This window comes from Giraffa tippelskirchi, chromosome 10 (assembly GCF_054371585.1).
Source record: "Giraffa tippelskirchi isolate mGirTip1 chromosome 10, T2T-mGirTip1v1.2.pri, whole genome shotgun sequence".
NCBI lineage: Eukaryota > Metazoa > Chordata > Mammalia > Artiodactyla > Giraffidae > Giraffa > Giraffa tippelskirchi.
The window spans coordinates 160220782-160509139 of NC_137284.1; the positions used below are offsets into that span (position 1 = coordinate 160220782).

At 47.5% G+C, this 288358-nt stretch overlaps 3 protein-coding genes, 2 long non-coding RNA genes and 1 other non-coding gene across 22 annotated transcripts; 3 read left to right on the forward strand and 3 right to left on the reverse strand.

Moving 5' to 3' along the window:
• Nucleotides 1-654: 654 nt before the first annotated feature.
• On the reverse strand, nt 655-139019 carry LMBR1 (limb development membrane protein 1). Of its 16 annotated transcripts, XM_081535404.1 has the most exons (18): nt 138727-139019; nt 113956-114028; nt 111424-111463; nt 109030-109169; nt 105795-106110; nt 89767-89870; nt 61859-61985; nt 61297-61365; nt 60419-60483; nt 53992-54064; nt 36681-36761; nt 34364-34440; nt 33642-33719; nt 30528-30601; nt 30228-30318; nt 28959-29025; nt 5841-6002; nt 655-2508 (listed from the first exon to the last, which is right to left on the reverse strand). In XM_081535404.1, the coding sequence occupies exons 6-18, from the start codon at nt 89818-89820 to the stop codon at nt 2423-2425; spliced, it is 1104 nt and encodes a 367-aa protein (XP_081391530.1). In that variant the 5' UTR covers nt 89821-89870; nt 105795-106110; nt 109030-109169; nt 111424-111463; nt 113956-114028; nt 138727-139019; the 3' UTR covers nt 655-2422. The 16 variants fall into 16 exon arrangements, 14 of the variants coding, with proteins under 14 accessions (XP_081391530.1, XP_081391523.1, XP_081391521.1 ...); XM_081535397.1 differs by lacking the exon at nt 105795-106110 and having other exon boundaries at nt 89767-89789; XM_081535395.1 differs by lacking the exon at nt 105795-106110.
• LOC145524042 (uncharacterized) lies at nt 65185-68639 on the reverse strand. Its single transcript, XR_014067092.1, has 3 exons — nt 67896-68639; nt 67659-67788; nt 65185-65376 (listed from the first exon to the last, which is right to left on the reverse strand). It is a non-coding gene; the product is annotated as an uncharacterized LOC145524042 (long non-coding RNA).
• A 15670-nt stretch (nt 139020-154689) lies between the features above and the next one.
• Nucleotides 154690-154762, forward strand: TRNAG-CCC (transfer RNA glycine (anticodon CCC)). The gene has a single exon. It is a non-coding gene; the product is annotated as a tRNA-Gly (tRNA).
• Nucleotides 154763-184096: 29334 nt separating this feature from the next.
• On the forward strand, nt 184097-196758 carry NOM1 (nucleolar protein with MIF4G domain 1). 2 transcript variants are annotated; one of them, XM_081535465.1, is made up of 11 exons: nt 184097-185063; nt 186454-186581; nt 187147-187342; nt 189323-189646; nt 191299-191409; nt 192073-192240; nt 192696-192817; nt 193486-193618; nt 194002-194133; nt 195379-195488; nt 195814-196758. In XM_081535465.1, the coding sequence occupies exons 1-11, from the start codon at nt 184107-184109 to the stop codon at nt 195968-195970; spliced, it is 2538 nt and encodes an 845-aa protein (XP_081391591.1). In that variant the 5' UTR covers nt 184097-184106; the 3' UTR covers nt 195971-196758. The 2 variants fall into 2 exon arrangements, with proteins under 2 accessions (XP_081391591.1, XP_081391592.1); XM_081535466.1 differs by having other exon boundaries at nt 186457-186581.
• A 17462-nt stretch (nt 196759-214220) lies between these two features.
• Nucleotides 214221-244622, forward strand: LOC145524047 (uncharacterized). The gene is made up of 5 exons (XR_014067096.1): nt 214221-214822; nt 214985-215090; nt 224656-224781; nt 241499-241715; nt 244537-244622. It is a non-coding gene; the product is annotated as an uncharacterized LOC145524047 (long non-coding RNA).
• On the reverse strand, nt 214889-219905 carry MNX1 (motor neuron and pancreas homeobox 1). Its single transcript, XM_081535467.1, has 3 exons — nt 219206-219905; nt 216305-216465; nt 214889-215670 (listed from the first exon to the last, which is right to left on the reverse strand). Exons 1-3 carry the CDS (start codon nt 219903-219905, stop codon nt 215308-215310), a joined length of 1224 nt encoding a protein of 407 aa, XP_081391593.1. The 3' UTR covers nt 214889-215307.
• Nucleotides 244623-288358: the final 43736 nt, after the last annotated feature.

The window sequence follows — 288358 nt, forward strand, 5'->3', positions numbered from 1 at the left end:
ATGTACATAAAGCTAAATAAATTTTACATCTAAGAAATACCTTGGAAAATCAGTAAAGATCATTACAAACGCTGTATGTGTAAAATGGGAGACCAACATATTTAAATACCACAGAGCCAACGAACGATGAGAACGGCAGCGCCCACTGCCCTCTCGCTTTGGCTCCCAGAAGTGAGAAAACACGGAAGGAGCACAGATGGAACCTGTCACTGACGTGCCGCCCACTCAGGGGAGGGCAGTCCCGGCGTCTGACTGCGGCGCGGGGCCCTCCCCACACGGCGCTCCCGGCTGCGGGGCCCGGGATCCCCATCCCGCCACAGGGCCACACACCGGCCTCCAGCGTGTGTCCGAGAGAAGCGCCTGTGTTTAGAGTGAGCGACTCGCTCAGAACGAGGCTGTGCACATGACCAGGAACATACAGGGTATCTGCAGCCTCAAGCGGCCGTCATTACGTGCAGACCGAGGACGTAACAACCTGTATTTGCTCACACAGAACACGTCTGAGACCCAAGGTGTAAAACCATCCCTCTATTCCACGCAGCAATGAAGAGGCATCCAATGAGAGCTTGAAAAATCCACTATACATTTCACTCCTTACTAATCCAACCTGGCTTAAGTCCTCTGATGGAAAGAAACTTTCAGATGAGTCAAGAGTTGATACAGACGTTGAAAAGTTTAATACTTTACTCAAAAATTTTCAGACATCTTACAAATACCCAGAAGCTCTTCTGGATGTGTGCCCTGAAATTGCTGTAAGTTAAAAGGGATATTCTTTTATTTAAAGGAACTTTTTTCTCTTCTCCCCTTGACCTGGTCTGCTCAAAGCAAGCAAGTTTCAGTAAAAATCAACACCTCCAACTAATGCGAAGAGCAGCCATTTTTTATAAATTTTCTCAGTATATGGATATTATGCTGAGAAATTCACCCATACGAGACCGCTTGCATTTACTAAGGGTCATTTAGAATCACAAAATGTTCTTCTGTTTTAAAACAAAGCTGCATTTTAATGAGAGAAACTCAGAAGGGAGTGCAGAGGTGTAAATAAAGAAGTATACACATGGGGCTGAGATTACTTTTTCTTATAATTTTGGTTCTTAGAGGAAATTTGTTATGTCAAATATATACAGGCTATTTCTCATAAATTTCTCCCCCCAAAACCTTTAAATTCAACAGTTTGAGAAAACTATTCTTTTACTTTTGTCTGAACGCAGATGCTCTACCGCCATAGACACAGTGCATGCGGATACACGTATTTACAGAGGCCTCAGGATGTGAACAGAGTGTGATGGCCCCGCCTCCCACTTCTGCATGCACGATTTCTGGTACTCTAACCTAGCGGAAGGTGACACTGAGCATCATGGTATAGTTTTTACTCAGAGGGCTTGAAGTCAAGAACCTGTCCCCGTAATTACTTACAATTTAATAACTGAATGAGCGTGAGGTCATAATACACTGCAGAACCGTCCTGACACCACGAATGCTGGCCGATGCTATGTGTTCTGGTGTTAAATGATCACTTTTGTAAATGTGAGGTTTAACTTGGCATGTGGAGAAGTGACCGAAGGCGAGAGAAGGGGTTTCTACCACAGAGCACTTACAGTTCCATAATGGACACAGGAGCACAGGGAATGACGCGATTTCTGAAAAAATGTTTTAAAAAAACTGAGTGTACATACAGCCTATAAGGCAAAATCTAAGTTACGAGTGCATTCAACACTGGCAACTATGTTGTGAGAGGTAATATTGAATTATTTACACATAAACTGTCAGAAAATATGACGACGTAACACATCCTACCATAGCTTATTACACTGGACAGTAGACGGATTCCTGTGGCATTCTACCAAGGCTCAGGTTTAGAAGAGTTTTGTATTTTTCCCTTAACTCAAATTCCAGTCAATATTCGGTAACATAAGTCAGAACTATGCTTTTGTTTTTTTCTTGAAGGAAATAGAAAATGTCATTTGCAACCATTCCAGTTTCAATGCACCCACTGCAATAACACCTGTAAACTTCCATTTTTTTTGCAGGAACTGCCCATCTGAGGACTAAGGAAGGATGCCTTTTATGTAGATGTCTACACTTTGCATGGACTATATAATGAGATTTAAATGAATCCTTAGAAAGCCCCAAAGGTGCCTTTTCTCACATCCTCATGGCTGCACAGCTGATGCAAGCAAGCATGTCCCCCAGAAGATGTGCTGCCCAGAGGAGCCTGCGCTTGGCTGGAAACTACAAGGTCCACCCAAAGGCAAACAAACAGGAGACGACCTGCAACAGCCAAGCCCTCAAATTACGAAGACGGGGACACGGACAGGGCCGGGCCCGACACATGGACCACGGTCAGCAGGACGGCCCCGACTGGCGGGAATGTCACGAGTGTGGGGGGCTCGGCTCTCCACTGCAGAGAGGTGCTGGGGTCTCACAGTGCTTTCTGATGCCCATTTGCAGAAGGCTTTGCTGTGTCTGAATCCCTTGACGTATCTGATAAGTGCAGTTTATGAAGCCCTGCAGAAAAATGAAGACAATGTAAGAACTAACGCACTGCTGAGAGGCTAGGCAGAACATGAAGCGCTCCTGAGGAGACGGCTGCGTGGCACACTCCCTGCAGCATGAAAGGGCTCCGTGCCCCACCGGCAGCCCCCAGGGCCTCTGCTGAAGACAGCTGCCCAGCGGGAAGTCAAGCCTCCCCTCCTGCAGGAGCCGTTCCCTCACCCAGCATCCCACAGGGCCGGCTCAGCTTCCTCCGCTGAGGGCAGCAGCCACTGCCCTCCACACGGCCCCCGCCCCTGCGCCACCCTCCACCCAGGCCCCAAGAACAACTTGTAATGAACCTGCTCCTGCAAGCTTATCCCCATCCTCAAATGCCCTTCTTGGGGAATAACCTGAACCAAGGATGATCCCACTTTTGTTTTAAAATACACTTATACATATACACTCACAGGAAAATGCAGGGAAAAACACACTAAGACATTCAGCGTGCAAGTAAAGCAACGGAAACTACGACCAAGGAGGAGGAGGGGGCAGAAGAGCAAACTGAACGCAGACAGTGCTTCACTGCAGAGGAGAAGACCATTCCTGGCTTTTAAGCCACATCCCTTCCCCTCTGTATCATACAGTGATTATTCACCAGGGTACCTGCCACACTGAGCAGTACCGTGCCTTCACACGCAGAAAAGTTAGTCGAAATTTTTAAGACTTTAACTGGTATTAAAGCTCTGAGCACTTTAACAAAACGAAGCAAGAACACATAAGCAGCACATCCATGGAAAAGATTTTCAGAGAACAATTTTCATGAGGCTCAGATATTTGTAAACATATACTTGGATAAGATGATTTTCCCCCCTGAAATTTCAGGAAGTTTTCTAGCTAACTTGATAGCCAATTTTATAGCCTTCACAAGCCAACACAACATTCTAAATTTTAAAGTTTCTATCACCTGCATATCTTAATGGAAAAAAAGTATAACTGAGCCTGTCTATGATGGAGGACTGGGAAGAAAAAAATAAGTCAATCAAAAATGTACACACATACACACACACACAGTGCTGGTTTCAGGAGTGGCCGAGCCACTGAGTGACAAAAGGCATCTATAGCTCCTGCTGGACACAGACACGAGGAAGCGCGCTAACACAGGCCGGCTGCAGGAGGACGCGGGCAAAGGTGCAGCCACCAGGTGATCAACACCCTCGTGGAAACTAAGCCCCTTCAGGGTCCATTATTTTGACGAGTTACTTCTAAAACCTGGGTGGAACACAGGTTATCTACTCGGAAAAACTAAGTCTCTCTTCTGTAGAAATAATCACCACCTCCACCATCACGGCAGCTAAATTCCCAGTGGTTGCCATGTGCCAGATGCTCTATGAGAAAGACTCTGTGATTCTCAACCCACAGCAGCGGAGGGAAAAAGCCCTCCCGCCCCACCGCCAACACACAAAAGAAGAAAAGAAAGGAGGTGGTTACATTTTATATTTTCTGATCAAATTATGATTCTCAGGGAAGTCATATTAAGATTTCAGATCATTCACACATTATATACACTTAATGAGGATCTTTTTCTAGGGATCAAGCATTGCCTCCTTTGAACATTCTGAAGAGTAACAGAAAACATTATGAAAACTGTGTTTATTAGACGTTCTACATAACTCCTGACAACTCCACTGCCTCTTGTGGTCAAAGAGCCAATACAACATACGCAAGCTCCACCTTAGGTTAAATTCTATCTTACTAGTTTAGTAAAGACTTCTTTAGCAAGATGATACCCAAAACACCCAACTCAAATGCTAAATTTACTGCAATTTATTTACCACCATCTCATGACTTCCCTGGTGGCTCAGAGGTTAAAGCATCTGCCTCCAATGCGGGAGACCCGGGTTCGATCCCTGGGTCGGGAAGATCCCCTGGAGAAGGAAATGACAACCCACTCCAGTATTCTTGCCTGGGGAATCCCATGGACGGAGGAGCCTGGTAGGCTACAGTCCACGGGGTCGCAAAGAGTCGGGACACGACTGAGTGATTTCACATTTTAGTGAATGATAAGTAGGAATCTATCTGAGATTATGGGTAACTAATATTGCTGATGCTACAACAGGCTAAAATATGAAATTATAACTCTAAACATCTGGCTAAGAGGACTGTTTGATTCCCACTTCATCTTTAGATTTTAATCTGACCAGCATTAAGGAACCTGGGCGTTAAAATCCCCAAAGTATCTGGGGCTTCAGCTGAAATGAGATGTAACTCTTCCCTTTCTGCCCAGTATTTCATCAGTCACCGTCTCCTAGGATAAATTCACAGTAAAACAGACATGAGTAGATTATCTGAAGTCCTTTTTCCTTCCCAATGGTCATCCTTTTAAGCATCAGAAATGGAAAGCTTGGTGGTGTGTAAAGCTTTACTGTGGTCTGCCTAGCAGACATCCCTCTACGTGCGAACAGGACCTTAAGGAACCATCGTTACGCTGCACTCTGCAATAGCTAAGAGCCACAAAGGAACACGGAATATGAGCATTCACACGGTGTCAATTCAGGTAAATGAGCTAATGTCAGGACTTTCTAACGATAAATCACTACCTTTCCCCTCTTTTATAAAATTACATGCCCTAAACCCAAGAAGGTTTAAAAGCAAGACAGTTTATATTGTCCTGGTATTCCCAAAATACAAAGCCTGAAATATGCTTATCACTAATGTTGAAGCAAGCATGAAAAATACGGTCATAGGTGACATCTGTACCTTTTATAGCTTAGCCAAATCTATGAGCTTTTAATACTGTCTCAATGCATATGTCTCAATGCATATGACTCATGGAACACATAATAAATGCCCTCTCTCTTATTAATGCCAAACACTAATATTTTTATTCTGAATTATTATCTGACTTACGAAGAGAAATGTAATTGTGGGTCAGCCTGAAACTTACAAAATGCAATTCTCAAAAAATCTTAAACTAAACAGTAATAAGAGGCATCGTGACCAGAATATAAGCCTTGCACCTCACCCTCAGTTCATCACGACTGCCCTCATCATCATCATGAAAGAGCACCGCTTGCTGAGCTCTCACGGGGCGTTAGGACTACCCTAAGGCCCGTACGAGAACTATTTTAGTTAATATTCACAACAGTTCTGACGACGATATTATCACTGTTTTATAGATGAGAAAGATGAGGCTTAATGAAGTAATGTTATACAAGAACATAACCAATAAGCAGTGGGTCAGGAATGTGACCTTGAAGGATTCACACATTTGGAAAATGAATGGGTAAAGACTTAAAATTAGCTGAAAAGTTAAAATTATTAAAAAGTAGAAAGAGAGAAAAAGTACCCATAAACCTCAGGATTACCTAGGGCCTTGAAAAGTTCTTCTCGTACAGCAGAGGTGAATTTTCTGATCAGACACAATGTTGTCACAATAGCAAAAAGCAAATTGTAGGATAACACAATATAGAAATTTCCCAGCCAATTAAACCTTCCAAAGTCTCCAAGTAGATCAAATCTAGTGATTCCTGTTAAAATAAATAAAATAGCCCTTAATAAATCAGGTACAATATATTTATATAAATATATATTTAACAAGATAAAGTACAAATCAGATCAAATTCCATGGCCTTCCCCATTTCTGTCAGTGGGAATCCTAGGTTAACACACACAGTTATGATCCTGCGGCCAAGCCCAGTCAGCCTAAGCAACTGTCCACGCGTCAGTCTCTGGCAGTGGAGAGCAACGGAGCTGAACCAGGTCATTCGCTCAGTATTTCCCTGTGTCCACAAGACACCCACTGCGCTGCTGCTGTATGGCAGCTGGGTGCAGCCCGTTCCCCGAAATAGGAAATGAGGGTTGTGGTGGAAGAGACACCTGACAAACTCTCTCCCCCGCCAACCCTTGTCCCATCCCCTGCAGGGCCCTGGTCACGTGGCACCCACTCCAAGAGGCCCCCTGTCTCCTCTACCCTGAACAGCTGCCCCGACAAGCTCCCCCACCCTGACGGTGTTTCGTCAAGGCACACACTGCCTGGAACGTTTCTTTTCTTTTGTGGTTCACTTATCGCCTACTTTCCCCAGAAGAACAGGAACTCGGTTGTTTTCAGCCCTATGATCCCAGAACCCAGAGCAATGCCTTGCACATACTTAAAACTTACTAGATAACAAATAAACAAATAGAGTGGTTCCTTTCCAAGGGGAAGAAAACACACATTACATATGTGAATTGGATGCTAAAGTCTTGTAGAGTAAATGGCCAAGGCTGGACTGCAGTGTAACCGTGTTGTGTGTGCTGGAAATGCAGTGCAGTTGAATGCATCACCACTTAAATTCACCTGTAACATGTAAAAAACAAGTCTTATCTTTAAAAGAAAAAAAGTCTGAATAGTCATTCTAGTCAACGAGCATGTGCCCTAGGCTCAATACTTCTTGGATCAGAGTATGGATGTGGAAGGATTTTTCTCACTACTGGCAAGTAAATAAATCAGTAAAACAGTATTCAGACGGTCAGTCAAGTGAGAGATGGCGGGACTGCTGATCCTCGTTAGGGAAGAAACTGGACAGCTAGTCACGGCTGTGTACAGTTTTAGCCACTGAGGACTTGAAACCTAAAATCATACACCTTTCATTTTAAGGGTGGCCTAAGAATGTCAAGAACAACTTTAACTAAACTCAACCTCACCTCATCAGCTAACTTTCAAACTTAACTGTCATCCCCACTCAATGCAATCCCATCACCTCCTATCTGGACAGACTCTACGAAAGCAGCTCGTGGAGATGACAGAAAAATAGCAGGTGTCAAAACACAGGTCTTGTGTAACCACATGTATCCAGGGCCAATGTATCTGAATTTGAGAGACAATGATCTACTAAAGTAGTTTAAGGAAATACAAGATTAACAGAAATGTACAATAACATACTTTTTCAAAGATGGTAGAAGGGACCCAGACCCTAGTAGTGTGTACAGTGTAGGTTACACCACGAGGTCATGGCAACAATCTGGCAGCAGTTTCTCTGACTGAAGACTTACTAAGACTTTGTTAAAAGGAACATGTGTCTAATTATATATATTATTTTGCAAATGAAGTACTACTTAATTTAACCCAGGAAGTTATCTGTAAACAAGATGCAGTCCTCCCAAAACACACTTCAGGGGTTTCATGGCCTGGGGAACCCAGATAAGCATCCTTGATCTTTAGAGCCCACGACTCCTGAGCATCTGGAGAGGGACACACACAGCTGTGCGTATCATGAAGCTCATTTAAATAGGAAGTGGCAAATCAAGGATGAAAACCCCTGCCCAGATGCTCTATACAAGTCCGATCTGGTCGCAAAAATTTTTGATCATACACTACCATTAGCAAAAATAAAATTAAGAGTACCTATACCCATCATATGTGTATTTTATTTGTAAACTATATATGTACTACTCACTGACCTATATATTATTTTATACACAAAAGAAAGACTTTAAAAATTATAGCAATAAAGCTAAATACAAGTTCTGATAGCTTCTCTACACAGCCCAATGATTTACTTTGTGAATTTATGGGGAAAGCAGCTCTACTTTGGAAACCTCTGCTACATGCTCACTAGTACTTCAGCATCACCCAGTACTTGCTCTGTGTCACGCGCCCCAGGAGAGGGAAGCCAGGGGCAGACACGGTGAGACTGGAAGGCACGTTGTGAACAACGGAAAGGGGCTTTCACTAGAGCTTCTCAGAGGGCCACCCTGGTATCTGGGGAGTAAGGGTCAAGACCCAGTGGGAAACACCAGGCAAAGAGCAACCCCTCTTGTCAGAGGCTCTGCCCCAGACACCTCAGGTTGGCCTCAGACAGAAACCCCGAAGCCTGGTGCTACTGTGGATGCACTGAGGCTTCAGACGGAACATCAGAGATTACAGCAGCGCGTTCTGAGAGGCCTTGTTGTTCAGAATTTAACGTTTTAGAAATCTAATATCAGCTAAGTACCACAAAGCTCTTCAATTCTGAAAATCTTCTAATAGACAAAAAGAAGTCTTAAATAAACACTTTTCTAAAATGTCTGAGACGATTTTCTCACAGTAATAATTGTAAAATGTACTTTTTCTTTTCCAGTTTTATTGAAATATAATTTACGTATCACTGCATAAGTTTAATGTGTACAGCATGTTTAACTTACATATACCATGAAATGATTATTAAGATAAGCTCAGTGAATATTCATCACCTCAAACAGATACAAAATTTTAAAAGTTTCAAAATTTTTTTCCATGTGATGAAAACTCTTAGGATTTGCTTCCTTAATAACTCTCCTATATAACACTCAGCAAATAATTATATTTGTCATGTTGCACATCACGTCCCTAGGATTTATCTCATAACTGGACGTTTATACCTGTTGATGACCTTCATCCAATTCCCCCTCCTCTACCTCCTGCCTCTGGTAACCACAAATCTGATCTTTTTTTCCTAAGAGTTTGTTTTTAAAGTATAATCAATCTAGAACACCATTTAAGTTCCTATGATGTGACACTGTGATTTGGTATTTCAAAATGATCACCGTCTAGCTATTGACTATACTCCCCACCCTGTACACCTGAGACCCTGTGAATTTTGCAGATCTCCTCTCCTCTCTCTTCCACTCACCACCAGCCCCGGAGACCACCCGTCTGCTCTCTGTATCTGTAACTCTGATTCTGCTGTGCTGTTTGTTCCTTTGTTTTCTAGAATATTCATATGTAAGTGAGATCACACAGTATTTGTCGTGCTCTGTCTGACCTGTTTTATCAAGCATAATACCCTCTAGGTCTACCCATGTTGTCACAAATGGTAATATGTTAATCTTTTTATGCCTGAGTAATATCCCTGTGTGTGTGTGTGTGTGCGCACACGTACCACACCTTTATCCACCGACCTACTCATGGGCACTTAGGCTGCTTCCGTATCTGGGCTACTGTAAACAATGCTGCAATCAACACAGGGGTGCATATTTATTTTCTAATTAGGGATTTCATTTTCTTCAGAAAACTACTCAGGAGTAAGACTGTTGGATCCCATGGTAGCCCTGTTCTTAGTTTTTTAGGTTACTTCTGTACTGTTCTCCACAATGGCTGAACCAATCAACATTCCCATCAACAGGGCAGGAGGGTTCCATTCTCTCCACACCCTCTCCAGCACTTATATTTAGACTGTTTGATGATGGCCATTCTGGCCAGTGTGAGGTGATGCCTCAGTGTAATTCTGATGTGCATTTCTCTAATAATTAATGATGCTGAGCATCTTTTTATATGTCTTTTGGCCACCTGTATGTCTTCTTTGGAGAAATGTCTATTTAAATCTGGCCATTTTTGGACTGGGATGTTTGGTTTCTTGGCATTGATCCTTTGTGTATTTTGGATATTAACTCCTTATTGGATATATCATTTGCAAATATTTTTTCCATTCAGTAGGCAGCCTTTTCATTTTGTTGAGTTTCCTTCATTGTGCAAAAGCTTTTTAGTTTGATGTAGTCCCATGTACTTATTTTTGCTTTTGTTCCCCTTGCCCGAGGAAACAGATCTCCCCAAAATATTGCTAAGACCAATGTTAGAGAGCACACTGCCTATGTTTTCTTCTAGAAGTTTTATGATTTCAGGTCTAACATTTACATCTTTAGACTGTTTTGTATTTATTTTTGTACATGATGTGAGAGCATGGTTCAGTTTCTTCTGCATGAGCTGTCCAGTTTTTTACAACACCATTTACTAAAGAGGCTTTCTTTTCCTCGTTGTATATTATTCTTGCCTCCTCTGCCATAGATTAATTGACCATAGGTGGATGGATTCATTTCTGGGCTTTCTATTCTGTTCCATTGATATATATATGTCTGTTTTTGTGCCAGTACCATGCTGCTTTGAGGGATGTAGTATTGTGGTATAGTTTAAAATCAGGGCACACTGACCTCCAGTTTTAATCTTCTTTCTCAAAACTGTTTTGGTACTTCAGTATCTTTTGTATAGTTCCACATGAAGTTTAGAATTATTTGTTCTAGTTCTGTGAAAAATATCATTGGTATTTTGATTGTACTGAATCTGTAGATTGTCTTAGGTAGTATGGTCATTTTAACAGTGTTAATTCTTCCAATCCATGAACACTGTATTTCCCTTCATCTGTTTCTGTTGCTTTCAATTTCTTTCATCAACATCATAGTTTTCTGAGCAAGGATCTTTAATCTCCTTATTTAGATATACTCTTAGGTATTTTGCTCTTTTTGATACAATGGTAAATGCAATTTTTTTAAAATTATTTTTTCTGATTGTTTTTAGTAGAGAGATATGCAACAGATTTCTGTCTACTGATTTCTATATATTAATATTACATCCTAGAACTTTATGTAGTTCATAAAGTTGAGCTCAACTGATAATCTCTAGTGGTTTTTGGCAGGGTCTGTAGGATTCTATTAGCATCTGTCACCTGAGCACAGCGATAGTTTTCCTTTCCCTCTAATTTAGCTTCCTTTTAGTTATTTTCTCTTGTCTCACTGCTGTGGCTAGGTTTTCACATAGTGTGTTGAATAAAAGCGAGGGAGTGGGCATCCTTATCTTGTTCCTGATCTTTAACAAAATGCTTTCAACTTTTCAACACTGAGTTTGATGTCAGTTGTGGGTTTATCATATATTGCCTTTATTATGTTGAGGAATGTTCTCTCTATCTAATTTGTGCAGTTTTTATCATAAACGGATGCTGAATTTTGTCAAAAGATTTTTCTGTATCTACTGAGATAATCATATGATTTGCATACTTCATGTTTCTTAATTTGATATATCACATTGATTTGCAGACATTTAACCGTCCTTGCCTGCATCCCTGGAATAAATCCCACTTGATCATAGTGTGTGATCCTTTTAATGTACTGATAAATTCACTTTGCTAAGAGTTTGTTGAGGATTTTTGCACATGCTGACTCAAGTGATATTGGACTATAATATTTTCGTGTGCGATATCTTTGATTTTAATACCAGGGATACCAGGGTGGTAGTGTGCCTTCCTAAGCAACTGTTTGGAATGTCTGAAAAGGACAGGTGTTAACTCTTCTCTAAATGTTTGTTAGAATTCACCTGTGAAGCCGTCTGGTCCTGGACTTGTGTTTGTTGGAGTTTTCATTCCTGATTCTATTTCATTACTAGTAACTATCTGTTCATATTTTCTATTTCTTCCTGGTTCAGTCTTGGGAGACTGTAACATTTCTAGGAACTTGTCCACCCCTTTTAGGGGGTCCATTTTACTGGGGCATACAGTTCTTCTCAGTAATCTCTTCTGATCCTTTGTAGTTCTGTGCTGTAGGTTGTAATGTCTTCTTTATAATTTCTGATATTTGGGCCCTCACATTTTTTCCTTAATCAGTCTGAGTAAAGGTTTATCAATTTTGTTTGTCTTTTCAAAACACCAGCTCTCAATTTCACTGATTTCTATTTTCTTTAAGTTTCATTTTATTTATTTCTGATTTTTCATGACTCTTTCCTTCTACTGATTTGGGTTTTGTTTGCTCTCCTTTCTCTATAAGATCCTTTATTTGAAAATTTTCCTGTTTCCTGAGGTAGGCCTGTATCACTATAAATGTTCCTCTTAGAATTGCTTTTCCTGAATCCCATAGATTTGGGCTCATTGTTTTCATTTGTCTATAGGTATTTTAAAATTTCTTTGATTTCATCAGTGACCCACTGGTTGCTTAGGAACATGTTGTTTAGCTTCCCTATGTTTGTGCTCTGGGAAGTTTTTTGTTTGTTTTTTTATACACTTTTATTTTCTCTGCAAAGGTGATTCAGAGAATTTATTTATCTTTTGGCTACACCACACAGCATGTGGGATCTCAAGCAGGGATCAAAACTATGCCCCCTGCAGTGGAAGCATGGATTCTTAGCCACTGGACAAACCAGGGAAGCCCCAAGAATTTTTTTAAAATTGTAGTTGCTTTCTAGTTTCAAAGCATTGCTGTTAGAAAAGATGCTTAATATGATTTCAATTTTCATAAATTTACCAAGACTTGTTTTGAGGCTTAGCATGTGATCTATTCTGGAGACTGTTCCTTGGGCACTTGTAAAGAATGTGTATTCTGCTTTTAGATGGGATAGCCTATATAAGTATATATAAATACATACACACACACACACACACACTCACATATATATATACAGGAGGGAGGCCTGGCATGCTACAGTTCATGGGGTCACAGAGAGATGGACACAGCTGGGTGACTGAACTATAAAGTCCATTTGGACTAGTGTACTTTTTTATCGATAATACCAACACTGAAGAAAAAATAGCAATACTTAAAAGTTTTAACAACTTATTGACCAGAGATGTATTAATATGTCTTTTGTTACCCAAACACTGATCGAAGTGTTTCACTATTCACTTACATAACAAATAGTCAGCCACAGGCACAAATTTCTGCAAAAATCCCCTGGGTGAATAACATGTTAATAAGACTTGTACAAATGTAAAACACTTCAAAATTTCTGACTAAAGACATAAAGGGGTACTGAGGCAGCAAATTTTAAAATACTACTAACCATAAGATAATTTTAATTATTTAATGTTATTTAACTGTCCTTGACACGGAACAACAGACTGGTTCAAAATCGGGAAAGGAGTATGTCAAGGCTGTATATTGTCACCTTGCTTATTTAACTTATATGCAGAGTATATCATGTGAAATGCCAGGCTGGATGAAGCACAAGCTGGAATCTAGACTGCCAGGAGAAATATCAATAACTTCAGATATGCATATGACATCACCCTTATGGCAGAAAGTGAAGAGGAACTAAAGAGCCTCTTGATGAAGGTGAAAGAGGAGAGTGAAAAAGTTGGCTTAAAACTCAACAATCAAAAGATGAAGATCATGGCATCCGGTCCCATCACTTAAATAGCAAATAGATGGGGAAACAATGGAAACAGTAACAGACTTTGTTTTCTTGGGCTCTAAAATCACTGCAGATGGTGACTGCAGCCATGAAATTAAAAGATGCTTCCTCCTTGGAAGAAAAGCTATGCCCAACCTAGACAGCATATTAAAGCAGAGACATTACTTTGCCAACAAAGATCTGTCTATTCAAAGCTATGGTTTTTCCAGTAGTCATGTATGGATGTGAGAGTTGGACTATAAAGAAGGCTGAGCACTGAAGAATTGATGCTTTTGAATTGTGGTGCTGGAGAAGACTCTTGAGAGTCCCCTGGACTGCAAGGAGATCAAACCAGTCAATACTAAAGGAAATCAACCCTGAATATTCATTGGAAGAAGGACTGAGATGTTGAAGCTGAAGCTCCAATACTTCAGCCACCTGATGTGAAGAGTCAACTCACTGGAAAAGACCCTGCTGCTGGGAAAATTGAGGGCAGGAGAAGGGGACGACAGAGGATGAGATGGTGGGATGGCATCACCGACTCAATGGACATGAGTTTGAGCAAGCTCCACTAGATGGTGAAGGACAGGGAGCCTGGCGTGTTGCAGTCCATGGGGTCACAAAGAGTCGGACACGACTGAGCGACTGAACACAACAACTACAACTCTCCTAGTCAAATACTGAAAAGTTTATTTCCATTCAGAAGTTCATTTCTTTAAAGGATATACCAGGTAAGAAGCTCAGTTAGGTAAGCAGCAGCTAAGCATACGGTCACATTATATGAATTATCTGTCAATAAAATACTCTTCACAATAAACCACAAAATCAGCTCCCTGCACTAGGATTAAACTGAAAATGTCTTATGCATAGTTCCTTGAATAAAGATCTTTTTTTTTATCCATACCTATAAAAGAACTAAGGTACAAAACCTCACTTCAAGAAAGAGCTGATTACTCCACCTGCAATATGAGTCAAGAGAATAATTTACGTTTGTTAGCCCACCTGAGTCAACTTTGACTTTTAGCAAGCATATTCATGTTCCCTAACTAGCAAGAAGTTGTGAGCGAATATATAAAGCTTGACACACTGAAAGGACCATTAAAGTAACTTTCTCAATAAATCATGTTTGCTGGCATATCATACAAATGGCTGCCATGAATATCCATGGCTTTAATGCAAGACTGCCAAAAAGAGCACATACATTTTGTTATAGAAAGCAAATTTATAAACTGAATGTTCTCTGACAAAATATTGGGATTAACACATTTTCCCCTCTCTGGATTCCCATAATAGTTAGTATAAATTATTGTCTTGATTAGATTTTTAAATTCCCTTCTCTAAAACCAGGCTTTTGATATAAAATTTACCTATACAGTGTCAAAAATTAAATGTGACTTAAAATAATATAAAATAATAAAATCCATAATTAATCATGAACATCATTAATTTCAGGACTAATGTAAATAAGTTCACTGTAAATTGTTTTATTTATTCACACACACACAAAAAGTTCTAAAACTAACAAGAGGTCCCACTTTTTAGGGGTAATGGAAGACAATGTTGTTAAAGGAAAGACTTTAAATCTGACCAGTCTTATTCTGCAAACAAGTTTTCATTATAGTACATCAATTAGAAATATGTTCATTGACTTCAGAGTCCACCCAAAGCTAAATAAAAGAGAGTCTCTCACACTTTCATTAATCAAAAAACTGGACAAAATATACAAAATTGTGCTATTCAAGACCCTGGACATCTAGCAGTGAAGATCAATGATGCTAAGAGATGAGAAACAAGCAAAGTGGTCCTCTGTCTGCCATAGCTCCTACCTAAAGAGGGCTTCCTGAATGCAGAGTGGAAAGGAACAGGGACAGAATCTAGCCACCTCACTGCATTAAAGAGGTGCAGCTGGAGCCTGGGATAGCACAGTGGCTAGACAGTTGCACAGGGTGGGAACCTGGGAGGCAGACAGAGGACCTCTTGAGTATTCACCTGAGAACTGATCAACACACTGGCTTGTGGAAAAACAACCAACCCAGAAATGACACAGACGATAAAATGACTAGCAAGGACATTAAAACAATTATAACTATATTTTTTACATTTCAGAAGTTAGAAGATTGAACTTGTTAAACAGAGACATAAAAGATATAAAACAGACCCAAATTAACCTTCTGCAGAGAAAAATTACAATGTAAGGTATGACTAATACACTAGATGGAATTAATGACAGATTAGACACTGCAAAAGAAAAGATTAGTAGACTTTAAGACATTATTAACATGGAAGGGGAAAACATGTACACCCATGGTGGATTCATGTCAATGTATGGCAAAACAGATACAATACTGTAAAGTTAAAAAATAGATAAATAAACTAATTTTAAAAAAAAGACATTATTAACAGACACTATTCAAAATGAAACAGAAAGTAAAACAAAATAAAACAAACAAAAAAATGAACACGGCATCAATGACTAAAAAAGAAAATGATTATCTCAACAGAGGAAGAAAAAGCATTTGACAAAATCCAACATCCAATCCTGATAAAAAACTCCAGCTAAGCAGGACAAGAAGGGAACTTCCTCAACCTGTAAAAGGCGTCTGCCAAAACAAAGTAACAAAAACTATAGCTAATAATAGTTAGTGGTAAAAACCAGAATGCTTCCCCACTACAATGAGGAACAAGTCAAGAACATCTGCCCTCACCACTTCTATTCAACACTGTACTGGACCCTCTACACAACGCAATAGACAAGAAAAACAAACAAAAGCATCTATACTGGAAAGGAAGAAGTGAAACTGTCTTTGTTCACAGAATCATAAACATCAAAGTAAAAAATTCAATGAAACCTATAAAACAAATAACAGAACTAATAAATGAACTGAGCAATGCTGAAAAAGATCAATATACAGAAATCAATAGCATCTCTATGTACTACAAATGAACTATTGGAAACTAAATTTTTAAAAAACACCATTCACAAAAACATCAAATGTGCAAGATGTAAACAAAAAGCTACAAAAACTGGTGAGACAAATTAAAGAACTAAATAAGTACAGAGTGTTCAGGGACTGAAAGACTCAATATTGTAGAGACGTTAATCCTCTCCAATTTGTTCTATAGGCTAAACACAATCCAAATCAAAATCCTAACAGACATTTATTTGAAAAATGACAAGCTATTTTTAAAAGTCATACAGAAACGCAGAAGGCCTCTGAATAACTAAAACCACTCTGGACACAAGAACAGAGCTGAGCGTCTCGCAGTACCTGGTGTCCAGTCTCATCATCAGCTCCACTTCAGTCACTCAGTCGTGTCTGACTCTTTGTGACCCCACAGACTGCAGTGCATAAGTGATAAGTGGTCTGGTATGCCCATCTCTTTAAGAATTTTCCAGTTTGCTGTGGTGCACACAGTCAAAGGCTTTGGAGTAATCAATAAAGCGGAAGTAAATGTTTTCCTGGAACTCTCTTGCTTTTTCGATTATTCAATGGATGTTGGCAAGTTGATCTCTGATTCCTCTGCCTTTTCTAAATCCAGCTTAAACATCTGGAAGTTCACAGTTCACATACTGTTGAAGCCTGGCTTGGAGAATTTTGAGCATTACTTTGCTAGTGTGTGAGATAAGTGCAATTGTGCGATAGTTTGAGCATTCTTTGGCATTGCCTTTCTTGGGGATTGGGATGAAAACTGACTTTTTCCAGTCCTGTGGCCACTGCTGAGCTTTCTAAATTTGCTGACATATTGAGTGCAGCACTTTCACAGCATCATCTTTTAGGATTTGAAATAGCTCAACTGGAATCCCATCACCTCCACTAGCTTTGTTCATAGTGATGCTTCTTAAGGCCCACTTGACTTCACATTCCAGGATGTCTGGCTCCAGGTGAGTGATCACACCATCGTGATTATCTGGGTCGTGAAGATCTTTTTTGTACAATTCTTCTGTGTATTTTTGCCACCTCTTCTTAATCTCTTCTGCTTCTGTTAGGTCCATACCACTTATGTCCTTTATGGAGCCCATCATTGCATGAAATGTTCCCTTGGGATCTCTAATTTCCTTGAAGAGATCTCTAGTCTTTCCCATTCGATTATTTTTCTCTAGTTCTTTGCACTGATCACTGAGGAAGGCTTTCTTGTCTCTCCTTGCTCTTCTTTGGAACTCTGTATTCAAATGGGTATATCTTCCTTTTCTCCTTTGCCTTTCGCTTCTCTTCTTTTCTCAGCTATTTGTAAGGTTTCCTCAAACAACCATTTTGCCTTTTTGCATTTCTTTTCCTTGGGGATGGTCTTGATCACTGCCTCCTGTATGATGTCATGAACCTCTGTTCACAGTTCTTCAGGCACTCAGATCTAATCCCTTGAGTCTATTTCTCACTTCCACTGTATAATTGTAAGGGATGTGATTTAGGTTATACCTGAATGGTCTAGTGGTTTTCCCTACTTTCTTCAATTTAAGTCTGAATTTTACAGTAAGGAGTTTATGATCTGAGCCACAGTCAGCTCCTGGTCTTGTTTTTGTGGCCTGTATAGAGCTTCTCCATCTTTGGCTGCAAAGAATATAATCAATCTGATTTCAGTGTTGACCATCTGGTGATGTCCATATGTAGAGTCATTTCTGTGTCATTGGAAGAGGGTGTTTGCAATGACCAGTGCGTTCTCTTAGCAAAACTTTGTTAGTCTTTGACCTGCTTTGTTTTGTACTCTAAGGTCAAATTTGCCCATTACGCCAGGTATCTCTTGACTTCCTACTTTGGATTCCAGTCCCCTATAATGAAAAGGACATCTTTTTTGGGTGTTAGTTCTAGAAGGTCTTATAGGTCTTCATAGAACAGTTTGACTACAGCTTCTTCAGCGTTACTGGTCGGGGCATAGACTTGGATTAATGTGATATTGAATGGTTTGCCTTGGAAACGAACAGAGATCATTCTGTTGTTTTTGAGACTGCACCCAAGAACTGCATTTCAGACTCTTTTGTTGACTATGAGGACTACTCCATTTCTTCTAAGGGACTCTTGCCCACAGTAGTAGATATAATGGTCATCTGAGTTATATTCGCCCATTCCAGTCCATTCTAGTTCACTGATTCCTAAAATATTGATGCTCACTCTTGCCATCTCCTGTTTGACCACTTCCAATTTACCTTGATTCATGGACCTAACATTCCAGGTTCCTAAGCAACACTGTTCTTGACAGCATCGGATTTTACTTCCATCACCAGTCACATCCACAGCTGGGCGTTGTTTTTGCTTTGTCTCTGCCTCTTCATTCTTTCTGGAGTTATTTCTCCAATGATCCCCAGTAGCACACTGGGCACCTACTGACCCGGGCAGTTCATCTTGCAGCGTCATGTCTTTTCGTCTCATCATCAGCCCACATTAACCCAGACGGTGTAGCACTGGTGTAAAGACAAGGACATCAACAGAACACAGCCGAGTTCAGAAACTGACCCACACTCACACAGAGATGGACACTGGTTTCCAACAAAGTTTCAAAAGCAATTGAGTGGAAGAGAATTTTCAAGCAGTGGTGCTACAATAATTGTTTACCAAATGCCAAGAAATAAACTTTAATTCATATCTCATACTATATATAGACATTAACTCAAAAGAGGTCATAGGCCTAAGTATAAAGCTTCTAGAAGAAAACACAAGAGATAATCTTTGTGACCTTGCTTAGAGGAAGACTTAGTATCTATGACACCAAAAGCACAATCCATAAAAGAAAATTTGGTAAATCTGATTTCATCAATATAAGAATGTCTGTACTTTCTAAAATATTGGTAAAAGAATAAAAAGACAAGCCACTGAATGGGGGAAATATTTTCAAATCACATATCTTGATAAAGAATCTTTATCCAGAATATGTAAATAGCACAAAAAACTCAACAATACAAAAATCACCCTAATTTTTAAAATGAGCCAAAGATCTGAATAATTATTTCATCAAAGAAAATATACAGATGACAAATGAGCACATTAGTCATCTGGGAAATTCAAGTTAAGTTCACTGTACACCTATTAGAAGGGCTGACATTAAACTGACCGACTAAACCAAAGATTGGCAAGGATGTAGAGGAAGCAGTTCTCACGCACTTGCGATGGAGACAGGAGATGGCGTGAGCAGTGACACAGTTTAGCCACTCCTTTAAAACTGAAGTGTACACCCAGGCATGCCACTTCCATTAACAGTTACTACCCAGGAGAAATGAATACAGAGACTTAGATGTGTATGTCCATGCAGCTTCATTTATATTAGTAGCTAGAAGCTATAAACAACACAAATGTCCTTCAATGGGTGAACACAAAAACAAATTGTGATATATACAAACAATGCAATAATAGAAAATAAACTAATGACACATACAACATGGATTAATCTTAAATACAATGAGTTAAAGAAACAAAAATAGTTCATAGTAAGTGATTTTACTTACAAAGAATTCTAGGAAATGTGAACTACCTTTATGTTTAGAGAAAGGTCAGTGGTTGCCTGGGGTCCTGGGGGCGGGGGGGAGGTGGGAAGAGGTATGTGGGAGGGGCTATACGGAGCCAAAAGGGAACATCTGAGGGTGACAGACTTGCTCACTAACTTGATTGCAGTAACAGATTCACAGTTATACACGTTAAGTCAAAACTTATCAAATTACACACTTTAAATGAGTACAGTTGACAATATATCATTTTCATTTATTTCAATAAAGCTGTTAAAATGTATTTAACAGGCTTCACACTATATACACCATACCATGCATGGATATATTAGTGCATGCTGTGCCAAACAGATTTAATTAGAAATTCTTTATCTCTGTACTTGCTGTTGCGGTATGAGTTACATTTTACAGTATTTTTGAGTTCCTATCATATTCCTAACCCTACACAGTACTGTAAGAGTTACAAATAAATATGTATGACATTTATTCCCTTCATGGATGAAATACTTTCAGCACAACTAAAAGTCTCTGTACAGTTAAGTAAAATGGAAAACTGAAAAGCATATGAGTTCCTCATTGCACACACATGTCCTAAATGCTGCATGCAGACACCGGACACACCTAACCACTACTTTCCTTACGGAGACCACAGTTTTGTGAAGCAAAAAGTGAGCAGTTAGAATACAATGTGATACGTGACATGTCAGATATACAGAGGACTGAGAAAAGTAATATGGGAGTAAGCAGGAGGGAGCTTAAAGGGGGAGAAATTCAAGGAAAACTTTATCTGTGGAGTTAATGGCTGAGATGACTCTCGAATAACATGTTAGGTTATGCCAGGGAATAGGTGGTGATGAAATTATTCACCACAGACAAAGTAACATATTCAAAGACATAATGGACAGAACTGTATTTGATTTCTATCCCAACACATCTGAAGAGCACCCCTGTTACAACCTGAACCAGGGGTGCAAGCTGAAGTGGGACATACAGGTGGGGCTAGGTATAAATGTCGTTCTGTGCCACCTTACAGAAACTGGACATTAATCTAATGGCAGAAGTCTTTGAAGCACTGGGAGTAGGAACACATTTTCACTGCAGGAGAAAGAGGGGTGCTGAACCATCCATTAGAGCATGAGTAAACTCTGGTGGGGAAGAGGGGTGGAGGATGTGCTCCCACATAAGATGAACCCAAAGAGACTCAAACCAAGTCACATTATTATTAAAATGTCAAACATTAAAGAAAGACTCTTAAAAGCAGTGAGAGAAAGCCAACTAATTACATTCAAGGGAAACCCCACAATTCAGCTGGGCTTTTCAGTACGACCTTTACAGGCCAGAAGAGACTGGTATAATATATTTAAAGTACTGAAGGGAAAAGACAAAACCAAGAATACTCTAACCAGCAAGATTATTAGAACTGAAGGAGAAATAATTTCCTAGATAAGCAAAAGCTAAGAAAGTTAGTTCATCACCACTAAACTGGCTTAACAAGGAACTTCATTAAAGGGAAAAGAAAAAGCCATAACTAGAAACCAGAAAATTATGAAAGAAAAATAGTCTCACTGGTAAAGGCAAACATAAAGGTGGCAGCCCAGTGACCTACAAAGCTAGTCAGTGTGTGCTCAGTCATCTCTGACTCTGCCACCCCATGGACTGCAGCCCAGCAGACTCCTCTATGTATGGAATCTTCCAGGCAGGAATGCTAGAGCGGGTCACCATTTCCTGCTCCGGGAGATCTTCCCAACTCAGGGGTCGAACCCACATCTCCTGCATCTCCTGCACTGGCAGGCAGATTTGTTACCACTGAGCCACCTGGGAAGCCCTAATTAAGCTAGTATAAAGGTTAAAAAATGAAAGTAGTAAAAAATCATCTGTCTCTAAAACAGATAGTCAAGTGATACACAAAATAAAAAGATGTAAAATGTGATGTCAAAACCATAAAGTGTGAGCAAGGGGAGGGTGAGGTGTAGTGCTTTTACAAACTGCTCCAGTTGATGCAACCATCAACTTAAAATGGACTGCTCTATACAGAGAAGGTTGATATGCATGAATATCATAGTACCCTCAAACATAAAAACAGTAAAAATACACAAAAACTACACAGAAGGAAATACAAACATAACATTAAATAAAGTCATCAAATCACAAGGGAGAAGAAAAGAAGAAACAAAGAACTACCCAAAAACCTGAAAAACAATTAACAAACTGGTGATAAATAAGTACCCATGAATAATTATTTACAACATATAAATGAACTAAATGCTCTAATCAAAAGATATATGGTGGCTAAAAGAAGAAAAATACAAGACCCGTATATATGCTACTTACTAGAGACTTACTTCAGATCTAAAGGCACATACAGACTGAAAGAAAAGAGATGGAAAACAGTATTTCATGCAAACAGAAATGAAAGGAAGGCTAGAGCAGCAAAATACTAACTCAAGATCTCTATGCACCTGGACGTTCACTGCAGCACTGTGCACAACAGCCAAGACGTGGAGGTGCCTCAAGTGTCCACTGACTGACGGACAGGTAAGCGACGTGTGGACATACAACAGTTATATACATACGATGCAGTATTAGTCAGCCATAAAAACCCTGCAAGCTTGCCATTTGCAACACATGGATGGATTGAGAGGTATCATGAAACAAGCCAGACGGAGAAACACAAACACCATATGATCTTACTTACAGGTGGAAGTTAAAAAAAAACCAAAATGAAACAGACTCATAGATACAGAGGACAAACAGGTTGAGGGGAGGCAAGCGGGAGGGTGGGTGAAAGCGGCAAAGGGAATCAAGAGGTACAAACCTCCAGGTGTTAAATAAATAAGCCACAGGGACTTAATACACAGCATAGAGGATATGGTTGATAACACTGTAATAACTCTGTATGATAGATGCTCACACTAAGCTTATCATGAGGATCAATGCATAATGTACATAAGCATCAAATCACTGTGCTGCGCATCTGAAACTAATATTGTACGTCAACTATGCTAAAAAAATCAACAAATAAAAATTTAAGAAAAAAATTTACCCTCGGGAATAGATTACAAGTCAAGCCAGTGGTAAAGAGAACAAGTATTAGGCACCATCTCGATCCAACTGTGAAACATCTCTATCACTACCCCAGCCCTCCCCACCGTCCCACTCACCTCTGGCCACCATGAATCCACTTTCCGTCTCTAGGGGTTTTCCTATTTCAGATACTCCGTGTAAGTGGAGTCACAGACTATGTGGCCTTTTGTGCCTGGCTTATTTCACTCTGCACAATGTTTTTGAGGTTCAAACACACTGGAGCATGTGTCCAATGCTTCATTCTTTTTTCTCTTTTTAATTTTGCTAAAACAAGTGTAACACATGGCTGAAACAAGAATCCGATACACCTTTCACATGTGACAGAGGATCTGACCTGTCCTTACAGGATGAGAAGGCTTGGAGAGGCAGAGCAAAGCTGGAGAGAGGCTTGCGGGAACAATGTGAGCCAGTGTGGGCTTGGAGATGGGAAAGTGTATTTGCAAATATCAAATCGATTTTAGTCATGACTGTTTATATGCTACACATACCTTTTGTCCTAATGTGAAGGCAATTTAACCTAGTAGTCCAGATGAACTAATATATGAGAATTTTAATACAAACTAAAGTTAAATGAAAGAGAACTATAATCATAGTTCAAGAACAAACCTAAAGTGCTAATTTTAAAACAAGTGAAAGTTTAAGATCTCCAATAGATGGTAACTGTCCACTCTCTTCCTAGAGAAAATCTCTCGAGATGGGGCCTCCAGAATAGCTCTCAATGTCACATCCTCATCTGAAAAATTAAACACTTTCCTGGTGCTTTTAGGGCTTCCCAGGTGGCTCAGTTGTAAGGAATCTTCCTGCAATGCAGGAGATGTGGGTTTAATCCCTGGGTTGGAGAAGGAAATAGCAACCCATTCCAGTATTCTTGCCTGGAGAAGCCCATGGACAGAGGAGCCCAGTCGGCTACAGTCCATGGGGGTCACAAAGAGTCAGACACAACTGAGTGACTAACATTGATGCTTTTGCTTTGGTTTCACTTCTTACTCCACCCTCCTCAAAGAAAAGAACACGTGTTTAGAACCCAGCTCATGAACAATCCTTTACAACAAAATACTATAATAAAATCATACACTCAACTCTCTGCTTTGATTACTTGATAAACAAGTCTGATTCTTTTCACTTTTACTTTAATAAAGGAGATGGAAAGGCAGAGTCAATCTGAGAAAAATTTTTTTTCTGGTCGTGCTGTGTGACATGTGGGATCTTAGTTCCCTGACCAGGGGTCAAACCCATGCCCCTGAATGGAAGCGCAGAGTCTTAACCACTGGAGCACCAGGGAAGCCCGGATGTGAGCGAGATTAACAAGATGAAAACAGGCAGCGCCGTTCGGTGTTCGTGCAAGACGGCAGAGGTGTCTAACGTGACTCCCAACTCTCTGGTTTGGCCATAGAAGGTGCCTGAGGACTGAAAGGGAAGGACAAGGGAGGGAGAGAGGGCAGACACTCACACATGCATGTGCGTAGGGGTCCTGCTGCGGGACAGCACGTGCAGGACAGAGCCGGGGTCACCCACTCCTAGCTCGGGGATGGGCGGTGGGTCTGAGGACAAGCGTGTGGGTGAAGCTGACGAGCAGGGAGAGAGACAGTTGAAGAACGTCCGGAGAAGGAGAAAAAGACAGTGGGGCCAGAAATGGAGAGAGAGGAGATCTGAGGGGTTACACAGAGCGAGCGCCGCAGGACAATTAAGACAACAGCAAACCCACACAACTGGGCAACTCGGAGGCCACAGGTGACCCGAGCAGGAAGAGCTAAGTATTCTGGTTTGAAATTCATTTTCAGCTGACTGAATTCTGGTAGAAGAAATGAGTTCCAAAGCTTTTCCTCTTCTAACTCCTCCTACTGGGTGGACACCGAAGTTAGGAGTCACACAAAGCAATACCCAGGTGAGAGTTTTAAATTTTCTACACAATACTGTGTCTGTGTGTGTGTGTGTCTACCCAGAAAAAGATTTTAAGTAACTATACACATTAAACTGGTTCTTGGAAACTCTGAAGAGGGGACTGGGATTAAAAGTGGTGGTCACAAGGAATTCAAGCCTGAGCTCTAATTTTTAATATCCTTTATAAGTGGAGTTTACTCACGTACATACTTGTTAAAAACTAATTTTAAAGCAGAACTTCCTATAAAGAGGAGATAATCTGCTCCTCGGTCTCCGAGTTGGCCGTGCACAGCTGTGCTCTGAAGTATTCTCAGCCAGGTTGGGAGGGTCTTGGTTCTCAGTGCAAATTATAACCTTCCTGTGGTTTACATTTAAAACATTACATCTTACATCTTCCAACTGAATAATCCTAACTGAAATTATCTTCACATGAAAAATATTTTATATCAAATTAAATTCAAGGGATTTGAATGTATGTCAACAGCTGGCTAAATTCTTTAGAATGTGTGGCCAATACAACCTCTTCTCAGGCAGCAGGGACTCCGACACAAAAACAGCGTCAGAGGGATGCAACAAGCGGACACTGGGGACCAGGATGCTGAGGGAGTGAGCAGCAGCGGCCCTCTGAACGCTTTCAGACATTTGACGGAGGCTGCTTTCTCTTTACTATCAAAAATCCTAACTGCATACACAAATTTATTGTTCAGTTATAAGACCATTAGTAATCAATCAAAAGTTAGTCATACCGCTCATTTATTGCTCTCTTCGATACAAGAGAATATAATTAAGTCATATACAATTTTTTGCTAAGAAATTTTCAATACAGGGCTTCGAGCTACCTTTACATGAAAGTCATAACTAGGAATATATACTATGATTTATACTTTTGAGCTCTCATTTTTCATGTCTAAGGATCGTTTCTTTCTGATTCACATTGGAGACGGAAAGCTTGGGGTAAAGATTAGTAGTATATTCACAAAACCCAGATAAAGACCTCTCCTGCGAAGGACCAGTGTCTAAACATGCTCCCTCCATCAAGGAACAAGAGAGAATAATCCACTTCATCTCCTGCAAGATGATGGGCTAGAGGGGACCCAGATGAGAAATACATGGAAATACTAAAAAGATTCCAGCTGACTTGGAAGAATAAGTTGGGTTTTTTTGTTTTAATAGAGTAAGCATCCATATAAATTTTAAAAATATATATATCTGCGCTTGGGCCTTGAATAACTTACAATTTACAGAAAGAATTTTGAGATGAAACCATAACTATAAAAATAATTTCATAATAGAAATTAGTAACGGTATTTCAAAGTCTATTGGTTGTATCTGAGAAAATATTTCCTGTTAAGAGATTTCAAATAAAGAATAAGGTAAAAACGGCCAATCCCTCAGTTGTTTCTGATTAAGAATAACAAAGAACATGTCCGCAATCTCACAAAATTTATTTTCAAATTCACTGCTGCCTTTAAAATATTTTATTATAGAAAAGTCTGGGCATCTATAGGTAATTTATTCGATTTGACCCTCTTCTATTTTCACCTTGTTAGTCAACCATCTCCTCTAATCATCTTGAGAGTTCATTATATCAAAGAGTAAACTGATTACTAAAAATATGAACATCATAGCCTCAAAAATGTTGGATTCTTCAAAACCTGCGCACTACATATAGGCAGCAAAACACCATTTTGGAAATTGTATTCCCTGGCATGGCGTCACTTTTAAAAGGTTTTAAAGATTTCGAATAAAAACTCTCAAGCACAGATTCTTCATGTTTCCAATGGACAAAATACTCTTCTATTAATTTCATTTGGCTAAGAATACATGGCCAAAATGCTCCTCACCACCTAATGCTCTGTGGTTAAGTGATGCGCTTCTAAAATTACTCCATGGTAATTTTTAAAATAGTACAAAATCTTCTCTATTTAAACCTAAGAAGCTACTTCAGAGGAATTCTGTAATAAGTCTGTCATATCATACCAGGCATTCAACTACAAAGCTATATTTTACACTTACGATGCAACAACAGCAATTGGCAAATTATACCTTTTAAAAAATATTTTCATTTTTGAAGCAAAAATATCATCAAATGAATTATTAATCAGGATTCAAACTATTTCTAATTTACAATTAAAGTTATCATTACTAAAAATTATTAAAATAAGAGAAAAACTGCACTTATACAGGTGAGTGATAACTCCCCTTGTTCCTCGGTTTCCTGTTTAACTGAGAATGCTGGTGAATTCTCAGAAGCAAATGAGAGCGCCCTAAGGTCAGGCCTCCCTCGTGAGAGGCAATGAGAAGGAGCGAAAACTTTCACAGCTTGGAATTCGGTTGTTAAATACATCCTCTATTCTAGTCTTATAAGCTTTCAAGCTAGTAAATCAAAATCCCGTTATACACTAGGATAATATTCATGACAATTCTCTATATTTTATCTTCTTAAAATCAAAGACTCAGTTCTAAAGGGTTAACAGAGGAATGACAAAGTAGCTCTCTAGTCTGCATTTCCCATAAGACTAAAATAAAGCTTCTTCTTTTAGTCTAGAAATGTGCTTTTTTAATACTGTGAAAAGCCTCTATGAATCTGTTTAACGTATTTACTTCTTTTCATCTATTCAGTGCCACTGGGCATAACATGTAATGCAGTGTGTGTTGATATTTTGCAAAGCACCACATGACTCACTGTACCCTAATACACTCCATTAATCCTGTTTGGACAGCTGGGGCCAGGCGTTTGTTAGCTGCATTTTAATTGTCCCATCTTTCTTTTTCTTCTTTTTATTTATCTCTATGGCAAACTACTCAGGAATTTAATGTGTTGATCTTCAAAAAGCACATTTTGCCATTAATTTGTTTTCTTTGTATTAAAATGGTACTCAGCATGTAATTTTCTTCCATAAAATCAGTGTATGTTACTATTAACAATTAATCTTAAATAACAATGCACAGTGAATTTCATACATGATAAAATGGTAGGTTGGATATATCACAGAAATTGTTGGACTGCCATAACACAAATGACAACAGCTACAAATCAAGTTACAAAAATGTATTTTTTGGCATTTTCAAGATTAGCACACCATAAGCAGATGTCAAAACAATAACAAGTCCTATAACGCAAACACAAAGGAAATAAGACCTCTTAAGTAAATGAGCTTTGTGTTAGTCTGTGGAAAGGCGGTCGCTTTTACATTTACACTTAGATTTCACCTTTTACTAAAATATGGAATTCTCTGTAAGAATTATGAAGATCACTGTGAAGCTTATACTTTCTTGGCACAGCCTGCATCCCTGAGAGCTATGAGTCTTGAATAAATAATGGAGGCAACATAAGAGCTAAAACAAAAGCAATTCAAAGTTACTTGCAATTTTTGTCATAAGCTGGTTGTTAAGGTTGAATAATGGGATTTTTAAAAATAATTTGTGAACACTCAAGTCAAAATCTAAGACTAGAAAATGGAACAGAACTGCCTAGTGGAAACTTTTGTCTGAAATAATATTTAGCCAGTAACTGAGAACACAGTCTGCTACAGTGTTTTACAAAAGAACATCAAATGAAGATTTATTCAACTGTTTCAACGACAAAGTAGAAATGTTTTACTTTTAAAAGATGACCAAAATATTCTTGTACATCAAAAAATTAAGAAAACTATATGAATGCCAGGCAAGTAAAAAACTAAGGAGCTAAAGTATACCCTTTAAGTCAGTGTGGGTATGTCAATGCTCCCAAAGATCTCACTGCTTTCAAGTCTATGCCCTGGACATAAAAGCAGCTTTAAAGTATACGTTTTACAGATTATCAATTTTTTAAACCATATACTAAATTATACGTTTTTAAAAACATTTCATGTAGGAAAAAATTAGTTTAATATTTTCTAGACATGAAGCATTGTTTTATCAAAAAAAGAAACAAAAAAAAAAACTTAACAGTTTCCTCACTAGAAGACTCAAAAGCTTAACCAGTCAGTGAAAAAAAATAAAGACTACTGTTTGGAAAGGAATATTTCTAAGCATTTGAAAAAAATCAATGGTCTTTATTTGATAAAAGTACTTGTTTTGGTACAGCCCTATATACAAATAAATTATAGAAGTAAAGGTATAAAATAACATGGGAGGAAATAATATATTTCAAAGAGTGATCTTTTTGGAAAAGTTTAGAAGTTTAGAAAAGACACTTTAAAAGGTACAGACTTTATATGAAGACTTCTCATTTAAACTTACCCAGTGTTCTTGACATCACAGGCAGCGCGGAGCTCAAAACCAAGATTGACACACAATTCCCAATGATCTGTTATGAGAGATCAGGAAGAATATTGGGCAGCTACACAGTATACGCTTAAGTAAAATCCATTCGCATACTGGCAAGTTACTGTACATTCTAGTTACCTATGGTACTTTGCTAACTTCTTAATGATACTATTCAATACAGAAAATAAAGAGAACCAGCAACTTTTTCTACAAACATTCAAAGTTCTATTGGTAAGTTCTAGAAGGTATTTACAGTACCTGACACAAAGAGAAAATTGCATTTTACATTATTGACAGAGGTTGCTGATTTCAAAAAGATTCGCCTAACAGGTAAAAAAGAATTCATACTTTAATACTAATGATTCTGTTTTTTAAAGCCAAGACTACTGCTCAAGATATCTAATATCTACTTCTAATGTAAACTAAGATTTAAAGCCAAAAAACTAGAAATCTGAAACACCTAAATTCTAGCAATTCTATTTCAATATATCCTATGCTTATTCTTTCATATAAATAAAAGATGCCAAAAGCACAGATTAGTACTTATGTTTACTCATGCTAAATATCTCAAGAAGCTATAACATTTTAAACAGATAAAGATATGTAAAAATAATATCTCCCCTTTAGAATATGCTGAAAATAAGGAAAATCTGATAAAAAGAAAAGAAGCCAGCCGCTCCTGTGATTCTTCATTGTCAGCCTGTGGGAATATTTTACAACAGTCTCTATATAAGATAACAGCCTTTGTTACTCAGAAGCCAATGACATATTGTAGAAAGTCAAATTAGCCTCAGACTACAAAATGTTTCTGAATAGAACTCTTCCTTCTTGCTTTAATTATTCAAATTTGAAATACTTTTGTCTCTACTACTTGTAGCAACTAAGTTCTTCAGATTTCAAACAAGCTCCCTGAAGCACAGTCAGCACAATCAAAGTTACTCATTAGCAATACATCTTCTTTGCAGGAAACAAGGGCCCTTTCAGGTGCCTTCTATAGCTGGTTAACAAGCTCTGCGGTCCTCCGCATTTACAAGTGAATGGACACCATCCAAATTAAACAGAGCACATCCTTTTCCCACTCATTCAGCATTTTGAAAATCTTCCAGTGTGTGTTTACGCAACTTACAAACAAATACCTAGAACCGCAAATGAACCATTCAGGGCAATCACTAAATAAAACCGTCCGTTTGTCTCGGGAGGCAAAAGAGGGGCACAGTCACCTAAGACTTAAAAGTACGGTACCTTTGTCATAGTTGTGTCATCCTTCTTGGGAATAAAACTTCCAAAAAATCGGAGGCTGTAGAAACCGACGACAGAGGACACCATAAGATAGCTGCGAGAGTCAAGGGAAAACTCCCCAAAGAATGCTTCCTGGAGTTCCCAATAGGCCCAAAGGGAAACCAAACAAAATGCCACTGGGAGTGCTTGAGGAAGACGGACTTGTTTTTTCTTCCAGGGAAGTGTCTTAGTAAATTACCATTGTCCCAGAAAACTAGACAGAAAACTTGTTAACAGACAGAACTCCAGTTAAAGAAAGGATACAAAATCAAAATGATTTCAAGTGCAGCTCCCACAAAACCAAAAGCAGAAAGAGAAGCATTTCCTATTCCAGGCCCCTGAGGGGGAAAAAAAACACTTTTCAGAATTCAGTGACACTATTACATTTGGTTTCCCGAAAATCGCTGTTTCATAAATATAGGACAGTTGAAATTATAAATGTTTAACACCCTGGAATAACACCTAGACTTTCAAAGGAAAATAAAGCATGGCATGAGACTGAATTCACCAGCTAAACCAACCACATGCTAACACTTTTAACAAGCGCAAACATTTCTGTTTCATCTCAAATATAATTTAAGTCACTTATCAAAATGACAGGATTATGTGTGTGTGCGCGCGTGCACGTTCAGTTGTGTCCAACGCTTTGTGACCCCATGGAATTTCCTAGATGAGAATCCTGGAGTGGACTGCCGTTTCCTCCTCCAGGGGATCCTGCTGAACCAGGGATTCAACCCGTGTCTCCTGAGTCTCATGCATTGGCAGGTAGATTCTTTATCTGGGTTTATTGTTAAATCCTAAATGCTCTTGGGAAAAAAATCTTTAAATGTAACAGTACAGTAAGAATAGAACATGTAATTGTCTGAGCCCCGAGGCAACATACAGAAAGCGTACAGTTAAAGTGCGTCAGAAGGAGGCTAAGCAAAGGAGGAGAGGGAGCGCACGTACCCTGTCACTGCTCTTGAAAGCCCCGTGCCCCTAAGAGGCCAGGGGTCTAACCAACACCGATTCTTCAAATGTAATGCTGCACATGTTTTCCTAAACACTGTATCTATTCTCAAAATCTACCTTTATCTGGAACTTAACAAAACAAGCAGAAAAGTTGTGTTTATTGATGAGGCCAGACAGGCAAAAAATCATTTCTTACTGAAGTAGGAACAATTTTTTCAAAGCTTACTAATTAAAGCAACTCTCTGAATATGAACTACTATTCTGGTATCAGCTTCAATGATATGTCACAGATGTACCAGGATAATTAGGAATATAAAGTCAGCCTAATGAAAAAAACAAAAAACAATAAATAACATTATACAAATTATTTATCCAATCTAATTTAGGCATACAGAAGTTAGAATACTCATTGAAATGTCATATATAAATAAGGTAAGGGACAAAGAATTTGTCAACTTTTGTCAATCTTTTGAAGAAAAATAAATAATGCTAATAGAAATCCTATTAACTCAGATGGGAAACACCTTGGAAACATTCTGTCTCAACAGAAGGCCTACAGGCAGGATTAAGATGCTCTGATTTTATCACACAGTCATCAACAGAGCCTACCACGTGTACCATGCACGAAGGGAATGGTATAAAAGTGTATCGTGGGGCTCGGGCCTTACGCAGTGCGCGCTACGTAACACGGGGTTAAAAAGGCAGACAGAGGGCAGCTTGGTAGGGGACTCCTTGCTCATCACTAGGCCTGAGTCTAAACAGTGCCGAGGACGAGGCTGCGGTGGAAGAGGGCTGCTCCCTGGTGCTGTCGGTTAGTGGGGTGAGGAGCCTGGAGCAAGCTGGGAGGCTCCAGCAGTGAGAGGTGACCAGGCACTGAAGGGGCTGGGGGCAGGGAGTTAACGGAAAATACTGCCCAAAGAATTCGCTTCTGAAAGAACAGGGTTCCTTACCTTGGACCCAAGGAAAGGAATTAAGATAAACACTGGCTTTTTTCTATGAGACAAAAAGGGGACCCTGCGGTGCAGAGCAGTGGCATGCAGGGGAGCAGAGTCTGCCACCCCAGAAGGCATCTCTCTGGCATGAGGGTCCTTTCAGGCTGTTTTTAAGAAATAAGAGGATGGTCAGCCTCCGTTTTGGCCCGCCTCCACTTCACCCCTTAGCTGCCTGAAAGAATGTGGACAGAGGCCCTGGTCCACGAGGGGCACCCTCACCAGGCCCTCCACGGTCAGGGCTGAGTGTGGTCCCAGGAACCTGGCAGGATCTGGAGACCAAAGTCTGTTCTGGGTCCAATAGTTTACCAAACAGCTGCTTTTCCACCTCCAGGAGAACTGCCTTCATTTCAAAGCCCCAACCCCCGACCCTCTTCTTCTCTACAGAGGAATATAAGCTGCAGTTGCCCAACTTGTCCTGGGGTCTCACTATTGTTACAGCGCTCCCTATACACATAATTAAATAGCTTTCTTCTGTTAATCTGTCTCATTTCAACTTAATTCTTAGACCAGACAGAAGATCCCAGAAAGGGTTAAGAAAATTTTTTTCCCCCAAAGAATGAAAAGTCTGGAAAACTTTTGAAGTCATTTCTATGGGGAAATGGCAAAGGTGCTTACTTCAAAAAGGATAATAAAATGTCAAAACTTAAATGCTACTTTAAGTATCAAAAGGTTTATAAAGACACCTAGAAAAAGAAAGGCTTACATGAGTATTTAGGGGAAACTACCTTCCATATGGAAAATATATATAAATAGACTAACTGCTGGAATTTAATAAAATCATTAATTTTTTAAAAAGAGAAAAAATTAAGTTAATTTGTGAAAAGATGTACATCTGACTCCCTCCAGCAACTGAACATTTTGATTCAAGTTCACACAATGTCTAACTCTTCTGAAGCATGAGTCCTTACAACCATATTTGGATCTTATGCAAACTCAATGAATCCATCTAATAAACTCTTTCAGTTCAGTTAAGTCGCTCAGTCGTGTCCGACTCTTTGCGACCCCATGGACTGCAGCACGCCAGGCTTCCCTGTTCATCACCAACTCCCAAAGCTTACTCAAACTTTCGTCCATAGAGTCGGTGGTGCCATCCAATCATCTCAACATAAAATCTTTATATTTCACTATTTCACGGAATATACATTTTCTTAAAGGATCACAAATATGAATTTCAGTAAAACAAAGATAAACGCTAATACAAAGTATAAAAGGAAACTCTGATACTTGATACAAGGCCCAGACAATCTAAAATAAGAAATCAGAAACAAAAAACATAGTTTATAAACACTGTTTATGAAAGCTCTTGCATAAAGAAGTTCATACAGCTTGAAGTATATATATACATAAGGCAAATGCTTTCATCTACTTATTTGAAACACTCAGGGTAGACATAGAATATTTTTGCAAAAGAAAGACATTAAGTGTTTTACTTTACCCTTGTTCCCTTTGGCATTGCTGTTTCATCGACCAATAGGCAAAGAATATTACAAGCCACCAAGAGGACAGAAATGGACTACAATAGAAAAAGTAAGCCATCAGTTCTGAATTTCAAAGATATTTTGCCAATATACATATATTAAAATCTCAGTAACCAACTAAATGTATGCTTCAGAATAGAGGAAAAGCAGTAAAGACCAAAATTCTACATATAAACCTGAAATAATGAGACTATAAAAATTTCAGAATAAATTCTCAAAAATTCTGCCAAGTATTGTAATCTCAAAGCTTAAGACAAAAGCTAGTAACATAGGTCCATTTATCAACCGATTTCACCAACTGGAAACCCCAACTGCACACACTTAACAAATGGTTGAAATGTTATCAGCACGAACCCGATAATCCTCCCGCCCTGTCACAGAGTCTGGGTGGGGCGTCAGCAACACCGTGTCTCTTCTTAATTTCCAATTGAAACAAAAGAATGAATTTCCCACTTTTATGAGGAAACAGATAATCTTGAGAACTTTTTAAAAATTCCCCTTAATTTTAATTCCTGCTCTATTGAGTTTTTACCAAAAAAAAAAAAAGCATACATGGATTTAAAGCCTGTTGACAGAAAACCCGTTTACCTGGAAGCATTTAGCGGAGGGAACTGTCACACACAAATGCTAAAGTAAATAGAAAATAATTTGCTTTATTTAACAGCGAATAAATGCTTACTGTCTCAATGAGGAGGAGAACCATAACAGCAGGATACACCAAGTTTCTTTCCCATGCTGAAGCCTTTTTGCGCCTCTCTATTACAAGGAAAAACAAAATAGAATGAAAGTTTCAGCAATTTCTAAAAACTCTCTCCAGATTCACATTTTCATTCCCTATTACTACAACCAGTATGTATTATTTTTACATAAATATTTTCCTAAAGCCATAAATTGTTTTTAATTTTCCTCCACAAACTATTTTAAAATCAGTTGCTATATGAAACAGCTCAATCCTATGATGCTCAAATCTTAACGCTGCAAAGTGAAGTGAGAGTTGCTCAGTCATGTCCGACTCTTTACAACTCCACGGACTGTAGCCCTCCAGGCTCCTCTGTCCATGGAATTCTCCAGGCCAGAATACTGGAGTGGGTTACCGTTTCCTTCTCTAGAGGGATCTTCCCAACCCATGGATCGAACCCAGGTCTCTCGCATAGCAGGCAGATTCTTTACTGTCTGAGCCACCAAGGAATGCTGCAAAGACGTTTCAATTATTAACTAAATATATTGTGGAAATACAGCTTACTCCTGAAAACAAAGTCACCTCTGTATTTTTTTTGATTTACCTATTTACATACTAATAGTCTGACACACTGACAGAGACCTGGAGTACCAGGTAACATGGGTAAGAATCCCCTCTAACCCCACACCCAAAGATAAACACTCCTGGTTTTCTAAAGGCTGGAAGCAAAACTCGACTTCTAGTGACAAAGTCTACCTTGTATCACCCCAATCCTTATGCTACAACTGGAAAAGATGGGTCACATTTAATTTTTTAAAAAGCAATGTGTATGAAGATATCAGAGAGCCACCATGATGATGGAAACGGAGGGCCATTTTGTGTGAGATGAACTGACAGGAGCCTCAGTGCGCACCGCGCTCCCTTGCGCTGTACTTTCCAAACAGACCCACAGGCTGGGAACTAACACAGAAGTTGGGGGTAAAAGAAAACGATGCTGAAGCAAAGCTCCCAGCACACTCAACAGAGCCAGTGCAACACAAGCAGGGCTTGGAGCTACCACGGCAGCTAGACTTTGAGAGGCTGTGCTCACAGGAAAGGAAAGAGCAAAAACACTCAGCTACCTTCCCCTTCCAGGTATCCGTGGCTCAGAGGCTGAGAAAAGGAGCCAAAAGGGGCAGAAGGAGGCAGAGAAGCTGAGCAAGGCTTCTGTTAGGCTTAGGCCGCACGAAGAAGATGGGGTCAGAGTGGACAACAAAACAAGCAGGCTTTCAGCTAGGACCAAGGAAAAGCTGTAGCCTAGGAGGAAGGCCAAATTGGAAACAGACAAGCCCTCACAAAGACCAAAACCCAGTCTCAAATGACTTTAAGCCCAGACAGACTAGACTGACCTGTCCCTACCCTAACTCCAACCAGAAGTGGAAGGAAATCCTCTCAATAAGAACAAAGCATCATGCAGAGTCTCTACAGTTTTATATGAGAAATGTTACCAGGAGGTAGGACAGAGAAAAAGAAGACAACAGAAGCAGACTTTCAGCAGATCCTGATACTGGACATAAAAGAAAGCAACTTTAAAGCAACTATTACTAACTAATATGTTCAATATAAGCAACAAAATGGAAAATGTCACAATTTGAATCAAGGAAAATAACCAAATGAAAATTCTAGAACTGAAAAACACTGTAACTGAAGTTCAGAGTTCAACAGATAGTTCTGACAACAGTTGTAACACGGCTGAAAAGAGTGACATGGAAGACAGATCAGTAGAAAATATCAGACCAAAGCACATAAATTAAAAAGGAGAGAAAACAGAAAACTTTAAGAATGAAAAGGTCCAGCATATTGTAACTGAAGTCTGAGGAGATAAAAGAAAAGGAACAGCTGCAGTTATCGGATGAGACAATGACCAACAACTGCCCAAGTGGATATAAGACATTAAGGCACATACTCATGAAATGCCACACATCTCAAGAAGGATAAATACAAAGAAAAAAAGGCACTGAAAGTTAAGAATAACAGAAGATTACTTATCAGAGATAATACAAGTGAAAAAGATAGTGGAGTGATATATTTGAGCATCATCATCTATGAAAACTCATTTTGTACACATACAAGACAGCAACCAAAAAAAGCGAATAAATCCATGTTCATCCTCCCTCCAAACTAAAAGACATTCTTTATTAATGGTTTGGGCAGACTGAAAGCTTGTGACATAGAGATTTCATAATTTTTAAAAATATTACAGACTACACTAAAGTCTTTAATAAGAAACAAAGTCCAATACATAAGTCGAAGAAAAAAGGAAAAAAATGTACAATACCTAATTTTTTCTTCAGAATCTTTACATTTTCAAGTTCTTGTTGCAACTCTGTTACGTTATATTCCACTGATGACGAGAGTCCTAGTGAAAGCAAGCACATCTGAGAAGTGGAACAGCAGAGCCCAGAACACACAGGCTTCACAGGCAATGAAACACAAAACACACACTGCCAACCCTGATCACTGATAATGGAAACAAAGGCTGCTGTGATTCACAGAAACATACACCCATTTCCGTACCCCGAAAAACTTCCAAGTTCTTGCTGATTAAACACTACATAACTCCTAGAAAAAGTCTTTCTCTGGTAAAATTCTTATTTGATCTATTATTAATTTTTTTATTAATTACAAAAGTATCATGTGCTTATAATAAAAAGTGAATGAAGATCAAAATTGCCTCATCATCCCACCTCCCGAATGGGACAATTTGCCAGCAGCTTGGGTGATGCTTTCTCCATCTGCAAATACACAGTCACAGATACATATTCCATCATATTCACAGTCTTCACTATATATTTTTAAGAATAGGGAAAATCAGACATTATTTCACCACCTGCTTTCCTAGTTAATGGTATGTCCATGCTGACAAATAGCGCTAATTTAACAGCTGAATAAATATTTGAGTATGGACATATGTCAATTTTATCCAGAAGTATTCTGTTTATGAATATTCAGGTTTTCCTCAATTTTTTTGCCACTATGAACATTCTTCTAGGCACATACAGCACATTCTGGTTTTATTATTTCTGTAGGACAGTCTCAAAATCTAGTCTGCAGAGTCAAACAATATGAGCATTTACAGTTTTAAAAGATATTTAAAGGTTACTTTCCCCTCAAACATTGTGATTATAATAAATTCTTGTAATGATTTATATTTCTAGCAACACTTCATTATAAAATATGCCTGGTATCAGATGATTTGGCCCAACTGTAGGCTGATGTTAACGGCTACGTGCACAGTGCTCTGAGCACCGATTTTAGGTTCAGTTCAGCCACTCAGTCATGTCCGACTCTTTGTGACCCCATGAACCCCAGCACGCCAGGCCTCTCTGTCCATCACCAACTCCTGGAGTTTACCCAAACCCATGTCCATCGAGTCAGTGATGCCATCCAGCCATCTCATCCTCTGTTGTCCCCTTCTCCTCCTGCCCCCAATCCTTCCCAGCATTAGGGTCTTTTCCAATGAATCAACTCTTCGCATGACATGGCCAAAGTATTGGAGTTTCAGCTTCAACATCAGTCCTTCCAATGAACACCCAGGACTGATCTCCTTTAGGATGGACTGGTTGGATCTCCTTGCAGTCCAAGGGACTCTCAAGAGTCTTCTCCAACACCACAGTTCAAAAGCATCAATTCTTCGGTGCTCAGCTTTCTTCACCAACTCTCACATCCATACATGACCACTGGAAAAACCATAGCCTTGACTAGACGGACCTTTGTTGGCAGAGTAATGTCTCTGCTTTTAAATATGCTATCTAGGTTGGTCATAACCTTCCTTCCAAGAAGCAAGTGTCTTTTAATTTCATGGCTTCAATCACCATCAGCAGTGATTTTGGAGCCAAAAAAAATAAAGTCTGACACTGTTTCCACTGTTTCCCCATTTATTTTCCGTGAAGTGATGGGACCAGATGCCATGATCTTAGTTTTCTGAACGTTGAGCTTTAAGCCAACTTTTTCACTCTCCTCTTTCACTTGCATCAAGAGGCTCTTTAGTTCTTCTTCACTTTCTGCCATAAGGGTGGTGTCATCTGCATATCTGAGGTTATTGATATTTCTCCCAGCAATCTTGATTCCAGTTTGTGCTTCTTCCAGCCCAGCGTTTCTCACGATGTACTCTGCATATAAGTTAAATTAGCAGGGTGACCGATTTTAGGTAGGCCAGGCTAAACTGTGTTTGGTAGGTTAGGTATTTTCAACTTACGATGGGTTTATCAGGAGGTAACCCATCCTAAGTCAAGAAGATCTGTGTTTCCCAGTCTTGCCAGCAGTGGATGTTGTAACTCCTGAAGTTTTGCCAGTATGCAGGTTAAATGACGTTTTCCCGTTGTTACTTTAACATGCACATTATATGAATATAATATTCATAGTTTCTGCTGTTTCTCCAGTGCTTTGTACAGTTCCATGCCTGTGTGCTCAGTCACTTAGTCGTGTCCAGCTCTTTGCAACCTTATGCACTGCAGTCCGCCAGGCTTCTCTGTCCGTGGGGTTATCCCTGCAAGAACGCTGGAGTGCGTTGCCACTTCCTTCTGCAAGGGATCTTCTCGATCCAGGGACTGCACCCACATCTCCTGCGCTGGCAGGTAGATTCTTTATCACTGAGACACTTGGGAAGCTCATTTCTATTTTATTTACTAAATTCTAAAATGAGCAAACTAACAACCCCCCACTACAACTGTACTTTGATTAATTAGCTTTTTCCTAATTTTTAAGATTTTTTTTCATTATGTGTTTGTATTTGCTAAGATTTTGGGGCTCCTATAAAACTGTAGCATGTCCCTCACGAATCCCACCTTTTATCATTGCATCATGAGTCCCACTGTCTTTAATGCTTTTCTTTATATTCATCTCTACCTTTCAGACATCATATTGATAATTTTGATTAGATCAATATTCAATGTCTATATTATTATAATACAAACTTTATCCACTGTTTACCCATGAAACATACTACCATGAGCTCTCCTTTCTTCCATAACATTTTTCTTTTTTACTCCCAGAATTAATCTTTTTTTCCATTTGCTTAGCTTTTTATGTACTTACCACGAATTAAAAGCTAAGCTTTCCTCCCAAATGTCTTTATTTCCTCCAGTAGCTTGTGAAGAAAAGATAATGGGAGGTAATTTTTTTGAAACTATCCAAGTCAATATTAAAATTTGGTTGAATATAAATTATTTTATTTAAAAGACATAAATGAGGAATGACAAGGCGTGTGACTTACAGAAACTTAAATTCTCATCTTCTGTAGTCATCAAGTAATAGTTAATGCAGGAAAATCAAGAAATTGCAAGGGAACCTTATTTATTATTACTTATTAGTCAGGTCAAAACCACTTATCCGTCAGAACTGTGATGCCATTGCTGCACCATCTGCCAGCTCCCAGGGCTGGCTCTGAGCGGTGTGAAGCTCTTCTCCCTGTGGGCCTGAGTGCGACCTGCCTCTCATCTCCCCTGGGGAACAGGTGGGCCTTGTCCAGGGGTCGGGAGTCACTCTTGTGTCCCAGGCTGGGGCCTGGGTGAGCACCTTCAATCCCCGAGTCCTGCCCTTTAGGACTGGGACATCTGCTTGACTTTGTCACCTCCTCCATCTAATTTTCTCTGCTCTCCCCACTTGGAATTCCTATTAGTTGGATGTTAGATGTCCTGAACTGGTTCTCTAATATTCTAACTCCACCTTATTTTTGCCCATTTTGATCTATCTTCTTGATCTTCCAATCCTTTAGACATATTACCCTTTCTAAGTTTCAAGGAGCCCTTTCTCTGGCCAGCTATTCCGTTTTTACGGCACCCTGGCCCTTCTCATGGATGCAGCCCCAGCCTCTCACAGAGCGCTAACGACAGATTCACGTGTGCGCGTTCTCATCCTGCGCGTGCCTGCTCTGCTCTCCCCCAGCATCCTTCACTGTGTGTGTGTTTCGGTTCCTACTTTCCTGGGAGAAGTCTTCCTCTTAGGTTTGGTGAGTCTGAGTTGTCTGTTCATACTTAAGAAGGAAGCATTAAAATGATAATTTGATTTGAAATTCTACAATTGCAACAAGACTTCCTGTTGGGTGCTCCAGTGGGTTCTTCATGGGCACCCAATTGCTAGGAGCCTGTGAGGCTCTCCTGGACAGACGGAGTTCCCAGAGAAGACTCTTCTGATCTCCTTCTCGGGGTTTTAGAGCTCGGCTGTCCCAGGGGCCCAGGCATTTAGTCTGTAAGCACTCATCCATCCACCACTCCCTCGACCCACGCCCAGGCCACAGGTTTCCTTTCTCTGGAAAATAACTCCCTCTTCTGCTGGGGTGGGGAAGAGGCAGTGGTCTGAAACCCTGGATAGAGGGGAGAGATGGGGATCAAACTCTTTCATGAGCAGGCTTCACAGCCAGTCCTCCTTGTCTGAATTCATCCCACTCAGCCCCACTTTGGCAGGTGTCTGCTGCTGCCACTTCAGGGACTTTCAGGGGTTGGGGTATTAATCAAGGACAGATGGGGTAGGATTCAGCGTCCTCGGGTCTGCTGAATTAGTCACTACTAAAATTCTCAGGTCTGCTCAATTTCAAAACATTTGTGTGGCCTTCTCCGCTCAAGTTCTCCTTCTTTTAGGTCTGTGCTTGTCTGAAAACTCACCTCAAAAATGCGGAGACAGTTTCATGTAACCGGAAGTTTGTGCACAGAGCGGGCTGCAAGGCAGGTGTTCTAGCAGCGCATCAGTGACCCCAGGCCCTGAGCCCCGCTGCCCACAAGCTGGCTTGTGACAGAGACGGATGCCCTCCCTCCTGTCACATGATTTCGTGATTCCTGTTTATTTTAGTTTGCTTATCATTTCTTCTTTCCCCAGCAAGTAGAATTTCTGTTTATTCTTTTCCCTCATGTTAATTTGACACTTCAGTGGTTACTTTCTCATTCTGAGCACACAGACTTAAGACTTATATTTGTTTCAACATAAAACCCCACAGGGAAACCTTACTAGGAAACTGATCCCCCACCAAGGTGAAATTTCACAATGCTATTTAGAAAGCATTCTCTCACTGCTTTCCACCCACCCCTCCTAAACCATGGTTTGTGCTGAGGTGGTTTTAAAAATACTTAGTTTGAGATTTTTACTACATTCTTCCACTGGTATGGAGCTACCATATCCTTAATGACTAGAATAGTACCTAGTCACTAAACATACTATTCTAAAATGAATAAATGAATGCCTTTTTCTGTCCTAATAGGTACATGACATTTTTAGAATTGCATGAATTTTTAATTGCTATCTTCCCTGCACCCTTAAGACTCCAGAGAACTTAATAATCCTTAACAGGTGATAAATGGGAAGTTTAATTCTTCTTTCTCTCTCCTTTGTAAGTGACTCTTCTATGTGAAAGCCAGTAAACCTTTTATTATTATCATTATTCTTAGAATCCATGAATCTAATAGGATAACTGGATCTTTTCAATTTCTTGCTAATAATCTTACCTAGGACTCTGCAAACTTTTTAATGTATACTCAACTCTTTCCTCAGCTCATGGACTATTTCGTCTATTACTTATTTACTTTTTTCCTAGTTGTTCTTTTTTCTCCCTCTAGATGTTACTTAGACTAGGTATATTACCTCTGTAGTCCATGTCTGTATTTCATTACTGATTTCCTTCTCTCCATACTTTCGTTTCTCTCACTTGATTCTACCAGATGACTGATTCAGTTTTCAGAAAGACTGTATCATTTTTCCACTGCTGCTGTAACAAACTACCATAAACTCAGTGACTTAAAGTAGCGCGGACGTCTTGCCTTCCGTTCTGGAGGTCGGGAGTCCACCACGGAGGCGGGGCAGGACTGCGCCCTCTGCAGACTCCACAGAGACGCGGCTTCTGGAGACCGCCAGCACTTCTCGGCTCAGGGGCCTTTCCTCCGGTCACTCCACCCTCTGCTCCTGCGCCACGTCCCCTTCTGTGACCACCTGCGTCATCTCTCACTCCTCACCCTGCTGTGATGACACGGCGCCTGCCCACCAGACCATTCAGGATAATCCCAACCCCCTCACTGAAGCACCGCAGAGAGTCCCTGGCGCCACGCACGGGGACACGCGCACAGGCTCTGGAGTGAGGGCCTGGGCGCCCCCTGGCACCGTGCGCGGGGACAGGCTCTGGAGTGAGGGCCTGGGCGCCCCCAGGCGCCGTGCACGGGGACACGCGCACAGGCTCTGGAGTGAGGGCCTGGACGCCCCCAGGCACCGTGCACGCGCACAGGCTCTGGAGGGGAGGGCCTGGGCGCCCCCTGGCGCCGTGCATGGGGACATGCTCTGGAGTGAGGGCCTGGGCGCCCCCTTGCGCCGTGCGCGGGGACAGGCTCTGGAGGTGAGGGCCTGGGCGCCCCCAGGCGCCGTGCGCGGGGACAGGCTCTGGAGGTGAGGGCCTGGGTGCCCCCTGGCGCCGTGCGCGGGGACAGGCTCTGGAGGTGAGGGCCTGGGCGCCCCCTGGCGCCGTGCGCGGGGACAGGCTCTGGAGGTGAGGGCCTGGGCGCCCCCTGGCGCCGTGCGCGGGGACAGGCTCTGGAGGGGAGGGCCTGGGCGCCCCCTGGCGCCGTGCGCGGGGACAGGCTCTGGAGGTGAGGGCCTGGGCGCCCCCTGGCGCCGTGCGCAGGGACAGGCTCTGGAGGTGAGGGCCTGGGCGCCCCCAGGCGCAATGCACGAGGACACGCGCACAGGCTCTGGAGTGAGGGCCTGGGCGCCCCCTGGAGACCCTGTCCTATCACTAGGACGCCTCAGCTCGTCCACTGCGTTTAAACCGTGTCCCCAGATTCTCGGCAGTCTTTCCTCTGCTCTACTGATATCTCTTTGATAGCCTGTACCACTTTGGGGGGCTGAGTAAGAATTCTCCTCTGTCTCTCCCAACAGCTGACTTCAATCAGAAGCAGGGTCTCTAGATGCTCATCCTGGCCTGCGCTCTCCGCCCTGAGCAAACGCCACGTCCAGATATGCTGCTCTTGCTCCCTCATCCCTCTCCAGGCAGACCGGCCCTCAAACAGTGACAGACATCTGCAGGGCCAGTAACAGGTGCTCTTGGGGACTAGGGATGAACCGGCCAGAAACACCGACTCGGGAGGAAGAAGACTCAGTGCTCTGGCATCTCGCAGGGTATAAACAGCACTCCTTTCTTTAAGGGAGAGAGACTCAGGAGAGGGTTCAGGCCAACAACACAAGGCAGCACAGCGCACTGAGCCCTCCTGCGGAGTCAGAGAGCTCCAGCCTCACCTAGGGTTCCGGGAAAGGTGAGGGCTGTCCCCTCTGCACCTCCGTTCTCACTCCTGTCCATCACTACAGAGACAAACCCAGCACTCTCCCTTCTGGAGAACCTGAGGTCTCGAAAGCACTGAAATGTTATACAGTGTTTCCAGAACTCATGAGTTTTTTGGCTTCCCAATATATAGTTGATCAGAGAACAGGGATAAAGATAGTATAGAGGTATTCAGGTAGTGTGCCTCAAACTACTACACTTCTACTACAAATTTAGAGTTTCTGGCAGCCAAAGCAAAAGAAAGACACTTAAGTTACGGAATTAATGGATACTTCTGTATAACAAACAGATTTACAGTAAGACGGCATAGCATTATAAGATTTTCAAGTATCTTTGAATTTAATAGTCTTAGAGGTAAGAATATTTTACTTTTCATTCCATTTCTTTATAAATTATATGGTATGTATCTGCAGCTAATGCTCATTTAACTTCTACACCTAATAAATTACAAATACAATCCCAAACTATGCTTCATCCCCTATGCTTGTAAAGAAAAGCATAATTCCAGTAACCAGTTCACTGCTAGAAATAATAATGATGACTATTCAGAATTTTGAAAGGGAATCAGAGTAGATAGTATTCCTGCTGTTAATGTAAAATTAAAAGATATAAATGCTTACTTTATGGGTGTGATATCTTAAAAGCTCAGTACAGATGTCCAGGCCAATCAAAGTTTTCAAAGGAAAATAACTAAACTGATGTTTCTGTAACACTGTTTTTATTTTTTTTGATGACACAATGCTAGGCACACAATAGGTAGTTAATAAACACTGAGTGACCTGCACACTAAAATCAAGAATACATTCTTATTGTCCTTAAAGAAATTATGGTTTTACTAAATGACTAGATTTTCATCTGCAATAACACAATTTTCAAAGACATCACCACCTTTTACTGTATATCTCATTTCCTAAGTGAGAAAAGCAAGCTTGTTTGGGCAGAATATTTCAATATAAAAGGAAATGATGGCTCTTGTAAGGAATCATGACACACCACAAACAAGTACTGGAATGTTATACAAATTTAAGTTATATCAACAAAATCATCAAAATATCCTAAAGAACTGTATTATTACTTTATTTCAAAATGAATCTAAAATGTTCAATGTCAGCATTGTCTAGTCAATAAGTCAAATTGGTAGACAAAACCTGTTTGGACTAGTCGTGAAAAATAAAAAGGGATTCTCCAAGAAAACCACAAAGCAGCTCATTTAAGGTCAATTTAACGGTATTATTCTGTTTTCCTTCCAGCCTCAACATAAGATTTCACTGCCTCAAAGGAAACTGTAAGAGTATCTATTTGCATTCCCCCTAGGTGATTGGCAGTTCACCACCAATTAGTTCAAAATTACACTGTTACCAGCATGCAATAAAAACAACACCTTTCATCTTTCTTACACAGGTAAGAATACCTTCAGAGCCAATAACTTTGATCAAATGAGTATTTTTGATCCTGCCCCACCCGTCTCTCTGGATTCAGGAAAACTAATAGCTGAAGGCAAATTTTCCCAGCTTTATTCTTAAGCTGAAAAACTAGTGTGGCATTGAAAATATTTTGCTCCCAAGATAACAGAATTTCCCAAAGTCCAGCACTTCAACAATTAAGCTGTCCTCACACCTTTTCTTAATATGTAAGAGAGCCTTAACTGATATGTATTCATATATTAAAGGACAGACACTATTTACTGTACAATATATAATGCTGCATTTCTAAAAACCAATACAAATCTCCAAATGACTATGTAAATAATTCAAAGAATAGAAGCAATAAAACAATCTTCCTAAACAAATCAGTACCCTAAACAATCCAGGGTCCTAAACTTTGTCTCTAATGATTACTACTTGAAAATAGATGCCTCTAGTATATACATTATTGTTTCATTTAACTTTTAAATTTAGTGTATAGATAAAAGAAAGCTAGTTATAAAATCTATTATCTAAGCAATTCTTTAAAATTTTGATTATATTTAGTACTTTGAACCTACCAAAGTTATCTCTGTCACCAAGAATGTGAGGTCACTCAAATACTTTTCATTATTCCTAGTCACTTAGACAAACGAGTTTGCTGTTGAAACCCAAGACTCCTAATAATTCATAGAATGAACAATCTCCATCCCCTAAGCAAACACCAATTACTATACACCATAAAGCCACTGGTGATTAGACAGACCCCACAAAGCTTTTGAAAACTGAAGCCTGGACATGCAATCTCTAAACCATCTACCTGGGCATGAACAAACACTATTACTATCTACAGAGGAGACAGACAAGTCATACACTCAGAAACTCTACTTCCATTTCTATTCCATTTGCAATGCTAACATTTGTTAAAATAGTTTCTGTTTACTTCTGACATATGCACAAAAATATGGCTAGTTACTGAACCAAGAAATATGAGATTTCTTTATATCCAACACAATTTTGAAAATGCTAAACAGTTTCATTATAAAATGATCACAGGCAATATGCAGAATATTAAACAATTTTAGGAACATTATATGAAACTGTGTACAATGAAAGGTTTGGCCCTTTTTTCCCCTACTTTAGCTACAAGGTAGTGGTGTATCTTAAGCCAGATAAGGTGTTAAGATCACTTTACCGTTACTCTTGGGAACACCACCATCACCTGGATGTGGTTACACAAGCAGCTCCTGTAAACTCATCTTCTGCTAACAAATCTGGATCGTCTACACAGAGCAATCTCTCTCTCTCAGTTTCAGAGAATCCACGATACTTGACTCTTGAATTATTCCTAAGTAGTCTTCATCTACTGGTACTGTATCTCTTCAGTCACCTCATTTCATCCCGTCTTCATCTCACTATTTGGGCCATATTTTATTGTCATGGAAGTGATTATATGGCCCAAGAAGCTGAATAAATTGTAACAAGATGTCTCCTATAGTTTCAGACCCTTGGACGCAAATGTCGGTGTCTTACTAAAAAGAAACCATTTACTTAGTGTTACCATTAGAATTAATATTCCTTCTGTTAGTTCATAAAGTCAAGATGTTACTAAATCCTTTCTTCTATCACAATATTCCCCCCAAAGGGGTCATTTGGTGTCAACAATCTTTGCTATCTATGTATGTTCTTGATGAAAGTCAGTATCTGATCAACTTCAGACTGTCTACTATTCCCAGAGTCTGGTAAATGTGAGTTACTCCTACATGAGTGGTATAACCAACAGAACAACTACTACAAGACTAGAAGAGAATGCCCAGGGGAAGTCGAGATGAAAGTACTGCAGAGGACGTGAGGTGAAGCCCAGCGTCCTTACGCCGCTGAGGGCGGCACGTGAAAGGCATCGTACAGCCAACCACGTTTCCAGTGATGACGGGGAAGCCTCTGACAGGACACTACCACTCTGAGCAAGCACAGACTGCCTGGTAAACTTGGCTGAGGGATAAACAAGATTCTAGGACTACAGGTTACTGAGTTCCACAAAAAATGAAGATGTCTGGGGATTTTTTTCAATCTTTTACTTTTCATAATACAAAGATACAGCAAAAATGAAATCAGTACATCTTCTGTGCTCTTAAGAATAAAGAATTAGTACAAACCTCAATGGAAAATGCTTTTAAAAAGATTAGAATGAAGCAGGAAAGTAACTGCCACCAAAGGTGATATACTTTTTATCATGAAGATGAAAATAGTACATAAAAAATGGAATTGAATCATTAAGTTCAAAGGCTATAATATTTTAAAATAAATCACATTAAAAGAACTGTGAAGGTTTTGAACTTAAACAACAAAAAATAATTCCTGTTCATTAGGTACTTCTAAAGTTACCCAGTACACCCATAGGCTATACACACGAAAGCTAATTATTTCAATTAATGCTGCTACATGACTTAAACATTTAAACAGGCTAATGTATATATATCTTAATACTGGGAAGGAATTACAAAAGATTTTCTACCAAGATTAATGTAATGGGACTTTCTGTCGGGCTACTCTTCAGGGGTCCTGGAGTAGAAATGGGTTGTTTCACATATGACAATACACATGTCTCAATGCCATTCTCCCAGAACGACCCACCCTCACCTTCTCCCTCAGAGTCCATAAAATTGTTCCATGCATCTGTGTCTCTCATTCTGTCCCGCATATAGGGTTATCGTTACCATCTTTCAGATTCCATATATATGCATTAGTATACTGTATTGTTGTTTTTCTTTCTGGCTTACTTCACTCTGTATAATGGGCTCCAGAGCACCATTCCATGTTCGATGCATGTGACAAGGGCTCGGGGCCGGGGCAGTGGGATGATCCAGAGGGATGGGAGGGGGAGGGAGGTGGGTGGGGGGTTCGGGAAGGGGAACACATGTAAACCCATGGCTGATTCTTGTCAATGTATGGCAAAAACTATTACAATATTGTAAAGTAATTAGCCCCCAAGTAAAATAAATAAATTTATAAGAAAAAAAAAAAAAAGAAATATAAATAGGAAAAAGAAGATAGTTGTTTCTATGAAAATTAAATATTTTGGAAAAATCATAAAAAAAAAAAAAAAAAAAAAAGAAATGGGTTGTGACTGCTCGGGTTTCATGGATAACAACAGAGGGAAAAGCGCGTTCTCTCTTTCCCTTCACGCACACCAAACACACGGTCTCCAGCTCCTCCATCTCGGCCTGTCTCCAGAGGCCTCCACAATGGCCTTTTCTAAACACTGTTCCGTGCGGTAGTTTTTTATGCTATCACCAAATTTCACTTCTTCCTTCTTCACATCTAAGGTAAAACGACAAATCACTGTGTGTGCGTTTCATCTGCCCACTTACTTCCAACGCACCACGTGCCCGGTGGTATCAGAGGATCAGGAAGAAAACCAGCATACACCCCTGCCTGCTGAGTTCCTGCTGCAGGCAGGGAGAGGGCAGTATGAGAAAGGACAGTACATCAGTGACCAGAAAGTGCTGTGGAAACAACGAAGCGAGGGGGAAAGAAGGGCCAGCGGGGAGGCTGGCCTGGCAGCACTGGCCACGAGGCTCACTGTGGGAAGGCCCATGGGGAAGGGGCAGATGCAGGACAGGCCCTGTGCGGCAGGGACAGCAAGGCGCCTACAGGAACCGAGGGCAGCTGGGAGCCCACGAGGGAGGGAGGGCTGACCCTCAGTGCTCTCCTGCCTCACAAGGCTGAAGACTGGCGCAGGGAGCCGACTGGGATCTGCACCGTCTCAGCCAGAGGTGACTGGCTGTCACTCAGGCCAGAGAGGCGGCGGGGCAAGGGGTAAAGCATGGTCAGAGGCTGGAGAGGCTTTGAAGCCAGAGGAGAGAACTTTGCAAAGGAATCCACACAGGAATGAAGAGCCGCCAAGGAATTCGCCTGGGCATCTGGAAGAATGGGTCTGCAACCTGCAGGGACGAGTCCATGTGAACAGAGGCCAATTGAGCTGATTCTGGACGAGATGTGTTCAAGATGCCAACTGGACAGCCCAGTGGAGTGGGCACCAGACACCTGGCTCTATAGAGCTGGGGGTCAGCAGCCACATGGCCAGAGGGCCGGCCCGGGGAGGGAGGCAAACAAAGAGGAGCGCAGGACCGAGTGGAATGACCGTGTCCCCAGGAGAGAGGAGCGCTGGGCTGAGGACTGCGAGCCACGGCCAGCATGGCGCCGGCACGGCGGCCGTCACGGAGGTGGCGTGAGCTCACAGCCTCGCCTGGACCAAGGCTGCGTAAACAAACTGCTCAGGACACGTCATTAACGTGCCGCCCTGGCTCAAAAACCCACACAACTGTGCTCTGACCTCTAACGGGAGGAAAGGAGCTTTCAGAGAGACTGTTCCCTAGTTATAATCCTCAATTGGGCTCGATTAAAATTTTCCACTTCTTTCTTAGATCAATTGATTGGTTTTTTTGTGGACACTTCCTTTCCTTACTCTTTTACTTGTTCTTTCATTCTGTTGAGAAAAATCACAGTACCTCTCTACGCTGATGGAAGTGAGCCAGCTGATGAAAACCTGATTCTGTACGAGAGGTGGTAACACAGCCGGAGCTCTGTCCTGGAGTCAGTGAGAAGGGACGTGGCCTGCTGCACCACGGAGGGCGAACCGTAGCGTAGCCTCAGTCCAGAGGCAGGACGGCCAGGCACAGCGTAAGCCGAAGAGGCTGCGCACGCAGGTAAACCCAGGCGAGGGGCGAGAGTTCTGACAGAAGAGCTTCTGCTTTCTTGACAAAACAGGAAGCAAAGTATCAGCTGAGAGAGACAGTGAAGAAGGTCTGAGAGAAGAGAAGACACAAGCAGTCGTCTAGAGACTGTCTGGTCAGACACGAAGAGAAAGGTCAGGCGGCCACAGTCACAGGGGAACGGCCATGAGGGCGGAGGACACGCAGAGCGGGCTGGACCGGGGCCGCGGTCTTGCCAGGCGTGAGCACAACACGGTGAGTGGGAGGGGCCTGAGAGCGCACCGAGGCACTGGCTGTGACGACAGCCTGGCAACAGTGTAACTGTGATGGAGCCCGGGGACGAAGGGAATGTGGGGGCAAGCGGCGGTGGTGAGCAGTTATGAGGGTAAATACACGGCATGTGTGAAAAGCGTCAACACTGAGTAACTGTGGGAAGTGAGTTGGAAAAGCCAGAGCTGGGTGACAGGTGTGGAGATCACGCAAGAACCCGAGCTCGCGCTCACGACAAGGCCCGCGTTCTCATGGCGGCACTAAGCGGCTGAGGGGGTGATTAGAAGAGAGAGCTCCGGGGGCTTCCCAGAGGTGGGTCATCGAAACCACCGAGGACTGGCAGGCGTGGTGGAGAGAACGACCGTGAGAGAGCAGACAGCGTCGTGTCCTCCAGGAGGGAGCAGGACTAGCCTGGGAGGGGAGGCTGACTGGAGAGAGAAGCAGTCAGCCAGGTCAGGGTCTACATTCAGCGTCTGACACAGAGCAAGGGCAGCCCAGGCAGACTCCAGGAGGGGGTCAGGCAGGCGAGCGGCAAGCGAACCCCACTGAGGGCTGCTGGGGAGCCGAGAGTCTTCCAGAGAGAGAGAGGCTGAGCGCTGCGGTCCTGCCGCCGCGGCCGCGCTCCGCCCCAGCGCTGCGCAGGGTGTCTCGGGGGAGGGGACAGCGGGACACGGGGCAGAAAGGGACCCAAGGAGACATGCGCACCGGAGTCTGGGATCACAGGACAGCGCCGGGCTCCTCGGCCGGACCTCAGAAGGAGGCCAAGGGCAAAAGGCACCCTCATTCCTGCCCTCTCCAGTGCCAGGACGGCACGGGCTCCCCCCCACTCCAGAAACACACACAACGCCTGCCCTCCACCTCTTGTCCCCTCCTTCAGCACTGGCCGCAGCCTTCACGCATCTTGCCGTGTCTCTTCCTCTTCTTCGGTTAACTAGCCCACGATCTCAAGACTCGGGTTCTAAATCCACCTGCACGATGCCTGGTGCTTAGAGAGAGAAGCATGCTGAAAAGGGAGGAGAGAGTGGGGCAGGCTGGGAGCAGGACAGCTTCTTTGTAACAGTGTGCCAGTTAGCGTTACTTTTTTACTGTCTTCTATGAAATAACAACAGTATTAACAAGCACAAAACCTCTAGCACCATCAAGCGTCAACGAGCAGCAGTGGAGAAGTCACAGGCAGGCAGTGCGCCACAAAGCCGTGCTGATAACTTAAACACCGGCACGGAGACCGAGCTCAGGCATATAATGACTCCCACAACACGTCATCTTATCTTCCAGAACAACATGGTGCTATCACCACAGTAAAGTCCCTTTTGATATCAAGTATCATGTTTTATCAGGTAACCGTAAAGCTGGGATCAGAGCAAACCACGCCGATGTCCCCAAGCTACATACCATGCCCGTCACAGCCCACGAGCACCAAGAAAGCATGACCAGCGTGCCCTCAGCCACCTCCAGCTCTGGGGTGGGTAACCGCTGTGAGCTGCAGTTTTAAAAATCTTTTACTCTATCCTGCAATTCTTTTTAATATCCCAGAGTAAAAACTTAAACTTCACTTTTTAAACATAATTTAAAATATACGATAACTATTACAACTAAATATATGTGACAAGAGCACTAGATTAAATATATTCCACGGGATGACCGCCATTACTAACCCTAGTAGTAAATGTGTGTTCAGTCATGTCTGACTCTGCAGCCCTTTAGAATGTCACCCGCCAGGCAACTCTGTCCACGGGGTTTTTCAGGCAAGAATACTGGAGTGGGTTGCCATTTCCTCCTCCAGGGGATCGTCCCAACCCAAGGATCAAACCCATACCTCCTGTGTCTCCTGCATTGCAGCAGATTCTTTACCCACTGAGCCATCGAGAAAGCCCTACTAACCTCCTATGATCTATATTTTCTTAAGTAGCAAATTATAAAATAGGGTTTTGTTCCATCTTGGCTTTTCTTCCCTCTGCAAAACTGACAAATATACTTACGAAGCTCACAATTCTTAATCTGTATTAATCAAAATGTCCATTTTGCTACAGAACCCTCTATGTTACAAGCCAATCATTTTCCACCTTCAACAGTCCACAGTGCTAACCAGCAGCAAAGAGCAAAGCGACAGCTTTATCCCAACATATCCCAACACACGGTCTCACTGGAAAGATTCTTAATGACCACTGACAGTCAGAAGTAGTGCATGGCCTCCCAAAATGGCAGAAAATAAAAGTACACTTAGCATGGGCAATCATATCATCCTTTTTTGTTTAAGCCTTTACTGAATTTGTTACAATGTTGCTTGTTTTACCTTTTGGGTTTCTGCCTGCAAGGCACATGGGATCTTAGTTCCCCGACCAGGGACTGAACCTGCGTCCCCTGTACTGGAAGGCAAAGGGCTGCCAGGACGTCACAGAGCGTACCGTTCTAATCCCCTCTAAGCTAGACCATTACTGTGTTAGCTGAGATGTTCTGTTTATTCTGGCTTTGCCTCATTGTATACTACCTTAAACTCCTGGCAAGCATTTCCTCTTCAATTTCTTTAGCTGTAATGGAGCCACTTTTTATTTGAGGTGCTAAGGATCTAAAGAGATTCTGGAGAGACTTTTTTTCCTCCACTGTTGAAGGACAAAGTGAGAAAAGCCTACATTTGGGGGTTTCTTTTGATTTGCCTTATTTCAAATTCTTTAATCCACAGAGCACTGTATTTTACCCTTCCTAGATCTGAGCCTCCTGATCTGTGAGACAGGAATGGTATGTATATAAGCTGAGATATAACCCCACACTGCAGGGGGCAGTTAGACATGGATTCTGAATGATCCAGGCAGATTTAGTATACAATGGCGTGATTATCTAAATAAGACAAGTTCATTACAATATTAACTACTTTAATGAAATATTACAAAGCTGACAGTATTGATTAAAGTTATAATTCTTAAGTTAAATAGGTTTAAATGTTAAAATAGCTTTAATAAAGTGAGAACAATAAAAGATACATGTAGTTCCAGTCTAAAAGCTATCAGTATCAAAGTATATAATTATTACTGATAAGAATTCTCTAGAATAGATACAATCCGAAATTCTTTGATCTAAGAATAATGTCTAACATCCACATTTTAGGGTTGATGATTTAAATTCACTATCTGTAACTGAAGAAAGTAGGTCTCTTTCTTCCCATTTCTCAATATTGTGCAGTTAAAATAACCTTCCATTTTATACCTACTCTTGAATTATGATTGTAAAATATAGTTAGCTATTAAAATCTGATCTTGGTGGTAGGTTTTCAACATTTAAAAGAAAACTCTGTAGGAGAAAACAGTACAGGGTAAAAATCATTTGAGTAAAATAAAAAATTTTACTATGTCATTTTTCTGTTAAACTGTCATTACTCTTTTCTTTACTGGTTCATCATTTGAAGCCAAAAATGATCAGTAATGAAAATTTAAATTTTAAAGTCTTTGACAGGCTTATGTGGTTATCAGCTGGTAATGAACAGTATCCCCAAATGAAGACAGAGCTCCTCAGCACAACAATCTAATTTGGCACCTTCTTGAAGCAGAAACCCTGCTTCCTACCACACATTAGAGGTTTCAACAGGAGAGACACAAGGAAGGGATGTTACAGCCGCTAAGACAAGCCTGCAACACGCCAGTAACTATGGGTCCTGACAGCCATCATGCGTGAGGACCTGGGGGAGGACAGACACGCCTCAGGGGCCAGCGTCTGGGCGCTGAGCCGACCCTGCCAGACCCCAGTGACTGTCAGGGACGGGCCTGACTCAGCGCCGCTGCTCCCCAGCACCCCTGCCCTCAGCTGGGAGGCTCACGCGCTCCTCTCACGTCTCAGCCTTGGGCAACAGCACCGGGGACTGAGGGGCTTGTCTTTCTCCCTCAATTATACGTCTTTTTAGAATTAACTAATGTCTTATTCTGGTCTAAATCTGTAATAAATATAACAGATACATACCGCTGAGTCGTCTCTGGAGTGCTTCTTCCTCTAGGGTAATGATATAAATGTGCTCATCCAGGTCTTCAAGAATCTAAATGTAAAGACCACACTATTGAATAATACATTACAAAAGCAGGGTTTATGAGAATATTTAGGCTACTGGGCCTATAATTTAGACAATCACTCAAATTAATAGGAATCTAAAATAAAAATGCTCAAACCATTCTATTTGCAAATTAAGTAAAAAGTCTTAATACAAAACTAAGCAAACTGAAAGCTGATTCTCACAAAATCTACATACATCTAAACTGGGTTTGTTTCAGTTTAAAGAATGGAAGAACTCTGAAACTCTCTCAAAGGCACACAAATGCAAGCATTCTAAACATCCAAAAAGCTGAATGCAGTAATCTCTTCGTGCCTAAGCCAATTCTCTGGAGCTGGAAGGAGCAGATCACCCAGTCCAATAATAGGTTTCTCATCTATTAATACATGAACCTGCATAATGTGTAGAACAAGAAATCCATAAATGAAATCGCTACCATTCAGACTTTCCATTTACATCATCTTTATATACTAAAAGATGTCCACAAATATTAAAAACTGGGATTATGAAAATCACCCCATAGATGGAACCCTAGAGACAGAGTGCTGAACACACACACTCGCTACCACAGCATACAACACTAGTAAAAACAACCACCAGAAAAACCCACTAATCAATGGCCAATTTATATGGGATATTCTCTGCACTGTCTTCATTGCTGATAAAACCTAAAAGCTTTATTATCACAGGTGGGAAATTTATTACCACTTTGGCCACCTGATGAAAACAACTGACTCCTTAGAAAAGACCCTGATGCTGGGAAAGATTGGAGGTGGGAGGAGAAGGGGACGACAAAGGATGAGATGGTTGGATGGCATCACTGACTCGATGGACATGAGTTTGGGTAAACTCCGGGAATTGGTGATGGACAGGGAGGCCTGGTGTGCTGCAGTCCATGGGGTCGCAAGGAGTTGGACACGACTAAGCGACTGAACTGAACTCATCACAGCTGGCCTCCTTGAGCCAATCCTAAGGATCTTCCTAGCTCTGGGAAAACTCTGAAAGAAACCCAGAGCTATGATTAATGTTGTGTCCTTCAACCCCAAACTACTTATTTCTCAGCAAAATAATAAATTGTGAGTTGATGGGCAAAACAAAAGGATGGAAATCCTATATATGAACACATATATCCTTTCAGAACCCTAATGAGGCATTTTCAGAAAAAGGAGTTTCATCATGCAATCCCTATCAAGTATCAAGCAATTCAATAATTCCCAGTATTTGAACAAATATTAATGGCCAAGAGCTGAAAACAAAATAAAATAATAAAATAAGAATATATAGTAAGAAACAAGTAATTATAAGAGATGGCCATCTTGTGAGCCCAGAGGGATGGGAAGAAAGGGGTGGGAGGGCCTCCCGCAGCAGCTGAGGCCCCAACGCTCCAGTCTCTGGAGGAAGAGGGGTCCATGGAAGCCCCAGGTGGGGGCTGTGAACAGGGCCAGTGAGGGCTTCATTGCGGACACGACACACTTGTGTGTCCACGGGAAGCCCCAAGTGAGGGCCGTGAATGCGGCTGAGTCATCCAAGGCAGATTTAGCGCCTGAGGAGAGCATGGGCCACACCTCTGTGGGCCGCAATACAAAGTTCCTTTTCCATCAAGGTTCTCAGCACTTTCACTGTTTGGACCACAATAGACACTTTTTACTTTTCTCAAGGTCTAACACATACAAAGGGGCCTTCCCTGGTGGCTTAGCCAAAAAGAATCTGCTTGCCAAACAGAAGATCTGGGTTCAATCTCTGGGCTGGGAAGATCCCTTGGAGAAGGAAATAGCAACCCACTCCAGTAATCTTACTGGGAAAATCCTATGGACAGAGGAGCCTGGTGGGCTATAGTCCATGAGGTCACAAATGAGTCAGAAATGACTGAGCAACGAAAGAACAACACACATACGAAAGGATTTCTTCTAGCTGCGCAGCTGCCCAATGGTGGCTCCAAGCATAAAACAAGAACACCATCACCCAATTTACGGGCTTATCATCAGGATTAAATGAAATTATGCATGTAAATGAAGTACTCAGTGCACACATACGGCAAATATTTAATTACTAAATAAATAACCATTATTATGAGATGTTAGGAATAAGAAAACTCTGAACATGTTATTAAAAACAGACAAGTTTGGGAGAAAATAAGCTTGGGGAGGGGAGATAAATAAGTAGTTTGACTCTTTATCTGTTGGGTTTTCAACTCCACTGGGTATTCAATTATAGCACTTAAAATGTACTGTCAGTTCAGTTCAGTCACTCAGTCATGTCCAACTCTTTGCGACCCCATGAATCACAGCACACCAGGCCTCCCTGTCCGTCGCCAACTCCCGGAGTCTACCTAAACCCATGTCCATCGAGTCGGTGATGCCATCCAACAATCTCATCTTCTGTCGTCCCCTTCTCTTCCTGCCCCCAATCCTTCGCAGCATTAGGGTCTTTTACAATGAGTCAACTCTTCGCATGAGGTAGCCAAAGTATTGGAGTTTCAGCTTCAACATCAGTCCTTCCAATGAACACCCAGGACTGATCTCCTTTAGGATGGACTGGTTGGATCTCCTTGCAGTCCAAGGGACTCTCAAGAGTCTTCTCCAACACCATCGATCAAAAGCATCAATTCTTCAGCATTCAGCTTTCTTCACCGTCCAACTCTCACATCCACACATGGCCACTGGAAAAACCATAGCCTAGACTAGACGGACCTTTGCTGGCAAAGTAATGTCTCTGCTTTTAAATATGCTATCTAGGTTGGTCATAACTTTCCTTCCAAGGAGTAAGCGTCTCTTAATTTCATGGCTGCAATCACCATCAGCAGTGATTTTGGAGCCCCAAAAAATAAAGTCTGACACTGTTTCCACTGTTTCCCCATCTATTTCCCATGAAGTGATGGGACCAGATGCCATGATCTTAGTTTTCTGAATGTTGAGCTTTAAGCCAACTTTTTCACTCTCCTCTTTCTTTCATCAAGAGGCTCTTTAGTTCTTCTTCGCTTTCTGCCATAAGGGTAGTGTCATCTGCATATCTGAGGTTATTGATATTTCTCCCGGCAATCTTGATTCCAGCTTGTGTTTCTTCCAGCCCAGCGTTTCTCATGATGTACTCTGCATATAAGTTAAATAAGCAGGGTGACAATATACAGCCTTGACGTACTTCTTTTCCTATTTGGAACCAGTCTGTTGTTCCATGTCCAGTTCGAACTGTTGCTTCCTGACCTGCATACAGGTTTCTCAAGAGACAGGTCAGATGGTCTGGTATTCCCATCTCTTTCAGAATTTTCCACAGTTTATTGTGATCCACACAGTCAAAGGCTTTGGCACAGTCAATAAAGCAGAAATAGATGTTTTTCTGGAACTCTCTTGCTTTTTCGATGATCCAACGGATGTTGGCAATTTGATCTCTGGTCCCTCTACCTTTTCTAAAACCAGCTTGAACATCTGGAAGTTCACGGTTCACGTATTGCTGAACCCTGGCTTGGAGAATTTTGAGCATTACTTTACTAGCATGTGAGAGGAGTGCAATTGTGCGGTAGTTTGAGCATTCTTTGGCATTGCCTTTCTTTGGGATTGGAATGAACACTGACCTTTTCCAGTCCTGGCGTCACTGATGACTTTTCCAAATTTGCTGGCATATCGAGTGCAGCACTTTCACAGCATCATCTTTGATGATTTGAAATAGCTTACCTGGAATTCCATCACGTCCACTAGCTTTGTTCGTAGCGGTGCTTTCTAAGGCCCACTTGACTTCACATTCCAGGATGTCTGGCTATAGGTGAGTGATCACACCATCGTGATTATCTGGGTAATGAAGATCTTTTTTGTACAGTTCTTCTGTGTATTCTTGCCACCTCTTCTTAATATCTTCTGCTTCTGTTAGGTCCATACCATTTCTGTCCTTTATCAAGCCCATCTTTGCATGAAATGTTCCCTTGGGATCTCTAATTTTCTTGAAGAGATCTCTAGTCTTTCCCAATCTGTTGTTTTCCTCTATTTCTTTGCATTGATCGCTGAGGAAGGCTTTCTTATCTCTCCTTGCTATTCTTTGGAACCTGCATTCAGATGGGGATATCTTTCCTTTTCTCCTTTGCTTTTCGCTTCTCTTTTCACAGCTATTTGTAAGGCCTCCTCAGACATCCATTTTGCTTTTCTGTATTTCTTTTCCATGGGGATGGTCTTGATTCCTGTCTCCTATACAATGTCACGAACCTCTGTCCATAGTTCATCAGGCACTCTGTCTGTTAGATCTAGTCCCTTAAACCTATTTGTCACTTCCACTATATAATCATAAGGGATTTGATTTAGGTCATACCTGAATGGTCTAGTGGTTTTCCCTACTTTCTTCAATTTAAGTCTGAATTTGGCAATAAGGAGTTCATGATCTGAGCCACAGTCAGCTCCCGGTCTTGTTTTTGCTGACTGTATAGAGCTTCTCCATCTTTGGCTGCAAAGAATATCATCAATCTGATTTCAGTATTGACCATCTGGTGATGTTCATGTGTCGAGTCTTCTCTTGTGTTGTTGGAAGAGGGTGTTTGCTATGACCAGTGCGCTCTCTTAGCAAAACTCTATTAGCCTTTTCCCTACTTCATTCTGTACTCCAAGGCCAAATTTGCCTGTTATGCCAGGTGTTTCCTGACTTCCTACTTTTGCATTCCAGTCCCTGTAGTTTTTATTTATCTTTTTCTCATGAGAATCAGACATTTAGAAGTGATGTGGAAGTGGCAGAATGCTCAGGAAAACAGAGCAGAGCCCCATCAGCCCAAGGAGAGGGCTTGAAACATCTGCCTATTTTAGGGGCAGAAAGTGGAGATCGAGAGAGAGGTCAAAACAAAACAAAACATCCAGAGAATTAGGAAGAAACTAAACGAATGCCATGTCACAAAATTTCTGTAAGAGGGAAGCAAATTTCAAGATTTAATAGCATGTGTATATTATATTTGAGTGTGCACACATTTACATAGCAGATTAAAAAATCCCTTTTTATTTTTAAAAAATTTGAAGATTGCCATTAAAAAAAAACTTTCAAAATTAAGCAAACATTTCCTAAAAGAATGTCTACTATGATATTCTCTGCTTCTTTCCCTTGATGAATCACCCTGACCGGGAAGAAAACATATAACCATGATAATTTAATAAGCACAACTAGTGACATTCAGACAAAGGGGAATACGGAGATGCAGAGCAAGAAGCTTCACTACTGTAGCTTAGAGAAGTGAGGCAGGGTTCAGAGCTGGTGTCAGAGCCAGGGCATCAGGACGGCACCAGGTAGCTGAAGCAGGTAGGAGGCAGTGGCGAGGGAAAGGCCCTCGCCTCGCCTAGGGAAGGGGGAGAATCCAGCATGCTCGGGCACAGCACACCAGCTGGGAGACCAACCAGAATCACAGACTCCGGGGAGGCCACGGCAGGAGGGTGGCCACAGGCAAACTCAGGGCAGACAGGAGTGAAAGGCCTTCTCACATGTGGACAGTTTAGACTGTGGTATGTAGGCAATGATGATCCGTGAAAATAATGTAAGTGACAAACTCCCTAGATACAGGTAAGAATTATTTTCATATCATTAAATACTTGACAAAATAGCTAGAAGCCAAAGTATGTGTGTGTGTGTCCAGTCACTTCAGTCACATTCCACTCTTTGTTACCCCATGGACTGTAGCTCACCAGGCTCCTCTGTCCATGGGTTTTACTGACAAAAATACTGGAGTGGGTTGCCATTCTCTCCTCCAGGGGACCTTCCCAACCCAGGGATTGAACCTGCGTCTCCTGTGTCTCTTGTATTGCAGGCAGATTCTTTACCGCTGAGACACTGGGGAAGCCCAGAAGCCAAAGCAACTTAGGAACAAATCATCAAAACTACTATCAACTGAAAATTATTTTAAAATGATTATATAGTATTTCTGAGATTAAAGAGAAAGGTATAATTCAATTAATCAAGATATAATATGCAGACAAATTTTCAGGAAATAAGTGCTTTGTACCTCAAAGAACATAAATAGTAAACTTTGAAACATAAAGGAGTTTCTGATACAAGATCAGTTCAGCTCAGTCACTCAGTCGTGTCCGACTCTTCGCGACCCCGTGAAATATAAGACAATGGACACTTAAAATACCTCTAAATATCTGCACATTTTGTCTTCAAATCTGTTAGAAGTATTTTTACCTGTGTGCCTATACTTTGCATTTTAAGAGCAAAAACAAATTTGGTTTCCAAAGATGAGAAAGATGAAAACAAAACAATAGCAATTTGGGGCATCAACATATAAAAATATTCTGTTTCTGAATGCTAGTTTAGAACCTGAGAGATGTTCAAATGTGAAAGGGTTTATTTAACAGACAAGACGCTTTACAATGACATACTCACTGCTGGCTTCACCAACAGCTGCCCCATGACGGTGAACATGCGGGAGAGGCCGACCGGGGTGCACACTGCGGAACAGAGAGAGCGTCCTTCAGAGTCAGGAGAGAGGCCGCGGGTCCGACGGCAGCCACACTCAAAGACCGCCGCCCTGAGGAAACCTTGTTCCAAACCAAGGTTTTCTAGGTGTTCTGTCACAGGGCTCCTCAGTGTCACCACTAACGAAGCTCTAGGGGCTGGCACTCGGAGGGTGGGCATTCTTGCACTTAAGGGAAACTTGTGAAGACCAAGGAGGGGCAGGAGATGCCACACTCCAAGTGCTTTCACTTCAAAGAAATCAAAGAAAACCAACCAGAAAACAGACTGCATTTCAAGTGTCAACACTAACTGAACTGGGTACCAGACAAGACTACCTGAAAGTGACAATAACCGGACATCCTTTTACCTACATTTATCTACTTATAATATCTCTGAGATATGATGTGATGCTTTAAGTAAAACAAAACTTATTGTAAAGGAAAAAAAAAAAAGACCACAAATTCATCATACAGAATCTGACAATTACCATTCAAAGACAGAAGGTAGTGTTGTGGGGGTGGGGGCAGGCAGGGAGAGTTGGGGGAGCAAGTCTGACTCTGTCTCGCCCTCCCTTTCTCTCTCCAACTCCGTGAAAGAGGCTTTCTTTAGAGAAAACCAAAGGTATCTTATTGTTTCAAGATTTCATTTTATCAAAATTTATCTTGAACATACAAAAAAGGTTAAGGGCCAAATTTTTAAAAAATCTCCAAGCTGTTAAAGAATCTCATCAGGAAACTTGCCTATAATTTTCTAGAACACAGAACAACTCTACTTTATCATCAATATTATGTCAGAAAAATACTTACAGAGAAGTAACAAGCATCCCATCAATGATATACAGGAATATAAATAAGGTAGGTAGAACTCCCAGAGATCTGTTAAAAAATGTAAATATTTTAATACATCCAAAATACTGTGCATTAAGACATAGACTGACTATAGATTAATGTACAGTAAACATCATAATTGCCTATTTCAGTCTACTAAACCATGTAATTTCTAAATTGTATAATAAAAAGATCTAAAACAGAAGAACAGGAAATAACTCTTTTGCAAAACCTGTTTAGAGGGAGAAAATAAGCCTCCGTGGAATTTTAAGAACAGAAACCAATTAACCAAAGGGAAAAAAAAAGTCTGAAAAGCTGCTTGCTCATTCTACATACAAGAAACACATAAACATTCATTTCTTTCCTTAAACACGTCAAAAGACTTTTTAATTCTGTAAATTAACAATATGGATTAATTACACCAGGATTATTGCATAATAATATACAAAGAATTATTAAAATGTTTTAAAAAGTGAATGTGTAATTATATTCTAAACTGTAGTCTCCATTAGAGAAACTGGTTTAAACAAGTCAATCGCACCATATAAAGATTCCATACTGGCAGCGTCATTGTCAATGAGTGCTGAGGCTACCCACACGATCCCAAGAATAAGCAAGGCCAGGAGGATGAGCATGACCAGAGTTTCTAAAATTCGGGCTCGGATTCCCTGAAAAATACAACAAAGATTTAATTTTTTATTTTATCACATGAACAATTAGGCTTCTGTCGATGTGAAAACAAAAATTCTTTGGAAGGGGAGGAAATTTATATTTCTCAGCAAGACAAAAAACACAAACTGCTTACTGTTTGTAATGTTCAGACTGACTTTTCTTTTGAAAATTATGTAAAATACCATTAAGCTTTGAAGAAAGTACCCAAAAAATTCTTTAAAAAAACATTTTCCAGAGCCATTTTAAACACTTAATTACTTTCCTAACACTTTCCACCACGAGAGTAGATTAACGAATTTTTATTTGTGATTCTGATCAAGGGACTATAAGGCTAATTAAGGCGTGCTGCCAAGCAGTTCTGTGAACACCCAACTCGGCCGAGAGCACAAAGCGCCGTCGACCGCGGAGCGCAGGGATCCCGCCGGCTCCCCAGAGCCTCCAGCGCCCTCTAGTGCCAGATGGAGGCCTCTTCACGGCGGCCCAGCTTCAGGAACCACAGGGACGGAGAGTCTCAATATTTATATCAATTAGATATCATTCCTTTGCCCACATTAGCTTGAAGTTTTCACTAAATCCACCAGGATGGAATATAACAAAGAATCATTATGTACAATTTTAAACATATATAATACAAATTCTGACCTCAGGGCCAAACGAGAGGCCAACTTAAATTTGAAACCTAGGGGACTAGGAAAAAAAAAAAAACCTTTCTCATATTCTTAGAAAGTCATCAAATGACTGAATCTGTACTTAAATGTAAACATTCATATTGCTATTTTATACTGTACTACGCTATTTTACAATGAACATAAAATTATAAGTATATTCATGTTTCTCAAATCGTGTAATATTTCCTTCCATATTAAAAACAGTCTAAAGATATGAGCTATATATAAAATCTAAAATATGGACTTTTTTCAGTTTTGCTCTAAATGTTACTTTCTAATTTCCAATTTACAGAAACATGTTGCAATTAAATCACAGCTCCTCAAATTCAATACGAAAGGAAATGTCCTAAAGCCACAGCCAAGCGTTCCCAGCCTCAAGTGATGACTCAGACTTACCTTACCACAGGGTGGCCCCTTGTAGGTTAAAATGTATCTGGTAAAGAATCCACCTGCAATGCAGGAGACCTGGGTTCGATCCCTGAGTGGGGAAGATCCCCTGGAGAAGGGAAAGGCCACCCACTCCAGTCTTCTGGCCTGGAGAAGTCCAGGACTGTACAGAAGAGTCTCTTGAATCTCCTGCATCTGGCAGGTGGATTCTTTTACCGACTGAGCCACCAGGGAAGCCCCTGAGAAGAACTGTTTCTTAGCAATTCAATTTGTTTTTCATCAAATCTGTTGCTCTGTGTTGGAAGGCAATGCTCCATGGTTCTCTCCCACATCTGAGCATCTCACCAGCAGAGGAGGGCAGTTCTCATTCCGGACTGTCTTTTCAAGGATATCTACACAGCGAATGGCCTGGGAAGACAGAGACAGTGTCTCTGCAGCAGAGGCAGGTCCGCCTCCTTTACGGCGTGAGAGAGGAGGTCCCCTCACAGAAACCAGGCAGGTTTGCTGCAGGGTCCCCTCGGTGCAGGGTTCCACAGCTGTGACACGAGCCCGCTGCGGGGACAGCTTCCACTGGGCCGCGTCGCCCCCAGGGGGCCCAAGGGCCCGGGGGCCTGACAGCAGGCTGCTGTGATGCAGGCTGAGGAATGAAGTTCCCTATGTCTGACCAGGAGTCTGTGTCTACAGCCGGTGTCTGTGAAGCTGGCCAACCAACCTGTCACCGGGCAAGCACCGCAACGCCTCAGATCCCGGCAGTTTCAGAAGCTCTGGGCAGCTTTCTGGGAAGAACAGACAAGGGCCCACACGGCTGGGTTCAGGGCTACAGATGACGGTTCAGGGCCAGGATCTGGCCGTGAATCCTCTCACCCAGGCCTCAGACAGGCAGAAGTCAGGGCCCCCCGACCCCGACCCAACAGCTGGCGCACGAGGGGGCTGAGCCCTGGCGGCCTGGTGCAGCTCCCTCTCCCGAGTGGAGCAGGAAGCGGTCTTCTTGTGACCACGTAACAGCGTGCCCTGCGAGGCCAGCTGACAGGAGCCGTGCTACACACACCATGGCTGCAGGGAGCCACTCGTCCTGTGCGCTTGCTGCCTCGTCCTATTTTCCAACATTCTTAGAGTGGACGTGTATGGCTTACGGCATAGGATAATGGACTAACGTTGTCTTTAATTTTCAATATTTTCTTAAAATAATAAATGTCCAAGAGTCTGGAACCTGAGAGAATAACTTTTTAAAAATATCCAAGTTTGGTTTATGAGACAGACGGTAAAACAGGCCTGTTAAGAACCCCAACCTCAGCAGCAGGCCACTGGGCTCAAACCCTGTTTCCGCCCCTGACCCACTGTGTGGCCTTGGCCAAGCGCCCAGACCCCGCGGTGTCTGAGTCTCCTCCCTTGCAGAGTGAGTTCATCAAAGGCACCCCTGCCTCGCGGGTGGTTATCAGGACCACAAGCGGACGTGTGCGACATGCTGAGCGCAGTGTCTGGTGTCATGACTCAAACTGCTGCCGCCGTGTTTGGAGTCTCCAAGACTTGAGAATTCACCTATCACTCGTGTTTCTCAATGAAGTGGAGGCCACCTCTCACTGCCAGCATGTTCCTCTTTTCCCATCTACCACGTACAACCTAGAAGAAACAAGGCTGACTTCCTCGCTATGTGAGCTCCCAGTACACAAGAGCTTCTTATCGCAACCCTGGCCACCGGAGGACCCCAGGAGCTGACACCGAACCCTGTCTCCATTCTGTGGCTGCCCACGCATCTAAGCGGACCCCTCATCTCGGGCCCACCTCTGAGACCTCACCCGGGGCAGCTGCCCCTCAGCCCACGACCTCCTCGTCTCCTCCGCTCTCGCCACCCTCTAACCTAGCTCTGCGTCTTCCTCCTCATCCTCTCCCCTCCTCTGAGCCTCCCAAGCCCTCCAGTCAGTCTTGCTTTCTCTGGTCTAAACCCATAGTGAACTAGCACATTTTGGTGATAATTCAGTATCAGTAAGGTTCTAGTATTCCTGGCCCCTTTAATTTCCACCAGACCAGTTTAATTCCACCTGGAAGCTACAGCATTGCTCAAGAAATTTATAGAATCAAGAGAAGTTTTTGATACTACCCTTCAAAGTGAGAGTTCAATGTCGTTCGGGAATCCTCATACTGACCTGTGGCTGATGATTCCCTCAGAGACATGTGAATGTCTTCCCGGCCTTGGTCCTGACCTCACGGCCTGCGGCCTTCCGTGACAGCTGACCTTGCCTCTCCCCGAGCGAGGCACAGCTGGCGGCTGCGAGGCCCCTCAGCCCCCTTCCCCTCGTCCTTCGTTTCTGTCCCCTTTTCCATGTCTTTCATTCTGTAAAGGGAAGTATCTCAGATCCCATTTCTCTGAAGGCACAATCTTCAGTGTTCAGCCTTTCACAAGCTGTATCAGGGCTTCTCAAACACGAACGTGCGCAGATTTATTGAGGGGCTTGTCAATCCCTGCGTACCAGCCCTTGTGGCTCCTCAGTCCATTCTCGTGAAGCTGGTCCTCCAGACAGACTGCTCCCTTCTCTCCTGGATGATCTTGCCTCTTCACGTGGCCAACAGCCCTCAGGTTTATACCTTTAGTCCAATCATACCACTGAGGCCAAGGTCCATAATCTTAATCACCACCTCACCGTAGATACTTCACAGCAACCTTCAACTGAACCCTAAAATCAAACTCACCGTTTTATCCCCTAAACCTGCTTCTGCTCAGTGTCATACACCTCAATAAATGGCACCATTATCCACTGTGTCGTTTTTGCCAGACACTCTGGAAACATCCGTGTCACCTCCTTCCTGCTGTACCCCACCCCACCCCAACACACACACACATGCACACAGGCACGTGCACGCGTGCACACACACACACACACACACACACACACTCGATTCCGTTACTTCCTTCCTGCTGCGCCCCACCCCGACACACACACACACTGGACGCCGGTCCAGTTCAGCACCAAGTCCTTTTTATTCTTCTGTGTCATTACGACTCAAACTCATCTACCTCTTTCTACTGCCACAGCACCTGTCTGTCTGGATGACCCCCAGCCTCCTAGCTGCATCCCGGTCCTACGTCCACACTGTCGTCTCTCCCTGACCTGCTGCCTATCTCGCATGGGAGTGTGTATCATCTCAAAATGCAAATCTGATCACTCCACTCGTACTCACAACTTGCTAACCTGGGAGACAGATGCATTAATGCGAAACAATCAGTAAAGATCAAATCTCATCAGTGCCACTCTCCACCTGAGGTCCTGCACAAGTATATCCCTAAAGCTGGGCCTTGCTCTTCCTTCTGCCGTTTAAATAGTACACAAAATAACTATCAATACAAACAAATTATTTATGGTTAAAGAGTATAGAACAGCACTGTCCAACAGCTATTTCTGTGATCATGGAAACGTGCTAGTCCATGCTATCCAATAACACAGCTAGTAACTGTATGTGTATACTGAGTACCAGAATAATAGAATGCAGCTCTTGTGACTGAAGAACTGGTTTTTAATTTTACTGAATTTTAGTTATCTTAGATTTATATAGCCGCACATGGCTACTGGTCACCACACAGGTCAGAGCGACGGCTAATCATCCACTTCTGACAAAACCTCAGGTTTAGTGCTCTCTGTACTCTCAAGTACTTTCTGGCCATTTTCCTAAATTTAACCTTGCTATAAAATTCTCTGAACAAATCTCTCTGTGATTAACAATTATATGTGAAAGTTTTTCTTAAAAGAAACAAGCTGTATCATTCCAAGAGGATGCTTTTTCTATTATAAATATATGAACAAAATCAAGAAGAAACGTCTGAAATGTACACTCACATGCTTAAGCAGCCAAATAAGAAACATTTAACCAGATAAGCCTCTGCAGTCAAAGCACATGCACTCTTCAAAAATTTATTTCAAATTAACTGATCGCCATTTCTTTTGAAAGTAACAACTCATAAAAAGAAATCTTCTCATTTTCAGTTATTAATCTAAATTTTTTAAAAAGAGTAAATCAGGAATTACAGAAAAGGCTGCCACAGAGCAAGTCACTGTAATTACAGAGTATGATTATACCTGTTTATGAAATATTGAAGATGACTGATGTCATCAGAAATAACTGTCATACTGACGTGATCCCCTATGAGGCTAGGATAATTGTTTTCCTTTTGTTAATTTTATTCCCTTTTTATGATTAAATGGGAAAAAATCAGCCCAATTTGAAATGAATTAAGTATCACATTTATGAGCTTTAGCAAAACCAACAGAAAAACGTAACAACTCTGTTCATTAAATGCAATGTGGCAGATTTTCCACTTTCAACAAAATCAGAATAGAGAGAGGAAGGGTGAAGGGACTATAAATAATCAGAGACTTCATTTGTTCATTTAGCATCAACTGGCTCATGTCTCAAAAATACACAAACTGTTATCATCACCTTTCTTTAGAACATTAAAATAGTGCAAAGCCTAAAGAGTACAGGCTTTGTGGCGTGTAGTGTGGAGTTTTTTAAACTTTTGTGTGTGGTTCTGTTTGCAAAGAAATGAAAAGCATTGTGAGAGCTTTTATCACTACCATTAATCACCAGCAGGACAGCATATAAGCAAAAAACTATGCCTACTGCTCATTTTTCCATTAGGAGTCAGAATCAGGGGCTAGGACGACCCCAGGGGAAGGTCCCCATCAACTTCATTCTTGCATATGCTGAGCTAAAAGATGCGCCAGATGTCAGCATAACGGACTGAAACATCCTGCAATCGACAAAGTGGCAAACATTATCAGAGTGGAAGCAGGTTCCCACTGTTCATCTTAAAAAGTAAGAAACATCCCCAGAATGTAAGGTCACGGAACTACTCACCATCAACAGTCACACTTGCTCACAGGACTCCGAACGCTGTGCCGTGCCGTACAGCACTAGGATTTCATGGACTTCGTGATATTTTTATAAATACTTGTCTAACCCCACCCCCAAAAAACATAAATCTCAGTTACCTTAATGAAACACCATCCCATTTACTGAAATCCTAGTATAATAAGCATTCAGTGTATTAGTGAAAAAAAAATAAAACTTCAAAACTACTTTCTTTCTGCCAAGGAAACATTGTTTTTAAGAAAAGTAAGCTATACACTTATTACTTTAGTTTCATACCAGTATTATTCTTGAAATTACAACTATCTCAACATTTAACAGTTTAAATTAGATTAAATAGGCTAGTAAAAGCTAAACACCAAATTTTGGTGTCAATTACACATTAAATGCTCTGTACTGAACATCAATGAAGTGAAAATCACAATATATTTACAAAAGCTCTAATAGTAAACTGATATGTTTCTATGGTGATGAACGTTTAAACAAGGTTTTGCATGGACATCCTGACCTCTTGGAAGGTATGTAAACATCACTTTATATACTATGTCTCCACCCATCAGGAAAGCCTGGGAAAAATTTCTACATTCACAGAACATTTAAAATAAATATCAAGCCATTGTTTCCATTTAACAAAAAGGGTCTCTTAGTAACATTAAGATAAGGTTTGCTCAGCATGACATCAAGACAGCAGCAGGCACACACGCAGTCGTCTGGGTAAGATCGATAGAAGTACTAATAAAGAACAGAAAATAAAGGCAGGTATTAATTATTTTCAACCATGAAAAAACTACAAACAAGCATCCCTAGAGAGTCAAACATTTCCCCCTTTACTCCCAAAGTAATCATTAAAAGGAGAGACAAAAAGAGTTTTGGTCCCAAGTCAAAGAAAATAGCTTTATGGAAAGCATTGTTAAAATCTAGAATGAAATGCTCTTTAATGTTAATATTTTCTGCAGTTTATTATATATATACATATTTATTTAATATAGTCATCCAGTAGAAAAACTGAAAATGCTAAGACTCAAGGTATTAAGACTTGACAAAAAGGAAGCATTTTAGGGTAAGTTAAAATAATAACACCAACACTGCTAGTTCATTGAACTAAGATGTTCACTAGATTTAAATTAATGGGCAGAAATTCTCAGGATTTTAAACAAACAAAATCCTCCATATTGCAAGTAAAATAAACAAACAGATACAGTGAATATCCAACATGTAAATGAAAGAAGTGAATTGTAACAAGACTGCAGGGACTTTCCATCAAAATGTTTAAATATAACTCTAAATCGGGGAAAAAAACATTTCTCAGTACACTTTATCACATCAAAATAACCTAATGGTTGGCCAGTAAGGATCTTTTCTCATTCTAACTCTGTTCTAATAATTCTTTAGTTAAACTTGATGGAAAAGAAGAGAAGGGAACTACTTGCAAAGCTCCTACTATGTAGTTGCTTTGTATGTAATCACTGAATATTCAAAATAAAGGCAAATTTATTATAAATGAGAAAGCTCACACCCAAAAAACGAGATAATCAGCCTACGGTCACTCTGTTCAAGGCCTGTCAGAACTCTTTAATTCAGGTCTGTCAGCTTTTGAAGCCTGTGCTTTCTACCCTCAACACAAGACAGAAATAAGACCTAAAAGACAAACTGATGTGGAAAGAGAAGGTAGGGGGAGAAGGCTTGAAACACACTAACAGTGTTAGGCAACCTATAATTTTAGTAAAGAAACTAAAGCAAGATACACAAAAGCTTCTTTTACCAGAATACCAATTTTTCAATTCCATTTCATGCTGAGCAAATGCTCAGTCCGTTAATAGAATATTGTAGCCAGTATCTTACTAGTCCTTTCATAAAACACCCAGCACAAGTTTCAATACAAACAAACTGAAAGAAGGATCATTAGGTCTATTATTATATTACATTAGTACAGTAAAATGTAGAAGATACTAAAGGATACACTATAATATAAAAGCAATTCCACATGATAGTTTAGGTAATAGTGTCATATTGCTTTTGTGGCAAAAAGTATACTTACACAAAAAGCACTAGGAATTCCAAGACACCACAGAAGACCTATCCTTACGACAGTGAACTAGGACTTACAAACTAGAGGGAAGTCAATGCCTGGCTTTGAAGCTTCAAAGGACAGGCCGACTCTCTTGATAGCGGCTGATGCCGGTGATGACTAAGTTGAAGGCAGCGCTCACTGACCATCTGAAAATCCTAGGGCCCTTAAGAATGATGCTAAGTCTACTCTGCCTGTGCTCTGTAAGTGGAACAAAGCCTGGATGACAGCACATCTGTTGACAACATGCTTTACCCAACGTTTTAAGCCCACTGTTGAGACCTACTGTTCAGATTAAAGTGAAAGTGAAGTCGCTCAGTCATGTCTGACTCTTTGCAACCCCATGGACTGTAGCCTACCAGGCTCCTCTGTCCATGGGATTCTCCAGGCAAGAGTACTAGAGTGGGTTGCCATTTCCTTCTCCAGGGGACCTTCCCGACCCAGGGATCGAACCCGGGTCTCCCGCATTATAGGCCGACGCTTTACCCTCTGAGCCACCAGGGAGGATTCCTTTAAAAAATTACTGCTCACTGACAATGTGCCTGGTCACCTAAGAGCTCCAATTGAGATGTACAAAGAGATTCAAGTTGTTTTCATACCTGCAAACACAACATCCATTCTGCAACCCATGGATCAAGGAGTAATTTTGACTTTCAAGTCTTGTTATTTAACAAATACACTTTGTTTAAGAAATACACTTTGTAAAGCTTTGGCTGCCATAGATAATGATTTCTCTGATGATCTGGGCAAAGTTATTTGAAAACCCTCTGGAAAGGACTCACCATTCTAAACGCCATTAAGAACATTTGTGATTCATGGGAAGAGGTCGAAACACCAATATTAACAGGAGACTGGGAGAGGGTGGTTTTGACTTTCACGCATGACTCTGAGGGGCTCCAGACTTTAGTGGGGGAAGTTACAGTAGATGTGGTGGAGACAGCAGGAGACTAGAATTAGAAGCGGGGCCTCAGGATGTGACGGAATTAATGCATCTCATGATAAATTTTCACAGAAAAGTGCTGCCTCTTAGGGATGAGCAGAGAAAATGGTTTCTTGAGATGGAATCTATTCCTGGTGAAGATGCTGTGAAGACTGCTGAAATGACACCAAACGGTTCAGAATATCACATAAACTTAGTTAAGGCGGCAGCAGCAAGGTCTGCGAGGGCTGAGTCCAATTTTGAAAGAAGTTCTACTATGAGTCAAATGGTATCAAACAGCACTGCATGCTGCAGAGAAAGGAAGAGTCAATTAAGGTGGCAACCATGGCAGTCTTATTTTAAGAAACTGCTACACCCACCCTCCTTCAGCAACCTCCCCCTAATCAGCAGCCAACATGAAGGCAAGACCCTCCAGCAGCAAAAAGACACTGACTCACTAAAGACTCAGATGATGATTAGCATCTTTTTAGCAAAGCGGTGTTTTTAAATTAAAATATGTACACTGTTTTTCAGACACAATGCTACTGCACATTTAATAAACTACAGTATAGTATAACCATAACTTTCATATATACTGGGAAGCCAAACACTCATGTGACTCACTTTACTGGAATATTTACTCTATTGTGGTCTAGAAACAAATCCACAGTATCTCCGAGGCTGTCAGTCTGTACACAGTGTAGGTATGTCTATTAAATACCTTCGGATATCCACCCAACTTAAAGGAACATCACCACAGCCACTGTGACCCATGCGGCCCTCTGAGCCGTACACAACTGCAGCACCAGCCTGGTGAGCACCGATGTGAACTGCTCTGCTCATGGCACCCCACTCCAGTCCTCTTGCCTGGAAAATCCCATGGAGGAGCCTGGTGGGCTACAGTCCCTGGGGTCGCTAAGAGTAGGACACAACTGAGCGACTTCACTTTCACTTTTCACTTTCACGCATTGGAGAAGGAACTGGCAACCCACTCCGGTGTTCTTGCCTGGAGAATCCCAGGGACGGAAAGGCCTGGTGGGCTTCCATCTATGTGGTCGCATAGAGTTGGACACGACTGAAGCGACTTAGCAGCAGCAGCAGCAGCTCATCATTTACTTTTTTTGAAAAGGCAGAGAAACCAGAGATCACAGTGCCAACATCCAATGGATCATAGGAAAAGCAAGAGAATTCCAGAAAAGTATTACTTCTGCTTCAAAGACTACACCAAAGCCTTTGACTGGGTGGATCACAACAAACTGTGGAAAATTTTTAAAGAGACGTGAATACCAGACCACCGTACCTGCCTCCTGCGAAACCTGTATGCAGTTCAAGATGCAACAGTTAAAACCAGACATGGAACAATGGACTGGTTCAAAATTGGGAAAGGAGTACATCAAGGCTGCTTATTTATGTAACTGATATGAAGAGTACATCATGCGAAATGCCGGGCTGGATGAAGCACAAGCTGGAATCTAGACTGCTGGGAGAAATATCAATAACCTCAGATATGCAGATGACACCACCCTTATGGCAGAAAGCGAAGAGGAACTAAGGAGCCTCTTGATGAAAGGCAAAGAGGAGAGTGAAAAAGTTGGCTTAAAGCTCAACATTCAAAAAGCAAAGATCATGGCTTCCAGTCCCATCACTTCATAGTAAATAGTGGAAACAGTGGAAACAGTAACAGACTTTATTTTCTTGGGCTCCAAAATCACTGCAGATGGTGATTGCAGCCATGAAATTAAAAGATACTTGCTCCTTGGCAGAAAAGCTATGACCAACCTAGACAGCATACTAAAAAGCAGAGACATTACTTTGCCGACAAAGGTCCGTCTAGTCAAAGCTATGGTTTTTCCAGTGGTCAGGTATGGATGTGAGAGTTGGACTATAAAGAAAGCTGAGCACAGAAGAATTGAAGCTTTTGAACTGTGGTGTTGGAGAAGACTCTTTTAAAGTCCCTTGGACTGCAAGATCTGACCAGTCCACCCTAAAGGAAATCAGTCGTGAATATTCATTGGAGGGACTGATGCTGAGGCTGAAGCTCCAATACTTTGGCCACCTGATGTGAGGAACTAACTCATTTGAAAAGACCCTGATGCTGAGAAAGACAGAAGGCAGGAGGAGAAGGGGACGTCAGAGGATGAGGTGATGGGATGGCATCACCGACTAAATGGACATTGAGTGTGAGTAAGCTTTGGGAGATGGTGAAGGGCAGGGAAGCCTGGCATGCTGCAGTGCACGGGGCTGCAAAGAGTCAGACACAACTGAGCAACTGAACAACAATGTGTAACAGAAAATTTACCATTTTAACCATTTTTAAGTGTACAGTTGTGTGACATTAAGTACATTCACAGTCATGCAACCATCACCACCATCCATCTCCAGAGCTGCTTATATGCTCAAACTCTGCACTCATTAAACACTCACTCTCCATCTGACCCCAGCCCCAGCCCATCTACCATCTACTTTATGTCTCTATGAATCTGACTACACTAGGATGCTCATATAAGTGAAATCATTACAGTATTTGTCTTGTTGTGTCTGACTCTATTTCACTCAGCATAATGCTCTCAAGGTTTATCTGTTTTGTACCATGTCAGAATCTCCTTCCTTGTTAAAGCTAATAATATTCCACTGTATGCACAAATCACAATTTATCTATTAATCCACTGATGGATATTGGGGCTGTTTCCAACTTTGGTTATCTATTGTAAATAATCCTTCCATGAAAATGGGTGTATATATATATATATCTGTGGAGTCCTTGCTTTCGATTCTTTTGTGTATATACCCAGAACTGGAATATCTGGATATGATAATCATATTTTTAATTTTTTAAACAACCACTATAGTATTTTTCACAATGGCTGTACCATTTTATAGTCTGCCTGACAGTGTACAGGAGTTTCAGTTCCTCAATGTCCTCACCAATGCTCGTTACTTTCTGGTTTTTTCCCCAGCAGCCACACGGGTGAGGAGAAGGATCTCGTGGTTCTGGTGTGCATTCTCCCAACCCTGGTGATATTAGGGTCTTCTCATGCGCTTACTTGCCCACTTGTACCTCTGCTTCAAAGCAATGTCTATCTAAGTCCTTTGTTCCTTTTTAAGGATTTGATAGAGTAAGTTCCATCACTGTGTTCTTCAAAATTGTTTTGGCTATTCTTGGTTCTCTGCCTTCCATAGAATTGCACTATCTCCTTGTCACGTGCTATAAGAGAACCTTAAAATTTTTATTAGAATTGTACTGACTCCAAAAAAACCTGAAAACTGGTATTGTTATCATATAAAGAAATTCATAAATATAAAAAAGCTTCCCATTGACCTAGGTCTCTTTAACATCGTTCAATATGATTTTTTCTTTCCATATATTATTTCAATAAGTTTTAAAAAATCATTTGTTGGGTTTATTTCAACGTACCTTAGGTGTCTTGCTATATAAAAGATATCTGTAATTAGATTTTGTTTGTTGTTTTTATCGATTTTTCTGTATTAATCCTACATCCAGCTTCCTTGCTAAATTTTATTTGAATTATAATTTACCTTTAGATTGTACAGGATTTTTCAAAAGACAACATCATCTGTTAATCTAGAATATTTTGTTCATTCCTTTCAATTCTTCCTTTTCTGGCCTAACTGTCCTGGTAAACAACTCTACCACAGTGCTGTTACTAGAAATAAAAGTACTCAAGATGGCTCTAATTATAAAGTACACTCTTTTAACACTTTACTAAGAAGTACCAGCTGTGGGATGCGGGCAGACCCCCACACTCAGGTTAAGCGAGTTCCCTCAGCTCTCGGTCTGCTGTTTAACCACGATGGTGACCCATTTCATGGACGTGTGCTGTGTCTCTTCTGAGGTGCTCACTTGATTCTTTTCTCTCATTTACTCTCCTAATATGAATTACAGTCAGAGACTTTCCAGTGTTAAACCAACCTTGATAGCTGAAATAATTGTTTTGAATGATGATCTTTTGTGTACACAGTTGGATTCAGCTTAGTATTTCCTGATTGATAAGAATTCATGAATAAGAGTGGCTATAATGTTCCTTTCTCATACTGTGTCTGCTTTCAGCATCAAGATTATACTGCTGCTGCTGCTGCTGCTAAGTCACTTTAGTCGTGTCTGACTTTGTGCGACCCCACAGATGGCAGCCCACCAGGCTCCCCCCGTCCCCCCCCGTCCCTGGGATTCTCCAGGCAAGAACACTGGAGTGGGTTGCCATTTCCTTCTCCAATGCATGAAAGTGAAAAGTGAAAGTGAAGTCGCTCAGTCGTGTCCGACTCCTAGCGACCCCATGGACTGTAGCCTACCAGGCTCCTCCGTCCACGGAATTTTCCAGGCAAGAGGACTGGAGTGGGGTGCCATTGCCTTCTCCGCAAGATTATACTAGTTCTAGTTCCATAAAATACAACTGTGCATGTTCCATCTTCAGATGTCCGGACAAATTTGATGCAATTGTAGTTACCCATTTTTTAAAGTCTGTAGAAACATCCTGGAAACTGTCTCAACCTTTTTTTTTTTTATCAGAATGACTTAACAGAACTTTCATTTCTGGCAATACTGAGAGCAAGATATCCTTAATTCCTTCTGCCAAGACAAATCTAAACTGCTACATCAAATATTTTCAAACCTCTCTGAAATCTTCTTTTTGTCTATTAACTCTGAGCAGTACATCGAATTTGGTACCTCTCACAATGTTGACTTTTCCCAGTTGTCTGGTCACCTTTTGAGTCCCTGCTCATATTGAAGACACAGACTTTTTGTCCTGCTGCTTCTTCCTTTACCACCTCCTGCCTCTGGTGACACTGGGCCTGAGAGTGACTGGGTGAGGCCTCTCGGGACCCTGTGCCCTGGTGGGCCTGTAAGCATTTATCGGATGCTCAGCCCCCAGGACCACGGCTGTGTGTAAGTGTTCCTGGAGCTCGCTGGCGGCAGCTCCGCTCTGAGCACCCGGTTCTTCCTGTTCTTCACATCCTTCAGCACATGGTTTTAATTTCTATTAAAACCAGGTCCAAGAAGAATTTGAGGAACACACATACTTAGATACCCAGAAATATTAAAATCAACCTGCTAAAAGATGCAAAACTGGGTAACATCCTGTGGGCTGATAAACTGGAATGCTGGTGCTGTCTTTGGCGCAGGGAAGAAATCACTCACAGTCTCTGTTGGACAAATCCGTTTGCATAGGGCTCAGTCCCCTCCAGCTTCACTCTAACCCTAAGGAGATGCAACACAGCCAGGGCAACAGCACCGGCCAAGGTGCACAGCCCTGCAGGTTCACACAATCCCCAGCAGCCACTGGCAACACCCAGGGTCTCCTCCGTCCGTTTCCAAGTCTTGGACAATTTTCCCTGGCACTAGAAACTGTATGAACACAAAATAATTTATTAAAATAAAGACATAAAATATATGTACACACTAATTATGATTACACAATAATCCAAGTACAAATGTTGAAAGGTAATTTGGAATGATATAAAATACAACATGGGGTTAATTGGCTTTCTCTAAACTTGTTTAAATTATAATTAAAATATTAATGAAAAACCGATAGAAGTCAAGATATACAGAAGAATCAGCCAAAATCATCAACCTTGTGAATATGCTTCATGCAAGCAAAGTAAGAACCAGGAAAATGAAACGTTAAAGATCCTTGAATACAGACACATTTAGGAAGGTTTATATACACTTGCAGAAATCATCTTGGAATCCTGAGAAAGAATTCCTAAACACTAGATTGGAAAAGACCTTCTTTAAGCAACTTTAAAGTCACGAGGTCCTAAAGGTCCCAAAGGAGATCAACCCTGAATATTCATTGGAAGGACTGATGCTGAAGTTGAAGCTCCAATACTTTGGCCAACTGATGTGGAAAGCTGATTCACTGGAAAAGACCCTGATGCTGGGAAAGATTGAGGGCAGGAGGACAAGGGGACAACAGAGGATGAGATGGTTGGATGGCATCACCGACTCGATGGACGAGTTTGTGCAAGCTCCGGGAGTTGGCGATGGACAGGGAGGCCTGGCGTGCTGCCGTCCATGGGATCGCAAAGAGTCAGACACGACTGAGCGACTAAACAACAAGGTCACAAGAGGCCGAAACAGATACCAGGCTAAAGAGGAGAGACCAGAAGAAAAGACTGTGCTGCACACTTGCTGATGGAATTAGAGCCCATCCAAGCAGAGACCACAGAGCCTCCGCAGTCTGGAAAAATGAACAAAGAATGCCCCCAAATTAACAAATAACTGAGTTTTAGATGAAGGGTCTGTAAAGCTAATAGGTAGAGAGACAGAGGAATCAGGAACATCAATTCAAGATGACAGCTAACAAACACATAGATTTTTTTACCACAGAAAACAAGAAAACCATGTAATCAATAAATAATCGATCCGGTTGTACTATCCCCAGCAGCTGCAATAGTACCTGGCAGACAAAAGGTGGTCAACAGGAATTAACTGAGTGAACTAACACGCTAGAAGACAAGGGTGCCCTCAGCAGAGCAGCAACGTCAAGAAAACCCTAAATGATAGAGAGCAAACAAGATCAATCCACAGAGAAATGTCCAGGGAAATTTATTAAAAAACAGAATGAAAATAAGAAGAGAATAGGGAGTGATTCCAGGTAATGCGAGCTGCAAACAGTCCCAAAATATGTGTAATTATAAGATTTAATATTAATATTAAAAAATAATACGTAATAGTGATATTACTGTGTACATTTCTTTAGAATAACAGAAAAATTTATTTAGATTCACTCTTTTTAATCACCTCACAAAATTAACTATAGATAGATTTAAATATTAGATCTTTGTAAAAACTCACAGAAAGGATAGCTAAAATAGAATAGACTATATTACTCATCCTTGGCTTTGAAGGGAAGAATAACACTTTAATAACTTAAACCAATATCAAATTACTAAGAAAGTGTAAGTTTAAAATGGAAAAAAGCTAGGATAAAATGAAATCAAGTTTTGTTGACCTGGTTATATGTTTGTTGTCAAGTAGTAAAGAATCTGCCTGACAAAGAAGGAGAGGCAAGAGATGTGGGTTCGATCCCTGGGTCAGGAAGACCCCCTGGAGGAGGGCACGGCAACCCACTCCAGTACTCTTGCCTGGAGAATCCCATGGACAGAGGAGACTGGCGGGCTACTGCCCATGGGGTCACAAAGAGTCAGACATGACTGAGCACATACACTCACTACCTGAGTTTTCTCACACAATTAACTAAAAGGCAATACCCCTTGTTATTAACAGGACCAGCTCAAAATTTTACATGTTTTATGAATCTTAAAGTACATTAAATAAACTTTCTACTGTTTCAGAAACCAACATTAATTATATATTTATAAACACTTAAAATTAAAATTAAATTATGCATTATGCTAAAATGATATTATACATCAGGCTGGGTCATAAAATGATACATCAGTTCAGTTCACTTTCTCAGTCATGTCCGATTCTGCAACCACATGGACTGCAGCACGCCAGGCTCCCCTGTCCATCACCAACTCCCAGAACTTGCTCAAACTGATGTCCATCAAGTCGGTGATGCCATCCAACCATCTCATCCTCTGTCATCCCCTTTTCTTCCTGTCTTCAATCTTTCCCAGCATCAGGGTCTTTTCCAATAAGTCAGTTCATTGCATCAGGTGGCCGAAGTATTAGAGCTTCAGCATCCGTCCTTTCAATGAATATTCAGAAATGATTTCCTTTAGGATTGACTGGTTTGTTCTCCTTGCAGTCCAAGGGACTCTCAAGAGTCTTCTCCAACAACACAGTTCAAAAGCATCAATTCTTCACCGCTCAGCTTTCTTTATGGTCCAACTCTCACATCCATACATGACTACTGGAAAAACCACAGCCTTGACTAGACGGACCTTTTTTTTGGTAAAGTAATGTCTCTGCTTTTTAATATGCTGTCTAGGTTTGTCACAGCTTTTCTTCCAAGGAGCAAGCTTTTTTAATTTCAAGGCTGCAGTCACCATCTGCAGTGATTCTGAAGCCCAAGAAAATAAAGTCTGTCACTGTTTCTATTGTTTCCCCATCTATTTGCCATGAAGTGATGGGACTGGATGCCATGATCTTAGTTTTTCAATAGTCGATAATTGATAAAATGTTGAAAATGATACATAATACTTTGAAAAAACTGTTATGCTAATTTCTTGGCTTGGCGTCCCTCAACAATACAGGTAGTAATATCGAAACCCAACTCCTGTGAGGTAGAGGCCTGTGGACTCTCAGGGGAGACTTCTGCTCAGAGCTAAGGCTGACAGACATTCCCTTTGAGAGAGAGAAAGAGAGAGAGAATGTGTTTGTGTGTGTGTGTGTAAAACAAGGCTGACAGACATTCCCTTTGAGAGAGAGAGAGAGAGAGAGAGAGAGAGAGTGTGTGTGTGTGTGTGTGTAAAATAAGTCTGCCCTTTTGCTGAGGGGTTTCAGTGGAGCTTGTTTCAACTCCCAGCCTGAATGTCCTGTACCACCTGTAACTACCTCCCTCCCCTGATCCGACATCAGTTTTTCAGTTACCATCTAAGTTTTCTTGTGCCTGTTTGATTTTGGTCCTTGGAGATTTTATGGAGGTGAGTTACAGACCCAGTACTATTTAAAAAACAATGCTAGAAGGCAGTGTGGAAGTTACTTCGTGGAAGAATGACACTGGAAGCAGAAAAGACAGATGGACACTGGCTTAAATAATCCAAGGAAAAAATGATGAAGCCTGAACCAAGGTAATAACAGAAAGAGATAAGAATCTTATTCACGATACTGAAAGTATATTTTAAAGTTATATAATGCAGCAAGTTTTTATCACAACATAAGGTACTTCATTAAATCTCTTCTAAAAACATCAGAAATATCTTTTAATTCTAGGCCTTTAAGAATGAAGCAAAAATCATTAAAAGATAAGATTTTCTGACACTTCAAAAAGGATTTTTTTAAAAATTTAAGTCTTCCACAAGTCTGTTTAAAAGCAGACTGCTTAAAATTTAATACTTGTTAATTAACAAGAGAAACATTAACATCAAGTAATCCCAGTAAAATATCAAAGCATAAAAGCATTTAAATCCAACATTATAAAATAACTTAAAATTTCTTGTATTTCAAGACAGATAATAAGAAATGTTTCCTTTTAATTGACCATTTCAGTACATTTAATTCTTTTTCTGCTGTTGATGTATGCTTATTCTTTTGTTTTTGCCTACTCATCTTATATTTAATGACTAAAAGAACATACATTTTATGTATTTTTTAACAGTTCAACTGCTTTCAAAGTCAATCAGTCTGTAATAATAGTAAGAGCTTGTCTTTCTAGATGAGAATTTCCTTTCCTTACCATAAAGTGTGCAAACCAATAAATTTTCTAATATAACTATTAATGATTTATGTTTTAAAGAAAAGTAGATATACTACAGCCTAAAATATTACTTCATGTCAAAATTACCGAACAACCCTATTGCTCTGGATGTGTCTGAACACATCACTTTTATTCTGGTACAAATGGGCCAAATAAACGGGCTGTGAAGGGACGCTGCTGAGTCCCGGCTACACATGGTGCACATCTCACAGGGTCACAAGATGTCACTGCGACAGGCTGAATACACGACTTTACAGACAAGTCAAGTGTTGCTCGGTCGTGTCTGACTCTTTGCAACCCCATGGACTGTAGCCCGCCTGGCTCCTCTCTCCATGGAATTCTCCAGGCAAGAATACTGGAGTGGGCTGCCACGCCCTCCCCTCCAGGGAATCTTCCTGACCCAGGGATCGAACCCAGGTCCCCTGCACTGCAGGCAGATTTTTTTATCACTTGAGCCACCAGGGAAGCCCAAATAAATATGAGTTTAAGTGCCAAAAAAAATAGAAGATTTTAACAATCCTAACTCCAGCCGCTTGGGTGAGCTCTTGTCCTACAGACCTAATTATGTAAGACGCTCTCTAGTCAGCATTAAATCTGACATTCAATTTTACTTTCAAATAAAATTCACTACAACCAAGAGTAGGCAGTTTTCAACTTCCCAAAAAAAGTTTTAGAAAAGAGACTCTAATTGATGATAATGATTATTCCTATAAAACTGTTTTATATATATCAGAAGTATTAGGGCCAGTTTAATTAAAAGCATAATTAGTTTAAAATCTGAACCTGGTGATTTTTTATTTCCTCCCTACCAAAAACTTCTCAATTAACAGATTATGAGATGTTAGTTGATAATTTAATTATCATATAAAATAAAGTTTAAAATTCAGTTACCTATTAAATGTAATACCTTTTTTATGACCTACACTGTTATAAGATAAAACCATTTCTATTTCAAAAAGTAAATAAAGCTGTGTCAATGCCACTCTTACTTCTTATATCATTTGCTATCACATATGAAGTGATCCCACACAAATCTTCCTGATGCTTCATCATTAACTTGCTCACAGTTGGTACATTTAAGCCTCTGATAATAAATGCCACTTCTGTCTGCATCTCAGTGCTTCACACACAGATCAGGTGAGGTTCCCAGAGGACGAGGTCAGACTGTAGTCCACTGTACAGACGGAGACACTAAGAATCGAGCCTGGACTTTCAGGTCAGTGAAGGAGACTCGGGTTAAGTCCGGCTCTGCTGAATGCCAGAGCTTATCGTGTTGCCACTGTACTACTAGGCAAATAAAGGGAAAATCTAGCCGTACAGTAGAAATGCCTCCTCTTCTGATAACTGGAAAGTATCACATTATTACAAAGTGTGCAGGAACTGAGCAATGCGCTCTAAAGCCAGCTGCTCTTTAACAGTACCTGACGCTGTTACTGACATCATGATTTAGTTGCCTCCATCATGCAACTGTACTACGAAGAGTGATGAAATTAACGTCACTCCATTAACTAAATGATTTTTAATTCAAAATCGTTTTAAACTCAAGTAAGTTTTAAATAAAATTAATGCAACCTTTTCTTCAAAATAATACTTTTAAATGTCTTTCTCTGAGACCCTGTATGTCAAGCTCCAATGTCTGAAATGCTCAGTTTATATTATTATAACCACGCCTTTTACAGTAGAGTCACAATGCCAACAGGAGCCCTGCACAGAACAACACTACCAGAACCAAATGTTTTGAAAATAATCATTCTTATCCATATTGTTCCCACAGAAAAAATTAGACCCTCAACTGAAGGAAGGTAGAGGAATTCTTTTAATAAATTACTGAATGATTTTTTTTTCTTGAAGGTGTTGGGAAAATCAAATTAACACGTAACAATAGCTAGTGAGATATGACTCCATTTTCTGTAATAAACACCAAGATCAAAAACGAGACCCAAGGTAAATTTCCTTGAAAGGTCCCCAGCAGGAGTTTCCCTTTTCGTATGTGATTTCCTCTCACCCACAAAAACCAGGCCAAATATGCGCATGTGCCACTAACACTAAGCAGCACTTCCTTAATCACTCATTTCCAACAATTTATGGATGATCAGTGGCAAAAACGAGCAAAAATAATGAAAGAATGCAATGGACTTCCTACTCATTTCTGTGTCTTTTTAAGATGGAGGCCTGATACAAATTAGCCACTGGGGGGAAAAAGTCATCTGGTCATAAAATACAGTACAAGGTCACTTTTATGTAAGTTTGCCAAAAGGGACATAAACCAGGACAATTTCAAACTGTGACACAGGATAGAAGCATATTAAAGCGATGTCTGTTCCTCCTCTATTGTGCTGTCACGGTGCTCGGCTTTATAGGCCTTTCGAGCACTGGCACCCAGCTCTTCGCTTCCACCTGGCCAGTCTAATTAATTAAGAAAGGAAGTTACCTCAGATTCTGTCCTTTCTGCTTTTATTATCAAGCGCTTTGTTTGAAGTTCGAGGAGTTAGCCTCTTAATCCCACAGACCATGTGCTATGTTCTGGACATTTGGGGATGTCTGGATGGCTTCGGTAATTGGTCAGGATGTTGCTGTCACTTATGTTAAATTTTATGCTACGACTTCAAATCAAAGATAGGCATTAATGTGAGGCACAGTATAAAGTTACTCCCAGAAACATCTTTGGTTCATGAAATAATCTGTCATCGAAGAGATTTTTTTTCACTTTCATTAAGTTGTTAAATTTTTTTCCTCATGACACTTTATTTTCCTTATGACATTTTAATTCAAAGTAAGATGTTAGGATACAATGTGAAACAAACATAATCCTAACTCCCATTTAAACCCTGGCTGGAGATTAGACCGGTTGATTATGCAATCGAAAAACATCTTGTGACATCATCTGAAATAATCTAGAGGTCTCTCGGAGGCACAGTGGGGAGAGAGAGTTACACAGGTGACCTGCGTATGACAGGAACAGGAACGCGGTCGGCCCCGAGACCCTCACACTCTGGTGTATGACTGAGCAGCCAAGATAAAAACCGTGGGGAAAACATCTCTACCACAAAACAAAAACAGAACCCACCAGACACAACCTCTTCATCAGAGAAACATAAGATGCAAGCACAGGGCAGGTTCAAATACACATGAACGCATGTAAGGCTCACTACAGTATAGACAGGTGACCACGAAATAATCTAAATGCACATGAACACAGGTAATGCTCACTACAATATAGACAGGTGACCACAAAATAATCTCAATTAGATTAATATTTAACTACTAACAGAATTCCAAGATAAAAGTTACCTTCTTACAAAAACAAAACAAAAAACCCTGCTTTATCAAGACCACTTACATTCTCATACCCTTGAGAATTATAAAGAAGGGAAACAGCTAGGAGATGGGCCCAATAAAAAAGAAACATAGGCCAAGGCCAGGAGAGAGAAGAAAGGCGATTTAAGGCCCTTAAAAGGACATGGTCAACCCCCAGGCCTAAAATGTCCTGTTTGAATTAACATAGTGGTTTAATTAAAAACTAAGTAGAGAATTCTGCTTAATTTGATTCTCAATTCGAGCTCTGCATCCGCCGTGGCCAGTGGCCAATTTCCGCATCTCGGCACGATATGCAAGGGGCTGCTTTAAAACCGACTGCCCAGGGGAATCAATGGGAGTTTGGTGGGGCCATGTGCCATTCAGGGGCTCCACCAGACTTCGGCGCAGTAAAACAGCACCAGGAGGGAGGCCGAAGGGAAAAAAAGGAAATTTCACTTAACCGTATTACAAGTTTGTCATTACTCAAATTATTGTGCTGAATCTACCAATTACGGTGCTTTCTAAAGCTCTCCTCAAGGTCGCCTTGGAAGTAGATGTGTCAAATGTAACCAATGAACAAAGGGCTTTAAAGGGATCCATGTCAAAATGTCAGCAACCCACCCCCTTCATCAGAGCAGTGGAGCGCCTCCCTGTGGTACAACCTATGGTAATACCACCTCTGGAAAGCACTGGAGATCTTACCAAGCACTGTTCAGAATCTGTGCAGTGAATACAAATGGTCGTATGTAACAGGATGGGACAATACTGCAAGCACAAACATACCTAACACATTTAGACTGAAATAGACAGTGCTAATAATAACCCCTGAAACTCCTGTGGAAAAGGTAAATACTGTGAATAATTTTACAATAATTTTTACATGCCATGATTACTCAGACTTTAAAGCTCTCTACACATTTCTAATAAGGTCTAGATGCACATTCTTTTTAAATTTTACTGAAATATATTTGATTTACAATGTTGTGCTAATTTCTCCTGTATATCAAAGTGACTCAGTTATACATATATATATATATATATATTCTTTTTCAAGTTCCTCTCCTTAGGTTTATCACAGAATTTGAATACAGTTCCTTGTAGATGTACCTTCTCTTAGGCAGTTTTGATTCTGCTTCAGTACATGCCATTCCAAAATGGGAAAAATAATGTGGAATCATAAAATTGCCCTATAATACGTGAATAATTAAGAGCTGACTGCTGTACTTTGTTGCTTCGCAATGATCTGTGCATGTGACACTGATGTTTTCTACAATACTTAACAGTCAAATGCACAAAGCTCTAAGACAGTGACAATAACACCTAACATTCACTGAGTTCAATCCTGGGTTATGTGTTTCACGTGGACGATCCCTTCTCATTCAGTCTTCCAAACGGAACGGTGAGGTGACTATCATTACTAGACTCACTCTACAGAAGGAAAACCCGAGGTGTAGATGATGTCACCAGCCCAGGCAGCCTGACACTAAGGACAGATTCTCCCACTGTAGTCCTGCAATCTCTCTTCCACACCCCCACCGCCAGCAGACTAACAGGAGAATCATTCTACCTCTTCTCCTCCAAGCCACACCCCCACCTCCCTCCTTCCTTCAGCAGCATTTATTAAAGACCACACACTTTAATTTGGTTTCTACAACTCGCATTCATCCCCCAGCTACCACAGTCTCATAAATGGGAACCATCCTGAGCTCTGCTCCCCCCGCCCCTTTACATCCTTGGCTGCATCTAGGAATTAACTGGATGGGTCATGCCCACTGCATCCTACAATCACAGGGCACATTAGTCCCCTCGGAGACCACGAAATGTACCTGGTGGCTGGAGGGACTCTGAGGAGACATACTCAGAGATGCGCTCAGAAAAGACATTCTTTTAATCATGTACAAAGTGACTAGAAGTAAAAAAAATTGGAAGGAAGAACTGCTGTGTACTTGTAGGCGCAAAATATCTTTACTTACCTTCTTACACCTCTCCTCAAGCTGTCTCCCCTCTGACCTCGGCGGACAAGGGGGAACAGGAGAAGAGTAACTTCTCACTGGGTTTTTGTATCAACTGTTTTTAATTCTAGAGATGGTACTAACTCTGCTCCGAAAGATTTAGACAAGTCCCTTTTCCAGTTGGTTAGTTCACAAGAATGGAGGAAGATGATCTGGATGCAAGAGGTTTGTCCATATTGCACACTGTTTTTAAAATAATCTATTTAACTAATAACCTGATTTTTACATAAAGCATAACCTAGGGACCACACCTTTAAATCTCCAAATATGAAAATACATTTATAACACTGAGCTTTATGTAGTTTCTGCACTTGATAAGATTACTCATGAGATGGGGGTGGGGGGGCTCTGCGTATTTGAAGCAAGCATCGATAAGGCTGTTTTAGTGACTGTTTGAGAGTCAGGGGCGTGACTGATTCGGGCTGGTGACGTCCCCACCAGAGCACTGCGCATGTGCAATGCATGTACTCCTTCCCCAGGCATGTATGCTGACATTCTGACACACGCATTTATCTCTAAACATGCTTAAACACAACAGCAGATGCAGAAGTCTCGTCAGCAATGCTGTGCCGACTCCCTGGTGTCTACAGCACAAAACCCAGACTTTGTGGCAGAGCACGCGGGCCTCGGGGTCTGATCCTGGCCAGTGCTCTGTCTCCGTTCTCCACTCTGACTCAGCATCGGCCACTCCCTCAGCTCAGGCAGTGTCGAGGCCTTTGCTCAAGCCTGGATGCTCATCTGCAAGTCTCAGCTCATGGGCAGGGTAACTCCTCCCTGAAGTCTTTACGATGCTCTAGGCAAACCAAGACATCCCTCCCTGAGCAGCTTGCCATATAAAAGTTCCTCCAGCATCTCTGACTTCTCCCTCTGAATCCCGTGAAGGCAAGAACACTGTCTTTTCGTCTCTGTGCCCAGCAAGCTCCTCTGGCAGCACGGGAGCTGCTGCTCAGGAAGGGCCTAGTAGCCTCCGCCCAGTGAACGGCCGTCCACCAGAAGGCCCCCACCCCCCACAGAACCTGCTTTCTCAAGTCTCCCGAGGACCGCGATTCTTCTTCTCTGATGACCTCTCTTCTCCATGACCACATTCTTTCCTTTTGACACCTCTCTGACGTTCTGGTCTACATTCCAGTCTCCTAGAGCGCTATCTTTCGGTTTCCAGACCACACCCGCTCTGTTCACTACTACCTGCCCCTCCGCCACCGGGCCCCCGGCCGGCCACCTCCCAGCAGGTGCCCTGCTGGCTGTACCTGTGCTCCCCACAGTGCTGGCCTGTGAAGAACGGCACACTCTGGGAAGGGGAGAAGCCAGCCTTGGGTCTTAGTCTGAGTTCTGCAGTGACAGACATGAGGTTCTTAGACAATTTAGTAACATTCAGTTCAGTTCAGTCGCTCAGTTGTGTCCGACTCTTTGCGATCCCATGAATCGCAGCACGGCAGGCCTCTCTGTCCATCACCAGCTCCCGGAGTTTACCCAAACCCATGTCCATAGAGTTGGTGATGCCATCCAACAATCTGATCCTCTGTCGTCCCCTTCTCCTCCTGCCCCCAATCCTTCCCAGCATTAGGGTCTTTTCCAATGAGTCAGCTCTTCGCATCAGGTGGCCAAAGTATTGGAGTTTCCGCTTCAACATCAGTCCTTCCAATGAACACCCAGGACTGATCTCCTTTAGGATGGACTGGTTGGATCTTCTTGCAGTCCAAGGAACTCTCAAGAGTCTTCTCCAACAATACAGTTCAAAACCATCAATTCTTTGGCACTAAGCTTTCTTCACTGTCCAACTCTCACATCCATACATGACCACTGGAAAAACCATAGCCTTGATTAGACGGACCTTTGTTGGCAAAGTAATGTCTCTGCTTTTAAATATGCTGTCTAGGTTGGTCATGACCTTCCTTCCAAGGAGTAAGCGTCTTTTAATTTCATGGCTGCAATCACCATCTGCAGTGATTTTGGAGCCCAAAAAAATAGTCTGACACTGTTTCCACTGTTTCCTCATCTATTTCCCATGAAGTGATGGGACCAGATGCCATGATCTTAGTTTGCTGAATGTTGAGCTTTAAGCTGGCTTTTTCACTCTCCTCTTTCACTTTCATCAAGAGGCTCTTTAGTTCTTCTTCGCTTTCTGCCATAAGGGTGGTGTCATCTGCACATCTGAGTTTACTGATATTTCTCCTGGCAATCTTGATTCCAGCTTGTGTTTCTTCCAGCCCAGCGTTTCTCATGATGTATTCTGCATATAAGTTAAATAAGCAGGGTGACAATATACAGCCTTGATGTACTCCTTTTCCTATTTGGAACCAGTCTGTTGTTCCATGTCCAGTTTTAACTGTTGCTTCCTGACCTGCATACAGGTTCCTCAAGAGACAGGTCAGATGGTCTGGTATTCCCATCTCTTTCAGAATTTTCCACAGTTTATTGTGATCCACACAGTCAAAGGCTTTGGCATAGTCAATAAAGCAGAAATAGATGTTTTTCTGGAACTCTTTTGCTTTTGCGATGATCCAGCGGATATTGGTAATTTGATCTCTGGTTCCTCTGCCTTTTCTAAAACCAGCTTGAACATCTGGAAGTTCACGGTTCACGTATTGCTGAAGCCTGGCTTGGAGAATTTTGAGCATTATTTTACTAGCATGTGAGATGAGTGCAATTGTGCGGTAGTTCGAGCATTCTTTGGCATTGCCTTTCTTTGGGATTGGAATGAAAACGGACCTTTTCCAGTCCTGTGGCCACTACTGAGTTTTCCAGATTTGCTGGCATATCGAGTGCAGCACTTTCACAGCATCATCTTTGAGGATCTGAAACAGCTCAACTGGAATTCCATAACCTCCACTAGCTTTGTTCGTAGTGATGCTTCCTAAGGCCCACTTGACTTCACGTTCCAGGATGTCTGGCTCTAGGTGAGTGATCACACCATCGTGATTATCTGGGTCGTGAAGATCTTTTTTGTACAGTTCTTCTGTGTATTCTTGCCACCTCTTCTTAATATCTTCTGCTTCTGTTAGGTTCATACCATTTCTGTCCTTTATTGAGCCCATCTTTGCATGAAATGTTCCCTTGGGATCTCTAATTTTCTTGAAGAAATCTCTAGTCTTTCCCATTCTGTTGTTTTCCTCTATTTCTTTGCATTGATCGCATTAATACCCTTAGATATAAAAGGGAAGTTTGAAGTAAATCCCTTTCAACAATAAAACTTTCTATAATTCTTCAAGAAATTATGGTTTTTTATTTTTTAATTGTTATTTTTATTTGTTTAAACTGAAACTATACAAGTTTTTCCCATTACATGGATGACTTAAATAACTTACATATATCATTATAAAAAACAAATCAAATATATAAAAGCCAGTGTTCTCAATGCAGGTTTGACTGCCATACACACCCACCCACTCTGATCTCAGTGGATTCACCAAACATGAAACCAACCATATACCACAGTATGACTACAAATAACTCTAACTAAAAGTTAAAAAGGTGTAATGTGTCTGTAAACTGTAACACTAGAACTCATTTCGTCAAGTTTTAAAAGTCACTCAGAAAGTATTAACTACTGAAATCCTTCCATTATATTCCAAGCTTTTATAGCAAAGAGCTCCACAGGCTATAAACGGAAATGTTGTTCCCTTCACTTTAAAATGTCCTACTATTCAAGGACAGAGGGAGTGATTCCCACTTACAAGGTCTGGATTAACTGTCTAAGATGCTCTGGCGGTCTGCTCTCTGCCCACTTCTCAGCCTCCCACACTCATCTCGCAGTGAGTCAGGGACCCTGGGAACCTGACAATCCAGCGCAGCCTGGTAACATGCTGCCCCCCTGCAAACACTGGGTGTGAACCCACTTCTACATCCCGATACAGCTTAAGAGTTTTAGAATTTCATGTCATGCTTTACACTAAATGACAGTGTCTAGGAAAGGAATAGAAGCTGTTGTATCACGCTTATTCATTCTACAAAAGAACACTCCACCAACTCTGCACATACTGTAAAAAGCATTCAAAGGTGAAGCGGTGACTTCCTTCCTGTGGACACTTTTATTAACTCAATGTGTAACATTATTAACATTATTATAAAAGCATTATTAATATTAATAAGGCACTGTTATTATTAAATGTTTTACATTCCAGTAAAAGTTGCTTAAGCATACTATTTCTAGTTCAACAATGAGTGACATTTACTTCTTCATTTTAAGAAATTTAATTCTAAAACATCATTTACTTACCTTTTTCAGACCAGCAAAACCTTCTGATTCCAGAAAGAAAAAGGCAAAGGGCATCAACACAAATAAACAAAGGTTGGAAAAGAGAGAAGCAAGGTTCCACAAACCTACGAGGATAACAATAAAGGAAAGATGAGTTAGATACTGACAACTTGTCAAAGAGAACTGCTGTGCTATCAGTCAAAGCTCGGTACTTGTTAATAGGAAAAACTAAACATAAACTTAATAGAGAGGCCTAACAAAGGACCTAAACTTAGAAATCAGAATAATAATTACACATTCCTGCAAAATTTTTATAACTCTGCAACTTGTACCTATTGGGAAAAGTCAATATAGAAACTGATTTTTCCTCATGCTCTAAAATAAATTCACTAAACAAATGACATATGCAGCAATCCAAAGACACAGCCTCTTCAGACATATTGGCACCTGAATATTTAAATTAGAGCCAGCAGCATTCATTGAGCACTTAATAAATGCCAGATACTCTACTAACCATTTTACATGTATTATCTTGTTTAATTTAAGCCTCATAAAACCCTTAAAGTAATAATTAGCATTTATTGAGCCCTCATGTGCCAAGCACCGTTCTAAATGATTTACAGATATTATACAAACTCATTTAGTCTTCACAGCAATCCCCCAACATGACAGAGGCTGGTTATACAAAACCCGCCAAGCCTGCAGAGCCTGCGAGGAGCTACACTAATTCCTGGGATTTTTAAAAACGACCGCATCACAGAAGTTTAGTAAGCAACTCCAACTGGGAAAGAAAACTCGAGAGGCAAGCGAGTTCGTGTCACCTTTTCCCTTTCTGGCACATTCTACACTCATAAAATCACAATAAAAAGCAACTGAGATGATAGTAAGACTTGATTTTTAAAAATACAGAACTTTAGGTATTTCGTTGGGATATTTGGAGCAGCAGCTCACTTTTTATAGACACTCAACTTTAAAACTGATCGCTATAATCTTCATTAAAATTTATACAATCAAAGGTAAAAATTATGCTAAGCATAAATTCAACACACTACATACATTTAAAATGCAATGCTTTTGAAAACAGGCAGCTGATGTTCTTTTGAGACTCTTACTTGTACGGCACTGTTCCAGGCACTGGAGATGCAGCAATGAAGGAAACACACATCTCTGCCCTCAGGGACCTTCCATTTCAGACATGGGGTTACACACTGAGCTCTCAGGGAACCAAGGCAGACAGCTCCCAGCTGCCCTGGTTACAGATTCACACACACACGTTCATAACAGCCCTAAATCCTTTCTGGAACAGCATGGAATATAAACAAAAAGAATGACTGCGGCACTTGCACGGCTTACCTAGAGAGATGTGCTTCCTTTAGTAGGTAACGGTGATATCATTAAAAGCCAATTTGCAGTTTCTTATTCAAAAATCTAGATAGTTTGAATGATTTTACAGTATATATTTATCTTAGCAAGAAACAGAATGTTTTACAAAGTGTCTTCAAAAACAATGTCTCATATCTTTCAGAGGGAAAAACTCTAATTTGTACTTTTAAAAATAAAAATTGTTCTAAAATACTTAACCACTTTTCAGTCTTAAAAAAAAATAAAGATGCTAAAAATCTTAATCTTCTTCTTCAATCAGAGGGGTTATAGTTACAGCCAATTGTATTATGTTAAAAACCAGGAAAGTCACACAGGATGGTCACCAAATGGACACACAAGACTTCCAGACAGACTGGGTTCGAGCCCCTGCACTTTCATGTGACAAGCCTTCTAAGTCACAGGTTCGTCACCTACATGAAGCGGAGGATCATGTCTGTAGGTGATGCTGAGAATTCAGTGAAATAATGCATGGACAACCAGCACGTCTGTCACAAAATAAGCACTTAATGACTTTTTGCTTTCAATAACCATCACATCCCCAGAGGCTACCACCACACGGTGCTAATTAGCTCCCATACCAAGCTGCCGGACTCTGAGCACCCGTGCTCACTTGGTAAAAAAGCGGGACATGTATCAAAGGCAAAAATATGAATCTGTAGCAAATTTGCTGAGTTATTATGACATACTGTGTACACTTTATTGACAATTTATGACTTTATTGATATAAAGTGCACAATGTCATAAAATTTGACAGTTATGTCACTGTAACCCAGATAACAAATGCAACCGTCACTCCAAGTTTCCTTACCATTTTATAATCACTGCCTCCTGCACTCTCTTCCTACTCCACACTCCAGGAGTCAGATTCTGCACTTTATAAAAAACTAAAATTTTCCATACATGGTAAATGTAGTATATCCTCTCGTTTCTGTCTGGCTTTTGTCACCCGGCACCATTTTGTTGAGATTTTTTCAATGCTGTGGCGCATCAGTCGCCTGCCCCTTTGTATCAGAGTGGATTCAGTTAACCACACTTCATCCATCTCCCTGCAAACTATCTGAGCTGTGGCTCTCACAACTCAAGTTGTGTTTTACACAACTAAAGTTGTATTTAGTTGTGTCTCACAACTAAAGTTGTAGTTTATACAACACAACTTTATACGTAAACAAGTTTTATACACTCAAGTACAAGTCTTCATACAGACACAAACTTTCATATCTTTTGGGTAAATATGTAAGCATGCAATGTCTGGGTCATAAAGTAGGTGTGTTTCTTAACATTTAAAGAAACTGCCAAAACGTCTTCCAAAGTGGGTATACAATTTCACATACCCACCAGCCGAGTTGAAGTCTCATCCACATTTTGACAAAAAAAATGGCCTTTTCAGTTTCAGTTGTTCTCACAGGGGCACACTGGCATCTTGTCACTGCTTTAATTTGCATTGCCCCCATGAATAATAACGTCAAATCTTTTCAGGAACTTATCTGCCATCCATTTACAACTTCTTTGCTAAATGTCTCTTCAAATTTATTGCCCATTGTTTCATTGGGTTGTACGTAGTGAGTTTGGCAGTTCTTTACATACTCTGATTACATGTCTTTTATCAGGCATATGATTTCCAGATACTTTCTCTCACTCTGTGAATTATCTTTTCATCTTCTTAACACTGTCTTTCAAAGAACAAGATTTCCTAATGTTGACAAAGCGCAATTTATCAATGTTTTCTTTAGGGATCATACTTCAGCTATCTTGCCCAAGAAATTACAGTCTAGCCCAATGGCAAAGACTTTCTCCTATATTTTCTTCTACAAGTGTTACAGTTTTACATTTAAGTCTATGATTCTTTTGAATTACTTTCTGCATATGGTGCCAGATATGGACTGAAGTTCATTTTTAAACCTATGACCATCCAATTGCTCCAGTACCATTTATTGAAAACAGTCCACTCTGTGTTGATGCAGACAGCAGTGCTGGTTACTGTGGCCTTAGAACAAACTGGGAGTCCCGCAGTCAGCCCTCCAATCCTGTTCTCTTTCAAAGCTGTCTTGGCTAGTCTAAGTCCTTTAAATTCCCATCTAAGTCTTAGGTCAGTTTTTCAATTTCTATCCACCCCCCCACACACACACACACACAAAAACATGCTGGTATTTTGACTGAGATGGTGTTGAATCTATGGATCAATTTGGGGAGAACTGACATATTAATGGGCTTCCTTAACATTACTGTCTTCTAATCTATGAACACAGCAGCACATCTCTCCATGTATTTCAGCACGTTTTAATTCTTCTCAGCAGTGATGCCTAGTTTACAGTATTCAGGTCTCACACATCCCTAACCACTTCACATTTTTTATTCTACTGTATATAAATAGCATTGGTTTTTAAATCGATTTCCAATTATTCACTGCTAGTGAAATGCAATGGTGTTTTATACATTGATCCTATATCCCTGCAACCATGTAAAATTCACTGATTAGTTCTAATAGCTTTCTTAGAATAATTTCCATAGAATTTCAATACAGTCATGTCATCTGTTATTAGAGAGTTTTACTCTTTCCTTTGCAATCTCATTTATTCTTTAAAAACCACCAGAACAGAAGTGGTGAGAGGCGAAGCTCGGGTAAAAAGCATTCAGCCTTTCACTATTAAGTATGATGTTACCTGTAGGGTTTTCAGAGACTCTTTATTAAGATAAGGGAATTCCCTTCCATGCCTAATCTGCTGAGAGATTTTATCAGGAATGGACACTGAATTTTGTCATATGCTCTTTCTGCATACATTGTGGTGACCATATGAATTTCCTAGTTTAGTATGTGCATATGGTAAATTAAATACACTGCTTTTGTCAAAAGTCATGATATATTATCCTTTTTATAAATTGTTATATTTGATTTGCTAAAATTATGCTCAAAATTTATACATCTATGTTCATGAGGGATGTTCATCTATAGTTTTCACATATGTCTATCTGGTTTTGGTTTGGTATCAGGATTATGCTGGCCTCAGAGTGGGGAAGTATTATCTCATTTTCAATTTTCTTAAGAAGTCTGTGCAGAATTGGCATTATTTCTTCCTTTAATATTTGCAAGGACTACCAATGAAGTCTTCTCAGCCTAGAGTTTTGTTTGTGAGAATGTTTGAAACATTCCCACAATGCCTGAGAATGTTTCAGTAGTTTTTGCCTTTCAAGGAATTTTTCCATTTCTCTAAGCTGTTGAATTTGTTGACATAAAGGTATTCATAATACGCACTAATTATGTTTTTAACAGCTGTAGAATCTGTAGTGATATCCTGATACTGATAACTGGTGTCTGTTTTTCTGATCAATCTGGCTAAATCTTTATCAATATTATTGACCTTCTCATTGATTTTCTCTATGCTTTCCATTCTCTATTTTGTTCATTTCTCCTCTAATCTTTTTTATTTCCCACCCCCTTACTTTGGGATTCATTTGCACTGGAGGGGGAAATGGCAACCCACTCCAGTATTCTTGCCTTGAGAATCCCAGGGACGGAGGAGCCTGGTGGGCTGCAGTCTATGGGGTCGCACAGAGTCAGACACAACTGACGCGACTTAGCAGCAGCAGCAGCAGCACCTCAGCTTCCTTATCTGTTGAATGAGAGTAATAGTGCCTGTAAACACAGTCCATGGAATTCTCCAGGCCAGAACACCGGAGTGGGTAGCCTTTCCCTTCTCCAGGGGATCTTCCCAACCCAGGGATCGAACCCAGGTCTCCCACATTGCAGGTGGATTCTTTACCATCTGAGCCAACAGGGAAGCTCATGCATTTAATAGTTACGTAGCAAATAGGCATTTTTTCAGCAGATAAGTTTATTACTATGTTCTTTTAATGAATGAACCCCTTCATCATTATGAAATGATCTTTACGCCTGTTAACATTCTTTACTTTTCTCTGAAAATAATATACTAATTATTTCATCTTCCTTTTCCTTAGAATTAGTATAGTAAATCTTTTTTCCTATTGCTGTTAACCTGTGTGTGTGTTTACATTTAAAGCAGGTTCTTATAGGCAGCATATATTTGTGTTTTCTTTTTTATTCAATTGAATAATCTCTGCCTTTTAATTGGAATGTTTAGACCACTGGTGTTTACTGACATGATCAGGTCTATCAATTTGCTCTTGGTTTTCTGTTTATCCCATTGTTTTGTCCTCCCTTTGCCTTCTTTTTCTGTGATCCTTTGGGTTAACTCTAGTTATGATACCATTCTATTTCTTCTGCTTGCTTATTGACTATATTTCTTCTTTGAGATACTTTAGGGTTGTGTGAGGTTTATCATATACACCTTTAAATCATCAGTCTGCCTGCAAGAGGCACAACACTTCACACACAGCATTTAAGACCCTTGCATATAACTGCCGTTTCTTTTCTCCCGCCCTTGTGCTACTGGTGGCATGTGCTATTACTTGCACGTCATAAAACTCACAATATATTGTTACTATTTTTAATTTAAACAGCCAATTCTCTTTTCATAAGACTTATATGATACATACTCTTTTACATTTGCCCACAATTTAGCCACCTCTAGTGCTCTTCATTCTGTTTCACAGGTCCAGACTTCTGCCTGCTACCACTCTGCCTCTGCTTGGAGGGCGTCCCTTATTTTTGGTAGTATAGGTCTGCAGTGATGGACTTTCACCTTTTGTATATCTGACACTGTCTTTATTCTCACTCTTTTGGAAAAATATCTTCACTGGATATAAAACCAGGTTGGCAGGGCTTTCTTCTTTCAGTACTTCGAAGATGTTGCTACTCTGCCATCTGTCTTGCATTTTTTTCCACAAGAGATATGCTGTAATTCTCATCACTATTCCTCTGTATTTTATATTTTTTTCTCTGATTTCTCCTTACCACTTGTTTTGACCAATCTGATGATGTATTTTGACAGGTCTTTTTTTTTTCTTAATTTATTTATTTTAGTTGGAGGCTAATTACTTTACAGTATTGTAGTGGTTTTTTGCCATATTGTAACTGGGACAAGTTGAGCTTTTTCGATAAGAGGGTTTGCAGTTGTCATCTAATCTTGAAATTTTTCTGCCATTAGTTTTTCAAATATTTTTCTTAACCCTCTCTTCTTTGGGAACATCAATTATATCACTGACGCCCTGGTTTTTCAGTCATTTGTTTTTTTCTGTTTCTTTTTTAGACAGTTTTCTATTGCTATGTCTTAGAATCCACTATCTCTCCTGTAGTATCTAATCTGCTTTTATTCCATCCAGTACATTTTCATGTCAGATATTACAGGTTTCATCTCTAGAAGTTTATTTGGTTCTTAAATCTTTTTAAGTCTCTCATGTCTCAGTATGTTCAGTCTTTCCTCCAGTTCCTGGAACAAATGAAACAGTTACAAGAAATGTTTCACTGTTCTCCTTCACTAGTTTTGAATCTGTGTCAATTCCTTCTGACTGACTTTTCTCTTCATTATGGGTTGTATTTTCCTGCTTTGTACTCAGCTGTAGGCTCACGAGAGGCAGAGCAAATCCCCAAAGATATTCACGCCCGAATCCCTAGAGTTGTTATCCAGTATTATTAGTGAATATGCTACACGGTATATTCATTTTTAGGGCTTCTGTAACAAAGTCCCACAAACTGGACAGCTTCAAACAACAAGAATTTATTCTCCCACCGTTGTGGAGGCTAGAAGTCCAAAATCAAGGTGTCAGAAGGACCACACTCCTTGCAGAGGTTCTAGCAAGACTCCTTCCTTAGAGGAGGCGTACTCCGGGCCTCGCAGACGCATCACTCCAACCTCTGCCTTTGTCTTCACATTCTTCCCACTGTGCAGGTCTCTGTTTTATCTTCTTGTAAGGACAACAGTTATTGGACTAGGGCCCACCCTAATTCATCGTGATCTTAATTTACTAATTATATCAGTAAGGATATTATTTCCAAATAAGGTTATGTTCTGAGGTTCTAAGCAGACATGAACTTGGGGGAACCACCTTCAACCCAATATACATGGAGACAAGAATGTTGCAGACACAATTAAGGCTGTAGACTTTAATAAAAAGAGACAGGGAAACCATCTTGGATTGGCCAGGTGGGTACAACCTAACCAAAGGAGTGTTTAAAAGCAGAGAACTTTCTCTCAGAGGAGTCAGAAATGAAACAGAAGGGTAAGTCAGGGAAGAACTTGACACAACTTTGCTGGGGATGGGGGGTGCTGTCACATGAAAACCCTGAGAAAAGGGGCAGGTAACCTATAGGGCAGACTGGCACCTGGCTAACGGCTAGCAGGGACATGGGGGCCTCAGGCCCACAACTACAGAGAACCAAACTGAGTCACAACTTGAATGAACCTGGAAGCAAATTCTTCGCCAGAGCCTCCAATAAATACACTATCTGTGAAAACTTTCACTTCAGCTCATGAGATCCTAAGGGCTCATGAGATCGTGAGGGCCCTTTTTGGTTTGCCAAAAAGAGAACATCTGTTTCACAAGATTTTCCTAAGGGCCATGTTTAAGCTGAGACTATGATAGCCCATTAATTTTATCCATCTCAGTAAAACAAAATGCTTCGCTGAGCTTCTGACCAGTTTGGAAAACACTAAAACAGAACACTTTTGTACATTCAAGCCTAAACATACCAATATGTCTTTCTCATACAGAAAGGTTTTAACAAACCGTACTTCAATAAAATGCTGAATGGACGCTGTGTACTCAGTCCACAACAAGAGATGCACACTGCTCGTGATTTAAGACCTTCCCAGGCCTGGCAGCAGATGTCTCAGTGAGGAGCACTTTATGTCTGACCAGCCTGGGTTTGCATCTACCAGCTATATAAGACCTAAAAAAGGGACTGGAACTCTGCCATCCTAGTTCATGCATAAAATGGGCTAAAACATAACTCACAGAGCACTCATGAACAACAGAAGAGAAATAACATACCAAAATGTTAAATTATCATCAGTGCCTCTCCCCACCCTGTCTCAACATAACACAAATGGTCCAAAATCCTGAAAATTCCAAAGCACATAAGCAATTAGGCCAGATAGATGGCGCCAGTGGTAAAAAAAAAAACAAAACCCTCTGCCAATGCAGGAGACATAAGAGATACAAGTTCAATCCCTGGGTGGGGAAGATTCCCTGGAGGAGGGCAGGCAACCCACTCCAGTATTCTTGCCTGGAGAATCCCATGGACAGAGGAGCCTGGCGGGCTACAGTCCATGGGGTCCGCAGCTCTCGAACCTTTCCTTAAAGAACAATTCTCATTAATTACACCAAAAAAAAGCTTACACAATAATACTCTGTATTCTAATATGGCATTAAAAATACATGAAAACAACAATGACAAAAAACAGGCACAGAAAATAAACTGCAAAAAAATATACCAAATTATTAACAATGTAAATATAGTAGAATTACGGATGATTTTTTTCTTCCCACTGACCTACACGTTCTAAGTCTTCTATAAGGGGCATATAAAGACCCTTAAAAATTATATTTAAGCTCCTTTGTGAATCTCAAAATCCTCCACACCACTGTATCATATAACGTCCCCACAACATGCCTAAACGGGCAGAGGGCAGCAAAGCTTAACAGAGACGCAGATGCCAGCTGGCCCGGTCAGTCGCAGACCTCAGGCTGCTCACTCGGCAGCCCCTGCAGAGGCACACATCACCGAGTGGCAGCAGCTCCAGAGGCTCAAACGGCTGCGACCGCGGGTGTGAGCCCTGGACGCCTCACTGTGCTTTTATCATCGGGGAATTTACTTAGGCTTTGAGATTGGAAACAGTTATCATCCATGTTATAAAGGAGACATCACTATTGTTGATTTCTAAATATAAAAGTATATGTGCTTCCAGAATTTATCCTTCTGATCATTATGTGTCCCTTTCATGTAGTGAAAAATACAAATTCAAATTCTTCTCTAGAAATCAAAAGTTGAAAACGAAAGTCTGCCTTAGGCAAAAGATCACAAATCAGGAAAAATGTCTCTTCTAACTAACCAACACACTTAAAATGAAGATAGTAATGAAAATCTAAATAAAGAAATCTTTATCAACAAGTGAAGAAAATGGTCGGGATGATCACAAAGATTCTGAATAACAATTCATTTAAGTTTGTAATGAAATTAGGTGTCTTCTTTTATGTACTGAACTTTATATATTAATATAACACATATAATTTATTTTTTTTAATTTTCCCCCACTTCCCTCTTTTCAGGAAAGTCAACATTATTGCTGATGGTTCTACCAACCACAACTGCAAAAAGAGTTATAACCTACACCACATTTATTTCTGGAAGAAAAATTCACTTAACACAAAGAATTTCAGAGTTGATGGTAATATACTAGGTAACAGTATAATTACCTATGTAAATAACCAGCTTTTAAAAAAAAATCTAAATAATGCAAAAAATTAAATTTATTAACCAGAATAAATGTGAAAGCTTCAGACTCAGCTCATGCTAATTTAATTATCAAATCTGCAACATATAAGAAAGTTAAAGTTACTATGAGAACATTTAATTAGAAAAATAATAAAGCTACTATACACTCCTAAGTTGTCATTTTATTTTTGAAAACTGTAAAACTTACAAGTTTTCAGCATTCTGCAAACATATATCAGACATACACACATAAGTATCTCTTAAGAATATGGTATAATTTTGATAAAGCGTTCTTAAATTAAAAATTAGGGCTAATACACATAACATACTACTACCACCACCTTTATTGTATTATATATTATTACTTATCAATTTGTAAAAGAAAAAATGTTAGCTAAATTTCTCTACTTCAGAAAGCTAAAATTATATGCTCCAACACAGTAGAACCCTAAAAATTCAGAAAACTTGCAGTTTACCTAAATCAGCTGCAATGACAACTGTTTTGAAAGATATTCAATGTCTGTCCCCAAAAGAGGTGTCTAAACAAACAAAGGCTACTTAACAATTCCAGAATACTTAGTTCAAAACTCAATCCAACCAAACTGAACTGCCAGATCACCAATGGATACATTATCTTCTAGCTCCATCTGCTGGAGTCACAAAATATTTCAAAACAAAATATAACACTATGAAGCAAAAAATATCTATCACTTTTTAATCACACAGACAAAAAACTTCATTCATTTAAATTAGAAAATTAATCCAAGTTCAGCCATATTCAATCATTTCCAAAGCAGCAAAACTAAGTTAAAACCATATTTCACTGGAACTGAAGATCTAATCCAATTGCCAAAAAGTGACATATAATAAAAAAAATTCTAAGAAAGCATAAGCTTTAAAGGAAAGACTACAAGTTTGCTCTTGAATGAGTGTTGTGAGAACCTCACAAGTATAGCTTTTGCTTCTGTACTTGGAAGGAAAATAAAACAAAAAGAACAATTTTAGCAATAAGCTGTGAAACATTTTAACTTTGGTTTTAAAATTAAAAAAAAGCAATACACATCTACTGTATAAATATAAATGCAAACACCAAAACAAAATTTTCTATAAAATAAAGATTTTCTGTATTATATAATCCTACCACTCAAAGAAAAGTTTTTTCAGCATCTTTCTATATAAACAAATATTCATCTGCGTCATCATCTATAATGGTAAAAAGCACTCCACTGTTTGGATCTAACAAAATTCAAGCAAATTTCCTACTTAGATTGCTTTTTATTTTCACCATTATAAATAATAAATATCAAGTAATTATACAACTAGAATGATGTATGTTATAATAAAAGGCTGAATTATTGAGACCAATTAACTAGAAATTGTTAGTAATATTTATTTTACTAATAATGGTACCTTAAAATTTAGTAAGAACTGACTTTTGATTTAATGTTTAAATTTATTATTACAATTAAAATAGGGAAAGAATAAAAACAGAAGAAAGTGTCTATTGTGTTCACTTTCTGTATCTTTACTATTAAAAAGTAAGTAGAGAAGTACGGAATTCTTCAGATAAACCACCATTCAGCTGCTTAGTGACTTTTCCTTCTTGATTTAATGTTTATACATAAGTAAACATGATACCTATTTTTCCTTTTTAAGTTTTTAATTGCTTAAAATCTAAAAGTTTGAATTTTTTGACCTTCTGTGGGTCTTGAAAATGTATAAAACAAAGATGGATTTGGGGCTGTTCTTGCGTCATGTCCAAAATATTATACTGGCTCTTCTTGCTGACAAATCAAAATAAGGCACACATACCTTGCAAAGTCAAGCCAGATTCATTGTGGTTATCTTTCAACAGGCTGAATCTTAACATGGTCAATCATATTATAAATGTATATCTCTGTCTGGTCATAAGTGAGTATAGACAGCTTAGCTGAGAGAAAATACCTCAAAAACTGAAGAATTATTTCCTTATTTAATTTAAGGCTATAACTTGATTATATCCAAAGGTATATGAAAGTTTCATTTTTATTTTCATTTTAAACTCACATACATGAAAGTATCATTTTAAAGTGGATAATTCGGTGGCATTTAGTGTGTTTACAACGCTGTGCAACCACTACCTTCATCAAGTCCCAAAGCATTCTCATCACTCAAGAAGGAAAAGTCACTAAGCAGCTGAATGGTGGTTCATCTGAAGAATTCCGTACTTCTCTACTTACATTTTAATAGTAAAGATATAGAAAGTGAATACAATAGACACTTTCTTGTATTTTTATTCTTTTCCTATTTTAATTGTAATAGTAAATTAGAATTAAAAACAAGACAAATTTTAGCTATGGCTTTAATTTGTCCTCTCGGTCCCTTTTGTACCAGCCTATAATAAACTATAATCACTGGCATGTCATGGCCCACACGAAGGAAGCAATGAACCCCATCTCTCTTAGCACCCAGCTGACAGTGACAAAGAGCCCCAGCTAAAACCATCAATGAGCAAAAGACTATCAACCTGACCCACTCCAGCTTCAATATCATTTCTATATTACGTTTTTCAAGAAAATGTTTTAATAATTCTCTCATTGTAGACAGAACTACATCTTACTGCAAGATAGCGATTTAGAACTAAGTTTACTATTGTATTTATTAATGTCACTAAATTCTGGCCCAGAATCCTATAATTCCAAGGTAATACAATTAACACAAAACATTTCAAACACATGTCCAAAATCCAAACACTGTATTCAAGCTGAACTGAATACATTTACAGATATCAAAGCACTGTCGACACATATTTTAGCCTCTAATCCTCATGTGATTTACACATTAACAGCACAATCGTTCCATACTGATAATTTTTCAGAATAAGCCGTTAAATTTATTTTCAAATTAAGTCCACTCTAGCAAAGTATTCCTAATGATACAATTAATAACTGTTATTCATCCAATCAATGAATCTTTACTTGTCCCTGTGCAAGAACTGGGACAGGTGCCTCATCGGAGATTAAGAGAATTTAAGACATGTTCCCAGGCCTCAAAGAATTTAGCATAAATTGATAAAACATTTAACAAAAAAGACAAAAAATAATTCAAGAAAATCCCATAAATGTCACAAGATGGCAAATGATTCACACATGAATACGGATACCATCACTGCCCTGGGCTAAGAGAAATCATCAGACATTCGGGACTACCAACTCTGGCTCTGAAATGACACTACCTCCAGGGGACCCAAAGCACCACCCTGGTCAGAGCAGGGGCTTGTGGAGGTCAGGGGGTCAAGGGAGTTTAGCTCAGGCTGCACCCATCTCACAGCGGGTCCCTGAACCTGTGCTGCAGCTCTTTCCCCAGGTCTGGAATGCCTAACTGGAACGGACATGCTCAAATGCAGGCAGAATCCCCACACAGTTCCCTGACCTGCAGAATGAGAGCTATCACAGTGAAAAAGGCCAAGCAGGAGCCACCAGAACCACCTCTAACCTGGAAACCATAATCCACAAGAAATCCCATGTTCCTGAGTGATGCGGGGATTAGCGCAGCCATCAAGGACTTGAAAGATGAGAGGAGGCTGACTCACACATCCCCAAGAGGGACCTTGGAGAATGACTGTGGGTTCTCAGCAGCTTAACCTGAGAGCAACTCTCAACCAGGGGTGCTACGGTGAAGAAGCTGCTTCACTGTGAGGGCAAATGAATACATCTCCTGGTACCTGGTATGCCTACCAATGTGACAAAAGCTTTTTTTCCCCATCCCTGGCCATGAGGCCTGCATTGGCAGGCAGGTTCTTCACCACTGGGGCTACCTGGGAAAGCCCGTCCATGAGGCCCGCCAGAAGCAGTCTGCTTTCAGCTGGCAAGGCAAACAACTCATCTTCACTGTCCTGACTTCGGGGCCCAGCTCCTCCTGGCCCAATGTCACAACTGAGTTTGAGGGATCTCCGACACCATTCCCTTCCAGGGGACTGCACACTGCCCCACTACACAGATGACAGTATGCTAGTCAGACCCAGTGCGTAAGCGGCAGCAACGACTCCAGACTTGTCGGAAGACACTCCAGGGCCCAGCGGTGTGGGTCACAGCCCTTCCAGGCTATGGCACCTGGCCTGTCCTACACCAAGTAGAGGCGCACTGCTCAGGGCCTTCTTGGGATTTGGAAAGGAACATACTCCTCGCATGGGTGTGTCTCTCTGGCCCATTGCTGAGTGATACAGAAAGCTGCTGGGTTTGAGCAGGGCTCAAAACAAGAGAAGGCTGTGCAGCAGGTCCAGGCAGCTCTGCAGGCTGCTTTGCCCTTGGCCTTATGACCCCGCAGATCTAATGGTGCTGAAGTGTCAGCAGCAGAGAGGATGCTGTTCAGGGCCCATGACAGACCCTGGAGGGGAATCACAGCAAAGGCCCTTGGGATTTCAGTACAAAGTCCTGCCATCCCCCTGCAGGTAACTACTACCTTACCGCTGAGAAAGTTCCTGGCTTGCCGTCAGGCTTACTGGAGACTGAACGCTTAACTGTGGGTCACCAAGTCACCATGCAGCCTGAGTGGGCCCTCGTGGACCGGCGGGCGCGCCAAGCCACAAAGTGGGTGTGCCAGCAACAACCAACATCAGATGCAAGTGGCGACCATGCCTGACAGGCCCTGAAGGCATGAGTAGATCACATGAGAGTGGCCTAGATGCCCACGGTCCCCACTTCCCTCCCCTAGCTGGACTGTACCTGTGGCCTGGTGGGCATTCCTTCTGATCAGCTGGTAGAGGAAGAGAAGAAGGGGCCTGGCTCGCAGACGGGTCTGCCACACATGCAGACACCGCCCCCAGGGGGATAGCCCTCCCTGGGACATCTACAAAGGCCAAGAGTGACAGGGAATCCTCCCAGTGAACAGGACTTTGGGCAGTGCACCTGACTGCTCCCTTTGCTCAGAAACGGCCAGACACATGATTATACATTCATACTGGCCTGTGGCTCAGCTGGAAGGTCAGGGACTTGGAAGGAGCATGACTGGAAAACTGGTAACAAGGAGATTTGGAGAAGAGGTGTGCAGACAGCCCACTCTGAATGGGAAAAAAAGTGAATTGATTTGCATCCCATCAAAGGGAGACCTCAGCAGAGGAGTCTCATAGCAAAGTGGACAGATGGCCTTGTCCTAGTCTCACAGGTTCCGGCAGCCTCCTCCCCGAGCCAGCCCGCATCACCCCGGGAGCGCATCAAAGAGTGGCCATGGTGCTTGGGACGGAGGTTATGTGTAGCCGCAGCAACGCAGACGCACACTCTCCACAGCTGACCTGGCTCCTGTCACCGCTGCCTTCACCCTCATGCTGAACTACACCCTGGGTGCTTCCCTGTGACAGTCTGCCCCATTCATGCTTATAATTTTTAAAAAGCAAAGAAGCAAGCATATCTAAGGCTGACCAATCTTCAACCCCAAGACAATGTTAGGAAACAAACACTCCTTGGATGTCATCTACAAGATTAAACACAACTATGAATTCAGAAGAGAAAGATAAATATCAAGCTTTATGAAATTCACTACAAGCAGCTCTCCCAAAAAACCAGAAGAAGAAACAAAGTTAGGCTCATCAAACCCTCGAGAACAACGTCCAGCGCTGGCAACTAGGACTTCCTAAGACCTACCATGAGAATGTATCTAGAAGCAATGACGTAACTTAGGGGCTCCTCCTCTAGCTCCCCAACTTTCAGCCGACATGGTCACTGGAGGTTAAAGCTAGTGCATACAGTTTACCTACTCATTCAACACACGTTTACTGGGCTACCACTATGTGGGAAGCACTTTTCCAAGCCCTGATTCATAAACAAAATACAATGCCTGAGCTTACACCTCTGACATTATAATCAGAAAGGCAACCAATACAAACAAATACATTTACTTCCAAGGTTAAGACTCCAGCATAAATACATAGCACATCGCGTACTGATAGTTCTTACCTTCAGTCCATAAAAAGAATAAGTAAATGGCTATGATTCGAGTATTTAAAGGTCATTAAGTATATCATGCATTTTCTGTTTAGTAAAACTGGAAACAAAGGCCAGCTCCCTCATAATTCTGGTTAGCCTGGACTACGACCACCCGCACCTCCGGGAGAACACCTGTAGCCCCATCCTCAAAACGCACGCCCCACAGAACCTTATGGAAAGCGAAGGCCAAAGGGAGCAGTCTTCAACAAACATTTCAGACAACATGTGCCAAAAACTTTTGCAAATCATGTATTTCCTAACTACTGGTTAGTAACAAACTGTTATCTAAAAGTAATTCACCAGAAAAATCACTGATAAATATATTTTTGAACCCACCATTGATAAATACAACTCACCTTACTTTGCAGGTTGTTTCCTACCTTCCATAGTGACGTTCCAGTAGATGGCTTACTTTTTTGTGTCAATTTCAGTAAAGACCTTAATTTGCTTGAGTTCAATTGCTAAGCAACAAAAATGGAGTAATTTCTCTTTATTCACTTAACAATTAGTCCTAACTTAACTGAATTCATTTGGTCTTCAGGGCATCAGTGACTCCATTTGTTTCCAGGGTCAAGTGTGACAGAAAGCACAAGCCCAGTGTAAAATACCCGACAGACTAAGGTGTCAAAATTCTTCTTGTCAAGAAACAGGATAAGCAGTATTAAAGGACAACTGGGAAGAAAACATTTGCAATTAACCTGACAGTTAATACTTAAAAACTTGCAAAATGGACACAAGAAATACAGGGGGGCAATTTACTAAAAAACAAATACAAATGACCGATAAATGTGCTTTGTAAATGCCTACCCTCACTAGTAATCAAAGAAATGTAAATTTAAAAGGGGAAATGTCTCATCTATTGAATTCCAGTAGGGTTCCATTTCATTATTTATTCAGTTATGTGTTCACATGCACACACACAATATTCAAGGGTTTAGGTAACAGTATTCACAGTAATTCTCTGGGTTGTGAGATTGTAATACTAATTTTCTTCACTATAAATTTTGCTTTCCAAATTTTCTACAGCAAATATGTATTTCTTTAAACACAAACACAAAGGGGTAAGAAAAAAGGTAGTTATCTGTATAAACTCCAGATGGATTAAACAGTTACGTGCAAACAAAACCATTTTTTAAAGAATAAGAAAAAAAGGAGTATTTGTCACATCTCATGAAAGGAGATCATCTTCTAAATACAAAAACAATTACAGAAACCAAAGGAAGAAAAAGACTGGACACATAAAAAGCAAAAATCCTGCAACCAAAAAGGCAAAATTAAAAAGTAAAATAACCAGAGAAACATATTTACAAAAATCTGATAAACAGCTGATGTGTTTCACATATAAAGAGATAACATAATTCAATATGGAAAAAAGTGGACAAAAGATAATGAAACACATAAAAAAGATATGTGTATTAGACCTTTGTATATATTTTACAAATTAAAATGTCCTACCTCACTAAACATTTCCAGCAAATCACAGAGCCAAGATTGAAATTCAGATCTATTTTGCTTCAAAGCAATATACCATGTTGCCAAAATAGGTCATTATTTTTTAACCACATTAATTTTAAAATCAGTTTTCACTCCAATCCCAAAGAAGGGCAATGCCAAAAAATGTTGAGAGCTACCATACAACTGTGTTCATTTCACATGCTAGCAAGGTAATGCTAAAAATCCTTCAAGCTAGGCTTCAGCAGTACATGAAAAGAGAACTTCCTGATATACAAGCTGGATTTAGAAAAGGCAGAGGAACCAGAGATCTAATTGCCAACATTCACTGGATCATAGAGAAAGCAAGGAAATTCCAAGAAAACATCTACTTCTATTTCATTGACTATGCTAAGGCCTTTGACTGTGTGGATCACAACAAAATGGGAAAATCCTAAAAGAGATGGGAGTACCAGACCACCTTACTTACCTCCTGAGAAACCTATATGCAGGTTAAGAGGCAACAGTTAGAACCAGATATGAAACAACAGACTGGTTCAAAATTGGGAAAGGAGTATATCAAGGCTGTATGTTGTATGTCACCCTGCTTGTTTTCCTTATATGCAGAGTACGTCATGCAAAATGCTGGTCTCGACGAAGCACAAGCTGAAATCAAGATTGCCAGGAGAAATAACAATAACCTCAAATATGCAGATGATACCACTCTAATGGCAGAAAGCCAAGAGGAACAAAGAGCCTTTTGATGAAGGTAAAAGAGGAGAGTGAAAAAGCTGGCTTAAAATTCAACATTCAGAAAACGAAGATCACGGCATCTGGTCCCATCACTTTGTGGCAACTAGAAGGGTAAAAAATGGAAACAGTGACAGATTTTGTTTTCTTGGGCTCCAAAGTCAAGGTGAATGGTGACTACAGCTCCTTGGAAGGAAAACTGTGACAAATCTAGATGTCATATTAAAGAGCAGACACGTCACTTTGCTGACGAAGGTCCATCTAGTCAAAGCTATGGTTTTTCACGGCAATGGCGGCCCACTACAGTACTCTTGCCTGGAAAAGCCCATGGACGGAGGAGCCTGGTAGGCTGCAATCCATGGGGTCGCAAAGAGTCGGACACAACTGAGCAACTTCACTTTCACTTTTCACTTTCATGCATTGGAGAAGGAAATGGCAACCACTCCAGTGTTCTTGCCTAGAGAATCCCAGGGACGGGGGAGCCTGGTGGGCTGCCATCTATGGGGTCTCACAGAGTCAGACACGACTGAAGTGACTTAGCAGCAGCAGCAGCAGCAGCATGTATGGATGTGAGGGTTGGACCATAAAGAAGGCTGACTGCCGAAGAATTGATGGCTCTGAATTGTGGTCCTGGAGAAGACTGTTCAGAGTCGCCTGGACTGCAAGGAGACCAAACCAGTTAACACTAATAAAGGAAATCAACTCTGAATATTCACTGGAAGGACTGATGCTGAAGCTGAACCTCCAATACTTTCGTCACCTGATGAGAAGAGCTGACTCACTGGAAAAGACCCTGATGCTGAGAAAGACTGAAGACAGGAGAAGGGGACGACAAAGGATGAAATGGTTGGATGCCATCATCGACTCAATTGACATGAGTATGAGCAAACTCCAGGAGACAGTGGAACACAGAGGAGACTGGTGTGCTGCAGGCCATGGGGTTGCAAAGAGTTGGACAAGACTTAGCAACTGAACAACAACAACAACAAATTTTAAAGTTGTCCTTGACAAAAAAATTTTTCCCCCTTCTATCACACATTCTGAAATGACTAAAGAAATGAACAGCAAATAAATAAAATAGAAAGTATGGTAAGCTTTTTTTTTAAGGTCTGAAATGGAGGTTGAGTTCTGCCATATCCAGATAAATCAAAATTCTCTTGCTAAATAATTAAATGAAAATGCATTTATAAAAAATCACAGTATAAATGCTGCTTCTTGCAGAAAAGCTTTTCACAACTAAGAATCAGACTAGTAAGTAAAATCTGATTTTCTGATTTTATGAAGGACTCAAATAGTTTACTGAAGGAAGACCCATATTTTTATGGAAAATAAGAAAAGGAAAAATTTTAAATATAGTACGGTATAAAATAAAAACACTAACTGTGATTATATTAAGACATACATACTAACCGTGAATCAGGGAGCCATTCAGCCACTGAATATAGTAGTTTTGAGGGAAAGAAAGCAGGATCTCATTGCTGATTATCGAGAAGGGTAGAAGCAGGACTGCCCCAGCCGACACCGCCAGAGTGAAGGTGCTGAGAAACAACCTGGAAGAGGAGAGCCACCGTCAGCAGAGGCGGGGGGGCCACGGCCGCAGAGTCACTCACAAAGAACAGAAGCAAACTCTGCCAGTGTCTAAATCCCAAAAGAATTGACATGCACTTCATTGAGTATACGCAGTTGGAAGACAGATGATATACGTATGGTCCCAGAAGTTAGACTAGACCAACTAAAACTCACTCTGTGAACAGACCATTAAGTCTACCAAGTCGGCCTAAAGCAGACATAGACTGGAGATAGAGTATTTCACACATTTTATGAAGAATAAATTGTAGTCTCATTCCTCTTTTAAACTTAAGTATTTATTTCACAATTGCATTTAATTAACAAAGCTGGAATATATGCTAAGAGCAATGCAACAACTGTTTCAGGTGAAAAAAATACTTGTAAAAACAGTATGAAAAACGACTAAAGCTAAAATGGTTATTTCTAGAAGAAAAAACTTACAAAGCCATTGGTCCACTATCTCTTAAAATAGGTAAAGGTTAAATAAACTATATAATAAATTGTAGGAAACTATTAAACAATATTTAAAAGGTGATTTTGTCACTTTTTAAAATAAGAAAACTCAAAATGTGTAATATGGAAAATGTCTAAAATAAAGTTAAAAAGAAAAAGCACAGACAATAAATATAAACTATGTTCTCTCCCATCCCCCTCCCCCAACATGTATATTTTCACACAGGAAAACAGGTACATTAAAAAAATCTAGCATAATATAGAACAACTCCTATGAGAGGGCCCATAAGGGGCTTTCACTTTCTCAGTTATACATGTCCAAAATGCTTAAAATTTTATATCTAATTTTTAAAGTTTTTTGAAGACTAAAATGGCAAAGGAAAATGGAACCTCCCTCACTAAAATTAGAGATGAAATTTTAATTTAATATCCCTTCTATTAAATTTAACATAGAAAGAATGTGAAAATACATGTAAGAAAATGTAAGAAAAAAAAAATCATATAAGCTCAAATCACATCTAATAGAGTAACTTTGAGGCCAATGCCATCTTGTGGCAACCAAGAGAAGTGTTTTCCTACTTAAAAGCCAAAGATAACCTGCCCTGTTTAGCAAATCACTGATAAATTTTTTAATGGAGACCATATGATACATGTCAAAAATAGTTTAACTCAGACACAAGAGAAGGCTTACGAAGTGGTTTTGCTGGATGGACAGCCTGTTTCCTGGGAAAAGTGGGGACACATCTCCATCCCAGGTGCACTGCCAACTTGGGCACCTACCCCAAGTGACCTCCCGTGACCTGCATCTCTGTCCTCCCAACTGTGACGGCCACCCCTGCTCCCTCCTTCACACCCACAGGCCCCGCTCCCAGGTGCTGCACGAGACTCCCAACCCACCCGCCCGAGCTCCCCTGGCCACGACAGAGCCCACACACTGTCAGGCTCACCCACCGGGTTTTCAGGCTCCGTGTGTCTGGGCAGTCAGCCCTCTCCCTCGGGGCCCCTCTGCATCCTCTGCCCCATGAAGCCTTCCTAGCCCTCTCCCTCTTGGCCCTCAGCACACTGGCCAGCAACCCAGCTGTAAAGGCCCACCATGGCTTCTAAGTCTAAAGGTGGGAGGCGTATGTGACCAAGGAGTAAGCATATCAGGACACGCAAATGTTTTTGCAATCAAAAGTTACCCAGAAATCCTGAATATATAGTCACCATAAATAAAACAGTGGACCTTACATCAAAAACCTTCTAGAAAGTATTTGACTGGCCTTAGAGATACAAAACAGGGTCATACCATCTGCTGCCCTTGAGTGACTATGAGAACTATCCATAAAAGGCTCATGCGGCAGAGCTAAAATGCCAACAAGGGGTCCTCAAAGCAGGGCCCTGGGTCAAGCCAGAAAATGCAGACATGGTGACTGGTTATACAACTACAGAAAAGTGTTCCTCAGAACTGAAGGCAGTTTTAGAAACGTCACCTTCTGAAACACAGCAGACTCTGACGACAGAGCCAACAGGACTTCCTGGTGTGGGCTGAGAGAGGCTAAGGGATGACCAAGACCTTCTGTCGGCTCCTTAAGCAAGCAAATTTCAACAGATAATCGGTCCACAATTATCCATGTGATTGCTTACATGTACTTCCTTGAAAAAGCTGCTATAATACTTTTAAGGTTGCTGTAATACTTTAGGTGAATTTTTTCCATATTTCCGCCCAAAGGGCAGAATTAAGTTTTGAAAATTCATGACTCTAGAATTTGAAACACGAGAACTGAACATTAAAATACATACGAAATCCTGTTGACTATGGCATCTTCATCTTCTTGTTCATCTGCAAAAATGTTCAAGGCAAAAAAAAAAAATGTTCAAGGCATTAATATTTTTATCTTCCAACAAAATGTTTCGTTAGTTTAATAAAACATAAAATATAAACCTGAAGAAGCAATTTTCCAACTCTAAATCTCACTAAATCAGATAGGATAGAATATGGTTAAAGAACAAGAGTGTTTTGACTGATCAAAAAATCCTGATTAACAAAACTCCCATATGTAAATTAAAATCTTCCAAATGTTTAGTGCTCAGGGAAATAAAACTCAGTAGAACCTTGGAACCACATTCAAGTTGATTGTTATACGAAGTCAGTGAAATGGCTAATGAATGAAATTTTCTGGTTGATAATGTGTGTTAGTCACTCAGTTGTGTCCGATTCTTTGTGACCCTGTGGACTGTGGCCCGCCAGGCTCCTCTGTCCATGGGATTCTCCAGACAAGAACACTGGAGTGGGTTGCCATTCCCTGCTCCAGGGGATCTTCCTGACCCAGGGATCAAACCCGGGGCTCCTGCATTGCAAATTCTTTACCATCTGAGGCACCAGGGAAGCCCCTGGTTGATAACAGCCAAAAAAAAATTTACTATAAAATTAAAATTCAGAACCTTTAGAATCACACACTTTTCTGTAATTTGAGCCTATTGTTGGTAATGGCAAGAATGAGGATTTTACCCTAAACCACCCTGCACGCCACTGCCTTGACGCTGCATCATCCTGCCCCAGTTAGACACCTCGCTTTGTGCCCCTTTCAAGGAGCGGATGGCCCTTGCTCTGGTGCCGCCTCGCCCTCCCCTCTCCTCCCTCATGGCTCTCGGCCATCTTTTCAGTCCTCCCACATAATCTTACCAGCTAAGGAAACTATGATCCAATTACAAAAATTTTACACAACACCCCAGCCCTTCTTTCTCCTCGATACCTCACTGGGGTTGTCCTCAAAGGCTCTCTGTGTGGGTCTCTGGAATTCTGAGTACCCACCTGCTTCAGTGACAATGGCATATTTGGGCCATTCTCTTAGTCCAAACTCTATTCTTAATTACTGGCTGCCCAAAATACTTTTACAACCAGAGAGACCACAAAGTACCACTGTCACAATTAATTTTTATATTGTTGTACCCACACCTAATCAACCACAAAATCTTCAAGAGTGTTTTAATAGCTTCACATCCATTTCAGTTCTATTGCCAATATTCTTCCAACCAGGTCCAGGGTCTTCATTACTCTCCCCTGTGATTACTGTAAAAATATCTAATAAGTCTCCTGTTTTCCTGCTCATCATCCCCTAATTTCCTCTAAAACAATGCATTGCTCATTCATTCTCTATCTCTTCCTCATTCAATGCACATAATCTGTGAAGCTTGAGGCCAAGACATCTTTTAAAGCAGCTAAGATACTGTCCTGGATACCAGGTCTTCAAAATTTTGACAGATGAAGGAATCCAAAGAGTATTTCAGTGCAGTCACAAAGTCAAGCAGTGCACTACAGCAAGCACTATTTCCTGATTTCTTTAAAAATTCTTAAAGCTTAATATGATAACATAAGGAATCTTTAATATATGAAATCCTTAAATAGTTACATGGCACCTACTATTAGCCTAGCATCACAAGTGGAAATCTTGTGATTTCAAAGAAGTAGCTCAAATTTAACAGAAGTCAGTAAAGTAACTACTTTAGTTATTTTATAAAAAACACTGGTTAGTTACTTACAAAACTCTAGCATAAAAATCTGTGAATAAATCAGCACAAAATTCTTTAAAAAAAAAAACGATATAATGGTCCCCCTGGTGAGATAAGCATACATATGAAAAAATAAAAGAATAACATAATACATAATTGAATGTTAAATGGTATGATGGATGTGTGCTAAGTCACATCAGTCACGTTGGACTCTTTGCGACCCTGTGGACTATAGCCCACCAGAATCCTCTTGGCTCCTCTGTCCACGGGGATTCTCCAGACAAGAATACTGGAGTGTCATGCCCTCCTCCAGGGGATCTTCCTGACGCAGGGATCTAACCTTGTCTCTTTACATCTCTGCATTGGCAGGCGGGTTCTTTACCACTAGCACCATCTGGTTACTATGGAGACTCTAAATTCTAACCACTTTAGAAAGAAACCATATTCTGGTAGTGAGAGAAAGAACAGGGTAGGGGTGATGGGGGTGAGTATGTTCAAATTCAGAGCCGAGGAACCAAACATCCTCATAAACTCTGGAATTTCCAAGACACTGAAGAGCCCTGGACTATTCTTAGTTGAACATAAGAATGGGGATAAACAAGGGCTCAGGGCTAAGAAGTAGAACTGGGTCTGACTACTGACCGGGCAAGCAGTCAGATTCCCTGGAGGTTATTTTTAGTGCTCTTAGTATCAGGCAACTGCTTGCTTCAACCACAGGCATAATGAACACACTAACCATGCTGATGGTACCATGCCGCCATGGAACATGTCTAGACCACATGGCATTACAGTCAAAGCTTTCACTACACTGTGTCTGCTTACCTGATTTTCTCTTGTATCTTGTGATGATGAAGTAGGAGACAATGTAGAGAATGGCAAAAAGAAGGAAACAGATCTGAAACAAAACAAATTTAACACATTTACATTTTTTGCATACCTTTTTAAGTAAAACAAAATACATCTTTGGTATTTATAAGGAAAAAGAATTTAATCTATTACATAGTAAAAATTTTAGCTAATAAAAAGTATTATGAAATATTAACTCATACAAGCTAGTCAGCCCAGTTTAATATCATTCCAGAAAAAAAGCCCAATGGACATTTTTCTTTTCATAACTTGACCAAGTTGTTTTAAAATCATGGAACTATTAAGAACGAGACCATCACTGACAACTTTGAAAAGTAAACTCATGAGATGCTACTATCCCCACCAAATATTAAAACACACTCTGAAGTTTCAATAACATTTAAAGAGTGTGCTGGCACCAAAACCTGACAGATCAATGAGACAGATTCAATCATACAGAAATCTGGAATTCCCCGGTGTCACACTGGATAGGAATCTGCCTGCCAATGCAGGTGGCATGGTTCCATTCCTGGTCCAGAAGATACCAGGGGCCATGGAGCAACTAAGCCCATACACCACAGTTACTGAGCCCTCGCTCTCGAACCGCAAGTACTGAGCCTGGGCACTGGAGTCTGCGAGGCACAACCACTGAGCCCGTGTGCGGCAACTACTGAAGCCCGTGCACCTGGAGCCTGTGCTCCACAGCAAGAGAACCCACGACAAGGAAAACCCTGTCTGCCACAACGAAGAGCAGCCCCTGCTCACTGCAACTAGAGAAAGCCTATGCAGAGCAACAAAGAGCCCCCCACACAACTAAAATCACAAAGAATGTTTTTTAATTTTTTAAAATTTATGTCACAATAAACTGGAAAATTCTGAAAGAGAAGGGCATACCAGACCACCTGACCTGTCTCTTGAGAAACCTGTATGCAGGTGAGGAAGCAACAGTTAGAACTGGACATGGAACAACAGACTGGCTCCAAATAGGAAAAGGAGTACGTCAAGGCTGTATATTGTCACCCTGCTTACTTAACTTACATGCAGAGTACATCATGCGAAACGCTGGGCTGGAGGAAGCACAAGCTGGAATCAAGATTGCCGGGAGAAATATCAATAACCTCAGATACGCAGATGACACCACCCTTATGGCAGAAAGCAAAGAAGAACTGAAGCATCTCTTGATGAAAGTGAAAGAGGAGAGTGAAAAAGTTGGCTTAAAGCTCAACATTCAGAAAACTAAGATCATGGCATCCGGTCCCATCACTTCATCGCACATAGATGGGGAAACAGTGTCAGACTTTATTTTTGGAGGCTCCAAAATCACTGCAGATGGTGATTGCAGCCATGAAATTAAAAGACACTTACTCCTTGGAAGGAAGGTTATGATCAACCTAGATAGCACATTAAAAAGCAAAGACATTCCTTTACCAAAAAAGGTCCATCTAGTCAAGGCTACGGTTTTTCCAGGGGTCATGTTTGGATGTGAGAGTTGGACTATAAAGAAAGCTGAGCGCTGAAGAATTGATGCTTTTGAACAGTGGTGTTGGAGAAGACTCTTGAGAGTCCCTTGGACTGCAAGGAGATCCAACCAGTCCATCCTAAAGGAGATCAGTCCTGGGTGTTCATTGCAAGGACTGATGTTGAAGCTGAAACTCCAATACTTTGGCCACCTGATGTGAAGAGCTGACTCATTTGAAAAGACCCTGATGCTGGGAACGATTGAGGGTAGGAGGAGAAGGGGACGACAGAGGATGAGATGGTTGGATAGCATCACCGACTCAATGGACATGGGTTTGGGTGGACTCCGGGAGTTGGTGATGGACAGGGAGGCCTGGTGTGCTGCAGTTCATGGGGTCGCAAAGAGTCAGACACAACTGAGCGACTGAACTGAACTGAACCATGGTTATACATACAAGAGGCCTCACAAATCAATGTGGGACTGAGGATTATTCAATAATTACACCACATATCAAAACAAACAGCAGTTGCACAAAAGTTTTTTAACATTGAAGTCCTCTTAATTTCTATCTTATCTCAGGTATGGCAGGCAAAAAGGGCTGGGTGAAGGAATGGGAGACCTCAGGACAGTTAACAACCAAGTGCTTGAGATAAAGGCTTAGTGGAGCTGTGGACCACACCAGAAGTACTCTGAAGGCTCTCAAATGAAACCACTCCAGGGAGTGATGAAGCCGAGAGACCTCCCTTGTGCATGGGTTTCTGAAGAGGGGTTGGTGGCCGTTAAGACGGAGAACGGCCTTTGACTAGGCAGTAAACAGCCACTGAGCAGGGTGGTGACGTGATCTGACGCACTGCAGAGTTTAGCCCAGTCACAGTGTGGAAAGTAAACTAGAAAGGGGGAATGACAGGAGCAGGGAGAACAGTCAGGAGTCACTGAATAATCCAGAGGAGAGGTCGCACAGACTCTGCAGTGGAGGTGATGAGGAGGGAGGTTTTGAAAGCAGACTTGACAGGACTTGCAGGGATGAACATCGGGTTCTTGGCCTGCGAAACTGCAAGGACAGAGCTGCCATTTCCTGAATCAGGGAAGATTACAAGAGAAGTAGTTTTGAGGTAGAAATAAGAAGCAGAGTTTACACTGTCTAATTTGAAACGTATATTATTCACTCAGGAGAGGAGAGGCTGAATGGGCAGTTGGATGTAAAGCTCTGTGCAGTCCAGGGGGAGGGGCCAGGCTCGGGGTAAGAAGACTCAGCAGCAGGGGACAGCGCCCTTGAAGCCGTGAGGCTGGGTGAGCTTCCACCGCAGTGGGGAGCGTAGCAGAGGAGAGAAGTCGGAGAACAGAGCCCCGGGCTCTCCAGGATTTAGAAGCCAGCTGACAGAAGGCAGCAGCAAAAGCTGACGGAGAAGCAGCGGTGAAGAAGAGACCGATGTACCGAAAGCCAAGTGCAGAGTTTATCTAGGAAAACAGAATTATCAACCATGTCAAATGCTGCTGACAGGCCAAGGAAGATGAGGACTGAGAACTGACAACTAGATTTAGCAACACCCAGGTCATGGGCGTCCTTGACAAGAGCTGCTTTTCTGGAAGGGTGGAGACAAAACCCTGACTGAAATGAAATGGATCAAGAAGGGAGAAAAAACTGCAACAAAATGAAAGTAGTTCTTTTCAGGAGTTTTATAATAAAGGGCAGCAAACAAAGGAAATGTGAAACAGACTGTTGAGAGGGATTTTTTTAAGATGAGAGAAGTTACACAATTGTTGGAATGATCTACTGCTTACTCACTGATGCAAGAAAGCCAGAATCTCTGAAGAAAGGTACTCAAGTTGAGGGGCCACAGGCACAAATTTATGCACAGTAAAAAGGAGGAGGAGGAAAGGCAGGAGCCGAGAACATCTGAGTCCCACTGCAGGCGGTAAGTAGATGGTGGTGGCAGCGCGAATGGTTTCTATTTTCTCGGTGAAAGAGAAGCAAGCACATCAAATGAATCACACGAGGGTGGGGCAAGACATACGCACGTCACACAGGATAATCGGAGGTAAATGTATTGGAGAAACACCATAGAAGTGGTGTTTAAACAAATGTTTAAAGAAATGGTCTTTAACGTTCCAGGCAAGCCCAAGCCAAAACTGGAAGCAACACAGGAAGCCTGACGATGCTACACAATGTGAGAGGAGAGCTCGACCCTTAGATGCTGAGGCAGGTGCAGGCTGAGTTCCCACGAACCATCACAGGCGTGAGGGAACAGGCACCTGTCTTACTGTATTCTCACTGTTCACTGAACCCGTGGTAGGCAAGGCCAAGCGGGGAAGCTGGAAGAAAACTCCAGGAGTCGCAGGAACGCAGACACGGTTATGCTCTCCTGACTGGCAGAGCAGCCGCAGCAGCAGACGTGCTGTCCCCTCTCCTCTCGTGCTTGACCCAGAGGACACAGCCGTAATGCAGCCATGACATAGCGCAAGGGCTTGTTCAGGAGGAGCTCGTAAACGCTTACAGAACAGTGGGCGGTGGCCAGGCGGGTCCGTCACGGTGCACATGGGCGGTGCTGTAAGCGAGCTCAGCTGTTACACAAGCACGTATTTACAAAACGTGAGGCCAGAGAGCCTGACCACTGCCACTGCCTGACCACTGGTCAATTGCTCTTTCCCTACATTCCACCCCTTCAGGGTCTCTCACATCAAAATCTACATGCAGCTTATCTTCCACAGTATTCCCTTGGCGAGTAACCCAGACCTTCCAGGACACAGTCTTCACAGTACCTGCTCCGAGTCTGGGACAGGCCCTCACAGTACCTGCTCTCAGTCTGGGACAGGCCCTCACAGTACCTGCTCCGAGTCTGGGACAGGCCCTCACAGTACCTGCTCTCAGTCTGGGACAGGCCCTCACAGTACCTGCTCCGAGTCTGGGACAGGCCCTCACAGTATCTGCTCCGAGTCTGGGACAGTCTTCACAATACCTGCTCCGAGTCTGGGACAGTCTTCACAGTACCTGCTCCGAGTCTGCGACAGGCCCTCACAGTACCTGCTCCGAGTCTGGGACAGGCCCTCACAGTACCTGCTCTCAGTCTGGGACAGGCCCTCACAGTACCTGCTCCGAGTCTGGGACAGTCGCCACAGTACCTGCTCCGAGTCTGGGACAGGCCCTCACAGTATCTGCTCTGAGTCTGGGACAGTCTTCACAATACCTGCTCCGAGTCTGGGACAGTCTTCACAGTACCTGCTCTGAGTCTGGGACAGGCCCTCACAGTACCTGCTCCGAGTCTGGGACAGGCGCTCAGAGTACCTGCTCCGAGTCTGGGACAGGCCCTCAGAGTACCTGCTCCGAGTCTGGGACAGGCCCTCACAGTACCTGCTCCGAGTCTGGGACAGTCTTCACAGTACCTGCTCCGAGTCTGGGACAGGCCCTCACAGTACCTGCTCTCAGTCTGGGACAGGCCCTCACAGTACCTGCTCCGAGTCTGGGACAGGCCCTCACAGTACCTGCTCCGAGTCTGGGACAGACCCTCAGAGTACCTGCTCCGAGTCTGGGACAGGCCCTCACAGTACCTGCTCCGAGTCTGGGACAGGCCCTCACAGTACCTGCTCCGAGTCTGGGACAGGCCCTCACAGTACCTGCTCCGAGTCTGGGACAGGCCGTCACAGTATCTGCTCTGAGTCTGGGACAGGCCCTCACAGTACCTGCTCCGAGTCTGGGACAGACCCTCAGAGTATCTGCTCTGAGGCTGGGACAGTCTTCACAGTACCTGCTCCAAGTCTGGGATAGGACCTAACAGTACCTGCTTCAAGTCTGGGACAGGCCCTCACAGTATACCTCTGCACCAATCAGCCCAGACTTATATCCATGTAACCCAGAGGGGGCCCCTCCCAGCTCAGGCCCCCTTTGGTTCTTCACACTTTCAAAATGGGGCCTCCCACGCTATCCCTCTACTTCTCTCAGTTCAGTTCAGTTCAGTCGCTCAGTCGTGTCCGAATCTTTGCGACCCCATGAATTGCAGCACGCCAGGCCTCCCTGTCCATCACCAACTCCCGGAGTCTACCCAAACCCGTGTCCATCGAGTCGGTGATACCATCTAACCATCTCATCCTCTGTTGTCCCCTTCTCCTCCTGCCCCCAATCCTTCCCAGCATCAGGGTCTTTTCCAATGAGTCAACTCTTCGCATGACGTGGCCAAAGTATTGGAGTTTCAGCTTCAACATCAGTCCTTCCAATGAACACCCAGGGCTGATCTCCTTTAGGATGGACTGGTTGGATCTCCTTGCAGTCCAAGGGACACTCAAGAGTCTTCTCCAACACCACAGTTCAAAAGCATCAATTCTTCAGCACTCAGCTTTCTTCACCATCCAACTGTCATATCCACACATGACCACTGGAAAAACCATAGCCTTGACTAGATGGACCTTTGTTGGTAAAGGAATGTCTCTGCTTTTTAATGTGCTATCTAGGTTGGTCATAACCTTCCTTCCAAGGAGTAAGCGTCTTTTAATTTCATGGCTGCAATCACCATCTGCAGTGATTTTGGAGCCCAAAAAAATAAAGTCTGACATTGTTTCCACTGTTTCCCATCTATTTTCCATGAAGTGATGGGACCAGATGCCATGATCTTCATTTTCTGAATGTTGAGCTTTAAGCCAACTTTTTCACTCTCCTTTCACTTTCATCAAGAGGCTCTTTAGTTCTTCTTTGCTTTGTGCCATAAGGATGGTGTCATCTGCGTATCTGAGGTTATTGATATTTTCCCGGTAATCTTGATTCCAGCTTGTGTTTCTTCCAGCCCAGCGTTTCTCATGATGTACTCTGCATATAAGTTAAATAAGCAGGGTGACAATAGACAGCCTTGACGTACTCCTTTTCCTATTTGGAGCCAGTCTGTTGTTCCATGTCCACTTCTAACTGTTGCTTCCTCACCTGCATACAGGTTTCTCAAGAGACAGGTCAGATGGTCTGGTATTCCCATCTCTTTCAGAATTTTCCACAGTTTATTGTGATCCACACAGTCAAAGGCTTTGGCATAGTCAATAAAGCAGAAATAGATGTTTTTCTGGAACTCTCTTCCTTTTTCAATGATCCAGCGGATATTGGCAATTTGATCTCTAGTTCCTCTGCCTTTTCTAAAACCAGCTTGAACATCTGGAAGTTCACGGTTCACATATTGCTGAAGCCTGGCTTGGAGAATTTTGAGCATTACTTTACTAGCGTGTGAGATGAGTGCAATTGTGCAGTAGTTCAAGCATTCTTTGGCATTGCCTTTCTTTGGGATTGGAATGAAAACTGACCTTTTCCTGTCCTGTGGCCACCGCTGCGTTTTCCAGATTTGCTGGCATATTGAGTGCAGCACTTTCACGGCATCATCTTTCAGGATTTGAAATAGCTCAACTGGAATTCCATCAGCCTCCACTAGCTTTGTTCGTAGTGATGCTTTCTAAGGCCCACTTGACTTCACATTCCAGGATGTCTGGCTCTAGGTGAGTGATCACACCATCGTGATTATCTGGGTCGTGAAGATCTTTTTTGTACAGTTCTTCTGTGTATTCTTGCCACCTCTTCTTAATATCTTCTGCTTCTGTTAAGTCCATACCATTTCTGTCCTTTATCGAGCCCATCTTTGCATGAAATGTTCCCTTGGGATCTCTAACTTTCTTGAAGAGATCTCTAGTCTTTCCCATTCTGTTGTTTTCCTCTATTTCTTTGCACTGATTGCTGAGGAAGGCTTTCTTATCTCTCCTTGCTATTCTTTGACTCTGCATTCAGATGGGAATATCTTTGCTTTTCTCCTTTGCTTTTCGCTTCTCTTCTCTTCCCAGCTATCTGTAAGGCCTCCTCAGACAGCCATTTTGCTTTTTTGCATTTTTTGCATTTCTTTTCCATGGGGATAGTCTTGATCCCTGTCTCCTGTACAATGGCACGAACCTCTGTCCACAGTTCATCAGGCACTCTATCAGATCTAGCCCCTTAAATCTATTTGTCACTTCTACTGTATACTCATAAGGGATTTGATCTAGGTCATACCTGAATGGACTAGTGGTTTTCCCTACTTTCTTCAATTTAAGTCTGAATTTGGCAATAAAGAGTTCATGATCTGAGCCACAGTGTGCTCCCGGTCTTGTTTTTGCTGACTGTATAGAGCTTCTCCATCTTTGGCTGCAAAGAATATAATCAATTTGATTTTGGTGTTGACCGTCTGGTGATGTCCATGTGTAGAGTCTTCTCTTGTGTTGTTGGAAGAGGGTGTTTGCTATGACCAACGCATTCTCTTGGCAAAGCTCTATTAGCCTTTGCCCTGCTTCATTCTGTACTCCAAGGCCAAATTTGCCTGTTACGCCAGGTGTTTCCTGACAGGATTCCTACTTTTGCATTCCAGTCCCCTGCAATGAAAAGGACATCTTTTTTGGGTGTTAGTTCTAAAAGGTCTTGTAGGTCTTCATAGAACCGTTCAAGTTCAGCTTCTTCAGCGTTACTGGTCAGGGCATAGACTTCGATTAATGTGATATTGAATGCTTTGCCTTGGAAACGAACAGAGATCATTCTGTCACTTTTGAGACTGCATCCAAGTACTGCATTTGTTGACCATGATGGCTACTCCATTTCTTTTAAGGGATTCCTGTCCACAGTAGTACACATAATGGTCATCTGAGTTAAATTCATCCATTCCAGTCCATCTTAGTTCGCTGATTCCTAGGATGTCGACGTTCACTCTTGCCATCTCCTGTTTGACCACTTCCAATTTGCCTTGATTCATGGACCTAACATTCCAGGTTCCTATGCAATATTGCTCTTTACAGCATCGGACTTTGCTTCTATCACCAGTCACACCCACAGTTGGGTATCGTTTTTGCTTTGGCTCCATCCCATCATTCTTTCTGGAGTTATTTCTCCAGTGATCTCCAGTAGCATATTGGGCACCTACCGACCTGGGGAGTTCATCTTTCAGTGTCCTATCTTTTTGCCTTTTCATACTGTTCACGGGGTTCTCAAGGCAAAAATACTGAAGTGGTTTGCCATGCCCTTCTCCAGTGGACCACATTCTGTCAGACCTCTCCACCTTGACCCGTCCATCTTGGGTGGCCCCACATGGCATGGCTTAGTTTCATTGAAATAGACAAGGCTGTGGTCCGTGTGATCAGATTGGCTAGTTTTCTGTGATTATAGTTTCAGTGTGTCTGCTCTCTGATGCCGTCTCGCAACACCTACCGTCTTACTTGGGTTTCTCTTACCTTGGACGTGGGGTATCTCTTCACGGCTGCTCCAGCAAAGCGCAGCCGCTGCTCCCTACCTTGAACAAGGGGTATCTACTCACAGCGGCCCCTCCTGACCTTGAATGTGGAGTAACTCCTCTCGGCCCTCCTGTGCCCACGCAGCCGCAGCTCCTTGGACCTGGGGTAACTCCTCTCAGCAACCGCCCCCGACCTCCTGCTCGGGGTAGCTCCTCTCGGCCGCCGCACCCAGCCTTGGCCGTGGGGTAGCTCCTCTCGGCCGCGCTTCTGCGCAGTCCATCGCAGCTGCCGCGCTTCTCTCAGTAAAGGCCCACAAAACCCTCCACAGGCACCAGGCCCACCCCTTCAACTTCAAAGAGGGGATTTTTGTGGCGTCCACAGCTCATACCCCGAGTCTATCTCGGGGTCACAGCCCACATCGCAAGCCCGTGTGCCCGCCCGATCTCTTCCTGTGGCACCGACACTGCTGCTCCACTCTTAGTTGCACGATGGGCCTCACTAACAAGCAGGGATCTGCAGTCTCATAAAGTTCAACAACCTTTGTCTCAGTGAGGGGTGAATGGTTATAGACGCCAACCATTCTATTTCATCCCCAGAACAAATGACACCATCCACCCCTGCGTTCCAGATTCGCAAAAGCCATGCTGCCAAGGGTTCTCCTTGCCTTTGCTGAAACCACTTACCCAAGTCAACCAACCCCACCTGAGCGTATGGTCAATATATCATGAACTCAGTCACACTGGGGGCCACTTGAGGACGCCCCCTCAAGGATGCCCCTTGGGCCACAGGCTTCTCAAGCTTCCTTTTCTGCTGCACCACGGGCCTCACTGCCAACTGAGGACCCGCGAGTCTCACAATGCTCATGGTCATCGTCGCTCATGACTTCCCTGTCGGAGGAGCTGGGTCCTCAGGGCTGTGAATCTCATGCTTCAACACACGCAGATGCTGCTCTAGCGAGTCTCTGCAACTCGTGCAGCTGTGTGGCATTAGAGGGCACCATCCATACCTGCCTTCAGGGCGGTCGGGAAAAGCCACCTCAGAGTGCCAGCGAGAGTTCACTTTAGGCAGGCTGATAAGGAGTCCAAGCTGAAGGCCCCTTTAAGGAAGAGGCAAACATTCTTTCTTTTTCACATTATTTTGCCTTAGACACGTAGGCCTTGTTAGGCAGCAGTATCTCTTGTTCAAGGACATACTTTTTTGGAACTCAGAACATACGTTAAGGGAGAAAGTCTGGGTAAAACTTCCACAGCCTTGAGCTCTGGGTTAACCCTTCCTTCTGGCTAATCTCGTGCTGATGTCATCCCAGGATGTACGTTACGGGAAAGGGTCTGGGCAAAATTTTCACAGCCTTGAGGTATTTTTTCTATTCTCAACAGCTAGCAGGAAAGTATATAATGCTCTGCTTAAACTAGCAAGGCAAGTAATCTTTCTACCCCCTTCTTATGTGTACGTCAGAAGCTTTTTCTATCACTATCACTTGAATAAAATTTCTACTACACAAAGCTCTGAGCGACTGAGACTGTCTTTGGTCCCAGAGTTAAATCTTCTCCTTCGGAGACCATGAATCTGGTGGAAAACTGTTCACCGCACATGTAAGCTATTACTATCATCTTGGAGGCTCGTCCGGGATCCCAAGACAAGGTATAGCTATCATCTTGGGGGCTAAGCTATAAGCTATCACCAGCAGCAGTCAGTGCCACCTCATTTAGCAAACAGGAACTCACCACCTGTAACACCTTTTAAATGATAACCAGTGAACCGTCCACTGCTTCCCAGTCTTCCACCAGAGGCCATGCCGAGAGGACCGCGGCCACCTGGTACCACACGCTCTGTGGTGGCCACTGGCTTCCTCCATCCACTGGAGCCTCAGGCTCCTCTACCTGATGGGTATCCTGCTGACCACCCCAACTGTCTCGCTGTTCACACTGTTTGCTGAACCCAGACACTGCAGACATGTTTATTCTCTAATGGCAGGCCCAGCAACCATAAGGCAGCCATGCTGTATTTTCTTGTGGCTGACCCAGCCATATCACAGCCGTAATGCACACGCAAGGGCTCTTCAGGTAGAGCCTATATATATTTACAGAACAAAAGTGGCCCATGACCAAGCGAGTACCTCGTGCTGCACGTGTGCAGTGCTGTAAGTGATCTCGGCTGTTACATAACCATGGATTTACAAAATGGGGGCGAGAGTGAGAGGCTGTAGGCAAGAGAGCCTGACCATCACAACCTGGCCAATCACTCTTTCCCTACAATACCCTGTTCTCTCTCCTCCCCTTTATGGCCTCTACTTGTGGACTTCCACTTTTCACCACCACTCACTCACTCTTCCAACCACTTAGCTCACTTCACACCCACTGACCAACTCAAAACACTTCTGGCAGCAGCCAGTGATGATCCAGCAGCCAAATTACACTTCATGATTTCACCTGCCCTCTAAGCAGCACACTGACATCAGCAATCTTCCTCCTTCTCTGACTCTTCTCCCAGACTCCATCACTAACTAGCTTCCCTTTTCCTGCCAGCCTTTAAACATTCTTCTTGTCTATGATTTTTGAGCAGAGCCAGAATCTTCTCCCAGGGTTTTAACCACCAACCCTCAGAAACTCCTAGACCACTGTTTGAGAACCACTGGTTTAGGGTATCAGCAAGAGTGAGTGAAATAATGGGCCATAAAACCTAAGTGGATTGGGAGAAAAGTGAACCCAAGTGATGGATAGGAGTGGACATGCCAATCCACTGACGTTCCCAGGAAAGAAGCAGCTGCAAAAAAAGGACTTGCCCAAGGAAGTTGGAAGAATAGAAAGCCACGATTAAAGCATGCTTTAGGATTTGTTTAAATTAGTAAGTAAAGCTGGTTGTAGAAGAGTAGTCTCAGGAGTCCCAAGATGTTTGTGCAGCAAAGTGGTAGATGAGAAATCATGAACATTAATGGACAAACACAAATCGAGGAACCAAAATGCATGGCATGAGACGGAAAAGACTAATGGAAAGCAATCCATCTGAGAGTAGAGTAAGGCTAACGATTATAAAAACAAATGTACATTTTACTACTTTGGAAATAAAAGTTTCTGTGAATATAAACATACAACTGTATCAGACTGGAACAAAACAATCACAGAACTGGCTCCAATCACTTCTCTAGCTCTGAAGATGGGACCAGGAGCAGGTGCTCCTTCTGAAATGAGCACATCTTTAGCAGAGACAGACCCACGGGGACGCGTAAGATGAGAACAAAGCACTGTGGTCCCTCCAGAGGGGACAGAAAGAAAGGCCTAACCAAAAAGGAAATCACCGCGGCTCCTCACCTCTGAAGGCGAGGCGTGCTGGCAAAAAGGGAGAGGACGGCTCCAGGCGCCCTCTCCCCCAAACAGGGAGGGGAGCGCGAGGCTAGCCTGCAACAGCAGCACATGTGCCTCTGCTCTCTGCCAGCTGCCCCACAGCAGCCCTCACTGGGGCCACACGGCCTCGGTCCTGATGCTGAGCAAGAATGGCTAGGCATCTGGAAGCTGAGTTCCCAGTTACAGGTAACCTAATAGAGGTATTCCTAAAGTTTGCTTCATATCACTTCAGCTTTAAAGAAAAAAAAAAGTGAAAAGGGAAAATCTCCTTCAGCTCAGCTTGTCTTACTGAGCATTACAGAGGTGGTGTCCACCACAGCCGTGCGCAGCCCCGCCCAGCTCCCTCCCCGGGGACCACACGCAGCATCTCAGCACTGAGCCACCACGGCTGTGAACGGTGTCTGTGAGCATCTGGGCTTCATCGATTTATTCTGTGTGTCTGTGAGCAAGTGACTGCTTCTCTGCTCTGTGCCATTTCAGCTTAGGAAGACTTTCCTAGGACGCTCTTCTTTCACATGTTGGGAATAATCTATAATATTAAATTGTTACAAGCAAATATACTTAAATTCCAGGTGTAAGATTTGAACCTAAATTCAAACTAGTGCATTAGAATCTAACTGTACTACAAGTTTTTCATTTAAGACTGATAGGTTGCAGCTAATTTAAGATGACTACAGGAATAAATGCTGCTGCTGCTAAGTCGCTTCAGTCGTGTCCGACTCTGTGCAACCCCATAGACGGCAGCCCACCAGGCTCCCTCGTCCCTGGGATCCTCCAGGCAAGAATACTGGAGTGGGTTGCCATTTCCTTCTCCAATGCACGAAAATGAAAAGTGAAAGTAAAGTCGTTCAGTCGTGTCCGACTCTTCTCGACCCCAGGGACTGCAGCCTACCAGGCTCCTCCGTCCTTGGGATTTTCCAGGCAAGAGTACTGGAGTGGGGTGTCATTGCCTTCTCCAACAGGAATAAATATTGTAAGAGTAATGGGTACAAATCGCCTCAAGGAGAGCTACCACTGAAGGGTATCTAACAAAATCCTGGGAGAGGAGACAAGTAAACTGTAACTAAGCCAATAATCTCATTCTACAACAGAGCCAACAGACCTGGCTTTATCTTAAAGTTGCGAAATCAGAAATCAGAGATGCTTAGTATCTTTTAAGTGAACCAAAAAGTAACTAAAATTAAAATTATAATTCTTTCAAATTACCTTAAGAGCCAGACTATGTAGTAAAACACAAGAAAACATAAATAGTTACAAAAATGATAACATAATAAAGATGAAACATATTAAAATCATAATTTTAAATAAAACAAACTACTAAAAAGAAACTCTCAGATTAAGACATAGCTAAAATACAGTGACTCAGAGGGATGAAAACAAAAGGATAAACAGAGACATACCAAGCAGATGCTAACAACAAAGAAAGTTAAAATGTCACGTTCTTTTCCCCTCAGACAAGGTTGCATTAAGACAAAAAGCGTTAAGACAAACTGGGGCACTCTGTCAACAATGGGATAACCCATAATGAGGAAATAATCTTCATGCACCAAAAGGCACAGCACCAAAATACATTTTTAAAAACTAAATATGCAATGGAAAATAAAGCACTACTTTGCGAGCATGCTAAATCACTTCAGTCAGTTGTGTCCGACTCTTTGTGACCCCATGGTCTATAGCCCACCAGACTCCTCTGTCCATGGGGATTCTCCAAGCAAGAATACTGGAGTGGGTTGCCATGCCCTCCTCCAGGGGATCTTCCCAACCCAGGGACTGAATCCAGGTCAATCCACATTGCAGGCGGATTCTTTACTGACCGAGTTACCAGGGAAGCCCTAAGTGCCTCATATTCTAGCACTCCACTTCCCAAGCCCCTCACAACCATGAGAAAATTCTGGGTTCGTGGATTTGCCTACTTTGGATATTTTATATAGAAGAATCATACAATATCTGACTTTTTGTGTCTGGCTTCTTTCACTAAGCATGCTTTCAAAGTTAATCCATGTTGCAACATGTATAAATACATCATTCCTTCAGACTTTTTATAGAAAAATAAACCCCTATTTGATGAAAAACACATTGTATTCTTGTTGCTAGCAGCTACAAGCATCTGTTCAGATATACTTGCATATGTACACAAGGATATAGGTACAAAGATGTTTATTGCTTCACTTTAATTGCAACAAACCACCTTTCAAAACAGAGAAGACAAAATGACCAGTGCTCTATTTCCACAATTAATTTGAATACAAAACACATGCTAATATCTACTCTACTAACAGTTACTAACTAGCACTATCACAATAAATTGCCCAGTGCCTTTCAATTCGTGCTTCAACAAAGAAAACACAGGATTTCCTCACAAAAAAATAACACTGAGACATTTAACAAGGAGTAAATATTCCATCTCTCAAGATTAACAAAGCAAATTTCTAGTTCATTAATGTCATCTACAATATTAGACTTTATTACTTGTTCTTGAGATTTTTCAGATCCTATACATTGTTACAATGCAAGTCCTGAGCAAAAAGTTCTTTAAATCCATTCTGAAACCCCTTTGAGAAAACACAAAGGAAGGGCAGTGTTACTTGTCCTGGGGCTCTTCCTCCCACTCACAGCCATTCTAACCACACAGCCTCCCTCCTGCTGCTGCTGCTGCCAAGTTGCTTCAGTCGTGTCCGACTCTGTGCGACCCCACAGACAGCAGCCCACCAGGCTCCCCTGTCCCTGGGACTCTCCAGGCAAGAACACTGGGGTGAGTTGCCATTTCCTACTCCAAGGGATCTTTCCCACCCAGGGGTGGAATCCAAGTCTCTCACATCTCCTGCATTGGCAAACTGATCCCTTCCCAGCAGCACCACCCAGGAACACATACTTTTAATGTATCTGTATCTCTTTATCTAGTGGGTTTCTTATAGGCAACATACAGTTGGGGTTTTTAATTCATTCTGACAATCTGTCTTTTAAGTGATTTATTTAGACCATTAAAGTAACCACTGATATTGTTGCTTTAATATTTATCATAGTTTTAACAATTTTCTATTCACTGACCATGCCGTTTAGATTTTTGTCTTTAGACTTTTTCTGCCATCTCTGGTTTTAACTGAGGATTTTATGTGATTCTATTTTCTCTCTTCTGTTAGCCTATCAGTTATATTTCTTTTTAAATATTTTCACTGGCTGCCCTAGAATTTACAATTAAATACACTATATTGCTTCACAGGCAGTGCAGCTCTACCTTACAGTTTTCCCAATTCCTTCCACCTGTCCCTACAACATTACTGTCCCTCATTTCACTTATCCACAAGCTAATCACTGGATACACTGGTGCTATCAATTTCGATAAACTGTTATATGTTGGATAAAAAATAAGAAATTTATTTAACCTTAATTTATTCCAAATACTCTTTCTTTATGTAAATCTGAGTTTCTCACCTAAATAATTTTCCTTGTGAAGAACTACTTTTAAAATTTCTTGTCAAGCAGGTCTATTAGCAACAACTTACCTCAATCTTTGTTTGTACTATATAGCAAAGGGAACTACCTTAAATATCTTGTAATAACCTATAATAGGGCTTCCCTAGAGGCTCAGGGTTAAGGAATCCCCTGGAGAAATGACAACCCACTCCAGTATTCTTGCCTGGGAAATCCCATGGATGGAGGAGACTAGCAGGCTACAATCCACCGGGTCACAAAAGAGTTGGACATGACTTAGTGACTAAACAACAACAATAACCTACAATGGAAAAGAATCAGAAAAAGAAAAGACAGATATAACTGAATTACTTAGCTGTACTAAGTGACCGAAACTAATACAAGATTACAGTAACTCTCATGGCATTTTCCCCTGCATTTTGACTATGAAAATCGTATTTTCATTTTGCACTGGGCCCCAAAACTTTGGTAGCCAGCCCTGGAAAAATTTGAAAACACGGAACTTCCTGGATAGCAAGTACAGAATATGAAGGAAAAGTACAGAATATGAAGGAAAAAGTCCCCATCACCCTGTTCTTTTAAGATCTAGACATTAAGTTAACAAAGCTATGACAAGTTCTCTTAGTAACTAGTAGAACTCTGAAACTGGCTATCAACTCACAGCCAGATACTCCCAGCTAGGACTTGATGATTCTCCCATGGAAAATAAACAACTTCAGAGAACATTAACATCAAAGAAGGCCACTCTGTGACCATAGTGGATAAAGAATACATAAGATCACTCTGTAGTAATGTCTGAACAAAGACAAAAAATGTGAACTCTGTTCATATCATAAAAATGACTGAACAGTCCTCACCCTGGTTAGTGTGAATGACTCGCATCTTTACCAACCGCAGCATGAGCCTCACTCACATCTGTTTCACTCTGTGCACTCAGGTGCTCAGTTGTGTGCAACTCTTTGCTACTCCATGGACTGTAGCCTGCCAGGCTCATCTGTCCATGGAATTTTCAAGGGAAGAATACTGGAGAGGTTTGCCATTTCCTATCCCAAGGGGTTTTCCTACTAGATATGATCTATTAAGATATCCAGTCATAGGGCTTCCCTGGTGGCTCAGTAGTAAAGAATCCACCTGCCAATGCGGGAGACAGGTTTGATTCCTGATCCAGGAGGATCGCACATGCCTCAGGGCAACTAAGCCGGCGTGTGCCACAACTATTGAGCCTGTGCTCTAGACCCAAGGAACTGCAACTACTGAAGCCCGTGCACCCTAGAGCCTGTGCTCTGCAACAAGAGAAGCTCTGCAATGAGAAGCCCGTGCACCGCAACTCGAGAGCAGCCCCCACGCTCCCCAACAAGAGAAAAGGTTTTGCAACAACAAACACCCAGCACAGCCAAAAATAAACAAATGTTTTAAAAGATTGGTCTAATTCTGGTGCACCTGAGGTCCAAAAGGAAAAGGAAATAAAAAGACAGCAAAAAGAAGAAAGGAAATGGATCATTATCATCTCATAGTAGCAGATAAATGTGACCATTATAGTAATTGACAAGAGAACTCGGAGATATTCACAATATTAAAGATTCATAATACTAAAGTAAGATTATTACATGAGCTTTTAAAAATTAAATACTACACCACATACAAAAAATTAACTCAAAGTGGATCAAAGACCTCAAAAATGTCAGTTAAAACTATACAACTCTTAGAAGAAAACATTAAGGGAAAATCTTCATGGCACTGGATTTGGAAATAATTTCTTGGATAGAACACCAAAAATACAGGCAACAATGACAAATAAATAAATAAATAAACAGGGCTTCACCAAAATTTAAAACTTTAGTCCACCAAAGCACACTATAAATAGAGTGAAAAGGCAACCCACGGAATGGAAGAAAACATTTTCAAATCACAAAGGGATTAATATCCAGAATATACAAAGAACTCCTAAAACTCAACAACAAAATAACCCAATTCAAAAATGGGCAAAGGATTTTAGATAGACATTTCTCCAAAGAAAATATACAAATGTCCAAAAGCACATGAAACAATGCTCAACATCACTAACCATCAGGGAAACACAAATCAAAACCATAATGAAATACCACTGCACACCTATGAGGATAAATACTACTTTTTAAAAAACAGAAAACAACATGTGTTGGTGAAGATACAGAGAAATTGAAACACGGGCATATTACTGCTAGGAATGTAAAATGGTCCAGCCACTGTGGAAAACAGTATGGCAACTCCACAAAAAATTAAACATAAGATTACCATGAGATCCAGAAATTCAAATTCTGGGTATATACCTAAAAGAATTGAAAGCAAGGCCTGGAACAAATATTCATATACTCATGTTCATTATTGCAGCATTCATGCAGCATTATTCACAGTAGCCAGGAAACAACCCAAATGTCCCCTGATGGATGAACGGATAAGTAAAACAAGGTGTGTACACACAATGGAATTTTATCCAGCCTTAGAAAGGAAGGAAATTCTGACACATCCCTCAACATGGATGAAACCTGAAAACATCACGCTAAGTGAAATAAGCCAGACACAAAAGGACAAGTATTGTACAACTCCACTCACGTGAGATACCTGGAATAGTAAAATTCAGAGAGACAGAAAGTAGAACGGTGGTTACTGGGAGCTGGACGGAGAGAGGAACCAGGAGTTTCTGATAAAAGGGGACAGTTTCGGTTTGGAATGACGATCAAGTTCTGGAGACCGATGATGGTGATTGGTAACAAAGCAAACGTACTCAGTGTCACTGAACAGCACACTTAAACATGGTGAACTGTGTGTCACGTGTAAACTGTGTGTCACATGTATTTTATCTTTTCGGCAAAGCCAAAGAAGTTGAATAATTAAAAGAACTGGCACCATGGCAGTCAGAGAAGAAAAAGAAATAACAGGAATCCAAATTGGAAAAGAAGTAAAACTGTCACTATTTCCAGATGACATGATATTTATTATACATAGAAAACCATAAAGATGCTGCCAGAGAACTACTAGAGTCCATCAATGAATTAGTGAAGTTGCACGATACAAAATTAACCCATTACTGACCAGAGGATTTTTGCAGAAACTAATGCCTGTGGCCTGCAATTTTTCTTTTGGCTGGTCAAAAATTAATTGTTATTCCACTAACACTTTGCAGTTATTACATTCAATAGTTACACCTGACACACCTGTAAAATCTTCTAACTTTTCATGAAATGTTGTCTTTAATACACAATTCTGTACAAGCAAAGGCTCATTCTCTCCATCACCATGAATTTCATTTTCACTTTCCGTATCAGAATCAATCACTAAGGTTTTCTGTCTTTTTGTTCATCCAATATTCACGTCGTCTGAATCAGAACTAAATTCTGAAGAACGATCATCTTCTGAGGCACTAGTATATATGCTGCTTGGACAATCAGAGAAAGTATCTGGATAAAATTCACTGAGAAATTCTTCATTCAAAATTTTGCAGTGAGTCATTTTTGAAAATTTTACGTTTATAATAAACACAAGATTGGAACAAAAACCTAACAAAGCAAAATGTGAATGACAATGACAATCATTAAGTTGTATAATGAACTCTTAATCAATTTTAAGTTCCAGCAACTTTGCACAGTGATGCTAATTGTATCACTTTCTAAAAACCTATCAATACATCTCCAGTCAATAATGTTCAGGTAACAAAAGATATATTACTATATTTCCAGTTAATACACAGAAATCTCTTGCATTCCGATACATTAACAACAAAAGATAGAAATGAGAATAAAACACTTGGGAATAAACCTACCTAAGGAGGCAAAACACTTGTACTCTGAAAACTATAAGACACTGATGAAAGACGTGGAAGATGACACAGATGAAAAGACACACCCTGTTCTTCCATTGGAGGAATCAGTATTGTCAAAATGAATCAATACTGTCAAAATGAATCAATACTGTCAAAATGACTATCCTACCCAAGGCAGTCTACAGATTCAGTGCAATCCCTATCGAATTACCAATGGCATCTGTCAAAGAACTAGAACAAAAAACTTTTTAATTTGTATGCTAATACAAAACATGACCAACCCCAACTAAAATAAATAAATTTATAAAAAAAAAAAAAAAAAGGTGACCAAATAGCCAACCCATTCCTGAGACAGGAAAACAGAGCTGGAACAATCAGACCTCTTGACTTCAGGTTATATTACAAAGCTACAGTAACCAAAACAATATGGTACTGGCACAAAAAACAGAGCTATAGATCAATGGAACAGGATAGAAGGTCCAGAAATAAATTCATGCATCTACGGTCAGTTAATCCATGACAAAGGAGGCAAGAATCTAAAATAAAGAAAAAACAATCTTTTCAATAAGTGCTGCTGGGAAAATTGGACAACTACATGTAAAAGAATGAAATTAGAACATTCTCTAACACTATACATAAAATAAACTCAAAATGGATTAAAGAACTACACATAATAAGGCTGATACTATAAAACTATTAAAAGAAAACATAGGCAGAACACTCTCTGACATAAATCGCAGCAATATCTTTTTGTATCCACCTCCTAGAGTAATAAAAATAAAAATAAACAAATGGGACTTAAATAAACTTAAAAGCTTTTACACAACAAAGGAAACCATAAACAAAATGAAAAGACAATCCACAGAATGGGAGAAAACGTCTGCAAATGAAGCAACGGACAGGAGATTAATCTCCAAAATACACAAAGAGCTCATGGAGCTCTATATCAAAAGAGCAAACAACCTAATCTAAAAATGGGCCTGCTCAGTCGCTCAGTCATGTGTGACTCTTTGCAACCCTATGGACTGCAGCCTGTCAGGCTAATCTGTATGTGGGATTCTCCAGGAATACTGGAGTGGGTTGCCATTTCCTCCTCCAAAAGATGAGCAGAAGATCTAAACAGACATTTCTCCCAAGAAGACAGATGGCCAAAAAGCACATAAAAAGATGCTCAACATCACTGATTATTAGAGAAATGCACATCCAAACTACATTGAGGCACCACCTCACGCTGGTCAGAATGACCATCGTCAGAAAGTCTACAAACAATAAATACTGGAGAAGGTGCAGAGAAAAGGGCACCCTCCTACAGCGCTGGTGGATATGTAAACTGGTATAACCACTATGAAGAACAGTATGGAGGTTCCTTAAAAAACTAAAATAACAGTACCATATGATCCAGTAATCCCATTTCTAGGCATATATCCGAAGAAAATCATAGTTTGAAAAGATACATGAATCCCAATGTTCACTGCAGCACTATCTGCAATAGAAAAGACACGGAAGCAACCTAGATGTCCATCAACAAAGGAATGGATAAAGAAGATGTGGTACATGTATACACAGTGGAATATTACTTAGCCATAAAAAATGAAATAATGCCATATGCAGCAACACGGATGGACCTTGAGATTATCATACTAATTGAAGTCAGGCAGAGAAAGAAAAATATCATATTTCACTTATATGTGGAATCTTTAAAAAAAAGATACAAATGAACTTATTTACAAAATAGAAACAGACTCACAGACTTCAAAAACAAACTTAATTTTAAAAATAAATGAAAAAAGAATTGGTGACAAGTCCTAGAGAAAATCAAGCATTTATACTCACTCTAAATATGAATACTTCAAGGAAGCAAAGCCAAAGATTGGAAATTCACTAAGCTTGGTCACTGTCTGCACTGATTCTGCAGCAGCAGAGTACATCTACCATCCAAGGGTCCTGGGCCAGGAGAAGGGGGGTGAGGAGGAACAGAACTAAGGAATTCTAGAATCAGTGCCAAAACTGAGCTGTTTCTAGGATAGTGGACAAAAATAATAAAGCCCCTGGCTACTAAATTATGGGTCCTTTCCTCAATCCAAATAAAAGAATATCTGATTAATCTAAAATACAGCCAAAATAGACCAATGAACACACAGAGTTCAAATTAAACCCCACAAGATACAGCTACTTAATTTGTGACTGGGCTTCCCTGGTGACTCAGATGATTAAGAATCTGCCTGCAATGCAGGAGACCTAGGTTTAATCCCTGGGTTAGGAAGATGCCCTGAAGAAGGGAATGGCAACCCATTCTAGTATTCCTGCCTGGAGAATTCTATGGAGAGAGGAGCCTGGCGGGCTACAGTCCATGGGGTCACAAAGAGTTAGACACAACTGAGTGACTTTCACTTTCAGTTTGTGACTAAGATCATCAATACTGCTGAAGCGACTGGACATTCAAGTAACAAAAAAAAAATACATACAACTCCTACTTTACAACATATACAAAAAGTAAATTCCAGATGAACTGTAGGCTTAAATAGGAAGTAGTTGTTCAGTCGCCAAGTCATCGTCTACTCTTTGCAATCCCATGGACTGCAGCATTCCAGGCTCCCCTGTCCTTCACTATCTCCCAGAGTTTGCTCAAAATCATGTCCCTTGAGTCGGTGATGCCATCCAACTATCTCATTCTCTGTCGTCCCCTTCTCCTCCTGCCTTCAATCTTTCCCAGCATCAGGGTTCCCTCCAATGAGTCAGCTCTTCACATCAGGTGGCCAGATAGGAGAAGTAAATCAATAAAGCATTCAGAGAAAAGCACAAGAGAACATCTTCATAACCTTGGAGTAAACAAAGATTTTTTTAAACAGGACATAAAAAATCACTAGTCATAAAAGAAAAAATTCTCATAAAGTACTATATTAAAATTAAGAATTTCTGCTCATAAGAAGATATTAAGTGAAAAGGAATCCACTGAATGAAAAAAAGACTTACTATATACATACACATACATATACATGATTAAAGGATCATACCCAGAAAACAGAAAGAATTCTTGCCAATCACTGTTAAAAACATAAACAAGTTTAAAAATGGGAAAAAGACCTGAAGACTCTTCACAAAAGATTTCCAAATGGCCAAAAAACATATGAAAAGATGCTCAAATTCTTATCATCAGAGAAATGCAAATAAAATCTTTTGTGTAATAAATACCATGACACATCGGAATGGTTAAAATTTTTTTTAAAAAATGCTAAGTATTTGTACAGATGAGAAGCAAATCACACCTCTTCTACAGTGCCAGTGGGAGTGTAAATTGGTACAACCCACTTTGGCAAACTACTTCAAAGTATCTACTAAAGATGAACAAACCCACAGCCGATAACCTAGAGGTTGCATCCTTAAGCGCAGACCTAACAAATGCAGACACACATTCACCAAAAGCCACGTACAAGAATCCTGGTAAACAGAGCCTGAGAACGACAGAAGCGCCCACCAACGGTAAGATAAAAATAAACTGTGCTGGAGTCACACAACCACAGCGTTATGGATGAAGTACAATCACATCTAACACAGAGGGATTTCACAAACGCTGATGAGTGAAAGAAATCAGACACAGAACAGTGCATACCATAAGGTTCCATGTATGTAAGTTCAAAACTAAGCTCACCTATTAAAGCCAGGTCAGTGGTCCCTCTCCGTGGAAGAGAGAGGAACCAGACAAGGAAACGGGATGGGCCTCTGGGCTGCTAGCCATGTTGTTTTTCAGTCTGTATTCAGGACCACAACAGTGTGTTTAAAGCGCTTCAAGCTGGGCATGGGCGATTACGTACTACTGTTTATTTCAGCTTCAAGTCACAAATTTAAACTGAGTATGCTGTGTCAGAGTCCACCAGTTCAGACGTGATTATTTCTTTATTCCAAGGTATGACTTGGCAGAGTGTTCTCAATTTTCTAGATCAGTAACTACACAAACCGGGCAATTCTCAACCAGCATTTTCCACCCAAAACCAAGAGACTGAGTTTGAAAGAAGGTAGTTAGAAGAAGGAAGAGGTAAACACAAATACCCCATATTTACATATATTACATTGTTATGAAAACACAAATACACACAACCATAACGTGCTCCAGTGCCATGAGGAAAAGGTGAAAACATCAAAGTAGGCTGCTGAGACCAAGCCTGCTTCCCGACCCCCGGCAGGAGCGCAGGACACGGACCAACAACGGAGGGCTCCCTTCAGATGCTGCTTCCAGAGCACAAAGGACTTCTGCTCTGGGCCCTCAGTCCCATCGACCTTGGGTCTTCACACCCAAACGCCAGGCTTCGGAAAGGGGTGTGCTAACCAGGACGAGGGACCCGGCGGGGCTGCGGAGGCTCGCTCCTGGGCAGGGCTAGGAGACCAAGCTCGGCCCTTGCCCGGTGCCTGCGAGGGCCACCCAGGTCCTCCCGGATACCCACCCGCACACTTGCCTACCGTGCCGGGTCACGGGGGTGCGGGTCACGGGGGACCCGGGCCACTGAGGTGCGGGCCAAGGGGGAGCCGGGCCACTGAGGTGCGGGCCAAGGGGGAGCCGGGCCACGGGGATGCGGGTCACGGGGGAGCCGGGCCACGGGGGAGCCGGGCCACGGAGGAGCCGGGCCACGGAGGTGCGGGCCAAGGAGGAGCCGGGTCACGGGGAAGCCAGGCCACGGGGGAGCCGGGCCACGGAGGTGCGGGCCACGGGGGAGCCGGGCCACGGGGGTGCGGGTCACGGGGGAGCCGGGCCACGGGGGAGCCGGGCCACGGGGGAGCCGGGTCACGGGGGAGCGGGTCACGGGGGAGCGGGTCACGGGGGACCCGGGCCACGGGGGAGCCGGGCCACGGAGGAGCCGGGCCACGGAGGTGCGGGCCAAGGGGGAGCCGGGCCACGGGGGTGCGGGTCACGGGGGAGCCGGGCCACGGGGGAGCCGGGCCACGGAGGAGCCGGGCCACGGAGGTGCGGGCCAAGGAGGAGCCGGGTCACGGGGGAGCCGGGCCACGGGGGAGCCGGGCCACGGAGGTGCGGGCCAAGGGGGAGCCGGGCCACGGGGGTGCGGGTCACGGGGGAGCCGGGCCACGGAGGAGCCGGGCCACGGAGGTGCGGGCCAAGGAGGAGCCGGGTCACGGGGGAGCCGGGCCACGGGGGAGCCGGGCCACGGAGGTGCGGGCCAAGGGGGAGCCGGGCCACCGGGGAGCCGGGTCACGGGGGAGCCGGGTCACCGGGAAGCCGGGCCACGGGGGAGCCGGGCCACGGGGGTGCGGGCCACCGTCCACCGCCGGGAGGGTGGCCGGCCCAGGACGAGCCCGGGGCGAGCAGGACGCAGGCGGCACCCAAGCACTCCCGGGTGCGCACAGGTGACTAGACGGAACCGCGCCGGGATAGGGAGGGACGGAGCCCGGCGGAGGCGCGCCGCGGGGACCCTGAGGGAGGAGGGGAGGGCCCGAGAGGAGGCGAGGGGCAGACCGGCGGGCGGAGGCCGACGAGGCGGGCGGAGGGCGCTCACCGTGGACTCCCGCACTTGGCTGTGGAAGTGCTGCTCCCGCGCCGACACCTCGTCCTGCCCTTCCATCCTCCTTCATGCCCGCCGCCTCGCCGCCCGCGCGCTCCGCCGCACCATCGCCTACCGGCTCGAGGGGCTGGACGGCCGCCCCGCCGGCCGGGACGGGACTGGGCGGACAGTCGGCCGCTACAGGGACCGGGACCACGACCCCGGCTGCTACCACGGCCGCCGTCTCAACCGCCCCCTGAGGAGAAGCCGCTCGGTCGGCCGAGGGCGGGCGCCTCGCGGGCCGGGGCGGGGCAGGGGGCGGGGCGTGACGTCAGAGGAAGGCGCCGCACGTCAGAGGGGCGCGCCGGGGGCCCGTGAAGGGGGGTGGGGCGTGAGGCCGGGGGCGGGGCCTGGCGGGCCGGACTTGGGGCCACGCCCCTCGCGGGAGCCCGCAAATTCCCGCCTAGGGCCCGGTGAGGAGCTCGCTGTTGGGGTCGGGTTTCGCGTGAGCGCGAGCTAACGGGGGCGAGGGCGGGCCGGGGACGACCCTGTGTGGCAGCTGCAGTCCGCTGCCCTCACCGGCACCGGCCCCTCCAGCTCCCTGGGCGGTGTCCGCTGGGAGGTCTCCGGCGGGAACCGTCACTCCGCCCGAGTGAGTGAAAGGTCGGAAAGCCCGGAAACGTGGCTTCCCTGGATCTGACCAGCGGTCGGGCTGCCGCTTGCCTGGGACCTCCCCACCGGGAAGACGTAGCTAGCCCTGCATGTGCGGCGCTCGCCGGATCGGAGGGCGGGGGTGTTCTCGGGCCCCCCAGAGGCCCTCCACCCAGCAGTTAGTTTGCGGACGCGCAAGGGTTCCAAACAGGTAAAGTTAAAAAGTTAATCGTTCAGTCGTATCCGACTCTCTGTGACCCCACGGACTGCAGCCCGCCAGGCTCCTCTGTCCATGGGATTCTCCGGGTAAAAATACTGGAGTGGGTTGCCATGCCCTCCTCCAGGGGATCTTCCCGACCCAGGGATCGAACCCGCGCCTTCTGCATTGCAGGCGGATTCTTTACCATCTGAGCCGCCAGGGAAGCTAATCATCTATAGTCCCGTATGGCAGCTGCAGTTCGCTCCCCTCACCAGCACCAGCTCCGCCAGTTCCCTGGGCCGTGTCAGTCCCCTACAAAAGTTCTCCCAGCGCGCAGTCCCTAAGTCCAACAGAGCTACCCTAGGTGCCCCACTAACACAATCGGCTGTATACCACTGCTTTGGGGGCTGCCCTGGTGGCTGGGACAGTAAGGAATCAGTCTGCAAAGGAGGAGACCCAGGTTCGATCACCGGGTTGGGAGGATCCCCTGGAGAAGGGAATGTTTACCCACTCCAGTGTTCTGGCCTGGAGAATCCCATGGACAGAGGAGCCTGGCGAGCTACAGTCCATGGGGTCACAAAGAGTTAGACACGACTGAGCCACTAACACACAACAACCACTGCTTTTACACTGGCTTCCGAAGGTCCTGGGCTTGAAATAAACATTCCGTGCCACTGTACTCTTCACAATTCTATATAGTAAAGTGCACAGAAGCACAGCTCCTTGTACAGGATGCACACACGGAACAGTGCACGCCAGACACATGAACTGACTGACGTGATTGGACATAGGAACACAGGTTCGCATTTTGAAAGTTCACAACTTGAAAGTTCGGATGTAGGGGCCTTAATGTAGTTTACCCCCATTTTGCATTAAATACCTTTTTGTTGTCGTTTTGCAATAAAGACGACTTCAAAGGAATATTTCATTTTACTTTTAGGTTTGGGGAGTATAAGGAAGCCACTTAAATTGCTGTTGCCTGTGAGCTTTTGGCATCTCTAAGAACTCTTAGGAAACGAGACAGTCTACAGATTGCTTGCAGGTTATTTTTATGATGTAAATTTATTTTGAAGTATCTTTTTGTGATTTTGAATTAAAATTTTTTCGTGACTCCAACTCTTTTTGATGGCCCCTAAAGAGCTTCTAAGGCCTCCAGATACTGTGCATATAATGCCTCATGCCAGAAAATGGTGGTGAGGACTCGGAGAGCATGAAACTTGTCCTGAGCCAGTACTGCTACTGCCATAGGCTTATAAGAAACCAGGAACTACTTCCAACTAGTTAAATCCTGCGCTCATCTTTATTTTGTATAAGTCTCAGTGCCCTAAAGAACCAGGGAAAGACAAAGAAATATCTGTTTTTCTGAACACCCAGCTTCTGAGAGCTGAGTTAAATACCTGCCTGAAATGACCTGGATAATTTCTGGAATAACCTCTCCAAAGCAGAGATTAATGAGATCCCATTTAAGATGTGTGACATTTAGAGACATATTCCAGAAAGTCAATACATGTGGCATTTCTGATCTTTCAACACTCCAGCCATCTAGACCTTTTTATTTCCTTTTATGCATCTGTCTGCAGAGGTTCAGAGAAGGCAATGGCACCCCACTCCAGTACTCTTGCCTGGAAATTCCCATGGACGGAGGAGCCTGGTAGGCTGCAGTCCATGGGGTTGAGAAGAGTCGGACACGACTGAGTGACTTCACTTTCGCTTTTCACTTTCATGCATTGGAGAAGGAAATGGCAACCCACTCCAGTGTTCCTGCCTGGAGAATCCCAGGGACGGTGGAGCCTGGTTGGCTGCCGTCTATGGGGATTCACAGAGTCGGACACGACTGAAGCGATTTAGCAGCAGCAGCAGCAGCAGCAGAGGTTCACTTACATTTGATCTGAGTTGTTTTCCTGTCTTTGGTACTTACAACACTGAGCCCAGGCGAGTAGACCTCAAAAATGGCCACAAGCTCTTCCTTCTACTCTCACCCCTTTGCCTTGTGGCTTTCCCCTCCTCCTAGCAAGGAGCAGAGCCTATTTTCCACCCCTTGAATCTGGGTCTGAACATGTGACTTGCCTTGGCCAAAGGAACATCAGAAAATAGGATACTCTTGAGAAGTGCTTATGTGTTTGTACTTGCCCCTTCTGACAGCCCCTGGGACCCTCCAACTGCCACTGTGCACTATCGTCCCGCCCAGCTGGAAGGGGTGGCCCAGGTATCTGTCACCCCAGCTGACATTCACTCTTCTGCATCCCCCTAAAATAGGAAGCCCCCAAACACAGGTTTTCGCCCCTGCTGAAAGCACTGAAATACAGTGTTCTCATTAACCGTAGAACAAAAATCAAACTCCTCCACCAGCACTCAAAACCTTGACTTTGGGACCCCATCCTGCCCTTCCAAGTTCTCCCCACTTCTCTGCCTAAAGAGCGCTTTCCTGCAGCCTGGCTTCCTCCTCTCACCAACCCCCTGGGTCTTCCCATTGCCAGCGCCTAGAACATTTGCCACTTCCATGCCCTCTTTCCTCCTCTTCAGATTCAGAGCTACCACTCTTTACTGTCCACACTAAGACCTTCCTTCCCCACAAAGTTTTTCCTGGGCAATTCTAGGCTCTTTAGTCATTCATTCAAACACAGGAACACACGATGGAAAGAAGACGGCTTCAGTCCCTGCTCTGGGGGAGCTTAGAGTCCAAGAGAACCGAGGGCACACAGCATTCATCTAACACTTGGCACACACATCCTTGTATTTCACCTCTGCTTTTCACATATCTGTGTCCACCCACAGTCAGAGTGCGAGCTCTGTAAGGTCCGGAGTATCTCCTCCTGCACTCTGTAAACTTCTGTGTACTTCCTGCAATACCTCTTAGAAAAGAAGAAATGAAAGTGAAAGTCATGTCCAAATCCTTGCGATCTCATGGGCTATACAGTCCATGGAATTCTCTAGGCCAGAATAATACTGGAGCAGGTAGCCATTCCCTTCTCCAGGGGATCTTCCCAACCCAGGGATTGAACCCAGGTCTCCCACATTGCAGGGGGGTTCTTTACCTGTTGAGCCACTAGGGAAGCCCAATATCATCTATTAGAATGCTTTGCCAAACATAGACACTTCCCAAGTGTTTATTAGCCAATAAATTGGTTACCCTGAGAAATTTTCCAAAGGCTTCTTCAAACGTCAGTAAGTCTTCAGATATCTATACTGATGTAGATAATTGGGTGGTCGTTGCCAGTGTGTTCGCCATGCTGATGTATGTGTCCACAGATGAGAATACTGCTCGTTGCTATGTACTCTGGTTTCACTATCATATCGTGTCTTTGAACCTGCCAAGATTTGGGATGGTTTCCTTCATTCTACTAGACCTTGCTTTGATTCTAACTTGATCACAATGAGATCAAATTGCTAAGACATAAGGACATAGAGACCATTTTTGTTTTGTCTTTACGCCCCATACAAAACCCAGCCAAGCAACGCTCACGTGTAAACTGAGTTCCTTCCCGCCTCTGTTAAAGGGCTTCTTTCTTTCCCTTACCCAAGCACTCACAGTGGAGAGATAAACAAGCAAAAATCTACTAGCAAGCCAGCTGTCTATCCACAGTGAAAAATACAAACAAACTGTGATATGTTCACGAAATGGAATTTTACCCTGGCAGGAAAAATCCACAAACCGCAGCCGTAAGCAACAATACGAGTGAGTCTCTACATCAGCACTGAGCAGAAAACCCTCCCCCAGCTTCCCAGTGCACTGAGAATCAAACCCTCGCTCCTCACTGAGACCTCTGGGGACCCCGGATCCCACCCCTGCCCACCTCTGCAGCCCCCGCCTCACCCCATCGCCTTTGTCCGGAACGCGCTTCCCAGGGGTCAGGACTGCGCCCTCGTCACTCAACGCTGCAGCGTGAGTGGTGAGTGTCATCGACACAAACCAGCCCGGACGCTCGCCCACTGCACCGCGTTCTCCTTTCCTCTGAACAGCACTATGGTTTACGTATGGGCTTGTTTCTGTCCAGTCTAATTTGTCTGGTTCGCCATTTCCAGCACCAAGCACAGTGCCTGGCAAATATCAGGAGCTCAGTAAGTCTTTCTTAGATCAAGAACTAAACGTGTGCATGAGAGAGAAAGAGAGAGGTGACCGGAGGGAGGGATAAAGTGAGAAAGAGAGATGGGGTGGGAACTAGCTTTTGTAGAATAACCACTACACTCCTGGTGTCTTGCGTGCGTTGTGTAATTTAACCATCACAGCAACCCTGTGAAATAGGCGCTGTTGGCTCTGTTTTACCACTGAAGACCCTGAGAAGGGGATAAGGAACCTGACCTGTCCACACAGTCCACATTCGAACCCGAGTCCATCTGATCACTAACTCCTGTCCTTCCCACAGCACAATTGCCCCTTACGCTGCTGGACTCTTCCTTGGACTATACTGCCCGTGGGGTCACAAAGAGCCAAACCCGACTGAGTGACTTTCACTTTCACAATTGCCGCTTGCCATGCAATAAAACCACAGCCTGAGTTCATCGTGGGTGACATGGAGGAGAACTTCTAGGCCCCTCTGTTGGAGATTCTGCCCTAACCACTCACCTCCCCTTCCCCTGAAGTTTTCCCACCCTTACGTGTGCCTGAGTACGTGCTGAAACCTACCAGTCAGTCCAGGCTCCCTCTGCCCAGAGCTGCAGCGGTGGTGGAGCGCTCAGGGCTCTCCAGAGGAAAAGAGCCAAGAGGAGGTGCAGAGAGACAGACACGATAGACAGGTAGACAGGACAGATGGATGGAGAGATAGATAGACATATAGATAGAAGGATAAGCAGATGGCTAGACACAATAGATAGACTGATAGACACAATGGACAGATAGATGGATAGATAGACAGACATGATGGATAAATAGATAGACGGATAGGCCAAATGGGTGGATACATAGATAGATAGACAGATGGCCACAATATGGTTCCTACTTCCGTCTCATAAAAAGCCAAAGTTCCTTGGGGAAGTGGTTGATTCTAGGGCTGAGGTGAGAAATATACAAGATAAGCCAGAAGCATCTTGTAGTGCCAGAAAAGAAGAAAGTGATCAGGGAGTTCCCTGACAGTCCAATGGCTAAGACTCTATGCTCTCACTGCTAGGGTCCCGGGTTCTATCCTTGGTCGGGGAACTAAGATCCCACAAGCTGCAGGACACGGCCAAAAACAAAAGACAAAGCAGTGATCAAAACCCAAATCAATAAAGGCCTGGGGGTACGACAGAGGGACACAGGCACCAGCCTGAGAGTTAAAGCAAACATAACTTGAACATAAAAATAGATAGCAAAGTATTGGGTTAGAATCAAAGCATAAAATAAATATTCATGAGTCAATACTGATACAAACAAATGTTAACTTTGTTACATTCTCCCCCTCTGAGAAGTGGAGCCTACCTCCCCACCCCTGAGTGTCACTAAATTTATTGACCTGCTTCCAAAAAACAGACAAAAGGAGGAAAAGTCAAGGAACTGCGGAGGAGAAACCTGGGGTCAGTATGAGTGCCAGCAGGGGCAGCATGCCCCCTGGATGTGGGGTAGTGAGAATGGCCCTTCACCCATGAGGTCTTCCTCCCCAACGCACACCCTCACTCCAACCATGAGAAAAACGTCAAACCAACCCAGACTGACCTGTGATCTACAAAACACCAGACCAATACACCCCAAAGTCGTCAAGGTCATCAAAAACAAGGGCAGTCTGGGAAACTGTCTCAGTCCAAGGGAGGCTCAGGTTGACAGCACATCAGCACGGGTTCACTGGTTGTGATAAACGTACTGTAGTAAGAGGAGGACAGCAAGGGAACCTGGATGTGGGGACACGGGGACTCACCATCTTTGCAACTTTTCTGTAAATTGGAAGTCTAAAGTTTATTTTTTTAATAAGGAAGAGAAAGAATACCAGGTAGCTTTCAAAATCTCCAGGAGGATCAGAGAACCAGGTTTGAAGGAATGATGCCCCAACCAAAAGCTGGTCCCTTGAAGATACCAGTGCACCATTTCTGAGTATAGCATGTCCACAACTTACTTGATGGTAGTAACTTTTTTTTTAAATTTGACCGAGTCATGCAGCATGCGAGATCTTAATTCTGCAAACAGGGACCAAGCCCACGCCCCTGCTTTGGAAGCAAAGAATCTTAACCACTGGACTGCCAGAGAAGCCCCCCAACACTGTTATAAGTGCAAGCTCACTCTGCTCCCCGCGCAACAAAACCCTAGGAATCTGAGACAAGGTGACCGAGAAGACCACTAGTCTGTGACACTGGACATTAGTCTCTGTCTCAAAATAGCCATCTCACGGGGGTCTGGATGCCAGGCTCTTCCATAGATCAGAGGTGGGGGAGGTGAGGGAACAAAAATGTCATTGTTGTCAGTCACTCGGTTGTATCCAACTCTTTGCGACCCTATGGACTCTAGCCCACCAGGCTCCTCTGTCCATGGGATTCAGTAGGCAAGAATACTGGAGTGGGGTGCCATTTCCTTCTCCAGGGGATCTTCCCCACCCAGGGATTGAATCCAGGTCTCCTGCACTGCAGATGGATCCCTTACTGTCTGAGTTACCAGGGAAGCCCAAAAAAGGCCATTAATCTTGCAAATATCTCCTAGAATATCAAGCCTGAGGCAGGAGATGTGTTAATTTCTTTCTTCCTGCCATCCACATGTGGACAAGGTTCTGAACAAAGGCACTTTAGCTTAACAGTTAGGCGGAGGTGCGGGATTCTCTGAGGCGGGCCATTATGTATGATTATAATAGCAACAGCAAAGAAAAGCAAGTCAAAGCAACAGTTCCAACACCGAGGCCATTGTTGTTACTCAGTTGTATCTGACTTTTCGACTCCGTGGACTATAGCCTACCAGTTTTCTCTGTCCATGAAATTCTCCGGCTAAGAATACTGGAGTGGGTTGCCATTCCTTTCTCCAGGGGATCTTCCTGACCTAGGATCAAACCCGCGTCTCCTGCACTGCAGGTAGATTCCTTACTGTCTGAGCCACCAGGGAAACCCAACATGGAGGCAGAACTGGCCTTTCCCTGCCTTCTAAGGCTTCTCCTAAGTCACTTCTTTTTTTTTTTTCTTTTTTTTTTTTTTTTTTCCCTAAGTCACTTCTAAGACCTTTCCTCTCCAGACCCTGGCTCATCTGCAGAGCCTGTGTCATGAGCACACATCTGAGCGGCAAAGGAAAGGAGAGATGTTTTCCCTTCTCTCATGTCAGGTGGGGGGGGGGGTCCCTGCTTCATAGGGATGGGAAGTCCTCTGACATAGGAAGGGGCTTCGAATATTGTTCAGCCGAAAGGAATTATATGGTCCAAATACAGAGTTCTCTAATGGTCCAGTGTGATCCAAGTATAAAATCTAGATTGTAAAGAAGTGAATGGACTTCTGAATTTTGGTAGGTGATGGCCATCCAGTGGTTTGCTGGAGACCCCCAGCACTGGTTTGTGAAAGCCAGTTGTTTATTTTTAGGAATTTCACAGTTATTAAACACAACATCATTTAAAACTAAATCATATAAACGTTGTTGTTGTTGTTGTTTAGTCAATAAGTCATCTCTGACTCTTTTGTGACCCATGAACTGTAGCCCACCAGGCTCCTCTGTCCATGGGATTCTCCAAGCAAGAATCCTGCAGTAGGTTGCCATGTCCTCCTTCAGGGGATCTTCCAGACCCAGGGATCAAACCTGGGTCTCCTGCTTGGCAGCTGAATTCTTTACTGCCGAGCCACCAGGGAAGCCCTATATAAACTTACAGTTAATTATATTTCAAAAGGTAAAAGCTACTGAAAATCCATCATGTCGGAATTCCTTTATTACACTTCCTTGAGTCTATTCCATCTTCTTTATGCCAATGTGCTGCCCCTTATGCGGTGACCTCTCACTGGGAGCTGGGATCGGCCGTGCCGGGAGCCAGTGGAAACCAGGAAACGCTGCAAACCAGAGCCTTTCCTGCCCCCTTGTCAAATGTTGTTAGTTACAGCACACCAGTGAAGCCAGCAAAGATTTTAGAAAGAGCCTAAAATGAAGATTTTCCATATCTTGGGCTGAAGTCAAACCACAGACGGTCAGAGTGGTCATCCTTTCATGGAAACTGAGCGAGACTTGCTGATGGGGGTCATGTCAAGTGTCCGGAGCACTGGACCGAGGGGTCTCCTGAGGGAGAAACAGGAAAACAATCCTGAATCTGTGAAAGTACATAAACATTGAGAAACACCTATTACTGTAGGCCAATGAAACACCAGCAGTTTGTCTACTTATTAGTGTTTTAAAGGGGCAAAATGAAGTCATTATTCCCTAATGCAGGAGGGCCGTGTGCAAGTCCAGGTTAAACCATTGACCTCAGACTGGGACTCGAACCCAGCCAAAGCCTTGCTTGGGACTTGAACACACGTGGCTGGAACTCAAACCCAGCAAAAAACCATGGTACCTGGTTTTAGGACCTAATGAGGCTCAGGTTCTTAATGTCTCATCAAAGGAAGAATCCGCTGAGAGGTGAGTGGCGGGTGAGAGGTGGATTTATTCAGATGCAGAGAGAAGTGTACGCCACCGACAGAGTGTGGGCCACCGCAGAGGGCGAGCGTGGCCCTGAGACTCGGCGTGGCTAGTTCTTATAAGCTGAGTAATTTCATATGCTAATGAGTGGGAGGATTATTCCAGCCATTTTTGGGAAGGAGTGGTTTCCAGAATTTGGGCCACTGCCCACTCCTTGGTCTTTTAACAGTGCCTTGGAACTGTCATCTGACAGATGACCATTATATCTACTGCTGTGGGCAAGAATCCCTTAGAAGAAATGGAGTAGCCATCATTGTCAACAAAAGAGTCCGAGGTGCAGTACTTAGATGCAATCTCAAAAATGACAGAATGATCTCTGTTCGTTTCCAAGGCAAACCATTTAACATTACGGTAATCCAAGTCTATGCCCCGACCAGTAATGCTGAAGAAGCTGAAGTCGAACAGTTCTATGAAGACCTACAGGACCTTCTAGAACTAACACCCAAAAAAGATGTCCTTTTCATTATAGGGGACTGGAATGCAAAAGTAGGAAGTCAAGAAATACCTAGAGTAACAGGCAAATTTGGTCTTGGAGTACAGAGTGAAGCGGGGCAAAGGCTAACAGAGTTTTGCCAAGAGAACACACTGGTCATAGCAAACACCCTCTTCCAAAACACAAGACTCTACACGTGGACTTCACCAGATGGTCAACACCAAAATCAGATTGAGTATATTGTTTGCAGCAAACATGGAGAAGCTCTATACAGTCAGCAAAAACAAGACCGGGAGCAGACTGTGGCTCAGATCATGAACTCTTTATCGCCAAATTCATATTTAAATTGAAGAAAGTAGGTAAAACCACTAGACCGTTCAGGTATGACCTAAATCAAATCACTTACGATTATACAGTGGAAGTGACAAATAGATTCAAGGGATTAGATCTGATAGAGTGCCTGAAGAACTATGGGTGGATGTTCATGACATTGCACAGAAGGCAGTGATCAAGACCATCCCCATGGAAAAGAAATGCAAAAAAGCAAAATGGTTGTCTGAAGAGGCCTTACAAATAGCTGAGAAAAGAAGAGAAACTAAAGGCAAAGGCAAAAAGGAAAGATATACCCATGTGAATGCAGAGTTCCAAAGAATAGCAAGGAGGGATAAGAAAGCCTTTCTCAGTGATCAGTGCAAAGAAATAGAAGAAAACAATAGAATGGGAAAGACTAGAGATCTCTTCAAGAAAGTTAGAGATACCAAGGGAACATTTCATGCAAAGATGGGTACAATAAAGGACAGAAATGGTATGGACCTAACAGAAGCAGAAGATATTAAGAAAAGGTGGCAAGAACACACAGAAGAACTATACAAAAAAGATGTTCATGACCCAGATAATCACAAGTGGTGTGATCACTCACCTAGAGCCAGACATCCTGGAATGTGAAGTCAAGTAAGTCTTAGGAAGCATCACTATGAACAAAGCTAGTGAAGGTGATAGAGTTCCATTTGAACTATTTCAAATCCTAAAAGATGATGCTGTAAAAGTGCTGCACTCAATATGCCAGCAAATTTGGAAAAGTCATCAGTGACCCCAGGACTGGAAAAGGTCAGTTTTCATTCCAATGCCAAAGAATGTTCAAGCTGCCACACAATTGCACTCATGTCACATGCTAGCAAAGTAATGCTCAAAATTCTCCAAGCCAGGCTTCAACAATATGTGAACCATGAACTTTCAGATGTTCGAGCTGGATTTAGAAAAGGCAGAGAAACCAGAGATCAAATTGCCAACATCCATTGGATCATTGAAAAAGCAAGAGAGTTCCAGAAAAACATCTACTTCTGCTTTACTGACTACGCCAAAGCCTTTGTGTGAATCACAACAAACTGGAAAATTCTGAAAGAGATGGGAATACCAGACCACCTCACCTGCCTCCTGAGAAATATGTATGCAGGTCAAGAGGCAACAGTTAGAACTAGACATGAAACAACAGACTGATTCCAAATTGGGAAAGCAGTACATCAAGGCTGTATATTGTTACCCTGCTTATTTAACTTATGTGCAGAGTACATCATGCAAAACGCCAGGCTGGTTGAAGCACAAGCTGGAATCAAGATTGCCAGGAGAAATATCAATAACCTCAGATATGCAGATGACACCACCCTTATGGCAGAAAGTGAAGAACTAAAGAGCCTCTTGATGAAAGTGAAAGAGGAGAGTGAAAAAGCCAGCTTAAAGCTCAACATTCAGAAAACTAAGATCATGGCATCCGGTCCCATCACTTCATGGCAAATAGATGGGGAAACAGTGGAAACAGTAGCTGACTTTGTTTTTGGGGGCTCCAAAATCACTGCAGATAGTGACTGCAGCCATGAAATTAAAAGACGCTTGCTCCTTGGAAGAAAAGCTATGACCAACCTAGACAGAATATTAAAAAGCAGAGACGTTACTTTGCCAACAAAGGTCCATCTAATCAAAGCTGTGGTTTTTCCAGTGGTCATGTATGGATGTGAGAGTTGGTCTATAAAGAAAGCTGAGTGCTGAAGAATTGATGCTTTTGAACTGTAGTGTTGGAGGAGACTCTTGAGAGTCCCTTGGACTTCAAGGAGATCCAACAAGTCAATCCTAAAGGAAAGAAATCAGTCCTAAATATTCACTGGAAGGACTGATGCTAAAGCTGAAACTCCAATACTTTGGCCACCTGATGTGAAGAACGGACTCCTTGGAAAAGACCCTGGTACTGGGAAAGATTGAAGGCAGGAGAAGGGGACGACAGAGGATGAGATGGTCGGATGGCATCACCAACTAGATGGACTTGAGTTTGAGCAAGCTCTGGGAGTTGGTAATGGACAGGGAAGCCTGGCGTGCTTCAGTCCATCGGGTCGCAAAGAGTCGGACACGACTGAGTGACTGAAATGAAGTGGAACTGTCATGGCACCTCTGGGTGTGTCATTTCACTTGCTGACTGAGGATCAAGGTCCAGTGTTGTCTGCCATCTTGGTCCCATTTGATTCTAATCGGTTTATGTTGTGTCCTTGGGCTGTGTCATTCTTTCAAAAGCTGTGCCCTGCCCCTTTCCCTCCTGTTACACACGTGCAGAGAAGGGACAGAGGTGCTGATCTGAGTCTATTCATTTCTCTGGACCACCATAACAAAGTACCCAGGCTGGGCAGCTTAGACAATAGGAATTTATCTTCTCACAATTCTGGAGGCTGGAAGTCTGAGATGAAAGTGTGGACAGGGTCATTGCTCCCATGGCCTGTCTCCTCCTCATGTCCTCACATGGCTATCCCTCTGTGTCCATCTTGTCGACATCATCAGATGTCAAATGGGATAGGAATGTGGTCTCAGATCTCACTGTCCTGGGTTTGAATGTCAACTTTACCGCGTCTCAGTTTCTGGACCTTGGACAGTTTACTTACCAGCTCTGCCTTTTCTCTTATCTATTAATGGAAATGGGCCTCCCAAATGACCAAGGTGCTTGCCTGATGTGGTTATTCTAACTACATGACGAATCCATAAAGGCAAGGACATTGTGACAGTTCGCTATCGTCATCCTCACCTTCATCTGAAAAGCCAGGATCTAAGTGTGGATTGCGCTGATATTTACACGATGGGTTATGTATTTATGAAACAGCCACAAATTTCTAAGAAAGTCATGGCAAACTTGTAACTCTTGCATAAGAGACTAAAGACTAAAGAATGCTTTTTTTAAATTTTAATAACTTTTTGCCATGCCACGAGGCATGCAGGATCCTAATTCCTTGACCAGGGATTGAACCCACCCCTGGCAGTGGAAGCACAGAGTCCTAAGTACTGGACGGCAGGGAAGTCCCTGAAAGGATGCTTTAAATGGTTGAAAGGAGCTTTAACTTGCCAAGAAATTGTCTGGCTATAGTTCTGTAAGAGCTGAGACTTACAAGGACTAATCAGAGCAAACAAAGGGACGTGGATGGGAATTAGCTGGGGAAAATTGCAGGGAATCATGGGAATTTAAATCCACAGCTAAAAATAGCACTCTCCTCCACTTCCTCTTCAGCTTTTGGTGTCAGTTCCTGATTTTAACAAGATTCTGTCTTAGATAAATCATGTGGATTTCACCCATCCCTCTCTAACTCTCACTGAAGTATGAATAAAGAGATGATCAAGAGTCCGCTAGCAGAAGAAAGGCGAGAAGAGGCCTGAATAATTCCTGTGTGCCCAGAATTGGTCCTTTATTCCCCCCGCCTGCGCCGTGTGCTGTTGGCTTACCTTAGCGTGTACCCGCGGGCCCCAGCCTCTACACAGTAACCATCCGACAGCCATGGACTGGGGACCCCAGGAATTCCAAGACAAGGAGAGACTTGCAGAGACATCTTTCAAGTCTGTCCCCAGGCAGTGTACACACAAAAGCACTGTCTCTCTGCTCAGGAGGAGGGCAGCTTTCACACCCAGGAGCTCGCTGAATGGCAGGAAGGGAAGCAGCAGGGAAAGAAGACGAGGTGCCCCAGGCCAGCAATCAAGGAGGGGGATGGATGCACAGAGGCGGAGCACGGGTCCTGCGCCCACCGCAGACTGCCCTACGGGGAGAGCAGCTCCGCCCCAGGAGACATCGCTTGCCAACAAAAGTCCATACAGCCAAGGCTACGGTTTTTCCATGTACAGATGTGAGATTTAGACCATAAAGAAAGTTGAATACTGAAGAATTTATGCTTTCAAATTGTGGAAAAGACTCTTGAAAGTCCCTTGGACTGCCAGGAGATCAAACCAGTCAATCCTAAAGGAAATCAACCCTGAGTATTCATTGGAAGGACTGATGCTGAAGCTCTAATAATTTGGCCACCTGACCAATTCACTGGAAAAGACCCTGATGCTGGGAAAGATTGAGGGCAAGAGGAGAAGGTGGCAACAGAGGATGAGATGGTTGGATGGCATCACCGACTCAATGGACATGAATCGGAGCAAACTCCAGGAGACAGTGGACAGGGAAGCTTGGCATACTGCAGTCCATGGTGTCACAAAGAGTCAGACACGACGTCGTGACTGAACAACCACAAAGAGGAAAAAGAGGGAAGTGTGAGGAAGGCACGTTTAAGAAGTCAGGCCTTCTCTTTCCCTTTTTTTCCTCTGGGTGCACCCAGGGCAGTAAAGGCATCTCTGCCCTCTTACAGGCACATCTACGCCACCCTTCTCACCACTTGCTGAGTCATCCACTGACTAGTCCTTATTGCATGTATTTAACCAGTCGTATGTGGATAGACATTCAGGTTGTTTAGACTTTTGTATTCCTGTATAAATGATGTTACGCAAAGATCCTTGTACATATTTACTGCACACTTGTACAAACCTTGGAGGCGGTCCCCCACATCCTCCTTGGGAGTTTCTTCTCCTTTGCTCCCTCCTGGGAGTTTCCAGATGAAGTCAAAGCAGCCCAGGTGCTTTCAGCAAAGGCCACATCACGCCCAGGCCCCCTCCCAGCAGAGCGTTCTGGCGGGATCTGGTGGAGACAGAGTCAGAGCTGCCTGGCAGGGGGTGGGTCACATTCTGAGTCTCCGCTTGCCACCAGGCCTGGGAGAGGAGACAGTGCCTGTAGGCAAGTCAGGGAGTCCACCAGGAGGACGCAGACCTCACCCGGGCGTCCCCAGGGGCTGCAGCCCCAACCACAGGCCCCCTGAGGACAGCTGCCTGCCTGGATCAGCAACCTGCAGTGAAGCTCTTCCCCTGCCACTGAGGTGTAACCCTTGAGAGCCAGGCCCAAAAGTGAGCACGTGGAGACGGGGCGCGGGCTGGGGTTGGTGGCTCCACTGAGAGCGTTGTCTTGTTCCCATGCTGTGCTTGCCACGTTCCTTTCAAACATTTAACTTTCCAGATCAGCTTTGCTGTAGTTTGTTGTTACCCCCGAACCCATCCAAATTCTCTCAGTCTTAGGTTGGATTTGAGTTATGGAGAATTGCCTTTTTTTTTAAACAACATTTGAGTCTTCCTGTTTAAAGCAAGGAATGGTTTCGTGAGCATCTAAGAGAACTGACATCTTTCTATTGGCTCTTGGCTCTGGGGTTGCAAACCATGCCCAGCAGCCAGAACCCTGAGAAGTTCCTCCAAGACTGCTGCTCACTGCAGTCTGGTCTGCCCCAGGGCTCCTCGCGCCCCAGGGGGCAGCAGAAGGCGCCTCACCAGGGCCCCTCTGCCAAGCGTCACTGAAGGAGCTGGAAGGGCTCATCTGTGTAGCTTGTAAAGCTGGTCAGGAATATCTTGATCACCTTTATGGGCTCCTGGGCACTGGCATCGCTAAACATCCTGCTACTAATGTTCTTCTTTTACAGCATTTTTAAACCAAGTTTCAAGTGAGTGTCATAAAAATCACTCTATCCAGGAAGTCAGCGCCATAATCCCCAGACATAAACTGTGAGAGCAAAATGGAGGGTGCTGTGGGGCCACCGGACGTGCCTCCAGTCTGAGCGCAGGTGCCAGCTCATCGGCAAGCCATCAGGACGTAAAGATGCACAGCAGGAACGGTGTGAAGAGGGCCCAGGGTCGCAGATGGGGCCTGGAGGGCGGTGTGAGAAGCTGTGGCCTGAGAGGACAGAAAAACACTCCGTCATTAGCAGCGCTTGCTACTGCCCAGAGTTGACCTTCTTGGGAGGTTTCTGTGACTGCGAAACATTGAGACAGGGGACCTCCCTGGTGGTCCAGTGGCTAAGACTGTGCACTCCCAATGCAGGGGGCCTGGGTTCAATCCCCGGTCAGGGAACTAGATCCCACACACAACTAAAGATCTAGCTTGCCGAATGCTGCAACTAAAATCCCATGTGACCAAACAAATTATCAAATAAATAATACACATTTTTTTTAAAGTCGAACCAAACACACACAAACAGCCTGAGACCCTTGCGTTGCATTGTCTCACTGTGCCGTGCATGCAGGTCTTGACGTGGTTGTTGTTTTTGTGTATTTGTCTCTATCGGCATCAGTTCTCTAAGGGCAGCACCTGTGCCTGCAATTTCCCTCTCCAGTGCCTAACACCTTCTCCCAGAGCTTCTCCGCAAAGGCCTGCTGTCGACCACGATCCAGTCACAGCGGGAACAGGGCCATAGAGGTGGCTGTTGTTGTTCAGTCGTCTCCGACTCTTTGCGACCCCTGCAGACTGCAGAATGCCAGGCCTCCCTGTCCATCACCAACTCCCGGAGCTTACTCAAACCCATGTCCATGGAGTCCGTGATGCCGTTCATCTCATCCTCTGTCGTCCCCTTCTCCTCCTGTCTTCAATCTTTCCCAGCATCAGGGTCTTTTCCAGAGGTAGCTGTTTATCTCCAAGTCAAGAAATCTTCAGGCACTGGCGGTCGAGTAATTAGGACACCTGGCTTCCTGCAGGGGTCGCGGGTTCAATCCCTGGTCGGGCAACTAAGATCCCACATGCCCAGCGGCCGGGTCAAAAAATTACCAAAAAAAAAGAAATCTTCAAGTGAAGCTCAATGCAAGAACCAAACAGAAGCGTTGCTTTGAAAAACGCTTCAGTAACCTGATGTTTGTCTGATGGGAGTGGTGTGTGTCTGGCCTTGAGTGTCAAAAGCGTTAGCAGAGGTTGGGCTGCCACTCCCCGACAAAGGCCGGGGCCTCCCTTCGCTCCCCTGCGGTCCGCAGTTGGTCCTCCTCCGGAGGGCGTTCGGAGGAGGCGCCCTGGCACCGCTAGGGGGCAGACGCGCCAAGCGAAACGCGCTCTGCCGGGTCCGCGCCGGGCGCCTGCGGTTGGCCCTCCCTGTTCCTGGGGCCTCCGAGGCATCAGTCGCTCACCTCGCCCTGGTCCCGGGTTTTGAGCGCCGGAGCCCGTCACAGATCGCAGGACTGGCATATTTTGCACCAAAGGTGATGCTGTGTATCCTACTTATCTTTACACTGCATTTTCCGTGAATCACGGGCGTACCCTGGGTCTTAAGGCGATTTGTTTTAGTGAAATCAACCTACGATGTTGATTTGACTAAAAGGGACCGGCGGAGAGTGGAGAGAGCTCCGCGATCCGGCCCCTGGTTCCTCCTTTACAACCCACAGATCCTCCCAAAGTGAAAAAAGCATAATAAGCCACAGTCGTTCACTGGAGAAGGAGCCTTAAAATGAGAATCTATCCTAATTTATTAGCACTTCCCAAATTGGACTTATTTTATCACTAATAATGTTTTACTTTTATGCGGCATTTTGTAGCTCACAAACCACATGCTATCCATTATTTACAATAACCCAACGAGATAAACTAGGATGAGCATCCCTTTTTAACAGATGAGGAAACTGAAATGTGATGGGGTAAAATAACTATCCAGTTAGTAATTACAGTAGTTAGCAAGTTAAAATAGCTTGCACAGTAAGTAAACCACAGAGGCAATACCAGATCTCAATTCCAAGTCCAGAACTCGCTCTCTCATTCTCTGCAGCCATCCCAGGAGAAAGAATGAGTCGTAGACGCAGGGACAGAGATGGGGTTACAGTGCAGACAGTGGCGGATGTGGAACTATCATAGCTAGGGATGTGGGTGGAGATGTTAGAGATGTAGTTATGGTTTTGCTATGGATGTCAATGTAGATGTGGTGATGGTTACGGATGTAGAGGTAGATACCCAGTTATAGAGACATAGAGATGGAGATGGGGAAGGAAATGCAGGTGTAGATGGAGAAGGAGATGTAGATGGAAATGGAGGTATAAAATGTGTCCTTGAGCTGGCCAGTACTAAAGGAAATCAGTCCTGAATATTCGTTGGAACGACTGATGCTGAAACTGAAACTCCAATACTTTGGCTACCTGATTCGAAGAACTGACTCATTGGAAAAGACCCTGATGCTGGGAAAGATTGAGGGCAGGAGGAGAAGGGGACGACAGAGGATGAGATGGTTGGATGGCATCACCAACTCAAGGGACATGAGTTTGAGTAAACTCCAGGAGTTAGTGATGGACAGAAAGGCCTGGCGTGCTTCAGTCCATGGGGCTGCAAAGAGTCAAACACGAACTGAGTGACAACTGAACTGAGCTGGCCACGTTAATAATTCTAACATGCGGCTAGAAAACCCTGGGCCTAGATGCTCCAGGCCATTCCCTTCTGTCCGCAGAAGGTCTGGTTTTAGGGAGACAGTGCCATGGAAATGATGTCTGCCAGGCTGGAGAGTTCTGGGACTGCTGGTTCTATATACTGAAAGGGATGATAAAAATTCCCTTTCTCTTCTTCATCAAAATCAGCCTTTAATATATTTAGAAATTTTGGAGCTTCCTGGGACAGTCTAGGATATTAGTTTATACATAATCCTACTTTTTCCTTATATATCTGAGAATAAAAGATGAAACTCAAAGAAAAAAATGAACAGTTAAAAATATGTTATATTTTTTACCAGTATGAAATTAAATTATGTTTTAAGAATTCCAATACATTTCTAACTGTGGTAGATTTTAAGGTAATTATGTGTCTCTTCGGTAATATATTTGCTATCAACTTATTGCATAAAAGGATTGCTTGTGAACGTAAGATTATTTTTAGATTTATGGCCCTTTCAAGTGAAAAAGAGGTTTTTCAGGAGTACTTCCGATTTCCAGTGTCTGGTGAATTTTCCATTTGCCATCAATAATACCGCCTACAGAAATCCCCCTTCATATAAATCCAGCCTGACATTCCTATAATGCACAGTGCAAAAGAGTGCTCTTAGGGCAAGAAATAATCTGTGTGAATTATATCAGGCCAGCATGTTGAAAACATTCATCCCGCAATTTATGAATTCAGATGCTCCCGGAACATGTTTTGGTATTCTAACGAGATGTAGGTGTTTTTACATTCATTGGCTATCTTGATAAATGTTTATTGTGGCCACAGTGAAAACTGCTGATTTGAAAAAGTATTTCTGTAATTATTTTTTTTTGTCCTACCTCTAACATTTATTAATCACATGATCAAAATTGTATGGCACTACTACCCAGTCTAGGACTTCCCAGGTAGCTCAGTGGTAAAGAATCCCTCTGCCAGACATGTGTATTGTCATCTGTGAAACAGAGCACCATTCCATGTTCGATGCATGTGACAAGGGCTCGGGGCCGGGGCAGTGGGATGATCCAGAGGGATGGGAGGGGGAGGGAGGTGGGTGGGGGGTTCGGGAAGGGGAACACATGTAAACCCATGGCTGATTCTTGTCAATGTATGGCAAAAACTATTACAATATTGTAAAGTAATTAGCCCCCAAGTAAAATAAATAAATTTATAAAAAAAAAAAAAAAAGAATCCCTCTGCCAATGCAGAAGATGCGGGAGACACGGGTTCGATCCCTAGGTCGGGACGATCCCCTGGAGAAGGAAGTGGTGACCCACTCCAGTATTATTGCCTGGAAAATTCTACTGACCGAGGAGCCTGGCAGGCTACAATCCATGGGGTCGCAGAGTCAGACACAACTGAGCGACTAAGCACACACATTACCCAGTCTAAGGTTGTTTTTGTTGTTTTGATTTTTCCAATGTAAAGACACTGTTAAAGGCATCAGTTGCAACTTTGCAATTTGGCTGTCTCTGCAGGTGTGTTGGAGGCCTCAGTGTCCATGGACCGCTCCACTGTTTCCTGGGTTCAGTCTGTCCAGCACGGATTTGGAAAGGACCTGGGCAAGTTGCAGAGGTCCAGTTAAAGATGCCATTGTGTATGTTATGTTGTGTTACTTTACACGGCCTCATGTTACTCCGTGTTACTTTGTGGCTATATTGTGTTGTGCATTATGTGTTGTTGCTTTATGTTGCTCATGCTGTATATCATATCATATTACTACATTATACTGTTTTAGGCTGTAGAGCTATGGTTGCAATATAGAAAAATTATAATTTTGTCTGAGTTGAGGCTGGAGTAAGTGTTTGGGCTGAATGATACTCTGTCTACACTGTCTGCATTCCCTGGATAGTTGGTACTCTCTTCACCTTCTGGGTTTTGATTTGTTCAGTTGGCTGTTTTGAAAATTAAAGGCTGAGAACTCAATGCTTACCCAGCCCCCTGCCTTTGTGTAAGTGTGTGTGTGAGAGAGAGAGAGAGAATGTGTGTATTCCTGAAGATCTCAGAGGGCTGGGATTCTACTAGGTTGGCCCAAAAGTTCATTTGGGTTTTCCATAAGAGTCTATGGAAAACCCAGACGAAAATTTTGGCCAACCCAATGTAATTGTTCTTAGTGACCAGCCCTCCTGACTGAGCGCCTGAGTCATCAGCTTCACTCGCACAAATGTGGAAGCCGGCCGGCACTGTGACTCCCCTCGAAGCTGCCCACTCAGTGCTACTCACGATCGTGATCCTGTCTGTCTCGCTTAGCTCCTGGCTTGTGTCTTAGGAGTGGAATTTAGTCTATTACCTGAATTATGATTACAAGGAAAAAAACATGCAAATAGATGTGTAACATAAACTGAGGGTCACTCAGCCAGCTTCTACAGTCAGGTCATTGATGAGAAACCATACACTTGTTTGTGAAAGATTGTTCCAGAAGCATTGGAAATCCAAGTAGGAATAAATCAGATTAATTTTCAAAATTCACAGGGATAAACTTTTTATTATGAAATCATGACTGTTCCATTCTATTTAAATTCAAATGTGGTTAACACCTTTTAGATATGTTGCAATAATAAATAATAGACTGGGAGAGTGGTAGTGAATATCCCTGATCCTGTAAATAATTAGCTTGGTTGGCTTAGAGAGCATAATGTCTAACATTGTGAAAATCCCAGCCTCCTAATTCTGTCTCATTAGCAAAAGTAAATAAGTCTGTGTTAGGACCACAGACTAACACAGGGATCCAGTATTGTTCCAGGACCAGCCAAAAGAGGGGCGCGCGCTTGCTGGCAGGAGTTATCGACTGGGTTCCCCTCTTCCCATGAGGAGCGGGACAGGACTGGGTTCCCCTCTGCCCACGAGGAGCGGGACAGGATGAGGTCAGCTGCTCTCGCAGTTACTCTGGTGGTCCATAACAGGCAACGGCCGAGGGGCGGGCAGAGGAACGGCTTCTCCAGGGCACCAGAGGGGTGGCAGAGAGCGTCTCTGCTTCCCTGAGATGGGCCATGAGGCTTCAGTGAGATGATTCCAGGGGTCAATGTGAACGTGGCAACAGCCCAGCCAGGCGCAATCTGCCCAAGCTCCTCACTCTAGTGCTTCCCTAGACATACCCACACCCTCACTCTTGCCTCGGGCTGTTTACAGAGTCACACTGTCGTTGTCCATCCATTAATACTTGCAGAGGAGGAGAATCAAGCTTCCTCTGTGCATGGCGCCTGCACTTGCCCGATCCATCCTAGGACATAGTTGTCCTTTCTTCGTGTTCTAAGCAGCGTGACCTGATGTCTTGCTTGGGGGGGAGAAGATGTCCACAGTCACCCTCTTCTTTTTCTTTTTAGTTTCATCCATTCAGCTCTTGATGAAAGTGAAAGAGGAGAGTGAAAAAGTTGGCTTAAAGCTCAACGTTCAGAAAACTAAGATCATGGCATCTGGTCCCATCACTTCATGGGAAATAGATGGGGAAACAGTGGAAACAGTGTCAGACTTTATTTTGGGGGGCTCCAAAATCACTGCTGATGGTGATTGCAGCCATGAAATTAAAAGACGCTTACTCCTTGGAAGGAAGGTTATGGCCAACCTAGATAGCATATTTAAAAGCAGAGACATTACTTTGCCAACAAAAGTCCGTTTAGTCAAGGCTATGGTTTTTCCAGTGGTCATGTATGGATGTGAGAGTTGGACGGTGAAGAAAGCTGAGCGCCGCAGAATTGACGCTTTTGAACTGTGGTGTTGGAGAAGGCTCTTGAGAGTCCCTTGGACTGAGAGGAGATCCAATCAATCCATCCTAAAGGAGATCAATCCTGGGTGTTCATTGGAAGGACTGATGTTGAAGCTGAAACTCCAACCCTTTGACCACCTCATGCGAAGAGTTGACTCATTGGAAAAGACCCTAATGCTGGGTAGGATTGGGGGCAGGAGGAGAAGGGGACGACAGAGGATGAGATGGTTAGATGGCATCACTGACTCGATGGGCATGGGTTTGGGTAGACTGCGGGAGTTGGTGATGGACAGAGAGGCCTGACGTGCTGCAATTCATGGAGTCGCAAAGAGTCGGACATGACTGAGCGACTGAACTGAACTGGATTCAGCACACCAGTATTGATTTTCTCTGTACTCTGCGCTATTCTGGAAAAAAATAATAGTGAAAGTCATTCAGTTGTGTTCGATTCAGTGTAACCCTATGGACTGTAGCCTGCAAGGCTCCTCTGTCCATGGGATTCTCTAGGCAAGTTTACTGGAGTGGGTTACCATTCCTTTCTCCAGGAGATTGGCCTGATCCAGGAATCTAACTCCAGTCTCCTGCATTGCAGGCAGATTCTTTACTGTCTAAACCACCATAGGCACTTAGAATATTTGCATAAATAAAGTTGGTAAATAGATACTTACATAAATACACAACAGTGCTTACAGCTCAGCTACCCTATGCTTGAAATGAAAGTGAAAGTTGCTCAGTTGTGTCCGACTCTGGATTCTTTATGAGCTGAGCCACCAGAAGTCCAAGAATACTGGAGTGGGTAACCTAGCCCTTCTCCGGCAAGTCTTCCCGACCCAGGAATCAAAGCGGGGTCTCCTGCATTGTAGGCAGATTCTTTACCACCTGAGCTACTGGAAAAGCCAAAAAAGGTGAAAGCATTAGTCACTCAGTCATGTCTGACTCTTCGCAGCTCCATGGACTGCAGCCCACCAGGCCCCTCTGTCCATGGAATTCTCCAGGCAAGAATACTAGAGTGGGTGGGTGTTCCCTTCTCCAGGAGGTCTTCCCAACCCAGGGATCAAACCTGGGTCTCCTGCATTGCAGGGAGATTCTTTATCATCTGAGCCACCAGGGAAAGCCCCATGCTTATGCTTTAGGAAAAGGACAAATGTAATTGATAATTATAATTCATCAGTTAAGTATCAGGTTATGATTGATAAATGCTATACAGAGAATTAAAATAGGATCTTGTGATAAAGAGCAGATTGGGTCTAAGAAGACCCAAAGGAGAACTCTGAAAGATGGGCAGAGGGAAGCAGGTTGGTCAGGGACCCAGGCTGGAAGGACACCAGGCCAGGGGGAGTCTCACAATCCCCAACCAGCAGCACAGGGGCCAGGCCGGGCGTCTCCTGACCCAAAGCTCTGAACAGGAGGTGATCCGGGTAGGCTGGTCCCTCCCCTACGACAAACGGGAGTTCTGCCCCTGACAAGACCAGCTGACCCAGCAGCATCAGCAGGGGACTGACCAGAAGCGGCCAGAGGGTACACTCCACACACACCTAGAGGAACTGGAGGGCCAAGAGCTCAGCAGCGCCCCGTCCAGGGGCGGGGGAGGACCCACCATCCGGGCCCGGAGACGCTCTAGGCTCTGGGGCTGGGGACTCTTCTCCTTGAGGCATTGGGTGGCCTGGCCTGGGGAAGACTCCCTCACCCCCTCAGATGGCACCAGCAGGGACCGGGGGCCCGACCAGCACCAGGTAACAAGCAGACAGCACGCCAAGCATTAAACTGCCCTTGGAACCACCGCCCAAGGAAGTAAGCCAAGAACTGGGTGCTGAGCCTAAACAAGGCGACCGCCTGCTGAAGATGAAGACCCGAATGGTACCAGCCTCCTAGTAATAACTTCAGTGTCCTGGGCACGACCGAAGACTGCACGTCATTCCAAGGACTAGGAACATCACCACCGGAGTGAGAAAAGGCGATCAGACAGTGTCCGCACCAAGACCAGATCAGATGCTGAAATCATCGGGCAGGGCTTCAAAGCAGCCATGAACAAAAATGCACCAGTGAGGAACCCCAGGTTCTCTGCAAACAGATGAAAGAGTGGAAACCTTGGCAGAGAAATAGACATTATTTTTTAAAAGAACCAAAGAAAATTATAGAAGTGAAAACTACAATAACCAAAATAGAAAACTCAGTGGCCACCCTCAGTCATGGAGCAGGGATGACAGAGGCCACAATCAGTGGCCTTGAGGACAGATCAGCAGAGTCTACAATCTCAGTAACAGAAAATCGACTGGGAAGCGTGCAGAGAGTTCAGGGCCTGCTGGACAGAGATCCCACAGGCGTGGCGTCAGAGCCCAGGAGGGAGCAAAGCAGAAGACCTGAAAGAGGGCTCCCCTGGCGACTCAGAACCCACCCGCAGTGCAGGAGGGGCGAGAGATGCGGGTTTGATCCCTGGGCTGGGAAGGCCCCCGGAGAAGGAAATGGCAACCCACTTCAGTGGTCGTGCCTGGAGAATTCAGTGGACAGAGGAGCCGGGTGGGCTACAGTCCACGGGGCTGCCAAGAGTCAGACACAACTGAACGTGCACAGACACCAGAAGAGGAGCCCACGGAACAGTGGCTGAAAAAGTGGGGAGTGTGGTAAAAGACATACACCTACAGATTCAAGAAGCTGAGCCTCTCCCAACCAGGATAAACCCAAAGAAATCCATCCAAGACATGTCGTAATTAAATTCAGGAAACTCAACACAAAGAATCATGAAAGCAGCCAGAGACAAAGCACAAATTACTGATAGATGAACATCAATTCAATTAGAGCAGCTTTGTCATCTGAAACCCCAGAGAGCAGAGGAAAAGGCATGACATTTGTCCAGGGCTGAAAAAATGACCTGTGAGCCACAAATTCTGTAGCCTCAGTAAAACTATCCCTCAGGACTAAAGGGAAAGAAGACATTCTCAGAAGAAAAATCTAAAATAATTTGTCGCTAACGGCCCTTCATGTGTGTGTGCTCCGTCGTGTCCAACTCTTTGCCACCCCATGGACTGTAGCCCACCAGGCTCCTCTGTCCACAGAATTCTCCAGGCAAGAATACTAGAATGGGTTGCCATTTCCTACTCCAGGGGATCTCCCTGACCCAGGGATTGAAACCATGTCTCCCGCATTGGCGGGCAGATTCTTTACTACTGAGCCACTGGGGAAGCCCCAACAACCCTTCAAGCATGGCTAAAGGAAGTTCTTCAAATGTTACGGAAATGACAGAAGAAGGAATCTTGGAGCATCAGGAAGGAAAAAGGAATGACAGAAAGAGCAGAAATAGGGGTCAGTGCAACAGGCTTCCTTTTCCTCAAGAGTTTTCCAAGTCATGTTGGATGATTGCAATAAAAATTGTGAGCCTGTACGATGCCCGGGACCAGGATGTGTGAACGTGGAGCCTAAAGGAAAGCGAGGTCCCCACACTTCACCTCCAGAGCATCAGAGACCCTCCCTGGGTGCTCATGAGGGGAAGCTGACCCAGAGCTATCACGTGGCGAGGTGATACCAAATTTGGGGAAAACACTTTGACAGGTGCATGATTTGCACTAGACAACCAAGATCTGATGCTCCGTCAAACCATAATTAAAATGTGAGTCCTCCCAACGTGTGTTCAGAAAAATCCTTTATGCTTATCCTTCCTCCAACTCAACGTCAGTCAAACCTGCTAATTCACGAACATCCTCATCTGATTACAGACCCGGCGCCTTAGATCACGGCGGCTGCCCGGGTTCGCAGTCATGAATTTCAGACAATCAGGTAAAAAGCCATCCTTCTCCAGCACACACATCCAAAAGGCCTGATTCCACCTTGAAAGTGGTTGGTGATTTTCTGTCTCACCTGAAGCGTTGCCTCCGTTATTCGTTTTACTCCAGTAATGGTAGCACTGCTACCATCTGCCAGACCAGCCACCAAGAAATGGAGACTTGGCAGCAAATGAGAGGACGGGAAAGGAGACCAGGGATACTAAGGGGAGACAGGGACTGGGGGGCAGCTGTGACGACGAGGGTCCAGGCTGCCCAAGACCCTGGGGAGGAGGCAGAGAGGGAGATGACAAGGCCCTGCCCTCCCCCCGGGACCTGGGGACCCGGGTACGGTCTCTGCACGTGACTTCCCTGCTCACCCCCTTCCATGACGGAGTGGCCATTTAGGGGGGTTCTTCCTCGAAGAGGCAGCTTAGGAGGGGCCCCTGGGGAGGCTGGCGTAGTCTTAACCCGTTCGTTTCCGGTCACCCCACTCCTGCAGAGGTCCGGGCTTGTGTGTATCCCTTCACGTGACGGTTCAGTGGGTCCCTGCTGCGTGAGCTGCTTGTCCCTAGGAGGACCCACCTGCCCCGACCCCCCGTGCCTTTACCTGGGTTTATCGGGGCCACCTGTGTCCTCTCCCTCGGGGATCCTGGCCCCGACAGTCAGTGCAGCCCACCGTGGAAGAGAGACACTGGACCCAGAGAAGGACAGATGCCGTGTGTGTGTGTGTGTGTGTGTGTGTGCACGCACTCAGTCATGCCCAACTCTTGGTGACCTCATGGACTGTATCCCGCCAGGCTCCTCTGTCCACGGGACTCTCCAGGCAAGAAAACTGAAATGGGCTGCCATTCCCTTCTCCAGCGGATCTTCCCGACCCAGGGATTGAACTCACATCTCTTGCATCTCTTGCACTGGTAGGCAGGGTCTTTACCAGCTGAGCCGTTGAACAGACGCCTTGGGTGGTTCCCTGAGGTGGCAGCGTCCTGGGCGGCCGTGGAGATTGGCTCTCCTGCCCTCTCTCGTCCATGCTCTGGCCACCACAGGCAGGAGGAGGGAACGCCTGCCCCCCTCGCCTCCTGAATGGAGGAGCCTGGCCCTGCCCCTGCCTGGGGTCAGGCAGCATTCCCGACTCCCAACAGCTCCAGGCCCCTCTCACCCGCGGGCCCTAGGACTTCTGCTGCCATCGAGTTCCTGAGCCGCGAAGCTCAGGGCCAGAGCCTGAGCCGTGAGAGATTTACCGTGTTAACGAAGGTGCCCTGGGAGGCCTTGCTCAGGAAGGATGCTCTTGCCTGAGCCTGAGAGTCCAACAGGAACGGCCCCTGTGTCAGGGGGAGGCTGCCAGGAAATGAGTCTAAGGAACTAGAGAAGACTGTCGGGCTTCCATGTGCCTCCCTGATGGTCCTGGAGACACTGAGCACCTGCGCGGGGCTTGGGGAGCCCGGGCCCCCTGGCTGCTCTCCCTGGCCATCCTGGGCGAAATCAGGCAACAGACAAGTCCTGGGGCCAGAGGTTCACCCCTCCCTCCAGCCGCATCTTTTTCCTTTTCAGTTAAAGCACATCGTCACAGTCTATGTGACTCTTCTGTCTCTCCTTGCACGGAGCGGTCATGCTGCAAACAAAACCCTAAAATGGGAGTGTTTAGGAGAAACAAATAGAATCCAGAATATTCTGAGCCACGTAAATTCCTCTGGAAAAGCAGAAGGAACAGTCATGGAAGTGTCAACAGCTCTGCTCTATTTAAACTTTACACATCAAGTTTGCATGTGATCGTGAAATATGTATAAATGGAGGCATTATCATAATTCTATCATAATTTACTACTTGACCAAAATAAACTAATAAGATAAATAAATCGAGCCGCTCATGCCCAACTGACTAATATGACCCCGCATAGAAATAAAATATTGATGAGCTGGAGATGCCAAGTTTAAACCAGATTAGGGACAGAGTCTCAGTGGGCTGTTTCGATATAATTAACGTGATGATTTAATATGTTTTTAGCTCAGAACCATCGTGAGAGGTTTTTTTTTTGCAATAACGTAGAAATGAAGACACAGTCATCTGAGCTGCAGAGGAATAAAAGGTTGTAATATTTTTGAGTTCTCTTGGCAGAGTGATCCATTCTCATCAATCTCAGGCTCTGCAGGAGAACATAAGGATGTTTTTCTTCCAGTCACTCATAGCCATTATTTAATGTGGGGTAACCACCACAGTCCTCATTAATATATTAACCTATGGCTCAAAAAGGCCTCGCAGTAAACCAGCTGAAGCCTCCTCCTGGCAGCTTTATGTCACAGGGCTAGCAGACAGTAGCCACTGGGAACACTGACCTCGGGGATGAGCCCAAAGTTAATAAGCAGTCAGAGCCGGCAAGCAGGAGGAGGGAGCCAGGAAGCCCGCCTCGTGGAAATGCACACAAGCTGTTCCGGAGAGAAGGGCAAGCGCACATGTGATGCAACCTGGTCACGGAGCCTTCTGCAGCTTCTAGAGGAATGATCTGGGCTTACGTGTTGCAAAGTGGAACCAAGTGCTAAATATATGGTTACATTAAAAAAAAAAAGAAAATGAAGACAGTACAAGGGATGAACCCTTCCTTGCTCAGCGTTCTAGCCCTGAGGGGTCCCCGAAAGAGCGGCCGATCCCTGCCTGATCGTCCTCCTTCTCCCTGCGAACACACAGCACGCTTTCTGAGTTGCCGCAGACTGGGGTTCTGTTAGGGGAAATCCACAGACTCCTGTCAATACGTCAGGAGACAGTAAAGCGCGTGTCTGGACTCTGCTCCCCCATCTCCAGATGACTCCCGGGACAAGTCTCATCCCATCGTAGCCCCGGGGCTCCCACCCTGCTCCCCTACAGAGAACTGGGCTCGGGTGAGCCCCTGCAGGACACAAGAGCCAGGGCCTCACTTGTAGCTTGAAGGTCAACCAAGACTGACCAGACCTAACTGGGAAGCCAGCAACAGGAAGGAGCCGAGCAAGGGAAACAAGAAAAGGGAGCCAAGAAACCGTATGCACCTATGATCCCGCACTGACTTAAGACACACACAGTGTGTCAGAGGAAGACAAATGCCACATGATATCACTTGTGTGCGTAATCTTAAAAAAAAAACAAAACATACAAATGAACTTATTTACAAAGCAGAAACAGACTCACAGGCATAGAAAACAAACTGATGTGTACCAAAGGGGATGGGGGGAAGGGATAAATTAAGAGTTTGGGATAAACAGAGATGCACTACTAGATATAAAACAGAGAAACAACAAGGACCTATGTAGCAGGTCCAGTTAGTACAATTAGCTGTGTAGCTCAGAGAGCTATATCCAATATCTTGCAATAACCTATAATGGAAAAGAATCTGAAACAGAATGGAGATAGAGAGAGAATTCCCTGCTGGTCCAATGGTTAGGACTCAAGGCTTTCACTGCCATGTCCCGGGTTCAGTACCTGGTCAGGGAGCTGGGGTCCTGCAGGCCTTGCAGCACAGCCAAAAAAAAAGTATATATATTCAGTTTTTTATATATATATTTCAGTTATATATATATATATACACACATATATACAAATATATGTATTTTATATATACATATATATTTGCTATTGTTGTTTAGTCACTAAGTCATGTCTGAAGGGACTTCATGGGCTGTAGCCTGCCAGACTCCTCTGTCCATGGGATTCTCCAGGCAAGCATACTAGAGTGGGGTGCCATTCCCTTCTCCAGGGGATCTTCCCAACCAAGAGGTTGAATCTCTGTCTCCTGCATTGCAGGCAGATTCTTTACCATCTGAGCCATATAACCAAATCACTTTGCTGTACACCAGACAGTAACACAAGGTTGTAAATCAACTATACTTGAATTAAAAATATATGAGGTACCTAGAATAGTCAAATTCATAGAGTCAGAAAGTATACTGGTATTAATAGATACCAGGGGCCAGGGTCAGGTTGGAGGGGGTGGCAGATGGGGACTTAGTGTTTAGTGGGTGATTTTGATGTGTCAGTGTGGGTTCATCTTTAGTGAAAAGTGAACCATCTGGTGAGCGACGTCAATAGAGGGGGGATCACTGCACGTGTGGGGACAGCTTACTCCAGGCCTCAGAATTCTGTGCACTCCCAAGTTCATCGCCACATCATTTACAACAGCCAGGATGTGGAAACAACCTATGTGTCCATCAACAAACGGATGAAGAAAATGTAATGTGTACCTACAGTCAAACATAGCTCAGTCTTAAAAAAAGAATATACGTAAATGTAATGTATACCTACAGTCAAACATAGTTCAGTCTTAAAAAAAGAATACACGTTATTTTCTCTTCTGTACTACAACATGGATGAACCAGGAGAACATTGTGGTGAGTGAAATAAGCCAGTTACGGAAGGACAAATCCCACGTGATTCCACTCATCCGAGGAATCTAAAATGATCAGACTCATAGAACCAGAGGGTGGAACGGTTGAACCAGGTGTTGGGGGAGAGGAGACATATTAGCAAATAGGCATAAAGTTTCAGGTGTGCAGGAGAAACAGTTTCCAGAGATCTGTTGTACAGCATGGAGCCTCCAGTGAACAACATCGTATCTTTGAAAACTAGCTCAGAGTGTAGATCTCATGTTCAGTGTTCTTACCACAAAAAAAGAGAGGGCTGTGAGGAGCTGGGAGGTGAGGGATAAGGTTATTGACTGTGGGAGTGGGGTAATCTCCAGACTCACCAACCTCAATACATCACATAGGTGTGTTTTTATATGCTCATCATTTGTACCTCAGAGACATTACTTTGCCAACAAAAGTCCGTCTAGTCAAAGCTATGGTTTTTCCAGTGGTCATGTATGGATGGGAGAGTTGGACTATAAAGAAAGCTGAGCGCTGAAGAATTGATGCTTTTGAACTGTGGTGTTGGAGTAGACTCTTGAGAGTCCCTGCAAGGAACTGCAAGGAAATCCAACCAGTCCATCCTAAAGGAGATCAGTCCTGGGTGTTCACTGGAGGACTGATACTGAAGCTGAAAGTCCAATACTTTGGCCACCTCATGCGAAGAGTTGACTCATTGGAAAAGACCCTGATGCTGGGAAGGATTGGGCAGGAAAGGGCAGGAGGAGAAGGGGACGACAGAGGATGAGATGGTTGGATGGCATCATCGACTCAATGGACATGGGTTTGGGTGGACTCCGGGAGTTGGTAACTGAACATTTGTACCTCAATAAAGCCTCCCCTGGTGGCTCTGATGGTAAAGCCTCCACCTGAAATGCAGGAGACCCATTAAAAAATAAAATTGATAAGATTACTGCAATTCACTTATGCTAAGTTATTTTTTGAAAAGAGACTCCTATGCTTTAGATATCAGCGTACCAAATACCGGTATTTAGGCAGCCAGGCTGAGGTGGTATCTGATCGTCTTCCTCCCTGTTTCCCCATCCTCATGAGGCGTCACTGTATCTTCCATTGACTGGAATTACAGAGGCACCAAAGACAAGCTGCTTCGACAAGTGCTCAGTTACCGCGCCACCATCCTGTCCCTCGAGGAGAATAAGAGCCAACGTTTATCGAGCAATAGGGACTAGTCCGGGCTTCCCTCACGGCTCAGTGGTAAAGAATCCGCCTGCAATGCAGGAGACCCGAGTTCGATCCCTGGGTCGGGAAGATCCCCTGGAGAAGAAAAGGGCAACCCGCTTCAGCATTCTTGCCTGGAAAATTCCATGGACAGAGAAGCCTGGCAGGCTACAGTCTACTGGGCCACAAAGAGTCAGACATGACTGAGCAACTAAGCGCACACACACACAGGCCGACGAGAATGCCTGTTTGGGTGCTGGCATGATGCCACTGTATGTAGCGCTTCTCTTGACAGTCGTGAAGGGCAGGTTTAGTTGTGTCCTGAGGTCCCTGGAACACAGCGGTGGTTCTGCACTGTTGGCACGAAGGAGGGTCTCCAGTTTAGTTAATTTCAGAGGCCACATGACCAGATCAGCTAAGAACTATTCTCAAATCTTCCGATGTGAGGGCCATGTAGAACAGAGCCATCTTACCCTAATTAAACACGGAATTTGATGTCAGGGGGCCATTCCTACCCACTCTGATTTCCTCAGTGACATTATGACAAAGGCAGAAGGTACATTAAAAGCTTTGGATCTATATTGAGGTCGTAAAATCTGGCCCATAGACAGTTCCTGTCTGGGGATTCATATGCCAGAAATAGATCAATAAATGCTGTGAAAAGTTCTACCAACCGTTCTATAAACTCTGAGTGATGCTCCCTAGCTGAACACTACAGTGTTCCCATAATTCCAGTACTGAATGTACCACTTACTCAAATGAAATAATTTGTTTTCTATTTATTTTCTTTGGGGAAATCAATTGAGAAACAAAAGGTTTGACTTGCCTCGTTTTCCAAGTAAAATCCTGAAAATAGCCCCAGTTAACACCAAACCCAGAGAGGCGCCCTTCACCTCCCGCTCAGTGGACGCCGGAGGCTTTCAGTCTGGAACAGTCAGGTTCCAACTTGATACCGTAAAGCTGTAGTGGTGATGCGGTTTGTGGTCAGAGAAATGCCCATCTCGCGGCACAAGCCAGCTCTTACCAACGGGGCAGAAGGAAGACAAAGAAGCAAAATGCATGTTGGTATAAACGTCCGCTCTTTAAAAACCTGTAGACATTGTTCTCTGAGCGACAGAACATGGGCACGTTTCCGTGGTCCTCAGACAGGTGGCAGGTGGCGAGGGCCAGCGGGCATTACCCAGGCGAGGGGCCCTTCAGGTGCACCCTCCAGCTCTCCACAAGGAGCGCTTTCCTGGCAACCAGGAGACGAATCACGCTTTTCACAAAGAAGACCCGAGGTTGGGTAACACGAGACCTTGATTGACACTGGTCTCCCAATTTACGGGTGTGTCTTTTGCAACCACGCTGCTTAAAACATGCCTCATTGAAAAGCTCATGTTTAGGCAGCATTGGACTGTTGCTAAGGATTCACTCTATACTAAGAAGAAAATTATACTGTCTACACAGAGTCCTGGATCTCCCAAGCCACGGGTCCAACCTCCAATAAATCGCTTGCCAGCTGACAGACAGTGGTTTTCTTCTGGGTAGTTTTTATTTCTTTGTCTTTCTATTTTGTTTCTAAATGCAGTATAAATGTTACGGAAGCAACATAAGAAAGATGTTTTGTAGCAGCAGCATTGCTGGGTGAATGCAAAGACTTAATCTTAAATATTTAATAAGTGTTCACACTGGTGAATAAGTGTTTTTAGAGGGGCCCACCTTTCGCCAGCATAACACCATTTGAGCAGCACGTTATCCTTCAGGGAACACGTGGAAAGGCCTCTCTGAAGTCCCAGGGTGGCCCCCAGGAAGGCCCAGCCAGCGCCATCTGCGCTGACTTGCCCAACCCCCGCCCCGCCCCCCACCCCCGCCAGCAAGCTGAGGGGTGACCACAATTCTGTGTCTGTTGCTCCTCCTGGGATCTTGGGGACACTAAGTGAATTTTTTTACAGCTTAGACTAGTGCTGAGCTCGTGGTAAACCCGCCATGACTCAGAGCCATTACCTTATCGCGACTGACGTGGAACAATTAAAGGCTAAGCTCATTATGTGCTAAATAGCATTAGCGCAAGAGTTTAATGCAAGACCACTGAATAGCTTTTTTTAAAGGACCTGTTAAAAATTCTCCCAAGGAACAAATAAGGCTGTAGTGTGGACAATTAAAATAATAGCGATGAGCCCACAATTTCCCATGGGACCCTCGAGATCCAAGCGAGTCCACCAGGGATCCCCAGCCCTGCTGCCGTGGACACTGAACACCTCTCCTCTTCAGTCCATCAGGGGACGCGTGTTTTCTGGAGGCCTCTAAGGACTCAGACAAGTGTCTCCCAGGTCCCCGCCTGGCGCTGGGAATTCTGACCCAGGGGGACGTCTGGGGACGGGGAGGAAGAGACTCAAGGTCAGTTTCAAAGCAGAGGTCATGTCTGGTTGGGGCTGGGTGGGTTGAGGCAGTGTCGCTCTGAGCAGAGGGCAGGGCGGCCTCCCGGGCGGAGGGAAGGACCAGCAGGCAGCTGGGACTAGGTCCGCTGGCTCCGGGCAGGGAGGGAGAAGGAGCTGCCCGAGATGCCCAAGGATGTGTCTGTCTGCCAGCCCTGCCCCCGCCCCGGGGGTTAGTCCCTCCTCTGCTCGACCCCATCCTCACAACTGGTCGGTCCCCCGGGCACGCCAGGGCTTTGGGAAAGAGGAAGAATGGAAGAGGACCCCTACTTTCCTTTCCTCCAGTGTGTGTGTGTGTGTGTGTGTGTGTGTGTGTGTGTGTGTGTGTGTAAAAAGAAAGAATTTGGGGTTGAGGGCGGAGGAAACCAAGTTTGAATTCAGAAAAAATTAGGAAGAATAACTTTCCCTTGGTTATTTCTGGATCGTTGTTTGATGCTTAGCAGTAGGTTTTGTTTCTTTTAACTGCTCTGTTGAGCTGGATTCTTCCAGAAGCAGACCTGAGACAGGGACCTCAGCGGGTCAGGTCTGAGGGAGGTCTGAAGTGAGGGGGGGTCCAGCCAGGAGCACCCCGAGGAGGGGGTGGCAGCTGGACGTGCCCAGTGACCCTCAACTCCCACCCGGCTGGGGAAGAAGCCGTGCTGGGCCGAGCGCTGCCCCCGGGGGAGCCAACCCTCTGGCCTCCCGCCCACCTCCATGGGGGGGGGGGTGCCGGGAGGGAGCCCCTTGCTCCAGGACGCCCAGGCGCGAGCCACGTGGGGGGCGCAAGCCGTCACTGACAGCAGTGGCTTCTCTCGCGCTCGTTTTCAAACTTTTTGATAGTATCTGAGAATTTTACTTTGATATAAAGAAATCAATAAGAAAACTATTTCTGTTTAGAAAAGGTAAAATATGCCCGGTTACTATCATAGTCCCTGGGTTTCTGAGTGGAGAAGACAGGATCTGCATTTAGGCTGGGATCTGAGTAACCTGGAAGGCTGGTCGTGGAGCCAGCAATGACACTGATCAGCATTACGCAATTGGAAAGGGCAGCCTTGCAGTGTTTGTGTGTGTGTGTGTGCTTATTTGTGTGTGAATATTTTTTTACATCCAAGTTTTACTAGTTTGCTCTAATATAAGCAAAATACAGCATAACCAAGATAGTTATCTAGGAAGACAAAGAGTTTTAAAAGTAGAGCTAAAAGCAGCAGACACCCTTGGTCCCGTGTCACCAGAGTTGCTGTCAACACCGAGTTAGGCTGGATGGTCTCGTGCAAGAATGTTCAGGAGAAACATGATCCAGAACCGCCTGACCACAAAGCCCGCCGCGCTGTGAACAGCAGAGACAGCGCCAAAAGGTAACGAGAAACCCGGGGCCTTCCCCGGCACCCCAGTGGTTAAGGCTCTGCACTCCCACTGCAGGGGCCTGGGTCCCATTCCTGGTCTGCGAACTAAGATCCAGAGGCCAAAGAAAAAGAATGAAGAGAAGAAAAAGAAATCTTACATAACTGACAAAGTAGGCTTAACTTTTGCCAAGAAGATACAGTGAGCCCATGTCAGAAACGTGTTGTTGTTGTTGTTTAGTTGACAAGTCGTGTCTGACTCTTTGCCACCCCGTGGACTGCAGCACGCCAGGACGGCCTCCCTGTCCCTCACCATCTCCCAGGGTTTTCCCAAGTTCACGTCCATTGAGTCGGTGATGCCGTCCAGCCATCTCATCCTCTGTCGTCCCCTTCTCCTCCCGCCCTCAGTCTTCCCCAGCATCAGGGTCTTTTTCAATGAGTTAGCTGTTCGCATCAGGTGGCCAGAGTATTAGAGTCAGAAATGTAACCCCCCTCAGTTCAAGAGCATTTAGGGCATGTGCACTTCAAACGGGAGAAGCATCTCCAGATAACAGACAAATACTCTGAAAATGGAGAGAAGTATATAGAAAGAACAGGAAGAGCTAATGAAAATTAACGACACAGCTGAACTCCAGCCAGAAGTGGATGTAACTTTATGTTACTCCAATGCATAAGCGCTGACCGAGGCAGCCCACACCAGCGAACAAAGGTTTTGTAAGGACTTTGGTAATCCGGAATGAAATTGATAACCACAGTGAAAGCCGCGACCTTAATAAAAAAAGGGATCAATGACACAGACAAATATATTTACAGATCATTGCCTCAACTTGAGGCCTGCAAAGACCCAGATGTATCACTGCCTTCAGTTTTATTTATAGATCAATGTCTTAATGTGATGAATAGTTGGCTTGTAAACTAAAAATACTGAAAATCACAAAGTACAGCTACGACTTTTTTCCCTTTCCTCTACTCGGCAGAGATGTCAGCCCAGGTCTGCGACCTGGGGGGAGCTCCTTAGTCCCCTGTGAGTGAGTGTCGCCTGGCGAGCTGACCCTGCAGCCAACAGAACAAACCCCACGCTCTGGCCGGAACAGGAGCTTGGCTCAGAGGCCCGCCCTCACTGGCAGACCCTCCCCTGGGGGTCTCCCGGTCCATCTGACCCCTTGCTAGAGCTCACCTGGCCCCCACTGCTCTTGGCTAAAACGTGCAGCTGGTAATTACGTGCAGCTGGTAATTAACATGCGTGCATGCGTGCTAACTCACTTGAGTTGTGTCCGACTCTTTGAGACCCCGTGGACTGTAGCCCGCCAGGCTTCTCTGTCCAGGAGATTCTCTAGGCAAGAACACTGGAGTGAATTGCTATTTCCTCCTCCAGGGGATCTTCCCCACCCAGGGATCGGACCCACATCGTTTACATCTCCTGCATCGGCGTGGGGGCTCTCTACCGCTACTGCCACCTGGAAAGTCTTTTTCTTAACATAGTGAAAGGAAAAGACTGAGGACGTGAAGGTTCGCCTAAGCCCCAGTAGGATCTGAAGGCGTCTACTCACTCATTATTCATTCATTCGTTCCCCGCCTGCTTCCTGCCTGGAGTTGAAGCAGCCCCTGGAGGTGGAAACAGGCTGCAGGAAGCGGAAGAAGCCGGAATCAAGCTGCTGCCTCCGCCGCAGATGCAGAGAAGACCACAAAGATTCCCCTGGGTCGAGGGTCCCACGGGAGCAGCAGGCAGGGAGCCGGCTTCAGCCACGGCGGGCAGACAGGGCACTCTGGACGCCAGGGAGGCCAGGCCCAGGAGCTCGGTGGTGGGGGTGCGGAGGGGGCGGCGGCTGCTGGGGGACCGGAAGGGCTGAAGCGGTCCCTCAGGCTGAGAACGGACTGCAGAGGACAAGGTCAGGCCTGGGCCCGGGGCAGCGGCCGGGGCAGCAGGCCTGGGTCTGACCGGACGGTCTAGATTGGAGTCGGAGGGCTGGCTGCTGGGGAGGAGGCGGGGTGGTGAGGGTGCTGCAGAGGAGGTCGCTGACCTGCCACCTGTCAGGTGGGCCAAGAGGAAGCCCCAGGCAGGTCCTGAAGGGGAGGGTGTGAGGGGCAGGTCCTCATGAAGGAGGAAACAGAACAGGCTCCATCTTGAAAGCAGAACTCCATCTTGGGCCGGACTGTGGGCTTTGAGCTATATGCCCAGGATCTAAGGAAACGACATACCAACTAGACAACCGGGCCCCCAGGATGGAAGAGCCCCAGGGCTCATACCTAGACTCTCCATCCTAAAAGAATACCCTAATTATCTGTGTAACCGGATAGAATCATAAATTCTATTGTGCTTATTGGGGTGTGAGCACAGGCCTATAGATAATTGTCCACTGTTAACTACCTAGGCTTAAGGCATATGAATCACGGGTTAACTTTGATTGTATCTTTCTTTTCCTTTGTTCAGACTAGTTTCAGGGAATTGGGGGAGGTGGGTTTGGGCACGTACACTTAGGGTATATACAGTTTTCACAAAAACTGGTCGGGGTCCTTGGCTAAGAGGAGACTCTGCCTTGGGCCTGCCAGTGTAATAAACTGCACTCCACTATCTGCATGGTCCTTCTGAGTGAGTCTGTTTCCCAGAACGCATGGCTACAACACTCACACTCTCTATTTGGAGGAGCTGGCCCAGGTTTCTGGTTGGAAATTGACATTATCTGTTCATTCAAAAAATATATTTATACAATTTCCCTAACCAGGGCTTCCCAGGTGGTGCTAGTGGTGAAGAGTCTGTCTGCTCATGCGGGAGATGTAAGAGATGCAGGTTTGATTCCTGGGTTGGGAAGATCCCCTGGAGAAGGAAAAGGCAACCCACCCAGGTGTTCTTGCCTGGAGAGTCCCATGGAGAGAGGAGCCTGGAAGGGCTACAGCCTATGGGGTCGCAAAGAGTCGGACACGGCTGAAGCCACTTAGCATACACACACACCTAAACAATGTGTAGGATGATAACTGTGTAAAACGCTTAAATGGTCCTACACATACACACAGAGGAATATTTGTTGTGGCGCTGTTGAATAGTGTAGTATGTATGTTTTTAAAAGGAAACAAATATTCACGATTAGCAGATTGGGTCCATAAACTATGCCCATAAACCCATTGAAAAGAGTGAGGGACCCAGAACCAGCAGGTCTCCCACGCTCAGTGCTGGGCTGGGATCCTGGGAAGCTGGTAGATGCAGATTCTGGCCACAGGGGTCTGGGAACAGGACCCCGGGCAGCACTGCTGTGGAGACGAGGTTACTGAGGTGGGAAAACCCGCGCTGTGCCATCAGGAGCAGACGGGCAACTGCACAGCAATGTGTCCTACTTCGGTGAAGAGCGGTCGTAACACCAGTTAATACGTGCATTGACTCTCTGGGAGGAAATGTGTTTCTGGGAGGAAGAGCCTGAGGCAGCCCCTTCTAGTGCTTATTGCTGTGGCCGTGCGGGGTCTTCGCCGTCTGCACCAACTCTTAGCTGCAGTATGTGCATTCTAGTTCCCTGACCAGAGATTTAGCCCGAGCCGCCGGCATTGGGAGCTCGGAGTCTCGGTCACTGGACGGCCAGGCAAGTCCCCGGGCCCCCCTTTCTTCGTCACACATCTAACCAGGATATCTCAGGGGGTTTTGGTGAGCATGAATTATGTTCGTACCAGAAGAAAACAATATTTTAAAATATTGTTTAAAAGCAATCAGTACATTGAAACAAAAAAAGTTTGGGAAGCTGAGTGTTCTAGACTGAATGTCTATGTTCCCCCGAATGCGTGTGTGTTGGGGGAAGGTGTTAGGAGGTGGGGTCTTTGGCAGCTCATTAGGTTGAGGGGTGGGGTGCTGACGATGGGGTTAGGGTCCTTACACCCGGGTCCCCAGACGGGCCCGGCGCCTCCCCCTGAGCTGTGGACGCCGCCTGAGGACGGCCACCAGTGAACCAGGAAGCGAGCCCCCACCAGATACCAGGTTGGCTGGCACCCGGATCTCTGACGTCCAGCTGCAGAGGCGTGGGGAGCAGATGCCTGAAGTCTCAGCCGCGGTCCATGGTGCTCTGTTGTAGGAGCCCATACGGACTGAGACACGGTGGAAGGTTAGACTCCCGCTGTGTATCTTCTTACTCTTAATAGATCATCCATGCTATTATTTAAAGAACTGTCAGCAGCCAGCAGTTTGTTCCAGGCTGGGGAGCAAGCGTCTGATGCAACAGCCTCCGTCTGCCCATCAATTCTGAGTCGCCGCAGGCAGCCCTGCCAGCTGCCGGGCCGTCGCTTCGAAACGCAGCCCCGTTCTGGTCACCCCAGCCTCTGCCCACGTCTTCACCGGCACCCCACTGCGCCCAGCATCAAGCCCAGGCCTTGCCCCCGGGCCTCACCCACTTCTCCAGCCCCGCCTCTGGCCCGCACCAGCACACACACACGCACACGCACGCCAGCACTCAGCCCTAACACTCGCCATGGCCTGTGTCGCCCACGCATCAGCCCCTGTCATCCGTGGGCTCGTTCACGTGTGCAGTCAGATGCCCAAGCCCCCTCTTCCCCCCCGGCCAGCCCCTCTCACTAGAACCAGGGAAAAAAGGCACGAGCCGTCCAGCGCCCCCAGGCCTGCGGCCCCGTCCAGGCTCCGAGAGGCGCAGCTCCCCCAGGTGTGGGGCAGACAGAATCGCTGCAAAGGCCGCCTTCCCCCAGGATCCTGGGGCTGAAAAACACCCCCACGACCCCCCCACGTTAAGCCCCCATGAGGTCTTCGAAGTCATGGCTTCAGAGCAAGAAAACTCCTGAGCGAAAGCCGGGCCCCAGTCGGAGCAGAGGCAGAGGAGCTGGGAACGCGCTGACCCAAGCCCGGCTGGGTACCGGGCCCTCCAAGAGCACGCAGCAGGAGCAAGTGACGGGATTCAGTTCAGTTCAGTTCAGTCGCTCAGTCGTGTCCGACTCTTTGCTGCCAGGCCTCCCTGTCCATCACCAACTGCCGGAGCTTATTCAAATTCATGTCCACTGAGTCGATGATGCCATCCAACCGTCTCATCCTCTGTCATCCCCTTCTCCTCCCGCCTTCAGTATTTCCCAGCATCAGGGTCTTTTTGGTTCCTGCTATAACCGGCCACAGCCTTGTCTATCTCAATGAAACTAAGCCATGCCATGTGGGGCCACCCAAAACGGATGGGTCATGGTGGAGAGGTCTGACAGAATGTGGTCCACTGGAGAAGGGCATGGCAAACCACTTCAGTATTCTTGCCTTGAGAACCCCGTGAACAGTATGAAAAGGCAAAAAGATAGGACACTGAAAGATGAACTCCCCAGGTCGGTAGGTGCCCAGTATGCTACTGGAGATCAGTGGAGAAGTAACTCCAGAAAGAATGATGGGATGGAGCCAAAGCAAAAACAATACCCAGCTGTGGATGTGACTGGTGATAGAAGCAAAGTCTGATGCTGTAAAGAGCAATATTGCATAGGAACCTGGAATGTTAGGTCCTTGAATCAAGGCAAATTGGAAGTGGTCAAACAGCAGATGGCAAGAGTGAACGTCGACATTCTAAGAATAACTAAGATGGACTGGAATGGGTGAATTTAACTCAGATGACCATTATATCTACTACTGTGGGCAGGAATCCCTTAGAAGAAATGGAGTAGCCATCATGGTCAACAAAAGAGTCCGAAAGGCAGTACTTGGATGCAATCTCAAAAACGATAGAATAATCTCTGTTGGTTTCCACGGCAAACCATTCAATATCACAGTAATCCAAGTCTATGCCCCGACCAGTAACGCCGAAGAAGCTGAAGTTGAACGGTTCTATGAAGACCTACAGGACCTTCTAGAACTAACACCCAAAAAAAGATGTCCTTTTCATTATAGGGGACTGGAATGCAAAAGTAGGAAGTCAAGAAACACCTGGCGTAACAGGCAAATTTGGCCTTGGAGTACAGAATGAAGCAGGGCAAAGGCTAATAGAGTTTTGCCAACAGAACGCACTGGTCATAGCAAACACCCTCTTCCAACAACACAAGAGAAGACTCTACACGTGGACATCACCAGATGGTCAACACCGAAATCAGATTGATTATATTCTTTGCAGCCAAAGATGGAGAAGCTCTATACAGTCAGCAAAAACAAGACCGGGAGCAGACTGTGGCTCAGATCATGAACTGCTTATTGCCAAATTCAGACTTAAATTGAAGAAAGTAGGGAAAACCACTAGTCCATTCAGGTATGACCTAGATCAAATCCCTTATGAGTATCCAGTAGAAATGACAAATAGATTTAAGGGACTAGATCTGATAGACAGGGTGCCTGATGAACTATGGACAGAGGTTCGTGCCATTGTACAGGAGACAGGGATCAAGACAATCCCCATGGAACAGAAATGCAAAAAAGCAAAATGGCTGTCTGAGGAGGACTTACAGATAGCTGGGAAGAGAAGAGAAGCGAAAAGCAAAGGAGAAAAGCAAAGATATTCCCATCTGAATGCAGAGTTCCAAAGAATAGCAGGGAGAGATAAGAAAGCCTTCCTCAGCGATCAATGCAAAGAAATAGAGGAAAACAACAGATTGGGAAAGACTAGAGATCTCTTCAAGAAAATTAGAGATACCAAAGGAACATTTCATGCAAAGATGGGCTCGATAAAGGACAGAAATGGTATGGACCTAACAGAAGCAGAAGATATTAAGAAGAGGTGGCAAGAATACACAGAAGAACTGTACAAAAAAGATCTTCATGACCCAGATAATCACAATGGTGTGATCACTCACCTAGAGCCAGATATCCTGGAATGTGAAGTCAAGTGGGCCTTAGAAAGCATCACTACGAACAAAGCTAGTGGAGGTGATGGAATTCCAGTTGAGCTATTTCAAATCCTCAAAGGTGATGCTGTGAAAGTGCTGCACTCGATATGCCAGCAAATTTGGAAAACTCAGCAGTGGCCACAGGACTGGAAAAGATCAGTTTTCGTTCCAATCCCAAAGAAAGGCAATGCCAAAGAATGCTCAAACTACCGCACAATTGCACTCATCTCACATGCTAGTAAAGTAATGCTCAAAATTCTCCAAGCCAGGCTTTAGCAATATGTGAACTGTGAACTACCAGATGTTCAAGCTGGTTTTAGAAAAGGCAGAGGAACCAGAGATCAAATTGCCAATATCCGCTGGATCATCGAAAAAGCAAGAGAGTTCCAGAACTATTTCTGCTTTATTGACTATGCCAAAGCCTTTGACTGTGTGGATCACAATAAACTGGAAAATTCTGAAAGGGATGGGAATACCAGACCATCTGACCTGTCTCTTGAGAAACCTGTATGCAGGTCAGGAAGCAACAGTTAGAACTGGACAAGGAACAACAGACTGGTTCCAAATAGGAAAAGGAGTATGTCAAGGCTGTATATTGTCACCCTGCTTATTTAACTTATATGCAGAGTACATCATGAGAAACGCTGGGCTGGAAGAAACACAAGCTGGAATCAAGACTGCCGGGAGAAATATCAATAACCTCAGATATGCAGATGACACCACCCTTATGGCAGAAAGTGAAGAAGAACTAAAGAGCCTCTTGATGAAAGTGAAAGAGGAGAGTGAAAAAGTTGGCTTGAAGCTCAACGTTCAGAAAACTGAGATCATGGCATCTGGTCCCATCACTTCAAGGGAAATAGATGGGGAAACAGTGGAAACAGTGTCAGACTTTATTTTTTTGGGCTCCAAAATCACTGCTGATGGCGATTGCAGCCATGAAATTAAAAGACGCTTACTCCTTGGAAGGAGGGTTATGGCCAACCTAGATAGCATATTAAAAAGCAGAGACATTACTTTGCCAACAAAAGTCCGTCTAGTCAAGGCTATGGTTTTTCCAGTGGTCAGGTATGGATGTGAGAGTTGGACGGTGAAGAAAGCTGAGCGCCGAAGAATTGATGCTTTTGAACTGTGGTGTTGGAGAAGACTCTTGAGAGTCCCTTGGACTGCAAGGAGATCCAATCAATTCATCCTAAAGGAGATCAATCCTGGGTGTTCATTGGAAGGACTGATGTTGAAGCTGAAACTCCAATCCTTTGGCCACCTCATGAGAAGAGTTGACTCATTGGAAAAGACCCTAATGCTTGGTAGGATTGGGGGCAGGAGGAGAAGGGGACGACAGAGGATGAGATGGTTGGATGGCATCACTGACTCGATGGACATGGGTTTGGGTGGACTCCGGGAGTTGGTGATGGACAGGGAGGCCTGGCGTGCTGCGATTCATGGGGTCGCAAAGAGTCAGACCCGACTAAGCGACTGAACTGAACTGAACTAATAAGGGGTGGGCGCAAGGGTGACTGGCTCCCTCTCCGCAGTCAGCACCAGAGAAATTACTGGAGGACAGGAGAGACTAGGGTGGGGGGGGGCCTTCCCCAGAGCACCTCCCGCTGCCCCTCACCCACAGACCTGCGGTGCCAGCTGGGAGGCCCGTCTTCCCCCTCACTTCTCTCCAGAAATTGAGGGCACTGGTCTGGAAGGTCTCCACGCTGAGCGAATTAGACACGGCTCACGGCTCAGCCTTTGATGGCTGGGTGAATCCTTGGGGAACAAGCCCTCACTGGGGAGACCTCTGCACCCACATGCAGGTGACAAAGAGGGACAGACCAGGAACGAGAGCCCCGCAGAGCTGCTGGGGGAGGAGGGGGAGGATGGCATCAGTTTCAAAGCAAAACGAGTTACTTCAAAACTCATTGATGTTATGACACCCCTGTGGAATGGGGCGCTGATCACCCCCCTTTGCCGGTCACCCAGCAGCGAGGTCAGGATCGGAACCCCAGCCCTGACTGGCACTTCTGTGCGGGTGTGGCTCCCGTCACGATTCAGCCCTGAGTGCTGTGGGCCCCAGCTCCCGCCTTCCCTGATCTGTGTTGCTTTCTTGGTACAAACCACCCCTCTTAAAGCAGACATCTACAGGCTCGGTCCTGAGGCTGGAAGCTGGGAATTGAGGTGCGGGCGGGATGGGCTCCCCGTGCTGCAGGACAGGGCCTGTCCAGGCGGACCCTCCTCCAGCCTCTGCTGTGGCCCATCCTGGGAGTCCGGGCCCCCTGAGTCCTTATCGCTGCCTCCGTCCACGTGGGTCTCCCCGCATGGGAGCTGGGACTCCAGCCTCCCTCTGTTCGGAACAATTGTCCTTGGATGCAGGGCCTGCCCAGGCCAGCAGGGCCTCCTCCCACCCTTGTATCTGCAAAGGCCCTATTTCCACAGCAGGTCAGGTCCCTAGATGCCCGCAGACTTGAACTCTGGGGGCACCAGTCACGCCGGCGGGCGGCCGTCCATGGCGCGATAACGGGGGAATATCACCCCGGCAATCCGAGCAACACCAATGAAAGACAGGAGCGTCCTCACCCAGAGCCTGGAGGTCCGGAGGCCTGAGGCCGGAGCAGCGAAGTCAGGACGGCGCTCCCGCGACCAGCGCGTGGTTCCTACAGCGCCACCGGCCCAGGTGCCCATGCACGTGCCTCCGCAAGGATCCACTCCCCCAGAAAGGGCGGAGCCTTCTTTACCATCATCTCCAAGGTTTTCATTTTTAAGTGATACTGTATTTGTGCTCATGAGCCCCTCTTGTGGGCTTGTGGGAGAGGCTGGAGGGACCCACCATTCAAAACAGGTGGGATTATTAGCTGTTTTGTTTTTGGTTTGACCACATAAGTTTGCTGCTGCTGCTTCTAAGTCGCTTCGGTCGTGTCAGACTCTGTGCGACCCCGTAGACGGCAGCCCACCAGGCTCCCCCGTCCCTGGGATTCTCCAGGCAAGAATACTGGAGTGGGTTGCCATTTCCTTCTCCAGTGCATGAAAGGGAAAAGTGAAAGTGAAGTCTCTCAGTCGTGTCCAACTCTTAGCGACCCCGTGGACTGTAGCCTACCAGGCTCCTCTGTCCATGGGATTTTCCAGGCAAGAGTACTGGAGTGGGGTGGATTTCCTGCTCCAACTTACGTTTGCATCCAAGACCAAATATTTCTCTTTTTGAATTTTAATTAATGGAATTATTTTATGCCTTTTGTTTTGTTTTCAATCAGCGTTTTCTTTTTACCATGCATCTCGGTTCTTCTTTGCAGCAGTAGTCCTCTCGGCTTTTATGTTCGCATAGGGCTCTGATACATGGATACATCGTGGTTTATTTATCTGGTTTACTGTTGATAGACATCAGGGTTGTTTTCTGATCGTGAATAACGCTGCACCGCGCGGCTCCCTGCGCTGCCTGCCTCCCGCCAACAGGGGGCGCCGCCTCGGCCAGCCCCGCGCCGCGCGCCCCGCGCCGCTCCCCGCCCGGAAGTCCCGTTCCGGCCGGAAATCCCGCGTTGGTGCGTCCCCAAAGATGGTGGCGTCCACCGGCGCTACGGTGTCGGCGCGGGCCGGCTTGCGGCGGCGCATGGGCCGCGGGAAGCGCGGAGGCGGTGCGGAGGGGGCCCTGAGGCGGCTGAAGCTAGCCGTGGAGGAGTTCGTGCAGGGGACCGCGGAGGGCGAGTCCCCCGGCGGCCCCGCGGGGCCCCGCGCTGCGGGCCGCGCGCGCCCGGGCGGGAGGAAAAGCCGCCGGGAGCTGAGGAGGGAAAAGCGGCACCTGAGGAAGGTGCGCCGGCTCCAGAGGGCGGCAGGCCCCGCGCAGGACCCCCGCCCGGGCAGCAGCCGCGGAGCCGGGGGAGCAAGTGGCCCCCGGGCGGGGGCGGCGCGGGAGGAGGCCGACCGGCCGTCTGAGGGGCTGCGGCCACCCCCGGCTCCGCCCAAGGCCGCCCCGGCCCGGACCCAGGCCCAGGGCCCGCCCGGCAGGACCAAGACCCCCGCCGCCGCCGTCGCCGCCCGGAAACGGGCGCTCCTGGCGGCCAACGAGGAGGAGGACCGGGAGATCCGAAAGTTGGAGCGGCGCCTCGGCTTGAACAAGCGCAGGAAGAAGGGCGACGGCAGCAGCTCCGTGCCTCTCAGCTTTGCCCGCGACGGGCTCGACTATGTCCTGGAGGCCCTGGGCCCTGGGGAAAGTAGTGGCTTGTGTGAAAGCGGCAGCGAGGCGGAGGAGGGCGCGGACCCGACACCCCCCGGGAGTGAGGTGGACACCGACGCTGAGGACGGATGGGAGGAGCAGGACCTGGACGGGGGCAGCGGGCAGGCGGCAGAGGATGCGCGGAGCGAGGAGGAGGAGGAGGACCAGGACGATGCCGAAGAGGAAGCGCGCGGAGCCCAGGGCACAGCCAAGGAGGAAGGGGGCAGAAAGAGGGTCCGTTTTGCAGAAGATGAAGAGAGGAGTGGAAACCCCTCGGAGGGTGTGCCCACAGACGATCAGGTACCGTCTGCACTATCTCGGTCCTCCGGGATCTCCTTCAGAGGAACGAGGGTTGTGGTTGGGTGTGGGTCTGTCAGGTCAGTACTCCTGCCTGGGGAGTCCCATGGACACAGGAGCCTGAAGGACCACCGTCCGTGGGGTCACAGGGTCGGATACGACTGGGCACACAGCGGATAATAGGGAAGGGAGGAAACATCTCTGGAGACCTTTCCATCCCAGGGTCTGTCCCAGGGACGTGGTGGCCGTCCCCACCGGCTGTCCTCAGGCTCCACACGTGACTCCCCTCCCCCTTGCTTTGCTCCGCCTCTGGTGCATCCTGGGGACAGCTGCAGCACCCCTGCCTGCCCTCACCTAGTCCTTTTCCTGTCCAGCTGCTCCTGCAGTGAGTCCTTCTAAAGCACAAAACTGCTCTCTTAACACTCAGTTGGATGAGGTCTCACACTGACGACCAAGTTCAGAACCCATGGCAGGGCAGACAGGGGCTCGAGGGGTGGCCCCTCGGCCGTTAAAACAGCCTCACTGCACCGTGCGCCTCGTGGAATTGCTTCCTTCTCCACCTCTCACCGGCTCGGCTCAGCGTTCTGCCTCTGCACTTGCTGTGACTTTTGTGTGCAAGGCCTTCCCTCATTTTCTCACTGATGCGTTTATCTGTTAATGTCAAACGTCTCTGGGAACCTTCCCTCCTGAAGGGTGTGATCTCTTTCATTTCTGTCCCTGGTGCTTTCGTGCCTGGTGCTCTGAGCAAGTCCCCAGGTGCTGTCCGTCTCTCTGAGCGCTGTCTTTGTGACTGTTCCCAAGTCTCTTTCACAGCTTGTGGAGGTGTAACTGACATACTAGTGGGTATCTTAAGATTAAGTTTCTTTGGGCATACTTTCTCTGTCTAAGCACAGATCACGCTTTACAAAAAATGTTTCCTAAAGGCTTCGTCACTCAGGTGTCAGGGAGGGTTGGTGATAATGATCTGTAATCCCGTAAGTTGAAAGTCTAGGAAACAGTGAGCAGTAGGTTGATTTTAATTTCATCATGTAAACTTAGATACTAGTTTTGAACAAGTTTGAAGTTTTTCCAGACTTCTTCTCCAACTTGGTGGTGCATGTAATTTCAGCGTTTGTGCGTGGCCGTGCCTGCTGTCGATTGAAGCTGGCAGACTAGTAGGATGTAGGGCCTTTGGGGGCACAAACCGGAGGCGCAGAGCCAGGTCAGCAGGGCTCCAGAGGGAAAGGGAGGTGATGAAATGTAGTGTTGACAGTCACCTAGCGATGGTGTGCTCGTGGAGGGCTGGCGCGGGCACTCAGGAGACAGCGGGTGTTGATTGCGCGGCAGTGGTGACAGCCTGCGCCGTTGCCTGGGGACCCAGCATCTAAGAAGAGTTCATGTCTGTCCTTTCAAGCAGAGTCTTGGTGAAAATGGTGGAAAGTACATCCCACCTCACGTGAGGCAAGTGGAGGAGACAGAGGACGCCCAGAAAAAGGAAGAGCTGGAAAGGCTCAAGAAACAGGTCAAAGGTCTGATCAACAGGTAACCTCGAGACGCTGCGTGCTGTCCCTTGAAGAGACTGTCTTCTGACAGTGGAGGAGCGATTCTGGGAGCTAGCCAAAGCCTGGGATGCTTTTTTTAGCTAAAGTAGTTTTCTCACAGAAGCATTGCGTATACATCCTCCCATCCCCACCCAGTACAGCTGTTTTTCCACATCAGGAAATAAAGGTGTTTATGCCAGCTGAAAATGGGAAAGTCGGAATTCTCCCAGCAGTACATGTGGATGTGTTCGGGGTGGTTCCCTGCATCTGCCTGGGGATCCTGAGCCAGGGTGGCAGCAGGGTGTCCTTGTCACGGTCTCTCTGGTCTTGACGGGGATCCTGCGTGTGCTTCACTGGGGCCGCGTCTCCGCTGGAAGGAGAGCAGTTAGGTTATTTGCGGGTCCCAGAGGATTGTGTGTCCTCTGCATACGCGCTGGGTTTGGGGCTTGCCTGGGTCAAATGCATACACAGAATAGGACCTGCTGGTATATTAGTAACTTTTTCCCTTTTCTTAAATTGACCCAAAAACAGCGGTCCTGTCGCTCTGTCTTTCCACCGGTCTGCAGGCTGAGCGAGCCGAACCTGGCCTCCATCAGCAGCCAGCTGGAGGAGCTGTACATGGGCCACAGCAGGAAGGACATGAACAACACGCTGACTGCCGCCGTGCTGAGCGCCTGCGCCCCAGACGCAGCCATGCCCGCCCGGCTGCTCATGGAGCACGTCCTCCTGGTCAGCATCCTGCACCGCACGATTGGCCTCGAGGTAAGGCTGCCGCGCCGCTGGGGGCCGTCCAGGCGCCTCTCGCTTCAGTGGCCGCCGGCTGGTGCAGCCCGGCCCACCCTGTCTGTGCGTCTCACTCCAGGCCACGCTTGGTGCCCGCGTGATGTGGACCAGCGGCTGGGCCGGGTCGGTTCTGACTGGTCCTTGTTGGCTGTTAGTCTCTCTCCCTCTGGACCGTACTGTCCAACTTGCCTCTGTCTTCTCTGTGTTCCTGCTGTGACGGTGGCTGTTCCTGGTTCTGAGCACAGGCCTTTGCGTTGGGCGGGAGGCCACCGGAGTATGGGGGAAAACGGCATTAAGTGAGACAGGACAGCGCCTGGGCTTGGAGCGTTGGTTTCCCCCGGGTGGGCCACGGACCTGCCCGTGTCTGGGAAGTGGGGCGTTTGTCAGGATTCGGTGGACGATGTGTCTAAAGTGCCTGGTGCTCGGAGCCCGGCCGCCTCCGCCGCCCCCGGGTTTTTGGTCCCTGCTCAGGGACTCCTGTGTCGGGTCAGGGGGTCCACCACGTCGCGGGTCCTCTTCTTCACCCTTGCATTGACCTTAGCATCCGCTCGCCCAGGGTGGCGGCTTCCAGGGCCTTTGAGGGTGCTCTGATGACAGGACTTTATACTGAGGTGGGGGAGGAAGCAGGGGGGGACGTGAAGGAGGCCTCCTTTCCCAGACGACATCTGTTTTCAGAGGAACTTGTTGATCCCTTGGGACCTTACGCGGTACAGGATCTTTTGTCGCCTTCTCTCAGCAGCGGAGCGCCCCTGTGGGTCCGACCCCTGTGCGAGTCCTCGGGGCTCCAGGCAGGTGATGGGCAGGTGTTTATTCAGCCCCGCTTTGCAGGTGCAGACTTTTTCTTGATGTCCGCAGAATTCTGGTCTCTTTTTTCAAGGTCTGTTTGAATGTAGCATAGTGGTCGTTATTGAAAGAGTGTGTTCTCAGGGGTGTCTTCAGTGAAGAGGCTTGAACTGGGTGTTTACGGTTAGACTGTATTCTCAGGTCGTTGGAAACGAGAGGGCTCGTCCAGCCTGTCAGAGCTGCTGGGCAGAGTCCTTGTTCTCCTTCCCGTCGGCTGCCTTTCCCGGAGGCCCCAGCACTGCCTCACTTTGCCATTTGGCAACGACCCGTGTGTGTTCCTGGAAAATCCCATGGACAGAGGAGCCTGGTAGGCTACAGTCCATGGGGTCGCTAGGAGTTGGACACGACTGAGCAACTTCACTTTCACTTTTCCCTTTCATGCACTGGAGAAGGAAATGGCAACCCACTCCAGTGTTCTTGCCTGGAGAATCCCAAGGACAGGGGAGCCTGGTGGGCTGCCGTCTATGGGGTCGCGCAGAGTCGGACACGACTGAAGCAACTTAGCAGCAGCAGCAGCGTGTGTGTTCCCCGCTGCAGTCCGCCCTCACCGGGGATTTAGCACGGCCCCTGCTTTTCCAGCCGCCCACCGGGCGTCCGTGGGTCGGGCTTACTCAGTCCTAAAGCGGCGGTCCCTGCCCACCCTTCCCGCTCCTCCTTGTGGGTTAATGCCCCCACTGGAAGCTCCGTCAGCCCCCGTGACCTAGGTGGTTGATCCTTCCCATCCGTGACTGAGCCGGAGAAGTGAGCCGTGTTAGATAGCATGTTTTTAGAGATGTGGGTGCGTTCTTAGCAGTTTTCACAGCTGTATTTTTCCGAGGAGCCGGAATGGCTGCTGGCCAGACAGGCCCCTCCCTTGGAGGAGGTCTGCGCGCGGGCGCCTGGTTCTGGTCGTGTGCAGTTCGGGCTCCCCTCTGGGAAGCTCTCTGCACTCAGACTCGCCTCGCGTTCTTAAACTTTCTGCCTGTGGGATCTCGTATCCTGCCACCTACGTATTTTATGTTAATTTTTAAAGCACTAATTCTTTTAATACACGTTTAAGCTGAAAGAAGGGCCCCTGTGAATAACGCGCTAACGTGATTCTTGTTTGCAGTCATGTGCTCTCTGCTCTTCGTCCAGGTGGGCGCCCACTTTCTGGAGGCGGTGGTGAGGAGGTTTGATGACGTGTATAAAAGCGGGCGAGACGGGAAGGAGTGTGACAACCTGTTCACCATCATCGCCCATCTGTACAACTTCCACGTGGTACAGTCTCTCCTCATCTTTGACGTTTTGAGGAAACTTGTGGAAACTTTCACAGAAAAAGATATCGAGCTGATCCTGTTAATGCTGAAGACCGTGGGCTTTTCACTGAGGAAGGATGATGCTTTGTCCCTTAAGGAACTGATCACTGAGACGCAGGCCAAAGCCAGCGGAGCGGGTGGCAAGTTCCGGGACCAGACCAGGGTACGCGCCCCTCCGACCTGCTTCCTAACTGCCTGAACGCGGCCTCAGCGCGCGTGTCCCTTCCTTCCTCACGAGCCCTGTGTCTCCTGCCTGATCTGGTGTTGCGGCTTTATCTTCAGTGTGTGAATGAACCTTCTTTACTCTCACAGGCTTAAGAACGTTCAGCTGAGGTTTAGTGAAACTGAACGTTTCAGAGGAGGCTTACTGGGGAGGCCTGTGGCGAGGCGCTTGGGTCAGCGTGCTTGGCCGCCACAGGACCGAGTGCTCCGGGCCTCAGTTTCCCTGTCTGGAAAGTGGAGCCAATCATGACTCCTGCCTCATTTGTGGTCTGCAGACTGAGAGGCATGGAGGAGCCGTGGGGGGCTGGGGGGAGGCAGGGGCCTCATTTGAGGAGCAGGGATGGCCTCCCTGCGGGGAGCGGGCAGGGGCTGGCCTCGGGGCCTTGTGTACCTCCCAGGGGATCGGAACTTTATCCCAGAGGCACGAGGCTCATGATGAGTCTGAGTAGGTAAATGCATGTTTTCATGCTCAGGTCACTTTGGCTACAAAAAAAGAGAAAAGCCACCTTGGGTTAGGGCGATGATCAGCAGAATTGTAGTGGGCGTGAGTCTAGGACTTAGAAGTCCTCAGACTTGGGGGATGGGGAGAGACAGAGGAGTCAGAGGTCACGCCAGGTACCCAGCTTGGGTCCCCAGGTGGGCAGTATGTTGTTGAGAGACACAGACCGGAAAGGAAAACTGGCCCAGTTTTGAAATCCTGCGACGGGGGCCAGGTTCACTGTGAGGAGAGAGGCGGGGGCTGAGCCTTCTGAGGGTCCTGGGGACCACAGAGGTGGGTAAGGTGCCACGTCCGCCACAGAGGGTCTTGGGAGCCGAGCGGGGGTTCCCGACCAACACCCTGCTCCTGGTGTTGGATGCTCAGGGAAAAGGCAGGGGTAAGAGTCAGCTCTTTGCATCAGGTGGCCAAAGTATTGGAGCTTCGGCTCCTTCCAATGAATATTCAGGACTGATCTCCTTTAGGATGGACTGGTTGGATCTCCTTGAAGTCCAAGGGACTCTCGAGTCTTCTCCAGCACCACAGTTCAAAAGCCTCAATTCTTCGGTGCTCAGCCTTCTTTATGGTCCAACTCGCACATCCACATATGACTACTGAGAAAACCATAGCGTTGACTAGACAGACCTTTAGCTTTGACTGTAGGGAGGTCAGCAGACACGTGCATTTAGCTTGCGGCCCGAAGCTGGAGGAGGTGGGCGGGGGTCTGGGCTCGCTGAGGGCTGGGGGGCGTGTGCTGAGCTAAGATGGCCCCGAGTGCTCCATGCACATGGCATGGGGCTTGTGTCTCAGCACTCAGACTGGGGACTCTCCTCAGGGCCTGTGGGGATTCTCACTGCTGTTCCTGCAGCTTTTCTGTAAGTACAGTGTTATTTCCAGCTTAAAAGTTAAAGAAGGAGAAAGGCCAGGAATGGGAAGAACTCGGGGTGGGGAGGGGGGCAGCTGGGGCAGCTGGGAGCCCCGGGCGGGCAGCTGTGCTGCTGTCAACACTGCTGGACGGCGGTCGTGAGCGTGTACGTGACGCTGGTCCCTTCTTTCCCGAGTTGAAGGGTCACTGGTTCCCCCCATTTGAGAGGGTGGCTCTTCCTGCCCCATCTCAGGTCCGCTTCATGCTGGAAACGCTGCTGGCCCTGAAGAACAACGACGTGCGCAAGATCCCAGGCTACGACCCTGAGCCCGTGGAGAGGCTGCGGAAGCTGCAGAGAGGCCTGGTGAGTCCGCCGCCTCCTCCTCCCTGGGGGTGGAGGGGGCCCTCCCTCCCTGGAGGCCTCCTCCTCCTTGGGGGCTCCTCCCCCTCCTCCCTGGGGGGGCCCTCCTCCTCCTCCCCACGCCTAAGCTCCCCGCTGCACACAGCGGATGGGAGCCACAGGTCAGGTGCCCGTCCAGTCGCCGGGGTCCCCAGATGTGGGGGAATCTGCAGGTTTCTGTGCTGAGACCCCCGCTTGTGAGCTGTGGGTGCCCTTGCGCTGAGCCCTCAGCCACACAGAGACTCAACAGGCACGTCCTCTGGCCAGGGTCCCTCCCAGACCAGCGAGGTCAGCCTGGGGTGAGGGCTCGTCTGTTGAAATTCCCTGGGACTTCTCACCGTGGGCCCCTTGGGCGGGTCCCGTCGCCGCATCCCACAGATCACAGGCCTATTGGTAGTGTCCTTATTGCCGGCCGTGGGGCTCTCCTCGGGGCCCCCACGGGACCGCTGTCCTCTGACAGCGTGTCTGGGGGGTGGGCCCAGGAAGCCCACACGCGGCGAGGTCGCCTGTGATGCTGGTGTCCCTCCCTGCGGGCTCAGCATCCCGCGCCAGGAGCGCCCTCGCCCGAGCGGGGAGAGGCCCGGGTGGCGCTCCCATGCTGAGCCGCGGTGGCCTGCTCTCTTACAGGTGCGCGGCGCTGGCGCGGGCACGGACCCCGAGCTCCGAGTGTCCTGGGACAGCGTCCTGAACGCCGAGCACTCCGGGCGCTGGTGGATCGTAGGGTCCGCCTGGAGCGGTGCCCCGATGGTGGACGGTGGTCTGCAGAAGGCTCCGCAGAAGCCACTCGCGGGGACGGTGCGTGGGTGACTGTGTCTGCACTCGGCTGTCCCTGGGGTTATTTGACGATATTACAGAAGTCGCTGTTGTTTTGTAATGTCATGTAATTCCATTTCTGTTACTTCTTTTTAAAGTATCAGAACGTTAGCTAAGAGACTTAGACGCAGACAGGAGTGCGGGGACACTCAACCGTCAGACACTGGCCGCCCTGCCCCTCGCTTACACGGGCAGACCCCCAGACCCGGCGGGTTCCTCCGGGGGGTCTGCTCTGTCTCTTGCTGTTGCAGGGGTGGTGGTCAGCAATGAAGATTCAGCACTCACACGTGTGGATTCACACGTGACTTACAGTTATCCTCGAGGTCAAGCTGCAAGATTACACACATAAGTTTAGAAACTCCGTAACTGTCCTGAACCAAAGGAGAAGTCTCAGTGGCGCGTCTGTGCCATCTGAGCCCTGTTGTCTCTCTTCCCAGGTTAGCGCAAAGATCCTGGAACTCGCCCGCAAGCAGAGAATGAACACCGACGTCAGGAGAAACATATTCTGCACAGTAATGATGAGCGAAGACTTTCTGGACGCGTTCGAGAAGCTCCTGAAGTAAGCCGCGTGTGCGCCTCCTACTTGGCCTCTGAGTCAGGGGCTGGGGTCCCCCCAGCTGACTGACCGCCGGTCGCTCGGACGCAGACAGCTTATGATCTGTCTGATTGGAGGAATCGGGGGACCACCTGGTGGCTCTCGGCGGCCGCTGTTTGTCATGAGTCGCTTAACTCTTCCTGTTCAAGTTGTCTTTCTGACAACACCTCCCGTGTGGCTTCTGTACTCAGCTGTAATCAGGTTTAAAAGCATCTGCATACTTAGACAAAGTACATCTAAAAAGTCTAATATTAGTTTTCCTTTATTTGCTTCAAATTCAGAAAGAAATACAGGGGAAGTATTGCGGGACTGTGCAGACGCCACACTGGGCACTAAAGGGGTGGATCTTACTGTTTCCGGACCCGCCCACACAGGAAACAGCAGGTGCAATGGCAGGGACCGCACTGCTGGCCCGCCGCTAAGGCCCTGTTTCCTGCGGGTCAGTGCCCAACCCAGGCCCGTGTAGGCCCGGGGTCCCCAAGGCCGGGGGTCCAGTCCCGTCCCCCCACCTTCTCCTCTCGGCTTACCTCACCAGACGGCCGGACCGGGGGTGCTCCTGGGAGAGCTGTCTGTCTCGGCCTCCCGACATTCGGCAGGTTGAAGGTTCAGGGCTCGCTGCTTCTGTCCTCCAGGCTGGGGCTTAAAGATCAGCAGGAGAGAGAGATCGTTCATGTCCTGGTGGACTGCTGCCTGCAAGAGAAGACCTACAACCCTTTCTACGCCTTCCTGGCCGGCAAGTTCTGTGCCTACGAGCGCAGGTTTCAGGTGACGGGGCTGGGAGGCCACCTGCCGTCCACTGTCTGACTGTGGGCCCCGAGCCGAGTGCGGTGGGTGGGCTCCCCCGGACCCCCGTCCCCAAGTCCCCTTGCCCTGTCACAGGTGAGGGTGCTGTGACCTGGTTGACCAACAAGGCCTCTTCAGTCTAGTGTCTCTCTGATTTGAGGGATAGCATCTCAAAAGAAAGATGACGTGAAGCGGTTTCAAACTACTGTGTACCCGAAGCCGGTGTAGTTGTTTCTAGCAAGTCTTCATCTTAAGGATATTACATCTAAGTGACTGAGTACAATACCTTTGGATTAGGTTTGTAGTGATTATTCTAAGAATTTGTGGAATTTTAACTGTTTTCCTACTTCTTATTGTTCTATTAGATGACATTCCAGTTCAGCATGTGGGACAAATTTCGAGACCTAGAAAACTTGCCAGCCACTAATTTTGCTAATTTGGTTCATCTGGTGGCCCACTTGTTGAAGACGAAGTCTCTGCCACTCTCCCTCTTAAAGGTGTGTGCGTCGCGTGGAGTAACTCAGGGCGCTGAAGCTGGAAGTTCACTGCCGAGCTTGAGCTGCGTGGGGTCGGGGCACAGACCCCGTGGGAGTCATAGGCCTTGTCTGACGTGACCGTCGCCTCTGAATTCTGGTTCCACGTGTCAGGGGCCTCCCCGCTTCAGAGCTTGTGGTCCTGCAGTGCGTTTTAGGGGGAGAAGTCCCCGTATACGTGAACGTGCAGTCCAGAGGCGAGCTCAGGGCCCAGGGGCCGGTGTGTTGGGTGCCTTAGGAACACACACGTCCTTGGATCCTGACTCACCTGGAAAACGTCCTCATCATCGGCAGACGAGCACGCGGCATCAAGTTGCTGGTAGGCCCGTGACAGCTGCTGGCTCCTCTCCACGGGGCTGGGGGCGCGAGTGCGGGGCCTGCTCACGAGCCTGTCGAGTTACCCTCCTGTGCGTTTGGGGTGGGGGCTTGGATGTCAGCCGCTGCACTGGGCGTGAGGGCCCACAGCCTCGCCCCGCACCCAGCCCGGGGCACGCCTACGGCACAGACCGCTCGGGCTTCCTCGTCGCTGGGGGCTCTCGCCTTCCGCGTGCGCCAGTCTGAGCTCAGAAGGGGCGGCGCATGGCGTGTCCCTCGGCTGCAGTAGGTCCTGGAGTCGCCCCTGGGGCAGGCCGGCCCCTCCTCCCTTCGCAGGGGCTCTGAGTGGGCCTCCGTCTGCGCACTCTTCACCCCGCACAGTTGGTGGTGCCGGGCCACCGGGCTGCGGCTGTCCTTTTAGTTACTTTACTTCGGCATAGGCTTGGAATGTGTCCACACTGATCTCGGCAGCTCCGTGCTCAGATGTTATTGGTGTTGTATAGTGCTCCACTGTATACGTGCACTGTGATTTTTATATGTACAAAGTTGCCCCTCCTGGACCTAGATTCTGGGTGTGTGTGGTTTTAGTTGGCGTAGTTTCTCTGAGGCGTGGAGATGACGGCGCCTGTCTCAGCTGTAGGGAGCCCTGCTTTGCTCGGTGTCCCTCCACCCCTGAACTTGACTGAGCTCTGCTGAGTCCCCCGCCAGTGGGCGCACACCCTGCAACATGGATGAGGGGGCCCAGGGCCGCAGCTGGGCCACTTTATAAAACTGGGAGTAACCTTGGTTAAGGGGGTGGGGATGGGCAGCTGTTCCCTCAGACTGTGTTTAGAAACCATTGAAAAGTTGGCTGAATCAGCGTGACTTTGTTATTGTTTATCCTGACTCTATTAGGTTGTTGAATTCAGTGAATTGGACAAACCCAGAGTCCACTTCTTACGGAAAGTGTTACACACGCTGCTGATGGAGACAGAAGCTGAAGACCTTGGTTTGATTTTTGCAAGGTTTGTTCCCAGCTTTTTTGATAGAAACATATGGAAAAGAAAAGAGAAAGCATTGTCAGTTCTGTTATCTTAGGAAAGCAAGTTTGTCGTGCTTTATGTTGCATTTAGGTACAGCTTTTCAGTTTTAATTTTAATAATGTCTTGTACATTAATTTGGGGAACGGGAGACTTGCCTAATAGCGAACTGAAGATGATTTCTGACTGATAGAATGTGTTCTGCATTGACGATTCTGCTTCAGTGGGAACTAGGCATGTCTCCCTCTCCGGGGTCCCTCCGCCAGAGCACAAGGGCGTCCGGCCGCTGACCGTGTCCCTTCCTCCCCAGGGTGTCGGACAAGCCGGCGCTGGGCCTGCTGCGTGAGGGCCTGAAGCTGTTCATCGGCCACTTCCTGCTGAGGGGCGCCCCGGAGGCCGGAGCCCTGCGGGAGCGGGCTGAGCTGTGCGTGCGGGCCCTGCAGGGGCGCGGGGCCCTCAGGATGTAGTGGGCAGGGCGCAGGGGTGCCCCTGTCTGCAGGGCGTCTCCTTGTACGGCTCACATGAAAGGCGGGTGCAGCTGTGGCGCCAACTGTCGTGTGAAGGACTGTATTTTGCTCCAGGGTAATATTGTATTTGTATTTTAAACCATTCTGAAATAAGTGTATTTATGTCTTCGCGAGGCTGGGCGGACGGGGCGGGCGCTGGGCGGCGAGGAGACGGGGGAGTGGGTGTGCAGTGCCTTATTTTTTCAGGGACGTAATGAGCTCGAGGCTGCAGTCTGATGAGAGAACTTGGTGGTGGTTGTATCTTTTTATATATTGGTTAAAAATTCAGAAGTCGTCCGTTAAACGCGCCTGATGTTGTGTTGATAAGTGAAGTGTCCCGGAGGCCAGTGTCCTGGAAAAGTCGGCAGCTGACTCAAGCCTCGTGGGTGTGGAGGGTGCTCCTGGCTCCTCACCTCGGGATCCCCCGTGGGACGGGACATCTCCCCCAGGAGTGTCACTGACTCCCCACAACTCTCAAGTCCCCACGTGAGCAGGTGGAGCCTGGGCCCACCTGACGCACCGGCTGAGCTGGGCTCTCGGCGTGAACTCACAGGACAGACGCTCCCACGGCGGGGTGCTCACACTGCCCCTGAAGGACAGGGCCCCCTCCCCTCACTGCGCGTGGGCAGAGCACAGACGCGGTAAATGTCTGCGTTGGTGGGTCCGGGTGAGCTTTATACAGATGAAATGTATTTTTGTAACTTTTCCTCAAGTTTTAAATTATTTCAAAATAAAGAACTTTAATAAAATATTCATACTGCAGAATTCATTCTTTCAGGGTCTGAAATACTCTGATGTCTTTTCACGAAAATAATTAAGCTAATTCAGATCACTGTTGCCTCCTCTTTTTTTAAACTTCAGTCTTGGCCGCACTGGGTCCCGTGGCTGCGGGGACGTCTCTCTGGTTGCGGCTGCTCTCCGGTTGCGGGGCGCAGGCCCTCGTTAGGGTGGCATGTCCGGTCACTGCACACAGGCTCCAGGGTGCCTGGGCCTCAGCAGGTGCGGCTCCTGGGCCTCGTTGCTCCGAGGCACGTGAGATCTTCCCAGATCAGGGCTCGAACCCGTGTCTCCTGCACGGGCAGGTGGATTCTTTACCACCGGACCACCGAGGAAGCCCTAACATCCTTTTTAAAAAAAGTGCTTAGTCCTTACTGTAAAGTGCTTAGTCCTTACTGTAAAGTGCTTAGTCCTTACTGTAAAGCAGTGACCCCGTGTCTGTTGGTTTACTTTCCTGTGAGGTGCCCCTGGGTCGGCGGGAGGATCCAGAGGGCAGGGCCCACGCCTTGACCTTGACCTGGGCCTGGGTGGCCGGGGCGTTGGTCACCAGAGCTCTGGGATCAAGGTGCTGACTGGGGGCCGCAGACCCCACCCCGCCAGGGTGTCACGGCGGGACGCTGCGTGTCTGTGCTGGGTGCTGCTGGCAGGACTCGGCACCGACAGCTGCGGAACCTGAGCCTGTCTGAAATCGTTTCCGTCCCCAGTTGCGTATGCGGCTGTTTCTCCCGAGGCTCTGGTGTCTGAATTACACCAGCTCGAGGCCTCTTCCGGGGGCCCGAGTAGGAGTGGGGCTTGATCTCAGTCAGCATTTGCTGGGGCTCCTCCATGCCACACGCGGAGTTGAACCCCGGGACAGCTTGCAGGGTTTAAAGACGTCACCGAGGTTCAGCAGCACGTGTCCTGTCGTCAATGTGTGCTGAGAGTGGTGGGCAGCCAGCCAGCCCCCGCGGGCCAGGCACGGCGAGCTGGCCGGAGGAGGTGACCTGGGCCCGGCCCCTCCAGCCAGAGCTCAGGGCACCTGGGCACGTGCGGGCACCAGCCGAGGGTCGGGCCGTGGAGCCAGGCCGCGTGGGGCCCTGGGACCCGGGACAGATAGTGGGACGGGACCCCTGCAGCCTGCTTGTGAGGAGCAGGTGTTTATCTGCTCAACCGGAGGGAGTTGTCGAAGGATCGTCAGCAAGGAAGTGAAGCCCCCAAGACAGTGTTTTCAGGACTACCGCCTGGAGACAGGAAGGTGCTGGGGCACCGCGTGGGAAGGCGGGCGGCGGGGACCGCGTGGGTGGCTCTTGTCCCCTTCCTGGCCCAAGACAGCAGCTGTGAGAAGGAGGGTTCTGGAGACGTGACTGAGGCACACGCAGCAGCAGTGGGCACCTTTCAGTGAAGAGGTCGAGGGGGCGTTTGGGGCCCTCCTAGTGCCCGTCAGCAGCAGGGTCGGGCAGGAGGGCACAGACACACCGCTCAAGGTGGGGGTCCGAGGGCCGGGTGTCGGAACCCACCAAGGAAGCTGAGATAGGAGAACGAGGCTGGGGACAGGGTGCCGCCTGGCAGCTCCTAGTGCGGAGACCAGAACCCGGGAGGGCCTTGAGGCGGCCTGGGAGCTCCAGCACAGCCCAGGCCCGTCCCGGGACGGCGGTTCTGTGACCGTGGAGGGGCTTCAGGCAGACCCCAGACATGCGCAAGGACCTGTGAGCCTCTGCAGGGCTGCACGTCTCCCCGCGGGTGATGCATTTAAGGTGCGCGAGTGGGCGTGTAAGGAGCATCACGCACACGCATCCTTAGTGTTCCGAGAGGTCGGGGAACCTTGGATCTTCCGGGAAAGGAGTACTGGCTGGGAATCGGGGGTTCTCCTCACATTTCATACCGTACTACACGCGGATGACGCCGGCCGGAGAGGGGTCAAGTTCACACGCGGATGATGTTTATCTCCAGTGGAGCTGAGTAAAATGAAAAATGATGTTTGCATGATAAGATGATGAAAGGGAAAGTGGGGATCGACTTTAAAATGCTCTGAGGCTGCCGTGTGTGTTGGAAAACAATGCCGTATGTGTGCGCACCGGCCCGGGGAGCAGGGTGATTTTGACCTTGAGCGTGTCCAAAGCGGGATGCACGCCCTTGGCCTTGGGGGTTATCACATCGGCAAGTCCCCGCACACTCAAACTGCCAGTCTGCAGGAGATGGGCACCCACCTCCACCCCCGGCCCCAGCATGACCTGCGTCTTTGCTTCCAGCCCTGGGGAACCAGCCTGGGGGCCCGGCCCTGCCCTCTTGCCCCTCACACACCGGACCCCTCCTGCTGACAGAGGCATGGGGGATTGCCCCTCGAGGGCCCCGTGACGTGCAACCAGGGTGGCATTCATCTGGCTCAGCCTGAGGTGAGAATCAGTAAGAGGACTTAAATATTATTCTCTAGAGAAAATCATTGACGGTAGACTGCATGTTTCAGAAGCGCTTCCTAAGAAGATGGCAAGTTCTTCAGCTTTTGTTTGGTTTGTCCGTCGTTGACATTTTCCCCGTTTGCCTTTCCTCTGTCTTTCGTGTGTAATCCACATCCATTTACACACACACGTTTACACACACACGTTTACACACACACGCTTACACACACTTTTTTAAAAAAAATAAATTTATTTATTTTAGTTGGGGGCTAATTACTTTACAATATTGTAGTGGTTTTTGCCATACATTGACATGAATCAGCCATGGGTTTACATGTGTTCCCCTTCCTGAAACCCCCTCTCACCTCCCTCCCCATCCCATCCCTCTGGGCCATCCCATTGCCCCGGCCCTGAGCATTTGTCTCATGCATCGAACATGGAATGGTGTTCTGTTTCACATATGATAATATACATGTTTCAATGCTATTCTCCCAGAACGTCCCACCCTCACCTTCTCCCTCAGAGTCCATAAGACTGTTCTATGCATCTGTGTCTCTTATTCTGTCTCACATATAGGGTTATCGTTACCATCTTTCAAATTCCATATATATGCATTAGTATACTGTATTGGTGTTTTTCTTTCTGGCTTACTTCACTCTGTATAATGGGCTCCAGTTTCATCCATCTCAATAGAACTGATTCAAATGTATTCTTTTTAATGTCTGAGTAATATTCCATTGTGTATATGTACCACAGCTTCCTTATCCATTCGTCTGCTGATGGACATCTAGGTTGCTTCCATGTCCTGGCTATTGTAAACAGTACACACACATGTTTTGATGGCGCCTCTAGAAAGTACATGTGTCAGGACGCATAGCTCCTGAGCCCTCAGCCTGCATCTCCTGAGGGCGAGGACACTCTCGTACATCCAAGTACCGGGAAGCCAGGACCGCCCTGAGAACACGGACGTCCGTTCAGGGACGGTCCAGCAGACAGGCCGTTTGCATCCTGCCGGTTGTTCTGAAGTGAATTTCCTACAGCTTTTTTTTCCCCCTTGACAGAGTACAGTCAAGGTTCAATCATTACATTTCTTTTTGTTTCTCCTTTAGTATAGAACACCCACCCCATCCCATCCCCACTTAAAGTTTTCTCTCAAGGCCAAAAAAATGAGGTGGGGGGCTTCCCTGGTGGTCCAGTGGTTAAGACGGCACTTCCAACACAGGGGGCACTGGTTCGATCCTTGGTCGGGAACTAAGCCCCCATGTGCCCCATAGTGCTGCCGAAAAACTAAAATAAAATTTCCTGAGAAACCAGCCCTTTAAAGAATGCTCAAACTACCGCACAATTGCACTCATCTCACATGCTAGTAAAGTAATGCTCAAAATTCTCCAAGCCAGGCTTCAGCAATACGTGAACTGTGAACTTCCAGATGTTCAAGCTGGTTTTAGAAAAGGCAGAGGAACCAGAGATCAAATTGCCAACATCCGCTGGATCATCGAAAAAGCAAGAGAGTTCCAGAAAAACATCTATTTCTGCTTTATTGACTATGCCAAAGCCTTTGACTGTGTGGATCACAATAAACTGTGGAAAATTCTGAAAGACATGGGAATACCAGACCATCTGACCTGTCTCTTGAGAAACCTGTATGCAGGTCAGGAAGCAACAGTTAGAACTGGACATGGAACAACAGACTGGTTCCAAATAGGAAAAGGAGTCCGTCAAGGCTGTATATTGTCACCCTGCTTATTTAACTTATATGCAGAGTACATCATGCAAATTGCCGGGCTGGAATAAACACAAGCTGGAATCAAGATTGCCGGGAGAAATATCAATAACCTCAGATATACAGATGACACCACCCTTATGGCAGAAAGTGAAGAAGAACTAAAGAGCCTCTTGATGAAAGTGAAAGAGGAGAGTGAAAAAGTTGGCTTGAAGCTCAACGTTCAGAAAACTAAGATCATGGCATCTGGTCCCATCACTTCATGGGAAATAGATGGGGAAACAGTGTCAGACTTTATTTTTCTGGGCTCCAAAATCACTGCAGATGGTGATTGAAGGCATGAAATTAAAAGACACTTACTCCTTGGAAGGAAAGTTATGACCAACCTAGATAGCATGTTTAAAAGCAGAGACATTACTTTGCCAACAAAAGTCTGTCTAGTCAAGGCTATGGTTTTTCCAGTGGTCAGGTATGGATGTGAGAGTTGGACTATAAAGAAAGCTGAGGGCCAAAGAGTTGATGCTTTTGAACTGTGGTGTTGGAGAAGACTCTTGAGAGTCCGTTGAACTGCAAGGAGATCCAACCAGTCCATCCTAAAGGACATCAGTCCTGGGTGTTCATTGGAAGGACTGATGTTGAAGCTGAAACTCCAATACTTTGGCCACCTGATGCGAAGAGCTGACTCAGTGGAAAAGACCCTGATGCTGGGAAGGATTGGGGGCAGGAGGAGAAGGGGACGACGGAGGATGAGATGGTTGGATGGCATCACCGAATCGAGGACATGAATTTGGGTAAACTCCAGGACTTGGTAGTGGACAGGGAAGCCTGGCATGCTGCACTCCATGGGGTCACAGAGAGCTGGACACGACTGAGAGACTGAACTGTCACGTCGAGTCCTGCATGTGTCCGGCGGGCCCCGCGTGGCCATGGCCGGGGAAGCTCCGGCTCCACCGAGGGACGGCGGTTAGCACGCGGCTCAGGGCAGCGGTGCTTGGTCGCTCGTTATGGCCGAGGCCTGCACAGGCACGCTGTCACCTTCGTGATGATTAAGGGAAATTAATCACCAGAAGTTAAGGACATCTTACAATGGGGAAAAAAGTGCGGCAAAATGTGAATTTCCTGTTCCCCACCAATATATTTGCCTAGTGGGTCAGGCAGGTGTCAGTGATGCATGCCAGAATCAATTATGGCAAATTGGTCATTTTCTAACTCTGTCATCCCTCCTATATGACTAGCTGGCATTCTTTAACAATGGGCCTTCTATACTCCTCTGCCTTTTCCCGGGAAAGCTCAGACTCTACCCATTTCGAGAGCACTGAAGTTGTGAATGGCAGTCTCGAGACGTCGTCCCTGGCCGCGGCAAGCACAGAAGTGTTCCCAGCAGAGCCTCAGGTTGGGCGGGGAGGGGGTCCCCTGCCTGTCGGGGGAGATCCTGCCAGGTGGAGGGAACCCCAGTTCCATAAACCCGGCTCTGGGGTTCAGCTTCCAACCCCCTCATCAGCAGCCTTCGTCGCACGGTCTCTGAGCACTCCCGCCTCGCGTCAGTGATGGTGACGCTCCGGTAGCCTGCCAGCTGCTCAGGCGCGAGGTGCAGACGGGACGAAGCGCGTCGGGCCTGGCCCGACTCGAAGCCAGCCTCCTCCGCCGCCCGCCCGCCCGCAGCGGTCGCCCCTCTGTGAAGCCACTTTGCCACCCCTGAGTCCCTGGTTGCTCAGGTAGGTCTGTGAGCGTGCAGAATGACGGCGGCAATTTCTCTGAGCCTCAAGATGGTTCACTAACCACAAAGTCACTCCGTGCCCCCCTCGCTTCTCTTCTCACAGATCCTGAGTCCTGTCCACTTCGGAGAAAGGGCAGTGTGGCCGGCTCTCCTCGTCCGTCACCCCAAGAGCTCGGTGGTGGCTGGTCTTGGACGAGCAGCGCTGGGAAGTGGCCCCACAGACGGGCCCCGAGGGCCCCCAGCAGGGACGTTGGGGTCTGTCCCCCCACTCGGCTTCCCTCTTCCCCCATGCCTGCATCAATAACTTGACCAAAGGAGCTGTGCTTACCAGTTCCACGGACAGCCTGACCTCACAGGAAGGCGGGCACCTCTACCTCGCAGGAGGAGATTTTATGACCTGAGATGGGCCCCGCGTCCTTCAAGGGACCCGGTGCTGTGTTCCTGTGCCCGCCAGTCCCCAGGGAGCCTCTCACCCGGACAAAGCAGGCGCCTGTTAGTCGTCCGAGGGTGGAGCTTCCCTGGGGTCACTTCTCCCCAAAGCGCACATTGGGGAGGAGGTGTGTCTAAGGGCATTCTGCTTCCTCAGTCCCCAGTTTGCCGTGAATAGGATTCAGGTCTGAATCTACTTGGTAATTCTTTAACGCCATTGGGTTATCCGGGACGTTGTTACTGTCTCTGGGAAACTATCCTTAATGAGAGTAAAACAAGACTTGCAGAAAAGCACAAGATGAAACCAAGGAGCTGGAGGCCGGCCCAGCTCCCAGAGTCCGGCTGCACAGAGCGCCCAGACGACGCACCCGAAAACCGAGCGCGGCCTCCTGACTCCTGTTACGAGCATTGCTTAACTGCACCCAGCAGCCAAAGCTCCGACTTCCTACTGAGAGCCAACTGCAAGCAGGTGCGCCTGAGGGCGTAATTATCAGAAACAAGGCTTTACAAACACCGTCTTCCTAAGTACTTCTCCAGGGCTTACTGTGTGCAGAAAAGCAAGTTCACATGCCCGGGGCATAGACCACGCTTATTTAACTCATCAAAAATACAACGTGATTATTTGAGATTTATTTTATCCTTGCCCTCGAACTTTTCACTGGGGAGGAAGTCCTTTTCAGTCTGGTCCCAGGCTAGCAGGTAAGACGCATATAGTGGTCATTAGCACCCATATGCTCTTTGACTTAGATGGACAATGAGTGTTTTTTTTTTAAACCTGTTTTCTTAATCAGATTTGATGAGCCAGAGTCTGCATACTACTTTAGTGACTGTGGGGCTCACTAAAGCTGCCCAGGCCGAGGCGGCCTGCCCCGGGTCTGCCCTGAAACATGGCTGTGCCAGCCCCACCACAAACACCCCCGCAGAGCCATGAAACAGAGAAGCGGGAAACAGGGCGGACTGCAGGGCTGGGCCTGCTGTTTCCTCCTGCGCGCTGTCTGTCCACAGCACGGCCCGCAGCAGCGGGAGCGAGGCCCACCTCCCCTGTGCTCGGAGACGCGGGGCCGTGCGCTCCATGTCCCCGTCCAGTCGCCTCTCCTCTGGGCCTTGACCTGCCCACCCCGAGCCTGGGCCACTCGGGCCTGGAGGAAGCCGGGTCCAGGTCTGCCAGGCTGACGCAGGCCTCTGCTTTCTCCCCAACACCAGTGGGCTCCAGCCACCTCCCTGTCGAGCTTTGCTGCCGGCTCCTGGCCCAGCGCCAGGAAGCAAGCAGGCAAAGAGACAACGTGAGGGTCTGTCGTGAGCTGGTCACGCCTCTTACGCAGTCAGTCCAGCCCAGGGGGGCCTGGGCCGCAGACGTGGCTCCTGAGAGCAGCGGCCAATAGTGCCTGTCGAGATCCCATAGGGAACCTGCGGGGTCTCTGCCTACCCCCCGCCTCCTGCCAGCCCGATCTCCAGGCTTGGGGGGCTCGGCGGGGCCACCAGCAGGGAGAACGCTTGCGTCCCAGGCCACGGACACCGTGTGACCACTGGCCCTCTCCCTGCTGGCTGGGATAATAAAGTACTTTGTTACCTGTGAGTGAGAGGCCTGATAAAAGCAGAATATTATCACCCCACCTGTGATTAGCGGGCATCTGGGCACCAGAGACTTGGTCACACATATGAGTAAACATAATTTATTTCTGTTCCCTGATTATGAAGGTCGCGGTGGTTTAACCCCGTTGGGACCGCCCCCGACACACTATCTGCTCAAACAGAACTAGGAAAGAAAACACCGGCCGTCATTAAAAGCGAATTACTTTGTTTTAGGAAGATAGACGAGAGAAGGCCTCACAGTGTGGGGGACTGGGAGGCTCCATGGCCCCCCCGAGGGGGCGGCCACCCGCAGGGAGGGCGCTGCTGGGAGGAGACCCGGGGGTCACGGCTCCCCTGGTGCTTCTGGGAAAACCTGGGGTTTTTGTTAAACAGTTTTGAAAAGCTGCCAAGAATGCCAAGTGACGATTCAGGTGTTTCCTTTACCTGTGAAAATAGGAACAGGAAATATGTCAAGGTAGTGGGAAGATTTCTGAGAGCTATGGAGCCTGCCAATATTGCTGGTTTTAAATTTAGCAGAGGACTTTCCTAAAAAATATCTTTATTGAAGTAGAGTTGATTTGCAATATTGTGTAAGCTTTGGGTGTATAGCACAGTTTCAGTTATACATGCTACTGCTGCTAAGTCGCTTCAGTCGTGTCCGACTCTGTGCGACCCCATAGACGGCAGCCCACCAGGCTCCGCCATCCCTGGGATTCTCCAGGCAAGAATACTGGAGTGGGTTGCCATTTCCTTCTCCAGTGCATGAAAGGGAAAAGTGAAAGTGAAGTCGCTCAGTCATGTCCGACTCCTAGCGACCCCATGGGTCTGCAGCCTACCAGGCTCTGCCACCCATGGGATTTTCCAGGCAAGAGTACTGGAGTGGGGTGCCGTTGCCTTCTCCGTCAGTTATACATACACGTGTGTATATGTGTGTGTGTGTATGTGTGTGTGCATATGTGTGTGCGTGTATTTGTGTGTGTGTGTGTATATATATATGTGTGGGTGTGTCTGTATATATGTGTGTGTGTGTATGTGTGTATATATATACATGTGTGTGTATATGTGTGTATATGTATGTGTGTGTATATGTGGGTGGGTGTGTATATATGTGTGTATGTGTGTGTGTATATATGTGTGTATGTGTGTGTATATATGTGTGTATACATGTGTGTATATGTGTATATGTGTGTGTATACGTGTGTGTGTGTGTGTATACACACACATATATGTATATTTGGGTTCTTTCCCTTGTAGGTTATCATAGACTACTGAGCATACGTGTGTGTATATACGGGTATATCTGTACATTCGGGTTCTCCTGAGCCCAGCTCCCTGTGCTGCGCAGTGGAGGGCTCACGCCGCGGGGGCACTGGCTCTGCCGCTCAAAGTGGGTGTTTGGCCCCCTGACCGTCGCTCTGCTGGCTCCCCGCCCTCGGGCTCCCGGTGGTGTCCCGCCGAGATGACCCGGGCCGCTGGCTGTTGCCCCTGGACTCGGGCACACAGCGGTTGGGGCGGCCAGCGGGGAGGCCCTGGGACACGGGGAGAGATGGCGGAGGCCGTGACGCCCGGGCAGGCCCTGCGTGGTGTCCAGGGCGGCTTCGGCCGCAGGGCCTGCGCCGGGAGGTCGAGAGGGAGCGCGGATGCGACCCGGAGCCCCTGGTTCCTGAGAGCTCTCCTCCTCTCCTGGGAGGAGAGGGGTTCCTTTGCTGACATGGGAAAACCGGCTTCACTCACTGGAGCCCCTCGACGTGCTCAGACCTACAGGGGACGCTGCGGGAAGTGTCCAAAAGGACCACAACCTACTCATTCAACAGACCAGGCAGCCTCTCAGAGCTAGGCGGCAGAGCACAGCTTCCTGGGTGGGTGAGGGGGGAGGCTGGTGTTTAATCAGGACAGAGTGAGGCTGGGGTGAGACACGGGGAACACGACGCTGTGAGGCCACTGGACACACACACACACACAACCAAAACACACAGCTGTGCACAGATGGAAATAAAGACTTCCCGTCCGCCGGTGAAGCTCAGCGTGGTGGTATCGGGCCTTCTCACCCGGGAGTTCCCTGATGGCCTCGTGGTTAGGATTTGGGGCATTCACTGCCATGACCTCGGGTTCAATCCCTGGTCGGGGAGCTGAGATCTTGCAAGCCGGGCCCCGCAGCCAAATTAAAAAGGAGAAACTTCTCACCAGAGGGGAGGGGAGAACGGACCACACTCTGCCCCCCGAGAAGGACGCACACCACCCTGCGTCTGTGCAGCCCCAGCCCCATCTTGAACCACAGAGGGAGAGCCACGTGATCAAGGGCCTGGGCGCCTGGGGGTCCCGGGGCCACCAGCCCAGTCCCCGAGGGCCCAGGTGGAAGGAGACGGAGCCAACCTTTGTCCCTTGGGCCCTCCTGCCCCCCAGGCCCCAGGTCCTAACTGATGAACAGCCGAGTCAGCCCCCGCATTCAGGCAGCCCACAGGCCGGCAAGGGGCGCGCACAGTGGTGAGAATGAAGAGCCCATGGTCACCGACTATCACGGGCTGTGTGGACACCTCCAGGGTGCTGCCTACCCCTGGGGCCCCACCCGGGCTGCCTGCCTACAGCCTGCTCCGCCCTGAGGCCCACAGCAGGGACAGCCCTGCTCTGCGGTTCTCTGTACTCCGACCAGAGCTGGCTCCAAGTCAGCAGATGAGAGTCACTCCACGAATACTACCTCAATCAGGGTCCGGGAGCCATGAGTACACCGGAGCTCACCCAAGCGTCCGTGCGGCCGCGGCTCAGCCAGCCTCTCCCGGGTGACGGGCTGCCCGCAGCGATCTGCAACAGCCGCCCCTAGCTCGTCTCTCTCTGGGTCGGCGATTCGGGTGGGACTCGGAGCTCCCTCCCAGGGCTGCGGTAGCCCCACGTGTCGCCGGGGTCCAGCCGGCTGACCCCTGCCCCTCCAGGGCAGCAGGTGGACAAGCCCTTTTCAAGGCCCTGGCATGTCACATCTGCACATGCCCACTGGAGAAAAAGAGGCTCAGGGCTGGCGCTGCGCAGGGAGGCAGGTTCCTGGGCAGCCGTCAGCTCGTGTGCTAGCTCCTCTGTCTGTCTCTGTCTGTCTGTCTCTCCGTTCGGCCGGAGTCCCCGAGAGAATGATCAGTGCTGTGGACACAGTGGCCCTGGGTCCGTGTGACACCTAGCCGACAAACCCAGCAGGGCAGCAAGTGGACAGCGGGGCCGCCACCGGCGAGAGGGCGCGGGCCTGGGGGGGCGGACGTGGGGAGCCTTCCCTGGCCCCTCCTTCTCACGGCGCGTGCCCTTCTCCACAGCTGCCCCAGGAGACGGGTGCTGCCACTCTGCCAAGCAAGGCCCACAGGCACAGAGCAGTCACGCTCCTGCCCAAGGCCGCCCAGCCGCCAAGTGCCCAGGTGTCGCCCGCACCTCTGCCTCCTGGCTCTCAGCCTGGATTCCCGAGTCCCTGGAATCCCCGTGGAGACTTCCTCCCCAGCCCACACCCCACCCACCACGGCCTTTCCCCGGACCAGCCTTGAACTGCAGCCCCAAGAAGCCTCACTGGAGCACGTGGTTCTGCATCCCACCTGGGCCTGCGGCTCTGGAAGCCGAGGGCTGGTTTGTGTAACTGTCCCGTGAGCCTCTGAGTGGAGCCTGGCGCGGGTTCGGCTGTCGAAGCCTCATCTCTTCTGTGAGACACGATGACCTGGCCCTCCTCCTATGGATGGGGGCATGGGGTCCTCTGGACACAGAACACCGAGGGGGGGGAGTGACGGGCTTGCATCCTGCCTGGAAGCATGCACAGGCTTCCACGCCCATGGTGAGCGACGGAGACGCAGACGCGGGTCCTGTGGCGAGAATGGCTCCTGCAGGCGCCTGGAGGCAGGACGTGCTGGGTGTGAAGGGCCTGCCTCCAGGTTCCAGGCGGTGCACAGGCGTCTCTGTGCAGGGGGACAGCACAGACCTCGTCCTGCTCCCGGGGGTCTGGAAGCTTTGGTGTCTGGGGTCAGACTCCCTAAAATTGGCAGTGAAACTTTTACGTGAAACCTGTGGCTTTCTCTTCTCTTTTCCAGAGTGGTCTTAAAGGCCTGAATTACTTAAGATTAAGAAATCACTATACACCTAAAACTAATACCATGGTTTAGGTCAATTATATCTCAGTGGAAAACAAAGCAAGGAAGAAAACATACCTAAAACCTATTCCTGTCTCTAAACTCCCACTTATACCACGCACACGTGCATCTCTGTTGTCTGGACCGATTCCGCCATCAGGGCCACAGACACTGGCTTGGGCCCAGGATAAGTATCCGCTATGGTTCCTAAAGGTCTCTAATTCTTCTCACTTGCAGGCAGGCAGCCTGTGCTACAGCACACTTCCTCACCTTCCCACAGTGCAGGAGAAGATGAGTCCTGCATCCCAGGTGATGGAGGCTGCGCTCCGGCTTTGGACCTTCCTCCTCACTCTTTACCCGACACCTAGCCTTCCGGGTTCACACGCCTCTTACACTGTGTGATGCTGAGTTTAGTGTGCGTCGGTCTCGTCTTTCCCTTCCCGCTGTGTAACTCCAGGAGAGGGGGGATTTTTGTCTTTCACTCACCCGTGCACCCACCCTGGTGCTCAGAACCATCTCTAGCAGGGCAGCTGTTCTAACTCTTCCGAGCAACTGGGTGGTTGGTGGATTTTCTGGGCCGGCCAGTATCTCTTGTGGGTGAAAAGGCTGCGGTGTCACACAGGTGCCAGATCCCAGGGCTTATGGGAATCTGACAGTTTCCCCCATCCCCAATAAACTAATCACCAGGATAAACGAACCAGGGCGGCGAAAGGTACAAAGCGGGAAAGCAGACCCAGGGTAAACACACACACACACACACACACACAATTTCCCTTCCCTTTACAGCTTTATCTATTTAAAAACTCAACTGCAAGCTTCGAGCACTGGCGTCTCTGTTAAGAACCTTGGGCCTGGGTGTCTCCTTAGGAGGACTGGCCGCAGAAAACCCCTCCAGGTCCCCCAGGATGGGTAGGGGAAAGCGGGCCCTTCTCTCCTCGCAAACCCCCGAGCGAGGGCGACTCTTAACTCTTTCTGTGCATCCTTTCCCAAGGTGCTGTTTCAGCACAGAAGAAAACTTGTGCTTGGACACAAGGCTCGGCATGGGAAGGGGATCCCGCTCAAAACCCACCAGCATCTTTGCAGACTCCCGCCTCCGGACGAGCCTCCTTTTCTTCCAGCCCCGGGGTCCCCGTGGGGCGCCTAGGTCGCCCCTTCCCTAGCCCCCCGCGGGCAGCAGGGGCTCCGCGAGGGGGCGCGGCCACCCCTCGGGCGGCCCTCCCCGCGCCCCCGGGCTGACCCCGCGCCCTGCCCGGCCCGCGGTCCCCCCCACCGGCCCGGCGGCGATAAGGCGGCGGCCCTTTGTTCCGCCCCCAGCTGGGTAAACCGCGCCGCCGCCCCTCGCCGCGGCCGCCGGCCGGGGGGCACCTTTGTCCCGCCCAGCGCCGCGGACAATGGCCGGGGAGCCGCACATTGTCCGGCACCTTGTGTACACTCGGGACGGCCAGGTGCGCGGCCGCGGAATGCAGGGTCGGCGCGGGGCCGGCGGGCGGGGCGCGCGCGGGGGGCCCGTCCGCTCCCCGCCCCCCCGTTCCGGACCCCCACCGCCTGCTCGGGGGTCCCCCGCCGCCTCTCGCGGTGCGGGCGGGGAGGGACCGGGGCGCAGACCCTCGATGGATGACCCGCCCGCCCGGACCCCGAGGGCTGCGCGGGACGCGGCGTGGGGGCGGGGGTCCGGGGGTCGCAGGCTGGTTCTCGTTGGGGACACACCTGGCCCGTCGTAAAGTGATTTACGAAGTGAAAGTGTTGAACGAGGCCACCAGCTGGAGCCCCGACCCGGCTTTATGAGTTTTATTAGGTGCCCTATTATGGAAAATAAACTTTAATCCGACCATAAAAACCAAATCTGAAAAACATATTTGCCTGCAGTCTGGAACACTGAGGCGATCTGGGCTGAGTCACACCTCCGAAAGGATTAGTTTTATTGAGGGAGACACCAGGCACCGCAGGACTTTGATACGGGTGGGGGGCGCCCGCGTCCTACAGGCAGCGCCCCCCCCACGTCTCCCACACCCGGCGCTGCAGCCCCGGGCCCCTCCCCGCGGCGGCCCCCCCCCGGAGCGGGGTCCCGGCCGGGGTCTGCGGGGGGGCGAGGTGGGGGTACAGGGAGGCCGCAAACCTGGAGATGCTCGCGGAACCGGCCCGGGGCGCACCGGGCTCCCCACACCGCGAGGGGGCGGTGGGAGAGGGGCCCGCGCTGCTCTCGTCCTGGGGGCCGCGGCTCTCCTCCTCAGCCTTCCCGGGATCCCGGGGTTCTACAGCAAGCGAGCCTTTTCTGGAGGAGCGATGGGGGGGGCGTGGAAGGAGGAGGAAGAGGGAGGAGAGGAGCGGGAGGGAGGGGAGGAGGGGAAGGCCTGTCCTCTGTTCGATGGTCCTAGCCTTGCGAGGGGTCTGGTACAGTAGTGTTCACTATACACATACTGTGCAACAGAGCCCTAGAATTTTTTCATCTTCCAAAACTGAACATCCTCCTCTTTCTCCCGCCCTCAGCCCCTGACAACCTCCCTTCTATGTTCTGTCTGTTAAGAATTTGACTATTTGAGATCCCACATATAAGTAGAATGGACTTCCCAGGTGGCGCGGGGGTAAAGAATCCGCCTGACAATGCAGGAGAGGCAGGAAACCCGGGTTCGATTCCTGGCTCAAGACGACCCCCTGGAGGAGGAAATGGCAGCCCCTCCAGCACTCTCGCCTGGAGAATCCCATGGACAGAGGAGCCTGGCGGGCTACAGACCACGGGGTCACAGAGAGTCGGACACGACTGAGCGACACACACACTACTACACACATACAAGTAGAATTATGTACAAATTAGAGCGTTTGTCTCTCTGTGGCCGGCTTATTTCACTAACCGTGATGGCCTCAATGTTTATCCCTGTTGTAACAGGTGTCAGAATTTCCTTCTTTTTAAAGGCTGAACACTATTCCACCATTTATATGTGGCTCCCATTTTCTTATCTGTTCATCTGTTGACAGACACTTAGGTGACTTCCACCCCTTGGTTATCGTGACGTTACAATGAGCATGGGTGTGCAAATACCTCTTCCAGATCCTTTTCAAATCTTTTGGGTATACACCGGGGAAGTAGGGTTTCTGGGTCATATGGTAATTCTAGGCTTTTATTGTTTTTGGTTTTTTTGAGGCCCCTCCATACAGCTTTCCACAGTGGCTGCACTATTTTACATTCCTACCAACCGTGCGTGGGGGATCCAATTTCACAGCATCCTCCCCACACCTGTTATCTTCTGTTCTGTTTTCTATAATAAATCCTAACGGGCAGGCGGTGGGAGCTCATTGTGGTCTTGAGTTGCACTTCCCTGATGATTAGTGATGTGAATTCCTGAGCTTGTGGACCATCTGTATATTTTCTCCAGAGAAATGCCTTTTCTGTTCCTTTCCCTATTTTTAATCAAATTGTTTTTTGTTGTTGTTGAATTGTAGTTCTTTATATATTCTGGCTATTAATCCCTTATCAGAGATTTGATTTGCCAATACTTTCTTCCTTCCCAGGTGGCCTCTCTTCCTGTTGATCGTTTCCTTTGCTGCACAGGAGTTTTAACTGTTGACATAATCCCATTTGACTGTCTTTGCTTTTGTTGTCATACAAAGTCTTTCCTGCTGATCTTTCCAGGCTGACTTCAGCCTGGGTGCAGGGTGCAGGAAGGCCAACCTGAAAGGAACAGCCCCATTTTGTCGACTTTCTAGCCATTTCTGCACTTTAGATTCTGAGCATAAGGCTGGTCTGGGCCTCGGATCCTGGGCCGGAGCTCTGAGGGCTGGACTGGCGATCGCTGGGTCTCTATCACACAGGGAGCTTTAACCACATTTTCTCACACACGCTGGAGACAGTGACCTACGACGAGGTGCTCCTTCTGAGAACTGAAGACCCCCGTCCCCATCACGGTGAAGAGAACCCGCGCCCAGAGTGGTGCCCTGGGTGGACAGAGGCAGCCGTGGTTCCCAAAGGGCAGGGTCCCCCTTGGGCGGGGCCGCGCTGTGGGGGGCAGCAGGGTCCGCAGGGCAGACCCCACGCGGGTGGACGGAGGGGAGGCCCCCGGGGTACTGGGGCTCCAGGGCCGGAGGCCCGCGTGGCCGCCAGATGGCCAGGCCGGGTTTGTCTGGAAGCAGTGCGTCGTCCCCCTCGGGGCCCGGCTGCAGGGACCTGGCTAGGGATCCTGGGAACCGGGTCCTCCAGGCGGCAGGGCCTCTCTCCCCCCGGGCGGCTGAGCGGGGCTGGCGGCCGCTCACTCTGCGGAATGAATTGTTCGCTGTGCCCGGAGTGGGTGAGGATGAGCCAGTGATTATATTTAAATTTGCTATAATTGATTTGGGGAAGAGCTACTGTGACAAGAACGAATTGATCATTAAATTTATTAGCGAGATAAATTCCGTCGCGATTAAGCCGCTGGCTGGAGACTCTGGGGCAGCGGGCGGGTCCCGCCTTCCCGGCCGCCAAGTCCCCGCGCCAAGCCGGGCTGGCTCCGCCGGCCCCCGGGCGGGGGCGGGGGTCGTCACCACTCTGCCTTCCCGCCCTGCTGTCTGCCCCCTTGTCGCCGGGGGAGCGAACGGTTCCCGGGCTTCGGGAGGGTCCGGCCTTGGGGTAGGGGAACGACCCTCTGCCGATGGCTCCCCCCTTCCAGGGCCGCCGTCGGTCGGAGGAGGGGACGGTGTTGAGACGAGGGGCGCCGACGCCGGGCCGGCCGGAAGAGGGGGCGCAGGGGACTATCCCCCAGATGTGCAGCCTGCCGGGCCGAGATGGCTGCGGGCTGAACTTCAGCCATGTGGTAGAAATTACAGCGAGATGCACACGGAGGGCAGGTTTGCTTAACCCCCGAGGCGTCTTTCTCGTCTCCCCACGCCCCCCCCCGTTCCCCTACCCCTCTCCTGGGGCTTGCGGGCTTTCTCACCAGTTGCAAACCCAGTCCCGGTTCCCCCACCTTTGGACTCCGGGCGGCCAGGCCTGCGCCCCGCCGCCCGCGCCGACAGCTGCGCCGGCCCGGCTCCCAGCAGCGCCGCGCCCCGGGCCGCGGCTGAGCCCGCGTTTTATGGAAGGAGCCGGGGTGATAATGAGCTGCCAGCGAGGATATTAATCTCACCCAGCCCTGAAGTCGAGGAGTGGCCCCGCTCGCCCGCGCGGTAATCACCCAAATGAAACTGCAGGCCCTTCTGAACTCATTTATCTGCCGGGAGTGGGGGGGCCGGGAGGGGGCCAGGGAAGGGGGAGGGGCGCGCCCCGGCCCAGGTGCGGGCGAGCAGGAGGAAGACGCGGGAGGGGGAGCAGGGCCCGGGCTCACCTGTTTCCTCCGGGCCCGGGCGGCCGGCGGGTCACGCGGGGGAAGGGGCGCCGCGGAGGGCGCGCGGGCATGTGTGCCGCACATGGCGAGGGCCCGGCTCTGCCGGTGATGGATGGCGCGCGCGGCCGCGTTGATTAACCCAGAGCCGCCGCGGCCCGGCTGGAGCGTTCTCACCGCCCGCTGCGGTCCTCGCGCGCGGCCGTTTGCACTGATCCGGGAAAACCAGCCCTGGCCGGCTCGAGGCGCTTCGGGAGAGAGGGCCGGGGTCGAAGAGGAGACGCGCCGCGCCGTCCGAGGCCATCCCGGGCAGGGCGAGCAAGCAGCGCCGCCGCCAAACGGACCCTAGAGACCAGTGTAGTCATTTGAAGCTCCTTTTCTGAAACATTCAGAGTGTGTTTCCAGTTCTGGGGCGCCAGCGAAGCAAGAAGATCCTCATAGAAATAGGAAAACAAACACGCGGCGTCCAGAGTTACTCCTTTGAGATGCTCGCATCCGCGACAGATGTGAGCCGGCACGTGGACGCGCGCTGACACCTGGCCTCGGGGACTTTTAGCGACATTTGGTACTTGCGACTCCCCAGCAGCCGGAATCAAGTTCCCCCGACCACTGGCCTCAGGGCCCGGAGGAGGTGGCATTCCTGACGCCCATTCGGGATTCTGATTTTCACCTTCTGCTGTCAACTCAGGAATACGGCCCACCCCATCATTTCAGCAACAAAAACAGTAAAACTTGCTTTCACAACTCCCCTCAAAAGACTTGCACTCTCATCCAGTAAAAAAAACCAATTTATTTTACATTCCATCGTGGGCGATGGCAGAAGCTAAATGATAATTTAGCATGCGTAAGTAGACATTTCTTTATATATATATATTTATAAATACCATATACAAAAATAAAGACAATACAGTTTTGGGATGTCCAGCAGTTTGAACGCTAATGACATAAACTCCCCCCTTCCCAATATACATAAGCACAAAACATTTTTTCTTTTTCCAACACTCAGAAGAACGGCGCATCCGGAGGAGGTTTCAGGTTTCGGAGGTCGTTTAACACTGCAGGTTTCCGACGTCACCATTCGGGATGAAGGCAGCCGGGAGGCACCCCCGATGGTAGGTTCTTCTCAGAAACGCCTCCCCCCAACGCAAGCCAAATTAAATTAAAAAGAACAAGAGTTCAAGTTTGAACCTGCTGGGCCTCCCTCTCTCTGTCCCTTGAAAACGGACCCAAAAGGGCAGCCCCCGGGACCCCGCGCCTCGGCTCGCGGGCCTGGGGGCGCGGATGAGTTTGCGGCGTTCTGGGCGCGGCCCAGCCGCCGGCGCGGGGCCCCTACTGGGGCGGGGGCTGGTGGCCGGGCCCGCCGGGCCGCGGGGGCGGCGAGTCGGCCCCCGAGGAGCAGTCGGAGGAGGCGGCGCGCGCGCCGGCGCCGTTGCTGTAGGGGAAGCGGTCCTCGTCCTCGTCGTCCTCGTCGTCCTCGGGCTCACTGTCCCTCAAGTCCCGCAGGCGGCGCGCGCCGCCCTTGTCCCCTGGCGCCGGCGGCGCCAGCGGCTCCTCGTCCCCCGGGTCCTCGGCGCCGCCGCCTTTGCCCGCGCCGCCGCCGCCCTTCTGCTTCTCGGCCTCCTGCGCCGCCTGCTCTTTGGCCTTCTTGCTGCGCTTCCACTTCATCCGCCGGTTCTGGAACCAGATCTTCACCTGCGGGCGCGCGCGGCGTGAGAGGCCGCCCGCCTCCCTCCCTGCCGGTCCGTCTCCTGCGCCCCAGCTCCCGCACCTGCCTGCGCGCCCGCCATCGCCAGGGCCCGGCTGGGGTTCCCCTTAGAGGGCTCAGGGGCTCCGGAAGACTCGGACACGGGCGGGGGGCTCTGAGGAAGCTCAAACCAAGAGCCCCCCCACCCCCGAGGCCTTCCACCTGCACCCTCGGTCTGCCCACCGCTGAATCTCAAGATGCCCCCTCCTCTCTCTTTTCCTGGAAGGAACAAAAGTCCTCTAATAGGGCTTGAGGACCACCTGTTTGTGAGCATGAGCATGAGCGTGTGTGTGTGTGTGTGTGTGTGTGTGCGCGCGCGCGTGCGCACGTGAAAATTCCTGGGCCCACCAGAACCGGTTGAATCAGACCCTGGCACAGGGACCCTGGGGGGAGATGTGGACTCTGGGGGAGATGTGAATCCACACCGTAAAGGTCAATAGGCGCAGCTCCAGGTGCCCAGGGAGGCCCAGAGTCAAGAGAGCAGTGGCCACAGGGTCCCTGGGAGGCCAGGACCTGCAGACAGGACAGGGTCCCTGGGAGGCTGGAAGGTGCCGGCAGGGGCGTGCAGGGGGTGCAGCGTACCTGGGTCTCGGTGAGCATCAGTGAGGTGGCCACCTCGAAGCGTTTGGGCCGAGACAGGTACTTGTTGAGCTTGAACTGGTGCTCCAGCTCCAGCAGCTGCTGGCTGGTGAAGGCGGTTCGGGGCCGGCGGCACTTCCCCAGCAGGTTGGACTGCGCCTGGGCTGGGGTGGGAGAGGCCGTGAGGCTGGAGCAACCCAGGGTCAGCAGCGCCCCTCACACCCTGCAGGGTTGCTGCCCTGTCTTCAGTGTCAGCACCCCCTCCCCAGGGAGGCCCTGGAGCCCAGGACCCCACAGCCAGGTGGACCCAGACCGTCTGGGTGTAATGGGACCAAATCTTTTCATCCCAGGCGGGGCCGGGTGTCCTATCGACCAGGCTCGCCTTGCCCCCTTGGGTGGGCGTTGGTGGAAACCAGGTGGACAGAAAGGCAAGCAGCAGAGGCCCAGAGACCAACCCCTGCCCGCTCTGCCCAGCGCCTTCCCCCCAACTCAGGCCCAAACCCACACAGGCCCTGGGAATCACTTCCTGCTTCTTCCGGGGGCAGCATTCCCAGCCCCACCTCCTTACGGACAAAACGAGCAGGAGAAAAGCGGGGGATAGAGGAGGGAGGAAAAGGACCAGATCCTGGGCCTAAGCGTGTGTTCCTTCCGTAAAGTGCTTCCTGCCAATGCTGCCCAGTCCCCAGGGCCGGAGCCTGGGGCAACTGGAAGCCTTTCAGGACAATTCTCATGATGCAAATAAAAGGCCTGGGCACAGGGGGTCCGGCTTTCTGTGTGTTCAAGGAGGTCTCGCTGCTTTATTTACATAATTTCACACGGTTACATCACAGAGAATTTTATGACCTCAAAAGGAGACTTCCCTTGATTTCCCAGGAGCCTGACAAGTGTTAAACAATAAAAGAAAGGAAAGCAGCAGCCAGCCCCGGGCAGGCCAGCCCAGGCTCCCCTGGGATGGGCAATTTGCTTTATGGGAAGGACCACGCCCCCTGCTTTAGTTAAACAAGGCCCCGAATTCCCAACTTGACAATACATTAGAACTTTAATTAAAACGCTGGCTCTGAAGGGACCATTTGGGAAATGCCATCCAATGGCTGAGACACCAGTTAAAGGAAACCAAACAGGTTCTCCAATGAGAACCCATTCAGGCAGCCTTGCCTGTTCGTGTTGCCCTTTAGGATTCGGTTCCGATTCTTTTGAACTTAAAGCTGGCTGGGTTTTAATTAGCTACCTCCGGGTCAAGATTAGGAGTAAGAATGCAAGAAGCGTGTTGGCAAAGCGATAGGTTTTTAGTTGATTTTCTGGGCAGCCTTGGGCTCCACGCAGGCCCGAGAAAACAGCCTGGTGGCCAGGGAACCCAGTTCCCGAGGGGCAGCTGGTGTGGACAACCCCTCCCCCTCTGGACCCCCCATGGCGTAAGACTAAGCCTGCCTGGTGCTGGGAGATACACGTCAGAGTGGAAGATGGCTGGGTGGCATTTCATCAGAAGGGGTTGCTGGGCTCAGAGGCCAGGCCCCGAGGGCTCCCTGGGTTTGGTGGACCGGGGTCAGCAGTTCAGATGTGCCTGAAGCTGTGGATGCGAGAGCCAGCTTGCCCTCTACCTGGCCTGGGGCCGGGAGGGGTGGCCCCGTGGAAGGGAATGGTGGCTATCAGGGCCTTCTGGGAGCTGAGCTGGGCCCACCTGGGGGGGGGGGCGGGTGGCAAATAGCGCACATGCTGGTCTTTTCTCACCCGGCTGTGACTTCTCCAGCCTTGTGGGATCCTAGCTTTCTCTGTTTAGTCACAACCATCGCTTCTAGCAGAGGAATCTGATATCTGGCAAGTGTTTATTTCTGTTTTCTTTTTTGCCCCCCCCCCATGCCTGCATCTCCCTAGTCTAAACAAATCCACTCAGACGGAAACAATGGGGTCTCTTTGTTTGGGTGTTTCGCCGCTCGAAGCGTAAGCCTCACGCATCTTCCACGGAGCAGAGCCGGGGTGGAGCGAGCCAACCCGAGCTCCACACTCTCCGCAGCTCCAGTCCCGGCCCCGGCCGGCGTGCGTCAAGAAAGCCTGAGAGGCCCAGGCCCCGGCGAGGTGTCCCGCCCCGGTGGCGAGTTCGCTGCCCACAGTCGGGCCGCTCTGGGGTTGGGGATGGCCAGCCCTCCCCGGCTGCGGTCTCGGGGAGGGGTTCAGGCTGTGCTGGGCCCCCTGGATTCGAGGTGGGCGCCTGCTGCTCAAAGCCCCTTGGGGGGGTACCCCAAAGTAGGAGGGTGCATCTCCCGGCCCGCTGGAGCATGCCATCTCGGTTCAGGCCGGGCCACCCGCCTTCCTGGGCTTCTTCCCCCGGACCCGGCACCTTCCAGAGGCGGGCACAGCCCCGCAAGGGCCCCAGCCCTGCATCTCCAGCCTCTTGAAGCTCATTCCTCCTTTCCTACTCTGGGAGCTCTCCCTCTCTAGGGATGGACCGAGGGTTTCTCCAGAGCCCGGAATCCGGGATCGAAGTCACGTCCGTTTCTCTGAGCATAAAGCCCTGGTTTCGGTGGCCTCTGATTCCCAGGCACGCCTAACTCGGCTCTCCTTCCCCCACCACTTCCTTCTCCTCTAGCCTGCCGGTTAATCATTAGATTTTAGTCTCACACCTCCAGCTGCCCCTTCCCGTTAAGAGAGGAAGAGAACAAGGACTGCGCGTGGCCATTTTAATCAATCGCTGGCGATCCCACGCCGAGTAGCCCGCGCGAGTCCTCGCAGGCCCCGAGCGGAGCCGAGGAGGCCTGGGGGCGCGTCCACAGCTCGCTCGGGGCAGAGAGCCAGGGCAGGGGATGCCAGGCGGAGGATGCGCGGGAGACCCTTCTGCCCGTGCTTGCCACCCCCGCCGCCGCCCCGTTTCCTCCTCGCTCCACAGGCTCGTGGCTGCGCGGTACTCACAGTTGAAGTCCGGCATCTTGGGCAGGATCATGCCCGCGGTGGACGCACGCAGCCACTGGTCCAGCTGGAAGGTGCCGGCGCCCAGCTTGATGGGGTCGGCGGGGTGCGCGGGGTGTGCGCCCTGCACCTGCGGGTATGAGTAGGAGAGCGCCGGGTGCTGCCCGGCCAGCGCGGCCGCCGCCGCCGCCGCCGAGTAGCCGTAAACCGGGTGACCGTAGAGAGCCGCCTGCGCCGGGAGCCCCGCGCCGCCCTGCGCGCCCCCCGGGTGCAGCCCCAGCGCCAGGCCCCCCGCGGCCGCGGCGGCGGCTGCAGCGGCGGCGGCAGCGGCGGCGCCGGGGTGCGCGTGGTGGTGGGGCCCCCCGGGCCCGCCGCCTGCCGCGCCGCCCGCCGCGCCGCCCGCGCCGCCCCCTCCCAGGAAGCCGGGTTTGGGCAGCAGCGCACAGTGCGCAGCCAGCAGGCGCGGCGGCGAAGGGCTCTCTGCGCGCAGGCGGTCGGCGGACGCCGCGGGCTGCTCCGAGGACGCGGGGCTGCAGCTGCCGCTCGTCCCGCCGCTCGCCCCGCCACCGCCGCCGCCGCCGGGTCCAGCTGCGGCGGCCGCGAGCGACGTGACCAGGGCCAGCGGCGCGGTCTGCGCCGAGGCCGCTCGCGGGGGGTCCACGGCCAGCAGCGCGTCGATGCGGAAATTTTTGGATTTTTCCATCGGCTCGTTAGGGGCCGGCGATCGGCGCCGGGCGGTGCGGGACGCGGCCGCGGGCCGGCTCGCGGAGTCCGTGCGCGGCGGCCGCCGGCCCCGGGGCTCGGTATGGTTACAATTATTTGCCGGTAATCAAAGTGGCCGCCGGAAACTCAGCCGAGGGCGACCATGGCCCGAGAGCCTCCTCCGGGCGGGCCCGCCGGGGCCGCGCTCACTCGCGCCCGCACAGAGCCCACGCGAGCGCTCGGCGCGCCGGGGCCCGGGAGCCCGGCTCAGCGCTGCAGCCGCGGGCGAGCGCGCCGCTGGGGCCCCGCGCCCCTCCGCGCACTTGAAGCTCAGCGCGGCCGCCGATTGGCGAGCGCGGCGGGGCCGGGGGCGGGGCCCCGGGCCGCCATTGGCCGAGGGCAGCACCTGTCAGCGCCCCGGCCGCCCGCCGCCCCGCCCCCGCGCCGCGGGGTCCTAAAGGGCGCCGGCTACCGGGCCGCGGAGGCGGGGCGGGGAGGCTTGGGGCTGCGGGGGGCGCGCCCCCGGGGTGCCTGCTCGCGCTCCTGCGGCTGCGGAGCGGGCCGGCGGGTGCTGGCCGCCCTACCCGAGTCCAGCGTGCGTCCTGTCCCTCCTCCACGCCAGCACTTGAGGGTGCCGACTTCTACCGGGAGAGCCCACGCGGCTTCCACATCTGGCGGCTCTGCTTGCAGAGGGTCCCCGGCCCTACTCCGAGGTCTCGAGACGCGCGGGTGGGGGGGCGGCTGTGTCCCTGCCGCCGGTCTCCCACCTTCTATGGGGCTTCTGTGCGGCTCAGGTGTTGTGTGTGTGGTGGGGCGGGGGGTGCACACACGTACCCTCGCCCTCAGCCCTCTCGGGTCCAGGTGAAAATCTGCAAGACCCAGGTGGGCTTGCAGGCGTCGCCCACCTGCCCTGGGGCAGGCCCTCGACTACAGAGCTCTTCCTCTCGGCCAGGGACACCCGGCCGCACGCAGCACGCGGCGCCCACCCCGGCCCTGGAGAGCCCAGCAGGGCCACAGGCTTCCGAGGCTGGTCACTCTGATCCTGCTGCCCCGAGGCCCTGGGCCAGACGATACAGGCTCTCTCCTGCCTGCAGCTCTGGGAAATTGGAGGAAAGGGCTTCCCTCATCCAGAGCAGGGCAGTGGGTAGAGAGTCCAGCCATCACCTCCGTCCCCCATTCGCACTTCACATATTTAGAGTAAAAAACACTTCCAAGGGCTTTTTGAAGCAGAAAGAAGGACCATGCAGGTCCAGGAGCCCAGAGGCCACTAACGCCATGCTTTGTCAGCAGCTCCACCAGACCTAGTTATCTTCTCCAGACCGATGTGAGAATTCAAGAGGGAGCGTAGATTCTGGAAGCCTGGCTTCCCCTGCAGGTGAGAGGTGACTAAAGGACAGGAAGGGGCTATGGGAGGGGCCGAGGACCAAGGGAAAATAAAACACAGGGCCAGGTAAACTTTACAATTAGCAGGTCAGGTTGCTACAGAGGGATTTTTAGTGGTAAATGCAGGGACCAAGTCGTTTCCTTTCAAAGGCTTCTTACCCGGGTGAGAGTGGGTCACGGTGACTCCTGGCTCCCGGGGTGAGCAGTGTTTCCTTTTCAGTGTAACAGGGTAGATCTGAGACCCACAGGACTAGTAGGAAGATTAGGAGGATAGGGGCAGATAAGTGACAGCAACTGGAATAAATGTTACACAGTTTTGCAAGAAACAGTCTTAACTTGTCAGTAGAAATGGCGGCTTTGACATGGTGTTTATCTTCTCTAGATCATGTCTCTACGGTGGTAAAAGTGCAATCCTCCTTCCTCTGAGTGGAGATCGGGGTGCACTTATATCCCTCGGAACACCTACTATGCGCCACAGGCTTTCTAGAATTATCATACTTCATCCTCACTGTGATGCCTGATGAGGGGTTTCTCATCTGTTTCACAGAGTGCATATTCAAAGAGGTTGAAGCTTTCATCCCAGCAAACTTGTTAAGCCTCCGAGTTTGAAATGAGATGGGTCTGACTGCAGGAGCTTCACATTCCGACCTGCTGTCCCCAGCTCCCCCGGCGTCTCCAGCCCTGTTCCCCATCCTGTCTGTTCTCTCTGGGGAAGGAGGGTTTTACAAGGAGACCTGAGAGTAGCCAGCAGTTCTGGACAAGAGACCTTCACCCTTCGAGGGAGGGTGACAGTGTCTTTGTTGCCACTCTGCAACACTCTCGATCACTCTTCCCAAGACAGAGTGACCAAAGAACGAACGTGGCCACCCCTCTGATGGGGGCATTTAGCCCCAGGGCTGGCTACCGTTCCCCATCTTATCACCTCCCCCTTCTGCACCTGTGCTGCAGGTCAGCTGGTCCTGAGAGCAGCGATTTAGGAGGTGGTGGCAGGGGCGTGACTGCAAGGTAAACGTCCCAAAGTAGACCGGCTCTCTGCAACCTGAAATAACCACTGCCAGGGCTATCTTAGTTAGTGATGGGGTGTGCAGGCTAGACTTCATAAATCACCCCATCTTTAGCAACAAAACCGTTCTTTTTTAAAAAATATACCTCCTAGAGGACTTCACATTACCATTTTTTTTTGTTCTACAGTAACTATGCTCCCAAACTCGCGTAACCTTCACCTCCCCTGGGCTTCTACTCTGCCTGGACTGGCTGGTAACACTGCCTGAACACACAGAGGGGACACTGTATGTGGGACCTGGCTTGAGCCGGGTCACCTGGTTACCCTGAGTCCACACCACCTGAAGGGCCCAAAGGGGAGCAATCCTGGGTCCAAGCCCTGGGTCCTCTCTAAATGCAGTGTGATTGCAGATGTAGAAGCTTCTTTATCTTGATGAGTTTTTCTTTGTCTCGAAAAGTCAAGGTTAGACAAAATGGACTCTACATGCTAAAGGACTTTAAAATAGTCACACACACTGTTTGTGTTAAGAATTAGGTACGGGAGGTCTGTGAAGTTGTATGAGAAGAGAGAGGGAGAGAGATGAAGAGGGCTGGGAGGTTTGGGGTCTTTGTGTGGTTTATGATGTGTGAAGCTGAGCACACCCGGCTCTTCCTGTTTCCAGCATCTGTATTGACCCAGCCGAGCTGGCTTTGAAGAAGGTTTGGGGCAGACAGGAGCGCCGTGGTCTGGGGAAGGCCCTCAGCGAGAGATCAAAGGTCTGGTCTGAGCAGTACCCCTGGCTTCAGTCTCCAGGTGCCGGGGCCACAGGGAGAACCCTCCATTTCCCAGGAGAAGCGGCGTCCGAGGCCTGCTGCACCTCCCATCAAGCTGCCTCCCGACCCTGCCCCTCCGCTCCGGGCGGCACGTCCCTTTAACACCGAGCACTGCCTGCACCCATTTTCCCCCATGAAGAAAGGAGAACTGGAGATGTTTACAGACCACTGCGGAAGAAAGAGCTGTTGTCATCCATGTCTATTCATGCCTGCAATGGTATATGTGGAGTTGGGATAAAACCTATATATTCACGTGCTCAGATAGTGGAAGGCAGGCGTCTTCATCAGTCACATTTTGCCTCCTTCCCCGTGGACAGGGCAGGCACAGCAGAGCAGGAACATGAGGGTGACTCTGTCTCGAAGGCCCTGGGACACAGGCGGGGAGACAGCTTTTCCTGGGAACTGCTCTGTCCAGCTCCCCCCACAACCCCCAGAGCTCGAGGTTTCCAGGGCTGAGACCAGGGCGGATACACGTGATTCAGCCTGACCTGCCCAATCCATGCGCTCCTCTCGGGACTAACTCTGCTAAACTTTAGTCGAACCACCACGCTGGGCGTCCTTCAGGAAACAGGCGCCGGGATGCTGTGTCACCTGCCGGGGTCAGGACCTAGGCTTTCGGTGGCAATGGGACTCGAACCGGGGCAGTCAGGTTACTCTGCGAAGATGCTGGTGAGGAATCCCCAGGTCGGCGGCCGCTAGAGAAGTAGCTCCGTCAGGGCGGAGGGGCGGAGGGCGAGGCAGGAACCCCGTGAGACGCTTGGGTACCGCTCTGGGCCTGGGGACCGGGCGAGGGAGGGGCTGGGGTCACCGGAGGGCGAGCTGGGGGGCGGGGCAGGCAGGCCGCACAGGTGTCCCCAGACCTCCCAGCAGCAGAGCCGGAGAAGGGGGGCAAAGGTGTCTCATAATTAGTGCGCCCTTTCATTCGCCGACCTCCTCCTAGACCTGGGCACTCGGCCTATTAAAGGGACTAGGACGCGCCGGCCATTCCCCACTCCAGGCCCGTGTAGCTCGGCGCCTGGGCTGGAAGCCAGCCCACCTCCCGGCGTCTCTGGGGTCTTGATCTGTCCCTTTCCAGCTGACTCAGCCTCAAACCAGGGGCTCATTGCTGAGGGCTTCCTAAGAAGTCCAGAGGATGCTGCAGGGTTTAAATTCCCATCATTGGAACAACCCAGCAAGCTACCAGCCTTCCTTCTATTTTTGGAAATTTCCTCCAAACACAAAAATATCTGCCCTACTCTGGGACTTTGGGCAGCCTTCCAGCTTCCCAGGACACCAGGGCGAAGGGACAGGCGTGGGGTATCCCTAGAGTGTTCCCACCCCCTGCAGGTCTCCCCCCACCAGAGAAGGGGAGTGTATATCCAGTCTTTCTGTTGCACAAATTGGAAGCTCCCAGGTTACAAAGAGAAACAGTATTTCTCCCAAAAGTCAGGAGCAGGGAGGAGGCTCACTGGAGCCCCTTGAGAGGATAAACAATCCTCAATCAAGATGAGCAACTTCCCCGAGAAGACCGCATTTTGGCCAGAGTATTTAAATTCAATGTAATTTAACTGCAGGTTCACGCAGCGGCCTCTACCTCGTGCTGTTGGCAGAAACAAGGTACGTAGCAGGCACACCTGCGAAGCCAGCCTTTCCAGAGCGCGGAGGCCCGCAGGACCCCTCCAGACCTTCAGCTCTCATGAGTGAGTCCTGAATCTGGGTGATTTCTTATTTTAAAACCGAGAACAAGGCTTATCCGCACTGGGAGAGCCCACCTTTCCGACCTCCCAGGGGCTGTGTCTGGTCACTGAAGAGCAGCTTGCTCAGGTGTTGGGGCAGCGCTGACACACCTCTCCACCCTCAGCATCCCGCCACCTCCAGAGGCGGAGAGACTGCAGAGCCCAGGCCAGCAGGTCTGGCCCCGGGAGGTCAGACGGCACAGGCTGGCATCCACCCGGGCGTTGACCCTGACTGCCGAGCCCCAGGAGGGGACCACAACGCAGGGAAGAAGCACAAACACAGGGAAGACGTTGCTTGGGGGCATTTTAACGCTTCAGTGCATGCACTTTTAATGTGTTCTGACTCCAGATTATGGCTAAATAGTAGTGCGCTAATGTCCAGATCCATGGTGGGTAATGGCAGGAAGTCGCTGCTAATTGGTCTATTTAGAAGTTGCTGAGGTGGCAGAGCTGAGGCTGCTGGCGGCTGGGGGCGGGGGGGAGGCAGAGAGAGGGGGGTACCGAGGGAAGCTGGACCTCCTCCTGCGGCGCCCTCCCAGAGCCGGGGGATCTTCCCCAGCACGGGCAAGGCTGTCCAGTCAAGTTCATCTCTTTCAGCCCGGCCCCAGCATCTCCCGCCAGGTGCCCGCTCAGGGCCCCAGGATGGATCTCAGGCTTGGGGTGGGCTTGGGGGTTGTATTTGCAAACAGAAGATGGCTGGTTTGCCAAGGACACCGTCCGTGCGCTTCTCCGGCCCATCACAGCCGCATCCAGGTTTCCTGAGCGGGGTCCGTGGGGTATGGTCAGCAGGCAACTCCCTGCCTCCCCCACCAGGTGAAAAGGGAATATGTCCCCAGAGAGGGATCTGAGGCCCCGAGAAAGGCTGGTAATAAGTGCGGCGGGGGCAGGTTTTCCAGCGCCCTCTCCGCCTGCCAGGATGTCCAAGTGCCCAGTCCTGAGTGCCCCAGGGCACCTTCAAATAGTCATTGTCACTATGGAAAGTGTACCCACGCCCCCATCTTACAGACGGGCAAACTAAGGCTCTGAGAGAACAGACACTTTGCTCCAGAGCCCGCAGCAGAGAGGCCAGGCTCTGCTCCCAGCCCTGCCGTCGGGGCCTCACCCCACAGCCTGGTGGTCACCGTTCCTTGTGTCTCCTCACCCACGCATCTAATAACCCCTTTTCCCACCGACCTTTGACCCGGCCAGGCTCCTACCTGTGGGACCTAACAACGGCAGGGAGGTGGCATGTTTGCTGCTAAACAACAGAGGACCCGCCGCCCCCCTTCTCCCTGACCCCGCTGGCCTGGGGCTTTGCTCGAGCCCTGCAGTCTGCCCTCCCCACCAGCACCGCCGAGACCAGGGGCGAGAACGGCCGGCGGGCTCGCTGTCTTCCCCGTCTCCGGTCTCCGGGGCCCTGTGCTGAGGGCAAGATAATTTGGCTAATGAACTCGTTAAACGGCCCCTGGTGACCCCCCCGGCCTCCCCTAGGCCCATCTGGGAAATTCCAGTGAAAGGCTGCAGAGCGTCCTCGAGCCGCGCCGTCTGTCGCTGCAAGAGGCGCGCACCCGGCGACACTGCGCCCCTGCATTAAAATAATTACCCGGAGGGACAGGTGGCCCTCTCCCCCAGCGCATCTGGGCCGCGGGGCCGCCGCCGGGGGTGGGGAGCGGCGGAGGGGGCCCTTCCCGGCCCTCAGCGACCCAGTCGGCCGAGGCCTGAGCCAGCCGCGCGGCCGCCGCCGTGGGAGGCCCCCGGGCGGGGACACCGACCCGGCCGCCAGCCAGAACGCAGCGGGGTCGGCGAGCACCGGCCCGGACGCTTGCGGGGTCGGCGAGCACCGGCCCGGATGCTTGCGGGCGTAGGGGGAGGCTCTCCGTGCGCCTCCGGCCCCGACAGGCGCGGGTTTCCAGGCGGGGTGGCGGGGCAGGAGGCGAGGAGGTCCCCGCTGTGCTGCTAAAAAGAGCGGCGCAGCCCAGGCGCGAGGCCAAGCCTATTGCCAAAAACACATATTACACTGCGACATTCTGTAAATGAGATAATGATACATAAACCCGGATGATAGATGTGACGTGCCTGGGATGTCTTCTCTAAATTAGCTGCTCGCATCGACTGCTAATAATGGTGAGTTTATGAAAGCAATTTCAGTGCAAAATGCGAGAGGGTCTTCTTACTCTAATCAGCCTGCCTCGGTTAATGGATGAGGGGGTCAGGCTGAGAATTATTGACACGCCCGTGCCCTTAACCTGTTTCCCAATAAAGCTGATTAGTTTTTGTCAATTCATCAGCTAACCACTCTTGCCGGAACTGCATCAAAGCCTTATTTGCTCAGGGGAAATCAACAAGTCACAGATCAGCCCCGTTCAGGGGGCTGCAGATCCAGGACCGTCTGGGGCCCAGGGCTGCCCCTGCGGACCTTGCACCCACCCCCACCACCACCGTCCAGACCTGGCCTCCCCTAAAGTCTGAGCAGCTGCCCGGGAGGTACTGGGCCTGAACACCCGCCTCCACTTCCCCTGAGGGCCAGGGAGAGGCCTGCGGCCCAGCGCCTGCCTTACGTCCACGCTTCTGGGTCCTGGTACTCCAGGTTTGGAGCCGGTCACCTTGTGGGGGGAGGAGGGATGCCACAGGGGGCAGAGGGCATGAGTGAGGAGCTCTCTGCCACACATCCTTCCCGTGTGTCCCCACTAGGGGACCCCGGGTTCTGCAGGGTCAGCACAGGCCGGTGCTGGTCCACTGAAGGCAGAAAGGTGCTCCGGGGGCGGGGCTGCCCCTGGCCTTGGTCCCTGCTCTCAGCCCCGTGGGAGAGGGCGCCAGCTGCCTGAGGGTACGCTTGGGGTGGGGCTCAGGTGCTGTGGCCTCCGCCTGTGCCCCAGGTGAGCCGGCTGCAGAAGAGGCCCTCCAGGCCTTGGGCTCCCACGGAAAGGAGAGGCAGAGGGGCTGCCCGCTGGACGTGACCTCAGCGCCCTGGCTTGCAGGTGGGGGAGGAAAACCTGCGCTGCCGCTTTAAGCCCCCTGGACCGCTGCCTCCCAGCCCCATCCCCCCTCAATTTAATTTCATTAAAACAGAGCATGAATATTTCTATTAAACCTAAAATGAAATATGAAGCCATTTAGACTCTGCCTGCACCAATCACCCAGATTTATGACTTTTATTCATCACATCAAGAGCTTGGAAAAATGAATTTTCTTCACCCAGGAAGGAAATAAAACCTCAGGCTTGGTCATTTCCAGAAAGCTGTTAATTTGACCATGTGGTAATTACTTTCACAATTAACTGAAATACAAATCAACTTGACAAATCGGGCTAGTTTATATATTAATTAGCCTGCTTAAATTTATTCATTATGAAAAGACAATTTAGGGGGACCTGCAGTGTCTGTTTTATTGCAATAAATTATTGTTAGGAAATGGGTCTAATAAAATACCTTAATATTTAAGGATATTGTATACGCGGGGGTGGGGAGATGCTTTATTGACAATTTCATTTTCCAATTAGTAATTTTGTTGTAATCTATCTGCGAACCGGGGACTCTCGCAGAGGCAGGGCTCTGCTGGCCTGGGCGGACCTAAGCGGCGGGTCCGAGCTGCGGGCAGAGGAAGGAGCGATTCCGCTGGGAGGGCGGACGGCGGGTCAGACGGGAACGTGGGGGTGTGGGCGCGGACCCGGCACCAAACCCGGGCGGACGCTGTGCTCGCCGGCCCTCCTCCTCCCAGCCCGGGCGCGGGGGCTGATTTAATAGAATGTCGATAGAATCATTCGATGCCTTTTAGCTTGTGATCTTTATAAATGTCCCTCTATTAAATTAGAAAATGATTCTCTTCTCGTTTAATTGTATTCTTTCGTTTCTTATTTCCAATTAATTAGTCCTATCGACGTTGCAATATTTTAAGTGACTCGAGTCCGTTTCCAGTTAGAATATATGGGTCAGCACATGCAATTTTATACCCGACAGAACTATATAATGCGGGTTTTAACTACTGGTCCCTCATCTGTCTTTAACATGTGGCCGAAATGGGCCGCCGGGCCTCCTGGCAGCGCCCGGGTCGGTGGGCACCGGGGTCTGCCCGGGCTGAGCTGCGCAGGCACCTCCACGCCCGGGGCCTTTACGTGGCTGCTCTCGATTTTAACCCTGCCGCCTCGGGCAGCGCTGCGGAGAGGAGCCCGGCGCCCCTCTGGGCGGCCTGGGGCCGCGGCCACCCCGTAGGCTCTGGGTGCGCCGGGCGGGCCCCACGTGGCTCCCGGGCTCCCCTGTCCACCGCCCTCTCTCTCCTCGCGGCCTTTTAAAGGCCTGAACATCGTTTTCAGAAAACGGCGTGGCCGAGTCTGACTGTCCATTCCCTCGGGCTCTGCGAGGGAACGATGCCGCTGCCCCGACAACGGAGTTCCTTCCCCCACAACCATCCGACGGAGCGGAAGTTCAGCTTGACCGCGGAGGGGGTCCGCCTCTCCTTAATTAATTGATGAATTAACTAATTCCTCCCGGGAAAAGGCGGGCGTCCCGCCGGCGCCCCCGCCCCCACCCGCGCGGTGATTAGGGACCAGCTGGCCTGCATGAGCCCCCGCCTCGCTCCCACCCCGACCAGCCCTCACCTCTCCTCACCCCATCGCGTCCCCATCCCCCCCCCCCCGCCCCCCAGCCTCCCAGCCTCAAACGCTGTAACTGATGGGAGGGGGCCCCGCCGGGGAAGAGGAGGGCGGGGCAGAGTCCACACCGGCCCCGCGCCCAGTTCCTGCTCTGTCCTTCCCTACTTGCTGTGGATGCTCTTCGGTCCGAGGGTCGGCTTCTTGGCTCCCTGGAGTCCCTGCCAAGTGGGACCTGGGTGGCAGTCACAGCCGCGTCCTCGGACCCAGGATTAATGTCAAGCTTCCCCCGAACCCCTGCCCCATCCCTGCCTGAGCCTCTCCAGAGACCTCCCTGCTGGCTGGGGCTCCCCAGGCCACTTCTATTGATAGAAACCTCCCCAGTTTTAAGGCCAGGGGGTGGGTGGGGGTGATTTCCTCCAGCCAGAGTCCTGGGAGCCCCTCACCCTCTTTTCCCTCCCCTCCCTGGGATGGCAGTTAGAAACCGATTACTAAACAGCTGAGTCTCCCCTCCCACAACTTTCTGGACTGGGACAATCTCTAGGCACCTCGGGTTCCTTCCCCGGAGGGAGCAGAGATTCCGATTCCCTCTTCAAGGTCGTGTCCTAAAGGTGGGAACGTGAGATCAGTTGGCACGGCAGCCCTGGGGCAGCCTCCTGCCACAGCCTCTGTTGGGGACCCCCTTCCGCAGAAACCTCAACCCTCTTCTCCAGGCCCGGCAGCGTCCTGCTCTTGGGTCTGCTTGCTGAATGCTGGTGGTGGCGGGGAGCTGGAGAGGGAACTAGAGAATGAATTCTGTAAGTCTGGGCCTCTGAGGCCGTGGGAAGCCAGGCCAGAGAAGTTGGGGCCTTGCCAGGGTCCGGCCTGCTTCCTGCCCCCAGCCAGCCATCCCTCCATGAGTCGCCCCGCTGCCGAGACACTGCTCCCAGGGAAAGGCAGGAGCTGGCGCCTGGGTCTTTACTGCAGTGGCCTCTCTTGAGGGGAGAGAACGCTGGCCAGTTGAACCTGGTGCCCACTCCTTCAGCCGCTCTGGCTAAGATGGGAGGGGGGAACCCTTCGGTCTGGATGCTACTGGAAAATCTCCAGTACCAAGCACCCCAGTAGACCAGCCTTTCCCAGAGAGTGGACAGGGCAGGCCGTCTCCTTTATTAATTCACCCCGAGTCCTTCTGCTGGGGAAAATCAAATGTGGTCAGCTTGTCTTTCTGGTTATTAGCTGGATTGTGCACGGACAGGTTAGCGAGAAGGAGTCCTTGACCGCAGGAGAACACTAGATGGCAAACACTGCAGACATCTGCCCGGCTCCCTGTCCACCCTGGGGGTCGTGGCCATACCTGGAGCAAAACAGGTGGATTTTATTTTCGTCTCCACTGCTTAGTCTGAACGTGGTCAGAGCAGGGGCTGGAGACAGGCTGGCAGGGGCTGGGAGCACAGGTAACCTCCCCAAGTGAGTTTTTGGCTAGACAGTGTGTGAGGACGCACTCCCTGAAACTGTAGTCTGGAACACCCCTACTCCCCGCAAACATCTCCTGCTGTGGCTGGAGGGGGGTGAGGATGCAGCCTCCTTCCCCTGCCCCAGGTGACACTCACAGATACATTTCTGGTGTCTTGGCCCCAAATCTATTTAACATGATCCAAGTCAGCAAGTACTCATCACGCCTCTTGCACAACCAGCTTGAAACTGCAGGATAAAGCAGTCGCTTAAAATACCTTTCTGTGCTCAAGGAACTTAATTCCTTCTGAGGGGAGGAGAGAGTGTGCACAGATGAAACAGTTAGAAACAGGTGGAATCCTGCCCTGTAGCGGGGACAGTGCTCGGTGGAGGCGGACCTGCCGCCGGGTCACCTGGGATGGAATGGATCCCAGGTCTGTCTCTCCCAGGATCCTTCTAAGGAAAGAACCCTGGGCTGCACAGTGAACGGTGCGGGAAGCTGTTTTCTCTGCATCTCACAATGGAAGCATGACTTCTGCTCGAGCCCTGGCCTCTCATTCTATTACCCATCGCCTTGACATTTTACTTAAATTCCTTGGGTCTCAATTTCATCATCTGTGAAAAATGTCTTTTGCCATCCATCCTTAAAGAGTTATTGAAAGTGAATGTATCAGTCTCTCAGTCGTGTCTGACTCTTCGTGACCCCATGGACTGTAGCCCGCCAGACTTGTCTGTCCACAGTATTCTCCAGGCCAGAATACTGGAGTGGGTTGCCATTTCCTTCTCCAGGGGATCTTCCCTACCCAGGGATCGAACCTGGGTCTCCTGCATTGCAAGTAGATTCTTTACTGTCTGAGCCACCAGGAAAGCCCACAGAGTTATTAGGAGGCTCATGAAGTCATCAAACAGAAGGGAATGTTTTAGCATTTGTGGTATTTTAGTATGGCAGAAGTCCAGTGGAGAAGTGGTCATTTATGCTGTTGGAGAATCTAGTCCAGCTGCCGTTTGTGGCCTTAAGGCCATTTTACCGGGGGAGGTGGTGGTGGTGGTGGAACCTGGGGACTTTGGCTGCTTTGCCCCCAAATCACACGTCCAGCAGCTGGTGGAGGCAGGATCTGAACCGAGACCTGCATGGCCCGAAGCTCCACATCGCCGTGCTCACCTTCGTTCCCGCCACAGCCTGGCGGCCCTCGGCAGGAAGGCCTTCACATCAGGCGTCTGTCCCCTGTCCTAGCGCCTCGCAGCGGAGAATATGCCACCGTGCACAGGGGCAGTGTGACCTGTCGGCGGGATGAAGCTTCACATTTCTGCTGAAAAGCCAAGCGCCACCGCTCTGTCAGCCCCTCGAGTGCTGGAGTCCAGCCACCAACAGCCTGGGAGCACCCCAGGCATGGAGCCGGGGGGACGGTCAGGACGCACAGAGAGGGCCGCTGACGCAAACCAGTGACCTGCCGAGAGAAGCAGCGGACGGCCAGGGCCAGCCAAGGGAAACAAGCGGGTTACAGAGCTCTGCTGGGAAGGAGGCAGACAGGAAGGGCAAGGCGGGCAGCGGAGGAGCCTCAGGCCGTTCCCCATTCCACGTGTTAATGCAGCAAAATTAAATCAGGAGGTGGTTCCCAAGACTGGGAGGCAAGTATTTAACAGACAGATAAAGAGAAAAATGTTGAAGCCCAAAGAAAAGCCCCAGAAATACGATCAAGAAAATGAAGATCGTAACCAAAACGGGGAAAAGAGATGTTCAAGATCTTCGGAACTGGCCGCATCTCATGGTGACCCCGGGAAGGGGAGGGGGCCCGTGGGGCCAGCAGGGGGCCTCCTGACGGTCCCCCCAACCTCGTCTCAGAACAGCTTGCCGGGAGCCAGGTCCCTCAAGCTGTGGGGAGGTTGTCACCCCTCGAGAGGGCAGGCACCTGGGAACCGACTTAGGCAAGAGCTAATAAAATCTGCGGTGGAGAAGGACAGACATCCAGAGGCTGGAGAAGGAGTCGGGGGTGGGCTGCCGGCCAAGGTGACCGAGGCCTGCTGCCAAATGTGAGGTGATGAGCTTTAGTGTTTGTCTGGGGGGCATTAAGATGCCATGAATCATTGACAAGAAACCAAACAGCGCTGGATCTATATGACAATCTGAACCCATATTGCTCCAAGTAAAATCAAATTAGAAGCCTTTCCCCAATTAGATTATGCAAACTCAGATTACGCGGAGCACAAACAGTGATGTTCCCGAACACACGCCGGCAGCCCGCAGCTTACACCTCACGCAGCCCGGATGCTCTGGGGCGGCCGGGCTCAACACCGGCTTGTGTCAACACTCTCCCTCTAGATAATAAATATGAGACCCAGCACACACTGCTTTTAATTGCATCGATAAACTGGGATTAACCCCCCAAGGCAGGCTTCACTATTGCAATTAAATGTCCTCAAATAAATTGTTTCCTCAATAAGCAAATGGAAGGGCTGTGTTTGCCTTGAATAATAACAGGTGTAATATTTTACTGGCCCAAGTTAAGTATTAAGTGGAATCGCGCGCAGCCCTGATTTACTCCCTGAGATCGGAAAGTCATTTTTCATACGTCCTGTGCCGCTTCAGTACTGTATAAACAGCTAATAAAGTACTAAATCAACCCAGCCCGACCTTGCATTTCACCTAAAGCCGCCAGGCCTAAGAAACCTGGCACCAAGCATTTTCAGAGCCAGGAGGACCGCCCCGGGGAAGGAAGCTAGGGGCCACTTTGGGCTTTGCCCTTAGCTTCAGGGGCTCAGAAGTCTGGAATTCTATGAAAACCCACTGAGTCATTCGACAGCCCCGTGGCACTTTCTGCCTTGCGTGTTCTCTTTGGGTTTTCTGGTTGAAGCAGAAGGATCTGGAAAGGGGGCCAAGGTGTCAAGTGTCGTGACCCTGTACCCTTTGCTGGTCACGTGCACAAGAGATTCTTAAAGCCAGGGTTCCCCTTGCTCCCAGGAATGCTCACCTGCTGCTTGGTGTTTTAGGGAAGGAGGGATAGACGTTTAAGGCTTTCAATGTCAGGAGGCAGATTTGAGTCGGCGTGTCTCCGAGGGTACTTAGTGTGCTGGCAAGTTGGGGGTGCGAGTCATGTTAGTTCTCAAATAACAAGGATCCATTTTTCTAGAATAAAACTGAATAGAGTAATAGTCTCCTTCTGTCATATGCAGGCCAGCATTTTCCAAACAGCGCGTGGGGAACTGTTAGAATGGAGACTCCTAGAATGGACTCTTAACAGTCCATCTAATCTGATCTTTCTGAGTATGTCTGTGCTTTTCCTCCGATTCCCGAGATGCTGTTATTATTGTTCCTTCACTAAGTCGTGCCCAAGTCTTTGTGACCCCATGGACTGCAGCAGGCTTCTGTCCTCCACTGTCTCCCAGAGTTTGCTCAAGTTCATGTGAGATGGTTAGATAGCATCACTGATTTCCAAGATATATCTAGTAATATCTAGTAATGAGAATATCTAGTAATGAGAATTTGTAACCGAGGCATTTTGGTATTCATTATAAATCTACTTTAATAGATTTATCTTTATATATAAACTTTCTCTGACTTAGTCTGTTAAAGAAAACTTTGTGGGACTCCCCTGGTGGTCCAGTGGCTAAGACTCTGCACTCCCAGAGTTTGAACCCTGGTCAGGCAACTGGATCCCACGTGCTGCAACTAAGACCTGGTGCATCCAAATAAATAAATGTTTAAAAACAATAGAAAATTTTACAACATGAAAGACCGCTCTCATTTTTCTCTATAGACCTTATTCTTGTGTACCAAGCTGAATTTAAAATAATGCATTACTTTTTAAAAAATCAGTTTAAGACATCCTGAGCTTCTAGTGCTCATGAGAGAGAGAACATGCATGCAGCTGAGGTAGTTCCGCTTCCAACCAGAGACTCTGACAATTTCAGTCAAGGCAGCCTCGTGGAGAGAAAAGGCAAGACTTCTGTGAAGCTTCCATTACACTGAAGTCATCCGAAAGACACACCCTCCTCAGGACTACCTCCCTCCACGCCTGGAGACCTAGGGATTCTAGGCTGGGGTTTATTGATTTAGTTGAAGAGCAATTTAGGACACATTTTATTAATTCTCTCATCATCAACCTCCCCATCACCCTAACCTTTTCAGTCTTCACCGTATCGTTCTAAGTGATTACCAAGCCACACTTATTTTTAGTTAGTGAATCTTTCCCACTTGTATTACCACAAGGAAAAATGCTTGCTTGGCTCCTACACAGACAAAAAAATATGCCTAGGAGTTATTGCATGCCTTAAATATATCAAAATGACCTTCCTTTGAACTGATGCCCTATAACTTAAGAGATGAAGAGAGTTTGGTTTCCCAATCTATTATAAAGCATTTTTAGGTGATAGAGGATATCAGATGAAGAAGATAAAATGTTTCACGTGGAGGACCTCATTCAGAGCATGGATATATCTGCAGATAATTGTAAGCTCCTCAGAAGGCTTGATGGGAAATATATTGATAATACAATTTTTCTTTTGAAGGGGATTGTAATGATTGCAAATTTGGTTAAATAATTAAATTAATAAGAACTATTTGATTCAAACACAGGCCTTTTGATGATATACAGAGCTAATAATATCTGTCTTGCCAGCTAAAGAGGTTTTAAAAGACCATCCTGGCCTCTGTAGCCAGACCACCCTTGGCCCTTTATTAACCCATCAGTGACCTTTCTATTAAAATGCAGTTAAACGCAGTCTCTGGAAATACTAAAGAAAAAAAACCAAATGTAAAATAGTTCACAACAATATTCTTATTTTATTCCTGTGAATAAAAAAATCATTTTTATAATTATAAAAAGTTTCCATAAAAGATGGCCTTTTAAATTTTAGGAATCCATTGCAAAATAGAGGTAAAAATCCCAAATCTATGTTAAAGCATCTCTGAACAGGAGCTCCCAAGACAGCGACATGTAAGGCGAAGCTCAGAGCAGCTCAGAACACAAAGACCTGTACTGCGCAGGTGCCAAGTGCTCTTGGGAGCTGGTGCCTGGTGGGGAGAGGGGGCAGGCAGCCAGGTTCCTGGGTAGGAGCTGGACTTTGGAGCCCGCCCGTCCTGGGGGCTGTAATGGGACCCGGGTGAGCGCCTGTGGTCTTCTCAGCCTCAGTTTCCTTATCTCGTCTGTAAAATGGGACAGTAACCTCTGTCGATCCGAATGAGGTTGTCAGGGCAGGATGAACGCACAGGCACGGAGCGTCTGGCACACAGTAAGGGCCTGATGCGTGTAGGTCCCCGTCTCTCTGTAGGATATTTGATATCAGCTCATCGTGACAGTGGTGTTGGCTGGAGTCGTGAGGGGAGTGTGTCTGCTGTGGACTGAACTTTTGTGTCCCCAGAATTCATCTGTCAAAGCCCCGACCCCCAGTGGGATTGCATATGGAGGTGAGCCTTCAGGGTGGGGGGCTTGGGTTTAGGTGGGGTCCCTGGGAGGGCCCTCATGACGGACGGCATTGAGGTCTTCCTGAGACAAGGTCAGAGCCCACCCCTGATCATGTGAGGACCCGGGGAGCGGGCAGCCCAGGCACGGGGCCTCAGCAAGGGCGGAACTGGTCAATGCTTTGATCCTGGACTTGAGACTGCGAGCCTCGTGTGTCTGTGAGGTGGGCCCTATGGCTGCCCGTCTGACTGGTCAGCAGACCGAGGCTCGGAGAGGCGCAGTGGCTGGTAAGTTGGTTCGCAGTTGCAGTTAGTCTGAAGGCTGTGCGAGCCCAGGGCCGCTCTGGAGACGCTGAAGCCCCGGAGAGTCCTGGGGAGTCCGGCTCGCGGGTCTCACCATGTGCGGCCCTGACCACCCCCAGGTGGCGGGCGGCAATCCAGGCCTCCCTCCTGATCAGTCTCTCTGGGTCTTTCCTAGTGAGTGAGTGGCTTGTGCCACCAGAGAGCTGGACCCCGGGGCCGGCCACGACCTTCAGAAAACCTACCTGCCATTACTGCTTCTCACTCTTTCCGAGCTCGGGCTTTCCTGGGCTCAGAAGGCACAGAGCATGGACAGGCCATGGCCCCTCCTTGGAGGGGCGCATCCAGGCCCCAGAGCTGGGGGTGGCTGAGCCAGGTCGGTAAGTATCGCGCGTCTGACTCAGGCTTAGGAGCATCCTCATTCTGCCTCCTGGGTATGGAGACCGGTGTCTGGGCCCCGCCCTGGGGATGGCCGACATCTCCCTACACCTTCTACATACCAAGCACCGTTTGAGGCGGTAACCTGACGACGTCTGGTCTCCTGTTGCTCACACCGTGTGGACTTACTGTTAATATCATCCCTGTTTCCCGGGATTGCAAAGTGAACCCAGGAACTTGCCTAGAGCAGCAGCATTTGAAGTGGCGAAGCTGGGGCTCAGCCCGGGGAGTCTGTCGTCACACCCTGACGGGGGTCTTTGGGTCTGATCCCCGTCGGGACAGACAGAACTCTGCCGGTCAGGCTAGGGCCCCGTGAGGGGAGTTCTAGGTGAGACCGTGGCGTCCAGGTGGGTCCTGGGCTTGGGGCAGCTGGACCACTTCTGGAACGTAGAGGCCAGGACGGGGGGATAGGTGTCCCCTCTATGGAGTCACACTGGCCTCAAGGCCTGAGGGGGGGGGGCCAGTCTTCAGTGCACCAGGCTCACGATATGGTGACCCAGGACAGGCAGCGCAGGAGGTCTAAGCACCCTCTCTGCTTGTCGGGAGCCTCTCTCGCCCAAGGGGAGTCCAGTTTCCCATGAGCGGATGTGGGGTACAGAGCCCCGGAAGAGGGCAGGGGGCTCATAGGCCTGTGGCCACAGAGAGGGAGAGACAGGGGTCCAGGGGGAGAGGGGCTGATGGGGGGTAACGGGAGGCCCAGGGGAGGCAGCTGGTCGCATGCAGGCACGGGCCATTCTTCCCGGCAGCTGCCTGCCCCTTGCCTACCCCTGGGTGATTCTGAAACAGCTGGGAGTCAGTGGAGCCTTTCCTGGGCTCTGTGGAGAGGTCCAGAACTCAGCATTCAGCCTTGGCCTTGACCATGTGTTTGTGCGTGGTCAAGAGCCCCTCTTCCCAGGATGACAAAGCTGCATCTGTTTATAAACAGCCCATGAAGAACTGTCCCCGAGTCAGAGTGTCTGTGAGGACACTGCTGAGTTTCCATGCGCCCCGTAACCCCGTGACTCGGGGCCACTTTCTGAACACTGAATGCAACTAAATGCTTTTGAACTGTGGGGTTGGAGAAGACTTTTGAGAGGCCCTCGGACTAAGGAGATCACCCCAGTCCATCCTAAAGGAAATCAGTCCTGAATATTCACTGCACGAACTGATGCTGAAGCTAAAACTCCGATACTTCGGCCACCTGATGTGAAGAACTGACTCACTGGAAAAGATCCTGATGCTGGGAAAGATTGAGGGCAGGAGGAGAAGGGGTGACAGAGGATGAGATGGCTGGATGGCATCACCGACTCAAGGGACATGGGTTTGAGTAAACTCTGGGGGATAGTGGAGGACAGGGAGGCCTGGCGTGTTGCAGTCCGTGGAGTCGCAAAGAGTCAGACATGACTGAGCGACTGAACAACAACAACAACAGCAAATGCAATTTATTAAAAAATGTTTTGTAAAAAGTTAATTTCCCAGGAGGTTTCTGTATATTACTCTAATTGCTTTTCCTTGACTGACTAATTTTTTAAATAGCAGTTTTATGAAAAAAAAATCCAATTGTTTGTAGATGAGCGGTGTCTCGGTGGGAACAGGGTTCTCAAAGAGGTTTGCAGTCTTGATATCTGGGTTTATATATGGCCCTCTATTGACACTACCTTTTGATTAATATTGTGTATAACATTCCTTAATGCATCAACAGAATTAATTATGCAGAAACATTCAGGCGCGCCAACATTATATTGATGAAATGACGTTTTATTGACAAAATGACAGTTTAATACTGAGCTTTCCTAAAGCTGTATATCTAATCAATTGCCTCATTCTGCGAGTGAGTCCATCAGAGTAAGAACCAGGTAAATCTGTCTGTCTGCTCTGCATGGTCTCCGCAGATCCGCGTGGGGGCAGGAGGTGTGCACGAAGCATCACTGCACCTCGCTCGGGCTTCGACGAAGCTTTTGGGTGAACACCAGAGCGTGTTCACTCCTGCTGTGTTTATCTGGATGATATAATATTGCTTTTCTTCCATTCCCATCTGCAGTCACAGCTCTTACTGGCTCGTCTGTTTTTGACCCCCCTTGTGGGTTGAATGGTGTCTCCTGCACCCGCAAATGCTTGTGTTGACGTTCTCCATTGACTCGGGTTGTGCCCTATGTAGAGAAGCAGGACTTGACTGATGACCACGTGAAGGTGTGGTCATCAGGGAGGGTCCTAGCCCAGTAGCCCCCGTGCCCACACAGAAAGGGGACCTCTGGCCCCGGCCCCGAGTGCAGGGAGAAGGTCAGATAAAGCTTGGAGCTCTGTGGCCCCGAGTCAAGGACCCACAGAAGCCAGGAGAGGCGCGTGGAGCAGACCCTCCCCAGCGCGCTCTGGGGAGCCTGGCCACATCCAGACTCCGGCCTCCAGACTGGGGACCATGACCGCTGTTTTTCAGCCACGCACTTTCTGCTAGTTTGCTCTGGCAGCCCTAGGCGACCACCACATGCTTCCAAACCATGAGGACTGTTGACTGTTCTCTGAGCACACAGAGACCCCAGAACCCAGACCGTGCTAAGCGTCTGGCTGTTCAGGCTTTGCTGTGGAGCTTGGTCTCCTGGGACCGGGGTGGTGGTGCCGTCGCTAAGCTGTGTCTGACTCTCTGTGACCCCATTGACTGTAGCCCACCAGGCTCCTCTGTCCATGGGATTCTCCAGGCAAGAATACTGGAGTGGGTTTGTTTCTTTCTCTAGGGGATCTTCCCAACCCAGGGATCAAACTCACATCTCCTGCCTCTCCTGCACTGCTGGCAGACTCTTTAGCACTGAGCCACCAGGGAACCCCAGGAGGCATCTGGGTGGCTCCAGCTTACATGGGCTTAGATAACAGTTAAATATGGGTGGGGGTGTGGGAGGGACGGAACACAGCCCCTGAGGCTCAGGAACCGGTCCTGGCCAGGTCTCAGATCAGAGGTGGGAGAGACTGAAGCTGACGGAGGCTGGACCACAGCGTGGTCACTCACGGCTCAGGGCGTCCCCAGCCAAGTCCCCCACGTGGTCCTGCCTCTGTGGCACCTCCTGAACGAGTGGGGCAGCTCGGGCCCTCTTCCTTCAGGCCCCACCCCACCCGAGGCAGCCTGGGTAACAAGGCACCAGGCGCTGAGGCTGTGGGATGCCTGCGGGGGTCGGGGGCAGAGAGGGGCCCTCTCTGGAGCGAAACTGGCGTGCTGGCGGGGACAGGAGAGGGCCTGGCAGGTGCACGCAGAGCCAAGGCTGCCTCAAGGACGGTGAGCGTCCCCCCCGACTGGTCACCCGGGGTCAGAAGCAGGTCAGTGGATGCTCGTCAGCAGAGCCACCCGAAAGCCGCCTGGCATCTGGTGAGACGTGCTGGTTTCAAGCCATCTCGGAGCCAGTGGGAACCCACATCCCTCTTAAAGCACTATCTTAATTGGCAATTTCAGCAGAGAGGTCCAAGAACGAATGGGGATCATTACTTGGTACAGCTTCACCCGCTCCGCCGCGCCGTGAGTGTCTATCAGCAGGGCCGCAGATGTATTTATCATGATGAGCGAAGCTGCCAGCCCTCCTTTCGTTGTTTCTCCATTATGCCGGTCGATGGCCGAGCTGGCAGGTCACCCCTGCCCTTGCGTGGGTCAGGCTTCTCCTGGCTCCTGCCAGCGCCGGGCTCGTGGGCACCTGCCCCGGCCAGGCTGGTGGGCTGGTCCTCCAGCAGGACTCGGCCCTGGCCCCCCACTCAGGGCCCTGCACCCCTGCCACCAGCATAGCCAGCTCTCCTGCCCCGGGGTGCGTGCTGGTCCTTGAAGAATCACTCAGCCGAGCTGGGACCTTGTCCCCGAGATGCGGGTCCGATCCCTGGGTCGGGAAGATCTCCTGGAGGAGGGCATGGCAACCCACTCCAGTATTCTGGCCTGGAGAATCCCCTGGACAGAGGAGCCTGGTGGGCTACAGTCCATGGGGTCGCAAAGAGTCGGACAGGACTGAGCGGGCACTGGCTGGCTGTAGATCATAGATACACTACACAGTGTGGACTCCGGACTCCGGTCTGACTCTCACTTAGCATGATTATTTTGAGATTCAGCCACACTGCATCACGTATCACTAGTTCACTCCCGCTTTTTTACATTCTTTTTAAAGTGAAAGTCACTCAGTCATGTCTGATTCTTTGCGACCCCCTGGAATACAGGGGGGAATACAGTTCATGGGATTCTCCAGGCCAGAATACTGGAGTGGATAGCCTTTCCCTTCTCCAGGGGATCTTCCCAACCCAGGGATCAAACCCAGGTCTCCCACACTGCAGGTGGATTCTTTACCAGCTGAGCCGAGAAGGAAGCCCTTCTTTTAAAAAATCGTGGTAAAACCCCCATTCTTGAGTAATATCTTCTGCCATGTCCCCCATGAGGTGCTCAGCTTTTTCTTATTGACTTATCAAATCTCTCCACATATGTACTGAAGGGCTTTACCCTTAAGTTATCACATTCATTGCAAATATTCTCCCCAGATTTTACTTTATAACTGAATTTTTGCTATTTAAAAAATATGCACCAGTATTTTAAGAACGGTCTTGTTTGCTTACAGACTGCTCCTCATAGCAAAGAGAAATGGAGCCAACTCCTGGGCCCTCTGAGATGGCCTGTGTCGTCTTGGGGAGAACACAGCCCAGCGCATCCGCCTGTGCGATGCGGCGGGGCGGGGCAGGCCATCAGGAGCAGCGGTGAGTGAGCTCTGGGGAGAGAGGACGCATCGGGTAGTCCAGCAGCAGGCTCTTTCGTCCAGATTCCCAGGTTTGCACAGGGTATGTTCAGCATCCGAAACTCCTTTGCGCCTGCGTCCCACCCCCTGTCTGACCCTCGTTCTGCAAATCTCCATGCGGATTACAGGAACACGCTCTGTCCACACGTCTGCTGCTGAGCAGGCACCCACACCGAGTGTTTCAGCTCCAGTGGGTGGTCGTGGACCTACCTGCTTGAACCACACCGCGCCCCCGGCTCCCATCTGCCCCTCCCTGAGCCTCTGGAGACCGCTCGTCCACTTTCTGTCCCGATGGGATTGCCTCTTCTGGACGCTGCATATAAATGGATCACTGCCGTGTGATCTTTTTTGTTTGGCCTCTCGCACTCAGCGTGTTCAAGGGTGACCCACGTTGCAGCCTCTGTTAGGGCCTCCTTTTTCCTTCTTGCCGATCACTGTCTCCTCGTGTGGATGGACCAGGCTCCATCCATTCTTTCATCAGCTGGTGGACATTTAGGCTGTTTCTGTCTTTGGCTGTTATGAGACATGTCGCTTTGACGTTTCGTGGGCGAGGTTCCGTGTGGATGTACGATTTCATTTCCCCTCGCTTATACTTAGGAGTGGAGCGGCTGAGTCATCTGATAACATGATATAGAACGTTTTGAGGCATGTATGATGCTTCTGCACCACAGGTGCCCGGACGTTTGGTCTGACGCTGCTCTGGGCATGTCTGTGAGGGTGTTTCTGGATAAGACGAAGGTTTGAAACTATAGACTAAGGCCAATGGCTCCCCAGGGCTGGGCCTCATCAGTCACCAGGAGGCCTGGCTGGAAGGAAGGGCTGAGTAAGAGGGACCCTGCTGCCTGATGAGACGAACTGGAAAGTAGGTCTTTGCACCTGTTCTTAAGGGGATTCCCTGATGGCTCAGTGGGTAGAGAATCCACCTACAATGTAGGAGACACAGGAGATGCAGGTTTGATCCTTGATTCAGGAAGATGCCCTGGACAAGGCAATGGCTATCCACCCCAGTATTCTTGCCCGGAAAATCCCATGGAGAGAGGAGCCTGGTGGGCTACTGTCCAAATGGTCACAAAGAGTCGGACACGACTGAGCGACTACACAGCAATAACAAGACCCCAGAGGCCTCGCTCCCTCTGTGTCCCTCTCGCCCTCTCTCCCCACCAAGTGAGGACATGGAGAGAGGGTGGCCGTCTCCAGCCAGGAGGGGAGCCCTTCTTCAGACAGCAGCACCTTGATCGGAGACTTGCCATCCTCCAGAACTGTGAGAAGGAAATTCTACTGCTCAGACCACCCCGTCATGGTGGTGTGTCTTGGCACCCCTGCTGATGAGTGTGGTAATGTACAAGGTTTCCACATCCTTACAACGCTTCTATCACCTGCCATTTTATTGCAGCTGCCCTGGTGGGTGTGACCTGGTACGCCATTGCAGTTTTGACTTCTCTTGGGGCTTCCCTGGTGGCTCAGCTGGTAAAGAATCCGCCCACAATGTGGAAGACCTGGGCTCGATCCCTACTTTGGGAAGATCCTCTGGAGAAGGGAAAGGCTACCCATGCCTGTATTCTGGCCTGAAGAATCCCATGGACAGAGGAGCCTGACAGGCTACAGTCCATGGGGTCCCAAAGAGTCGGACACGACTGAGTGACTAACTTTCACTTCCTAATGGCTAGTGATGTTGAACATCTTTTCATGGGCTTAGTTGTCACTTGAATATCTTCTCTGAAGAAATGTCTGTTCAGATCCTTTGCTTGTTTTCAATGGGTTATTTGCCTTCATTATCAAAGTGTAAGAGTTCTTCACATATTCCTGATACAAGTTCTTTTTCTGATGTATGATTTGCAAGAATTTTCTTCCACCTTGTCTGTTCACTTTCTGGATGGTGTTCTTGGAAGAAAGAAAGTGTTTCATTTTGACAAAGTCAAACTTACTTAGTTTTCTTTTGTTACTTGTGCTTTTAGTGTCATAAAAGCCTAGGAAGGCTTTACCTAACCCAGGTTATGAAGATTTGCTACTGTGTTTTCTTCTAAGAATTTGATAGTTTGACCTCTTAAATTTATATCTAAGGGGACTTCCCTGGTGGTCCAGTGGCTAAGACTTGGGGCTCCCAGCACGGGGCGCCCGGGTTCAATCCTTGGTCAGGGGGCTGAGACCCCACATGCTGCGACTAAGATGCCCCAACAAGACCAGGTGCAGCCAAATAAATGAATCTTTTAAAATATAGGCCCATGATCTATTATGAGTGAACTACCTTTTGCGTGGTGTGAGGGTCCAGATTCATCATTTTGCTGTGGATATACCCTGTTGTCCTAGGACCACCTGCTGCAAAGGCGTTGTTAATATTTCCCCCACTGAGTTGTCGTGGTAACCTAGTGGCAAACCAGCTGACTGTGTGTGTGAGGGCTCATGTCTGGATCCACAGTTCCTCCCCGTCCGTCGACACCGCCCTTTGCCTGTGCCTCACTCTCTTGATCACTGTGCAGAGTGCTTGCACGGCGGCACGGGCGAGCCCTCCGGCACTGTTGCTCTTCTCCTTCAAGGCTGCCTTGGCCAGGTGGGGCGTCTACCGGGCTCTCCCGGGCCCTCCGCTCAGGCTCCCCTGGAGCCTGTCTCATCTTGGTGGGACGAGGTGGGAGGGAGCCCGTGTCCTGAGTGCAGCCCACCTGTCTGGGTCCCTGCCCAGTGGACGCAGCTGTTCCCGCATCTTCCTTACGGCGCTGTCTTTGGGATGCAGGACACCCTCTCTAGGTGGTTTCCGTGCTTTACTTGATGCTGCTTTTCCATCCTTTTCTCAGATTCCTCCTCGTTTCTCCAAGCTCTAGACACTGGAATGCACCAGGCTCCACCCTTGACTTTCTTTTCTTCCTTAGGTCAAGTCTTTCCTCGGGTGACTTCCTTCAGTCTCGTGGCTTTCAATATCCACAGTAAAGGATCAATAAATATCGGTTGAATAAAATAATAGCTGTCTTCATTTGAATGGATGAATGTGGTAGGCAGAATTGGTCACCCTTCCAAAGAACATACTTGTGCATGTGGGCTCAGCCATGTCTGACTCTGGGTGGGGGTCAGGTCAGTGACGGAAAGCCAAGCAAAGAACAAGTTCCTGGATGTGATCTAACATCTCCATTGTGTCCTCTTTACTCATTTATGTAAGGGTGCTCTGACTGCAGTGTGGAGAGGCGGCCGATGAGTAAGCCAATGGCATCACGACCCCAGCATCTCTGACGGAGCGACCGTGCCCGGACCACCAGGAGGTCACATGGGCAGACACATGGGGTCTCCACCCAGTCGCCAGCCCTGGGGCTGAGCGCCCACAGATGTGGGGGCCGCACTGTCCGGGAATCCCAGCTGCCTGTAAACACTGCATCAGCATAAACACCCACTAGGCCCTGGGCGAGGCAGGGATTAGCATAACGAAGGGAGAATGAGTATTGATATTTTGTGTATCTGCAGCCTGATCCTGCTCTAGGAAGAGAGAGATCTCAGTACTAATGGAAATGTAATGGATGTTCAAGTGCGATTCTCCCAGTGACTCAGAAAGCAAAGCGCTGGCTCGTAAAATAGATAAGATTGGAGGCAGCACCAGGGATCTCGGGGCATTAATCCCAGCCACGTTCCTGGTGCCAAACGCTAATAAACCAGTGATTGTTCGAATTCACACAGGTACCACCCATGTTTATTGTCTCCTCTGGATCAGGCCTGCCTGCTGATGAGTGAATCAATAAGAACCCGTCATAATTTCATTTCTCCCTCAACAGCATGTCAGTGCACAAGATGACAATCCAGGGGGAGGTCAGAAAGGGCGCATCGGCAGGAGTCCCGAGTTCAGAGTGGAGGATCTGTGATTCTGTGTTTCCTGCGTGTGGTCACTCAGGAGCTCTTGCCCTCGGGGCTGCCCAGCCCTGCCAGGCCCCTCACGCTGTCCTGCCGGGATCACTGCAGCCCTGGGAGCCAGGGCCTTGGCCCAGGTGATGACCCTTCACAATGCCGGTCCCAGCCCCTGCAGGACTGGGGACTCAGCCAGAGGAGGTACAGGTGGCATTCTGGAAGCCGGGGGAAGGGAGGGCCCAGGTAACCCTCCTCATGGAGGGTCTTGGCAGCGGGGGTCTCTGCCACAGGCCCGGCTGCCTCTGGAGTCTGGGACCCTGTCCCCCTTCTGTCTTCTGCTCGAGGGACGGCCGTGGTTCCGCTGTCATAGTTTCTGAGAGCCTTTCCACTCCTGCTCATCTGCCTGGCCCCCCACTCCTGAGACCCTCTCCACCCCGAGTCACCTCCATTTAGTCCTTGACCCTTTTCCTGGTTCGAACTGGGCTCCTGTCCCCTCTTAGAGGATTAGGAGCTGATCTTGTGAGTCACGGGCGCTTTGGCCCTTTGGTAGAGCCCAGGGACTTGCTTCTCAGAGGAAAGGTTTTTGGGGTGTGATGCAACTTGTGAGAGTGAAAGTATTAGTCACTCTGTTGTGTCTGACTCTGTGCGACCCCATGGACTGTAGCCCGCCAGGCTCCTCTGTCCATGGGATTTTCCAGGCAAGAATACTAGAGTGGGTTGCCATGCCCTTCTCCAGGAGTTCTTCCCTACCCAGGGATCGAACCCACGTCTCCTGCATTGCAGGCATACGGGGGCTTATAAAGGAGAACAGTTGTTTTGAAACATATTTATCAGAAGATTTGAACAAACATGTGAGAGTAACACGCTCGCCTCTTAACCAGTGCCTTAGACCACAAGGTCCGTGGTGCAGACACCTCTGAAGGACTGACATGTGTAAGCCACGTTGTGAGATCTGTGCTCAAGTGCGGGGCGGCCGAAGTCTGAAGTCACGTGATAGAAGTCTGCAGTCAGTCACGTGATAGTACACGTGTCTGCTTCGTGATCCTGTTGGTGTGTTGTTGCCACATTCATAATTAAAAGGCCTGTGAAATTCTGGTTGCAGGTTGGTGAAAACAAAGATATTATTTCCTATCCAAGTACAGGGACTCCTGAATTTTATCCACAGAACTCTTTTTTTTTTAAACTTTTTATTGAAGTAGTGTTGATTTACAATGTTGTGTTAGTTTCAGGTGTAAAGCAAAGTGAATCAGTTATGCATAGACACTTATCTACTTTTTTTAAGATTCTTTTCCCATATAGGTCATTACAGAGTATTGAGTAGTCCCCTGCAGTATACAGTAGGTTCTTATCAGTTGTCTATTTTTATACATACAATGCAGGAGACCTGGGTTCAATCCCTGGGTTGGGAAGATCCCCTGGAGAAGGGAAAGGCTACCCACTCCAGCATTCTGGCCTGGAGAAGTCCATGGACTATATAGTCCACGGGGTCACAAAGAGTTGGACAGGACTGAGCGACTTTCACTTCACTTCACATTTTTATGTATAGTTGTGTGTATACGACGTTCCCGGTCTCCCAGTTTATTCGAATCCCCTTCCCCCGCCCTTGGTAACCATAAGTTTGCTTTCTACGTCTGTGACTCTATTTCTGTTTTGTAAATAAGTTTGTTTTCTGTATCTGTGACTATTTCTGTTCATTTCCACCACTTTTCATGATTCCACATGTAAGTGACATTCATCCTTCTCTGTTTACTTCATTCCGTGGGAATGAAGGTCCATCCACGCTGCTGAACACGGTCCACAGACCTCCCGGGGGAAGGCCTCTGGGACACCTCGGCTCACAGCCCTGCGTGGATGAGACCCACTGTCCCTGGAGTTCAGCTGGAGACTCACTGCCCTTCTCCCCCTGGCCAGTTCATGGTCACCCAGGTTTCTGAGTGACCGCTGCTTTCCCTGCCCCCCGGACGTGTGGCCACACGGCTGCCTTCGCCCTGCTGTGACCTCGTGGTGGGAGGAAGTCTGCTGGTCTCCGAAGCTGGGTGCTCTCAGCGGACACAGCAGAAACCCACCTTCCCAAGACCGCCTTCAGGTTAGGAAGCCTGACTTCACTCCAGAGCCCTTCAGCCCTCTCCTCTCCAGGGGTGGGAATCAGCAGGTGTGGCTCTCACAGCTGAATTCCACTTTTAATATTTTATGGAAATTATAGGAGAATGCATCTTCTCAGGGGAGACAGTTTTCTGGCCCCAAACAAGCCATTCATTGCTGGTGGCTGGAGCAACCTTCCTTGCTGATGGAATCACATGCATGCGTCTCTGGCCTCAGCAGTGTCCCCAACCGGATCAGTCAGGCACTTTCCTAGGCATCCAGGGGTCAAGGCCAGGCCTGAGGCCAGGGCTCCAGCACAGTGCCAGAGACCCCATCCTAGGATCAAGGGGCTGGAATGCTCCTCCATGAAAAGACCATATAAATTCAGGCAAACTGCTGGTGAAAGACAGAAAAAAATATCACTGAAACCAGCTGTTCAGCTAAATTGTTTTTTCTCCCCCCTTTAATTAAATTGGTTGGTCGGGTAAAAAATGATCTGTGTGACTTGTGTGTATGGATCCCACCTTCCCCGTGACTCGTGGGGTCGTGGGTCCGGTAGGTGGTAACTTACTGCACACACTGTGTTATTAGAGTCCTGGGGCTGCTGGAGCAAAGCATCACCAGGGTGGCTTTGCTGTTGCTCAGCCACTCAGTCGTGTCCGACTCTTTGCAACCCCACGGACTGCAGCACGCCAGGCTCCCCTGTCCTTCACTGTCCCCCAGAGTTTGCCCAAATTCATATCCTTTGCAGTGGAAATTGACTACATCACCATCCTGGAGGCTGGAGGCCCGAGACCAAGGGGCGGGCGGGGTGGGGTCCTGCTGGGGCCATGAGGGAGCCTCGGTCCCAGGCCTTCCCCCAGCTCCGGTGGTCTCTGCTGCCCTCGGTGTCCCTGGGCTTGTAGGAGCATCCCCCCCAGGTCTGCCTCCGTCTTCACGTGGGGTCTTCTCTGTGGGCATGTGTCTCCGTGTCCAGATCTCCCCCTGTGTGAGGACAGTCCTGTGGGATCAGGACCCACCCTAATGACCTCATCTTACCTTGATCACATTGGCAAAGACCTGATTTTCAGTGAGGCCCCTTCTGAGGTTCGGGGTTAGGACTCCATCGTGTGAATTGGGGTGGGGAGAATGTAATTCAACTGATAAAGCACATGATATCTTATGAAATTGGGAGCTTCTCAAAGCAGGAGCCAGGTCCCACTTCCGTCTCATCTCTCAGACGCCGTGGCATCGCTAACATCGGCTGAGCCCACGTTCAGACCAGCCCAGGGCTGGAAAAGTGGAGCCTACAGAAGTGACGTGGCTGGAGAGAGGTCTTCTTCGTGGGCTCATGTCCACTGCTGTCCTCCGTGTGGGCGTCCCCGCTGCCGGGGCTGGGCTTGAAGTTGCTGGCCGGTGGGGCACACTGTACCCCGTCTGGCTGATTAATACCCATCAGCTGTTGTCCAGACGGTTGCGCTGTTGACTGAAGAGCAGCGGTTCCTGCTCCCAGATGGAAAGGGGCCCATCTGGGACTTGGGGTCTCCTCCTCTGTGGGACAGAGGTCGGTGGTCCTCGGGTGGGGGTGCAGGATAGGAGGGTGGGGGAGGCTCATGCCCCTCACTGTGAATTTTGGGGGACAGTCCCATGGAAGCGGGAGCAGGATGGAGCCGAGAGAACACGGGAAGCTGGAAAAGAGTCTCCCGGGCTCAGCTCCACCCCGGTGACCGTGGCCTGTCCCTTGCCCACCTCGGGCCCCACCGTCCCACTCTGGGCAAGGAGGCTGTGTGCCCACTGGGCAGGCGTCCTCACGGCTCCTCTGTGATCTTCCACCCGGGGGCCCAGAGGAGGTCAGCTAGCCAGGACTCCTGCGCATCGGCCTTACCAAGAGGTGTCCGGTTCCGTGGAGCAGACGCCCCTCACCCTAGCTAGGGTAGGCAGGGCTTAGAGAGGAGCGTCATCTGGCCATGAAATAAGTCATCGAGCCTCAGAACTTGACTTTTTTTTTCTAAACCCAACCCTCTTAGTTAAACAACTCGGGTCCACTGAGATGAGCCAAGTCGCGTTTGCTTTCGGGACACCGAGGCTGTTGATGGACTAACTGACTTCACCGGGCAGTCCTCCAGTAGAGGAAGAGCCTTCTGCACCAGGGACTCGTCCCTGAAACCCTGTGGGCATCGCCTCCTTTCAAGGGTTCTCCCCTGGGCACCCTCACCACCGCTGCCTCCCCCTGGCCCAGGAGAGCCCTCCTTCTAGGCGGTAATTTCCAGAACACTGCCTGCCCTCCATCTGCAAAGCACCCCCTCCCCTGGCCCGCCCCCTCCTTCTGGAGCCTTCTCTCTTCCCCTGAGCTCTCCCAGTCTGGCTGAAGCTTTCCACACACCATTCCTGGTCTCAGTCCTACAGGTTTCCCCTCCCTCCCCTCTGAGTACAAGCCCCAATTCTTTTTTCTTTTTTAAGAATTTATTTATTCCCTTATTTTTGGCGGCGCTGCGTCTCCATCGCTGCAGGCGAGCCTCCTCTGGTTGTGGCGAGCAGGGGCTGCTCTTTGGTTGCGGCACATGCTTCTCACCGGGGTGGTGGCTTCTCCTGCTGCAGAGCGCGGGCTTTAGGGCTCATGGGCTCAGTAGCTGTGATGCGCGGTCTTAGTTGCCCTGACAAACGTGGGCTACTCCAGGACCAGGGACCCAACCCACGTTCCCCACATCAGCAGGTGCATTCTCAGTTACCACACCACCAGGGAAGTCCCACAGCCCCCCAGTTCTTGAATGTTCCAGCAGGCGCTTGGTTTAGGTTGACGTTCTGGACAGCGTTAGAGCCATTCTTAAGATGACTAAGTTAAAATGTACTTTGAAAAAAGAGGGATCTCTGTGCACTGAGTAACCCAGGTTGGTTCTCTCCACCGGCATTTGTCAGCCTCTTTGCATGTCCCCGGGCAGGCCTTCTGGGGAAGTTCCGTGAAGGTGCCCGGCTGGCCCAGGCTCAGGAGGTTTATTAGACTGCCCCCACTCCCCATTATAAGGCGCTTCCTGTTCCAATCGACACTGTTTGCAGGTAACCTAGCACCTTTGATCCAAGGTTGTTTACCTGCCCAAGGACACCAATAACTCCCTGAACCGTAGCTCAGCTCCAAGAGTTCCCGGGGACCCAGGTCTAGTTCCAGAACAATCAACTCTAAGTTGTTTAAGAAGCTTGTGTACATTAAAACAGCTATAAATCACAGTAATGAATCCACCAGCATGGAGAGACATTCATTACACCTTTGATCAGGGGGCTACATCATGTGCCTTGGAGGGGCAATAATGCCGAAGGAAAATGCAGTATCAACACAATGCCCCTAGGCAGAAAAAGCCACACATTTGGCGGCGGCGGGGGTGGGGTGGGGTCGGTGGGGGGGGTGGACAGAGAGGGGAGAACCTCCCTCCTGCCCCCAGCACATACGTGTTTATTATTGTAAGATTTCTTGGGGCCAACAGTTCAGCAAGGAGGATTTATAAACATATCATTTCAACCCTTGGAAGGATTTCAGCATAATTTGCCGGGGCTCCTTAAGTAAAGTGAAAGCGTCTCCAGGGCTTCGCAAGATAATAAAAGAGGGAGCCTGGCTGTTTGTGTGCCTGTGACTTCATGGCATCTGAGATGCTCCTACTTTCTCAACTAAGTAGGTCTGCTGGGGACCCGTGGGCGTGGCAGGCCAGGAACGTCTGGAAAAGACACCGGGCGCTCGGAGCCGGCGGCGTGGGCCTGCCAGGCACCCCAAGGTCAGCTGTCTTTCTGAAATCCTTTCATTTGGAAGGGAAAACGCTGATGCATTTCAGCACAGCCCTCATCTGATTTCCATTTGCAAATGAACAGGAATGATTTCTTCCACTTACCCTTGGTGATTAACCGCTGGCAATCAACACCACACACGCAAATGTGCCTGCCCCAGTTTCGGCTCCAGCGGCTGGCCCCTTCGGAAATGTCACAGCTGCAGTTTCTGGGTCAGGAGCAGGCAGCCTAGGGAACAGCAGGTGCTTCACCTTGAGCCCGGGGTCTGTCTCTTCCTCTCAAGTCCGAGTGGGCCTTGTCCAGTGGGCAGCGCTGCCTCCTGCCTTCTGTGAAGGACGCACTGTGAAGGACACGGCTGGCGGGGTGCATGTGGGCAAAGAGGCCGTGGGGTCATGTGGGCATTTATTCTGGGATCAGGACGCCTCCCCCACAGGGTCAGCTCACTGGTCAGCTTACTGGCCACTGGGGCAGCACGTGCCCCTCACCAGCACCCGACGCCGTCAGGACACTGTCCCTCTGGGTGTCTCGGGTCCTTGGCCTCCTGGAGACGCCCCCGAGCGGCTCCTCATGTCTCAGGGCGAGACCCTTCCCTTCCTCAGTCTGTAGCCAGGACACTCGGGGGCACTCGTCTGGGAAGGAGAAATCCCCTCCTGCCTGCCTGAGGTTAATGCCCTGGATGAACTTGACCTTGGGACATCCGTGATATCCATAACATTCAGTCTGGAGCAAGCATCCCATCCTCACCTCTGTTCCCCGAGGGGGCCTCGGGCAGACTGTGGTTGGTGGGAGATGCTTAGACGGAAGTCATCTGGCCAAGGAGAAAGTTATCTAGCCTCAGACCTTCATTTTTTTTTAACAAAGATTTACCACTGGCCTCCTCCTCTGTCCTGTCTGACTCCTTCTGCTCCAACTCCCTTGCAAGTTCAAATCCCCCACCCCCGAGGACACCCTCCGAGCCTGGTCCCAGGTTGCAGAGCCTTCCGCCCAAGCAGCTCCTGGACCACGCCCTCCACCCCACAGCACCTTGCCGACTTCCCTGGGTCTATGAGGTGTTGGGTTTTCTCAGGGTCCAGGCCTGCCTATGCGTCTTCTCACTCCAGGCGCTCTTCCTGTGCTCCTGACCCATTTCGCGATTCTGACTCCCAGATCTACATCTTTGCCCCCCACCTCTGTTTAGAGAGCTCCAGGCTGAAACAGTCCCCTGCCTCTGCAGGCCTTCACTTGGGTGTCCTGCAGACAGTTCAGATTCAGCACTCGCAGGAGTGGACTCTCCTCCTCGCCCCACGTCTGCAGCGTCAGTCCCAGTGGGGGTGGGTGAGCCAGACGCGTGGGATCCCCGTGTTCCTCCCCACCCTCTGCTGACACCGCGGACCCACCACCAGGACCGCTAGAGTCTCCCACCTGAACTGCTCCCGAATCGACTTCGCTTCAGCTCTCTCATCCTCGTCTGAAGCTTCGTCAGTACCGACCTCGACTTCTGCTATAGCTCACTGTTCCCTCTGCATTTATATTTCCTTCCTTGAACCATGTTCCACAGTGAAGCCAAAACGGCATTTCGGACACTCAAAAAGTGGTCTTCAGGCCTGCCACGGACGCAGGATGAAGTCTGACCCCGGTCAGGGGGCCGTGAGTCCTGCAGGGTTTGGCCGCTCTCCTGGGCTCTCTTGTGCCACTTTCTTACGCGGATTCTTCCCGGCACAAGATTGGAAGATCTTCTGACAACACACAGTCCCTTACTGAACATCCTTTTACAACTTATCATGATGACCTGGATGGGAACGGATGAAAAAGACAGTATCAGCTGTCGAAGAGGTTGCAGAGACGGCTGGAACTCTCCCATAATGTTAATGGCAACACAAGTGGTTCAACCACCTTGGGAAGCTGTTCAACAGTATCTACTAAAGCTGATCATACAACCTATGACCCACTAATTCTACCTCTCCCTACGCACCCAAAATGCAAACCTAATCAACCCAAAGATGCAAACAGGAATGTTCATAGCAACAAAATTTCTTAGAACCCCAACTGGAAATAACCCAGATTCATCAACAAGAGAATGGATAAATAATTGGTGATATATTCATTCAATGAAATACTTGATGGTAATGAAAATCAAACTGTTGCTGTAGATAACAATATAGGTTATTGCTGTTCAGTCGCTAGACTGTGTCTGACTCTTCACTACCCCATGGACTGCAGCAGGCCAGGCTCCTTTGTTCTCCACTATCTCAGTGAGTTTGCTCAAATTTATGTCTACTGGGTTGGTGACGCCATCCAACCTTCTCATCCTCTGTCGCCACCTTCTCCTTTTGCCCTCTATCTTTCCCAGCCTCAGGGTCTTTTCCAATGAGTCAGTTCTTCGCATCAGGTGACCAAAGTATTGGAGTTTCAGCTTCAGCATCAGTCCTTCCAATGAATATTCAGGACTGATTTCCTTTAGAATGGACTGGTTGGATCTCCTTGCAGTCCAAGGGACTCTCAAGAGTCTTCTCCAACACCACAGTTCAGAACCATCAATTCTTTGGCACTCAGCTTTCTTTATAGTCCAACAGTATCTCCATTATACTCCCATTAAAGGTTTTTTTTAAAAGATAATGGGCTAAAAAAATGATAATGGGCTATATGCTCATCAAACCCAATCTAGAGGCCCGTGTCCTTCAGTTCTGGGAAAAGTGCTGGTATTACTTTTTTGTTAATTTCTTCTGTTTTTGTTGTATCTCCTCTCCTTTTCTGGAATTCCTGTTAGTGGAATGTGTGACTTTTGGGGGTTGATCGTCATTTCCTTATTTTTTATGCTACTCCATCTCTTTGTCTTCTGTATTTTTTTTCTGAGAGATTTCTTCAACTTCCTTTACCAAATTTTCTAAATTTTTAAATATTTCTTATACTTTCAGTATAAGAGCACTTTATTACTTATAAGTTGTTTCCCTGTTAAAATAACATTCTGTTCCATTGCTGCATGAATCCAATATTTTCTCTTACTTCTCTGCAGATCTTAATTATAGTAGGTTTGGTGTTTTTTGTTGTTGTTTTCTTATTCTCCTATATTATCTTTGCTTTTTGTAGTCTCTTTTACTTTTCTTTATCTTTGTCTTCATATTGGAGGCTTTCTTCAGATGTCTTTTGATATGTGGCTATCAGCTCACATTTGATAAGGCATTAAAAAGCTATTCAGAGCTCTGGGTATGTGCTTTAAATATAGCCGTAAATTCCTTCTATTCCTCCTGTTGAGTTACATCCTGAGAGTTCTAAGGTCAGATCGTAAACAGCCTTGTGGCTGCTGCCCCAGCTTCTTGGAGTTCTTGCCGATGCTGTTCAGCTGCCATGCTGTGGGGAAGCCCAAGCAGCCCTCGGAGAGGCCCATGTGGAGAGGATCAGCAGCCTGGTCTGAGCCCCCCACTGACACCCCTGGGGCTGAACCATTCTAGAAGCTGATCCTCCAGCCCCAGTCAATCCAGCCCATTGTATGGAGGAGAAATGAGCTGTCCACACTGAGTTCTGCCAAACTGTGGACTTGTGAGCGAATGATTGCCGTTGTTTTAAGGCACTACATTTTGGGGTGGTTTGGTACCCAGCATAGACAACCACTTCTGCAGCTAGGCAGGGGGTTTCAACTGTGTGCTCACTTGGGGGTGGTCGGGGGAAAACTGGCCTCTAGTTCGGTGAGCCCCTGGGTACCTGACTGTAGACAAGACGTAGCCACCTCCCTCCTGAAGCCAGCATGGGAGCTCCACCAGAGCCCACCCCCTCCCTCCGTCTGCCTGCACCCGCATCCTTATGTAAGAGGCCTCTTTCGTTCAATCATTCCAGAGAAGAAATCGTCAGTCTCCTGAGGGAAGGGGACACACAGGTTTCATGGTGATGTTTGACGTAGAGGCAGTGAACAAATACATGAAAAGTTGGTCATCAGAGACGTGGAAATGGAGACCACACGAGATGTCACTATACATCTATCAGAATTAAAAACTGTGATAAAACCAAATGCTGCCTGAGATGGAGAGAAGCTAGCTCATTCGTGCGTTTCTGGTGGGGATGCATAATGGTCCAGCTGCTGTGAACATAGTCTGGCGATTCCTTTAAAAATTAAAAATGGACTTCTCCTGCAACCCAGCAATTATCCATATATTCCAAAGAAATAAAAATCTATTTTCACATAGAAACCTGTATGCAAATATCCATAGCAGCTTTATTTGTATTAGCCCCAAACTGGAAACCTCCCACTTGCCCTTCAGAAGGTGAATGGCTAAGCGGACGGTCATAGCCATCCTAGGCCACAGGATGCAGCCACAAATTGGAACCAGCTCTAGTACACGCAACAACCTGGATGAGCCTCAAGGAAATTATTCTGCCTGTAAGGAAACCTGCGGCTTGAGTAAGATAACGTAATTATCAGATTAGTGGTGGCCGGGGGTTAGGGATGCGGGGGAGGGGATAAAGGGTCTGTGGTGATAACTCAGTTCAGTAGCTTGATTGTGGTGACTGCTTGAGGCTACACGTGTGATAAATCACACAGAAGACACAGGCATGAGTTTTTGTTTCTGGCTTTGACAGTGTACTACAGTGACAGATGATGCTCATATGAAGGGGGGGGGAGTAGTGATAGGGAAGGGTGCATGGGACCTTCCTGTACATTTCTTTGCAACTTCCTGTGACTCTATAATTATTGATAAATTAAGGGTTTTCAAAAAATAGGCTGGGCCTAAGACTTCCCTTGTGGTCCAGTGGCTGAGACTCCGAGCTCCCAATGCAGGGGGCCTGGGTTCCATCCCCAATCGGGGAGCTGGATCCCACATGACACAACTAAGACCCAGCACAGCCAAATAAATAAATTATTTATTTTAAAATAGGCTGGGCCCATGGACAAAGAGGGGCTTCCGAGGTGGTGCATTGGTAAAGAATCCACCTGCCAATGCAGGAGACGCAGGAGATGCAGGTTCAATCCCTGGGTTGGGAAGATCCCCTGGAGTAGGAAATACAACCCACTCCAGTATTCTTGCCTGGAACACCCCATGGACAGAGAAACCTGGAGGGCCACAGCCGTGGGGTCGCAGAGAGTTGGACACGACTGAGCACACAAGGACGCACATGGACAGTGATAAAGAAGCAGCGACTAAAAGCTGTGGACAACTTTCCAAAGTCAATGAAAGGCTCCCCCTGCGCAATCTTTATATTCCTCATGCCCTGCTTTCCCATTTCCTGGAAAGAGCCATGCTCTAGCCCATCTTCAGTGGAGGCTGCTAGACGTCCCCCAGGATCTGTGTCTCTTCTCTGACAATAGAATCCCCAACTCTTAGCTCCCTATTAACATATATCCACCCAGAATAAAGATGGCCTTTTTCAGCCTTCCCTACATCTAGTGGTTGTGCGACTAGGTTCTAGTCAGTGCTTTGTAAGCAGAAGTGGTGTCTGGAGTGGACGCTTAATGGAAGAGATGGGCCCCTTGCCTCATCCTTCTTCCTGGAATATAGACACGATGGCTGGAACTCAAACATCCTCTTGAATCAAGAGGTGGGGGCCGCCATTATTCTGGACTTTCTATCCTTTGTGGTCAAACTCACTAATACACCATCTCAAGGCTTCTGCACACCAGTCCCAGAATAGAATTCCTCTCTCTGTTCCGTTTCTACTCAAATCAGGCCTCTTTATTTTTCAGATTTTGGATTAAATTCTGCTTCCTCCAGAAAATCTTCCCTGAGTTGAATCTAAGGTGAGGCGTGAGCCCCTGTGGGGTGTTCTCCCTTTTCGTAATGATTTCGACTCATGGAGAACTGCCATCTTTCTAAAGCAAGGTCGCAGAGGAGGACCCCAGAGCTACATCTGTGTGTCACCGCTGACTGCGGGGGAGCTAAACCCTGACCCGGCCTGGGCCATGCAGGTTCTCTGCTCCAGGGACAGGGGACTGAGACTCAGCAGCTGTCAGTCCTCACGGGTTGAGCCTTGAGCCTGGACTGTCTCGGTGCTGTTACGGGCACTGAGTGACCGAAACCAACCCAGAGGAGGGAGCGGGAGTGGGGTGTGTGGAGGCCCAGGTGTTTTCCCTCTCGAGTGTCATCCCTGCCAGGACAGGCTTCTCTCTCCACAGTTAACTCAGGCACCGCTACAACCTTATTATCATCGTACTAAATCCTACCCTGCTTTTTTTAGATTGTTGTGCTCAATGGCTAAATCACGTCCAACTCTTTGTGACCTCCTGGACTGCAGCACGCCAGGCTTCCCTGTCCTTCACCATCTCCTAGAGTTTGCTCAAACTCATGTCCATTGAGTCGGTGATGCCATCCAACCATCTCTTCTCCTCCTGCCCTCAATATTTCCCAGCATCAGGGTCTTCTCTGATGGGCTGACTCTTGCACCAGGTGGTCAGGGTCCCCGTAACATAAACTGACCATCTTTACCATTTGTGAACGCACAGCTCAGTGACGTTACGTCCCTTCACTTTGCTGTGCGTCCATCACCCCCTCCGTCTCCCTGACTCCTCTCATCCGGCAAAACTGAAACTCTCACCTTCTGGATCAGCTCCGGGCGCTTTCTATTACTTGCCAACAAGAGTTCTAACCAGAGCACGTGGGATGGGCCAGGCGTGTGTACTTCCTGGACGGCTTGGCCGTGTGCGTGAGAAGCTTAGGGGGAAGGCCAGCTTGGAGGGGCCGCGCGGGTGGTGAGGAAGGCTGAGCTGGAGCCCCTGTCCCCTGGCCGTGGGGGGGCACCGCATGTGTCTAAGCAGCAGGCGACAAGTGGGAAGTCTGACTTGGCAGTGGTGAGCAGTGCGGATTGAGGAGGAATATTAAAGGAAATGAGACAAGTCCATTAACTCAGCAAGTGTTTATCGAGCTCCTGTGATCCTCCAGGCCCCATGCTTGGCCCTGCGAACACAGGGAGGGACAGGACAGACAAGGTCTCTGCTGTCGTGAAATTTATACTCTACTTGGGGAAGACGCGTGGTGCACAAGTCGATAAATGCACAAGATGATTTCAGATGGCAAAACTGTTGTCATTAACGGAATAAAATGCGACAATAAAGATAAACGGTGACTGGGAAGGGTGCAGTCTCTTTTACCAAGACCTTGACTTAGGGTAAGGGGATGGAAGTGGTACCCGGGCAGAGTCTAACCCAGGAGGGAGTCATTCATTCCAGTTAAATTTCACGAATTGTTGTGCACCTCAGTTCAGTTCAATTCAGTCGCTCAGTCGTGTCCGACTCTCTGCGACCCCATGAACCGCAGCACGCCAGGCCTCCCTGTCCATCACCAGCTCCCGGAGTCCACCTAAACCCATGTCCATTGAGTCAGTGATGCCTTCCAACCATCTCATCCTCTGTTGTCCCCTTCTCCTCCTGCCCTCAATCTTTCCCAACATCGGGGTCTTTTCAGATGAGTCAGCTCTTCGCATCAGGTAGCCAAAGTATTGGAGTTACCTATTGGCATCAAAACGGCCATGTCCGTACTAGCTTACAGTCGGGTAGTTTTGCGCCTAGATGGGATTGGGGGTTGAACCCAGGCCAGAGTTTAGGGGGCGCACAAAGGGCTGGAGAAGAATAAAGCTACAGAGCCACTGAAAGAAACTGGAATGTCTGCAGGAGGGTTAGTTTAGGAGAAAGTTGATTTATTCAGCTTGGGACCTGGTGGTTTGGGGGTATGAACGGGACCCTCGAGTGGAAATGGTCAGCTGACCTGAGGTCAAGCCTGGGAAAGTCAGTCCCAGAAGCAGCCCAGCCCTGCCCCTCCCTTCACCTCCTGATGCCGCATCTGGGCAGCTGTGGCTTGTGCGGTTGCCCTCGTGGTACAAGGCACTCAGGCCAGGCTTCAGAAATGCTAGCTTTGAGTGAGGGGCAGCTGTATCTGAGATGTGCAAGAGGACGGGAGAGCTAAGCTGCTGAAATCAGGAGTTGGTGGCATTTTCATACTTTTTCCCCAGACGGTCAGGAAAAGGAGGCCCGTCGGGCAGGAGCACCTTGGCACTGGGGACGCCTCATCCCTCGGTGGTCTGCCGTCTACAGGGAGGTGGTGGGCCACCGGACGCCACGAAGGAAGCTCTACAGGGAGGCGGTGGGACGCCTGGCACTGCGAAGGAAGCTGGGGCTTTAAGGAGGGACGCACACTCACATGTCTGGGGCCCCAGAGCAGTCCTGAGCAGTGGGCATCCCCTTTCTGGGGCCATCTTTGGTTTTGGGTCACACTCCTCTCCTCAACCTCACCACCCTCTCCATTAATTAACATATGACCTGGCGCTAAGTCACTTCAGTCGTTTCCAACTCTTTGGGACCCCTTGGACTGAAGTCCATCAGACTCCACTGTCCATGGGATTCTCCAGGCAAGAATACTGGAGTGGGTGACCCTGCCCTCCTCCAGGGGATCTTCCCGACCCAGGGATCAAATCCACGCCTCCTGAGGCTCCTGCATTAGCAGGCGGGTTCTTTACCACTAGTGCCACCTGGGAAACCCAATATACGACCTGCTGACCCTGAAATACCTAGGTAATGAACTTGGTGTCAGGAAAAGTCTTTGCAGAGTGAGGAAATTGAGGTTCAGAGACTGCGAGTCACTTCTTCAGGGTCACACAGCAGATTAGTGGCAGCAGATGGTAGACAAGGCCTTCTTTCAAAAATAAAATCACACCTTTGTGCTTCCAAACTTGAGACAGTCAGCTCCGAGCAGCTGTGGGGAGGGTAAAGACGAGAACGGCTAGGTTGTCCCAGAATGAATCCCTTTCCTCCCTCCCCTGCACCCTTCAGAGAAGATTTACTGAAGTCAAGTGAACCTTGGTTCAACCTTGTTCGCAGGTTCTAAGTGGTCGTTTCATTTAAGACATTTAACTAAAAGCCCTTTCCATGGAACCAACTCCTGCAGGCATGCTGCCAGCAATTAATGAAAGATGATAAAATAATAAAAGAAGTAATACATTAACTATATTATCCTTGCACATTTGGGCAGTCCTTTTCATTATATCCTCTTTATGGACATTCTCCAGCAACATTTGAGGAGCTCTTTTATTGCTGTTCTGTGACTGTTTAGGCTTCCAGACATTAACAGGCCACTTAAATGCTAATGCTCTCCTCTGCTCTCCGTCTTCGCTGGTGGGCTGGGAGGGTACATCACATCCACACCTCTCCCTTTTTGCTTGGAGAGTGAGCTGACAGAGAACTTGGGATGACAGATTTCATTTTTGGACTCTCAGCCTCTGAAAGAGATTGGTTTGCTAATTAAGAGAAATGATGCAATTGGCCTCCATCTCTAATTTGCTTAAAGAACAATTTGGTCCAGAAGCTAAGTGTCCCCGTGGAGACATAATTTCCAGGTCACAGTCTGTGGTGGGCATGACTGAGATCTTTCATACCCTGAACAGAGGACCTGTGGTGGCACACTACACGCTGTGTTGGCATGCCTCTTCTCTGCCCAACTGGCCTCCCACCTTCCACCAAGATTTTACCAGACTCTTTAATACCAGTCGGACACTTTCACTTAAGGCCTGGGTCTTTACTCACAAAAAGAACTCTGAGGGACTTCACCTAGTCCAGTGGTTAAAAATCCAAGTTCCAATGCAAAGGACACAGGTTCAATCCCCGGTTGGGGAACGGAGATCTCACATGCCTTAAAACAACTGAGTCCACGCCACAGCTAGAGATAAGCCCGAATACCATACCTAAGACCTGACGCAGCCAAATTAATTAATTAATTTAAAAAAAAAGAACTCTGAATTTGGAGGAGGGGAAATGTGTCCAACAAAAACACTAGTGCTCCAAAACCTCTCTTGAAACTGTGGTGGCCATGTGACACAATTCTGACCAATGGGGTGTGAGTAGAGGTATGGAGGAGGCTGCTGGGAAAGTTTATGTGGCCATGTGACACAGTTCCGACCAATGAGATATAAGGAGATGTGTGGGTGTGACTTCTGGGAAAGTAAAGGTGACCCTGTGACACAGTTCCGACCAATGAGATGTATGAGCACGATTTCTGGTAAAGTTGAGCTGACCGGACACAGGAGGCACTCCTTCCTTCCTTCCTTCTGTTTGTTTCCCTTTCTTCGCTTCCCTCCCCTTTTCCTGCCTGGTAGGAGGGCGGATGCATTCTGGATAGGCAGCCTGCTCCTTGAAACCACTGGGTGATAAGTCGGAGCCTGGAAGCTCGCATACCAGGTGGGATAGAGCAGAGAGAAAGAGACGGAGTCTCTGGCAGCATTTTTGAGCTGCTGCACCTGCGTGGGTCACTCACCTCAGGACTTCTTACAGTGTGAGGCCAAGTCCCCAGGCATGGGGGCCACTGTCTGATTGGCTTCTTACTTACAACTGGTTGCCTTCCTGGTGATACAGGACCTCATCAGGGTGACTTGGGCAGGATGAGCCATGGTCACACTGTAGGCTTGGATATGGATGAGTATCTGCCAGGGGCCACTCTGGCCAGTTCCAGCCTCCTCTCTGCTATAAACTTGACTGTCACAGGCTCTGGGGCTTCCCCGGTGACTCAGAAGGTAAAGAATCTGCCTGACATGCAGGACACCTGGGTTAGTCCCTGGGTCAGGAAGATCTGCTGGAGACAGGAATGGCAACCCACTCCAGTACTCTTGCCTGGAAAATCCCATGGGCAGAGGAGCCTGGCGGGCTACAGTCCATGGGGTCACAAGAGTCACACACAACTGAGCTACTAACACTTAACACTTTCATGGCCTCCGTCCCTCCTGTGTTGATTGCTCTTGTTCCTGAGTTTGCCTGACAACAACTGACCTCTTGAGTCCTTGACCGTGACTTCTGCTGGGGGCTTCTCTCCTTTCCCAGCATCTCTCACCCCAAACTCAGCCTCAGCTTCCAGTCCTGATTGTCTTGTTAAGGGTGGCACAAGCCCCCCACCTCTGCCTTCACCAGAAGCTGACTGGCCTGAGGGCAGTCTGTGGATCCAGCAGAGAGAGAAAGAGCAAGAGACTGCAGACAGCATGCAGTGGGTGCCCTTATGCCCAAGCCATGCCTACCCACCACGGAGCACATTCTGCAACCTCCGGGCATCATCCTTCCTTCTCTGAGCCCTCAGTCCAGGAACCTGACTGGCTTTTCTGAGCGAATCAGGGGAAAGGCGACAGCCTTAAAAAATCAGAGTGCCTGGGGAGTGAGGGGTGGGGTCGGGGATGGCTCGTTGGACCCTGACAGCTGGGGCTTCACCTGGGGTCTCAGACAACCTCTGTGAGGATGGGAGGGTCTCTCTTAACTGACAAAGGTTTCTCGTCACTTTATTTTCCAGCTGTTTCTATCAGGAACGTCATTTTCACTGCAGAGGTCGCTTTACCTAATTAAGCTTCAGGTCTGGGCCGCTGCCTGTCCGGCCGGCTGGCTTCCACAGCAGCAGCCGCGCTTTCCCTTCCGTTGCGGAGGACAATGTCCCTCAGGGAGTCTTCTTCCTGCGGGAGAGTGGAGTGGGTCTGAGCTGCACTGGGAACACAGGACGGAGAAGCTGTGGGAGAGGCTCCGAGAAGAGGTCAAGGTCAGAGCCCAAGGGGTCAGCCAGTCACTGCCAGGCAGGCCTGGGAGCAAATGCAGCCAGGGACAGGAGGGGGCCTGGGAGCCTGGAAGAGAGCGGGCTTTCCCAAACTTCAACCGCGTCCCTGCCCCTCCTCACCTGACCTTCTCGGATAGGCCCGCCTGTGTGCTGAGCATCCAGGTGTCTCTTTGCTCCTGGCCTTCAGAGCTGTCCTCTGGTCTGACCCCGCGCTGTGCCTGAGTGACTTCCCAGGCCAGCACAGGCCACGCTGCCCTCCGCCCCAGAGGGAGCGGCGTGGTCTTGGCTGGACAGCTGGTGTGTGGTTGTCCTGACCTTGGGTCTGGCCCTGACTGCAGCGAACATGGTGAGGGCTGTTCAGAGGGGTGACCTAAAACCGACCCGCCAGCCCCTTACAACATCCTTTGTTTGTGAACTGCTGTAATGCTTCAAGCTTCAGTGCTTAAGGCAATAGGAGTTTTTGCAAAAGCAGAAGAACAAAACACCTAGGGCAAACCTTCCTAAATCAACGATAGAAGATCCTCCTTTTGCCTAAACCGGATCACTCAGTGATATCGGTTTGCTCACTGGTGAAACAATGGCCTATATTTCCTATATTAAAATTTTGTGGATGATTACTCTTATGTATCCTTTTTTTAATTCCTTTTCATTTTGCTCTTGGAAGAAATCCTCATAACCTTTCAATTTAGCGATTTCATATTATTCACTATGGAAATCAGAAAGCTTTGCCAGGTTGGAACTGAAATGTCAATTAATTGTCAATTCGTCACATTGAGTAATTGATTAATTGGCACAATGTTAATCTCTAAATCAGTGGTAATAAATTACTTGGTTTTTAATCTTGACCTTCAAAGTGCTAAAACTCTTCAAATTGCCACTGTTCCTGCAGGAAAATGACTGATGAAGCCACGTTCCTCCCATAATTTTTGTTGCTCCTAAAATTCCTGCCTAATTAAGACTCACAGGCGTGTCTGCAAGCCAACTTTGCCAGAGCGCTCCCAGCCGTGCCCAGACATCAGGTGGAAATGGCTGGAAACTGGGCCACCGAGGGCTGGAACAGGGAAGACACTGCAGGCCAGGGTTTTTTGCAAAGCTAATCACTCTACTATCACACAGAATTAATTTAATAGTTGCCCTATTTACCACAAAATTTATAGCTAAACCACTGGGAAAGTTGTTCTTTTCTCCCTCTCTTTTTTTCATTTATGGGGCAGAGAACAGAGTAAGTCTATACTGATTTCTGCTGGGGTTTTTTTGCGTGTGGTTTGTTTGTTTATATTTATTGGTTTACTTTCGGCTGTGCTGGGTCTTTGCTGCCGTGCGGGCTTCTCTAGCTGTGATGCGCAGGCTTCTCACTGGGGTGGCTCTTACTGCGGGGAACGGGCTCCAGAGCACAGGCTCGGTAGTTGTGCTGCATGGCCTTGGTTGCTCCGTGGCATGTGAGATATTCCTGGACCAGGGATCAAACCGGCGACTCCTGTATTGACAAGCAGATTCTTTACCACTGAGCCACCAGGGAAGCGGCTGTTTCTTTTTGTTTAAAACCTGATTTTCCTGTGTTTTAGTTTCATATTACAAATCCTACAATTCTCCTTGAGCAAAGCAATATATCTTTAAATAAATGCACTGAGCCTGACACCAAATAGCTTGTAAAGGTTAATGTTTTTGTAATCTGGAGAGCTTTGGGAAGAGTGTCTTTGAACTTTCTTTCTGAACCTAGACTTGGCTGTCTGTCCAGAATCAAGGTGAAGTTGTGGGGCAGGTGGGAGGGTGCTTGCTTCTGGCTCTTCCGTTCTCTTTCCAGCCCTCCCTCTGGCCTCCACTCTGGTGCGGCAGAGAACGGTGGACCTGCCAGCTTTCAGGGCTGCTTGAGAATTAACCATCCTCCTGAAGCCCTCTAACGTCCTTCCCTTGATGCCCTGGGGCCCCCTGGGCAGTCCTGGCCCCTCTGAGCTCTGTCTTCCTTGAGTGCTTGTTTGTGGGCTCCTCTGCGTGACCCAGGCACGGCAGGCCGAGGGCCCATCTGGAAAGCTGTTTCTCTAGTCTGTTGGTGGTCATGGGACTCCGTTGCACAAACGCTGCCCGATGGCCAGACACTGCCCTGTGCTGGCCGCTGTCTATCTGTCTCTGGGAAGCCACTTGCATCAGTAAAATGAGATGACTGTCACTGACCTCACAAGACAGCTGTGACAATTACTACATGAAAAAATGTTTAGAAAATGTAGTGTTGTATATATAAATTAGGCAGTGTTGCTGGAGTTCTGGCAGAATTCATGGCTTTTCTGAGAACCCCAAACCACAACTCCATCAGGCTTTGGGGTGTCCTGGGACTAGCACTGCAAGTCCCTCATGGTCAGTGGCGGTGTGGACATGGCCAGACCCCACACATGGTGAGACCAACCACCAGGCTGCTTATGGGTCCCTTCCCAAGCCCCACGGTCTTGACTGCAACTTCCCTGCTCTGGGAAGCAAACATTCATCTGACATGAGGGTCTAAGCAGGTCACGGGGTGAGACTGGGCTGGCTGAGCCGCCGGGGAGTAGGGGCAGGGGTAAGGAGGATGCATGTCCTATGAAAACATGCTGCACAAAACCCTTCTCCGTGTAGACACCACCCATGTCACATTGTTCCCTGAGATGCTGGCCTGCGTGACATCTGGACGGAGCAAGTGGGCTGATGCAGACACGGGGAGACTCGGCTTCTCCCAGGACCTCAGGTATGAAAACCCCCGAGCGGGCCGTTCTCCTAGAGAAGGGACCAACCTAGTAATATCCAAATGCTGTGTGAGAGACTCGCGTGGATCTGAACTTCCACAATTCAGCTTTAAACCAGTCAATCCTAAAGGACACCAATTCTGAATATTCATTGGAAGGACTGATGTTGAAGCTGAAACTCCAACATTTTGGACCTGATGTGAAGAGCTGACTCACTGGAAAAGACCCTGATGCTGGCTGGGAAAGATTGAAGGCACGAGCAGAAGGGGACGACAGAGGGTGAGATGGTTGGATGGCATCACCGACTTGATGGACATGAATCTGAGCAAACTCTGGGAGATGTTGAAGGACAGAGGAGCCTGGTGTGCTGCCGTCCATGGGGTCACAAAGAGTCGGACATGACTTAGCGACTGAACGACAACAGGGGACCACTGGGGAAATGTGAACATTACACGATGTGACCGAGTTGTCTGCTGTCTTTGGTGCGATAATGATAGAGTGGTTGCATAAGTTACTTTAGGAGATGGAGTATTTAGGAGGGAAAAGTCACGTTTGCTCAGTTCAGTTCAGTCGCTCAGTTGTGTCCAACTCTTTGCGACCCCATGGACTGCAGCACGCCAGGCCTCCCTGTCCATCACCAACTCCTGGAGCTTACTCAAACTCACGTCCATGGAGTCGGTGACGCTACCCAGCCATCTCATCCTCTGTCATCCCCTTCTCCTCCTGCTCCCAATCCTTCCCAGCATCAGGGTCTTTTCAAATAAGTCAAGTCTTCGCATGAGGTGGCCAAAGTATTGAAGTTTTAGCTTCAACATCAGTCCTTCCAATGAACACCCAGGACTGATCTCCTTTAGGATGGACTGGTTGGATCTCCTTGCAGTCCAAGAGACACTCAAGAGTCTTCTCCAACACCGCAGTTCAAAAGCATCAATTCTTCGGTGCGCAGCTTTCTTCACTGTCCAACTCTCACATCCATACAGGACCACTGGAAAAACCATAGCCTTGACTAGACAGACCTTTGTTAGCAAAGTACTGTCTCTGCCTTTTAATATGCCACCTAGTTTGGTCATAGCTTTTCTTCCAAGGAGTAAGCATCTTTTAATTTCATGGCTGCAGTCACCATCTGCAGTGATTTTGGAGCCCAAGAAAATAAATAAAATCTGTCACTGTTTCCACCCATCTATTTCCCATGAAGTGATGGGACCAGATGCCATGATCTCAGTTTTCTGAATGTTGAGTTTTAAGCCAACTTTTTCATGTTTGCTACTTGTTTTCAAATATTTCAGCTGAAAGTGAGTATACACACACCCACGTATGCACACCTATAGCCACATCGACACATGCAGGCACACCTCGTTTTATCACACTTCGCTTTACTGTGCTTCACAGATACTGCATTTTGTACAGACTCAAGGTTTGTGGCAACTCCGACTCCAGCAAGTCTGCAGACACATTTTTCCACGTTGCCCACTTCATGTCTGTGCCCTATTTTGGTGATTCCCACAATGTTTGAAGCTGTTTGTTATCGTTATATTAGTTTCGATGATCCGCGGTCAGTGATGTTCGCTGTGATTGTTTTGGGACTCCGCAAGCTGACCCCATGCAGGTCGGCAGGCTTCCTCAGTGGAGTGTGTGTTCTGACGGCTCCTTTAGCCAGCCGTCTCCCATTGCTCCCCCTCTCCTCGGCCGCACTGTCCCCGGAGACAACCATACTGAAATGAGGCCAGTTAATAACCCTACAATGGCCTCTCAGGGTTCAAGAAAGAGAGTAATAAAACACTAGAGGTCGAATAAAACACATCTGTGGCCTGGATTTAACCAACTATCTGTCTGTAGTAAATTTTGGAGCCGGAAGTTACTCTAAAAAAATTTTTTAAGGGGGAAACCTATGGCTTTTTTCAGATTTTATTTATTCACTTGTGTCTGGCTGCTGCTGTGAGTGGGGCTACTTTAGTGGCGGTGCACGGGCTTCTCTCTGCGGTGCTTGTCTTGCTGCAGAGCACGGTTCTAGAGCACACCAGAAATTCACTGAAGTTTATATTCCAATTTTCTTGGGTCTTTTAAGCTGCTGTAGCTTAAACATATACATATTTGAGAATAAGTGGAGAAATGGCACTTGCAAATTGCGCTAGCCTTTTCCTTCTTTTTTCAAATTCCCAGAGGGACCTTAAATTGCAGGGAGAAAGGTCTTGCTAAGTATGTAAAATACTTTCTAAACTTATGGAGTTGAATAGACTGGAGAACTGAGCTGTGGCTACAGATAAGGAAATCATTCTGGATTCTCATAATTGCCCAGAGACTGTAGCTTCACAAGGACAGGGCTTGTTAATCCCCTGCGTTCTGTGAGCCTGTTCCAATGACCGTGAGTGGTTCCTGGGTGCGGTGAGGAAGCGAAGCGGGGCTGTTTCTCCCCATCACTCCCACGTGTTGGGTGTTGGCTGGTGTCAGGGACCATGGGGGGGCAGTGTTTGGATCCTAATTTTCATGGGTTAAGTCCTCTCCTGGGCTCTCCCCCTCCCAGAGATGTTCTTCTGTGGTCCAGTGTGAAACAAGACTGAAGAACGTCCCAGAATACTCTGGAACTTTTCAGTTCGATTCTTCCCTTGATATCTGGGAGGCTGCTCATCTTTGCACTGATTACAAAGAAGAAGCATGTCTACTCCTGGTAATGTCCAGGTTCAGTTCAGTTCAGTTCAGCCGCTCAGTAGTGTCCGACTCTTTGTGACCCCATGGACTAGAGCACGCCAGGCCTCCCTGTCCATCACCATCTCCCAGAGCTTACTCAAACTTATGTCCATTGAGTTGATGATGCCATCCAACCATCTTATCCTCTGTCATCCCCTTCTCCTCCTGCCCTCAATTTTTCCCAGCATCAGAGTCTTTTCAAATGAATCAACTCTTTGCATCAGGTGGCCAAAGTATTGGAGTTTCAGTTTCAGCATCAGTCCCTCCAATGAACACTCAGGGCTGATCTCCTTTAGGACAGACTGGTTGGATCTCCTTGCAGTCCAAGGGACTCTCAAGAGTCTTCTCCAACACCATAGTTCAAAAGCATCAATTCTTTGGTGCTCAGCTTTCTTTATAGTCCAACTCTCACATCCATACATGACCACTGGAAAAACCATAGTCTTGATTAGACGGACCTCTGTTGGCAAAGTAATGTCTCTCCTTTTTAATATGCTGTCTAGGTTGGTCATAACTTTCTTGCCAAGGAGTAAGCGTCTTTTAATGCTCAGGAGCCTGGTCTTTAATTTCCTGCAGCATCTATGCTCTCCTTGCTGAGGTAGTAATGGATGTAGCTGTGTGTTCACCTCACCGGCTGAGAAGATGGAGATGGGGCCTGGCTGGAGCAGACCCCGGACACTTCAGAACATAGGCGTCTGTGGCCAGAGGCCAGCTCCTCTGGATTGCCTGCAGTGTTTCTCTTCGGGCCCTTGTTTTCGTAGCTGGCACTGCGTGGGCCTTCAGGGGAACTTATTGTTGCTTCTCCACCTTCAAACCCTATAAAGGGCAGACCGAGGGGACCCAGAGTCCAGGCTGTGAGTCAGCCTGTCGCGGGGAAGCAGAGCTCAGGGCTCGGTGCCCACCTGCTCGTTACAGACGGGAAAGGCCAGGTCGTGGTCTCTCTGCTGCCTGGTCTCCTCCTGGATGGAGCCTGTGAGATCAGCCTCGTTGCCTCCCCTCCAGACCCAGACCTCGTCGTGGGGAAATGCCAGCAGCCAGGACGAGAGAGTGGGGGACACAGCTGCACCCCGTCTGCGACAACCCTGCCATTCTCGGAGCGAACACACATGCGTGGGCTCCTAACCTGCAGTGTCCTAACCAAATGCAAAATTAAAAAACCTCAGCAAGGCCGACGGCGGAGCCTGAGTGTGGAGAAGTGTGGAGTCACAGAAGCAGCCCTGGGAAGGGGAGGGAGGCGACACGTGGCCGGCTGCGCCTGGCCGGGGACCCTGATGGGCCCGCGCTCCCCGCCCCCGCAAGCCCAGCTTCCCTGGGCTTTGTTCCCTGACGCTTGTGCTCTGGAAAGTGGTGGGAAGGAGCCGAGGGGAGCGGGCCCTCCAACAGGGTGTTCACAGCTGTCTGGTTCCCATGCAACACTCCAGCTGCCCCCCCCCCCCGGCCCGAGACGCTGCCCAGCGTCCAGGAATACCCGGGGCGCCCCCCCACAGTGGCCAGTGACCACTGCTCTAGTGCCAGGGTCGGGGAGTCTCATGTCCTGTGGAATCCAACGTGACCCCATCCGTGCCTTAACTAAGACCTTGGAGAGACCACCGCCTGGATTCCAGGCCTGTCCCTCTAGCCAAGGGCACCACAGACCTCGGGGTGGCTTTGCATTGCCGGGGACAGAGGGAGGGAGGGAAAGGAGGGGACAGAGAGGCGGCCCCCGGCCCTGGGCTCAGTGGGCACCACGGAGGACCGCAGGGGTCCAGGTGCGAACTCTGCCCCCTGAGTTGGCATCTTCTGTCTGAAGGGTGCAAATAACTCCTTCCTCCTTTTTCTGTGAAGACAACCAGAGAAGTTTGTTTTCTTTGAAAGCACTCTTTCACCCTCTCCCTCTCTCGACTCTGCCTGCCCACATGCAGAGGAGACAATAAACAGTAAACGGTGTTGACTACATCTGCCCTTCCAGCACGTGGCTTTCCGGTTCCAGAGCGAGAAGAGGAACGTGCACAGATGGGACTCTGCCGAGATTTCTGTTTCTCTTGCTCGCTCCTCCCTCTGGGAACCGGCTTCTCAGAGAAAGGGCCCTGCTCTCTGAGACACCATGAAGGACCCCGCCTCCGGCAGGTCACAGCCTGGACATCCCCACCCCCCAGCGGGGCAGCCCTGCTGGCTCTGGAGAAAACCCAGGAGACCTTAGCTCGGAGGCTCAGCCTGCACCCTCGGCTTCCCAGCCGGAGCCACTTGTCCGGGCCACGGCGCTCGCAGTCAGAAGCCCCCTGGAGCGGGGACAGATGGCTGGCCTGGCCTCCAGTGTGAGATGTGACCCCACAGATGGCTGCCTTTTCTTCCACAGACACCAGCTAAGCTGTTTCACACCCGGATCCGTTACTCGAGCAGGAGAAGGAGTGTCAGACGGAGAGGCGAGGGTCGTTTTCAGACCAAGGGTTTCTCCCCAGGCCGAGGGGTCCTCCCCAGACCCAAGGCTCCTCCCCAGCGGGGTGATTGGATTCACGCCCTCGGAGCCCACTTGTGGACTGAAACCATTGTCCTTGGGTTTGAGGGGCGGTTTCCAAGAGCCTGTGAAAAGGAACCCAGACGAAGACAAATGACCCATTTGTTTGAAAGGAAAAGCACTACAAATCAATATTTGGGGGCGAGGGGGAAGCGGGGAGCAGAGGTCGGGGACAGGAAGGGAGGAGAGATGGGAGGCTCAGCCGCCGGTACAGGACCGGAAGCGTTTAAAATGCAATCCTAGTTTTTACACCTAAAAATGTAAAGCTGTCAATTTTCATTAAGGCTGAAGCAAATGAAATCTAGATGGTGCCAAATAATTAATGACTTTTAATAACCCTAATAAATTTAGGTTTCATCAAAACCATGTTGCTGATAACTGGCGATCACCAGCCAGGCTGGGGGTGGGGGGCATTAGGGGGGCCTCACACCTGTGTGGGAACCCGGGCCGCTGACATCTTTCCCAGGTACATCAATTACAATTAAAGAGTCATAAGAATGCCAAAACAGACTTCTTTAGCGCTTTGGTACAGAGGCCCTTGCATTTAAAATTAAAGCCATTAATTGTAACTACTGTGCCTCGTGATCCCGCAGGTAACGCACAAGCTGATTCACTGCCTTGGCAGTCACACCTGTCCTGTTCATTAAGGATCTTGATTTATCCCACACGGGGAGGACTGCATCCGTGCCCCAAAGCACACTGATACAGAGTCATCAGACACTGCGCTCCAGACAGGCAAGGAACTGACCATGAATTACATCTCCAGAACCTGGATCGGACCTGACCGGAGCCAGACGTATGGGTGGCAGGCTCAACACGGACCAGCTGTCCGCATTCCCGCCAGGGCAGACGCTGGTTTTCTCCTCGTGCCCGCTCCAGGAACATTTATTCTACAATAGAAGTTTTTATATGGTGCTTGGCACGTTTGCTGACTGTTTCAGGTGGCAGGCTTTGTGATTCATCAGTTTTGACATGGACCCGGGGAGGCCGCTGGGAGAGGAGGAAAGATGGGCTTCCCACGGGCCAGGCGGGTCTGTCGGAGGAGGAACTCAGGGCTGAGGGCCCGGCCCCCCCAGGGCCCCCCTTAGCTGGATGGGCACCTCCGGGTGCAGATGACCCTTCCTCCTCTGGTGGGAGGAGAGTTGAAGCAGCTGGGAGTGGCATCCGCGGGCCCTGGCGCTGGCCCTCTCTCGGGGGAGGCTGCCTGGAAGGATGGGCTGGGCCCAGGGCTGACAAGGCCCCCCCGAGACCAGGAGTGCAGGGCACCCCCCCAGGTGGGCAACAGGGACAGAGGGCACCCAGGTGCCGACAGGCTTTGGACCACCGTGGGGAACACAGAGGGGCTGCCTGAGAGCTCAGTGCCCGGCGCGCCTCCAGACCTGGGGAGGGAGACCCGTGATGTGGGCGCACTGACCACTTGCCCGGAAAGGCGAGAACAGCCAGTGGCCAGGGGCGGCGGCCTCGCGGGCACTGGCAGGTGGTGGCCAGTATGCGGACAGAAAGGGGAGAGACAAGGAGAGCGGAGTCCAGGGGAGCCAGCCCCTGGCCGAGGCTGAGAGACGGTGTCCCGAGGGTGTCCCGGACTGTCAACGGGTTCGGGGGCAGAAAGGCGCTCATGGGGCCAGCGGGTGGGCAGCCAAGTCTGGAGCCTAGAGCGGAGGCAGACAGATGGCAGGGGGTGGATGTCACTCCGAGGCTGTGATAGGCAGGGCGAGTGGCAAGTGAGAGCCAGTCTCTTCCGTCCCTGCCCCCGGGCCCCACCTCCCCTCCAGGCTGGCCTTTCTTGGTGCTTGCGTGTCCTTAAACCAGACAGCAACATCTCAGGACGGGCTGTCCCTCAGTCATAGCTCACAGCAGGCCCTCAAACAACGCTCTGCTCAGGGAACTCAGCTGAGTGGCACAGTTCCTGGTCTCAGAGACCCTTCCAGTCTTGTGGACAAACCCTGCTGTGATGCGCCCGCCGGGGGTCGTGGCTGCCCGCTCTCTGGCTCCCGCTGAGCTGAGAGGCTGCCCTCCGCTGGCCCTAGGTGTCACGAGGTAGCGCCTCCACTCTGATAACACTGAATACTGCCGCTGGTCCTCTCAGAAAAGCTTCTCCTCCTTCAATGTGAAAGGGAAAACTAGTAGCTGAGTCGTGTCCGACTCTTCACCATCCCATGGACTGTAGCCTGCCAGGCTCCTCTGTCCATGGAACTCTCCAAGCAAAAGTATTTTAAATAAGAAACACGCTCGTGGCCGGTGGGCTCATGACCCCCCAGAGATGTCCACAGTATAATCCCCGGAGCCTCTGGGCACCTCACCTTGCTGGGCACAGGGACCTTCTGCAGGTGTGATGGTGTTAAGGATACTGACTTGGGGGATTGTCCTGGATTATCTGGGCGGGTCCTTAGTAAGAGGCAGCCAGGAGGAGATGTGCTAGGGAAGGAGAGGGGGAGTGATGGCTGGGAGGAGCCATGAGTCTGGCGTGACTGTCTCCAGAAGCCAGAAAGGTGAGAAGACCGACGCTCCCCTAAGTCACAGAAGGAACCAGAACACACAGCTGTTGTAAGTATCTGAGTCTTTGCTCTTCCATCAGGCCGCCACGGAAGGGAATGCAGCGTGACCTGCTCACCTCCTACAATGGGAAACATAAGCCTTCCTTGCTTCGTAAGAGCAAAGTTTAATAGAACCAAGAAGTTCTGCCCAGGACTCCCCTGGCGGTCCAGCGGTCGGGAGTCCGCCTGCCAAGCAGGGGACACAGGTTCGATCCCTGGTCCGAGAAGATCCCAGCGCCACCGAGCCCACGCGCCCAGAACCTGTGCTCCACAGACAGCCTCTGCCATGAGAAGACTGCTCCCGCAGGAAAGACCCAGAACAGCCAGAAGTAAGTAAATATGTGCATAAACACATGACATTTTTTTAACAATTATGGTCTGCCCAGAATCTCTGGGAAGTGACCACCTCGATGCTCAGGGCCAGAGCATCAGCTGGCCCTCTTGCCTGGGCTTGTTCAGCCTGTTGCCACAGCATCAAGGTCCCCAGGAGGCCCCAGCTGACCGCTGCAGTTCACTCAGTTATTACCCTGAGACTGTCTGAAGCAAGAAGCAAGCCAGTCTGAGTTGCCCAAAGCGTGAACAGTCCGTCACGTATTCAAAATAACTGAGCCATTTCGGCAGCCTAGGTGGGACAGGCTCTGCTTTTGGATTTTGAAATTCTAGACTTTTTATTTTCATTTCAAAATACCCTTCCAACGTATTTATCCTCACAGCAGACCAGGTAATCTGATGTTCATACTTTAAGTCAAAGAGAGTTAAAAACGTATTTTCATCTTGAGGGTTTTTTTTTTCCCCAACTTGTGTTTTAAGGCTCTGAATTCCCTGGGAAGGTTCCAGGGTTTCACAAGCTCGGGCTTAGAGCCCTGTCAGGCACAACCGATGGACAGCTATTGTACATGTCGACCGTCGCCGCACGCCTGATTTATTGCCTGTAACCTGCCACCCGCTGGGGACGCGAGAGCAGCGCCCACATGAGGCTGGGCTGCTCCTCACCAAGATGTTATGAAAAAAATCTCCAAAATGTGCTGCTTCGGTGACAAAATCCTGTTCAAGTTGTTCTAAAATAGGTCTGAAAACTTCTGAGCAGCGTCCAAAAAAGAAAAGAGTTTAAAATCGCTTTAGCAGCAGCCGTGTTCCCATCCCAGAGAGCAGGGGCTTGTCGCAACGTGTCCGGCTGGCAACTTCTAGAGTGAAAAGCTCCAAGCAGTTCTTGTTTTGGTTTATGAATTGCTTGTCCGGAGGCAGAGACCCCCCGGCGGTGGCCTTCTGCCTGGGTCCGGCACAGACCAAGAAACAGTAAACGTTAGGTCTGTCCTGGCTTCATTTCATCGGACAGCCTGAGTATATTTTATGGGTTTTCGTGAAAGACATGATTTATGCTTTGAGACTCCTGGAAGAGCTTGCGGCTTTTAAAAATAATTTCTGAAAATGAATTTCTTTTTAGGGTCAGTGACTTCGGCATGTAGCTCAGGAAGACGCAGGGCTTGCCAGCAACAACAGTTTAGATGTCTTCCTCTTCCTTCAGGATGCACGTGTTCTTCTGAAATCCTCAGGAACCTATTAGCCACGTGACATACGCCCCTCTGCGTATCATTGGCACGTTGGATATTTGTAGTCCCTTCGCCCGGAGTTACCTTAGCACCTTTGCCGGTCTGACTGGATCTCAGGGCCCCTGCAGATACTTCCCGATGTAAAAACAGCAGGCTGGGCCGAAGACCCAGCTGCAGGGCCTCACGGGTGTTGTGACCTTCGTACACGTCGTGAAAAGTCCATCCGCCCACCTCCTCCCACAGTCACCATGGGAACTGTCGTGTTGGGATCCAGCAGCCTCCCTGGGGATTTCAGGCGTGCAGAGCACACTTCCCTGGAGTCGCGTGGCCGGGCCTTGGGCCTCCACATCCTATCCTAACTGACACTGGGACCCCTCGACAACCACCTCTCCGAGCCCAGCCACCAGCCCTGGGCACTCGCCACGCCATTCTCTGCTTCTCTGACTTTGACTGTTTCATTTTACTTTTTGGCCTCGCCAGACATATCTTAGTTTCCCGACCAGGGTTCGAACCTGTGTCCCCTGTGTTGGAAGCGTGGCATCTTAACCACTGGGTGGCTAGGGAGGTCCTCAGTTTGACTATTTTAGATTCCACATCTAAGTGAGATCATGCAATACCTACCTGTCCTTCTGAGACTAGATCTGGTCTGTTTTTTTTTTTAGCATAGTGTCCTCCAGCTCTGTCCATGTCGATGCAAATGACAGGATTTCTTTCTTTTTTGAGGCTGGCTAGTGTTATATGGTGACATTTACCGCATCAGCTTTATCCACTCACCCAGAGAAGGACATTTAGTTTGTTCCATGTCTTGCCATCACGAAGGATGCCGCAGTGGCCTTGGTACAGGTGTCTCCTTGAGATTCTGATTTTAAATCCTCTGGATGAATACCCAGAAGTGGGATTTGCTGAATTGCACAGCAGTTCCATTTTCAATTTTCTGAGGAACCTCCATACTGTCTTCCATCACGGCTGTACCAGCTGATGTTCCAACAGTGTACGAGGGTTCCCTTTTCTTCACATCCTTGCAAACATTCACAGTCTTTTGCTTTTTTTGGTAATAGCCGTTCTGGCAGGTGTGAGGTGATGTCTCATTGTGGTTTTGATTTGCATTTCCCTGATGTTTAGCGATGTTGAGCATCTTTTTATGTATTTGTTGGCCATCTCCATGCCTTCTTTAGAAATATGTCTATTCAGGTCTTGTGTCTCTGGTTTAGCCTGGTTATTTGTTTGTTGTTATTGAGCTGTACGGGTTCCTTGTGGACTTTGGAGAGGCCACCTGATGGAAGGAGCTGACTCACTGGAAAAGACCCTGGTGCTGGGAAAGATTGAGGGCAGGAGGAGAAGGGGGCGACAGAGGGTGAGATGGTGGGATGGCATCACCGACGCAGTGGACGTGAGCTGGAGCAAGCTCCGGGAGGTGGGGAAGGACAGGGAAGCCTGGCGTGCTGCAGCCCGTGGGGTCTCAAAGAGTTGGACGCGACTGAGCGACAGAACAACAGCAACCACCCCTCATCAGCTGTGCGGTCGGCATGTTTTACTCCCAGGCTGGAGGTTGCCATTTCATTGCACTGGTGGTTTCCTTCCCTCTGCAGGAGACTTTTACACTGATGCTGACCCACTGGCCTAGTTTGCCCACCAGCCCTCATCCCCTCACCTCACACCAACTAATCAGGATTTCTGAGGATCTCTTGAAAGCAGCTGGGCTCCGCTTTCACTTTGCCCACTCCTTTCTCTGAGAGGAGCCCTTCCTCCCTAGCAGTAGCCTAGGAAGATTTGCAGCCAATGCACTCTTCCGCTCAGAATACTGTAGACCTTGCTGTTGGCCAACCCCAGGGCCGGAGGGAGGGGAGGAGGGAATACACGGGGAAGGCGGACAGGGAGTCGTCCCGGGGACCCCGGGTCTGTACGAGGACTACCCAGCCCCACAGTCAGGCAGCTACTCCCTCCAGGGGGTTAGAGTTGTTTTATTTGGAGAAACTGAAGGAGGCAGCCTCCAGATTGGTAACCAGCACAGGAAGGAGGAAGGGAGATGGGCCCCGGGGCGGCAGTCAGAGCCAGCCCACAGGCCTGCCCGCCCCCAGCTCCAGGAGGAGCCCCGCTCTGCACCCTGGGGCAGCCTTGGGGCGGGGCCCCAGGCATCCTGCCCTGGAGACGCTGAGCTGTCTGGAGCAGGATATGTAGTTGTTGACCTTCGAGGTTTCCGATCAAAGCACAAATGCCACCAAATATGGAAGCGTTTTCCATGAGACAAGCCTGCCTTTGATGAGCCATCTTCTCTCCACTCACGGAACTTCCAAGAGGTTTTCTTTTTGGTGTTGTAATCAGTTGAATGGACAACTGAGAACATTATGGGACGCTTCCAACATGACAGGAAGAGACAAAGACAAGGGAGATGATAAAAGGACCTCAGAAGAAGCAGAGATCATTGCAAGGAGTGGAAGAAAATTACAAATAACCGACGGGCTCTTCAGACCAACAGGAGAGAGTGCTGCAGCTTTAAGGCACAGGAAACTATGAATAAAAGTCAGAGAACAGGAAAGAGAATAACGAACAAGCAGATAAAAATTGAAGGACTTCACCCCAGGACTGTAGCCCCTGTCCATGGGATTCTCCAGGCAAGAATACTGGAGTGAGTAGCCATTCCCTTCTCTGGGGGATCTTCCCAACCCAGGGATTGAACCTGGGTCTCCCACATCACAGGCAGATTCTTTTACCATCTGAGCCGCCAGGAAAGCTCCAATAAGTAAAAGTCAGAGAACAGGAAAGATAATAATGAACAAGCAGATAAAAGTTGGAAGAATTCGCCCAGAGAGTCTGCAGACAAAGGGATGCTCAGAGAGACTAGCGAGACCAGAGAGGCACGTGGGAGCCTGATCTCGAACTGTGACTGTCTCAGGAAGACAGAGTGGGGAAGGCACGGAGGGACTACGCAAAGGAATAATGCAGGGAGTTTCCCAGAACTGAAACATGCACGTTTTGAGACTGAAAGGGGCCCTTTCCATGCCCCAGAATCATGAATGTAAAAAGTCCCACACGGTGTGAAGTTCAAAATATGAAGGGTGAGATGCTAAACGATTCCAGAGAGAAAAGAATCCCAAAGTTCTGTGCAAAGGATCAAGGTCAGAGCCTCCACACATCCTCAAAGACGCTGTGGAATCCAGCGTCCTATATGCAACCAAAATGTTAGTCCGGCGCGAGTGTGGAAAGGGAATTCACAGACACTGAGGACCTCACGAAGTCTACCTGTCTCGTGTTCTTCATTAGCATGCTACTGGCAGATGCGTCCCACCCAGTGACAGGTGAGCCAGAGAAATGGCATGGCTGATGGGGGGACCCACATCAACAGCTCACTGGGAACAATGGGGCACATTTTCTACAGCCCTTGGAGGTGAGGACACAGTGCAGAGAAAGGAATGTATAAAAATGAAGACAGTTATTAACTTAGGAAAAAAGTTACACAAGAAAGGAAATTTAATCATAGTACAGATTCATTGTGCTGCCAAAATGACAACCCTGAGATGGGAGTGGTTATTGAAATTGTAATTAATGAGAATGAAACAAAATTCAGTTCCTTAGCTGCATTAGTCACAAAAGCTCATCGCCACGTATGTCTGGAGTTAGGCAGCTCAGATGTAAAACATTTTCATCATCGCAGGAACTTCCGTTGGACAGCGCCTGCTAGCATGGAGCTTTGGGTCGGCAGAGACAAATGTTTACATCCAAAATCACTGCAGGTGGTGACTGCAGCCATGAAATTAAAAGACGCTTACTCCTTGGAAGGAAGGTTATGATCAACCTAGATAATATATTTAAAAGCAGAGACTACTTTGCCAACAAAGTTCCATCTAGTCGAGGCTATGGTTTTTCCAGTGGTCATGTGTGGATGTGAGAGTTGGATGGTGAAGAAAGCTGAGTGCTGAAGAATTGATCCTTTCGAACTGTGGTGTTGGAGAAGACTCCTGAGAGTCCCTTGGACTGCAAGAAGATCCAGCCAGTCCATCCTAAAGGAGATCAGTCCTGGATGTTCATTGGAAGGACTGATGTTGAAGCTGAAACTCCAATATTCTGGCCACCTCATGCGAAGAGTTGACTCATTGGAAAAGACCCTGATGCTGGGAAAGATTGGGGGCAGGAGGAGAAGGGGACGACAGAGGATGAGATGGCTGGATGGCATCACTGACTCGATGGACATGGGTTTGGGTAGACTCTGGGAGTTGGTGATGGACAGGGAGGCCTGGCGTGCTGCGAATCATGGGGTCGCAAAGAGTCGGACACGGCTGAGCGACTGAACTGAACTGAACTGAATGATGAAAACACTAAATGTAGATGTAATATGAACTTGTGATGCATCTGTCTGGGGAAGCTGGTGGGAAGGGGTATTAGAGAGTTTAAATCCTCATCTATGACGTCATGTTATTATGACGTCGGCGTGTTGAAGACTGAATCCAGAGTTTGCTGCATATGCTCCTTATACAAAAAGAGCCATCCAGCGGATTGGAGGTAGAGGCCTAAATTTTTTTTTTTTTTAAGTTTAGAAATATACCAAAAATCTGTGCATATTTAATGCATAATTTCCTCCGATTTCATCTGTGATGTCGCAAATGACAGGAATTCCTTATTACTTTAAAGGCAGAAAAGCATTCCATCATATAGGCATATGTGTAAAAATACATATATGATAAAAGTGAAAGTCACTCAGTCACGTCTAACTCTTGGCGACTCCATGGACTATACAGTCTGTGGGATTCTCCAGGCCAGAATACTGGAGTGGGTGGCCTTTCCCTTCTCCAGGGAATCTTCCCAACCCAGGGATCGAACCCAGGGCTCCCGCATTGCAGGCGGATTCTTTACCAGCTGAGCCACCAGGGAAGCCCACATATATATGATATCTATAGCTATATTTTTAAAATGTATTCACTCACTCTCTTTTCTACAATTATCCCTTGAAATCTTTACAGCTCTATTTGGGTTTTTGTCATCTTTGCATAACTGGAAAAGGTCAGTTTTCATTCCAATCCCAAAGAAGGGCAATACCAAAGAATGTTCAAACTACTGCACAATTATGCTCATTTCACATGCTAGTAAATCCTTCAAGCTAGGCTTCAACCGTACCTGAACTGAGAACTTCCAGTTGTACAAGCTGGATTTAGAAAAGGCAGAAGAACCAGAGAACAAATTGCCAACATCTGTTAGATTACAGAAAAAGCAGAGAATTCCAGAAAAACATTTATTTCTGCTTTTTTGACTATGCTGAAGCCTTTGACTGGGTGGGTCACAATGTGTGCAATTGTGCAGTAGTTTGAGCATTCTTTGGCATTGCCTTTCTTTGGGATTGGAATGAAAACTGACCTTTTCCAGTCCTGTGGCCACTGCTGACTTTTCCAAATTTGCCGGCGTATTGAATGCAGCACTTTAACAGCATCATCTTTTAGGATTTGAAATAGTTCAAATGGAATTCTATCACCTCCACTAGTTTTGTTCCTAGTGATGCTTCCTAAGGCCTACTTGACTTCACATTCCAGGATGTCTGGCTCTAGGTGAGTGATCACACCATCATGGTTATCTGGATCATGAAGAGCTTTTCTGTACAGTTCTTCTGTGTATTGTTGCCACCTCTTCTTAATATCTTCTGCTTCTGTTAGGTCCATACCATTTCTTCCTTATTGTGCCCATCTTTGCATGAAATGTTCCCTTGGTATCTCTAATTTTCTTGAAGAGATCTCTAGTCTTTCTCATTGCATTGTTTTCTTTTATTTATTTGCATTGATTACTGAGGAAGGCTTTCTTATCTCTCCTTGCTTTTCTTGAGAACTCTGCAAACAGTTGGGTATATCTTTCCTTTTCTCCTTTGCCTTTCACTTCTCTTCTTTCCTCAGCTGTTGGCAAGGCCTCCTCAGACAACCTCTTTGCCTTCCTGCATTCCTTTTGCTTGGGGATGGTTTTGGTCACCGCCTCCTGTAGTGTTACGAACCTCTGTCCATAGTTCTTCAGGCCCTCTGTCAACCATATCTAGCCCCTTGAATCTATTCGTCACCTCCACTGTATAATCATAAGGGATTTGATTTAGGTCTTATCTGAATGGACTAGTGGTTTTCCCTACTTTCTTCAGTTGGAGCCTGAATTGTGCAATAAGGAGCTGATGATCTGAGCCACAGTCAGCTCCAGGTCTTATTTTTGCTGACTGTATAGAGCTTCTCCATCTTTGGCTGCAAAGAATTTAATCAGTCTGATTTTAGTACTGACCATCTTCATGAACAGTATGAAAAAGCTGTTCACCTTCTTCCTGGACAAAGTAGTAGCTCTCTGTAGCATCACGGAGTTTTGTTGCAGGAAGTGGGACCCCTTCCAGGGCCCAAGAGCGGGCTCCTGTCTAACACTCGGAAATGAATTGTCCGAGGAGACTCATGTGCCGAAAAGTCAGAGACTTTACTGGGAAGGGGCGCCCGGAGGGAGAGCAGGAGGGTGAGGGAACCCAGGAGAACCACTGTGCCATGTGGCTCGCAGTCTCGGGTTTCATGCTGATGGGATTAGTTTCTGGGTTGTCTTTGGCCAATTGTTCTGACTCGGAGTCCTTCATGGTGGCGCATGCCTTGTTCAGCCAAGATAGATGTCAGAGAGAAGGATTCTGGGAGGTGGTCGGACATGTGGTGTCTCCTTTTGACCTTTCTCACACTCTTCCTGTTGATGGTGGCTTATTAGTTCCTTACCAGGACCTCCTATCATAAAACAACTCACGGAAATGGTTACTGTGGTACCTGTCTAGGGTGGGCGGTTTCAGTCAGTGTGTTTCTCCTAACAGTCTGAGTGGAACCAAATCTCCGCCATCAAAAACTGGCCTTATATTGAACTATACATTGAGAAATCAATCAGAATAAGTGTTTACTTTAAAAAAAAAAAGGATTGTGAATAATGGCTCAATGAACTTGGGAGTGCAGACAGCTCCTGGAGGTCCTGATTTCATGACCTTTGGATAACTATTAATATCCAGACAAGGAATTGCTGAATCATCTGGTAGTTCTATTTTTAATTTTCTGAGGAACCTCCTTACTACTTTCCATAGTGGCTGCAGCAATTTACATTTCTACCGACGTGCACAAGGGTTCCCTATTCTCTACATCCTTACCCGCACTTGTTATCTGTTTTTTGGTGTGTTTGTTTTGGTAATAGTAGGTTTAACAGCTATGAGATCAGATCTCATTGTGGTTTTGATTTGCATTTCCCTGGTGATGAAGTGACACTGAGCACCTTTCCATGGATCTGTAGGCCATTTGTGTGTCTTTGGAGAAATGGCTATTCAGTTCCTTTGCCTATTTTTTAATTGAATTATTTGCTTGTTTGTTATTGAGTTTTTATTGGAGAGACCTACTTTTGTTTAGAGCCATGTAGTACTGCTTGATTTTGAAAACGATGTCTGTGTATTACTTTGATAAAGATTAAATCTAAGAACACTCCAAGCCGTACTATATGTGGACGCACAGGACAGGCTGTAGAGTGGGATGACATGGCTGGGGATGCACAGCTTCCTCAGCAAACCACCTCGGGGTGGGGGGCGGACGGGCTGACTGGGAGGCAATCCGAGGGCTCCACCAGTTGCTGACATTCTGTTTCTTTAAGGAAAAATAATGAGTGGGCTTCCCTAGCGGCCTGGTGGTTAAGACTCTGTGCTTCCACTGCAGGGGCTGCAGGTTCAGTTCCTGGTCAGGGAAGTTCCATATGGTGCATGGTACAGCACCCTCCCCAACCCCCCGGCAACAAAGGAAAAAAAACTGTGAAGCAAAAGTGAGAAATAATTCCTAAATCCAGGTGACGAGGACAGAGGATACATCTGCTACACTCTGTGTACTTGTGTTTGAAACATTTCATGAGAAAGATGAGTGAGCAGTCCCCCGTGACAATGACTCGTGTGCACGCGGCATTGCCGTCTGCTGTGTTTCTGTCAGAAAGCATCACGATGGGTTCCATCAAAAACGGAGCCAGAATCGTGTAGTGGAGCTGGGTATATCTCGTCATCCCACATCAAGGAAGCTATCAAAGATGGCAAGAGTCCTGCCCGACGGGCTCGGGAGCTGAGTCTACCAGTCTCCCACAGCCACAGATGGGGTGATATAAGCAGCAGCAAGAACGCTAATTACGGTGGGTTAAGACATGCCAGCTGCGGGCTTTTATTTCTTATTCTTAAAAGACCCTCTAGGGACTCTCCTGGTGGCCCAGGGGCCACGACTCTGAGCTTCCAGAGCAGTGGGCCTGCATTAAGTCCATGCTCAGGGACTGGGATCCTGCGAGCTACACCTAAGACCCGGAGTAACTTAATGAATAAACAAATAAATATATATATATTAAAAAAACAGGCCTCTGCAAGCACTGATGATTCCAGTTTCACTGTAGCAGAGGATACAGATCAGAACCAGCCGAAGGGAGAGGCGGAGGGTGGGGACGGGCATGTCCTGGTCTTCAGGGCCACGTGACCTCCCAGCACCCCGTGTAACCGAGCTCCCGCAGTACTCCTCCTGGATCCCCAGCCCCTCTGCACACCGGTCCTCGCCCCCTGAGGATATGTGGGTCTTCCTGGCGCCTGCTCTCCTCATTAGCATAAGCGGGCGGAGTTGTCCATGTACTTAATGAGGACCCTCCATCATTCAGGAGGGCCTAGAGCCCTCCTGCAAGGGACCGGAAAGACCTGCCTGGCTCCTAATGCCACAGCTGGCAAAACATGGAGAGTACCCAGGAACCAGTGTGAAATCTTCAGAGCTGGTGGAGAAAGGGAAAACCAATCAAGCATTTGCCCTCCTTTCCCATGTAACTGTATTGGGTTGCAGAGGAGCCTGGCATGCTGTAGTCCATGGGGTAGCAAAGAGTTGGACACGACTGAGCGACTCAGCAACAACAACACTGCCACCTATTTCCAGGTCAGCAGCTGAGACTGGGGTCTAGGAAATCAGCATACAGGACAGATAGCCTTGATCCAGAGGACTTACCCACAGTGTCTGCAGAGAAGCAGACCCCTGGCCAGGGCGAGGCCGTCCCGGGCCCTGGCCAGGCAGCCGGCTCAGCTAGTCCTCGGTGTGTTTTGCTAAACATCCTCCCAGTACTGAAATGCAAGGGAAAAGGCTCACTTTGAAACATGATGGAGATAATTTTAGAATAATAAGCAAAGGCATTATGATATTAATATAAAGAATGGGAGTTGGAATTTGCATCCATTTGGGTAATTTTCTTGATTTCTCAGAGTTCAAATTTTCTAATCTGTAAAATGAGGGGGTTGGACAAGATCCATGGCTATCAATCTCTGTTCTATTTAATATTGATCTATTTAATATCTGTGTGTCAGTCTTTGCACCTCAAAAAAACATAAAATATTTTAAAGTAATCATGTTTCCTCAGGAAAAATACAATCATAAACCTACTTACCAAATTTAATTTGAAAGACGAGCCATAGGTAGATTAAAGCGCTTGCTTTCTAGTGCCATACTTATGGCTCTGTGTTCATTTATTATTATAGTCTGTATTTTGTGTAGAAGTGACTGTAAAACCCAGATTTCAGGATATGACTGAATTGTTATCACAAATTTTTAATTTTAAATCTCTGTTGCACATCAATTCTATGTATATTTCTTTTTACAAAGTCTCAGGACTTACGGAAAACCTCTGTGCCTCTGGCACTGTGCTTCTCCTCTGAATCACAGCCTTGCAACCACTCTGAGAAACTGCCTTGGGTGGAAAAGCGTATGAGTCACGCTTCGCTTTCTCATGCCCGCGTGTGCTAAGTGACTTCAGCCGTGTCCGACTCTGCGCAATCCTATGGATTGTAGCCTGCGAAGCTCCTCTGTCCATGGGATTCCCCAGGCAAGAATGCTGGAGTGGGTTGCCATGTCCTCCTCCAGGGGATCTTCCCAACTCAGGGACTGAACCTGCATCTCCTGCATTGGCAAGCGGATTCTTTACCATTAGCGCCACCTAGGAAGCCCCTTTCTCATGTATACCAGATTTCATGTTTTCTTTTTGCTGCTCTGATTTGGCCATAAGGGAAAAGTTTGTCTTCACATTTAAGGTTTTTTCAGCTCCTAGCTGTGTCAGTTCAGTTCAGTTCAGCTCAGTCGTGTCCAGCTCTTTGTGACCCCATGAACCTCAGCACGCCAGGCCTCCCTGTCCATCACCAACTCCCGGAGTCTACTCAAACTCATGTCCATCGAGTCCGTGATGCCATCCAACCATCTCATCCTCTGTCGTCCCCTTCTCCTCCCGCCTTCAATCTTTCCCAGCATCAGGGTCTTTTCCATGAGTCAGTTCTTCACATCAGGTGGCCAAAGTATTGGAGTTTCAGCTTCAGCGTCAGTCCTTCCAATGAATATTCAAGACTGATTTCCTTTAGGATGGACTGGTCGGATGTCCTTGCAGTCCAAGGGACTCTCAAGAGCCTTCTTCAACACCACAGTTCAAAAGTATCAATTCTTCGGTGCTCAGTTTTCTTTATAGTCCGACTCTCGCATCAATACATGACTACTGGAAAAATCATAGCTTTGACTAGTTGGACCTTTGTCAGTAAAGTAATGTCTCTGCTTTTTAATATGCTGTCAAGGTTTGTCATAGCTTTTCTTTTAAGGAGCAAGTGTCTTTTAATTTCACTGCTGCAGTCACCATCTGCAGTGATTTTGGAGCCCAAGAATATAAAGTCTGTCACTGTTTCCATTGTTTCCCCATCTATTTGCCATGAAGTGATGGAACTGGATGCCATGATTTTTGTTTTTTGAATGTTGAGTTTTAAGCCAGTTTTTTCACTCTCCTCTTTCACTTTCATCAAGAGGCTCTTTAGTTCTTCTTCACTGTCTGCCGTAAGGGTGGTGTAGTCTGCGTATCTGAGGTTATTGGTATTTTTCCCAGCAATCTTGATTCCAGTTTGTGCTTCATCCAGTTCGGCATTTTGCATGATGTACTCTGCATATAAGTTAAATAAGTATGAATAAATGACTCCTTTACCAATTTGGAACCTAGCTGTGTGCCCAAAGGAACTGAAAATAGGGACTCAAACATGCTTGTACACCAATGATCAGAGCATTATTCACAGTATCTGGAACATGGAAACAACCCAGTTGTCCACTAACAGATGAATGAACAAACTCAGTGAGGTCCACCCATACAGAAGAATATCAGCCTTAAAAAGGAAAGAAACCCTGACCCCTGCTACAACATGGATGAACCTTGAGGACATTATGCTCGGTAAAATGAGCCAGACACGAAAGGACAAATATACTCCTGGGGGACTGCACTCAAGATGGGGTTAGGGGAGGGAAGGATTGGGAATTGGGGATTAACATGTTAGTTCAGGTAGTATACAGGATGGATAAACAACAAGATGCTATTCTATAGCACAGTGAACTGTATTCAACATCCTGTGATGAACCATTAACAGAAAAGAATATTTTAAAAAAAGAATGAGGAGATATCCCTGGTGGTCCAGCGGTTAAGACTCCACCTTCCAATGCAGGGATGCAGGTTCAATCCTGGTCAGGGAACTAAGATCCCACATGCTGCAGAGCAACCGAGCCCTCGGGCCACAGCTGCTGAGCCCGTGTGCTCCAGGACCCAAGGACCACGAGTAGAGAGAAGCCCGTGTGCCGTGATGAAAGAGCCCACCCGCTGCACCCAAGGCCAAGGCAGCCAAATAAATGTAAAAAAAGAATGTGTGTGTGTGTAACTGAATCCCTGCGCTGGACAGCAGCAATTAACACAGCGTTGTGAATCAGGTCTACTTCAATTAAAAACTAAAGTTGTGGGGAATGAGAAGATGAGGCAGCCTCATCCAAGACTCCACTTTCAAGATGGCACCCGGCCTGCTTGTCCGTGGGAGGCGTCAGTCCTCTGTAACCTGCTACTCTGCCATGGGGGACCTCCAGGACCCTGGAGGAACCTCCTGCCCCAGAGTCAGCCAGTTCCTGGAGAATGTAGACACGTGGCCACCTGTGAGTGAGCCTCACAAAAGCAAAGCAGCCGATGCATGCCCGCAGCCCATCACCCCCTCCTCCATCAGGCTCTCCCGGGCTGGGCCGCCGTCCACCTGCGCAGACCACGAGGGGCCACCCCCCTGCCCCAGACTCACCTGAACTATCCACACCAGCCAGTCCGGTGTCTGCGGCCACACCCATCTCTTCCTGCACAAACCACAGTAAATGCTCTAGCCCAGGAGTCTCTGACCTCTGGGATCTAATGCCTGATGATCTGACGTGGAGCTGATGTAAAAATAATAGAAATAAAATGCACGGTAAATGTACTGCTCTTGAATCATCCCAGACCCAGGCCCACCCTCACCCCTATCTGTGGAAAAACTGTCTTACATGCAACCGTGCCTGGTGCCACAAAGGCTGGGACTGCTGCTGTGGCCCGTGGTCCCCCCTCGCCTCCTGACTTGCACCAGGCCCCTGGTGCTGTGGCACACCCCCTCCTCCTAGGATCTGTGAGTAACAGCTGGGCTCTCTCCACCCCTTGCAAAAACCCATAAGTGCCATTGCAGACCTGGGTGAGGGCATCGTTGAGGGCCGCCCCTCTGGGATCTTGTTGGGGGGACCGTGGACCGTGTGGCCGGGCGTCATGGGGAGAGCTCTGAACAAGATGTCGTTGTCTCTGGATTTTCTTCCAGGCTCATCGCTGCCCAGAAGCTTGGCTCTCAAATAAGCTCTTTGTATGAGAAGAGATTTACTACCCTAAGTATATCTGTATCTCAATTTAATGAAAATGTTAAGGATACTTTGATGGTCTTGAGCCAGTGTAATTTTAAATAAAATGTCTTCATTCTTTGGCAGCACACGCGGCCCTGATGTTTAACTGTCGGGAGGTACTTAAGTGGAGTGCTCTCTGCAATATTGTCTTTACAACACCGGCTTGTTTTACAGCACTGTTTTTTTTTTCCCCCAGAGTAAACAAAACAAAGTTTTATGGAAATCTTTGAGGCAAAGCCTCAATTATGTTGCTAGAAATTGAAGCCTGGCTGACCGTAGATTATAAGGTGATATGTTTGAAGGGAAACACCAGACTTTGGAGCATCAGCTGTGCACTGACCGGCTGTCAAATTGTTCAACCGTGAATATTCACTGGGAGGACTGATGCTGAAGCTGAAGCTCCAATATCTTGTCCACCTGATTCGAAGAGCCGACTCACTGGAAAAGACCCTGATGCTGGGGAAGATTGAAGGCAGGAGGAGAAGGGGACGACAGAGGATGAGATGGCTGGATGGCATCACGGACTCGATGGACATGAGTTTGAGCAAACTCTGGGAGATAGTAAAGGACAGGGAAGTCTGGCATGCTGTAGTCCATGGAGTCACAAAGAGTTGGACACGACTGAGCAACTGAACAACAACAAAGGCTTTGGAGCACTGACTGGCTGTCAAATTGCTAACCCTCCTCCTGTGTCCAGTCTGTGCACTGGTCAAATGTGGAGAATGACTTTTCGGTCACAGGGCTGCCGTGAGAAGTAACTGAGTAAAAGTCTGTGTAGCGTAGAGTGTAACGTCTGATAGAGAGTGAATGCCCAATAAATAGCAGCTTTTATTTTCTACTGCTGTGTTGATATACTTCTGCACTCAATTAT

Coding starts and splice junctions, on each gene's coding strand:
- LMBR1 (XM_081535395.1), bottom strand. CDS start 138,792: ATGGAAGGGCAGGACGAGGTGTCGGCGCGGGAGCAGCACTTCCACAGC. Junction 60,484..61,296: donor GGGATGCTTGTTACTTCTCT/GTAAGTATTTTT, acceptor TCTGTTCCGCAG/TGTGCACCCCGGTCGGCCTC. Junction 6,003..28,958: donor TGTGATGTCAAGAACACTGG/GTAAGTTTAAAT, acceptor TTATTTTAACAG/GAATCACTAGATTTGATCTA.
- NOM1 (XM_081535465.1), top strand. CDS start 184,107: ATGGTGGCGTCCACCGGCGCTACGGTGTCGGCGCGGGCCGGCTTGCGG. Junction 191,410..192,072: donor GGAAGCTGCAGAGAGGCCTG/GTGAGTCCGCCG, acceptor GCTCTCTTACAG/GTGCGCGGCGCTGGCGCGGG. Junction 195,489..195,813: donor CTTGGTTTGATTTTTGCAAG/GTTTGTTCCCAG, acceptor CTTCCTCCCCAG/GGTGTCGGACAAGCCGGCGC.
- MNX1 (XM_081535467.1), bottom strand. CDS start 219,905: ATGGAAAAATCCAAAAATTTCCGCATCGACGCGCTGCTGGCCGTGGAC. Junction 216,466..219,205: donor CAAGATGCCGGACTTCAACT/GTGAGTACCGCG, acceptor CTCCCACCCCAG/CCCAGGCGCAGTCCAACCTG. Junction 215,671..216,304: donor TGATGCTCACCGAGACCCAG/GTACGCTGCACC, acceptor GCGCGCCCGCAG/GTGAAGATCTGGTTCCAGAA.